At 47.5% G+C, this 286,296-nt stretch overlaps 1 protein-coding gene across 1 annotated transcript; it reads right to left on the bottom strand.

Moving 5' to 3' along the window:
• Window positions 1–151,898: 151,898 nt before the first annotated feature.
• On the bottom strand, window positions 151,899–284,061 carry LOC141109030 (uncharacterized). The gene is made up of 7 exons (XM_073600984.1): window positions 283,798–284,061; window positions 282,528–282,680; window positions 277,546–277,638; window positions 277,464–277,493; window positions 157,319–157,528; window positions 155,105–155,216; window positions 151,899–152,857 (listed from the first exon to the last, which is right to left on the bottom strand). The coding sequence occupies exons 1-7, from the start codon at window positions 284,059–284,061 to the stop codon at window positions 152,799–152,801; spliced, it is 921 nt and encodes a 306-aa protein (XP_073457085.1). The 3' UTR covers window positions 151,899–152,798.
• Window positions 284,062–286,296: the final 2,235 nt, after the last annotated feature.

Genomic DNA, 286,296 nt, shown 5'->3' with positions numbered 1-286,296 from the left:
ACCCGTTTTGGGCTAAAAGGGCTGGGGGTGCGATTTTGGTCATTTTTGAACCATTTTGGGCTAAAAGGGCCGGGGGTGCGATTTTGGTCATTTTTGACCCGTTTTGGTCTAAAAGGGCCGGGGGGGCGCGATTTTGGTCATTTTTGACCCGTTTTGGGCTAAAAGGGCCGGGGGTGCGATTTTGGTCATTTTTGACCCTTTTTCAGCTAAAAGGGCCGGGGGTGCGATTTTGGTCATTTTTGACCGTTTTCATCTAAAAGGGCCGGGGTGCGATTTTGGTCATTTTGGACCTGTTTTCGGCTAAAAGGGCCGGGGGTGCGATTTTGGCCATTTTTGACCCGTTTTGGGCTAAAAGGGCCGGGGGTGCAATTTTGGTCATTTTTGACCCGTTTTTGGCTAAAAGGGCCGGGGGTGCGATTTTGGTCATTTTTGACCCGTTTTTGGCTAAAAGGGCCGGGGGTGCGATTTTGGTCATTTTTGACCCGTTTTGGGCTAAAAGGGCCGGGGGTGCGATTTTGGTCATTTTTGACCCGTTTTTGGCTAAAAGGGCCGGGGGTGCGATTTTGGTCATTTTGGACCCGTTTTGGGCTAAAAGGGCTGGGGGTGCGATTTTGGTCATTTTTGAACCATTTTGGGCTAAAAGGGCCGGGGGTGCGATTTTGGTCATTTTTGACCCGTTTTGGTCTAAAAGGGCCGGGGGGCGCGATTTTGGTCATTTTTGACCCGTTTTGGGCTAAAAGGGCCGGGTGGGGCGATTTTGGTCATTTTTGACCCGTTTTCAGCTAAAAGGGCCGGGGGTGCAATTTTGGTCATTTTTGACCCGTTTTCGGCTAAAAGGGCCGGGGGTGCGATTTTGGTCATTTTTGACCCGTTTTGGGCTAAAAGGGCCGGGGGTGCGATTTTGGTCATTTTTGACCAATTTTTGTCTAAAAGGGCCGGGGGTGCGATTTTGGTCATTTTTGACCCGTTTTGGGCTAAAAGGGCCGGGGGGCGATTTTGGTCATTTTTGACCCGTTTTTGGCTAAAAGGGCCGGGGGTGCAATTTTGGTCATTTTTGACCCGTTTTCAGCTAAAAGGGCCGGGGGTGCGATTTTGGTCATTTTTGACCCGTTTTGGGCTAAAAGGGCCGGGGATGCGGTTTTGGTCATTTTTGACCCGTTTTGGGCTAAAAGGGCCGGGGGGGCGGTTTTGGTCATTTTGGACCCATTTTTTGTCTAAAAGGGCCGGGGGTGCGATTTTGGTCATTTTTGAACCATTTTGGGCTAAAAGGGCCGGGGGTGCGATTTTGGTCATTTTTGACCCATTTTCGTCTAAAAGGGCCGGGGGTACGATTTTGGTCATTTTTGCACGTTTTCGGCTAAAAGGGCCGGGGGGTACGATTTTGTTCATTTTTGACCCCTTTTTTGGTTAACAGGGCCGGGGGTGCGATTTTGGTCATTTTTGATCCGTTTTGGGCTAAATGTGCCGGGGGTGTGATTTTGGTAATTTTTGACCCGTTTTCGGTTAAAAGGGCCGGGGGTGCGATTTTGGTCATTTTTGACCCGTTTTCGGCGAAAAGGGCCGGGGGTGCGATTTTGGTCATTTTTGACCCGTTTCCAAGCTAAAAGGGCCGGGGGTGCGATTTTGGTCATTTTTGACCCGTTTTTGGCTAAAAGGGCCGGGGGTGCGATTTTGGTCATTTTTGACCCGTTTTGGGCTAAAAGGGCCGGGGGTGCGATTTTGGTCATTTTTGACCCGTTTTGGTCTAAAAGGGCCGGGGGGCAGTTTTGGTCATTTTGGACCCCTTTTTTGGCTAAAAGGGCCGGGGGTGCGATTTTGGTCATTTTTGACCAGTTTTGGGCTAAAAGGGCCGGGGGTGCAATTTTGGTCATTTTTGACCCGTTTTCAGCTAAAAGGGCCGGGGGTGCGATTTTGGTCATTTTTGACCCGTTTTCGGCTAAAAGGGCCGGGGGTGCGATTTTGGTCATTTTTGACCCGTTTTGGGCTAAAAGGGCCGGGGGTGCGATTTTGGTAATTTTTGACCCGTTTTGGGCTAAAAGGGCCGGGGGTGCGATTTTGGTCATTTTTGAACCATTTTGGGCTAAAAGGGCCGGGGGTGCGATTTTGGTCATTTTTGACCTGTTTTTGGCTAAAAGGGCCGGGGGTGTGATTTTGGTCATTTTGGACCCGTTTTGGGCTAAAAGGGCCAGGGGTACGATTTTGGTCATTTTTGAACCATTTTGGGCTAAAAGGGCCGGGGGTGCGATTTTGGTCATTTTTGACCCGTTTTTGACTAAAAGGGCCGGGGGGTGCGATTTTGGTCATTTTTGACCCGTTTTGGGCTAAAAGGGCCGGGTGGGGCGATTTTGGTCATTTTTGACCCGTTTTCGGCTAAAAGGGCCGGGGGTGCGATTTTGGTCATTTTTGACCCGTTTTCGGCTAAAAGGGCCGGGGGTGCGATTTTGGTCATTTTTGACCCGTTTTTGGCTAAAAGGGCCGGGGGTGCGATTTTGGTCATTTTTGAACCATTTTGGGCTAAAAGGGCCGGGGGGGCGATTTTGGTCATTTTTGACCCATTTTCGTCTAAAAGGGCCGGTTGTGCGATTTTGGTCATTTTTGACCAGTTTTTGGCTAAAAGGGCCGGGGGTGCGATTTTGGTCATTTTTGACCCGTTTTCGGCTAAAAGGGCCGGGGGTGCGATTTTGGTCATTTTTGACCCGTTTTCGGCTAAAAGGGCCGGGGGTGCGATTTTGGTCATTTTTGACCCGTTTTGGGCTAAAAGGGCCGGGGGTGCGATTTTGGTCATTTTTGAACCATTTTGGGCTAAAAGGGCCGGGGGGGCGATTTTGGTCATTTTTGACCCATTTTTGTCTAAAAGGGCCGGTTGTGCGATTTTGGTCATTTTTGACCAGTTTTTGGCTAAAAGGGCCGGGGGTGCGATTTTGGTCATTTTTGACCCGTTTTCGGCTAAAAGGGCCGGGGGTGCGATTTTGGTCATTTTTGACCCGTTTTCGGCTAAAAGGGCCGGGGGTGCGATTTTGGTCATTTTTTACCCGTTTTCGGCTAAAAGGGCCGGGGGTGCGATTTTGGACATTTTGGACCCCTTTTTTGGCTAACAGGGCCGGGGGTGCGATTTTGGTCATTTTTGATCCGTTTTGGGCTAAAAGTGCCGGGGGTGTGATTTTGGTAATTTTTGACCCGTTTTCGGCGAAAAGGGCCGGGGGTGCGATTTTGGTCATTTTTGACCCGTTTCCAAGCTAAAAGGGCCGGGGGTGCGATTTTGGTCATTTTTGACCCGTTTCCAAGCTAAAAGGGCCGGGGGTGCGATTTTGGTCATTTTTGAACCATTTTGGGCTAAAAGGGCCGGGGGGGGCGATTTTGGTCATTTTTGACCCATTTTTGTCTAAAAGGGCCGGTTGTGCGATTTTGGTCATTTTTGACCAGTTTTTGGCTAAAAGGGCCGGGGGTGCGATTTTGGTCATTTTTGACCCGTTTTCGGCTAAAAGGGCCGGGGGTGCGATTTTGGTCATTTTTTACCCGTTTTCGGCTAAAAGGGCCGGGGGTGCGATTTTGGTCATTTTTGACCCGTTTTTGGCTTAAAAGGGCCGGGGGTGCGATTTTGGTCATTTTTGACCCGTTTTCGGCTAAAAGGGCCGGGGGTGCGATTTTGGTCATTTTTGACCCGTTTTGGGCTAAAAGGGCCGGGGGTGCGATTTTGGTCATTTTTGACCCGTTTTGGGCTAAAAGGGCCGGGGGTGCGATTTTGGTCATTTTTGACCCGTTTGGGGCTAAAAGGGCCGGGGGTGCGATTTTGGACATTTTGGACCCCTTTTTTTGGCTAACAGGGCCGGGGGTGCGATTTTGGTCATTTTTGATCCGTTTTGGGCTAAATGTGCCGGGGGTGTGATTTTGGTAATTTTTGACCCGTTTTCGGTTAAAAGGGCCGGGGGTGCGATTTTGGTCATTTTTGACCCGTTTTCGGCGAAAAGGGCCGGGGGTGCGATTTTGGTCATTTTTGACCCGTTTCCAAGCTAAAAGGGCCGGGGGTGCGATTTTGGTCATTTTTGACCCGTTTTTGGCTAAAAGGGCCGGGGGTGCGATTTTGGTCATTTTTGACCCGTTTTGGGCTAAAAGGGCCGGGGGTGCGATTTTGGTCATTTTTGACCCGTTTTGGTCTAAAAGGGCCGGGGGGCAGTTTTGGTCATTTTGGACCCCTTTTTTGGCTAAAAGGGCCGGGGGTGCGATTTTGGTCATTTTTGACCAGTTTTGGGCTAAAAGGGCCGGGGGTGCAATTTTGGTCATTTTTGACCCGTTTTCAGCTAAAAGGGCCGGGGGTGCGATTTTGGTCATTTTTGACCCGTTTTCGGCTAAAAGGGCCGGGGGTGCGATTTTGGTCATTTTTGACCCGTTTTGGGCTAAAAGGGCCGGGGGTGCGATTTTGGTAATTTTTGACCCGTTTTGGGCTAAAAGGGCCGGGGGTGCGATTTTGGTCATTTTTGAACCATTTTGGGCTAAAAGGGCCGGGGGTGCGATTTTGGTCATTTTTGACCTGTTTTGGGCTAAAAGGGCCGGGGGGGCGGTTTTGGTCATTTTGGACCCATTTTTTGGCTAAAAGGGCCGGGGGTGCGATTTTGGTCATTTTTGACCCGTTTTCGGCTAAAAGGGCCGGGGGGGCGATTTTGGTCATTTTTGACCCATTTTCGGCTAAAAGGGCCGGGGGTGCGATTTTGGTCATTTTTGACCCGTTTTCGGCTAAAAGGGCCGGGGGTGCGATTTTGGTCATTTTTGAACCATTTTGGGCTAAAAGGGCCGGGGGGGGCGATTTTGGTCATTTTTGACCCGTTTTTGGCTAAAAGGGCCGGGGGTGCGATTTTGGTCATTTTTGACCCGTTTTCGGCTAAAAGGGCCGGGGGTGCGATTTTGGTCATTTTTGACCCGTTTTCGGCTAAAAGGGCCGGGGGTGCGATTTTGGTCATTTTTGACCCGTTTTTGGCTTAAAAGGGCCGGGGGTGCGATTTTGGTCATTTTTGACCCGTTTTCGGCTAAAAGGGCCGGGGGTGCGATTTTGGTCATTTTTGACCCGTTTTGGGCTAAAAGGGCCGGGGGTGCGATTTTGGTCATTTTTGACCCGTTTTGGGCTAAAAGGGCCGGGGGTGCGATTTTGGTCATTTTTGACCCGTTTTGGGCTAAAAGGGCCGGGGGTGCGATTTTGGTAATTTTTGACCCGTTTGGGGCTAAAAGGGCCGGGGGTGCGATTTTGGACATTTTGGACCCCTTTTTTGGCTAACAGGGCCGGGGGTGCGATTTTGGTCATTTTTGACCCGTTTTCGGCTAAAAGGGCCGGGGGTGCGATTTTGGTCATTTTTGACCCGTTTTCGGCTAAAAGGGCCGGGGGTGCGATTTTGGTCATTTTTGACCCGTTTTTGGCTTAAAAGGGCCGGGGGTGCGATTTTGGTCATTTTTGACCCGTTTTCGGCTAAAAGGGCCGGGGGTGCGATTTTGGTCATTTTTGACCCGTTTTTGACTAAAAGGGCCGGGGGTGCGATTTTGGTCATTTTTGACCCGTTTTTGACTAAAAGGGCCGGGGGTGCGATTTTGGTCATTTTTGACCCGTTTTGGGCTAAAAGGGCCGGGGGCGGTTTTGCTCATTTTGGACCCCTTTTTTGGCTAAAAGGGCCGGGGGTGCGATTTTGGTGATTTTTGACCCGTTTTGGGCTAAAAGGGCCGGGTGGGGCGATTTTGGTCATTTTTGACCCGTTTTCGGCTAAAAGGGCCGGGGGTGCGATTTTGGACATTTTGGACCCCTTTTTTGGCTAACAGGGCCGGGGGTGCGATTTTGGTCATTTTTGACCCGTTTTAAGCTAAAAGGGCCGGGGGTGCGATTTTGGTCATTTTTGACCCGTTTTGGGCTAAAAGGGCCGGGGGGGCGGTTTTGGTCATTTTGGACCCATTTTTTGGCTAAAAGGGCCGGGGGTGCGATTTTGGTCATTTTTGACCCGTTTTCGGCTAAAAGGGCCGGGGGGGCGATTTTGGTCATTTTTGACCCGTTTTCGGCTAAAAGGGCCGAGGGTGCGATTTTGGTCATTTTTGACCCGTTTTCGGCTAAAAGGGCCGGGGGTGCGATTTTGGTCATTTTTGAACCATTTTGGGCTAAAAGGGCCGGGGGGGGCGATTTTGGTCATTTTTGACCCATTTTCGTCTAAAAGGGCCGGTTGTGCGATTTTGGTCATTTTTGACCCGTTTTAAGCTAAAAGGGCCGGTTGTGCGATTTTGGTCATTTTTGACCCGTTTTCGGCTAAAAGGGCCGGGGGTGCGATTTTGGTCATTTTTGACCCGTTTTCGGCTAAAAGGGCCGGGGGTGCGATTTTGGTCATTTTTGACCCGTTTTTGGCTTAAAAGGGCCGGGGGTGCGATTTTGGTCATTTTTGACCCGTTTTCGGCTAAAAGGGCCGGGGGTGCGATTTTGGTAATTTTTGACCCGTTTTCGGCTAAAAGGGCCGGGGGTGCGATTTTGGTCATTTTTTAACCATTTTGGGCTAAAAGGGCCGGGGGTGCGATTTTGGTCATTTTTTAACCATTTTGGGCTAAAAGGGCCGGGGGTGCGATTTTGGTCATTTTTGACCCGTTTTTGACTAAAAGGGCCGGGGGTGCGATTTTGGTCATTTTTGACCCGTTTTTGACTAAAAGGGCCGGGGGTGCGATTTTGGTCATTTTTGACTCGTTTTGGGCTAAAAGGGCCGGGGGCGGTTTTGCTCATTTTGGACCCCTTTTTTGGCTAAAAGGGCCGGGGGTGCGATTTTGGTGATTTTTGACCCGTTTTGGGCTAAAAGGGCCGGGTGGGGCGATTTTGGTCATTTTTGACCCGTTTTCGGCTAAAAGGGCCGGGGGTGCGATTTTGGTCATTTTTGACCCGTTTTGGGCTAAAAGGGCCGGGGGTGCGATTTTGGTCATTTTTGACCCGTTTTTGGCTAAAAGGGCCGGGGGTGCGATTTTGGTAATTTTGGACCCCTTTTTTGGCTAAAAGGGCCGGGGGTGCGATTTTGGTCATTTTTAAACCATTTTGGGCTAAAAGGGCCGGGGGTGCGATTTTGGTCATTTTTGAACCATTTTGGGCTAAAAGGGCCGGGGGTGCGATTTTGGTCATTTTTGACCCATTTTTGTCTAAAAGGGCCGGGGGTGCGATTTTGGTCATTTTTGACCCGTTTTCGGCTAAAAGGGCCGAGGTTACGATTTTGGTCATTTTTGACCCGTTTTGGGGCTAAAAGGGCCGGGGGTGCGATTTTGGACATTTTGGACCCCTTTTTTGGCTAACATGGCCGGGGGTGCGATTTTGGTCATTTTTGACCCGTTTTAAGCTAAAAGGGCCGGGGGTGCGATTTTGGTCATTTTTGACCCGTTTTGGGCTAAAAGGGCCGGGGGGGCGGTTTTGGTCATTTTGGACCCATTTTTTGGCTAAAAGGGCCGGGGGTGCAATTTTGGTCATTTTTGACCCGTTTTGGGCTAAAAGGGCCGGGGATGCGGTTTTGGTCATTTTTGACCCGTTTTGGGCTAAAAGGGCCGGGGGGGCGGTTTTGGTCATTTTGGACCCATTTTTTGTCTAAAAGGGCCGGGGGTGTGATTTTGGTCATTTTTGAACCATTTTCGTCTAAAAGGGCCGGGGGTACGATTTTGGTCATTTTTGACCCGTTTTCGGCTAAAAGGGCCGGGGGTACGATTTTGGTCATTTTTGACCCCTTTTTTGGTTAACAGGGCCGGGGGTGCGATTTTGGTCATTTTTGATCCGTTTTGGGCTAAATGTGCCGGGGGTGTGATTTTGGTAATTTTTGACCCGTTTTCGGTTAAAAGGGCCGGGGGTGCGATTTTGGTCATTTTTGACCCGTTTTCGGCGAAAAGGGCCGGGGGTGCGATTTTGGTCATTTTTGACCCGTTTCCAAGCTAAAAGGGCCGGGGGTGCGATTTTGGTCATTTTTGACCCGTTTTGGGCTAAAAGGGCCGGGGGTGCGATTTTGGTCATTTTTGACCCATTTTCATCTAAAAGGGCCGGGGTGCGATTTTGGTCATTTTGGACCCGTTTTCGGCTAAAAGGGCCGGGGGTGCGATTTTGGTCATTTTTGACCCGTTTTGGGCTAAAAGGGCCGGGGGTGCGATTTTGGTCATTTTGGACCCGTTTTGGGCTAAAAGGGCCGGGGGTGCGATTTTGGTCATTTTGGACCCGTTTTGGGCTAAAAGGGCCGGGGGTGCGATTTTGGTAATTTTTGAACCATTTTGGGCTAAAAGGGCCGGGGGTGCGATTTTGGTCATTTTTGACCCGTTTTTGACCAAAAGGGCCGGGTGTGCGATTTTGGTCATTTTTGACCCGTTTTCGGCTAAAAAGGCCGGGGGTGCGATTTTGGTCATTTTTGACCCGTTTTGGTCTAAAAGGGCCGGGGGGCAGTTTTGGTCATTTTGGACCCCTTTTTTGGCTAAAAGGGCCGGGGGTGCGATTTTGGTCATTTTTGACCCGTTTTGGGCTAAAAGGGCCGGGGGGGCGATTTTGGTCATTTTTGACCCGTTTTTGGCTAAAAGGGCCGGGGGTGCAATTTTGGTCATTTTTGACCCGTTTTCAGCTAAAAGGGCCGGGGGTGCGATTTTGGTCATTTTTGACCCGTTTTGGGCTAAAAGGGCCGGGGGGGGCGATTTTGGTCATTTTTGACCCGTTTTTGGCTAAAAGGGCCGGGGGTGCAATTTTGGTCATTTTTGACCCGTTTTCAGCTAAAAGGGCCGGGGGTGCGATTTTGGTCATTTTTGACCCGTTTTGGGCTAAAAGGGCCGGGGGTGCGATTTTGGTCATTTTTGACCCGTTTTTGGCTAAAAGGGCCGGGTGTGCGATTTTGGTCATTTTTGACCCGTTTTTGGCTAAAAGGGCCGGGGGTGCGATTTTGGTCATTTTTGACCCATTTTTCTCTAAAAGGGCCTGGGGGGCAGTTTTGGTCATTTTGGACCCCTTTTGTGCTAAAAGGGCCGGGGGTACAATTTTTGTCATTTTTGACCCATTTTTGTCTAAAAGTGCCGGGGGTGCGATTTTGGTCATTTTTGACCCCTTTTCGGCTAAAAGGGCCGGGGGTACGATTTTGGTCATTTTTGACCCGTTTGGGGCTAAAAGGGCCGGGGGTGCGATTTTGGACATTTTGGACCCCTTTTTTGGCTAAAAGGGCCGGGGTTGCGGTTTTGGTCATTTTTGACCCGTTTTGGGCTAAAGGGGCCGGGGGTGCGATTTTGGTCATTTTTGACCCGTTTTCGACTAAAAGGGCCGGGGGTGCAATTTTAGTCATTTTTGATCCGTTTTGGGCTAAAAGTGCCAGGGGTGTGATTTTGGTAATTGACCCGTTTTCGGCTAAAAGGGCGGGGGGTGCAATTTTGGTCATTTTTGAACCATTTTGGGCTAAAAGGGCCGGGGGGGCGATTTTAGTCATTTTTGAACCATTTTGGGCTAAAAGGGCGGGGGGTGCGATTTTGGTCATTTTTGACCCATTTTCATCTAAAAGGGCCGGGGGTGCGATTTTGGTCATTTTTGACCCGTTTTCGGCTAAAAGGGCCGGGGGTGCGATTTTGGTCATTTTTGACCAGTTTTGGGCTAAAAGGGCCGGGGGTGCGGTTTTGGTCATTTTTGACCCGTTTTGGGCTAAAAGGGCCGGGGGTGCGATTTTGGTCATTTTGGACCCGTTTTGGGCTAAAAGGGCCGGGGGTGCGATTTTGGTCATTTTTGACCCGTTTTGGGCTAAAAGGGCCGGGGGTGCGATTTTGGTAATTTTTGACCCGTTTGGGGCTAAAAGGGCCGGGGGTGCGATTTTGGACATTTTGGACCCCTTTTTTGGCTAACAGGGCCGGGGGTGCGATTTTGGTCATTTTTGACCCGTTTTCGGCTAAAAGGGCCGGGGGTGCGATTTTGGTCATTTTTGACCCGTTTTCGGCTAAAAGGGCCGGGGGTGCGATTTTGGTCATTTTTGACCCGTTTTTGGCTTAAAAGGGCCGGGGGTGCGATTTTGGTCATTTTTGACCCGTTTTCGGCTAAAAGGGCCGGGGGTGCGATTTTGGTCATTTTTGACCCGTTTTTGACTAAAAGGGCCGGGGGTGCGATTTTGGTCATTTTTGACCCGTTTTTGACTAAAAGGGCCGGGGGTGCGATTTTGGTCATTTTTGACCCGTTTTGGGCTAAAAGGGCCGGGGGCGGTTTTGCTCATTTTGGACCCCTTTTTTGGCTAAAAGGGCCGGGGGTGCGATTTTGGTGATTTTTGACCCGTTTTGGGCTAAAAGGGCCGGGTGGGGCGATTTTGGTCATTTTTGACCCGTTTTCGGCTAAAAGGGCCGGGGGTGCGATTTTGGACATTTTGGACCCCTTTTTTGGCTAACAGGGCCGGGGGTGCGATTTTGGTCATTTTTGACCCGTTTTAAGCTAAAAGGGCCGGGGGTGCGATTTTGGTCATTTTTGACCCGTTTTGGGCTAAAAGGGCCGGGGGGGCGGTTTTGGTCATTTTGGACCCATTTTTTGGCTAAAAGGGCCGGGGGTGCGATTTTGGTCATTTTTGACCCGTTTTCGGCTAAAAGGGCCGGGGGGGCGATTTTGGTCATTTTTGACCCGTTTTCGGCTAAAAGGGCCGGGGGTGCGATTTTGGTCATTTTTGACCCGTTTTCGGCTAAAAGGGCCGGGGGTGCGATTTTGGTCATTTTTGAACCATTTTGGGCTAAAAGGGCCGGGGGGGGCGATTTTGGTCATTTTTGACCCATTTTCGTCTAAAAGGGCCGGTTGTGCGATTTTGGTCATTTTTGACCCGTTTTAAGCTAAAAGGGCCGGTTGTGCGATTTTGGTCATTTTTGACCCGTTTTCGGCTAAAAGGGCCGGGGGTGCGATTTTGGTCATTTTTGACCCGTTTTCGGCTAAAAGGGCCGGGGGTGCGATTTTGGTCATTTTTGACCCGTTTTTGGCTTAAAAGGGCCGGGGGTGCGATTTTGGTCATTTTTGACCCGTTTTCGGCTAAAAGGGCCGGGGGTGCGATTTTGGTAATTTTTGACCCGTTTTCGGCTAAAAGGGCCGGGGGTGCGATTTTGGTCATTTTTTAACCATTTTGGGCTAAAAGGGCCGGGGGTGCGATTTTGGTCATTTTTTAACCATTTTGGGCTAAAAGGGCCGGGGGTGCGATTTTGGTCATTTTTGACCCGTTTTTGACTAAAAGGGCCGGGGGTGCGATTTTGGTCATTTTTGACCCGTTTTTGACTAAAAGGGCCGGGGGTGCGATTTTGGTCATTTTTGACTCGTTTTGGGCTAAAAGGGCCGGGGGCGGTTTTGCTCATTTTGGACCCCTTTTTTGGCTAAAAGGGCCGGGGGTGCGATTTTGGTGATTTTTGACCCGTTTTGGGCTAAAAGGGCCGGGTGGGGCGATTTTGGTCATTTTTGACCCGTTTTCGGCTAAAAGGGCCGGGGGTGCGATTTTGGTCATTTTTGACCCGTTTTGGGCTAAAAGGGCCGGGGGTGCGATTTTGGTCATTTTTGACCCGTTTTTGGCTAAAAGGGCCGGGGGTGCGATTTTGGTAATTTTGGACCCCTTTTTTGGCTAAAAGGGCCGGGGGTGCGATTTTGGTCATTTTTAAACCATTTTGGGCTAAAAGGGCCGGGGGTGCGATTTTGGTCATTTTTGAACCATTTTGGGCTAAAAGGGCCGGGGGTGCGATTTTGGTCATTTTTGACCCATTTTTGTCTAAAAGGGCCGGGGGTGCGATTTTGGTCATTTTTGACCCGTTTTCGGCTAAAAGGGCCGAGGTTACGATTTTGGTCATTTTTGACCCGTTTTGGGGCTAAAAGGGCCGGGGGTGCGATTTTGGACATTTTGGACCCCTTTTTTGGCTAACATGGCCGGGGGTGCGATTTTGGTCATTTTTGACCCGTTTTAAGCTAAAAGGGCCGGGGGTGCGATTTTGGTCATTTTTGACCCGTTTTGGGCTAAAAGGGCCGGGGGGGCGGTTTTGGTCATTTTGGACCCATTTTTTGGCTAAAAGGGCCGGGGGTGCAATTTTGGTCATTTTTGACCCGTTTTGGGCTAAAAGGGCCGGGGATGCGGTTTTGGTCATTTTTGACCCGTTTTGGGCTAAAAGGGCCGGGGGGGCGGTTTTGGTCATTTTGGACCCATTTTTTGTCTAAAAGGGCCGGGGGTGTGATTTTGGTCATTTTTGAACCATTTTCGTCTAAAAGGGCCGGGGGTACGATTTTGGTCATTTTTGACCCGTTTTCGGCTAAAAGGGCCGGGGGTACGATTTTGGTCATTTTTGACCCCTTTTTTGGTTAACAGGGCCGGGGGTGCGATTTTGGTCATTTTTGATCCGTTTTGGGCTAAATGTGCCGGGGGTGTGATTTTGGTAATTTTTGACCCGTTTTCGGTTAAAAGGGCCGGGGGTGCGATTTTGGTCATTTTTGACCCGTTTTCGGCGAAAAGGGCCGGGGGTGCGATTTTGGTCATTTTTGACCCGTTTCCAAGCTAAAAGGGCCGGGGGTGCGATTTTGGTCATTTTTGACCCGTTTTGGGCTAAAAGGGCCGGGGGTGCGATTTTGGTCATTTTTGACCCATTTTCATCTAAAAGGGCCGGGGTGCGATTTTGGTCATTTTGGACCCGTTTTCGGCTAAAAGGGCCGGGGGTGCGATTTTGGTCATTTTTGACCCGTTTTGGGCTAAAAGGGCCGGGGGTGCGATTTTGGTCATTTTGGACCCGTTTTGGGCTAAAAGGGCCGGGGGTGCGATTTTGGTCATTTTGGACCCGTTTTGGGCTAAAAGGGCCGGGGGTGCGATTTTGGTAATTTTTGAACCATTTTGGGCTAAAAGGGCCGGGGGTGCGATTTTGGTCATTTTTGACCCGTTTTTGACCAAAAGGGCCGGGTGTGCGATTTTGGTCATTTTTGACCCGTTTTCGGCTAAAAAGGCCGGGGGTGCGATTTTGGTCATTTTTGACCCGTTTTGGTCTAAAAGGGCCGGGGGGCAGTTTTGGTCATTTTGGACCCCTTTTTTGGCTAAAAGGGCCGGGGGTGCGATTTTGGTCATTTTTGACCCGTTTTGGGCTAAAAGGGCCGGGGGGGCGATTTTGGTCATTTTTGACCCGTTTTTGGCTAAAAGGGCCGGGGGTGCAATTTTGGTCATTTTTGACCCGTTTTCAGCTAAAAGGGCCGGGGGTGCGATTTTGGTCATTTTTGACCCGTTTTGGGCTAAAAGGGCCGGGGGGGGCGATTTTGGTCATTTTTGACCCGTTTTTGGCTAAAAGGGCCGGGGGTGCAATTTTGGTCATTTTTGACCCGTTTTCAGCTAAAAGGGCCGGGGGTGCGATTTTGGTCATTTTTGACCCGTTTTGGGCTAAAAGGGCCGGGGGTGCGATTTTGGTCATTTTTGACCCGTTTTTGGCTAAAAGGGCCGGGTGTGCGATTTTGGTCATTTTTGACCCGTTTTTGGCTAAAAGGGCCGGGGGTGCGATTTTGGTCATTTTTGACCCATTTTTCTCTAAAAGGGCCTGGGGGGCAGTTTTGGTCATTTTGGACCCCTTTTGTGCTAAAAGGGCCGGGGGTACAATTTTTGTCATTTTTGACCCATTTTTGTCTAAAAGTGCCGGGGGTGCGATTTTGGTCATTTTTGACCCCTTTTCGGCTAAAAGGGCCGGGGGTACGATTTTGGTCATTTTTGACCCGTTTGGGGCTAAAAGGGCCGGGGGTGCGATTTTGGACATTTTGGACCCCTTTTTTGGCTAAAAGGGCCGGGGTTGCGGTTTTGGTCATTTTTGACCCGTTTTGGGCTAAAGGGGCCGGGGGTGCGATTTTGGTCATTTTTGACCCGTTTTCGACTAAAAGGGCCGGGGGTGCAATTTTAGTCATTTTTGATCCGTTTTGGGCTAAAAGTGCCAGGGGTGTGATTTTGGTAATTGACCCGTTTTCGGCTAAAAGGGCGGGGGGTGCAATTTTGGTCATTTTTGAACCATTTTGGGCTAAAAGGGCCGGGGGGGCGATTTTAGTCATTTTTGAACCATTTTGGGCTAAAAGGGCGGGGGGTGCGATTTTGGTCATTTTTGACCCATTTTCATCTAAAAGGGCCGGGGGTGCGATTTTGGTCATTTTTGACCCGTTTTGGGCTAAAAGGGCCGGGGGTGCGATTTTGGTCATTTTTGACCCGTTTTGGGCTAAAAGGGCCGGGGGTGCGATTTTGGTAATTTTTGACCCGTTTGGGGCTAAAAGGGCCGGGGGTGCGATTTTGGACATTTTGGACCCCTTTTTTGGCTAACAGGGCCGGGGGTGCGATTTTGGTCATTTTTGACCCGTTTTCGGCTAAAAGGGCCGGGGGTGCGATTTTGGTCATTTTTGACCCGTTTTCGGCTAAAAGGGCCGGGGGTGCGATTTTGGTCATTTTTGACCCGTTTTTGGCTTAAAAGGGCCGGGGGTGCGATTTTGGTCATTTTTGACCCGTTTTCGGCTAAAAGGGCCGGGGGTGCGATTTTGGTCATTTTTGACCCGTTTTTGACTAAAAGGGCCGGGGGTGCGATTTTGGTCATTTTTGACCCGTTTTTGACTAAAAGGGCCGGGGGTGCGATTTTGGTCATTTTTGACCCGTTTTGGGCTAAAAGGGCCGGGGGCGGTTTTGCTCATTTTGGACCCCTTTTTTGGCTAAAAGGGCCGGGGGTGCGATTTTGGTGATTTTTGACCCGTTTTGGGCTAAAAGGGCCGGGTGGGGCGATTTTGGTCATTTTTGACCCGTTTTCGGCTAAAAGGGCCGGGGGTGCGATTTTGGACATTTTGGACCCCTTTTTTGGCTAACAGGGCCGGGGGTGCGATTTTGGTCATTTTTGACCCGTTTTAAGCTAAAAGGGCCGGGGGTGCGATTTTGGTCATTTTTGACCCGTTTTGGGCTAAAAGGGCCGGGGGGGCGGTTTTGGTCATTTTGGACCCATTTTTTGGCTAAAAGGGCCGGGGGTGCGATTTTGGTCATTTTTGACCCGTTTTCGGCTAAAAGGGCCGGGGGGGCGATTTTGGTCATTTTTGACCCGTTTTCGGCTAAAAGGGCCGGGGGTGCGATTTTGGTCATTTTTGACCCGTTTTCGGCTAAAAGGGCCGGGGGTGCGATTTTGGTCATTTTTGAACCATTTTGGGCTAAAAGGGCCGGGGGGGGCGATTTTGGTCATTTTTGACCCATTTTCGTCTAAAAGGGCCGGTTGTGCGATTTTGGTCATTTTTGACCCGTTTTAAGCTAAAAGGGCCGGTTGTGCGATTTTGGTCATTTTTGACCCGTTTTCGGCTAAAAGGGCCGGGGGTGCGATTTTGGTCATTTTTGACCCGTTTTCGGCTAAAAGGGCCGGGGGTGCGATTTTGGTCATTTTTGACCCGTTTTTGGCTTAAAAGGGCCGGGGGTGCGATTTTGGTCATTTTTGACCCGTTTTCGGCTAAAAGGGCCGGGGGTGCGATTTTGGTAATTTTTGACCCGTTTTCGGCTAAAAGGGCCGGGGGTGCGATTTTGGTCATTTTTTAACCATTTTGGGCTAAAAGGGCCGGGGGTGCGATTTTGGTCATTTTTTAACCATTTTGGGCTAAAAGGGCCGGGGGTGCGATTTTGGTCATTTTTGACCCGTTTTTGACTAAAAGGGCCGGGGGTGCGATTTTGGTCATTTTTGACCCGTTTTTGACTAAAAGGGCCGGGGGTGCGATTTTGGTCATTTTTGACTCGTTTTGGGCTAAAAGGGCCGGGGGCGGTTTTGCTCATTTTGGACCCCTTTTTTGGCTAAAAGGGCCGGGGGTGCGATTTTGGTGATTTTTGACCCGTTTTGGGCTAAAAGGGCCGGGTGGGGCGATTTTGGTCATTTTTGACCCGTTTTCGGCTAAAAGGGCCGGGGGTGCGATTTTGGTCATTTTTGACCCGTTTTGGGCTAAAAGGGCCGGGGGTGCGATTTTGGTCATTTTTGACCCGTTTTTGGCTAAAAGGGCCGGGGGTGCGATTTTGGTCATTTTGGACCCCTTTTTTGGCTAAAAGGGCCGGGGGTGCGATTTTGGTCATTTTTAAACCATTTTGGGCTAAAAGGGCCGGGGGTGCGATTTTGGTCATTTTTGAACCATTTTGGGCTAAAAGGGCCGGGGGTGCGATTTTGGTCATTTTTGACCCATTTTTGTCTAAAAGGGCCGGGGGTGCGATTTTGGTCATTTTTGACCCGTTTTCGGCTAAAAGGGCCGAGGTTACGATTTTGGTCATTTTTGACCCGTTTTGGGGCTAAAAGGGCCGGGGGTGCGATTTTGGACATTTTGGACCCCTTTTTTGGCTAACATGGCCGGGGGTGCGATTTTGGTCATTTTTGACCCGTTTTAAGCTAAAAGGGCCGGGGGTGCGATTTTGGTCATTTTTGACCCGTTTTGGGCTAAAAGGGCCGGGGGGGCGGTTTTGGTCATTTTGGACCCATTTTTTGGCTAAAAGGGCCGGGGGTGCAATTTTGGTCATTTTTGACCCGTTTTGGGCTAAAAGGGCCGGGGATGCGGTTTTGGTCATTTTTGACCCGTTTTGGGCTAAAAGGGCCGGGGGGGCGGTTTTGGTCATTTTGGACCCATTTTTTGTCTAAAAGGGCCGGGGGTGTGATTTTGGTCATTTTTGAACCATTTTCGTCTAAAAGGGCCGGGGGTACGATTTTGGTCATTTTTGACCCGTTTTCGGCTAAAAGGGCCGGGGGTACGATTTTGGTCATTTTTGACCCCTTTTTTGGTTAACAGGGCCGGGGGTGCGATTTTGGTCATTTTTGATCCGTTTTGGGCTAAATGTGCCGGGGGTGTGATTTTGGTAATTTTTGACCCGTTTTCGGTTAAAAGGGCCGGGGGTGCGATTTTGGTCATTTTTGACCCGTTCTCGGCGAAAAGGGCCGGGGGTGCGATTTTGGTCATTTTTGACCCGTTTCCAAGCTAAAAGGGCCGGGGGTGCGATTTTGGTCATTTTTGACCCGTTTTGGGCTAAAAGGGCCGGGGGTGCGATTTTGGTCATTTTTGACCCATTTTCATCTAAAAGGGCCGGGGTGCGATTTTGGTCATTTTGGACCCGTTTTCGGCTAAAAGGGCCGGGGGTGCGATTTTGGTCATTTTTGACCCGTTTTGGGCTAAAAGGGCCGGGGGTGCGATTTTGGTCATTTTGGACCCGTTTTGGGCTAAAAGGGCCGGGGGTGCGATTTTGGTCATTTTGGACCCGTTTTGGGCTAAAAGGGCCGGGGGTGCGATTTTGGTAATTTTTGAACCATTTTGGGCTAAAAGGGCCGGGGGTGCGATTTTGGTCATTTTTGACCCGTTTTTGACCAAAAGGGCCGGGTGTGCGATTTTGGTCATTTTTGACCCGTTTTCGGCTAAAAAGGCCGGGGGTGCGATTTTGGTCATTTTTGACCCGTTTTGGTCTAAAAGGGCCGGGGGGCAGTTTTGGTCATTTTGGACCCCTTTTTTGGCTAAAAGGGCCGGGGGTGCGATTTTGGTCATTTTTGACCCGTTTTGGGCTAAAAGGGCCGGGGGGGCGATTTTGGTCATTTTTGACCCGTTTTTGGCTAAAAGGGCCGGGGGTGCAATTTTGGTCATTTTTGACCCGTTTTCAGCTAAAAGGGCCGGGGGTGCGATTTTGGTCATTTTTGACCCGTTTTGGGCTAAAAGGGCCGGGGGGGGCGATTTTGGTCATTTTTGACCCGTTTTTGGCTAAAAGGGCCGGGGGTGCAATTTTGGTCATTTTTGACCCGTTTTCAGCTAAAAGGGCCGGGGGTGCGATTTTGGTCATTTTTGACCCGTTTTGGGCTAAAAGGGCCGGGGGTGCGATTTTGGTCATTTTTGACCCGTTTTTGGCTAAAAGGGCCGGGTGTGCGATTTTGGTCATTTTTGACCCGTTTTTGGCTAAAAGGGCCGGGGGTGCGATTTTGGTCATTTTTGACCCATTTTTCTCTAAAAGGGCCTGGGGGGCAGTTTTGGTCATTTTGGACCCCTTTTGTGCTAAAAGGGCCGGGGGTACAATTTTTGTCATTTTTGACCCATTTTTGTCTAAAAGTGCCGGGGGTGCGATTTTGGTCATTTTTGACCCCTTTTCGGCTAAAAGGGCCGGGGGTACGATTTTGGTCATTTTTGACCCGTTTGGGGCTAAAAGGGCCGGGGGTGCGATTTTGGACATTTTGGACCCCTTTTTTGGCTAAAAGGGCCGGGGTTGCGGTTTTGGTCATTTTTGACCCGTTTTGGGCTAAAGGGGCCGGGGGTGCGATTTTGGTCATTTTTGACCCGTTTTCGACTAAAAGGGCCGGGGGTGCAATTTTAGTCATTTTTGATCCGTTTTGGGCTAAAAGTGCCAGGGGTGTGATTTTGGTAATTGACCCGTTTTCGGCTAAAAGGGCGGGGGGTGCAATTTTGGTCATTTTTGAACCATTTTGGGCTAAAAGGGCCGGGGGGGCGATTTTAGTCATTTTTGAACCATTTTGGGCTAAAAGGGCGGGGGGTGCGATTTTGGTCATTTTTGACCCATTTTCATCTAAAAGGGCCGGGGGTGCGATTTTGGTCATTTTTGACCCGTTTTCGGCTAAAAGGGCCGGGGGTGCGATTTTGGTCATTTTTGACCAGTTTTGGGCTAAAAGGGCCGGGGGTGCGGTTTTGGTCATTTTTGACCCGTTTTGGGCTAAAAGGGCCGGGGGTGCGATTTTGGTCATTTTGGACCCGTTTTGGGCTAAAAGGGCCGGGGGTGCGATTTTGGTCATTTTGGACCCGTTTTGGGCTAAAAGGGCCGGGGGTGCGATTTTGGTCATTTTTGACCCGTTTTTGGCTAAAAGGGCCGGGGGTGCGATTTTGGTCATTTTGGACCCCTTTTTTGGCTAAAAGGGCCGGGGGTGTGATTTTGGTAATTTTTGGACCATTTGGGGCTAAAAGGGCCGGGGGTGCGATTTTGGTCATTTTTGAACCATTTTGGGCTAAAAGGGCCGGGGGTGCGATTTTGGTCATTTTTGACCCATTTTTGTCTAAAAGGGCCGGGGGTGCGATTTTGGTCATTTTTGACCCGTTTTCATCTAAAAGGGCCGGGGTGCGATTTTGGTCATTTTGGACCTGTTTTCGGCTAAAAGGGCCGGGGGTGAGAATTTGGTCATTTTTGACCCGTTTTGGGCTAATAGTGCTGGGGGTGCGATTTTGGTCATTTTGGACCCGTTTTGGGCTAAAAGGGCCGGGGGTGCGATTTTGGTCATTTTGGACCCGTTTTGGGCTAAAAGGGCCGGGGGTGCGATTTTGGTCATTTTTGACCCGTTTTTGGCTAAAAGGGCCGGGGGTGCGATTTTGGTCATTTTGGACCCCTTTTTTGGCTAAAAGGGCCGGGGGTGTGATTTTGGTAATTTTTGGACCATTTGGGGCTAAAAGGGCCGGGGGTGCGATTTTGGTCATTTTTGAACCATTTTGGGCTAAAAGGGCCGGGGGTGCGATTTTGGTCATTTTTGACCCATTTTTGTCTAAAAGGGCCGGGGGTGCGATTTTGGTCATTTTTGAACCGTTTTCATCTAAAAGGGCCGGGGTGCGATTTTGGTCATTTTGGACCTGTTTTCGGCTAAAAGGGCCGGGGGTGAGAATTTGGTCATTTTTGACCCGTTTTGGGCTAATAGTGCTGGGGGTGCGATTTTGGCCATTTTTGACCCATTTTGTGCAAAAAGGGCCGGGGGTGCGATTTTGGTCATTTTTTACCCGTTTTGGGTTAAAAGGGCTAGGGGTGCGATTTTGGCCATTTTTCACCCATTTTGGGCTAAAAGGGCCGGGGGTGCAATTTTGGTCATTTTTAACCCGTTTTCGGCTAAAAAGGCCGGGGGTGCAATTTTGGTCATTTTTGACCCATTTTCGGATAAAAGGGCCGGGGGTGCGATTTTGGCCATTTTTGAGCCGTTTTGGGCTAAAAAGGACGGGGGTGCGATTTTGGTCATTTTTGACCTGTTTTCGGATAAAAGGGCCGGGGGTGCGATTATGGTCATTTTTGACCCGTTTTCGGATAAAAGGGCCGGGGGTGCGATTTTGGTCATTTTTGACCCGTTTTGGTCTAAAAGGGCCGGGGTGCGATTTTGGTCATTTTTGACCCGTTTTCGGCTAAAAGGGCCGGGGTGCGATTTTGGTCATTTTTGACCCGTTTAAGGCTAAAAGGGCCGGGGGTGCGATTTTGGTCATTTTTGACCCGTTTTGGGCTAAAAGGGCCGGGGGTGCGATTTTGGCCATTTTGACTCGTTTTCGGCTAAAAGGGCCGGGAGTGCGATTTTGGTCATTTTTGACCCGTTTTCGGCTAAAAGGGCCGGGGGTGCGATTTTGGCCATTTTTGACCCGTTTTGGGCTAAAAGGGCCGGGGGTGCGATTTTGGCCATTTTTGTCCCGTTTTCGGCTAAAAGGGCCGGGGGTGCGATTTTCGTGATTTTTGACCCGTTTTGGGCTAAAAGGGCCGGGGGTGCGATTTTCGTGATTTTTGACCCGTTTTGGGCTAAAAGGGCCGGGGGTGCGATTTTGGTAATTTTTGACCCGTTTTGGGCTAAAAGGGCCGGGGGTGCGATTTTCGTCATTTTTGACCCGTTTTGGGCTAAAAGGGCCGGGGTTGCGATTTTGGCCATTTTTGACCCGTTTTGGGCTAAAAGGGCCGGGGGTGCGATTTTGGCCATTTTTGACCCGTTTTGGGCTAAAAGGGCCGGGGGTGCGATTTTGGCCATTTTTGACCCGTTTTGGGCTACAAGGGCCGGGGGTGCGATTTTGGTCATTTTTGACCCGTTTTTGGCTAAAAGGGCCGGGGGTGCGATTTTGGTCATTTTTGACCCGTTTTCGGCTGAAAGGGCCGGGGGTGCGATTTTGGTCATTTTTGACCCGTTTTCGGCTGAAAGGGCCGGGGGTGCGATTTTGGCCATTTTTGACCCGTTTTGGGCTAAAAGGGCCGCGGGTGCGATTTTGGTCATTTTTGACCCGTTTTGGTCTAAAAGGGCCGGGGGTGCGATTTTGGTCATTTTTGACCCGTTTTTTAAATAAAAGGGCCGGGGGTGCGATTTTGGTCATTTTTGACCCGTTTTGGTCGAAAAGGGCCGGGGGGCAGTTTTGTTCATTTTGGACCCCTTTTTTGGCTAAAAGGGCCGGGGGTGCGATTTTGGTCATTTTTGACCCGTTTTCGGCTAAAAGGGCCGGGGGTGCGATTTTGGTCATTTTTGACCCGTTTTCGGCTAAAAGGGCCGGGGGTGCGATTTTGGTAATTTTTGATCCGTTTTGGGCTAAAAGTGCCGGGGGTGTGATTTTGGTAATTTTTGACCCGTTTTCGGCTAAAAGGGCCGGGGGTGCGATTTTGGTCATTTTTGACCCGTTTTCGGCTAAAAGGGCCGGGGGTGCGATTTTGGTCATTTTTGAACCATTTTGGGCTAAAAGGGCCGGGGGGGCGATTTTGGTCATTTTTGACCCATTTTCGTCTAAAAGGGCCGGTTGTGCGATTTTGGTCATTTTTGACCCGTTTTCGGCTAAAAGGGCCGGGGGTGCGATTTTGGTCATTTTTGACCCGTTTTCGGCTAAAAGGGCCGGGGGTGCGATTTTGGTCATTTTTGACCCGTTTTAAGCTAACAGGGCCAGGGGTGCGATTTTGGTCATTTTTGACCAGTTTTGGGCTAAAAGGGCCGGGGATGCGGTTTTGGTCATTTTTGACCCGTTTTGGGCTAAAAGGGCCGGGGGTGCGATTTTAGTCATTTTTGACCCGTTTTTGGCTAAAAGGGCCGGGGGTGCGATTTTGGTCATTTTGGACCCCTTTTTTGGCTAAAAGGGCCGGGGGTGCGATTTTGGTCATTTTTGACCCGTTTTGGGCTAAAAGGGCCGGGGGTGCGATTTTGGTCATTTTTGACCCGTTTTTGGCTAAAAGGGCCGGGGGTGCGATTTTGGTCATTTTTGACCAATTTTTGTCTAAAAGGGCCGGGGGTGCTATTTTGGTCATTTTTGATCCGTTTTGGGCTAAAAGGGGCGGGGGTGCGATTTTGGTCATTTTTGACCCGTTTTTGGCTAAAAGGGCCGGGGGTGCGATTTTGGTCATTTTGGACCCCTTTTTTGGCTAAAAGGGCCGGGGGTGCGATTTTGGTCATTTTTAAACCATTTTGGGCTAAAAGGGCCGGGGGTGCGATTTTGGTCATTTTTGAACCATTTTGGGCTAAAAGGGCCGGGGGTGCGATTTTGGTCATTTTTGACCCATTTTTGTCTAAAAGGGCCGGGGGTGCGATTTTGGTCATTTTTTACCCGTTTTCGGCTAAAAGGGCCGGGGGTACGATTTTGGTCATTTTTGACCCGTTTGGGGCTAAAAGGGCCGGGGGTGCGATTTTGGTAATTTTTGATCCGTATTGGGCTAAAAGTGCCGTGGGTGTGATTTTGGTAATTTTTGACCCGTTTTCGGCTAAAAGGGCCGTGGGTGCGATTTTGGTCATTTTTGACCCCTTTTCGGCTAAAAGGGCCGGGGGTGCGATTTTGGTCATTTTTGAACCATTTTGGGCAAAAAGGGCCGGGGGTGCGATTTTGGACATTTTGGACCCCTTTTTTGGCTAACAGGGCCGGGGGTGCGATTTTGGTCATTTTTGATCCGTTTTGGGCTAAAAGTGCCGGGGGTGTGATTTTGGTAATTTTTGACCCGTTTTCGGCTAAAAGGGCCGGGGGTGCGATTTTGGTGATTTTTGACCCGTTTTGGGCTAAAAGGGCCGGGGGTGCGATTTTCGTCATTTTTGACCCGTTTTGGGCTAAAAGGGCCGGGGGTGCGATTTTGGCCATTTTTGACCCGTTTTGGGCTAAAAGGGCCGGGGGTGCGATTTTGGTCATTTTTGACCCGTTTTGGGCTAAAAGGGCCGAGTGTGCGATTTTGCCCATTTTTGACCCGTTTTGGGCTAAAAGGGCCGGGGGTGCGATTTTGGTCATTTTTGACAAGTTTTGGGCTAAAAGGGCCGGGGGTGCGATTTTGGTGATTTTTGACCCGTTTTGGGCTAAAAGGGTCGGGGGTGCGATTTTCATCATTTTTGACCCGTTTTGGGCTAAAAGGGCCGGGGGTGCGATTTTGGCCATTTTTGACCAGTTTTGGGCTAAAAGGGCCGGGGGTGCGATTTTGCCTATTTTTGACCCTTTTTAGGGCTAAAAGGGCCGGGGGTGCGATTTTGGCCATTTTTGACCCGTTTTGGGCTAAAAGGGCTGGGGGTGCGATTTTGGTCATTTTTGACCCGTTTTGGGCTAAAAGGGCCGGGGGTGCGATTTTGGTCATTTTTGACCCGTTTTGGGCTAAAAGGGCCGGGGGTGCGATTTTGCCCATTTTTGACCCGTTTTGGGCTAAAAGGTTCGGGGGTGCGATTATGGTCATTTTTGACCTGTTTTCGGATAAAAGGGCCGGGGGTGCGATTTTGGTGATTTTTGACCCGTTTTGGTCTAAAAGGGCTGGGGTGCGATTTTGGTCATTTTTGACCCGTTTTGGGCTAAAAGGGCCGGGGATGCGGTTTTGGCCATTTTTAACCCGTTTTGGGCTAAAAGGGCCGGGGGTGCGATTTTGGCCATTTTTGACCCGTTTTGGGCTAAAAGGGGGGGGGGTGCGATTTTGGTCATTTTTGACCCATTTTCGGCTAAAAGGGCCGGGGGTGCGATTTTGGTCATTTTTGACCCGTATTAGGCTAAAAGGGCCGGGGGTGCGATTTTGGTCATTTTTGACCCGTATTAGGCTAAAAGGGCCGAGGGTGCGATTTTGGCCATTTTTGACCCGTTTTGGGCAAAAAGGGCCGGGGGTGCGATTTTGGTCATTTTTGACCCGTTTTGGGTAAAAGGGCCAGGGGTGCGATTTTGGCCATTTTTCACCCGTTTTGGGCTAAAAGGGCCGGGGGTGCAATTTTGGTCATTTTTGACCCGTTTTCGGATAAAAGGGCCGGGGGTGCGATAATGGTCATTTTTGACTCGTTTTCTGCTAAAAGGGCCGGGGGTGCGATTTTTGCCATTTTTGACCCGTTTTGGGCCAAAAGGGCCGGGGGTGCGATTTTTGCCATTTTTGACCCGTTTTGGGCCAAAAGGGCCGGGGGTGCGATTTTGGCCATTTTTGACCCGTTTTGGGCCAAAAGGGCCGGGGGTGCGATTTTGGCCATTTTTGACCCGTTTTGGGCCAAAAGGGCCGGGGGTGCGATTTTGGTCATTTTTGACCCGTTTTGGGCTAAAAGGGCCGGGGGTGCAATTTTGGTCATTTTTGACCCGTTTTGGGCTAAAAGGGCCGGGGTGCAATTTTGGGGATTTTTGACCCGTTTTGGGCTAAAAGGGCCGGGGGTGCGATTTTGGTCATTTTTGACCCGTTTTCGGCTAAAAGGGCCGGGGGTGCGATTTTGGTAATTTTTAACCCGTTTTCGGCTAAAAGGGCCGGGGGTGCGATTTTGGTAATTTTTAACCCGTTTTCGGCTAAAAGGGCCGGGGGTGCGATTTTGGTCATTTTTGACCCGTATTAGGCTAAAAGGGCCGGGGGTGCGATTTTGGTCATTTTTGACCTGTTTTCGGCTAAAAGTGCGGGGGGTGCGATTTTGGTCATTTTTGACCTGTTTTCGGCTAAAAGGGCCGGGGGTGCGATTTTGGTCATTTTTGACCCGTTTTCGGCTAAAGGGGCCGGGGGTGCGAATTTTGTCATTTTTGACCCGTTTTGGGTTAAAAGGGCCGGGGGTGCGATTTTGGTCATTTTTGACCCGTTTTGGACTAAAAGGGCCGGGGGTGCGATTTTGGTCATTTTTGACCCATTGTGGGCTAAAATGGCCGGGGGTGCGATTGTGGCCATTTTTGACCGGTTTTGAGCTAAAAGGGTCGGATGTGCGATTTTGGTCATTTTTGACCAGTTTTGGGCTAAAAGGGCCGGGGGTGCGTTTTTGGTCCTATTTGACCCGTTTTGGGCTAAAAGGGCCGGGGGTGCGATTTTGGCCATTTTTGACCCGTTTTCGGCTAAAAGGGTGCGATTTTGGTAGTTTTTGAACCATTTTCAGATAAAAGGGCCGGGGGTGCGATTTTGGTCATTTTTGACCCGTTTTCGGCTAAAAGGGCCGGCGGTGCGATTTTGGTCATTTTTGACCCGTTTTCGGCAAAAAGGGCTGGGGGTGCGATTTTGGTCATTTTTGACCCGTTTTGGGCTAAAAGGGCCGGGGGTGCAATTTTGGTCATTTTTGACCCGTTTTGGGCTAAAAGGGCCGGGGGTGCGATTTTGGTCATTTTTGACCCGTTTGCGGCTAAAAGGGCCGGGGGTGCGATTTTGGTCCTTTTTGACCCGTTTGCGGCTAAAAGGGCCGGGGGTGCGATTTTGGCCATTTTTGACCCATTTTGGGCTAAAAGGGCCGGGGGTGCGATTTTGGCCATTTTTGACCCGTATTGGGCTAAAAGGGCCGGGGGTGCGATTTTGGCCATTTTTGACCCGTTTTCGGCTAAAAGGGCCGGGGGTGCGATTTTGGCCATTTTTGACCCGTTTTGGGCTAAAAGGGGGGGGGTGCGATTTTGGTCATTTTTGACCCATTTTCGGCTAAAAGGGCCGGGGGTGCGATTTTGGTCATTTTTACCCGTTTTCGGCTAAAAGGGCCGGGGGTGCGATTTTGGTCATTTTTGACCCGTATTAGGCTAAAAGGGCCGGGGGTGCGATTTTGGCCATTTTTGACCCGTTTTGGGCTAAAAGTGCCGGGGGGTGCGATTTTGGTCATTTTTGACCAGTTTTGGGCTAAAAGGGCCGGGGGTGCGATTTTGGCCATTTTTGACCCGTTTTGGGCAAAAAGGGCCGGGGGTGCGATTTTGGTCATTTTTGACCCGTTTTGGGTAAAAGGGCCAGGGGTGCGATTTTGGCCATTTTTCACTTGTTTTGGGCTAAAAGGGCCGGGGGTGCGATTTTGGTCATTTTTGACCCGTTTTGGGCTAAAAGGGTCGGGGGTGCGATTTTGGTCATTTTTGACCCGTTTTCGGATAAAAGGGCCGGGGGTGCGATTTTGGTCATTTTTGACCCGTTTTCGGCTAAAAGGGCCGGGGGTGCAATTTTGGCCATTTTTGACCCGTTTTGGGCTAAAAGGGCCGGGGTGCGATTTTGGTCTTTTTTGACCCATTTTAGGCTAAAAGGGCCGGGGGTGCGATTTTGGTCATTTTTGACCCGTTTTGGGCTAAAAGGGCCGGGGGTGCGATTTTGGTGATTTTTGACCCGTTTAGGGCTAAAAGGGCCGGGGGTGCGATTTTGGCCATTTTTGACCAGTTTTGGGCTAAAAGGGCCGGGGTGCGATTTTGGTCATTTTTGACCCGTATTAGGCTAAAAGGGCCGGGGGTGCGATTTTGGCCATTTTTGACCCGTTTTGGGCTAAAAGTGCTGGGGGTGCGATTTTGGTCATTTTTGACCAGTTTTGGGCTAAAAGGGCCGGGGGTGCGATTTTTTCCCATTTTTGACATGTTTTGGGCATGAAAGGGCCGGGGGTGCGATTTTGCCCATTTTTGACCCGTTTAGGGCTAAAAGGGCCGGGGGTGCGATTTTGGTCATTTTTGACCCGTTTTGGGTTAAAAGGGCCGGGGGTGCGATGTTGGTCATTTTTGACCCGTTTTGGGTTAAAAGGGCCGGGGGTGCGATTTTGCTCATTTTTGACCAATTTTTGGCTAAAAGGGCCGGGGGCGCGATTTTGGCCATTTTGACCCGTTTTGGGCTAAAAGGGCCGGGGGTGCGATTTTTGTAATTTTTGACCCGTATTAGGCTAAAAGGGCCGGGGGTGCGATTTTGGTCATTTTTGACCCGTTTTGGGCTAAAGGGGCCGGGGGTGCGATTTTGGTCATTTTTGACCCGTTTTGGGCTAAAGGGGCCGGGGGTGCGAATTTGGTCATTTTTGACCCGTTTTGGGTTAAAAGGGCCGGGGGTGCGATTTTGGTCATTTTTGACCCATTTTGGACTAAAAGGGCCGGGGGTGCGATTTTGGTAATTTTTGACCCGTTGTGGCCTAAAAGGGCCGGGGGTGCGATTTTGGCCATTTTTGACCGGTTTTGGGCTAAAGGGGCCGGGGGGTGCGAATTTTGTCATTTTTGACCCATTTTGGACTAAAAGGGCCGGGGGTGCGATTTTGGTAATTTTTGACCCGTTGTGGCCTAAAAGGGCCGGGGGTGCGATTTTGGTCATTTTTGACCCGTTGTGGGCTAAAATGGCCGGGGGTGCGATTTTGGTCATTTTTGACCAGTTTTGGGCTAAAAGGGCCGGGGGTGCAATTTTGGCCATTTTTGACCCGTTTTGGGCTAAAAAGGCCGGGGGTCCGATTTTTGGTCATTTTTGACCCGTTTTGGGCTAAAAGGGCCGGGGGTGCGATTTTGGCCATTTTTGACCCGTTTTGGGTAAAAGGGCCGGGGGTGCGATTTTGGTCATTTTTGACCCATTTTCGGCTAAAAGGGCCGGGGGTGCGATTTTGGTCATTTTTACCCATTTTCGGCTAAAAGGGCCGGGGGTGCGATTTTGGTCATTTTTGACCCGTATTAGGCTAAAAGGGCCGGGGGTGCGATTTTGGCCATTTTTGACCCGTTTTGGGCTAAAAGTGCCGGGGGGTGCGATTTTGGTCATTTTTGACCAGTTTTGGGCTAAAAGGGCCGGGGGTGCGATTTTGGCCATTTTTGACCCGTTTTGGGCAAAAAGGGCCGGTGGTGCGATTTTTGTTATTTTTGACCCGTTTTGGGTAAAAGGGCCAGGGGTGCGATTTTGGCCATTTTTCACTCGTTTTGGGCTAAAAGGGCCGGGGGTGCGATTTTGGTCATTTTTGACCCGTTTTGGGCTAAAAGGGTCGGGGGTGCGATTTTGGTCATTTTTGACCCATTTTGGGCTAAAAGGGCCGGGGTGCGATTTTGGTCTTTTTTGACCCATTTTAGGCTAAAAGGGCCGGGGGTGCGATTTTGGTGATTTTTGACCCGTTTAGGGCTAAACGGGCCGGGGGTGCGATTTTGGTGATTTTTGACCCGTTTAGGGCTAAAAGGGCCGGGGGTGCGATTTTGGCCATTTTTGACCAGTTTTGGGCTAAAAGGGCCGGGGTGCGATTTTGGTCATTTTTGACCCGTATTAGGCTAAAAGGGCCGGGGGTGCGATTTTGGCCATTTTTGACCCGTTTTGGGCTAAAAGTGCTGGGGGTGCGATTTTGGTCATTTTTGACCAGTTTTGGGCTAAAAGGGCCGGGGGTGCGATTTTGGCCATTTTTGACCAGTTTTGGGCTAAAAGGGCCGGGGGTGCGATTTTGCCCATTTTTGACCCGTTTAGGGCTAAAAGGGCCGGGGGTGCGATTTTGGTCATTTTTGACCCGTTTTGGGTTAAAAGGGCCGGGGGTGCGATTTTGGTCATTTTTGACCCGTTTTGGGCTAAAAGGGCCGGGGGTGCGATTTTCCTCATTTTTGACCCGTTTTGGGCTAAAAGGGCCGGGGGTGCGATTTTGGCCATTTTTGACCAGTTTTGGGCTAAAAGGGCCGGGGGTGCGATTTTGGCAATTTTTGAGCCGTTTTGGGATAAAAAGGCCGGGGGTGCGATTTTGGCCATTTTTGAGCCGTTGTGGGCTAAAATGGCCGGGGGTGCGATTGTGGCCATTTTTGACCGGTTTTGAGCTAAAAGGGCCGGGCGTGCGATTTTGGCCATTTTTGACCCGTTTTGGGCTAAAAGGGTCGGATGTGCGATTTTGGTCATTTTTGACCAGTTTTGGGCTAAAAGGGCCGGGGGTGCGATTTTGGTCCTATTTGACCCGTTTTGGGCTAAAAGGGTCGGGGGTACGATTTTGGCCATTTTTGACCCGTTTTGGGCTGAAAGGGCCGGGGGGTGCGATTTTGCCAATTTTTGACCCGTTTAGGGCTAAAAGGGCCGGGATTGCGATTTTGGTCATTTTTGACCCGTTTTGGGTTAAAAGGGCCGGGGGTGCGATTTTGGTCATTTTTGACCCATTTTCGGCTAAAAGGGCCGGGGTTGCGATTTTGGCCATTTTTGACCCGTTTTGGGCTAAAAGAGCCTGGGGTGCGATTTTGGCCATTTTTGACCTGTTTTATGCTAAAAGGGCCAGGGGTGCGATTTTGGTTATTATTGCCCCGTTTTCGGCTAAAAGGGCCGGGGGTGCGATTTTGGTCATTTTTGACCCATTTTCAGCTAAAAGGGCCGGGGGTGCGATTTTGGTCATTTTTGACCCGTTTTCGGCTAAATGGGCCGGGGGTGCGATTTTGGTCATTTTTGAGCCGTTTTAGGCTAAAAGGGCCGGGGGTGTGATTTTGGCCATTTTTGACCCGTTTTGGGCTAAAAGGGCCGGGGGTGCGATTTTGGTCATTTTTGACCCGTTTTGGGCTAAAAGAGCCAGGGGTGCGATTTTGGCCATTTTTGACCCGTTTTGGGCTAAAGGGGCCGGGGGTGCGATTTTGGCCATTTTTGACCCGTTTTGGGCTAAAAGGGCTGGGGGTGCGATTTTGGTCATTTTTGACCCGTTTTGGGCTAAAAAGGGCCGGGGGTGCGATTTTGGTGATTTTTGACCCGTTTAGGGCTAAAAGGGCCGGGGGTGCGATTATCGTCATTTTTGACCCGTTTTGGGCTAAAAGGGCCGGGGGTGCGATTTTCGTCATTTTTGACCCGTTTTGGGCTAAAAGGGCCGGGGGTGCAATTTTGGTGATTTTTGACCCGTTTTGGGCTAAAAGGGCCGGGGGTGCGATTTTCGTCATTTTTGACCCGTTTTGGGCTAAAAGGGCCGGGGGTGCGATTTTCGTCATTTTTGACCCGTTTTGGGCTAAAAGAGCCGGGGGTGCGATTTGTCATTTTTGAACCGTTTTGGGCTAAAAGGGCCGGGGGTGCGATTTTGGTGATTTTTGACCCGTTTTGGGCTAAAAGGGCCGGGGGTGCGATTTTCGTCATTTTTGACCCGTTTTGGGCTAAAAGGGCCGGGGGTGCGATTTTGGCCATTTTTGACCCGTTTTGGGCTAAAAGGGCCGGGGGTGCAATTTTGGTTATTTTTGACCCGTTTTGGGCTAAAAGGGCCGGGGGTGCAATTTTGGTTATTTTTGACCCGTTTTGGGCTAAAAGGGCCGGGGGTGCGATTTTGGTGATTTTTGACCCGTATTAGGCTAAAAGGGCCGGGGGTGCGATTTTGGCCATTTTTGACCCGTTTTGGGCTAAAAGTGCTGGGGGTGCGATTTTGGCCATTTTTGACCCGTTTTGGGCTAAAAGGGCCGGGGGTGCGATTTTGGCCATTTTTGACCCGTTTTGGGCTAAAAGGGCCGGGGGTGCGATTTTTTCCCATTTTTGACATGTTTTGGGCATGAAAGGGCCGGGGGTGCGATTTTGCCCATTTTTGACCCGTTTAGGGCTAAAAGGGCCGGGGGTGCGATTTTGGTCATTTTTGACCCGTTTTGGGTTAAAAGGGCCGGGGGTGCGATGTTGGTCATTTTTGACCCGTTTTGGGTTAAAAGGGCCGGGGGTGCGATTTTGCTCATTTTTGACCCATTTTTGGCTAAAAGGGCCGGGGGCGCGATTTTGGCCATTTTGACCCGTTTTGGGCTAAAAGGGCCGGGGGTGCGATTTTTGTAATTTTTGACCCGTATTAGGCTAAAAGGGCCGGGGGTGCGATTTTGGTCATTTTTGACCCGTTTTGGGCTAAAGGGGCCGGGGGTGCGATTTTGGTCATTTTTGACCCGTTTTGGGCTAAAGGGGCCGGGGGTGCGAATTTGGTCATTTTTGACCCGTTTTGGGTTAAAAGGGCCGGGGGTGCGATTTTGGTCATTTTTGACCCATTTTGGACTAAAAGGGCCGGGGGTGCGATTTTGGTAATTTTTGACCCGTTGTGGCCTAAAAGGGCCGGGGGTGCGATTTTGGCCATTTTTGACCGGTTTTGGGCTAAAGGGGCCGGGGGGTGCGAATTTTGTCATTTTTGACCCGTTTTGGGTTAAAAGGGCCGGGGGTGCGATTTTGGTCATTTTTTACCCGTTGTGGGCTAAAATGGCCGGGGGTGCGATTGTGGCCATTTTTGACCGGTTTTGAGCTAAAAGGGCCGGGCGTGCGATTTTGGCCATTTTTGACCCGTTTTGGGCTAAAAGGGTCGGATGTGCGATTTTGGTCATTTTTGACCAGTTTTGGGCTAAAAGGGCCGGGGGTGCGATTTTGGTCCTATTTGACCCGTTTTGGGCTAAAAGGGTCGGGGGTACGATTTTGGCCATTTTTGACCCGTTTTGGGCTGAAAGGGCCGGGGGGTGCGATTTTGCCAATTTTTGACCCGTTTAGGGCTAAAAGGGCCGGGATTGCGATTTTGGTCATTTTTGACCCGTTTTGGGTTAAAAGGGCCGGGGGTGCGATTTTGGTCATTTTTGACCCATTTTCGGCTAAAAGGGCCGGGGTTGCGATTTTGGCCATTTTTGACCCGTTTTGGGCTAAAAGAGCCTGGGGTGCGATTTTGGCCATTTTTGACCTGTTTTATGCTAAAAGGGCCAGGGGTGCGATTTTGGTTATTATTGCCCCGTTTTCGGCTAAAAGGGCCGGGGGTGCGATTTTGGTCATTTTTGACCCATTTTCAGCTAAAAGGCCCGGGGGTGCGATTTTGGTCATTTTTGACCCGTTTTCGGCTAAATGGGCCGGGGGTGCGATTTTGGTCATTTTTGAGCCGTTTTAGGCTAAAAGGGCCGGGGGTGTGATTTTGGCCATTTTTGACCCGTTTTGGGCTAAAAGGGCCGGGGGTGCGATTTTGGTCATTTTTGACCCGTTTTGGGCTAAAAGAGCCAGGGGTGCGATTTTGGCCATTTTTGACCCGTTTTGGGCTAAAGGGGCCGGGGGTGCGATTTTGGCCATTTTTGACCCGTTTTGGGCTAAAAGGGCTGGGGGTGCGATTTTGGCCGTTTTTGACCCGTTTTGGGCTAAAAGTGCCGGGGGTGCGATTTTGGTCATTTTTGACCCGTTTTGGGTAAAAGGGCCAGGGGTGCGATTTTGGCCATTTTTGACCCGTTTTGGGCTAAAAGGGCCGGGGGTGCAATTTTGGTCATTTTTGACCCGTTTAGGGCTAAAAGGGCCGGGGGTGCGATTTTGGTCATTTTTGAACCGTTTTGGGCTAAAAGGGCCGGGGGTGCGATTTTGGTCATTTTTGACCCGTTTTCGGATAAAAGGGCCGGGGGTGCGATTTTGGTCCTTTTTGACCCGTTTGCGGCTAAAAGGGCCGGGGGTGCGATTTTGGCCATTTTTGACCCATTTTGGGCTAAAAGGGCCGGGGGTGCGATTTTGGCCATTTTTGACCCGTTTTCGGCTAAAAGGGCCGGGGGTGCGATTTTGGCCATTTTTGACCCGTTTTCGGCTAAAAGGGCCGGGGGTGCGATTTTGGTCATTTTTGACCCGTTTTGGGCTAAAAGGACCGGGGGTGCGATTTTGGCCATTTTTGACCCGTTTTGGGCTAAAATGGCCGGAGGTGTGATTTTGGTCATTTTTGACCTGTTTTGGGCTAAAAGGGCCGGGGGTGCGATTTGGGTCATTTTTGACCCGTTTTGGGCTAAAAGGGCCGGGGGTGCGATTTTGTTCATGTTTGACCCGTTTTCGGCTGAAAGGGCCGGGGGCGCGATTTTGGTCATTTTTGACCCGTTTTGGGCTGAAAGGGCCGGGGGGTGCGATTTTGCCCATTTTTGACCCGTTTAGGGCTAAAAGGGCCGGGGGTGCGATTTTGGCCATTTTTGACCCGTTTTGGGCTAAAAGGGCCGGGGGTGCGATTTTGGCCATTTTTGACCCGTATTGGGCTAAAAGGGCCGGGGGTGCGATTTTGGCCATTTTTGACCCGTTTTCGGCTAAAAGGGCCGGGGGTGCGATTTTGGCCATTTTTGACCCGTTTTGGGTAAAAGGGCCGGGGGTGCGATTTTGGTCATTTTTGACCCATTTTCGGCTAAAAGGGCCGGGGGTGCGATTTTGGTCATTTTTACCCATTTTCGGCTAAAAGGGCCGGGGGTGCGATTTTGGTCTTTTTTGACCCATTTTAGGCTAAAAGGGCCGGGGGTGCGATTTTGGTGATTTTTGACCCGTTTAGGGCTAAAAGGGCCGGGGGTGCGATTTTGGCCATTTTTGACCCGTTTTGGGCTAAAATGGCCGGAGGTGTGATTTTGGTCATTTTTGACCTGTTTTGGGCTAAAAGGGCCGGGGGTGCGATTTGGGTCATTTTTGACCCGTTTTGGGCTAAAAGGGCCGGGGGTGCGATTTTGTTCATGTTTGACCCGTTTTCGGCTGAAAGGGCCGGGGGCGCGATTTTGGTCATTTTTGACCCGTTTTGGGCTAAAAGGGCCGGGGGTGCGATTTTGGCCATTTTTGACCCGTTTTGGGCTAAAAGTGCCGGGGGGTGCGATTTTGGTCATTTTTGACCAGTTTTGGGCTAAAAGGGCCGGGGGTGCGATTTTGGCCATTTTTGACCCGTTTTGGGCAAAAAGGGCCGGTGGTGCGATTTTTGTTATTTTTGACCCGTTTTGGGTAAAAGGGCCAGGGGTGCGATTTTGGCCATTTTTCACTCGTTTTGGGCTAAAAGGGCTGGGGGTGCGATTTTGGTCATTTTTGACCCGTTTTGGGCTAAAAGGGTCGGGGGTGCGATTTTGGTCATTTTTGACCCATTTTGGGCTAAAAGGGCCGGGGTGCGATTTTGGTCTTTTTTGACCCATTTTAGGCTAAAAGGGCCGGGGGTGCGATTTTGGTGATTTTTGACCCGTTTAGGGCTAAAAGGGCCGGGGGTGCGATTTTGGCCATTTTTGACCAGTTTTGGGCTAAAAGGGCCGGGGTGCGATTTTGGTCATTTTTGACCCGTATTAGGCTAAAAGGGCCGGGGGTGCGATTTTGGCCATTTTTGACCCGTTTTGGGCTAAAAGTGCTGGGGGTGCGATTTTGGTCATTTTTGACCAGTTTTGGGCTAAAAGGGCCGGGGGTGCGATTTTGGCCATTTTTGACCCGTTTTGGGCTAAAAGGGCCGGGGGTGCGATTTTTTCCCATTTTTGACATGTTTTGGGCATGAAAGGGCCGGGGGTGCGATTTTGCCCATTTTTGACCCGTTTAGGGCTAAAAGGGCCGGGGGTGCGATTTTGGTCATTTTTGACCCGTTTTGGGTTAAAAGGGCCGGGGGTGCGATTTTGGTCATTTTTGACCCGTTTTGGGCTAAAAGGGCCGGGGGTGCGATTTTCATCATTTTTGACCCGTTTTGGGCTAAAAGGGCCGGGGGTGCGATTTTGGCCATTTTTGACCAGTTTTGGGCTAAAAGGGCCGGGGGTGCGATTTTGGCCATTTTTGAGCCGTTTTGGGCTAAAAAGGCCGGGGGTGCGATTTTGGCCATTTTTGAGCCGTTTTGGGCTAAAAAGGCCGGGGTTGCGATTTTGGTCATTTTTGACCTGTTTTCGGATAAAAGGGCCGGGGGTGCGATTATGGTCATTTTTGACCCGTTTTCGGATAAAAGGGCCGGGGGTGCGATTTTGGTAATTTTTGACCCGTTTTGGGCTAAAAGGGCCGGGGGTGCGATTTTGGCCATTTTTGACTCGTTTTGGGCTAAAAGGGCCGGGAGTGCGATTTTGGTCATTTTTGACCCGTTTTCGGCTTAAAGGGCCGGGGGTGCGATTTTGGCCATTTTTGACCCGTTTTGGGCTAAAAGGGTCGGGGGTTAGATTTTGTCCATTTTTGACCCGTTTTGGGCTAAAAGGGCCGGGGGTGCGATTTTGGCCATTTTTGGAACCGTTTTCGGCTAAAAGGGCCGGGGGTGCAATTTTGGTCATTTTTGACCCGTTTTGGGCTAAAAAGGGCCGGGGGTGCGATTTTGGTGATTTTTGACCCGTTTAGGGCTAAAAGGGCCGGGGGTGCGATTATCGTCATTTTTGACCCGTTTTGGGCTAAAAGGGCCGGGGGTGCGATTTTCGTCATTTTTGACCCGTTTTGGGCTAAAAGGGCCGGGGGTGCAATTTTGGTGATTTTTGACCCGTTTTGGGCTAAAAGGGCCGGGGGTGCGATTTTCGTCATTTTTGACCCGTTTTGGGCTAAAAGGGCCGGGGGTGCGATTTTCGTCATTTTTGACCCGTTTTGGGCTAAAAGGGCCGGGGGTGCGATTTTGTTCATGTTTGACCCGTTTTCGGCTGAAAGGGCCGGGGGCGCGATTTTGGTCATTTTTGACCCGTTTTGGGCTGAAAGGGCCGGGGGGTGCGATTTTGCCCATTTTTGACCCGTTTAGGGCTAAAAGGGCCGGGGGTGCGATTTTGGCCATTTTTGACCCGTTTTGGGCTAAAAGGGCCGGGGGTGCGATTTTGGTCATTTTTGACCCGTTTTGGGCTAAAAGGGCCGGGGGTGCGATTTTGGCCATTTTTGACCCGTTTTGGGCTAAAAAGGCCGGGGGTCCGATTTTTGGTCATTTTTGACCCGTTTTGGGCTAAAAGGGCCGGGGGTGCGATTTTGGCCATTTTTGACCCGTTTTGGGTAAAAGGGCCGGGGGTGCGATTTTGGTCATTTTTGACCCATTTTCGGCTAAAAGGGCCGGGGGTGCGATTTTGGTCATTTTTGACCCGTATTAGACTAAAACGGCCGGGGGTGCGATTTTGGCCATTTTTGACCCGTTTTGGGCTAAAAGTGCCGGGGGGTGCGATTTTGGTCATTTTTGACCAGTTTTGGGCTAAAAGGGCCGGGGGTGCGATTTTGGCCATTTTTGACCCGTTTTGGGCAAAAAGGGCCGGGGGTGCGATTTTTGTTATTTTTGACCCGTTTTGGGTAAAAGGGCCAGGGGTGCGATTTTGGCCATTTTTCACTCGTTTTGGGCTAAAAGGGCCGGGGGTGCGATTTTGGTCATTTTTGACCCGTTTTGGGCTAAAAGGGTCGGGGGTGCGATTTTGGTCATTTTTGACCCATTTTGGGCTAAAAGGGCCGGGGTGCGATTTTGGTCTTTTTTGACCCATTTTAGGCTAAAAGGGCCGGGGGTGCGATTTTGGTGATTTTTGACCCGTTTAGGGCTAAAAGGGCCGGGGGTGCGATTTTGGCCATTTTTGACCAGTTTTGGGCTAAAAGGGCCGGGGTGCGATTTTGGTCATTTTTGACCCGTATTAGGCTAAAAGGGCCGGGGGTGCGATTTTGGCCATTTTTGACCCGTTTTGGGCTAAAAGTGCTGGGGGTGCGATTTTGGTCATTTTTGACCAGTTTTGGGCTAAAAGGGCCGGGGGTGCGATTTTGGCCATTTTTGACCCGTTTTGGGCTAAAAGGGCCGGGGGTGCGATTTTTTCCCATTTTTGACATGTTTTGGGCATGAAAGGGCCAGGGGTGCGATTTTGCCCATTTTTGACCCGTTTAGGGCTAAAAGGGCCGGGGGTGCGATTTTGGTCATTTTTGACCCGTTTTGGGCTAAAAGGGCCGGGGGTGCGATTTTCATCATTTTTGACCCGTTTTGGGCTAAAAGGGCCGGGGGTGCGATTTTGGCCATTTTTGACCAGTTTTGGGCTAAAAGGGCCGGGGGTGCGATTTTGGCCATTTTTGAGCCGTTTTGGGCTAAAAAGGCCGGGGGTGCGATTTTGGCCATTTTTGAGCCGTTTTGGGCTAAAAAGGCCGGGGGTGCGATTTTGGTCATTTTTGACCTGTTTTCGGATAAAAGGGCCGGGGGTGCGATTATGGTCATTTTTGACCCGTTTTGGGCTAAAAGGGCCGGGAGTGCGATTTTGGTCATTTTTGACCCGTTTTCGGCTTAAAGGGCCGGGGGTGCGATTTTGGCCATTTTTGACCCGTTTTGGGCTAAAAGGGTCGGGGGTTAGATTTTGTCCATTTTTGACCCGTTTTGGGCTAAAAGGGCCGGGGGTGCGATTTTGGCCATTTTTGGAACCGTTTTCGGCTAAAAGGGCCGGGGGTGCAATTTTGGTCATTTTTGACCCGTTTTGGGCTAAAAAGGGCCGGGGGTGCGATTTTGGTGATTTTTGACCCGTTTAGGGCTAAAAGGGCCGGGGGTGCGATTATCGTCATTTTTGACCCGTTTTGGGCTAAAAGGGCCGGGGGTGCGATTTTCGTCATTTTTGAACCGTTTTGGGCTAAAAGGGCCGGGGGTGCGATTTTGGTGATTTTTGACCCGTTTTGGGCTAAAAGGGCCGGGGGTGCGATTTTCGTCATTTTTGACCCGTTTTGGGCTAAAAGGGCCAGGGGTGCGATTTTGGCCATTTTTGACCCGTTTTGGGCTAAAAGGGCCGGGGGTGCAATTTTGGTTATTTTTGACCCGTTTTGGGCTAAAAGGGCCGGGGGTGCAATTTTGGTTATTTTTGACCCGTTTTGGGCTAAAAGGGCCGGGGGTGCGATTTTGGTGATTTTTGACCCGTTTTGGGCTAAAAGGGCCGGGGGTGCGATTTTGGCCATTTTTGACCCGTTTTGGGCTAAAAGGGCCGGGGTGCGATTTTGGTCATTTTTGACCCGTATTAGGCTAAAAGGGCCGGGGGTGCGATTTTGGCCATTTTTGACCCGTTTTGGGCTAAAAGTGCTGGGGGTGCGATTTTGGTCATTTTTGACCAGTTTTGGGCTAAAAGGGCCGGGGGTGCGATTTTGGCCATTTTTGACCCGTTTTGGGCTAAAAGGGCCGGGGGTGCGATTTTTTCCCATTTTTGACATGTTTTGGGCATGAAAGGGCCGGGGGTGCGATTTTGCCCATTTTTGACCCGTTTAGGGCTAAAAGGGCCGGGGGTGCGATTTTGGTCATTTTTGACCCGTTTTGGGTTAAAAGGGCCGGGGGTGCGATGTTGGTCATTTTTGACCCGTTTTGGGTTAAAAGGGCCGGGGGTGCGATTTTGCTCATTTTTGACCCATTTTTGGCTAAAAGGGCCGGGGGCGCGATTTTGGCCATTTTGACCCGTTTTGGGCTAAAAGGGCCGGGGGTGCGATTTTTGTAATTTTTGACCCGTATTAGGCTAAAAGGGCCGGGGGTGCGATTTTGGTCATTTTTGACCCGTTTTGGGCTAAAGGGGCCGGGGGTGCGATTTTGGTCATTTTTGACCCTTTTTGGGCTAAAGGGGCCGGGGGTGCGAATTTGGTCATTTTTGACCCGTTTTGGGTTAAAAGGGCCGGGGGTGCGATTTTGGTCATTTTTGACCCATTTTGGACTAAAAGGGCCGGGGGTGCGATTTTGGTAATTTTTGACCCGTTGTGGCCTAAAAGGGCCGGGGGTGCGATTTTGGCCATTTTTGACCGGTTTTGGGCTAAAGGGGCCGGGGGGTGCGAATTTTGTCATTTTTGACCCGTTTTGGGTTAAAAGGGCCGGGGGTGCGATTTTGGTCATTTTTGACCCGTTGTGGGCTAAAATGGCCGGGGGTGCGATTGTGGCCATTTTTGACCGGTTTTGAGCTAAAAGGGCCGGGCGTGCGATTTTGGCCATTTTTGACCCGTTTTGGGCTAAAAGGGTCGGATGTGCGATTTTGGTCATTTTTGACCAGTTTTGGGCTAAAAGGGCCGGGGACGCGATTTTGGTCATTTTTGACCCATTTTGGACTAAAAGGGCCGGGGGTGCGATTTTGGTAATTTTTGACCCGTTGTGGCCTAAAAGGGCCGGGGGTGCGATTTTGGCCATTTTTGACCGGTTTTGGGCTAAAGGGGCCGGGGGGTGCGAATTTTGTCATTTTTGACCCGTTTTGGGTTAAAAGGGCCGGGGGTGCGATTTTGGTCATTTTTGACCCGTTGTGGGCTAAAATGGCCGGGGGTGCGATTGTGGCCATTTTTGACCGGTTTTGAGCTAAAAGGGCCGGGCGTGCGATTTTGGCCATTTTTGACCCGTTTTGGGCTAAAAGGGCCGGGGGTGCGATTTTGGTCCTATTTGACCCGTTTTGGGCTAAAAGGGTCGGGGGTACGATTTTGGCCATTTTTGACCCGTTTTGGGCTGAAAGGGCCGGGGGGTGCGATTTTGCCTATTTTTGACCCGTTTAGGGCTAAAAGGGCCGGGATTGCGATTTTGGTCATTTTTGACCCGTTTTGGGTTAAAAGGGCCGGGGGTGCGATTTTGGTCATTTTTGACCCATTTTCGGCTAAAAGGGCCGGGGTTGCGATTTTGGCCATTTTTGACCCGTTTTGGGCTAAAAGAGCCTGGGGTGCGATTTTGGCCATTTTTGACCTGTTTTATGCTAAAAGGGCCAGGGGTGCGATTTTGGTTATTATTGCCCCGTTTTCGGCTAAAAGGGCCGGGGGTGCGATTTTGGTCATTTTTGACCCATTTTCAGCTAAAAGGGCCGGGGGTGCGATTTTGGTCATTTTTGACCCGTTTTCGGCTAAATGGGCCGGGGGTGCGATTTTGGTCATTTTTGAGCCGTTTTAGGCTAAAAGGGCCGGGGGTGCGATTTTGGTGATTTTTGACCCGTTTAGGGCTAAAAGGGCCGGGGGTGCGATTTTGGTGATTTTTGACCCGTTTAGGGCTAAAAGGGCCGGGGGTGAGATTATCGTCATTTTTGACCCGTTTTGGGCTAAAAGGGCCGGGGGTGCGATTTTCGTCATTTTTGACCCGTTTTGGGCTAAAAGGGCCGGGGGTGCGATTATCGTCATTTTTGACCCGTTTTGGGCTAAAAGGGCCGGGGGTGCGATTTTCGTCATTTTTGAACCGTTTTGGGCTAAAAGGGCCGGGGGTGCAATTTTGGTTATTTTTGACCCGTTTTGGGCTAAAAGGGCCGGGGGTGCGATTTTGGTGATTTTTGACCCGTTTTGGGCTAAAAGGGCCGGGGGTGCGATTTTGGCCATTTTTGACCCGTTTTGGGCTAAAAGGGCCGGGGTGCGATTTTGGTCATTTTTGACCCGTATTAGGCTAAAAGGGCCGGGGGTGCGATTTTGGCCATTTTTGACCCGTTTTGGGCTAAAAGTGCTGGGGGTGCGATTTTGGTCATTTTTGACCAGTTTTGGGCTAAAAGGGCCGGGGGTGCGATTTTGGCCATTTTTGACCCGTTTTGGGCTAAAAGGGCCGGGGGTGCGATTTTTTCCCATTTTTGACATGTTTTGGGCATGAAAGGGCCGGGGGTGCGATTTTGCCCATTTTTGACCCGTTTAGGGCTAAAAGGGCCGGGGGTGCGATTTTGGTCATTTTTGACCCGTTTTGGGTTAAAAGGGCCGGGGGTGCGATGTTGGTCATTTTTGACCCGTTTTGGGTTAAAAGGGCCGGGGGTGCGATTTTGCTCATTTTTGACCCATTTTTGGCTAAAAGGGCCGGGGGCGCGATTTTGGCCATTTTGACCCGTTTTGGGCTAAAAGGGCCGGGGGTGCGATTTTTGTAATTTTTGACCCGTATTAGGCTAAAAGGGCCGGGGGTGCGATTTTGGTCATTTTTGACCCGTTTTGGGCTAAAGGGGCCGGGGGTGCGATTTTGGTCATTTTTGACCCGTTTTGGGCTAAAGGGGCCGGGGGTGCGAATTTGGTCATTTTTGACCCGTTTTGGGTTAAAAGGGCCGGGGGTGCGATTTTGGTCATTTTTGACCCATTTTGGACTAAAAGGGCCGGGGGTGCGATTTTGGTAATTTTTGACCCGTTGTGGCCTAAAAGGGCCGGGGGTGCGATTTTGGCCATTTTTGACCGGTTTTGGGCTAAAGGGGCCGGGGGGTGCGAATTTTGTCATTTTTGACCCGTTTTGGGTTAAAAGGGCCGGGGGTGCGATTTTGGTCATTTTTGACCCGTTGTGGGCTAAAATGGCCGGGGGTGCGATTTTGGTCATTTTTGACCCGTTGTGGGCTAAAATGGCCGGGGGTGCGATTGTGGCCATTTTTGACCGGTTTTGAGCTAAAAGGGCCGGGCGTGCGATTTTGGCCATTTTTGACCCGTTTTGGGCTAAAAGGGTCGGATGTGCGATTTTGGTCATTTTTGACCAGTTTTGGGCTAAAAGGGCCGGGGGTGCGATTTTGGTCCTATTTGACCCGTTTTGGGCTAAAAGGGTCGGGGGTACGATTTTGGCCATTTTTGACCCGTTTTGGGCTGAAAGGGCCGGGGGGTGCGATTTTGCCAATTTTTGACCCGTTTAGGGCTAAAAGGGCCGGGATTGCGATTTTGGTCATTTTTGACCCGTTTTGGGTTAAAAGGGCCGGGGGTGCGATTTTGGCCATTTTTGACCCGTATTGGGCTAAAAGGGCCGGGGGTGCGATTTTGGCCATTTTTGACCCGTTTTCGGCTAAAAGGGCCGGGGGTGCGATTTTGGCCATTTTTGACCCGTTTTCGGCTAAAAGGGCCGGGGGTGCGATTTTGGCCATTTTTGACCCGTTTTCGGCTAAAAGGGCCGGGGGTGCGATTTTGGCCATTTTTGACCCGTTTTCGGCTAAAAGGGCCGGGGGTGCGAAATTGGGAATTTTTGACCCGTTTTGGGCTAAAAGGGACAGGGGTGCGATTTGGGTCATTTTTGACCCGTTTTCGGATAAAAGGGCCGGGGGTGCAATTTTGGTCATTTTTGACCCGTTTTGGTCTAAAAGGGCCGGGGGTGCGATTTTGGTCATTTTTGACCCGTTTTGGGCTAAATGGGACGGGGGTGCGATTTTGGTCATTTTTGACCCGTTTTGGGCTAAAAGGGCCGGGGGGGTGCGATTTTAGCCATTTTTGACCCGTTTAGGGCTAAAAGGGCCGGGGGTGCGATTTTGGTCATTTTTGACCTGTTTTGGGCTAAAAGGGCCGGGGGTGCGATTTGGGTCATTTTTGACCCGTTTTGGGCTAAAAGGGCCGGGGGTGCGATTTGGGTCATTTTTGACCCGTTTGCGGCTAAAAGGGCCGGGGGTGCGATTTTGGTGATTTTTGACTCGTTTTGGGCTAAAAGGGCCGGGGGTGCGATTTTGGCCATTTTTTACCCATTTTAGGCTAAAAGGGCCGGGGGTGCGATTTTGGCCATTTTTGACCCGTTTTGGGCTAAAAGGGCCGGGGGTGCGATTTTGGTCATTTTTGACCCGTTTTGGGCTGAAAGGGCCGGGGGGTGCGATTTTGCCCATTTTTGACCTGTTTAGGGCTAAAAGGGCAGGGGGTGCGATTTTGGTCATTTTTGACCCGTTTTGCGTTAAAAGGGCCGGGGGTGCGATTTTGGTCATTTTTGACCCATTTTCGGCTAAAAGGGCCGGGGTGCGATTTTGGTCATTTTTGACCCGTTTTGGGCTAAAGGGGCCGGGGGTGTGATTTTGGTCATTTTTGACCCATTTTCGGCTAAAAGGGCCGGGGATGCGATTTTGGTAATTTTTGACCCGTTTTGGACTAAAAGGGCCGGGGGTGTGATTTTGGTCATTTTTGACCCGTTTTCGGCAAAAAGGGCTGGGGGTGCGATTTTGGTCATTTTTTACCCGTTTTCGGCTAAAAGGGCCGGGGGTGCGATTTTAGTCATTTTTGACCCGTATTAGGCTAAAAGGGCCGGGGTGCGATTTTGGTCATTTTTGACCCGTTTTGGGCTAAAGGGGCCGGGGGTGCGATTTTGGTCATTTTTGACCCATTTTCGGCTAAAAGGGCCGGGGTGCGATTTTGGTAATTTTTGACCCGTTTTAGGCTAAAAGGGCCGGGGGTGCGATTTTGGCCATTTTTGACCCGTTTTGGGCTAAAGGGGCCGGGGGTGCGATTTTGGTCATTTTTGACCCGTTTTGGGCTAAAGGGGCCGGGGGTGCGATTTTGGTCATTTTTGACCCGTTTTATGCTAAAGGGGCCGGGGGTGCGAATTTGGTCATTTTTGACCCGTTTTGGGTTAAAAGGGCCGGGGATGCGATTTTGGTCATTTTTGTCCCGTTTTGGGCTAAAAGGGCCGGGGGTGCGATTTTGGTCATTTTTGACCTGTTTTGGGCTAAAAGGGCCGGGGGTGCGATTTGGGTCATTTTTGACCCGTTTTGGGCTAAAAGGGCCGGGGGTGCGATTTTGGTCATTTTTGACCCGTTTTCGGCTGAAAGGGCCGGGGGTGCGATTTTGGTCATTTTTGACCCGTTTTGGGCTGAAAGGGCCGGGGGGAGCGATTTTGCCAATTTTTGACCCGTTTAGGCCTAAAAGGGCCGGGGGTGCGATTTTGGTCATTTTTGACCCATTTTCGGCTAAAAGGGCCGGGGTGCGATTTTGGTCATTTTTGACCAGTTTTGGGCTAAAAGGGCCGGGGGTGCGATTTTGGTCATTATTGACCCATTTTCGGCTAAAAGGGCCGGGGGTGCGATTTTGGTCATTTTTGACCCGTTTTAGGCTAAAAGGGCCGGGGGGTGCGATTTTGCCCATTTTTGACCCGTTTAGGGCTAAAAGGGCAGGGGGTGCGATTTTGGTCATTTTTGACCCGTTTTGGGTTAAAAGGGCCGGGGGTGCGATTTTGGTCATTTTTAACCCGTTTTGGGCTAAAAGGGCCGGGGGTGCGATTTTGGTGATTTTTGACTCGTTTTGGGCTAAAAGGGCCGGGGGTGCGATTTTTGTCATTTTTTGACCCGTTTTGGGCTAAAAGGGCCGGGGGTTCGATTTTGGCCATTTTTGACCCATTTTAGGCTAAAAGGGCCGGGGGTGCGATTTTGGCCATTTTTGACCCGTTTTGGGCTAAAAGGGCCGGGGGTGCAATTTTGGTCATTTTTGACCCGTTTTGGGCTAAAAGGGCCGGGGGTGCGATTTTGGTCATTTTTGACCCGTTTTGGGCTAAAAGGGCCGGGGGTGCGATTTTGCTGATTTTTGACCCGTTTTGGGCTAAAAGGGCCGGGGGTGCGATTTTGCTGATTTTTGACACGTTTTGGGCTAAAAGGGCCGGGGGTGCGATTTTGCTGATTTTTGACCCGTTTTGGGCTAAAAGGGCCAGGGGTGCGATTTTGGTGATTTTTGACCCGTTTTGGGCTAAAAGGGCCGGGGGTGCGATTTTGGCCATTTTTGACCCGTTTTGGGCTAAAAGGGCCGGGGGTGCGACTTAGGTCATTTTTGACCCGTTTTGGGCTAAAAGGGCCGGGGGTGCGATTTTGGCCATTTTTGACCCGTTTTGGGCTAAAAGGGCCGGGGGTGCGATTTTGGCCATTTTTGACCCGTTTTGGGCCAAAAGGGCCGGGGGTGCGATTTTGGCCATTTTTGACCCGTTTTGGGCTAAAAGGGCCGGGGGTGCGATTTTGGTGATTTTTGACCCGTTTTGGGCTAAAAGGGCCGGGGGTGCGATTTTGGTGATTTTTGACCCGTTTTGGGCTAAAAGGGCCGGGGGTGCGATTTTGGTGATTTTTGACCCGTTTTGGGCTAAAAGGGCTGGGGTGCGATTTTCGTCATTTTTGACCCGTTTTGGGCTAAAAGGGCTGGGGGTGCGATTTTGGCCATTTTTGACCCGTTTTGGGCTAAAAAGACCGCGGGTGCGATTTTGGCCATTTTTGAGCCGTTTTGGGATAAAAAGGCCGGGGGTGCGATTTTGGTCATTTTTGACCTGTTTTCGGATAAAAGGGCCGGGGGTGCGATTATGGTCATTTTTGACGCGTTTTCGGATAAAAGGGCCGGGGGTGCGATTTTGGTCATTTTTGACCCGTTTTGGTCTAAAAGGGCCGGGGTGCGATTTTGGTCATTTTTGACCCGTTTTGGGCTAAAAGGGCCGGGGGTGCGATTTTGGTCATTTTTGACCCGTTTTGGGCTAAAAGTGCCGGGGGTGCGATTTTCGTAATTTTTGACCCGTTTTGGGCTAAAAGGGCCGGGGGTGCGATTTTGGCCATTTTTGACCCGTTTTGGGCTAAAATGGCCGGAGGTGCGATTTTGGTCATTTTTGACCTGTTTTGGGCTAAAAGGGCCGGGGGTGCGATTTGGGTCATTTTTGACCCGTTTTGGGCTAAAAGGGCCGGGGGTGCGATTTTGTTCATGTTTGACCCGTTTTCGGCTGAAAGGGCCTGGGGCGCGATTTTGGTAATTTTTGACCCGTTTTGGGCTGAAAGGGCCGGGGGGTGCGATTTTGCCCATTTTTGACCCGTTTAGGGCTAAAAGGGCCGGGGGTGCGATTTTAGTAATTTTTGACCCGTTGTGGGCTAAAAGGGCCGGGGGTGCGATTTTGGCCATTTTTGTCCGGTTTTGGGCTAAAAGGGCCGGGGGTGCGATTTTGCCCATTTTTGACCGGTTTTGGTCTAAAAGGGCCGGGGTGCGATTTTGGTCATTTTTGACCCGTTTTGGGCTAAAAGGGCCGCGGGTGCGATTTTGGTCATTTTTGACCCATTTTGGGCTAAAAGGGCCAGGGGTGCGATTTGGGTCATTTTTGACCCGTTTTCGTCTAAAAGGACCGGGCGTGCGATTTTGGTCATTTTTGACCCGTTTTGGGCTAAAAGGGCCGGGGGTGCGATTTTGGCCATTTTTGACCCGTTTTGAGCTAAAAGGGCCGGGGGTGCGATTTTGGCCATTTTTGACCCGTTTTGGGCTAAAAGGGCCAGGGGTGCGATTTTGGTCATTTTTGACCCGTTTTGGGCTAAAAGGGCCGGATGTGCGATTTTGGTCATTTTTGACCAGTTTTGGGCTAAAAGGGCCGGGGGTGCGATTTTGGCCATTTTTGACCCGTTTTCGTCTAAAAGGGCCGGGGGTGTGATTTTTCCCATTTTTGACCCGTTTAGGGCTAAAAGGGCCGGGGGTGCGATTTTGGTCATTTTTGACCCGTTTTGGGTTAAAAGGGCCGGGGGTGCGATTATGGTCATTTTTGACCCGTTTTTGGCTAAAAGGGCCGGGGGTGCGATTTTGGTCATTTTTGACCAGTTTTGGGCTAAAAGGGCCGGGGGTGCGATTTTGGCCATTTTTGACCCGTTTTGGGCTAAAAGGGCCGGGGTGCCATTTTGGTAATTTTTGACCCATTTTGGGCTAAAAGGGCCGGGGGTGCGATTTTGGTCATTTTTGACCCGTTTTGGGCTAAAAGGGCCAGGGGTGCGATTTTGGTCATTTTTGACCCGTTTTCGGCTAAAAGGGCCGGGGGTGCGATTTTGGTCATTTTTGACCCGTATTGGGCTAAAAGGGCCGGGGGTGCGATTTTGGCTGTTTTTGACCAGTTTTGGGCTAAAAGGGCCGGGGGTGCGATTTTGGCTGTTTTTGACCCGTTTTGGGCTAAAAGGGCCGGGGGTGCAATTTTGGCCATTTTTCACCCGTTTTGGGCTAAAAGGGCCGGGGGTGCAATTTTGGTCATTTTTGACCCGTTTTGGGCTAAAAGGGCCGGGGGTGCGATTTTGCCCATTTTTGACCCGTTTTGGGCTAAAAGGGCCGGGGGTGCGATTTTGCCCATTTTGGCCGGAGGTGCAATTTTGGTCATGTTTGACCCGTTTTGGGTTAAAAGGGCCGGGGGTGCGATTTTGGTCATTTTTGACCCGTTTTGGGCTAAAATGGCTGGGGGTGCGATTTTGGCCATTTTTGACCCGCTTTGGGCTAAAAGGGCCGCGAGTGCGATTTTGGCCATTTTTGACCCGTTTTGGGCTAAAATGGCCGGGGGTGCGATTTTGGCCATTTTTGACCCATTTTGGGCTATAAGGGCCGGGGGTGCGATTTTGGTCATTTTTGACCCGTTTTGGGCTAAAAGGGCCGGGGGTGCAATTTTGGCCATTTTTGACCCGTTTTGGGCTAAAAAGGCCGGGGGTCCGATTTTTGGTCATTTTTGACCCGTTTTGGGCTAAAAGGGCCAGGGGTGCGATTTTGGCCATTTTTGACCCGTTTTGGGCTAAAAGGGCCGGGGGTGCGGTTTTGGTCATTTTTGACCCATTTTCGGCTAAAAGGGCCGGGGGTGCGATTTTGGTCATTTTTACCCGTTTTCGGCTAAAAGGGCCGGGGGTGCGATTTTGGTCATTTTTGACCCGTATTAGGCTAAAAGGGCCGGGGGTGCGATTTTGGCCATTTTTGACCCGTTTTGGGCTAAAAGTGCCGGGGGGTGCGATTTTGGTAATTTTTGACCAGTTTTGGGCTAAAAGGGCCGGGGGTGCGATTTTGGCCATTTTTGACCCGTTTTGGGCAAAAAGGGCCGGTGGTGCGATTTTTGTCATTTTTGACCCATTTTGGGTAAAAGGGCCAGGGGTGCGATTTTGGCCATTTTTCACTCGTTTTGGGCTAAAAGGGCCGGGGGTGCGATTTTGGTCATTTTTGACCCGTTTTGGGCTAAAAGGGTCGGGGGTGCGATTTTGGTCATTTTTGACCCGTTTTCGGATAAAAGGGCCGGGGGTGCGATTTTGGTCATTTTTGACCCGTTTTCGGCTAAAAGGGCCGGGGGTGCGATTTTGGCCATTTTTGACCCATTTTAGGCTAAAAGGGCCGGGGGTGCGATTTTGGTCTTTTTTGACCCATTTTAGGCTAAAAGGGCCGGGGGTGCGATTTTGGTCATTTTTGACCCGTTTTGGGCTAAAAGGGCCGGGGGTGCGATTTTGGTGATTTTTGACCCGTTTAGGGCTAAAAGGGCCGGGGGTGCGATTTTGGCCATTTTTGACCACTTTTTGGGCTAAAAGGGCCGGGGTGCGATTTTGGTCATTTTTGACCCGTATTAGGCTAAAAGGGCCAGGGGTGCGATTTTGGCCATTTTTGACCCGTTTTGGGCTAAAAGTGTTGGGGGTGCGATTTTGGTCATTTTTGACCAGTTTTGGGCTAAAAGGGCCGGGGGTGCGATTTTGGCCATTTTTTACCCGTTTTGGGCAAAAAGGGCCGGGGGTGCGATTTTGGCCATTTTTGACCCGTTTTGGGCTAAAAGGACCGCGGGTGCGATTTTGGCCATTTTTGACCCGTTTTGGGCTAAAAGGGCCGGGGGTGCGATTTTGGCCATTTTTGACCCGTTTTGGGCCAAAAGGGCCGGGGGTGCGATTTTGGCCATTTTTGACCCGTTTTGGGCTAAAAGGACCGGGGGTGCGATTTTGGCCATTTTTGACCTGTTTTGGGCTAAAAGGGCCGGGGGTGCGATTTGGGTCATTTTTGACCCGTTTTGGGCTAAAAGGGCCGGGGGGGCGATTTGGGTCATTTTTGACCCGTTTTGGGCTAAAAGGGCCGGGGGTGCGATTTTGTTCATGTTTGACCCATTTTCGGCTGAAAGGGCCGGGGGCGCGATTTTGGTCATTTTTGACCCGTTTTGGGCTGAAAGGGCCGGGGGGTGCGATTTTGCCCATTTTTGACCCGTTTAGGGCTAAAAGGGCCGGGGGTGCGATTTTAGTAATTTTTGACCCGTTGTGGGCTAAAAGGGCCGGGGGTGCGATTTTGGCCATTTTTGTCCGGTTTTGGGCTAAAAGGGCCGGGGGTGCGATTTTGCCCATTTTTGACCGGTTTTGGGCTAAAAGGGCTGGGGGTGCGATTTTGGCCATTTTTGACCAGTTTTGGGCTAAAAGGGCCGGGAGTGCGATTTTGGTAATTTTTGACCCATTTTGGGCTAAAAGGGCCAGGGGTGCGATTTTGGTCATTTTTGACCCGTTTTGGGCTAAAAGGGCCGGATGTGCGATTTTGGTCATTTTTGACCAGTTTTGGGCTAAAAGGGCCGGGGGTGCGATTTTGGCCATTTTTGACCCGTTTTCGGCTAAAAGGGCCGGGGGTGTGATTTTGCCCATTTTTGACCCGTTTAGGGCTAAAAGGGCCGGGGGTGCGATTTTGGTCATTTTTGACCCGTTTTGGGTTAAAAGGGCCGGGGGTGCGATTTTGGTCATTTTTGACCCGTTTTTGGCTAAAAGGGCCGGGGGTGCGATTTTGGTCATTTTTGACCAGTTTTGGGCTAAAAGGGCCGGGGGTGCGATTTTGGCCATTTTTGACCCGTTTTGGGCTAAAAGGGCCGGGGGTGCGATTTTGGTCATTTTTGACCCGTTTTGGGCTAAAAGGGCCGGGGGTGCGATTTTGGCCATTTTTGACCCGTTTTGGGCTAAAAAGGCCGGGGGTCCGATTTTTGGTCATTTTTGACCCGTTTTGGGCTAAAAGGGCCGGGGGCGCGATTTTGGCCATTTTTGACCCGTTTTGGGTAAAAGGGCCGGGGGTGCGATTTTGGTCATTTTTGACCCATTTTCGGCTAAAAGGGCCGGGGGTGCGATTTTGGTCATTTTTACCCATTTTCGGCTAAAAGGGCCGGGGGTGCGATTTTGGTCATTTTTGACCCGTATTAGGCTAAAAGGGCCGGGGGTGCGATTTTGGCCATTTTTGACCCGTTTTGGGCTAAAAGTGCCGGGGGGTGCGATTTTGGTCATTTTTGACCAGTTTTGGGCTAAAAGGGCCGGGGGTGCGATTTTGGCCATTTTTGACCCGTTTTGGGCAAAAAGGGCCGGTGGTGCGATTTTTGTTATTTTTGACCCGTTTTGGGTAAAAGGGCCAGGGGTGCGATTTTGGCCATTTTTCACTCGTTTTGGGCTAAAAGGGCCGGGGGTGCGATTTTGGTCATTTTTGACCCGTTTTGGGCTAAAAGGGTCGGGGGTGCGATTTTGGTCATTTTTGACCCATTTTGGGCTAAAAGGGCCGGGGTGCGATTTTGGTCTTTTTTGACCCATTTTAGGCTAAAAGGGCCGGGGGTGCGATTTTGGTGATTTTTGACCCGTTTAGGGCTAAAAGGGCCGGGGGTGCAATTTTGGCCATTTTTGACCAGTTTTGGGCTAAAAGGGCCGGGGTGCGATTTTGGTCATTTTTGACCCGTATTAGGCTAAAAGGGCCGGGGGTGCGATTTTGGCCATTTTTGACCCGTTTTGGGCTAAAAGTGCTGGGGGTGCGATTTTGGTCATTTTTGACCAGTTTTGGGCTAAAAGGGCCGGGGGTGCGATTTTGGCCATTTTTGACCCGTTTTGGGCTAAAAGGGCCGGGGGTGCGATTTTTTCCCATTTTTGACATGTTTTGGGCATGAAAGGGCCGGGGGTGCGATTTTGCCCATTTTTGACCCGTTTAGGGCTAAAAGGGCCGGGGGTGCGATTTTGGTCATTTTTGACCCGTTTTGGGTTAAAAGGGCCGGGGGTGCGATTTTGGTCATTTTTGACCCGTTTTGGGCTAAAAGGGCCGGGGGTGCGATTTTCATCATTTTTGACCCGTTTTGGGCTAAAAGGGCCGGGGGTGCGATTTTGGCCATTTTTGACCAGTTTTGGGCTAAAAGGGCCGGGGGTGCGATTTTGGCCATTTTTGAGCCGTTTTGGGCTAAAAAGGCCGGGGGTGCGATTTTGGCCATTTTTGAGCCGTTTTGGGCTAAAAAGGCCGGGGGTGCGATTTTGGTCATTTTTGACCTGTTTTCGGATAAAAGGGCCGGGGGTGCGATTATGGTCATTTTTGACCCATTTTCGGATAAAAGGGCCGGGGGTGCGATTTTGGTAATTTTTGACCCGTTTTGGGCTAAAAGGGCCGGGGGCGCGATTTTGGCCATTTTTGACTCGTTTTGGGCTAAAAGGGCCGGGAGTGCGATTTTGGTCATTTTTGACCCGTTTTCGGCTTAAAGGGCCGGGGGTGCGATTTTGGCCATTTTTGACCCGTTTTGGGCTAAAAGGGCCGGGGGTGCGATTTTGGCCATTTTTGAACCGTTTTCGGCTAAAAGGGCCGGGGGTGCAATTTTGGTCATTTTTGACCCGTTTTGGGCTAAAAAGGGCCGGGGGTGCGATTTTGGTGATTTTTGACCCGTTTAGGGCTAAAAGGGCCGGGGGTGCGATTATCGTCATTTTTGACCCGTTTTGGGCTAAAAGGGCCGGGGGTGCGATTTTCGTCATTTTTGACCCGTTTTGGGCTAAAAGGGCCGGGGGTGCAATTTTGGTGATTTTTGACCCGTTTTGGGATAAAAGGGCCGGGGGTGCAATTTTGGTCATTTTTGACCCGTTTTGGGTAAAAGGGCCAGGGGTGCGATTTTGGCCATTTTTCACCCGTTTTGGGATAAAAGGGCCGGGGGTGCAATTTTGGTCATTTTTGACCCGTTTTCGGATAAAAGGGCCGGGGGTGCGATTTTTGCCATTTTTGACCCGTTTTGGGCCAAAAGGGCCGGGGGTGCGATTTTGGCCATTTTTTGACCCGTTTTGGGCCAAAAGGGCCGGGGGTGCGATTTTGGCCATTTTTGACCCGTTTTGGGCCAAAAGGGCCGGGGGTGCGATTTTGGTCATTTTTGACCCGTTTTGGGCTAAAAGGGCCGGGGGTGCAATTTTGGTCATTTTTGACCCGTTTTGGGCTAAAAGGGCCGGGGTGCAATTTTGGGGATTTTTGACCCGTTTTGGGCTAAAAGGGCCGGGGGTGCGATTTTGGTCATTTTTTACCTGTTTTCGGCTAAAAGTGCGGGGGGTGCGATTTTGGTCATTTTTGACCTGTTTTCGGCTAAAAGGGCCGGGGGTGCGATTTTGGTCATTTTTGACCCGTTTTGGACTAAAAGGGCCGGGGGTGCGATTTTGGTCATTTTTGACCCGTTTTGAGCTAAAAGGGTCGGATGTGCGATTTTGGTCATTTTTGACCAGTTTTGGGCTAAAAGGGCCGGGGGTGCGTTTTTGGTCCTATTTGACCCGTTTTGGGCTAAAAGGGTCGGGGGTACGATTTTGGCCATTTTTGACCCGTTTTGGGCTAAAAGGGCCGGGGGTGCGATTTTGGCCATTTTTGACCCGTTTTCGGCTAAAAGGGTGCGATTTTGGTAGTTTTTGAACCATTTTCAGATAAAAGGGCCGGGGGTGCGATTTTGGTCATTTTTGACCCGTTTTCGGCTAAAAGGGCCGGCGGTGCGATTTTGGTCATTTTTGACCCGTTTTCGGCAAAAAGGGCTGGGGGTGCGATTTTGGTCATTTTTGACCCGTTTTGGGCTAAAAGGGCCGGGGGTGCAATTTTGGTCATTTTTGACCCGTTTTGGGCTAAAAGGGCCGGGGGTGCGATTTTGGTCATTTGACCCGTTTGCGGCTAAAAGGGCCGGGGGTGCGATTTTGGTCCTTTTTGACCCGTTTGCGGCTAAAAGGGCCGGGGGTGCGATTTTGGCCATTTTTGACCCATTTTGGGCTAAAAGGGCCGGGGGTGCGATTTTGGCCATTTTTGACCCGTATTGGGCTAAAAGGGCCGGGGGTGCGATTTTGGCCATTTTTGACCCGTTTTCGGCTAAAAGGGCCGGGGGTGCGATTTTGGCCATTTTTGACCCGTTTTGGGCTAAAAGGGGGGGGGGTGCGATTTTGGTCATTTTTGACCCATTTTCGGCTAAAAGGGCCGGGGGTGCGATTTTGGTCATTTTTACCCGTTTTCGGCTAAAAGGGCCGGGGGTGCGATTTTGGTCATTTTTGACCCGTATTAGGCTAAAAGGGCCGGGGGTGCGATTTTGGCCATTTTTGACCCGTTTTGGGCTAAAAGTGCCGGGGGGTGCGATTTTGGTCATTTTTGACCAGTTTTGGGCTAAAAGGGCCGGGGGTGCGATTTTGGCCATTTTTGACCCGTTTTGGGCAAAAAGGGCCGGGGGTGCGATTTTGGTCATTTTTGACCCGTTTTGGGTAAAAGGGCCAGGGGTGCGATTTTGGCCATTTTTCACTTGTTTTGGGCTAAAAGGGCCGGGGGTGCGATTTTGGTCATTTTTGACCCGTTTTGGGCTAAAAGGGTCGGGGGTGCGATTTTGGTCATTTTTGACCCGTTTTCGGATAAAAGGGCCGGGGGTGCGATTTTGGTCATTTTTGACCCGTTTTCGGCTAAAAGGGCCGGGGGTGCAATTTTGGCCATTTTTGACCCGTTTTGGGCTAAAAGGGCCGGGGTGCGATTTTGGTCTTTTTTGACCCATTTTAGGCTAAAAGGGCCGGGGGTGCGATTTTGGTCATTTTTGACCCGTTTTGGGCTAAAAGGGCCGGGGGTGCGATTTTGGTGATTTTTGACCCGTTTAGGGCTAAAAGGGCCGGGGGTGCGATTTTGGCCATTTTTGACCAGTTTTGGGCTAAAAGGGCCGGGGTGCGATTTTGGTCATTTTTGACCCGTATTAGGCTAAAAGGGCCGGGGGTGCGATTTTGGCCATTTTTGACCCGTTTTGGGCTAAAAGTGCCGGGGGTGCGATTTTGCCCATTTTTGACCCGTTTAGGGCTAAAAGGGCCGGGGGTGCGATTTTGGTCATTTTTGACCCGTTTTGGGTTAAAAGGGCCGGGGGTGCGATGTTGGTCATTTTTGACCCGTTTTGGGTTAAAAGGGCCGGGGGTGCGATTTTGCTCATTTTTGACCCATTTTTGGCTAAAAGGGCCGGGGGCGCGATTTTGGCCATTTTGACCCGTTTTGGGCTAAAAGGGCCGGGGGTGCGATTTTTGTAATTTTTGACCCGTATTAGGCTAAAAGGGCCGGGGGTGCGATTTTGGCCATTTTTGACCCGTTCTCGGCTAAAAGGGCCGGGGGTGCGATTTTGGCCATTTTTTACCCATTTTAGGCTAAAAGGGCCGGGGGTGCGATTTTGGCCATTTTTGACCCGTTTTGGGCTAAAAGGGCCGGGGGTGCGATTTTGGTCATTTTTGACCCGTTTTGGGCTGAAAGGGCCGGGGGGGTGCGATTTTGCCCATTTTTGACCTGTTTAGGGCTAAAAGGGCCGGGGGGTGCGATTTTGCCCATTTTTGACCCATTTTAGGCTAAAAGGGCCGGGGGTGCGATTTTGGTCATTTTTGACCCATTTTCGGCTAAAAGGGCCGGGGTGCGATTTTGGTCATTTTTTACCCGTTTTCGGCTAAAAGGGCCGGGGGTGCGATTTTAGTAATTTTTGACCCGTATTAGGCTAAAAGGGCCGGGGGTGCGATTTTGGTCATTTTTGACCCGTATTAGGCTAAAAGGGCCGGGGTGCGATTTTGGTCATTTTTGACCCGTTTTGGGCTAAAGGGGCCGGGGGTGCGATTTTGGTCATTTTTGACCCGTTTTGGGCTAAAGGGGCCGGGGGTGCGATTTTGGTCATTTTTGACCCATTTTCGGCTAAAAGGGCCGGGGTGCGATTTTGGTCATTTTTGACCCGTTTTAGGCTAAAAGGGCCGGGGGTGCGATTTTGGCCATTTTTGACCCGTTTTGGGCTAAAGGGGCCGGGGGTGCGATTTTGGTCATTTTTGACCCGTTTTGGGCTAAAGGGGCCGGGGGTGCGATTTTGGTCATTTTTGACCCGTTTTGGGTTAAAAGGGCCGGGGATGCGATTTTGGTCATTTTTGTCCCGTTTTGGGCTAAAAGGGCCGGGGGTGCGATTTTGGTCATTTTTGACCTGTTTTGGGCTAAAAGGGCCGGGGGTGCGATTTGGGTCATTTTTGACCCGTTTTGGGCTAAAAGGGCCGGGGGTGCGATTTTGCCAATTTTTGACCCGTTTAGGGCTAAAAGGGCCGGGGGTGCGATTTTGGTCATTTTTGACCCATTTTCGGCTAAAAGGGCCGGGGTGCGATTTTGGTCATTTTTGACCAGTTTTGGGCTAAAAGGGCCGGGGGTGCGATTTTGGTCATTATTGACCCATTTTCGACTAAAAGGGCCGGGGGTGCGATTTTGGTCATTTTTGACCCGTTTTAGGCTAAAAGGGCCGGGGGGTGCGATTTTGCCCATTTTTGACCCGTTTAGGGCTAAAAGGGCAGGGGGTGCGATTTTGGTCATTTTTGACCCGTTTTGGGTTAAAAGGGCCGGGGGTGCGATTTTGGTCATTTTTAACCCGTTTTGGGCTAAAAGGGCCGGGGGTGCGATTTTTGTCATTTTTTGACCCGTTTTGGGCTAAAAGGGCCGGGGGTGCGATTTTGGCCATTTTTGACCCGTTTTGGGCTAAAAGGGCCGGGGGTGCGATTTTGGTTATTTTTGACCCGTTTTAGGCTAAAAGGGCCGGGGGTGCGATTTTGGTCATTTTTGACCCGTTTTGGGTTAAAAGGGCCGGGGTGCGATTTTAGTCATTTTTAAACCGTTTTGGGCTAAAAGGGCCGGGGGTGCGATTTTTGTCATTTTTGACCCGTTTTGGGCTAAAAGGGCCGGGGGTGCGATTTTGGCCATTTTTGACCCATTTTAGGCTAAAAGGGCCGGGGGTGCGATTTTGGCCATTTTTGACCCGTTTTGGGCTAAAGGGGCCGGGGGTGCGATTTTGGTCATTTTTGACCCGTTTTGGGCTAAAGGGGCCAGGGGGTGCGAATTTGGTCATTTTTGACCCGTTTTGGGTTAAAAGGGCCGGGGATGCGATTTTGGTCATTTTTGACCCGTTGTGGGCTAAAAGGGCCGGGGGTGTGATTTTGGTCATTTTTGACCCGTTTTCGGCTAAAGGGGCCGGGGGTGCGATTTTGGTCATTTTTGACCCATTTTCGGCTAAAAGGGCCGGGGTGCGATTTTGGTCATTTTTGACCCGTTTTAGGCTAAAAGGGCCGGGGGTGCGATTTTGGCCATTTTTGACCCGTTTTGGGCTAAAGGGGCCGGGGGTGCGATTTTGGTCATTTTTGACCCGTTTTGGGCTAAAGGGGCCGGGGGTGCGATTTTGGTCATTTTTGACCCGTTTTATGCTAAAGGGGCCGGGGGTGCGATTTTGGTCATTTTTGTCCCGTTTTGGGCTAAAAGGGCCGGGGGTGCGATTTTGGTCATTTTTGACCTGTTTTGGGCTAAAAGGGCCGGGGGTGCGATTTGGGTCATTTTTGACCCGTTTTGGGCTAAAAGGGCCGGGGGTGCGATTTTGGTCATTTTTGACCCGTTTTGGGCTGAAAGGGCCGGGGGGAGCGATTTTGCCAATTTTTGACCCGTTTAGGGCTAAAAGGGCCGGGGGTGCGATTTTGGTCATTTTTGACCCATTTTCGGCTAAAAGGGCCGGGGTGCGATTTTGGTCATTTTTGACCAGTTTTGGGCTAAAAGGGCCGGGGGTGCGATTTTGGTCATTATTGACCCGTTTTAGGCTAAAAGGGCCGGGGGTGCGATTTTGCCCATTTTTGACCCGTTTAGGGCTAAAAGGGCAGGGGGTGCGATTTTGGTCATTTTTGACCCGTTTTGGGTTAAAAGGGCCGGGGGTGCGATTTTGGTGATTTTTGACTCGTTTTGGGCTAAAAGGGCCGGGGGTGCGATTTTGGTCATTTTTAACCCGTTTTGGGCTAAAAGGGCCGGGGGTGCGATTTTGGTGATTTTTGGCTCGTTTTGGGCTAAAAGGGCCGGGGGTGCGATTTTTGTCATTTTTTGACCCGTTTTGGGCTAAAAGGGCCGGGGGTGCGATTTTGCCCATTTTTGACCCATTTTAGGCTAAAAGGGCCGGGGGTGCGATTTTGGCCATTTTTGACCCGTTTTGGGCTAAAAGGGCCGGGGGTGCGATTTTGTTCATTTTTGACCCGTTTTCAGGTAAAAGGGCCGGGGGTGCGATTTTGGTTATTTTTGACCCGTTTTAGGCTAAAAGGGCCGGGGGTGCGATTTTGGTCATTTTTGACCCGTTTAGGGCTAAAAGGGCCGGGGGTGCGATTTTAGTCATTTTTAAACCGTTTTCGGCTAAAAGGGCCGGGGGTGCGATTTTGGTCATTTTTAACCCGTTTTGGGCTAAAAGGGCCGGGGGTGCGATTTTGCCAATTTTTGACCCGTTTAGGGCTAAAAGGGCCGGGGGTGCGATTTTGGTCATTTTTGACCCATTTTCGGCTAAAAGGGCCGGGGTGCGATTTTGGTCATTTTTGACCAGTTTTGGGCTAAAAGGGCCGGGGGTGCGATTTTGGTCATTATTGACCCATTTTCGGCTAAAAGGGCCGGGGGTGCGATTTTGGTCATTTTTGACCCGTTTTAGGCTAAAAGGGCCGGGGGGTGCGATTTTGCCCATTTTTGACCCGTTTTGGGCTAAAAGGGCCGGGGGTGCGATTTTGTTCATTTTTGACCCGTTTTCAGGTAAAAGGGCCGGGGGTGCGATTTTGGTTATTTTTGACCCGTTTTAGGCTAAAAGGGCCGGGGGTGCGATTTTGGTCATTTTTGACCCGTTTTGGGTTAAAAGGGCCGGGGTGCGATTTTAGTCATTTTTAAACCGTTTTCGGCTAAAAGGGCCGGGGGTGCGATTTTGGTCATTTTTAACCCGTTTTGGGCTAAAAGGGCCGGGGGTGCGATTTTTGTCATTTTTGACCCGTTTTGGGCTAAAAGGGCCGGGGGTGCGATTTTGGCCATTTTTGACCCATTTTAGGCTAAAAGGGCCGGGGGTGCGATTTTGGCCATTTTTGACCCGTTTTGGGCTAAAGGGGCCGGGGGTGCGATTTTGGTCATTTTTGACCCGTTTTGGGCTAAAGGGGCCGGGGGTGCGAATTTGGTCATTTTTGACCCGTTTTGGGTTAAAAGGGCCGGGGATGCGATTTTGGTCATTTTTGACCCGTTGTGGGCTAAAAGGGCCGGGGGTGCGATTTTGGTCATTTTTGACCCGTATTAGGCTAAAAGGGCCGGGGGTGCGATTTTGGTCATTTTTGACCCGTATTAGGCTAAAAGGGCCGGGGGTGCGATTTTGGCCATTTTTGACCCGTAATGGGCTAAAAGGGCCGGGGGTGCGATTTTGGCCATTTTTGACCGGTTTAGGGCTAAAAGGGCCGGGGGTGCGATTTTGGCCATTTTTGACCCGTTTTGGGCTAAAAGGGCCGGGGGTGCGATTTTGGCCATTTTTGACCCGTTTTGGGCTAAAAGGGCCGGGGGTGCGATTTTGGCCATTTTTGACCCGTTTTGGGCTAAAAGGGCCGGGGGTGCGATTTTGGCCTTTTTTGACCCGTTTTGGGCTAAAAGGGCCGGGGGTGCGATTTTGGTCATTTTTAACCCGTTTTCGGCTAAAAGGGCCGGGGGTGCGATTTTGGTCATTTTTGACCCGTATTAGGCTAAAAGGGCCGGGGGTGCGATTTTGGCTGTTTTTGACCCGTATTGGGCTAAAAGAGCCGGGGGTGCGATTTTGGTCATTTTTGACCCGTTTTAGGCTGAAAGGGCCGGGGGGTGCGATTTTGCCCATTTTTGACCCGTTTAGGGCTAAAAGGGCCGGGGGTGCGATTTTGGTCATTTTTGACCCGTTTTGGGTTAAAAGGGCCGGGGGTGCGATTTTGCCCATTTTTGACCCGTTTAGGGCTAAAAGGGCCGGGGGTGCGATTTTGCCCATTTTTGACCCGTTTAGGGCTAAAAGGGCCGGGGGTGCGATTTTGGTCATTTTTGACCCGTTTTGGGTTAAAAGGGCCGGGGTTACGATTTTGGTCATTTTTGACCCATTTTGGGCTAAAAGGGCCGGGGGTGCGATTTTGGTCATTTTTGACCCGTTTTGGGTTAAAAGGGCCGGGGTTACGATTTTGGTCATTTTTGACCCATTTTGGGCTAAAAGGGCCGGGGGTGCGATTTTGGTCATTTTTGACCCGTTTTGGGCTAAAGGGGCCGGGGGTGCGATTTTGGTCATTTTTGACCCGTTTTGGGTTAAAAGGGCCGGGGGTGCGATTTTGGTCATTTTTGACCCATTTTCGGCTAAAAGGGCCGGGGTGCGATTTTGGCCATTTTTGACCCGTTTTGGGCTAAAGGGGCCGGGGTTGCGATTTTGGTCATTTTTGACCCGTTTTGGGCTAAAGGGGCCGGGGGTGCGAATTTGGTCATTTTTGACCCGTTTTGGGTTAAAAGGGCCGGGGATGCGATTTTGGTCATTTTTGACCCGTTTTGGACTAAAAGGGCCGGGGGTGCGATTTTGGCCATTTTTGACCCGTTTTGGGCTAAAAGGGCCGGGGGTGCGATTTTGGTCATTTTTGACCCGTTTTGGGCTGAAAGGGCCGGGGGGTGCGATTTTGCCCATTTTTGACCCGTTTAGGGCTAAAAGGGCCGGGGGTGCGATTTTGGTCATTTTTGACCCGTTTTGGGTTAAAAGGGCCGGGGTGCGATTTTAGTCATTTTTAAACTGTTTTCGGCTAAAAGGGCCGGGGGTGCGATTTTGGTCATTTTTAACCCGTTTTGGGCTAAAAGGGCCGGGGGTGCGATTTTGGTGATTTTTGACTCGTTTTGGGCTAAAAGGGCCGGGGGTGCGATTTTTGTCATTTTTGACACATTTTGTGCTAAAAGGGCCGGGGGTGTGATTTTGGTCATTTTTGACCCGTTTCGGGCTAAAAGGGCCGGGGTTGCGATTTTTGTCATTTTGGACCCATTTAGGGCTAAAAGAGCCGGGAGTGCGATTTTTGTCATTTTGGACCCATTTAGGGCTAAAAGGGCCGGGAGTGCGATTTTTGTCATTTTGGACTAATTTGGGACTAAATGGGAAGGGAGTGCGATTTTTTTCATTTTGGAGTCATTTTGGGCTAAAAGGTCCGGGGGTGCGATTTTGGTCATTTTTGACCCGTTTTGCCCTGCCTTAAAGATGGCCCTGGGTGGGTAGGAAAACACAAAGAATGGGTTTGGGGAGAAGAGCAGTGTGGTGGGTGGGGGAACACTGAAATAGGGTTCAGCAAGAGTGGGGGGAGAAGAGGAGGTAGTTGGGGGAACACAGATCAGGGGTTCAGAAAGGGGGGGGTGAAGCCTGGGTGGGTACGGCAACACCAAAAAGGGGTTGGGGGGGGGAGTAGGGATGTGTCCCTTTTCATCTCATAGGACCTACTAGTCTTCTAAATTTTCCCTAGACCATCTGGCAGCACTTCTACATGCAGACTTGACCAACGAAGGGGCAGGAACTTAGACGCTGCCATACCGAGGTCTATGGGGCCAAACCTGGGATGGTGCCAATGACTGTGCAGGGGTCAAAAGAGGAGGGGTCAAAAGAGGGTTCAGGGGAGGAGGGGGCAGAAAAGGAGGTCGGTTTTGCACCACAGGAAGTGTATAGGGGAACACCAAAACAGGGTTCAGAAGAGGAGGTCGGCATTCGTTACTGGGTTCAGAAAAGGCATCTGGTGAGTAGGAGTTTAGGAGGCTTATTATTTAGTAGTACCCCTTTTCACCAAAACCCCCTTTTTATTTTTCCCCTGATAGCTTTCCCTGCGCTCATTGCCACACCCACTTCTATGGAACCAACCTTCGGCATGCACCCCTGTTCAGCAGCTCCATGCTACTATGCTTCACATGCCAAGCTCCTCCCTTTTTCTATGGGGCACCCCAACCATGTCTGCACCAATCCCTCCATGCTTGCTGAACTGTGTTTCCTAGACAACCCCCCCCTCTGCACAAGCCCTCCCCCACTGATTCTTTTTCCTCCAGCTCTACACACCTTGTGCCTCTTGGCCCCGACAACCCGCTCTACCCCTTAAGGGATACTGTGGATACTTTCCTCCCTCGAGGTCTCTTGACCGCCACACGCACTAACCAACTCCCTTGCTCATTTTTTTGAGCCTGCACTATAGGGAAACCGAATTATATTCTCCCACATCCTTAGCACACACCGGTCCAGGGATTTGAACTTGTGACTTCTCGCTTACGAGCCCAGTGCTCTACCACTTGCGCCACCGTCCGGGGGGGTTGTGATGCTTCTGAAAATGCTGGGGCCTTATCATGTGTTTGAGGCAGCCTAACCTTAACCACCTGCTGAATTTGTAAAAATTACTTAGAACCGCCAAACACCATATCTTTTTTTATCAAAGGCCCTCTTGCTGAGCCAAAGCAATTCAATAACTTTCCCCAACTTCAAATTCAGCATGTGGTTAAGGTTAGATAGGCTGCCTCATAAACTCATGATAAGGCCCCAGCATTTTCAGAAGCATCACAAGAACCTTGGACGGTGGCGCAAGTGGTTGAGCACCGGGCTCGTAAGCGAGAAGTCACTAGTTCGAATCCCTGGACCGGTGTGTGCCAAGAATGTGGGAGATTGTAATTCGGATTCCCTATAGTGCAGGCTCAAAAAATAAGCAAGGGAGCTGGCTGGTACATGTGGCGATCAAAGGAGACCCTGAGGGAGGAAAGTATCCACAGTATCCCTTAAGGGGTGGAGCCGGATGTCGGGGCCAAGAGGCACCGGGTGTGTAGAGCTGGAGGAAAAAGAATTAGTGGGGGAGGGCTTGTGTGGAGGGGAGTTGAATAGAATAGGAAACACAGTTCAGCAAGCATGGAGGGATTGGTGCAGGCAAGGTTGGGGTCCCCCATAGAAAAAGGGAGGAGGTTGGCATGTGAAGCATAGTAGCATGGAGCTGCTGAACAGAGGTGCATAGAAGTGTGGTAGGTGGCAGTGGGTGTGGCAAAGAGAGAAGGGAAAGCTATCGGGGGAAAATAAAAAGGGGGTTTTGGTGAAAAGGGGTACTACTAAATAATAAGCCTACTAAACCCTTACTCACCAGTCGCTTTTTCTGAAGCCAGTAACCAACACCGACCTCCTCTTCTGAACCCTGTTTTGGTGTTCCCCTATACACTTCTCCCCCGTACCCATGGTCCAACACCAACCTCCTCTTCTGCCCCCTCCTCTTCTGCCCCCTCCTCTCCTGAACCCTCTTTTGACCCCTGCGCGGTCATTGGCACCGTCCCAGGTTTGGCCCCAGAGACCTCGTTATGGCAGCTTCCTGCCCCTTCGTTGGTCAGGTCTGCATGTATTAGTGCTGCCAGATGGTCTAGGGAAAATTTAGAAGATTAGTAGGTCCTATGAGATGAAAAGGGACACATCCCTATTCCTCCCAACCCCTTTTTGGTGTTGCCGTACCCACCCAGGCTTCACCTCCCCCTCCCCCCTTTCTGAACCTCTTATCTGTGTCCCCAACTACCTCCTCTTCTCCCCCCACTCTTGCTGAACCCTATTTCAGTGTTCCCCCATCCACCGCACTGCTCTTCTCCCCAAACCCTTTTCTTAGTGTTTTCCTACCCACCCAGGGCCGTCTTTAAGGCAGGACAAAAGGGGCAGCTGCCCTGGGCCCTGCCCCTTTATCTCTCCAGTGGGTAGCATTCAGTATAGGTGATGGTGGATATGACCTCGGGGGGCATGATATACATATGAATACCACCTCTGTTTACATAGAATGCTGCTGGTCTGCCACTATTTACATATGAATGCCGATATTTACATGTAAACACAGGGTCTGCAGGTGAGTCATCTGTACACAACAAGACAGAGCTGGGCAGCATTAATAACAGAACTTCACACTGAGATATCAACATGAGACTAAAACCTCAAGGGATGAGGGGATTTAAACTGGGAAAGTTGACAAGTATGAGGCAGCTGCTTTGGGCCCTGTTAGAGAGAGAGAGACCCCCTCCAGGACCTATTGGAGACTACAAAGAAGTATAATGGGACCTGGAGGGGGGCCTCTTTCTAACAGAGTGTACAGTGAACACCTTCATTCACTCTGGTCCTCATAGGACCCCCCTCCTTGTGCCATGACTCTCACCCCTGCCTCAACCTCTCACAAAGTAGAAATAAAATTGGCACTGTGTAGAGCTCTTCTTACCTTAACTATGTGTACTGTAGCTGTGGCTGGTTCCCGCATCCTCTGTGGCCGGCTGGCTCCCGCATCCTCTGTGGCCGGCTGGCTCCCGCATCCTCTGTGGCCGGCTGGCTCCCGCATCCTCTGTGGCCGGCTGGCTCCCGCATCCTCTGTGGCCGGCTGGCTCCCGCATCCTCTGTGGCCGGCTGGCTGGCTCCCGCATCCTCTGTGGCCGGCTGGCTGGCTCCCGCATCCTCTGTGGCCGGCTGGCTGGCTCCCGCATCCTCTGTGGCCGGCTGGCTGGCTCCCGCATCCTCTGTGGCCGGCTGGCTGGCTCCCGCATCCTCTGTGGCCGGCTGGCTGGCTGGCTCCCGCCCGCATCCTCTGTGGCTGGCTCCTGTGGATGGCGATACGCAAGAGTAAAATCAGCACGATAATGATATATGATATTCAGCAGCTGAACACCAGGGTCAAAAATCTAATCCCTAAAGTAATAATCTAAACAGATGGTGCAGCGCTAATTAGAGACACATAAATAGAATATAGACATATAATCAGTGTAAAACGGAGCACTATATTGATCAAATATCTCAAAGTTCATAAAAGCACAGAGAAGTCCATAGATAATCCAATCCTCGTGTATGGTCAAACAGCATGGATTTTGTAATTTTGGACCGATTTCAGGCTAAAAGGGCCGGGGGTGCGATTTTGGTCGATTTGGACCAATTTCGGGCTAAAAGGGCCAGAGGTGCTATTTTGGTCTTTTTTGACTGATTTTGGGCTAAAAGGGCCAGGGAGTGCGATTTTTGTAATTTTGGACCGATTTCGGGCTAAAAGGGCCAGGGGTGAGATTTTTGTAATTTTGGACCAATTTCAGGCTAAAAGTGTCGGAGGTGCAATTTTTGTCATTTTGGACAAATTTCAGGCTAAAAGGGCCGGGGTGCGATTTTAGGCATTTTGGACCAATTTTGAGCTAAAAGGGCCGGGGTTGCGATTTTGGCCATTTTGGACTGTTTTTGGGCTAAAAGGCCGGGGGTGTGATTTTATTCATTTTGGACCATTTCCAGGCTTAATGGGCAGGGGGTATGATTTTGGTCACCAAAGACTCAATTTTTCTGCCCCTGTTTAACAAGGGCATGTAATTACAATTTTTGTATACCTTAAACTTACCGGTGATGGTATTTCAATAAGCCTTTCAGGACAGCACCTTGGAGAGAGTGAAGCTCCACCTCTTCACAGGAAACACTACATGACAACTCTCCCTTTTAAAAGTGGCTGCTTCCACCATGCCGTCAGCTGTTACCGAGAAATTCTGACATACTGGAAGATATAAGCAGACAATTACCAAACCACGATTATATTTTACATTTGATAACCTAGGGAGGGAAGTAGGCTGCTGTCCTGAAAAGGTTCGTAGAAATACCGTCACCGGTAAGTCTAACTAAGGTTTTCTCCCTTTGCCTTTCAGGACAGCACCTTGCAGAGGATAACCTTCCTTCAGGGTGGGACTACTGCCTGTAAAACCTTCCTACCAAAGGATTGGTCTGAGGCAGATAGTAGCGCCAACCGGTAGTGCCTTATGAAGGTCGAACAACTGGACCATATGGCAGCCTTGCAGATTTGCTCAGGAGATGCCCCGGCCCTTTCTGCCCATGATGCTGCCACTGCTCAGGAAGAATGAGGTAAGATTCCCTCCGGAGGTTCCAGACCTAAAGAGATGTACGCCTCTTTTATGGCTTGTTTTAGCCATATTCCAAGGGTACTTTTGGAAGCGTTACACCTTTTGTGAGTACCTTTCATTAAGACGAAGAGGGAAGACTATTTCCTAACTTCCTTTATTATCTCCAGATATTTTAGAAGGCATCTCCTGACATCCAGAGTATGGAAGGCTTCTCCTGGTCCCCCGAAGCTAAAGGTAGGGAGAATGATCTCCTGTGTACGGTGAAAGACTGAGGCTACCTTCGTCAGGAAGGCTGGATCTGTCCTTAAGACTACCATATCCGGTAGACATCTCAAAAGGTTCTTTAATTGAAAGTGCTTGTATCTCACTAATTCAGGCAGATGTTACTGCAACCAGCAGAATAGTTTTGAGCTTCTAAAATTCTAATGAAGATTCTTCTATAGGTTTCAAACGGAGACTTAGTGAGAGCCTGAAGAACTAAAGATAAATCCCATTTGGGAAAACTAACAATGGGTCTCAGCTTTCACTTATAAAGTCTGTTTATTGAACAAATAAGGGGAATTACATACAGTAGAGAATCATGACATGTATCGTATTCAATGTACAGTATTTGGTACAAAACATAACTATATCCCTCATTTTAATATATTTTCCTGTAAGACATTCACATTGGCACCATGTATAGTTTACTCCTTCTGAATAACATGTGGTTTATAGTAAATCTGGCTCCATCCTCCCCATATAAGCACATTTTGTAAGGTAAAAAAAAAAAAAAAAAAAAAGAAGGAGCCCCAAGCAGGGATAAGAAGACTACCAATACAAGATCTGTAAGTCAGGGTAAATTAGGCACTATTGATGCAGGTTTCAGAGGATTTGACCCACCTCTCCCATATTTTTTCATATTTAGTGGGGCATCCTCTATGGGAGTATATTAGCTTCTTATATGGCAGAACATTATTTACTTCTATCACCCATTGTGAGAACTCGGGTGGAGTGGGTCTCATCCATACTCTGGCTATTACTTTGCGTGCAGAGAAGAGTGATTCGTGTAAGAATATTTTCGTAAATTTATTGAGTTCTGGGTCAGGAAAAGTTCCTAATAGACACTGTTTTGGTTGTAGCATGATGGGCGAGCCCATAGTATCATGCAAGAACTTTACCACCTGAGTCCAAAACTGTTGGATTTTGGGGCATTGCCAGAGTAGATGAAAGGTGGTGCCTATTGCTTGGTTACACATTGGGCAGTTGGTAGATTGGCTGCTTTTGTATCTTGAGACCCTAAGTGGCGTGAGGTAGGCTTTGTGTGTAATGAAAATCTGGGTGAGTCGGTCTGATATTTTAGGGGATACTAACTTGCATGTATCTAGAGCATCACTCCATTCATCATCCTCAAGAGTACCTATTTCCCCCTCCCATCTGGATTTCAAAGCGTATGCTAGAACAGTTGCCCGTAGGATTGTTAACATGGCATAAAATTGGGAGATCAGTTTTTTAGGGTCTGGGAATTTTATGGCAGCCATTAAGGGGTTATCCTTTAAGGTGAGATCATCTGCGGGGTATTGTGCATGAAATGCATGCCTTAGTTGTATATACCTAAAGAACATTTGATTGGGTAGTGCAAATTCACATTTTAGGGTTTCAAATGTTTTCAATTTCCCATTGTTTGTTATGTGAAATAAGTATATTATTCCTCTAGAGCTCCATATTCCACTATCCTGTATGAGTCCAAACTCAGGGAGAGACTCATTATGCCATAGGGGAGGATAAGCATTTGGTGATTCAATGTGCAGTTTTTTTGAGGCAATATCCCAAATTTTCTTATATTGGTAAAGTAAGGACCTGCGGTATGTCTTTGGTCTCTCTCTTCCTCCCCCTCCTGTTATAGCCAGCAATGGGTCTAGGGTCTGCTGTATCCACTTTGGGCATAAAAAGAATAAAAATCTTTTCCCATCTGTTTTATTACTGTGAAAGATTTGTGAACGTTGAGATGCAAGGTAGTACATATTAAGGTCAGGGAGTGCCAATCCAGCGAGATCAGTGGGGTTTATTAACTTATGCCACAGGAGTTTGTGCCTATTGTTGCCCCAGACAAATGGTTTGAGTAAGGTTTCCATTATTTTAAAGTGTCTAAGTATCAAGTATACTGGTGAGTGCCAAATCATATATAACATTTTTGGGAGTAGGACCATTTTTATTAGGTTTATGCGGCCCACTACTCCGAGTGGAAGGCGCGCCCATATCTGGATTTTCTGTTTAATCATTTCAATTAACAGTGTTATATTAAGTGCGATCTAGTCTGTTGAGTCCCGGGTGGTTTGCACTCCTAGGTATTTTATTTTGTCAACTCTCTGCAAAGCAAGGACGGCCCTGTCCCTGTTTGGTGGGAAGCTATCTAATGGGAGTATCTGGGATTTGTCCTAATTAATCCTTAGGCCAGAGAATATACCAAATCGTTTTATCAGGGCCAGGGCTAATGGCAGAGATTCCTCTGAGTCGTCCAGATATAGGAGAGTGTCATCCGCAAATGTGCCAATTTTCTCTGTCACCTCACCTCTACGCAATCCCACTATACCCGGGTGTGCACGGATAGCGATCGCGAGTGGCTCTGCCGCCAGTGCATATAGCAGAGGCGACAGAGGGCACCCCTGTCTCTAGATAGGGGAAATGGTTCGGATGGCCATCCGTTTTGCCACCACTCTTGCCACTGGGTTTTGATAAAGGAGTTGGACCCATTTTATAAACCGGGGACCAAGTCCAAATCTATCTACGCAGGTCCAACGGTATCTCCATTCGACTGAGTCAAATGCCTTGGCTGTGTCCAAAGCCACGATAACCCTGGACCCTGGGTTGTCATGTGTTGCCTGTAAGTTGATAAACAATCTACGGAGATTAAAAGATGTGTTCCGCCCTGGCATAAATCCAGCCTGGTCTTCATGCACTAGGGACAAGATGACTGTATTTAGTCGTATGGCGAGGATTTTTGCTATTATTTTTACATCCACCTGGAGTAAAGAGATGGGGCGATAGGATTCCGGGAGGTGCGGATCTTTACCAGGTTTGGGAATTAGCACTATTGTAGCCTCTCTCATGGAAGCTGGGAGCTCAGATTCGGCAAATATGGAGTTATACAGTTTTAGCAGTCTGGGAATTAATATTTCCGAATAGGTGGAGTAAAATTCCACTGGTAGCCCGTCTGACCCAGGGGCCTTAGCTTTGGGGAATTCCGCAATGGCTTTGAGAATTTCATCTGTCGTTAATGGGGCTTCTAGGATCTCAGTCTGGGCTTCCGTTAGGCGGGGAATAGAAAAATCATTTAAAAATGCCTCCATTAAAGTGTTATCGGTCGGGGCTTTGGAGGCGTACAGTGCTGTGAAAAAGTCTCGAAATAATGTTGTGACTTGGGTAGGTTCTGTCACCAAAGTACCGTCAGGGGAGTGAAGTGAAATCACAACCGGGGGTCTATCTTCGCAATGCACAAGATAAGCCAGTAGTTTCCCAGCTCTTTCCCCTTGTTCAAATGACCTTTGTCTTTGAAAAAAAGAGTTTTCTCTTGGATTTTTCATATAGGAGTTGATCTGTAGCCCTAGAGCACAGTTTGAGGTTGTTTACCTTGTCTGGGGTGGGGTCTTCCGTAAATGCCTTTTCTGCTGAAAGCAGGCTCTCATTAGCAGCAGTGATAGCTGCTTCAGAGGTGTGTTTCAGTTTATTAATATGTGCTGTGAGTGTCATGCGGGCATGTTTCTTGAACGTTTCCAAGACTATCTGTGGAGATGCAGAGCCCTCATTAGTCTTAAAAAATTGTGTCCAGTTTGAGGAGAGGCCATCCTCTTCCGGAAAAAGGGTCAGCCAGAAAGGATTTAGTCGCCATGAGGTTGGCGGTCTGTTATGACATAGGGAGAGTTTAACCCAATATGGGCAGTGGTCAGAGAGTGATCTAGGAGAGAATCCTGCGTCAATTAGTCTGGGCAGGAGTGGTTTGGAAATTAATATAAGGTCTATGCGGGACATAGATTGATGAGACGTGGAGAAGCAAGAATATGCCCGGATTGAGGGGTTTCTGTATTTCCACGTTGAAGTCACCCCAGAGAGAGCAAACCTCTTCTCGACGGTGGCAATAACTGCAGGCTGTATATCAGCAGGTAACATAGTCCATCTTGGGTTGGGTGCTTTGTGTGGTAGGGTGAGGATGGCTGAGTTATATAAAAGAGCAAATTTTCCATCTGAACGTACTCTATGTGGGCCATAGTAATGGGTATATTTTCCTCCCAAATATGCCGCCATAAAGAGAAGACAAGTAGATAGATTTAGCTTCCTCAGACCTCACAGTCATCTATCCAAGGGCCACGCAAATGTGGGTGATATCTGCTTCATGCACTCATAGGTTGGATATGGAGAATTTTGCAGCTCGGGGGCAAGCATAACAGAGAGCAATGTCCATATGCAGTCCATTGTCCCGTCGCATTGCAAGGGGCTAGCCAAAGTCATCGGCAAAACAAGGATGAAAAAAAAGTGTAGCAGACAAAGAAAAAGGGAAAAGAGCTTGGTATTAGAAATTGGATCACTTATCTATGGGCATCTCTCCGCTCCAGCCACGCAATGGCCGCCTCTGGATCTTCAAAGAAGTGTGCTCTGTCCTCTCCTTCTACTCGAAGGCGGGCTGGGAAAAGCATTGCATATTTGATGTTTTTAATGCGTAGACGTCGCTTCGATTCCATGAAGGTTTTAAGTTTTCTTTGTACCTCTGCGGAAAAATCCGGGAAAACAGCTACCATTTTATTACCAAAGGGGATATTGCCTTTTTCTCGGCTGAGACGAAGTATGGCATCCCTATCTCTGTAATTGAGAAATTTGGCGATAAAGGTGCGGGGGATGCACCTACCGGTGGGGGTCTGCGCGACATGCGGTGTGCACGCTCCACAGTAAATGTGGGGGAGAATGCCTCTCTGCCATACGTGTCACACAGTAATGTTTCTAGGAATGTAGGGGGGTCTCTTCCTTCCACTTCCTCCGGGAGGCTTAGGAATCTGAGGTTGCACCTCCGAACTCTATTTTCCAGGTCATCCTGCTTTTGTAGGAGCTGGTTCACCTGCGTCTGTATGGCCTCAGTGGAATGTTGAAGAGGGGGGAGGGAGTCTTCCACCATGCTGATTCTAGTTTCAGTAACTCACTCCCTCAGCTTTTGAAATTCCTGCCGCACTAGTAAAATATCCACTTTAACCTCTTCTATTCTGGCTGTGAGGGTGGATTGACATGCAGCGATAGCTTCTTGACAAGAAGTAATCGCTTCTAGTACCTTAGCGGTGTCTGTAATCACGGCCGTCTCCTCTCTCCTCATGGCACCACCATCTTTGTCCGGAGAGTCCCTCTCCTGGCGGCGATACTAATCTAGCTTGGAGGACGTATTGGCCGTTTTTTTCGGTGGCGACATGGTGCCGGTGATTGCCCGATGTAGCGTGGCTCTTTTGAAGTGTCTAGCGGTGAGAACGATGGCAGGATGTGCATAAAAGGATATGTGACTGGCGGAGCTCAGCTTCTCAACGTCCTATTCCATGCCGCTCTAGGCCACGCCCAATGGGTCTCAGCTTTACTTTTGCCACAGCCCTAAAAAAACCTAAAGGTTCCCTTTTTTTCCCCAAAAAACTGATAAAGCAGCTACCTGCGTCTTCAGCATACTCGCTGCTAAACCTTTCTCCAATCCCTCTTGAAGAAATTCCAAAACTGAAATAGTGCTAAGAAAATTAAAGTTTTTGCTGGAACACCAGGTAATATAAATTTTCCAGACTTTAAAGTAGATGTCTCTGGTGAATTTTTTCCTACTTGCAAGAAGGGTAGTAATAAGCTTTTCTGATAACCCCTTCTGCCTTAAGATTTGTTCTTCAGAAACCAGGCTATTAGATTGAGATAGGCTGGATTTGGATGGAGAATTGGACCCTGACTCAACAGATCTGTCCTGATCGGCAATCTCCAGGGGGGTTTCACTGAGGTTCATCAAGGTGGAAAACCAGGGTCTTTTCAGCCAGTAGGGAGTTATTAAGATTAGTTCTGTGGACTCCACTCTGAATTTTGCCAATACCCTTGGTATCAGTTGAAACGGGAGGAATGTGTAAGACAAATGGAAGTCAAAATGCATCTACACCGAGAGCTTGATCCTGCCTCTGAAGAGAGAAGAAAGCCAGTGTTTTGGCATTGTCTTGTTTTGCAAAGAGGTCTACCTTAGGGCAACCCCAACTTTTGGGGATTGTTTCGAATAACTCCTGGTTTAGAGACCACTCGGCTTCTCTTATCTCCCTCCTGCTGAGGTCTGCCAGGGTGTTCCCCAAACCCTTTAGATGAGCTGTGGAAAGAGAGGCCAAATTGTACTCTGCCCATCTTAGGATTTGATGAGCTAGCTAGCTGCATCAAGGTTCTGCTTTTTGTACCCCCTTGCTTTTTTAAATATAATACAGCTGTCATGTTGTCCGACAGTATATGGACATGTTGTTTCACTAGAACTCCCTGGAAGGAGAGAAGGCTTAGGTGACTAGTAAGGACGAGCTCCGGTGTGTTTGCATGCTGTACGCGCCCAGCGCTAATCACAAGCAGTGAGACATTGTCCCGATGCGCAGCTGCAGAGATCGAGAAATGTCTCACTGCCTGTGGTTAGCGCTACGCAGTGCCGACTTCCTGGCGGGCTCGAAACGTGCAGCATGCAAACACGCCGGAGCTCATCCTTAGTGACTAGCCTTCAACTCTCTCCAATTCGATGATTTTCTCGCCTCTGGCTCGGACCAAACCCCCTGAATTGTTTGTTATTCTAGGTGAGCTCCCCACCCCTCAAGCGCTGGCATCTTTGGTCAACCTCCGGGTTACCAGAAAGGTCCAAAGAAGTCCTTTTGAGATATTTCTTTGGTCTCTCCACCACCAGAGCGATTTTTGCTCTTGACCCTATGCTGAACTTCTTCTCCAGAGGTTCCTGGTAAGACCAATTCATCAGAATATCGGCCTGCAGCAGACGGGCATGAAACCTGTCCCACTGTACCGAGGGAATTGCCGCCGTCAACAAGCCCAGAGCGGGCATGGCTTGTCTTACAGAAATCTCAGAGTTGGTTTGAAGTGCTCTCAGGGTCGACTGCATCTTCTCTATTTTCTCCTGGGGCAGAAACATTCTCTGTTCTAAAGAATGTATTTCGTACCCCAGAAACCTTACCCTTTGGGATGGTATTAGATTTGACTTCTGAAGGTCGAGAAGCCAACCCAACCTCTTTAGATGTGCGTGAGTTGTTTGTAGATTGACCTCTACTTGATTTTTTTGAGTTGGCAAACAGCAGCAGGTCATCCAAGTATTGGGATGACCAATACTTCAGTCTCAGGGACTCCAAGGCTTCTGCCATCACTTTCGTGAATACTCTAGGGGAGGAGGAAAAGCCGAAGGGCAGAGCCCAGAACTGCAGATGCCAAACCTCCCCCCCCAAATTGACTGCAAGACGCAGGAATCTTTGTGATGGGGGAGCTATTGGAATATGGAGATAGGCATCTCTCAAATCGATGGAAGCCATGTAGCATGGGGGGGTTAGTAAATTCCTCAAAATTGTATCCATCCTGAATTTTTAGCATTTTATGGATTGTTTTTTTGAGCAGAAAAATATGGGAGTTCCCCTCCTGATTTTTCGGGACCTGGGAAATTACCTTCTGTTGCATCAGTTCTTGTAGAAGAGACTTCATGTCCAGAGCCTTCTCCCAATCTCTTGGTAGGTTTGTGATGTAAAACCAATTTGGGGGACTTTGTGAAAATTCTAGTTGATAACCCTGTTTGATCGACCCCAGAACGAATGGACTTCTTGTTTTTTCCCAAGCTGGTAAGAAGTCCTGTAGTCTCCCGCCTACTAGGAGATGGTCATTGTTTTTTAGGGGTTTGCTCGGGGGGTCTAAAGAGCAACCCTCTGCCTCTTCCTCTGAGGATTCCAGGGTCTTTTCTGTGTCTGGTCTTTTTCCTTATTGGTTTGTGGAAAAGGATGAAAATGTTTTCTTTGCTGCACCACTTTCTTTTTCTGATGGAAAGCCTTCTTTTTATCTGCTGCCCTGTTAATGACAGTCTCCAGTTCTGGCCCTAACATCAGATCTCCTGAAAGGGGAATTCTGCACAGTTTTACTTTAGAAGCAGAATCCCCTGACCAGGTCTTTAGCCAGAGGGCTCTTCTGGCTGATTTAACCAACGGAGGACCTGGCCGACATCCTGATAGATTCTGCTGTAGCATCTGCCATATATTTGACTGCTTTCAGTAGAGTAGGGAAGGACTCCAATAGAACTTTCCTGGAGGTTCCTGCAACCACATGGTTTTTAAGTTGATCTAGCCAGCATTCCATGTTCCTAGCCACAACTGTAGCTGCCATTGCAGGTTTAAGATTGGCTAGGGATGAATCCCAGCCTTTCTTCAGTAGCCCATCTACCTTCTTGTCCATAGCGTCCTTAAGAATGCCCATATCCTCGAAAGCCAGATCTGTCTTTCTAGATACTTGTGAAAAGGCGGCATCTATTTTTATTTTTTTATTCCAAACCAATTCTTCATTTTCCTCAAAAGGAAACCTTTTGAGGGCTTTGGAAAATGAAATTGTCCTTTTTATGAATCCTTCCATTCCTTTTTAATGGCGTCTGTTAGAACTTTATGAACAGGGAAGACTATCCTGAATCTCCAAAGTGCTATAAATAGCTTTGAGTAAGTCGTCCACCTTGTCAAGCGAAAGCTTATACCTAGATGATCTAGTTTCCTCTGCCGCCCCCTCATCCTCAGAATCAATGGTTGAGGGGGGAACACTTGCCCTTTCCTCCTCAGACTCAGTTTCCACTTGCCTGGAAGGTTTTTTGCCAGCTTGCTTCCAATAGGACAGTGGTCTCCAATTGGTGGCCCAGGGGCCAGATGCAGCCCTTTGCTTGCCGTTATCTCACCCTTGGGACACTATTCCTTCCACCGACACCAACGATGGAGCATTATTCCTCCCACTTCTTAGGTCTTCTGGTTCTGTGGTGCAGTCTGTAAGCTCTTGAAGTTTGAATCAGAGGGTTGAAGGTTCAATTCCCATGGCGCCCTAGAACTGTGGGCAGGAATACAGTGAAGGACATGTTGATGTAAAATGCAAGATAGCGAAGCCGGGGAGAGATAGCGGAGCTTGAAAAAATATTCTAAAACCCGAAAATTGAAAAATCTGAATTTATAACCAACTATTACTAGGTATTAAATTAAATAGTAATTATACTATTTAATATCAGATTTTGGTAGCCCCCCCTTTAACAAAGGCACCCCCTGACCCCACCCCTATGTGAATACATTGTACCCCTACCCATTCACTAAAAAAAGGGGGTCAAAGTAAAAATCAGACAATTCCTTTATTTAAAAAAAATGTAATCTAAGTGTCCCGCGATATACATCAATCACACCAACCGCCAGACTCAGAAAATAGAATACTCCGCCTCCACGGGAGGTCTCCCAGTGAATTTTTTTGTAGTGACAGCTCTTACATAGCTGACCCCACCCTCCTCTGATGTCACATGTCAGAAGAGGCAGGGTCTCAGTTACATCACCCTGTGGCCCTCTCCCCTCCTATATAACAGCTGTCAATTGAGGAGTTTTTTCCCTATTTTTTGGGTCTGTCGGGCGGCGTGATTGAAGATGGATGGACATCACTGGACACTTTCTTTTTTTAATAAAAGGAATTGTCAAAAACTGTGTTGTGGTTTTTACTTTGAGACTTTTTTTGGTGAATGGGTAGGGGTACAATGTACCCGATACCCATTCACATTGGGGTGCTGGGATCTGGGAGTCCCCTTGTTTAAGGGGGCTTCCAGATTCTGTAAAGCCCCCACCCACAGACCTTGACAACCAATGGCCAGGGTTGTCAGGAAGAGGCTCTTGTCCCCATCAACATGGGGAAGGTGTGCTTTGGGAGGTAAGCGGCCTGGTATGGTTCAGGCACTCGCTCGTCCCCCTTTCCAGGCCTGCCAGGGTGCTTGTTCGGATAAAGGTCTGGTATGGATTTAGGGGGGACCCACACCAATTTTTAATTTTTTTTTTAGATTTTAGCATGGAGTTCCCCTTAAAAATTGATGCCAGACCTAAAGAGCCTGGTATGAATTTTAGGGGGAACCCACCCTGTTTTTTGACAGCTATCGGCTTGAGCAGAGAGCTCTGCATAGAATCCGGAAAAGCTGAGTTAGACTTACCGGTAACTCCTTTTCTGAGAGTCTTCCAGGACAGCCCATGAGACCTTGGGCTCCTCCTACCAGGACAGGAAACACGTCACCCCCACCAGATAAAAGGGCGGTCCTCCAGGCCCATGTCAGTATTCTCAAGAACCGTAGGACCCTGCAAAACATATGCATAATACACATAACTTCAGACAATACCGGGTGGGAATCCGGCTGTCCTGGAAGACTCCCAGAAAAGGAGTTACCGGTAAGTCTAACTCAGCTTTTCTCCAAGCGTCTTCCAGGACAGCCCATGAGACGATGAGCCAGAACTTACCAGTCTAGGGAGGGACAACTGCCTGAAGGACCTTACGACCAAACGCCTGCTCCTGAGCTGATAGGAGATCCAGGCGATAATGTTTAATGAAGGTCGAGTAACTGGACCAAGTGGCAGCCCTGCAAATTTGTTCCGGTGAGGCACCAGCCCTCTCAGCCCAAGACGTAGACAAGGCTCTAGTTGAGTGCGCAGTAACAAAAGGTGTAGGGACCTCCCTAATTTTGTAAGCTTCCAAGATGGCTTGCTTTATCCATCTAGCCAATGTGGCTTTAGATGCACTATTCCCCTTGTGAACTCCAGAAAAGAGGACAAACAAGGCATCAGTTTTCCTAAAGGTCTTCGTGACCTCAAGATAGACCAAGAGAATCCTTCTTACATCTAGAAAACTAAATTTTCTTTCTAAGTCGCCCTGTGGCGAACTACAAAAGCTTGGCAATACGATGTTCTGAGATCGGTGGAATGTACTTGCCACCTTGGGCAAAAAACCTGGATCGGTTCGTAACACAACTCGATCCTCAAAAATCGTGAGGAAGGGCTCCCTAACTGATAGGGCCTGCAACTCACTTACCCTACGAGCTGAGGTAACAGCTATAAGGAACACAGTTTTTAATGTAAGAAACTTAACTGACATACTTTCCAGAGGTTCAAACGGAAATTCTACCAGAGTTTGAAGTACTAGGGACAGATCCCACGTTGGACAACTTCTCACTACTACTGGTCTGGCCCTAGAGATAGATTTGAAAAATCTGGCTATAGTGGGATTTTCCAGGAGAGAAAACTGGAGGAACACACTAATAGCTGCCGCCTGTACCTTTAAGGTACTAACAGAAAGACCTTTGTGGACACCCTCTTGGAAAAATTCCAAAATAGACGGAATATCATGAGCTAATCTATCATTTTCAGATAACCATGAGTTAAACCTTTTCCAAACTTTGGAATATATGGCTCTAGTAACTGGCTTCCTGCAATTAACGAGAGTCCTGACTACTTTGTCAGAGAACCCTTGGGCGCTCAGTATCTTTTCTTCAGATACCAGGCCGTCAAGTTTAAGGAAACCACCTGAGGGTGTGATACTGGACCCTGCAATAATAGGTCTTCCCTTTTCGGAAGACTCCACGGAGGCTCTGAAACCAGAGACTGTAGCAGGGAAAACCATGGCCTCTTGGGCCAAAACGGGGCAATTAGAATCAGATCTGTCTCTTCCAGCCGAAACTTCCGGAGGACTTCTGGAATCAGTCTGATTGGCGGAAAGGCATAACATAGGCCTGGAGGCCACGGGTTTGCCAGAGCATCGATTCCCAAGGCTTGGTCTGCCGGGTTCATGGAAAAGAATATCTCCGTCTTGCGGTTGTTTCGGTTTGCGAACAAATCCGCTACCGGATAACCCCATCTCTTGGTGAGGTCTGCAAAGACTTCGGGATGAAGGGACCAGTTGTCTCGGTCTATCCTGTGACAGCTGAGATAATCTGCCAGGCAATTGTTTTTCCCCTTCAGGTGTACAGCAGAAATGGAGGCTAGATTCCCCTCTGCCCATGAAAGGATCTCCTGGGCAATGGACTGAAGCCTCCGGCTTCTCGTGCCTCCCTGCTTGTTGATATACGCAACTGTCGCTATATTGTCTGACAGGATTTGGAGGTTGTGACCCCTGATCTCCATCTGAAAAGACTGGAGGGCTCTCTGGACTGCAAGCAGCTCTCTTTGATTGGATGAGGCCCTTGCCTCCTCTGGGGACCACTCTCCTTGTGCTACTGCATTGCTGAGGTGGGCCCCCCATCCCCAGGAACTCGCATCCGTGGTAATCCTTCGGGAAATGGGAAAGGACCATGGGAGACCTCCTGCTAGGTGCTGACCTGCTCTCCACCACCACAGGCTTCTTTTTATCCTGTCGGGAAGCCAGATCCTTGACTCCAGGGACCTTACGTCCCCGTCCCAGTTTCTTAAAAGAAACCTTTGTAACGGACGCTGACGGAGTCTCGCCCATGGTACTGCGGGAAAACATGAGGTCATAAGACCCACTGCCCTCGACACCTGTCTCAGAGAGACCGACTGGTTGGTCTGCAATGTTGACATAGTCTGGAACACTTTGGTAATCTTCTCCTGAGGAAGAAAAACTCTTTGGTTCACGGAGCAAAAATCGTAACCCAGATAAGTTACTTTCTGGGCCGGAATCAAGGACGATTTTTCTTTGTTTATTAGCCAGCCTAGGGACTGTAAGAAGTCCTGTACAGCCTGGAGATCTTCCAACAGCCTTTGGTATGATTTTGCCACTATCAGGAGGTCGTCTAAGTAAGGGATAGCCGTTATTGCCTTTAATCTTAGAGGAGCCAGCACTTCCCCCAACACCTTCGTAAAGATGCGTGGGGCTGAGGAAAGACCGAAGGGGAGGGCCTGAAATTGAAAATGTCGGGTCCCCATACCTGTCTTCACTGCCAATCTCAAAAACTTTTGGAAGGCTGGATGGATAGGGATGTGAAGATAAGCATCCCTTAAGTCCAACGTGGCCATAAAGCAGTTTGGGTATAGTAGGTTTTTGATTGTAAAAACCGTCTCCATACGGAAATGCTTGTATCTGATGGATTTGTTTAAGGTCCGGAGATTCAGGATAAGTCGAAACTTTCCTGCCGGCTTTCTGACCACAAATACATGGGAATAGAATCCCTTGCCCCGCTCCGATCGAGGAACAGGAATCAGGACTTTTTGATCTAATAAGTCTCCGATCTGGAGACCCAGAGCCCTCGCTTTCTCCCGATCTTGTGGAGGAAATGTGACCAACAAACGTTCTGGTGGTTGGTGAACAAACTCCAGCCTGTACCCGTTGGTCACTAGGTCCAGGACGAAGGGGCTCCGAGTGACTGCTACCCACTGTGGGATGAAGGCCCTCAATCTCCCTCCCACCGGGGAACACAAGTCACTGCGGCTTGGCGGGCTGTTGAGGAGGGTTAAATAGCACTCCCCCTTTGCCTCTGCCTTTGTGCCCAGTCCAATGCTTTTTCGGCCTGCTGTCCTTTTCTCTAGGACTCTGTTGCCTGTTTTGGCCACGAAAAAATTTTCTGGCTGTCTGAACTCTCTTTTTCTCTGGAAACGCCTTTTTCTTATCAGCCGTGCGTTCCAGTGCCTCCTGTAGACCTGGGCCAAATAAATGATCGCCAGTTAAAGGAAGGCCACAAAGGCGCAACTTGGAGGCCGAGTCCCCTGACCAGGTCTTAAGCCAAAGGCTTCTCCTGGCCGAGTTCACTAGAGCCGAAGTCCTGGCTGACATTCTTACCGACTCAGCGGAAGAATTTGCCAAAAAACCCACTGCCTGAAATAGGAGAGGAAAAGACTTTAAAATTTGCTCTCTGGAGGTACCTGCTGACAGATGTGACTGAATCTGAGTCAACCAAACCTCCAGATTTCTGGCCACACAAGTGGAAGCCAAAGCTGGTTTCAGGTTTCCAACTGCTGAGTCCCAGGCTCTGTGGAGAAGGATATCCCCCCTCTTGTCCATCGGATCCTTAAGCGTACCCATATCATCAAACGCCAGGTCCGAGTTTTTTGAAACTTTTGAAAGAGGTGCGTCTAACTTGGGATTCTTATTCCATGGCTGCGCAGTGTCCTCATCAAAAGGAAACCTCCTTTTTAGGTTACTAGAGAAGAATGGTTTTCTCTCAGGATTATCCCATTCCAGTTTAATAGTATCAACCAAAGAACTATGAACTGGAAACACTCTTGATTTTCTCTTATGTAATCCTTTATACATAAGATCATGTTTGGATAACTGAACCTCTTCCTCTTTTAATTCAAGGGTAGTATAGATAGCCTTTAATAAGTCATCTACATCCTCAACAGATAACTTAAATCTTGAGCCTCGAGTGGATTCTCTATCTCTGGGCTCTGTATCTGACCCTGATTCTTCCAGAGAAGAACGGGTAGATCTGACCTCAGCCTCAGAGTCTTCACTCTCTGCCTGCGGAGTGCTTACTGACGCCTTCAGTGAAGACGGACTCTCTGCTCGAGTCTGGAGCTTGTCAATAAGCGTTCTAAAGGAACTGAAGGTGGACGCAAGCTCATCCCTAACAGAAGTAAGCATCTTCTGGCAAGAGGCAACCGGGTCATCCTTTACTAGGCCTTCTATACAGGTGCGACAAACTGCTTTGCTCCATGAGGAGCTCAATTTGTTTGCGCAAACCGCACATTTCCTTTTAAGTGGCTGCGCTTGGGCCTTGTCCCGAGCCTTGGTCCGCAAGACAAAATAAATGACCCACAATGTAATTAAAGCCACACAATCACTCCGTAACACCACGTGCAGGAGGGAGGAAATGTGTCCCCTTACACCCACTACTACAGAGGGGGAAGGGGGGTGGAACACTCACAGGGATAGTAAGGTGGTGACAGAACACCCCAGGCTTACCTGTGAGGTGCTGGTGTTGGGAACTGCATCCGCTGCCTGTGCAGGTACTGCAGGAGGATCCATTCTGCCCCTCTTGGTCATCCACAGCCTGGCTGCTTAACACCAAGAAACACCAGCAGCCAGCGCTCTCTGTTCGCGCCGTTTATGAAGACTGGAACCTCGTCTCCGGCGCCCGATGATGTCATATGCCCCGGAAGTAACCCTCTCCAGGCACTTCCTGTGGGCCAGCTTGGAGCGCAATAGCTCCGCCCCCTCGAACGCTGCGGCTTCCTCCATTCCTTGCTCAGATCAGCCAGGCTGTCGGCAGGGAAGGACAACCGAAGCTCAGCTGAGCTAGAGTGCAATGCACTGCGCTGGGGGCACGACCTCACACCGGTCCTGGCCCTCACCAGGCACTGAGGACAGAGAACAGCAACCCAGCCAACCTCCCCAGCGGTGTGCTGCTTCTGGCAGAGGAAGAGGTAAGTGATATGCCCCAGAAAAAAAGCCATACAAAGCCCCTGCTTATAAGGCCTATGGGGGCAGGTTCCATGAACATGTTACCCCCCGTCCGGAGGAAACACAAATAACTGACATGGGCCTGGAGGACCGCCCTTTTATCTGGTGGGGGTGACGTGTTTCCTGTCCTGGTAGGAGGAGCCCAAGGTCTCATGGGCTGTCCTGGAAGACGCTTGGAGAAAATGCGTTTAAGATAGAAAGGGGGGGAAGAATCACAATCTCGATTCTTAACAAATAACCGTGCAGCCCTTTTTCACACATATGCGATACGGGAACCAATGTGATTCCTGTGCAGGTTGCTGCATCACATATCTCTGGCAGGCAGGTCACACTGCCCTATGCGGCCCACTGTGGGCGTCAATACAAAGTTAATGACACCCCGAGATCGGTTCGCAGTGCAAACTGAAATGGTGCAGGAATTGGATCGCATTGGTGTGAACACCCATGAGATCCAATTCCAGTGGATACCAAAAGAGGGTCCCTGCTCCATTTTGGTACGAATGCGATGCAAATTCAGCCACAATCTGTATGGCTGAAAATGCATCACATAGACATTGCATGTCATTACAATGTGGTGGGAATCACATACAATGTCTGACATCACAATAGTGGGAACCTAGCTGCAAAATATACAGATCAGCAATCTACTGCCTGCAGGACTGATCGTCCTGGGATAAACTGATTTCTGTTCTATCACAGTGGTCAAACATGGATCGAAATTCAGCTGGACCCCGCTGAATCGCCCAAATTTCAATCCTTGTATGGACAGCTTAAGTAACAAGTGTCTCTGCATACTTGTCATTAGGGATGAGCCGAACACCCCCCGGTTCGGTTCGCACCAGAACCTGCGAACGGACCGAAAATTCGAACGAACGTTAGAACCCCATTGACGTCTATGGGACTCGAACGTTCGAAATCAAAAGTGCTCATTTTAAAGGCTAATTTGCATGGTATTGTCCTAAAAAGGGTTTGGGGACCCGGGTCCTGCCCCAAGGGACATGTATCAATGCAAAAAGAACTTTTAAAAAAACTGACGTTTTTTCAGGAGCAGTGATTTTAATGATGTTTAAAGTAAAAAAAACAAAAGTGAAATATTTCTTTAAATATCGTACCTGGGGGGTGTCTATAGTATGCCTGTAAAGTGGCGCGTGTTTCCCGTGTTTAGAACAGTCCCTGCACAAAATGTCATTTTTAAAGGAAAAAAAATCTCATTTAAAACTGCTTGCGGGTTTAATGTAATGTCGGGTCCTGGCAATATGGATGAAAATCAGTGAGACAAACGGCATGGGTACCCCCCAGTCCATTACCAGGCCCTTTGGGTCTTGTATGGATATTAAGGGGAACCCCGCACCCAAATTAAAATAAGGAAAGGTGTGGGGCCACCAGGCCCTATACACTCTGAACAGCAGTATACAGGCGGCGCAAACAAGACAGGGAGGTAGGTTTGTTGTTAAGTAGAATCTGTTTGTAATTTTGAACGGGTACATTTTTAACGTGTTTAGCTCCAGCCAAAAAATCTTTTTTAAGCTTTTTGGAAAACATAGGGAAGGGTTATCACCCCTGTGACATTTGTTTTGCTGTCTGTCCTCCTCTTCAGAAGATTTCACCTCACTTTGTCCCAATGACAAATGTTTTTTAAAAATTTGGGGTTTTTTGTGGAACAAGGATTGGAAAGCATCAGTGGAAAGGAGAAATGTTTTTCCCATATTAACTCTTACAGGAGAGAATTTCCCTTCCTAGGGGTAGATTTCATCTCACTTCCTGTTGTCTCCTTCCATTTGCAAGTAGGAGTCGTTTGTAATTTAGATGTTTGAAAGTAGGGCCTGCCCTATATAACTCAGCAGAAATTTGGGCCTTAGGTGTTGTTGTGGCCACAACACTGTAAGCCCTCACAGGGCCCTGCTGTGAAATATTAGATCAAGAATTGTAATTACATGCCCCTGTTGAACAGGGGCTGAAAAATTGGGCCTTAGGCACTGGTGGTGGCGCCCAGAACCAAAAATGTTCTTACAAGCTATCAGCGTGATGATTGAGGAGTAAGAGGATAATTACTCAGCGATAGTCACTCAGCATCAGCATAGGCAGTCTTTGAAGGGATCTGAGATTTCAAAAAAAATTATTCGGTTACATCAGCATCAGGTGCTTGGTAGCTGGTGGTGATCCAAGACTGATTCATTTTTATGAAGGTCAGTCGATCGACCGAGTCGGTGGACAGACGCACCCTGTGATCGGTTACAAAGCCTCCAGCAGCACTGAATGTGCGTTTCGAAAGAACGCTGCATGCAGGACAGGCTAGTAGCTCAATTGCATACTGTGCAAGCTCTGGCCAGTGATCCATCCTCAAGACCCAGTAACCCTAGGATTTTCGGTGGGAAAGGTGTCCAAGTCAGATCTTGCCCCTAGGTATTCCTGCACCATGTAAATCAGACGCTGGCGATGGTTGCTGGAACCGATCATACCTTGGGGCTGCGGACCAAAAAATTGTCTGAATGCATCGGTCAGATGGCCACCTTCTCCACTGCTGCTCCTTTGACTGACCGAAGCCTCAGCAACACGTTGTCCAGAAACAGGAGTTTGTAACCTTCCAGTCTCTGGGAACGCGTTGCACAGACCTTTCCGCAAGGCCTCCCAAAGATGTTTCATCCTCTGCTCCCTCTGCGATGGCAAGATAAGGTCCGCAACCTTACCCTTGTAACATGGATCAAGGAGGGTTGCCAGCCAGTATTGGTCCTTGTCCTTGATACCACGAATACGAGGATCCTTATGCAGGCTTTGCAGGATCAGGGAGGCCATGCAGCGTAGGTTTGCTGAGGCATTCGGTCCGGAGTCCTCTGGGTCACTAAGGACGACATGGTCCGCAGCCACCTCCTCCCAGCCACGTACAAGTCCATGTGTTTCTTGGGACTGATCCCTTAAAGACTGCTGCTGATGCTGAGTGCCAGGCTCCACCTCCATACTGACACAATCTTCCTCCTCCTCCTCTTCCTGTGTGATTGGCGGGCACGCAGAAACACTGTCTGGATAAAGGGGGCATTGAGAGCTAAGGAAGTCCTCCTCTTCCTGCCTCAAGTGCCCTGTCCATTATTCCACGCAGCGTGTGCTCCAACAGGTAGACAAGGGGGACAGTGTCACTGATGCATGCACTGTCACTGCACACCATCCTCGTGGCCTCCTCAAATGGTGACAGGACAGTGCATGCATCCCTGATCATGGCCCACTGGCGTGGGGGAAAAAAAAAAACAAGCTCCCCTGAACCTGTCCTGTTGCCATAGTCGCACAGGTACTCATTGATGGCCCTCTGCTGCGTGTGCAGCCGCTGCAGCATGGCCAACGTTGAGTTCCACCTGGTGGGCATGTCACAGATTAGGCGGTTCTTGGGCAGGTTAAACTCCTTTTGGAGGTCCGTCAGCCAAGCACTGGCATTATATGACTGGCGGAAATGCACACAGACTTTCCTGGCCTGCCTCAGGACATCCTGTAAGCCCGGGTACCCGCCCAAGAACCGCTGCACCAAGTTAAGGACGTGAGCCAAACAGGGCACATGGGTCATTTGTCCCTGTCGGAGGGCAGAGAGGAGGTTGGTGCCATTGTCGCAAACCACCATTCCTGCCTTAAGTTGGCGTGGCGTCAACCACCTCTGAACCTGCCCCTGCAGAGCTGACAGAACCTCTGCCCCAGTGTGGCTCCTGTCCCCCAAGCACACCAGCTCAAGCACCGCATGGCATCTTTTGGCCTGCGTACTTGCGTAGCCCCTTGAACGGCTACGGAGCACCGCTGGTTCCGAGGACAAAGCACAGGAAGAGGCCATGGAGGAAGAAGAAGAGGAGGGGGTGGAGGAGAGAGGTGTGTCACAATCATTAGCATTTTGGAGGCGTGGTGGCGGAACAACCTCCAACTCTACTGCACCTTGTCCTGCATCCTTCCCAGTTGCCAGCAGAGTCACCCAATGAGCCGTGAAACTTAGGTAACGTCCCTGTCCATGCCTGCTGGACCATGAGTCAGCGGTAATATGCACCTTACCGCTGACCGCCCTGTCCAGCGAGGCATGGACATTGCCTTCCACATGCCGGTAGAGAGCCGTAATCGCCTTCCGTGAGAAAAAGTGGCGTTTGGGTACCTGCCACTGAGGAACCGCACATTCCACAAACTCACGGAAGGGGGCAGAGTCTACCAACTGAAAAGGCAGCAGTTGAAGTGCTAGCAATTTTGCCAAGCTAGCATTCAACCGCTGGGCATGTGGATGGCTGGGAGCAAACTTCTTTCGGCGGTGCAGCAACTGGGGCAGGGAAATTTGCCTGGTACAATCTGACGTCGGTGTACCAAAAGCAGATTGCTCACAAGTACTTGGCTGTGACACACCTAATTCTACACCTTCATTCCTCTCAATGCAGGTCTCAGAGGACTGAAGGTATAGTGGGGTTGGAGATCTCAGCTGATGAGGAGCAAGGAGAGGTCCTCTTTGTTGTGGGTCTTTTAGATACGCTTGCCAACGAACTGCATGGCAGGTCAACATATGTCTGGTCAAGCATGTGGTACCCAAGCGGGAGATGTTTTGGCCACGCAAGATACGCTTGAGACATATGTTGCAAATAGCAGCGGTGCGATCTGATGCACTCGTCTCAAAAAAGGCCCACACCAAAGAACTTTTTGAATAACGCGCAGAGACTGCAGCGCCCTGCACATGTGCTGCCCTTAGGCTGGCCCCTGGAGGGCACCCTGCCTCATTGATGATGTGCCGCCTCCTCCTCCTCTCTCCTATCAGGCACCCACGTTGAGTCAGTAACCTCATCATCCCCTCCCTCCTCATCACTGGAGCAAACCTGGCAGTATGCTGCAGCAGGGGGAGCATGACTGCCAGATTGCTGTCCTTCTTGGGCACTCCCTCTGTCCGTGCTCATATTACTGCCTTCATCGAGCTCAGTATCATCATCAGAGCCTTCCAAACGCTGGGCATCCTCCGGGAGCATGTACCCAACACTGTGGTCAAACAGTTCGAGGGACTCCTCAGGAGGACATGGTGGGGCTAGGGAAGGAGTCACTGATGACATTGAGCCAAGGGAAGAGGCCGCTGCTTTGCCAGACAAAGTACCCTGGGCATGGGTGAGAGAGGATGAGGAGGATGAGGACGGCTTGGTCATCCACTCGACCAAGTCTTCCGCATGTTGCGACTCAACACGGCCAGCTGCCGAAAAAAGGCCAAGCGTGTCCCACGGCCACGTGCTGATGAGGATGCACCGTCTCCACAGCCAGCACTGTTGCCTCTAGACACAGAGCCTGCTTGCCCTCTTTTATTGGCTTGTGACTGCCTCTCCTTGTTGGCCTTTCAGACATACTAATGGCCTGTAGCTGCACTAAGCTGGGATATATATACTGATACTGCAGCTAGCAAAATCAACTGCCTGCCTGTTGTATGAGAACACCACCAACCTTCTACAGGTAGCTTTAGCTGAACACTGTGCAGAGCTCGCAAAAAACTAAACTTGTAGCTTATTTAGCTGCCTGCGGTAGTGATAGGATCAGGAAAACACCACCAACCTTCTACAGGTAGCTTTAGCTAAACACTATGCAGAGCTCGCAAAAAAATAACTTGTAGTTTTAGCTGAACACTGAGCAGAACGCACCGCACTAACTTGTAGTTTTAGCTGAACACTGTGAGCAGGACGCACCACACTAACTTATAGCTTTAGATGAACACTGTGCAGAGCTCGCAAAAAAATAACTTGTAGGTTTAGCTGAACACTGTGATGAGGACGCACCACACTAACTTGTAGTTTTAGCTGAACACAGTGAGCAGGATGCACCGCACTAACTTGTTGCTTTAGATGAACATTGTGCAGAGGTCTCACTACACTAACTTGTAGTTTTAGCTGAACGCTGTGAGCAGAACGCACCCCACTAACTTGTAGTTTTAGCTGAACACTGTGAGCAGGACGCACTACACTAACTGTAAATAGTCTAGCTGCCTGACTGTGGTACTAATAGGATCAAAAGAACACCAGCAATTTTCTTCAGGTAGCTGTAAATACTGTAACAAGACAAGCCTGCCTGTCAGTAAGAAGATAACAAGAACGGATCTAGCTAAACTGAATACAAAATATAGTGTGGGGCGTGTTCTAAACCCCCTGAGCCATACAGCTCGCTCTACTGACAGCGCTGTGATTGGCCAAGCATGCGGGTCATAGTGCATGCTTGGCCAATCATCAGCCAGCAATGCACTGCTTTGCCGCAGTGCATTATGGGCTGTGACGTGCCACACGAATTTGGCGCGAACGGCCCACATCGTTCGCAATTCGATGAACGATCGAACAGCCGATGTTCGAGTCGAACATGGGTTCAACTCGAACACGAAGCTCATCCCTACTTGTCATGGTTTAGTTACTCTAAGGCTAGCCATACAGTTACAGTCAAACTGAACCTATTCTTTGTCCACTTAAGCGAGGTGGATAGAGAAATCCTTCCTGCTGTGTTATTGTATTCTGACAGTGGACCCCCTCTGCTGTCAGAATACAATGATCAGCGCTCCTTTAAAGGAACATTTTCTGCAAACTACAAAACGCTCTAAAAACACATAGGTGTGAACCGAGGGTGAATGACTCCTAGGGTACATTCACACAAGTGTTACAATGGATTGAGAAATTCAACAAGCAGCATTTCCTGCAAAGCACATCTTCCATATGGGTGAACAATTGACAATAAATGAAGTCTACACTGGAGCTCAGCAGCCAAAGAGCCAGACAACTAGCATTTTCTGCAGGAGAGATCCACAGCAGCAGGCCACTGTCTCCTGGTAATGTAGGTTTTTATTTCTAAAACCAGTTTTAGTCAAGATAAAAAGTTCTAGAAAACCAAGCTAAATAATGGTTTATAGTACGGCTGACTGCTCAGTATGCATCTGGGCTTGGAAACCAACACAGGGCATATAGGAAAGTGCAATAACCATAGTAGCCAATCAGCAACTGACCCATGTGGTTTTACAGCAGTCATGTGATTGTTTGCTATAAGGGTATTACACATTGTACTGTTTATTAAACAAGCCCCAATTATCACTGAACTATTAATGTAACAACCCCCCACTAGAAAATTTAAACCAACCCAATGGCAAAGGGGGGCCCAAGCCTGCCACCCACCCCCATTGGCAAAGGGGGGCCCAAGCCTGCCACCCACCCCCATTGGCAAAGGGGGGCCCAAGCCTGCCACCCACCCCCACTGGCAAAGGGGGGCCCAAGCCTGCCACCCACCCCCATTGGCAAAGGGGGGCCCAAGCCTGCCACCCACCCCCAATGGCAAATGGGAGAGTTGTTAATTCTTCCCACTCTCCAGCAATGGCAAAGGGATTCAAGCTTCCCATTCATCTACAGTGGATTGGATTCAGCAGGGTTCCCTGGAGTTAAAAGATGTGTCTATATAGTGCAAGAGCTTGTCTGTTTGAACACAAACCATTAAATCAGGCCCGAGCATAACACAAATCTGAGATTATACATTCGCATTGTAACACGTATTTGTCACATTTAAACAAACTAACTTTTACACTAACCTTGCAAACATAATAAAGCACAACTTACCAAACCAACATGGCGGCAACAAGCCAAGTGCTCACATCTGAAGGCCAAAGGGAAGACTGCACCACAAGTGGGCGTATTTATATGTAAAGCAGCAAAAAAATTTTCACCCAACTTTATTTGTGACAGTACCAAACTGACAAAGCTAACAAACTCTCAAAAAAAGTTTAAAAAAACTCTTTTTCTTTTACAATCAGGGTTGGGATGTGTCGCTGTGCCTGGACAGCTGCACAGAAGGGGAAATAAAATAAAGTGAAAATTAAAAAACAAACAAACTGCATGGTGGATTAGAAAGTTAAAGGTCAGCTGACACATCCACACCTCTTCAATATTAACCTCTTATTGCCCAGATTCAGTGTTGCTTTTGCATTGCACAGCACAACTTGCCTAAGGTTGTTTGATGGTTTACAGAAGAAAAAAAAGGTTTGTCACTTTTTTTTGGTCAAATTCAGCAATCAAATTACACAAATAGGTTTATTGAATATTATATTAAGGGCCTGTTCACATGTGTGTGTTGTGAAATGCACGTTGCTTTTTTGTTGCTATTTTTAATGTGCATGATGCGTTTTTTCATGTGTTTTCCTCCATGGTCCCCTGGGAAAAATGGACATGTGACTCAAAAAACACACTAAAAAAAAGCGTGTTGCTTTTTCATGCGTTAACATTGACTATAATGATAGGTGTATTTTCAATGCATTTTTTCACAAAATGCACTAAAGATGCAGCACACAGGACTTTTCAAAAGGACAGCCCACAGGTTCACATCTGATACATAGTATGAAAAGGTCCGCGTCCTGCAGGGTGTTATTTTCCTCTCAACACTGATGATATGGGACTTATTTTGCTTCTGTTGACACCATCAATACAGTTTATTTTCCTCCCATTGATGCCAGCGATGGAGCTTATTCTCTCCTCACTCACACCGATGATGGGGCTTATTCTATCCTCACTCACACCAATGATGGGGCTTATTCTATCCTCACTCACACCAATGATGGGGCTTATTCTATCCTCACTCACACCAATGATGGGGCTTATTCTATCCCCACTTACACCGATGATGGGGCTTATTCTATCCCCACTTACACCGATGATGGGGCTTATTCTATCCCCACTCACACCGATGATGGGGCTTATTCTATCCCCACTCACACCAATGATGGGGCTTATTCTATCCCCACTTACACCGATGATGGGGCTTATTCTATCCCCACTCACACCGATGATGGGGCTTATTCTATCCCCACTCACACCAATGATGGGGCTTATTCTATCCCCACTCACACCAATGATGGGGCTTATTCTATCCCCACTTACACTGATGATGGGGCCTATTCTATCCCCACTCACAACAATGATGGAGCTTATTCTCTCCCCACTCACACCAATGATGGGGCTTATTCTCTCCCCACTCACACCAATGATGGGGCTTATTCTCTCCCCACTCACACCAATGATGGGGCTCATTCTCTCCCCACTCACACCAATGATGGGGCTCATTCTCTCCCCACTCACACCAATGATGGGGCTCATTCTCTCCCCACTCACACCAATGATGGGGCTCATTCTCTCCCCACTCACACCAATGATGGGGCTCATTCTCTCCCCACTCACACCAATGATGGGGCTCATTCTCTCCCCACTCACACCAATGATGGGGCTCATTCTCTCCCCACTCACACCAATGATGGGGCTCATTCTCTCCCCACTCACACCAATGATGGGGCTCATTCTCTCCCCACTCACATCAATGATGGGGCTTATTCTATCCTCACTCACACCAATGATGGGGCTTATTCTATCCTCAAACAATATATTTGGGGGCACACCCTAAAAGATGCAGTAAAGATGGTGCAGCCATAAGACCATACAACAGAACAAAATATTACAGCGCACACATGCAAAAAAGACATTTACCTCCTGCAGGGCTATTTAAAATAGCCCTATATTTTAAAAATGAATTAAGGTTGGTAAATTGGCAAAGTTACCAATACATATATACATAATCATATGAATGAAAACACAGAAATATAGGTGTGGGAGGGAGACTAATCTTACCTGGGCTGCCAAAAAGCTAAGTATAAACTTGGTTTGAAAATAGAAAAATTATACGTCCCATAGAGGTTCAGAGCACCCCACCTGCGTGTCCTATTCCAAGTGGTCGCAGGAGGAAAAGAATTTATGTGTCCCTGGAGAAGGGAAAATGAAGAGATCGTTGGAAAATAGAGTCAAATATAGGCCGCTGATGTCAAAAGAGACACCAAAAACGACTAAAAATATGACAAATCTTTTTTCATTTAAAGGGATAATACCAAAGATGGATTCAATTAGTATCCTGCTGAATCCAAAAATAAATCCAGCACAGGTTTGGACATAGGGGAGATGTCCAGCTCAGGTATGAAAAAACGCAAGGCTGGACTAACTTGGTATTTGATTATACTGGATTCAAGTTGTGCTCTGCCAAGGAAACAAAATCTAAAGCAATAAAACAAAGAAGAAAACGACCTAGATCAATGTTGAATTAGTCACTGAGGCTGCTCACTGTAAAGCATTTATTCTGAGCATGCGTGGCACTTTGTCCGTCGGATTTGTGTACACGATCGGAATTTCCGACAACGGATTTTGTTGTCGGAAAATTTTATATCCTGTTCTCAAACTTTGTGTGTTGGAAAATCCGATGGAAAATGTCCGATGGAGTCCACACACTGTCGGAATTTCCGACAACACGCTCCGATTGGACATTTTCCATCGGAAAATCCGACCGTGTGTACGGGGCATAATGCTTCGTACACACGATCAGACTTCTCGTCGGAAAAAGATATGATGGCTTTTCCGATGGGATTCCGCTCAAGCTTGCCATGCATACACACGGTCACACAAAAGTTTGCTGAACTTTCGACCGTCAAAAATGCGGTGACATACAACACTACGACAAGCCGAGAAAATGAAGTTCAATGCTTCCGAGCATGCGTATGAATCTTGCGCGGCGGAATTGCTACAGACGATCACATTTTCGGATAGGAACTTTTTCCGACAGAAAAATTGAGAACATGCTCTCAATCTTTTGCTGGCTGGAATTCGGCCAGCAAAAGTCCGATGGAGCATACACACGGTCACATTTCCTGACTAAAAGCTCTCATTAGTCTTTTGCTGGCCGAATTTCCGATTGTGTGTACGCGGCATAAGACTGCCCTGTATTTGACTCCATTATCTTCCCATCAACTCTGACCAGCTTCCCTGAAGAAAAGCATCCCCACAACATGATGCTGCCACCACCAATTTTCATGGTGGGGATGGTGTGTTCAGGGTGATGTGCAGTGTTATGCCGCGTACACACGAGCGGTTTTGTCATCGGAATAAACTCTGAAGGTTTCTCCGATGGAATTCCGCTCAAGCTGTCTTGCATACACACAGTCACACCAAATTCTGACCCTCAAGAACTCGGTGACGTACAGCACGTACGACGGGACAACACGTACGTTGTCTCGTACTTGCTTCAGCGTATGCATCATTTTTGGTACGTCGGAACAGCATATAGACAAGCTGTTTTCCTGATAGGAATTTGTTCCATCAGAAATATATAGAACTTGTTCTCTATCTATGTCCGTCTAAAATTTTGACGGAAGAAGTCCGATGGGGCATACACACAGTCGGAATATACGATGAAAAGCTCCCATCGGACATTTTCTGATGGACATTCCGCTCGTGTGTAGGTGGCATTAGTTTTTCACCAAACATAACATGTTTGCTGTGTCCCCCACATGGCTTCTCTCAAATTAGAAAGAGGACTTCTTATGGCTTTCTTTCAACAATTAGAAAAAAAATTGTAAATTCGGGAAAAAATGGAAATTCAGAAATTAGAAAGAAATTGAAAATTTGAAAAAAAAAAAAAATAATAATAATCGGAAATTCTAAAAAAATCGTAAATTCGAAAACGCGAAAATTAAAAAATCTGAAATAGTAACGAACTAATAATAACTTAACTATTACTAGGTATTCAATTTATATAATAATTATACTAATTATTACTTATCAGAATTTGAAAGCCCACTTTAACAATGAGGCCCCCAGGTCCCACCCCCCCATGTGAATGGTTATTGGGTACATTGTACCCCTACCCATGCACTAAAAAAAGGGTAAAAACCACAACAGACACTTTTTAACACTTCCTTTATTAAAAAGAAAAAAGTGTCCCGTGATGTACATCAATCACGTCGCCCAATGGACCCAAAAAATAGAAAAAAAAAACCTCAGCCTCCATGGGAGGCCTCCTGTCGACTGCTGTTTTTTTGCTTTGACAGCTCCTATATAGGCAAGGACAGGGCCACATGCTGACATAATCAGATGACCCTGCCCCCCTCTAATGTCACATGATGTCAGAAGGGGGCAGGGTCACTCAGTTACATCACCGGGTGGCCCGCCCTTGCCTATACAACAGCTGTCAAAGCAAAAAGACAGCAATTGCCATGAGGCCTCCCGTTGAGGTGGAGCTTTTAAAAAAAAAAAATTCTATTTTCCGTTGGGCAGCATGATTGAAGATGGAGGCACATCGCGGGACACTTTTTTCTTTTTTTATAAAGGAATTGTCAACAACTTTCTGTTGTGGTTTTTACATTTTAACACTTTTTTTGCTGAATGGGTAGGAGTACAATGTAGTTTGGGCAGTTTGGGCGGCACTCCAAAGCACCATCCCTATGTTGAGGGCAAGCGGCCTGGTATGGTTTAGGAGGGGGCGCTCGCTCGTCCCCCTTTCCTGGCCTGTCAGGCTGCTGGCTTGGATGAGGGTCTGGTATGGATTTTGGGGGGGACCCCACGCCATTTTTTTCCTTAATTCTTAAGCATGAAGTGTGTTATATTCTACTGTACACTGTAATCATGTTCCTGGACCCTTTTAGTCCCACGGCCGCAGTTAGGTTTTGAGCATTATTTAAACTGTTGTTGTTAGGCCAGTAGAAGAAGCTGTGTGCTCCGAGCGCGTAGCCTAGTTTCCTGTCCTTCCCTCTATGCCTGGCAGCTTGAATCCCCTGAACTTCCTGTTTGGAATTCAGCGTCCTGTTCAGCTTTCTAACACCATCTGGACGCCGGGATACACCGGACAGCAGGCACCTTGAGAAGGACGTTTTTATTACAGATATGCCTATAGTTACATTCAGTGGGGCAAACAAGTATTTAGTCATCCACCAATTGTGCAAGTTCTCCCACTTAAAAAGATGATAGAGGCCTGTAATTGTCATCATAGGTATACCTCAACTATGAGAGACAAAATGTGGAAACAAATCCAGACCATCACATTGTCTGATTTTTGAAAGAATTTATTTGCAAATTATGGTGGAAAATAAGTATTTGGTCAATATCAAAAGTTCATCTCAATACTTTGTTATATATCCTTTGTTGGCAATGAGAGAGGTCAAACATTTTCTGTAAGTCTTCACAAGGTTGTCACACACTGTTGCTGGTATGTTGGCCCATTCCTCCATGCAGATCTCCTCTTGAGCAGTGATGTTTTAGGGCTGTTGCTGGGCAACATGGACTTTCAACTCCCTCCAAAGGTTTTCTATGGAGTTGAGATCTGGAGACTGGCTAGGCCACTCCAGGAACTTGAAATGCTTCTTACGAAGCCACTCCTTCGTTGCCCGGGCGGTGTGTTTGGGATCATTGTCATGCTGAAAGACCCAGCCACGTTTCATCTTCTATGCCCTTGCTGATGGGAGGAGGTTTGCACTCAAAATCTCACGATACATGGCCTCATTCATTCTTTCATGTACACGGATCAGTCATCCTGTTCCCTTTGCAGAGAAACAGCCTCAAAGCATGATGTTGCCACCCCCATGCTTCACAGTAGGTATGGTGTTCTTTGGTTGCAACTCAGCATTCTCTCTCCTCCAAACACGACGAGTTGTGTTTCTACCAAACAGTTCTACTTTGGTTTCATCTGACCATATGACATTCTCCCAATCCTCTTCTGGATCATCCAAATGCTCTCTAGCAAACCTCAGACGGGCCCGGACATGTACTGGCTTAAGCAGGGGGACACGTCTGGCACTGCAGGATCTGAGTCCCAGGTGGCGTAGTGTGTTACTGATGGTAGCCTTTGTTACATTGGTTGCAGCTCTCTGCAGGTCTTTCACTAGGTCCCCCTGTGTGGTTCTGGGATTTTTGCTCACCGTTCTTGTGATCATTTTGACCCCACGGGGTGAGATCTTGCGTGGAGCCCCAGATTGAGGAAGATTATCAGTGGTCTTGTATGTCTTCCATTTTCTAATTATTGCTCCCACAGTTGATTTCTTCACACCAAGCTGCTTGCCTATTGCAGATTCAGTCTTCCCAGCCTGGTGCAGGTCTATAATTTTGTTTCTGGTGTCCTACGACAGCTCTTTGGTCTTCACCATAGTGGACTTTGGAGTGTGACTGTTTGAGGTTGTGGACAGGTGTCTTTTATACTGATAACAAGTTCAAACAGGTGCCATTAATACAGGTAATGAGTGGAGGACAGAAGAGCCTCCTAAAGAAGAAGATACAGGTCTGTGAGAGCCAGAAATCTTGCTTGTTTGTAGGTGACCAAACACTTATTTTCCACCATAATTTGCAAATAAATTCTTTAAAAAAATCAGACAATGTGATTGTCTGGATTTGTTTCCACATTTTGTCTCTCATAGTTGAGGTATACCTGTGATGACAATTACAGGCCTCTCTCATCTTTTTAAGTGGGAGAACTTGCACAATTTATGGCTGACTAAATACTTTTTTGCCCCACTGTAGTTACATAGTAGGTGAGGTTGAAAAAAGACATCAAGTCCAACCCATGTGTGATTATATGTCAGTATTACATTGTATATCCCTGTATGTTGCGGTCGTTCAGGTGCTTATCTAAAAGTTTCTTGAAACTATCGATGCTCCCCGCTGAGACCACTGCCTGTGTGAGGGAATTCCACATCCTTGCTGCTCTTATGCCCCGTACACACGGTCGGATTTTCCGACGGAAAATGTGTGATAGGACCTTGTTGTCAGAAATTCCGACCGTGTGTGGGCTCCATCACACATTTTCCATCGGATTTTCCGACACACAAAGTTTGAGAGCAGGCTATAAAATTTTCTGACAACAAAATCCGTTGTTGGAATTTCCAATCGTGTGTACACAAATCCGACGCACAAAGTGCCACGCATGCTCAGAATAAATAAAGAGATGAAAGCTATTGGCTACTGCCCCGTTTATAGTCACCGCGTTCAGAATGATCGGATTTTCCGACAACTTTGTGTGACCGTGTGTATGCAAGACAAGTTTGAGCCAACATCCGTCGGAAAAAATCCTAGGATTTTGTTGTCGGAATGTCCGATCAATGTCCGACCGTGTCTACAGGGGCATTACGGTAAAGAACCCTCTACGTAGTTTAAGGTTAAACCTCTTTTCTTCTAATTTTAATGAGTGGCCACGTGTCTCGTTAAACTTCCTGTGAAAACATTTTATGCCTATTGTGGGGTCACCAGTATGGTATTTATAAATTGAAATCATATCCCCTCTCAAGCATCTCTTCTCTAGAGAGAATAAGTTTAGTGCTCGCAACAATTCCTCATAATTAATATCCTCCAGACCCTTTATAAGCTTAGTTGCCCTTCTTTGTACTCGCTCCATTTCCAGTGTAATATACATATACACACACACACACACACACATAAACTACATGGACTACACGCTCTATCCACTAACCTGCCTAATCTATCTCAAGTTCACCACTACACACTACATATATGGCCGCCGTATAAGCAGCCTTATATAGTGTGGGGCGTGGACTTAGCCCCTGAGCCATGATTGGCCAAAGGCACAATGCCTTTGGCCAATCAAAGCTCTCACAGCACTTTGCGCTGTGATTGGCCAAAGCATGCAGGTCAGGTGCATGCTTTGACCAAACAGCAGCCGTCAATGCACTGCGATATCACAGTGCATTATGGGTGCACCGCGGCGGGCAAAATTGCCCCATATGTTCATTTGTTTTGCGAACAAATGAACACCCAGTGTTCTAGTCGAACTTACGTTCGACTCAAACATCGAGACCATCCTTAGTTGTAAAGGCAGAAGGTTTTTTTCATTCTATGCATTAAGATAAAAAAACCTTCTGTGTGCAGCAGCTCCCCTCATCCCTCCCAGTACTTACCTGAGCCCCCTCTAGATCCAGCAATGTTGCAGCAGTGCCTCGGCTGCCTGGGACTCCCCTCCTCATTGGCTGAGACAGCAGCATGGTGCCACTGGCTCCTGCTGCTGTCAATCAACATCAGTTAGTCAGTCAATGAGAAGAGAAAGTGGGTAGGCCAGGCTGCGGCTCAGTGTCTGACTGGGCACATGGAGCTGTGACTCAGCTCAGGTGCCCCCCATGGCAAGCTGCTTGCTGTGGGGGCACTCAGTAGGAGGGAGGGGCCAGAAGCACCAAAGAGGGACCCGAGAAGAGTGCAGCATCTGGGCTGCTCTGTGCAAAACCATTTCACAGAGCATGTACAGTGTCTCACAAAAGTGAGTACACCCCTTACATTTTTGTAAATATTTTATTATATCTTTTCATATGACAACACTGAAGAAATAACACGCTGCTACAATGTAAAGTAGTGAGTGTACAGCTTGTATAACAGTGTAAATTTGCTGCCCCCTCAAAATAACTCAATACACAGCCATTAATGTCTAAACTGCTGGCAACAAAAGTGAGTACACCCCTAAGTGAAAATGTCAAAATTGGGCCCAAAGTGTCAATATTTTGTGTGGCCACCATTATTTTCCAGCACTGCCTTAACCCTCTTGGGCATGGAGTTCACCAGAGCTTGACAGGTTGCCACTAGAGTCCTCTTCCACTCCTCCATGACGACATCAAGGAGCTGGTGGATGTTGGAGACCTTGCGCTCCTGCACCTTCCTCTTTGAGGATGCCCCACAGATGCTCAATAGGGTTTAGGTCTGGAGACATGCTTGGCCAGTCCATCACCCAGGGCCGGCCCTACCATGGGTCCCGGTGGCACTTTAAGAGGGGCGGCAACAGGGCGCACTATATAAACAGAAAAGTCAGTGCTACTACCCATACAACACATAGATAGCAGAGCTCCCGGGTGCTTGATCCACAGTCACTGGCTAAGTAAAGTAATGTAGGAAAAAATGATCCACACTCCGGTTGTTCTTTAAAAAAAATCTTTGTTTTTATTGACAAGCCACAGTGAACAAATGCCGATGAAAACAATTGATGTGTTTCAGCCTATGAGGCCTAATAGGCTGAAACGCGTCAACTGTTTTTATCTGTGTTTGTTCATTGAGGCTTATCAATAAAAATGAAGATTTTTTTAAAGAGCAACGACTGGAGTGCGGATCATTTTTTCTACAACAGGGGCGCACTGCCTGAGGACCTGAGCCTCCCTCCTGCCAGCGTGTAATGTCATCCTTGTACTGCATCGCCGCTGTCCAGTGGCATCGCTAGGGGGTGGCTTTTGGGGCTATAGCCCCGAGTCTCTGCAGGGGTCCCCAAGGGGAGGGGAGGCTCTCTGGGGACATTAATGTAAGTGGGGGGCTCGCTGGGGACCCTCATGCAAGGGAGAGGCTCTCTGGGGACCCTGATGCAAGGGAGAGGCTCTCTGGGGACCCTGATGCAAGGAGAGGCTCTCTGGGGACCCTGATGCAAGGAGAGGCTCTCTGGGGACCCTGAGGCAAGGAGAGGCTCTCTGGGGACCCTGAGGCAAGGAGAGGCTCTCTGGGGACCCTGAGGCAAGGAGAGGCTCTCTGGGGACCCTGAGGCAAGGAGGGGCTCTCTGGGGACCCTGAGGCAAGGAGGGGCTCTCTGGGGACCCTGACATAAGGGGGGGCTCTCTGGGGATATACACACACACACACGTATACTACTGTATATACATGTGTATGCCCACCCAAGCATATGACTTTCTTTACTACGCTGCTATGGGCTCTAGCCCCAGATCTTTTGTAGACCTAGCAATGCCCCTGCCGCTGTCACTCATTGTCATGGTGGACTCCTGGCTGGCCAAGACCCGCTTCAAGTAGTTCACCAGCTTCCCCTGGTTCCCTGCCCAAACTGGTTGCTAGTGCACAGAGGGAGAGAGAGCTGGAACAAAACCTTTAAAGAGTTTAGATAATAAAGCAAATCAAAGCACTTACAAACAGATGAGATATCAGGCTTAAATATTAGGATATTTAACTTACAGGCCACTCTACCCCCTGGCCTCAATGAGGCATTTAACTTTAAATCCTTTCTTCCTGGCTTTGTCTCAGGAGGTTGTGAGTTGAATTTATAATCTTTTAGCCCTCTGCCCTGTATGTTTTTTGATCTCTCCAGATCAACATTTTCATGTACCATCTCGAGCAATGTCTTCATCATTCATTACATGTCGGTCCAATCCTAGATGACGATACAATTTCTCTGATTAGATTTTGTGGGCTATATGATTAAATTCTACAAGGCATTTTTTTATCATTATCCTTGTTAATACTTTATCATTATCCTTGTAATGTTTTTTTCCCCTCTATTTGCTGATGATTCAAATTATATGCATTTGAATTGTCTGTCAATGAAAACATACATCTTTATTGATATATGAAGTTTTGATGATCAATTTCAATACAATAGGAATGATCTAGCTATTGAGTAACCATGTATATACGATTACTTGCTGCCATGTACATATCCAACTTATTATTCATTTTTTCATGTCCTTTTGTTTATGTTTGTGTTTATCTCTTTTGTAAACATGTTGGCTGCCATTGCTCAACTTGGCCATTAGGTGGTGCATGACGCGTGTCTTGGGCCGTGCCATGCTTCGCGCATGCCTAGCTGGTGTGCTCCACCTGTGCATGGCCAATGGGCTGTGGAGGTCCGCGTGACCCCCACCTATGCCTTTGTACAGGGGAGAGCCTCTGTATGTCCCAATTAGGTGCAATTCATTGCGCTGATGGAGACTTCCTCTTCCGCCAGTGACGTCATCACGCCCCTCGGGTATGGCTACGCCACACGCCCTTGCCTCAGGCAGACACCCTGAGTTCCCATCCCAGCTGTTCCTTATGCAGCTGATTAAGTGGAACAATCAGCAACACGCCACAGGCCGCCTTGATTGGCCCTGCACACAGCTCTATACTATTTAAGGTGCTTACTTACATCCCAGTGAAAGGTAAAATGTATTCTATTTTTGACCAGGCGATATATGACATGTTGTGCCTGCTCTGCTGTGTCATTATACATTTGATGTTATATATTATACTTAATTGTTTAAACTCAATCTGGGGTCCTTTTTTTATGACTTTTCAGATAGTGCTTTCTGCTGGGTATATACCAAGGAGTCTCTTGTATGTGTGAAGCATTTGGCTGCCCCCTGATTGCGCAGCCGCACACCTGCAGGTCCTTGTCTGAGCTCTTCCAGCCAACGTGGTTTATATGCTACTGTTTTTATGTTCCTTTTATGTTTCTTCTATGAAATCCATATGTAAGTACCTTTGACTTAAAACATTGTATAAATTAACTTTATGATACTAATTGTCTTCACGTGCTACTGCATGCATATTATATTTATGTTGCAGACAAAGATAAAGTCACCCCAAGTAAATGTCCCCTGATGAAGGAAAATATGTATCAATAAAATTTCCGAAACATGTTGGGATGCATGCTACAAATGTCCATGGACTGACCTCAGTTTGACTTTGGCAGTGCCTTGATTACTAGCCTTGGGTTTGATATATATGTATATTCATGCATTATGAATGCTATTGGTGTACTTTTGTATAATACTTATAAATGATTATTGTCTGTTGGCAACACCTACTGTTTTTTGTATCTGAATAAAAGTTGCCTTTTTATATACCTCCTATATTTCCACACTTTTTTTCTGCCTAAAAAGTCCAAGGGGGCGGCTCCTAATGTACTAGTTGCATGTTCTCTATGATATCAGGCTTAAGATCATCAGTCAGGTCTCCCCCAGCAGACAGCATTCTGTGCTTAACTGTGAGCACCTCACATCAGAGCTTAGGGGTGTGTGTTTCAGCCTGGAGCCACTAGCAAGCCTCTCAGTGCAGACTGCAGAGAGGGCGATCGGCAGATGAGTATGCTGGCAGAAGAAGAGGAGAGGACAGATGGGATGATGCCCTCGGAGGGATGGTAGGAGGACACATCCTTAGATATCAGGGGTTCATGCTGGAAATTGTAGTCCTTCCCTTTTGAGGGATGTGACCCCCCAAAATTGAAGGAGTACAAGTCCCAGAATGAACCCCTGATATCTAAGGATGTGACCCCCCCCCAACTAGTGAAGGGGCATTCACCCTTTCGAGGCTCCAGTATGTCGGACTGGTGGCAGGCTGCGGTTAGCAAGTGACACTGCATCTGGTGGCAGGCTATGGGTGGCAAGTGACACGGCTGCGGATAGCAAGTGACACAACTGCGGGTGATAAGTGATACAGCTGTGGGTGGCAAATAGCACCGCATCTGGTGGCAGGCTATGAGTGGCAAGTGGCACACTGCATCTGGTGGCAGGCTATGGGTGGCACTGCATCTGGTGGTAGGCTATGGGTGGCAAGTGACACAGCTGTGGGTGGCAAGTGGCACACTGAATCTGGTGGCAGCTTGTGGCAAATAGCACTGTATCTGGTGGCAGGCTATGGGTGGCACTGCATCTGGTGGTAGGCTATGGGTGGCAAGTGACACCCTGAATCTGCGGGCAGGCAATGGTGGCAAGTAACAAGCTGCATCTGGTGGCAGGCAATGGTGGCACGCTGCATCTGGTGGCAAGTGACAAGCTCAGGGTTCCCACTGATTCTGCATTATGGTGAGTTGAACTATTTCATTATATATTACGATGTAGTAATAGAAATAATGTGATTTGATCATCCTGACACCATATCAAGCATGGTGCTGGGATGATTTATGTGCTAACACCAGCCATTCGCCCCCCAAAAAAAAAAAAAAAAATCGCCAGCCATCAAATTCTAGACATGTGCAATTCGTGCAAACATTGTACAAAAACTATTACTGACTAATAAATTATAGATATTGGAATTTCCTTTCAAATTTTACTGTTAGTGAACATAATGAATACGAATTTATCCAAAGTTACAAATTATCCAAAATATTAAATGCTGTATCTAAACGAATGGAACGTAACTAATTAATAATTAACAATAATAATATTAAAAATGTTTTTATTATTATTTATTATTAATCCGTTCTGTTCCATTTGTTTAGATGTGGAATTTGTTATTTCGGATAATTCGGAACTTCGGATAAATTTGTATTTGTTACGTTCACTAACAACCAAATTTGAAAGGAAATTCCAATACCTGTAATTTAATAACTAGTTATTATTAGTTATTCTTTTGAATTTTCAAACTTACGAATTGTGATCATAACGAATGGCCTGAAAAGCGAAAAAAACAAAACAAAAACAAATGAAACAAACAAATTTTTCGGCAGTGCACGTTAACTGAATTCCCCATAAACCCCAGGACCACTTCCTCCCCCCCCCCCCATCTTTTTTTGGGAAGGGGGTGTCCCTGAATTTCAAATTGGAAATGTGGTCACCCTAGCCGCCACCGCAGTGCTGCTGTCGCCGCATGTTGTGTCACTGAGCAGGAGGGGGCATGTCTCTTTACAGGAGGGGGCATGTCTCTTTGCAGGAGGGGGCATGTCTCTTTGCAGGAGGGGGCATGTCTCTTTGCAGGAGGGGGCATGTCTCTTTGCAGGAGGGGCCCCCGGCCAATCAGGAAGCGGGTCATGCGTGTGACCCGACCAACTGGGGCGGGTGGCTGTGGGTGCACTGGATGCCCACCCCAAAAATATACCACCAGCCGCAAACTCTAGCAATACACACCACACTGTGCAGAGCGCCTCCAAGGCTCTGTACTATCAGGAAATGGTTAGGGGACAGTGGAAGAAGGGGAGGATCAGAGAAGACAGGATCAAACAGTCTTAACACAATGCGCAGGACTAACCCTCCTGCATATATAGACTGATTTTACTGTTGTGGGTTTAGTAACTGAAAGGGTTCATTCTGCCCGGTTTCTATAAACGACCAGTGGATTCCTTACAGAGCTCTGGGCGCACACAATGAAGAAGACACAAAATGGATTCAAAGTATGCTCAGGTTTAATGGTAGCTTGGTTTGAGTTTTTATAAAAACTCAGAACAAAGGCATCACGTAGCATAAGGGGGAGGAACAAAACTTCAATCATATACATATGATTGTATATAGTATGACATTTTGAGCATATAGTTTAAACTAGCAAGTATTAACATGCGTCACAGGATGTTGGTGGTCAGCCTGTCCAGGGACTAATGCCCTGTACACACAATAGGATTTTCCGATGAAAAATGTGTGATAGGACCTTGTTGTCAGAATTCCGACCGTGTGTAGGCTCCATCACACATTTTCCATTGGAATTTCCAACACACAAAGTTTGAGAGCTTGCTATAAAATTATCCAACAACAAAATCCGTTGTCTGAAATTCTGATCGTGTGTACACAAATCCGACGCACAAAGTGCCACGCATGCTCAGAATAAATTAAGAGATGAAAGCTAATGGCTACTGCCCAGTTTATAGTCCCGACGTATGTGTCTTACGTCACCACGTTCAGAACGATCGGATTTTCCGACAACTTTGTGTGACCGTATGTATGCAAAATAAGTTTGAGCCAACATCCGTCGGAAAAAATTCTAGGATTTTGTTGTTGGAATGTCCGATCAATGTCTGACCGTGTGTACGGGGCAATAGTCTCACAATCAGTTATTTATGGAGCTCGTTTGGCCTGCGGTTATGCTATGTATAAAAGTACAGCAGGACAGTTTACTATTTGGGTTCGCCTCAATTATTGTTTTTTTTTTATTAAATACTTTATTAGAAAAATTCAATAATTAAATACATTTGTTCACAAGACAATCATGTCTACGTATATTGTAACATAGCGAAATTAAAGCATGAAAACCTCCTCATTTCATTTTTCTTCCCCCCCTTCCTCATCCTCATCCCTTCCCCCCCCCCCCACACACCAGCCATCTTCCATCCTCTCCTACTCAGATTATTTCTTTTCCAGCCATAACTTCCATGTTTTTACAAATTTCTTATTATTACCTCTCTTTTTAAAAACATACTTCTCCTTCTCAATCACGTCCTTGACCTCTTTCAGCCATTCTACCATCATCGGGGGCTCTTTTGCTTGCCACTTCCGTGCAATTAGTTTTTTACCTTGAAACAAGCATCTAATTATTGCGGTCTGCATATCTCTTGATATGCCATTCACCTCCATCAGACCCATAAGGCAGGTTCTGGCCTCCATGCGCAGCAATGGCCCAAACACAGAGTTTATTTTATCAATTATACCTTCCCAATACCTGTGCAACCTGGGACATCGCCAGAGCATGTGTACCAGATCACCCTTCCTGTCCCCACACCTTTGACATTCCGCATCGAGAGAGAGATATCCTGGGACCCAATGCCAAAACATATTTCCTCTGTTATTTGCCCAACATCTCCCTCTCATTTAATCCTATTTTTATGTTCTACCTGTTCCTCCTGACCCGCCATGCTAATACATCCATACATATCAGAGATTAATCCTTTAGTTGTTCTAGCATTCCCAAGAGAAGGCATTTCACTCCACTCTGGCTCCTTCCCACTAAATTGTACCGCCAAGGCATGCCTAATTTGCAAATACTTAGAGAATTGTCGGTTAGTCAATTATTGTTAACGTAATAACAAGGGCCCTGTAGAAATGTTGTGCACTAACCGCCTCCTCCTAAATCAGATCAGATGATTGAGGTATGATTCATTTCTATAAGTCATTATCGGGCTTGTTGCGAAGGGTACTGATGAGGTGCAAAGTTCTGTAGCCTATACCAAATAATTACATGGCGCCAGTCAGAGCAATAATGATTTTTGACTGGTTGCATTTGATTGCAGCACATTAAACAAGAGAAGTGCTCAATCCCTATTTCCCAATCAAACAGACTGCACAGTTCTGAAGCCCAACTCCAGGTTTTTTGCCAGCTTGCTTTCAATAGGACAGTGGTCTCCAAATGGTGGCCCAGGGGCCAGACGTGGCCCTTTGCTTGCCTTTATCTCACCCTTGGGGCACTATTCCTCCCACTGACACCAACAGTAGGGAGCTATTCCTTCCACCAACCCCAGCAGTGGGGCACTATTCCTTCCACCGACACCGATGGAGCATTATTCCTCCCACTGATACTATTTCTCTCCCTAATACCAAAGATGGGGCATTGTTTACTGGGCACCGTCTGCCCTCCTAAAGTCTGAAGGACAGTAAACTGGTCCTTTCTTTAAAAAGTTTGGAACCCCCTTCCCTAGACTGTTCATTGAGCCAGAAGAGTGATTAGTGCAATAGCAGCCAGGGACACAGCAACAAACTCTGGGAAAGGAACCTGGGACAAATCAGCAGGACCTTTTGGGGGTGACATGCAGGCTGAGAGGGCAAGAATGACAGCTTCCACCTGTGCCTTCCCACAAAGGTATTTTTTTTAACAAAGTGTTTTTAAAAGCAAGCCTGTCACTTGGATGATTGTACTTTTAGGTCCCTTTCCCCCTTAAACATAAACAGTACTCTTAGTTCTAAAGCACTCCATGGGGTCCCTGTACTCAGTATATAGCGTCTGCGTCTGGCTCCAGAGTGAGAGCTTCACTGCACGTTCTCCAAATCGGTGCTAAAATTGATATTTCCATGTTGTGTAATCTGGGATCAGAGGCTCCCAAGTTGCTCAAGTTTTCAGCGTTTGCAAAGCACAGTCCTTCAGATTGGAAAGCCTATATGTTTATCTGGCAGGGCAGAGTGCTGTGTTAATCTGAACGCCATATGCATGTATTGGCGTGGGCTAGGCACTCGTGCCAATATTTCTGCCAGAGGAGCAATAGCAACTCAGTCTGGTTGTTGGCCAAAATAAACTCACCTTCTGGGTGTGCTTTGCATCCAATGTCAGGATCACCTGCCAGGATAAAAAAAAATGGTAGCCACCACTGGCATCTAATTTTGGAAGCTGTAACCCTTACCTTTTCCTTTACTGTTTAATGAATCTCTAACCCAGCACTGATTTGCAGCAAATAAAATGAGCAATGCATTTTTGAAGTCCCAAAAAATAGAAAGGTCTGCAAAGTTGAAGATTTTGTGCTCTTGATGTAACCCAATGTGTAGAGTGCTTGTCTTGTAGCTTGATGCTGGGTTCTCATTAGTGAGATGTGGAAAACCTGCAAATCCACTGCAGGCTCCCACATCACACCAGACTCGCAAGGCAGTTCACATTGCACTATGCAAACTGTGGAGAGTGTCAATAGAAAGTTAATGACACCCCCAAATCAGTTTGCATATCGCAGTGCGAACTGTCAGTTCAGACATGAATCAGATCGCATGGGTGTGTACACCCATGTGATCTGATTCTGATGCAGACCAAAAAAAGGGTCCTGTGCAAGTTTGGTCCTAATGCGATGCAAATTCAGCCATACTATCTGCATGGCTGAAATCGCATCCCACAAACATTGCATGTGATTTTCAGTTTTGTGATTCATGTGCCACCAAATGTTTTTCAATTGTTCTCATCATGTCCTATTGGGTATATAATTCTACAGAGATGTTTGCTTTCTAGCTAGAGCCTGTGTTGCATGATGTTGGTGTGCTGTTGTTGAATGCTGGAAGAACTTGATTTCTTAATTCAAATCTGATGTGTTACTGGTAAAGTGTTTTGTAGGCAAGTAAATGTTTTTCAATTATTCCCATCATCTCATCTTCAGTATATAGTTCTACAGAGAAGTAGTGTTGCTGACTAGTGCCTATGGTGCATGGTGTTGGTGTGCTGTTGATGAATGCTCGAAGGCCTGGGTTCGAATCTCTGATGTGGTAATAGTTTTATGTTTCAAAGGCTTAGAGAGTCTAGATCCATGATATGGGTGCACTAGCAACAACTTTTTCTGTCTTCTGGTTCTGTGGCGCAGTCTGTAAGCTCCTGAAGTGTGAATCAGAGGGTTGTAGGTTCGATTCCCATGTGAGCAGCGTTGCTTACTCAATGTAGCACCAAGACTTTGGTAAAGGGTGGCTGAAATTGTAAAGACTATGATGAAGTGGTCAAGACTTGTCTCAGTTGGTGGTGCGGACCACCTGCAGTGAGGTATGAGTAAACCTGTGACCCCAGAGATGGGGACAGGAATACAGTGACGGAGAAGGGCATGTTGATGAAAAATATGAGATTTAGTGGTAAAAATGCAAAAAAACATAACTATGTCTTCTTGCTCTTAGGGAGGCATTTATTGACTTCACTCCTTATCTTTCAGCATCCATCTTTACTGTGCTTTCTCTGTTCTTGTTCCACAGTTATCCACTGCTTGTGGCTTTCATTCACACGATGCCACTTGCTTGGTGCTCAGTTCATTCACATGGTGCCAAGGCTCCTCACTTGATGGTTACATGGCTGGATCTTGCTTCATTGAGGGTTTATTCACATGGTGCCAAGGTTATCCACTTCCTTGTCCCAAGGGTGGTGTTCTTTTCATTGAGGGTTCATTCACATAGGACCAAGGTTACTCACCTGATGGTTATATGGCTGGACCTTGCTTCATTCACACGGTGCCAAGGTTATCCACTTGCTTGTCCTAAGGTTGGTGTTCACTTTGTTGAGAGTTCATTCACATGGTGTTAGGTTACTCACCTGATGGTTACTTACCTGATGGATATATGGCTGGACCTCGCTTCATCGAAGATTTATTCACATCGTGCCAAGGTTAGCCACTTGCTTGTCGTATGGTTTGTGACCCAAACAGCTCTCAGTAGACATCTGTTCTGGTATGCTTTGGGAACTGAACTCGTAGACCATCATATTCCACATTCTTCGCTCTGCATGCTGCGCCACAGACCAGGATGCTCATGTTTGTCAGCAGTGCCTATACATACTAAATTCAACCAAGATGCAAGCTGCAAAGTGTAGTAACCCATAGCAACCAATATGAAGAGGCTTAAAAAGAGGATTGGTTGCTATTGGTTTCAGCGATTTGTACAATGTTAATAAATTAATCTGCAAAGGCAATCACCTGAGGATTCGAACTCACGACCATTAGACTGTGAGCTCATCCACCTACCCACAAGGCTATAGTCTCAGATAGGGATTTTGCCCCAAACCAGAGTTGTAATATCATGATATACCATACAGTCAGTGGATTAATGTACTAAATTGCCATCATCTAACAAAAACTAGTCTACCAGTTGATCTTCCAAAGGATAATCCTAATTGCTGCTTGCAAAGTATAATAACCCTAAGCAACCATTATGAAATAATACTTTCTGAAGGTTGATTGGTTATTATGGGCTTCTTCAGTTTATGTAACTTTAAGAAATTAATCATGAAAAGGTGATCGCTTGAGGATTTGAACTTGCAAACATGTAATTTGTGAGATCAGCGGCATACATGCAGGGCCACTGTCTTGGATGGTGGGCGGAGCTTAAAACTAGAGCTTTTATATCATGAAATAACACATTACTATGGGCTTAATATTTGAATATTAAATAAGTTGCTACCATCAGACCTTAGACTAATCCGCCTTTTGGCCTAGAGGAAATTCCCGTAAAACTGTACTTTCCATTGTCTTACATACAAGGCCACCACCTCTGATGGTGGGAGTGGTTCAAAATTAGACCTTTCATTTAATAGAATACCATATGACTAGTGTAGTAATATTTGAATATTACTAAATTTACTAAATTGCTACCATCAGACTCTAGACAAATATGTCACTCGACCTAGAGGAAATTCCCATCTGGCAGAACCGTACCTGCAACAGTCCATTGCTATGAACCACAGGGCACTATCTCAACTACTGCCTACAAAGTGTAGTAATCCAAAGAAAGGATAAGTCCTCTGAAAGTCGATTGATTTCTTTTGGTTTTTGCAATTTTAATAAACTAAACCGATCACCTGGGGATTCAAACTTGCAACCATTTTACTTACTAGCCCAGCATATTACATACAAGGTCACCACCTCGAATGGTGGATTGGCTCAAAACTAGACCTTTAATTTGATAGAATATCATATGAATAGCAAATTATGTGAATATTAATCCACTAAATTAAAGATCTAGCTTTGAGCCCCACCCACAATCTGAGTCGGTGGCTTTGTATGTAAGATACTGGGCAAGTAAAAACAGGGTCACCTGGGGATTTGAACTTGCAACAATTTTAGATTATTTTATTAAACTTGCAAAAACCTAAAGCAATCTGAAAAGGTGGTCACCTGCGGATTTGAACTTGCAACCCTTTTACTTACTAGCCCAGTTTCTTACATACAAGGCCACTGTCTCATATTGCAGATAAGAGGTCAAAACTAGACCTATAATTTTATGGAATACCATATGACTAGTAAATTATGTTAATATTAATCCACTAAACTGCTACCATCAGAGGCTAGTTTAGCCTGCCACTTGGCCTAGAGGAAATTCCTTTTTGGTAAAACTGTACTTTCAAGAGTCCATTGCCATGAACCACAGGGCACCATCTCAACTACTGCCTACAAAGTGCAGTAATCCATAGAAATTAATAAGAAAGGATAAGTCCTCTGAAAGTTGATTGAATAATTTATTAAAATTGCAAAAAGCTAAAGCAATCTAAAAAGGTGGTCACCTGGGGAATTGAAATCACAACCCTTTTGGCTAATAAGTAAGTGTCTTGCATACAAAGCCACAGCCTCAGATGGTGGGTGGGGCTCAAAACTAGACCTTTAATTTAATGGAATACCATATGAGGGGTGGATTAATATTCACATAGTTTACTAAACTGCTACCATCAGACCTGAAAAAAGCTCCCACTCAGCCTAGAGGAAATTCCCATCTGGCAAAACTGTACCTTCAAGGTGCACATTGATGTAGCTCAAGGCATAGAGTGTCTGTCTTGTGGCCCAAACGTTCAGTGTTCAAACCTGCATGCTAAAAAATCCAGATTTGTGTTTCATGAGCCACCAATTGTTTTTCAATTGTTCTCACCATGTTGTATTTGGTATATAGTTCTACAAAGAAGAGGCTAGAGCCGTTGGTGTGCTGATGTTGAATGCTGTAAAGCCTTGGATTTCTAAATCGTTTGACTCTGACATGGTAACAAAGTGTTTCGTGGGCCACTAAATGTTTTTCAATTGTTCCCATCATTTCATCTACAGTATATAATTCTACAGAAAAGTAACATGGCTGGCTAGAGCTTGCGGTGTGTTCCTGTTGAATGTAGAAAGCCCTAGATTTCTTAGCTCAAATCTCTGATGTGGTAATAGTTTTATATTTCAAAGGCTTAGAGAGTCTAGATCCATGATATAGGTGCACTAGCAACCACTTCTGATGTCTTCCTGTTCTGTAGCACAGCATGTAAGCTCCTGAAGTTAGTTCTTCACACAACCCCCAGAGGGCTGTAGATGTAATTCCTATCTTTGTTCACTCATTAAATCAAAGGGGTTGATTTACTAAACATGGAGCACTCAGAATCTGGTGCAGCCGTGCATGGTAGCCAATCAGCTTCTAACTTCAGGTTCTTCAATTAAGCTTTGACGATAAAGCCTGGAAGCTGATTGGTTTCTATACAGAGTTGCACAAGATTTTGCACTCTCCAGTTTTAGTAAATCTCCCCCAAAGTCTTACTGCTACTTTGAAGGGTAGATGAAACTGTAAAGACCGCGATTAAGTGGTCAGGGCTAAGTTGGTGGTACAGACCACCACTTGTTGGATTGAGTGGAACTGGGACAGGAATATGGTGAAGGAGAAGAGCATACTAAAGAAAAATGTGAGGTTCATTGGTAAAATAATTACAAAAAAAAAAAAAAGCAAGAATTGCTAAAGATGCTTACAACTCATTAATGACTTTTGAGGTTGTTGGTTTGTTGCTAAGCCTTCAGCACCCATTGTACCAACTCTCCTGTGCTTTCTATGTTCAAGATGCTCTTTGTTCCATTTTGGCACAGTATCCAGTGCTTGTGGCTTTCACTTACATGGTTTCAAGGACACCCCCTTGATGGTTACATGGATGGAACTCATTTCATTGAAGCTTCACTCACACGGTGCCAAGGTCACCCACATCAAGGTTCCACAGTGAGAAGGTCTGCTACTTAAACCCTCATTACACATAGTTGCTGTTCTGCCCCAAACAGCTCTAAGTAGACATTTGCTTAGGGAATCGAACACATGACTTTCTGATTCCACATTCACAGACCTACAGTATCTCACAGAAGTGAGTACACCCCTCACATTTTTGTAAATATTTTATTATATCTTTTCATGTGACAACACTGAAGAAATGAAACTTTGCTACAATGTAAAGTAGTTAGTGTACAGCTTGTATAACAGTGTAAATTAGCTGTCCCCTCAAAATAACTCAACACACAGTCATTAATGTCTAAACTGCTGGCAACAAAAGTGAGTACACCCCTAAGTGAATATGTCCAAATTGGGCCCAAAGTGTCAATATTTTGTGTGGCCACCATTATTTTCCAACACTGCTTTAACCCTCTTGGGAACAAAGTTCCCCAGAGCTTCACAGGTTGCCACTGGAGTCCTCTTCCACTCCTCCATGACGACATCATGGAGCTGGTGGATGTTAGAGACCAGCTTGGCCAGTCCATCACCTTTAACACTGCCTTGCTAAAGAAGCTGAGGATAGTCTTGGAGGTGTGTTTGGAGACTGGGCCACAGGGCACTTGATAAGGACCCCAAAGGGAGGGGATCATGCTCTGGTTCAGTATGTCACAGTACATACTGACATTCATGGTTCCCTCAATGAACTGTAGCTCCCCAGTGCCTGCAGCACTCATGCAGCCCCAGACCATGACACTCACAGCACCATGCTTGACTTTAGGCAAGACACACTTGTCTTTGTACTCACTCCTCACCTGGTTGCTGCCACACACGCTTGACACCATCTGAACCAAATAAGTTTATCTTGGTCTGAGCAGACCGCAGGACATGGTTCTAGTAATCCATTCCTTAGTCTGCTTGTTTTCAGCAAGCTGTTTGCGGGTTTTCTTGTGCATCATCTTTAGAAGAGGCTTCCTTCTGGGACGACAGCCATGCAGACCAATTTGATGTAGTGTGCGGCGTATGGTCTGAGCACTGACAGGCTGACCCCCCCACCCCTTCAACCTCTGCAGCAATGCTGGCAGCACTCATACATCTATTTCCCAAAGACAAACTCTGGATATGACACTGAGCACATGCACTCAACTTCTTTGGTGGACCATGGCGAGGCCTGTTCTGAGTGGAACCTGTCCTGTTAAACTGTTGGTATGGTTTTGGTCACCGTGCTGCAGCTCAGTTTCAGGATCTTGGTAATCTTCTTAAAGCCTAGGCCATCTTTATGTAGAGCAAAAATTCTTTTTTTCAGATCCTCAGAGAGTTCTTTGCCATGAGGTGCCATGTTGAACTTCCAGTGACCAGTATGAGAGAGTGGGAGCGATAACATCAAATTTAACACACCTGCTCCCCATTCACACCTGAGACCTTGTAACACTAACGAGTCACATGACACCGGGGAGGGAAAATGGCTAATTGGGCCCTATTTTGACTTTTTCACTTAGGGTGTACTCACTTTTGTTGCCAGCGGTTTAGACATTAATGGCTGTGTGTTGACTTATCTGGAGGGGACAGCAAATTTACACTGTTATACAAGCTGTACACTCACTACTTTACATTGTAGCAAAGTGTCATTTCTTCAGTGTTGTTACTTAAAAAGATATAATAAAATATTTACAAAAATGAGAGGGGTGTACTAGGGGCAGCAGGACCTAGGTCAGTCATAGTAGGTGGTCGGGTGTAATTGACACTTTGTTGACCCTCATGGGTAACTCTGCCCCCCTCACTCTTCTGGGACTTGTAGTTCAACCTTCTCTGGACTCCCTTCGGTATGACAGGTCCTCTGCCCCCTTCCACTGACTGGTAACTCCATCCCCATCACTGAGCCAGCCCTGTCTTCCTGTTCCTGAGCCATATACCAATCTCCAATTCCTTCTCCAATGACAGGTCCTCTTTACCACTCCCACTGGCCAGTGAAATGTTCAGGGACAGAAGGGCGGATCAGGCTCAGTGACAGCGGGTGTGGTTACCAGTCTCTAATCCCCTCCCCCATGACAGGTCCTCTTTACCCCTCTCACTGACTGGTATAAGGCTCAGGGACAGGAAAGAGAGGGGTAACCCTGCCCCTTGTTACTGAACCCAGTCTCTTAATCCTGACCCCATGACAGGTCCTCTTGGCTCAGGGACATGGCACGGGGTTACAATTAACATAGAATGGCAGGAGCACGCAAAAGCCAGACTGGTGTCACTGTCCAGTGGGGCTGCTGTCTGCTCCTCCCCCGCACTGCCACACCATCATATCTCACTCTCCACCTCCCGCCCCACCCCTTTCGATGCTCCTTTACACAGTGCTGAATACCATGGATTTCGGGACAGGGGAGCCGCATGGGGCCGGGTCACAACTGAGACCCCTATAGCTATGCCCCTACCTCTGCTGACCAGCTTTATGGATATGCTGATTTCATTTTCCAGCAGGACTTGGCACCTGCCCACACTGCCAAAACTACCAATACCTGGTTTAATGATCATGGTATCACTGTGCTTGATTGGCCAGCAAACTCGCCTGACCTAAACTCTATAAAGAATCTGGGGGGTATCGTTAAGAGGAAGATGAGAGACACCACACCCAATAATACAGATGAGATGAAGGCCGCTATCAAAGCAACCTGGGCTTCCATAACGCCTCAGCAGTGCCACAAGCTGACCACCTCCATGCCATGGTGCATTGATGCAGTAATTCATGCAAAAGGAGCTCTGACAAAGTATTGCGTGTATACTTTACTGTACATGGACATACTGTGCATCACACAGTGGATTGTAGGGCGCTGTCTGAGAGTGCTCTGTGCCCTGATTGGACAAAGCCTTGCACCTGACCAGTGAATGGAATGGCTTCACCCAATTAGGGCCCAAGAATGCACTGTGCAGTGCGCACGCAGATTCGGGTGTTCGCCGGATGGGCGATATTCGGGCCGAAGTTATGCTCGGGCCGAACTGCTCGCTCAACACTAATCGTGATTGACCAGCATACTTACTTGACGTTAAGTATTTTGTATGGGTATGTGTACACAAATCCATTCAAATGCACTGAAAATACATCACTATAGCAGTTGGGACTGACATCATCCAAAATTACAAAGCCAAGCCACAGTGATTATTTGTAAACCTTTCCTGCTGCTCCTCAGTCAGATGATGGGCTGCCTAAAATAGGGTGACCAGGTATCCCTGGTTTCTGGGGATGGTTCCTGATTTTAGGGGGTTGGCCCCAGGAAAAAAGTTGTCCCCGATTTCATCTCCGGTTAAAAGAACGGTTCACTGATTTCTGTCCAGCTACAGAACATGGAAATGCAATTATTTTAGTAAATATAAACTGCTAAATACCTTTTCTTTATCAGCAGTTAGAGTAGTCTTGTGACTTCTCCTACAAGCTTTAACCAGACACTGATAGGAGTTTTCATTCTCACATGAATGTCCAGAGAAAGAGACAGGGGTCCTGCATTCTTATAGCACAGTGCTGATGGGAGAGTGCATGTGATTAGGGATAGGCCGAACACCCCCCTGTTCGGTTCGCATCCAGAACATGCGAAAAGGCAAAACATTTTTAACACCGTTAAAGTCTATGGGACACAAACATGAAAAATCAAAAGTGCTAATTTTAAAGGTTAATATGCAAGTTATTGTCATAAAAAGTGTTTGGGGACCCGGGTCCTGCCCCAGGGGACATGTATCAATGCAAAAAAAAGTTTTAAAAACGGACGTTTTTTCGGGAGTAGTGATTTTAATAATGAATATTTCACTTTTATTGTTCCACTTTAAGCCTTTAAATTTCGTACCTGGGCCGTGTCTATAGTATGCCTGTAAAGTAGCGCATGTTTCCCGTGTTTATAACAGTCCGAGAGCAAATGACATTTCTAAAGGAAAAAAAGTCATTTAAAAGTTCTAGCGCTAGTGCCGACTATTAATGAATTGTCGGTCCCGACAATACACATAAAAGTCATTGAAAAAAAAATGCGTGGGGGTCCCCCAAAATTCCATTACCAGGCCCTTCAGGTCTGGTATGGATATTAAGGGGAACTCCGCGCCAAAATTAAAAAAAAAAAAAAAGGCGTGGAGTTCCCCCCAAAAATCCATACCAGACCTGAATTTTAAGGGGAACTCTGCGCCAAAATTTTAAAAAAATGGCGTGGGGTTCCCCCAAAAATCCACACCAGACACTTATCCGAGCACGCAACCTGGCAGGCCGCAGGAAAAGAGGGGGGGACGAGAGAGCCCCCCTCCTGAACTGTACCAGGCCACATCCCTCAACATGGGGAGGATGTCCCCATGTTGATGGGGACAAGGACCTCATCCCCACAACCCTTGCCCGGTGGTTGTGGGGGTCTGCGGGCGGGGAGCTTATCGGAATCTGGAAGCCCCCTTTCACAAAGGGGATACCCAGATCCCGACACCCCCCTTTGTTAAAGGGGGCTTCCAGAATCCAATAGACCCCCCCACCCACAGACCCCCACAACCACCGGGCAAGGGTTGTGGGGAAGAGGCCCTTGACCCCATCAACATAGGGACATCCTTCCCATGTTGAGGGATGTGGCCTGGTATGGTTCAGGAGGGGGGACGCTCTCTCGTCCCCCCCTCTTTTCCTGTGGCCTGCCAGGTTGCGTGCTCGGATAAGGGTCTGGCGCGGAGTTCCCCTTAAAATTCAGGTCTGGTATGGATTTTTGGGGGAACTCCACGCCATTTTTTTTTAATTTTGGCGTGGAGTTCCCCTTAATATCCATACCAGACCTGAAAGGCCTGGTAATGGAATTTTGGGGGACCCCCACACATTTTTATTTTTTTATTTTTCAATGACTTTCAATGACTTTTATGTGTATTGTCGGGACCAAAAACTCATTAATAGCTGGCACTAGCGCTAGTACTTTTAAATGACTTTTTTTTTTCCTTTAGAAATGGCATTTTGCTCTCGCACTGTTATAAACAAGGGAAACATGCGCTACTTTACAGGCATACTATAGACACCCCGAGGTATAAAATTTAAAGGAATATTTCACTTTAATTGTTTCACTTTAAGCATTATTAAAATCCTCCTGAAAAAATGGCCGTATGTTTAGAAGTGCGCAAGTTCAATGTAAGCACTGCGCATGCGCAAGCGGCTCTTGCACTCGTTCAAATGCGTTTGATCACTGCGCAGCCAAAATCTTAGGAAATGTCAAGCAACATAAATGCAATTGCGTGGGTTGAACAGGCGCACCTCTAAACTTTACTTTACGCTGGTTCACCTATATGTATTTTTTTAAGGAGATTTGCACACAGGTCATGTTAGCATGTTACGTTGCCAACATGTGACATGCACCTTGTTAAAATTATGTAAAAAGACTCTCACTCCTCTAGCTCCACCCAAAAGGGCATTTAACCTTCCCCCTCTAATGCACATGATTTCTTTGGGCTAGCTTTTGCATTTAACCACTTCAGCCCCAAAAGGTTTCACCCCCTTCCTGACCACTTTTTACAATTTGTCACTGCGTCGCTTTAATTTCTAATTGCGCGGTCATGCAATGCTGTACCCAAATGAAATTTGCGTCCTTTTTTCCCCACAAATAGAGCTTTCTTTTGATGGTATTTGATCATCTCTGCGGTTTTTATTTTTTGCGCTATAAAGGAAAAAGTCTAAAAATTAAAAAAAAAGATATTTTCTACTTTTTGTTATAAAAAAAATCCAATAAACTCAATTTTAGTCATACATTTAGGCCAAAATGTATTCAGCCACGTGTCTTTGGTAAAAAAAAAGTCAATAAGCATATATTTATTGGTTTGCGCAAAAGTTATAGTGTCTAAAAACTAGGGTACATTTTCTGGAATTTACACAGCTTTTAGTTTATGACTGCCTATCTAATTTCTTGAGATGCTAAAATGGCAGGGCAGTACAACCCCCCCCCCCAAATGACCCCATTTTGGAAAGTAGACAACACAAGGAAATTGCTGAGAGGCATGGTGAGTATTTTGCAGCTCTTATTTGTTTTTGAAAATGAAGAAAGAAAAGAAAAATGTATTTTTTTTTCTTTTTTCAATTTTCAAAACTTTGTGACAAAAAGCGAGGTCTGCAAAATACTCACCATACCTCTCAGCAAATAGCTTGGGGTGTCTACTTTCCAAAATGGGGTCATTTGGGGGGGGAGGGTTTGTGCCATCTGGGCATTCCATGGCCTCCGAAACTGTGATAGGCAGTGAGGAATGATATAAAAAAATTTACACCCTTAGAAACCCTGAAGGTGGTGCTTGGTTTTCGGGGTCCTGTACTCGGCTAGGCTCCCAAAATTTTTTTTTTCTTTCTTTTTGCTTTTTATCTTATTTTTAAACTGTTCCTTTCATTTTTTTTTATCATTTTTATTGTTATCTCAGGGAATGTAAATATCCCCTATGATAGCAATAGGTAGTGACAGGTACTCTTTTTTGAAAAAATTGGGGTCTATTAGACCCTGGATCTCTCCTCTGCCCTCAAAGCATCTGACCACACCAAGATCGGTGTGATAAAATGCTTTCCCAATTTCCCAATGGCGCTGTTTACATCCGGCAAAATCTAAGTCATGAAATGCTCGTAGCTTCCGGTTTCTTAGGCCATAGAGATGATTGGAGCCATTCTGGTCTCTGATCAGCTCTATGGTCAGCTGGCCGAATCACCGGCTGCATTCTCGGGTTCCCTGTTGGGACAGGAGAGCCAGAGAAAAACATGGAAGACGGTGGGTGGGGGGGGACATTCCCTCCCACTGCTTGTAAAAGCAGTCTAGAGGCCCCTAGGATTGCTTTTACATGAAAGCTGACCGCTGGCAGAAAAGAATGATACCAAGATGATACCTAAACCTGCAGGCATCATTTTGGTATAACCACTCAAATTCCAGTAACATACCAGTATGTTGCTGGTCCTTGTTGGGCATATATTGTAATCTTTTTTTTCATGCAGCCTGTGGGCTGCATGAAAAAAAAAGAGATTGATCGGTGGGTATGCCCACCATTAGAATACCTCTCTTCATCCACCCACTTCTAATGATGGGCATACATGCACTATTTATATAAGCCGAAGCATGGGGGCATCCGCCCCAAAAGTTAGGAGCAAATCGCTCCTCCACCCCTGCTGCCCCCATATATGCTCTTTTTTTAACTGTGGTGATGAAATCAACCCCCTACAGCGCTGGAGTCGCGGCTTTATGTATCGTGGGAGCAAACGCTGTTACTGTCAAGATAAATAAATGCGCGGTGCAACTGAATGGCATACCTGCTAAGCAAATGATGGTTAACAATAAAACAAAGTAACATTACAGTATAACAGAAGACATACCATACCTGCAAAGCAAATACAAAAAAATTGTAAAAAATAAGACATTTTTTAACGCAACCTGTGCCTAAAATATATATATGCCGAAGCATGGGGGCATCTACCCGCAAAAGGTAGGAGCAAATCGCTCCTCCGCTCCTGCTGCCCCCATGCTTCAGCATATATGCTCTTTTTTGCTCTCTTTTTCTGTGGTGGTAAAATCACCTCCGACAGCGCTGGAGTCATGGATTTATATATCGTGGGAGCAAACGCTGTTACCGTCAAGATAAATAAATCCGCGTTGCAGCTGAATGGCGTACCTGAAAACAAAAAAATGGTTAACAATAAAACACAGTAAACAGTAAAGTATATAAAAATTACATACCTGAAAAGCAAACATGATAAAACATAATAACAATAAAACATTGCAGAATAGAATACAGTAAAAAAGAGCAGAACAATAGAGAGAGAATAGTAAGAGAGAACAATAAAACGACAACTATTTTTGTTTTTTTATTTTATATATTTTTTTGTGTATTTTTTTTTACACTTTTCTCCTGTCGCATCATGGCAGCATACACTTTGGGTTGTGACTCCGCCCCCACAACCTGATAGGACCACATAACTATAAGTTGCAGAGAAGGCCCCCGCCCCAGTATTCTCTTATTTTTCCTCACCTGTCAGGACCGAATGGATCAGCACCCACTTACCACTTCGTCTCAGCCAGGTTCCAGCCTCTTCTGGGAGGAAGTCCTTGCCTGTACAGCCTCTAAATTAGCTAAATGGAAGGAACCCCGCTCTGGTGATCTCAGGGGTGTGTCAGCAGCTTCAGTATAAGCCTTAAACAGGCTTAGTTGTTTTGCAGCGGTCTCCGACCTTTCTTTTTCACTTACTGGGGTTCCTGAGCGTCTCAGCGCTTCCACGCATGCGCAGTGCGCGGTCTCACGTCCTCTTTATTTTGCCAGGCTCCAAAAAGGCACCGGGCATCGCGCGGCGCTACTACGCATGCACGAGCGGGACGTGATTACAGCGGCAATGGAGGCAGTTTTAAAAAGCCCATAACACTCTTTTCACTGCTCCTGCCTGCTCCTCTAAATTTTGTCTGCTCCTTTTACTCTGCCTGTGATTCTGGTGTACCCCCCTTCTGGGTAAGTGGCTGTCCTATCGCATGCCCTTTTCCTGCCTTACTTTGCATGTCCTTTACTTCTGTCTCTCCTAGGTGATCCACTAATTCCTCCCTATGGAAGCCGCTGCCCCAGCAGATCACCGTCAGCCTAATAGGTAAGGGGGGAGGAATTCTTTTGGTAAGTAGTGAAGATTGAAAAAGAGAGCAGGATTCCACTAACGCTACCTAAACTGGTCAGCCCTATCAGGTCCTCAAGATCGTCCAATTCAAGACGCAGAGACCTCGCACAGGAGAAGCCGCTCCAGCCACAGGTGAAGCTGCTCAAGTCTCGGAAAAAGTCGCTCAGGCCACAGTGGAAGTCGCATAAGGAGTCGATCTAAATCCTATTCAAGACATAGCCACTTCTATCGCAGAAGATCCCCTGCACGCAGTGCATCACTCCCGTCCCGCCGGGAACTCTTGCTGGGTATGCGGGGCCACCGCCCTCCCAGATAAGCTGGCCTGTCACAGATGCTTCGATGAAGCCACCAAAGGGAAAGAGCCGGACACCAGGGAATCCACTGGAGTCTCAACTCCGCAAGTCTCAACTCCTGATACAGAATTTACAGCCCGAAGTGCCTCACCCACTCCTCCCAGTACATCAAGAGAACAAGATTCTCCTTCTGACAACGAAGAGCTGGAAACATCAGCTAGGTTCGACTTTTCGTTGATAGAGCCTTTTGTAAAATCGGTCAAAGAAGCGATAAACTGGGAGGAACCCAAGGAGACCCAGCAGAAACAGAGAAAGTATTTTCCGAATCTCAAGAGGGACCCAGAGGCTTTCCCGTTCATCGACGAGTTGGATGAGCTAATTAAGGAGGAATGGCAGAAACCCGAAAAAAAGACCAGTCTAACTAACTGACTTGCCAAATTATACCCACTCAAGGAGCCTAAAGTGAACCCTTTGGTTTCCCCCCCAGTAGTAGACGCATCCTTGATGTGTCTAGCTAGGCATGTGACGCTTCCTATCGAAGACGCAGTAACATTCAGAGACGTGCTCGACAGAAAGGTTGACACCACAAAAGAGCCTACCTATCTGTAGGAGGCGCTTGTAGACCAGCCGTGGCGCTTGCAGCAGTAGGAAAAGCTATCTCCAGCTGGCCTTCAAGCACAGCAAACACAAAGTGCCAGAGGTTCTTGTCAAGGATTCCCTTTCCATCAGCGGAGGGAACAATCTGGGCTACATCTTTTCCCCGACTCCCCTCATAGCAAAGTTCCTTCTAAGACTCAAGAGATCAGTGGCATTGGTAGTAGCTGTGATTCCCTTTTGGCTGAGGAGGCCATGGTTCACTACCCTCCTGCAATTGAACACGGCAGACCCGCTTCCTCTCCTGTTATCAGTGGACCTGCTCTCTCAGGGTCATCTATTTCACCCGAACCCAGAGAAGCTGCATCTGACGGCTTGGAAGCTGAAAGGGCTAGGTTTCTAGACCAGGGCTGTTCCCAAAAGGTGGTAGATACCTTACTCCAGGCCAGAAGGCCTACCACCAACAGCACCTACAGGAGGGTCTGGGAAAAATGTGTTGCCTTCACACAGCAGCAAGGCTGGGACTTATCCGTTCCATCAGTATCACAGATTCTAGAGTTTCTGCAGCCAGGCCTAGAGAAATGCCTTGGGTTAAGCACCCTGAAGGTCCAAGTGTCAGCCCTATCTGCCTTGACCAGAGTCAAGTGGGCACAAAATCCCCTTGTTATCCAGTTTCAAAGGGCCTGCCTAAAACTAAGACCCCCCGCAAAGCCTTCCTTCCCGGTCTGGGATCTTTCAGTTGTCCTGGAAGCCCTATCTAAGGAACCTTTCTTCCCGCTCGAGAACATCTCCCTCTGGGACCTAACGCTAAAATTCTCATTTTTAATTGCCATAACATTGGCTAAAAGGGTCTCAAGGATGCAGGCCTTGCTGGCTAGGGAGCCGTACCTGATCGTTTACCCAGACAGAATAGTCTTGAGGCCTTCAGATCACTTCATCCCCAAGGTATCCTCGTCTTTCCACTTCAACCAGGAAATTAACCTCCCAGCGTTTGTCACGGATCAGGGCAACCCTCATCCATTAGACGTTAAGGGCAACATCTTGGAATACCTTTCGGCAACCAAACCCATCAGGAAAACGGAAAACCTTTTAATCATCCCGCACAGCTTTAAGAGAGGTCAAGTGGCATCCCCTCGCACTATCGCTTCAGGGCTAGTGAAGGCCATCAAGAAGGCTTACTCATTAAGTACTTAACAGATACCTGAGGGCTTAAAGGCGCATTCCACCAGGGCAGTGGCAACTTCCTGGGCGGCTTGCAGAGCGGCCCCCTGGTCTTCCAGAAACACCTTCATGTCTCATTATAAGGTGGATTCTGCTCGCTTATCAACAGTGGATTTCGGAAGGCCAACTCTTCTATACCTTGTTAATAAACGTATTTTGCATTCCCACCCAGTCTGCGAGTTATTCCCCAAAGTGTATGCTGCCATGATGCGACAGGAAACCGGAAAATTGTATACTCACTTTTCCGTAATTTTCCTTTCCTGTCGCATCTTCATGGTAGCATACAATCGCCCACCCTTCTGAGGTGATGTATATATACAGAGAATACTGGGGCGGGGGCCTTCTCTGTAACTTATAGTTATGTGGTCCTATAAGGTTGTGGGGGCAGAGTCAAAACCCAAAGTGTATGCTGCCATGAAGATGCGACAGGAAAGGAAAATTACGGAAAGGTGAGTATACAATTTTCCGTTTTTTGTAACTGTAACTTTTGTAACTGTAACCGGTTCCAGATTTGGGTCTCTCAAAATGCTGTACCCTACGCTAAAACTCAACTAGTGTATGGTAGCGCTCAAAACATTCACCAATGCAAAGACCAGGATTGTCAGGACAGGAGGGACAATAATAGCGGGTGTCATGCCTATATCCACGCTTTCTACAGACACAACATTTTCTTTGGGGGGCTCGTTGGGTAGGGGTACTCTGACGATCTCTTCCTGCAATTTAAGGAAGGATCCAATCCGTCCTGAAGCTCTGTATAGCACATGAGCGTTCAGCAAAGCCAATTAAAATAAGTATACAGACACTTTTTTTACCAGCGTCTGGCCTTATGGGCAACTAGGTATGGTGCCAACAACTGGTCGTTGAGGTCCACCCCTCCCATATTTTGGTTATATTCGTGGACACAGAGGGGTTTCTCCAAAACACCAGTTGCCGTAGTAATTTTGACAGTCGTGTCTGCATGAAGGGAGGTAGGAATGAAAACATTCTTATTATCCCTCCACTTCATAGTGAATAAGTTATTACACTTCAAGCAGGCTCTCTCCCCCAGCCTAAGACGGGAATCTACAAGCCACTGGGGAAAGCTCCGGCGATTAGATTGCACGGTGCCACATGCTCCAATCTGATGATCAAACAAGTGACTAAAAAGTGGCACGCTCGTGTAATAATTGTCCACGTACAAGTGGTACCCTTTCCGAATAAGGGTGACACCAAGTCCCACACAATCTTGCCAGCGCTTCCTATGTAGTCAGGGCAGTTTGTTGGTCTACGTGACTATCTCTTCCCTCGTAAACCATAAAACTACATGTAAAGCCTGTGGCCCTGAGGAGGGATAGGCCCAGAAAGATCTTAAATTCAGAAACCGTAATTGGTTTCCAATCTCTGGCAAGGGAGGACTGGGGAATAGTGGCGATGTGTTGACCAGCGTACAAATTGCTTTGGTCCACAACAGATCTTCGGTGAAAAACAGCGACTAAAAATCAAGTGGCGTAAAATCAACTGTTTCCACCTGAATGCCGGGTTGGCCAGTGAATGGAGGAAGTACGGGTGCTGCAGAAGTGGTGGGTTCCCAATTAGGATTGGCGAATGCAGCAGGAAGGGCACTATGGGCACGACGGTCCTGTGTTTGTCTTCTTGGTGGCAGCGGGACACTACTTGTGCTTGCCACCTCGCCAGCTTGAACTGCACATATGGGACTCGCCACGTCACCAAGTGTTACTGCAGTGCTGGATGTACGACCAGGGTGTACTAGGCCGCTGGTGCTTGCCAGTTCACCAGAAGGAATAGCGGCGCCAGTACTTCTCTGCTCCATACGAGAGCCCTGCGGTTCTTGGACCTCAACAGCAGAAGAAGATTGGGGTCTGGTACGCCTGACCCTGGCAGGGACCACAACTCCGTCATCAGAGCTATCTGTCATGGAGCCGCTGCTGTCTACAGGTTCGTATTCTGAGCCTGAATCTGACAGATGAGTGACTTCCTCTTCACTATCTGTCATGCTCAGAAACGTGTAGGCCTCTTCACTACTGTACCTTCGATTTGCCATTTTGGGCTCTAAATTTAGTGGTATAGTAGTGAGACTCACAGGTAAAAAAGCTCCTGACTGTTAGCGACTGTATCAAAACGCTACCAAAAAAACTGTTAGCGATCGCAGGGATCAGGCCTGACTCTGTGAACGCTGCAGTTATGTGTTTACTGTTTTGTAAGTAACAGTGATCGATCAATACTGCACTTGGGTGGGCTGGGCTGGGCGGAGGGGCAAAACACAGGTGCTAGGAGGTATCTGGGCTGATCCCGCTAACACTTCGTTTTTGGGAACTCTAAACTGCTGGGGACGCTAGTATAGATCTGATCAGATCAGATATTGATCCGTTCAGATACTATACCACTAAGGGAGGTGTATGCTGCGTGCGTGGGTGTTAGCGGTACTGGCACTAACCCGACTCTGCCTGGGGCGACGCAGACCCTATCTGACCCTAAAACCTAACTTATAACACTATAAAAAACAAACTAACTAACCAGCGTCACCCGTAACAGTTGTACGGTGATCACTGGTGAAAGGGTTAACTAGGGGGCAATCAGGGGTTAAAACTTTTACTAGGTAGTATATGGGGGTACCTGACGCTATAAAAAGCTGACAGCGAATCTAAATACTTATCTGCCTAACTAGCGTTACCTGTGACACTAATACAGCGATCAGAAAAACGATCGCTTAGTGACACTGGCGACAGGGGGTGATCAAGGGGTTAAACCTTTATTAGAGGGGTTAGGGGGTACCCTAGACCTAAAGGGGCCTACCACTAACTGCCCTACCACTTATAACAGTCACAAAATGATACCAATGCAATAATCAGTAAAAAAAAAAACTGCTATTGGTGTCACTGTGACAGGGAGTGCAGGGGGGTGATCAGGGGGTGAAAAGTGTGCCTGCGTGTTCTACTGTTAGTGTAGTGTTTGGTGCAAACTTACTTGATGTCTTCTCTCCTCAGAAGCCGGAACGAAAAGGCTTCACGAGGAGCAATGACATCACTTCCTCCGCTTGTTTACAGTTCAGATGCCGAGGAAGCTTGTCATTTGCCAGGAGCGATCGTGAGGGGGGCCATGAATCAGTGGCCTCCCCCTCAGCACAAATCGCTCCTGGAGCTAATCTGACCGCCGCAGGCACCGGGGGGAACCCCCGCCCGCGGGCAGGCAGGGACGTACAGGTAAGCCCTTATGCCTGCCCGTGCTATTGTGCCAGTGTGCAGCGGTCGGCGGGTAACTTTTGCTTTTAAAGGGGAACTCCACTCCATTCTCAAAAAGCTGTGAGCTGCCTTCACCAATCCAAACCACATCCTTTTAAAGAGCATACAACAGGGCCAGCTAGGAAAGGTGTGATAAAAACAATCGCCCAACTCCCTACTGAACCATACAAGGCCACATGTACTCAACATAGCTGGCTGCCTTTGGGGCATGTTGGGCTCAGCCCAATACCAACCACCGTGTACCCACTACTTTAAAGGGGCTTTCCACATTCCGTAAAGCCCCCTGTCTGCAGCCCCCCACAACCCCAGCCTAGGGTTGTGTGGAAAAGGCCCTTAACCACCTTGTTCCTATATTCAGGGGGATGACTTTTGGGGTGCCCGAGCCCCTCCTGCCCCCAAGCATCCACCCCCCTGGCTTGCTGTGTGTTTGGTTAGGGGTTTGTTAGGTGTTTGGTAGGGGCACAATATTTTTTTCGTTTGGAGTGGGATTTTATACGTGGGGGTTCTCATTTTAAGCCTTAACAGACCCAAACGGCCTTATATGTATGGGGGGTAGGCTATTTTTTGTTTTGTGTTAAAATCTTGCAGCTGCAATGTAAATTTGTAACTTTTATCTAAAGCCGTACATCTTTAAAGCAGCATTTTGGATACACGCTACAGATGCACCACTTTACAGGCAGAGTAAGGCCCCCCCAAGTTACTAGCTGTTAAGCAATTTTGCATTCTTAAAGGCATTTCTCCCTGTTTCGTTTTTGGGGTTGTCCAAATTGGTGACATTGATATATGTCCCTCAGGATGGGACCTGGGCCCCTATACCCATTTTAAGACCAATATCTAGAAGATAAGCCAGCCAAGTGGGGACTGGCAAAATTCACAAGTCAGTTCCCACAAACTGCAATGGTATTTGTTGTATAACTTTTGCCCATGTTAGGCTCTTTGTTTGCCCCATCTGTAATTTTGTAGCATGCTGATGTGCTTAATTTTGGACATGGGGGGTGGCTTATTTTGTGCTAGCTGCATTTGGAATGGTCTGGGCATGCTCAGAGACTTTTTTTTTTCTTTTTGTGTGTGAACAGCACTTGGATGTTTTTGGGCATGCTCAGAGAGTGTGTTTTTTGGGTTAGTAATTTAAGGACATCCTTAACAGAACTTTAAAGTGGGTACACCTGTCTCTACACTGGGTGAACTTGCATTTTGAGTGTTTCATGGACTGTGCATGTGTTTTCAATTGCCTCATTACCACGCAAACCTATGTTATATAAAGCTTGCAGAAAGCATTTTTTACCCTGCCCAGCAAAGAGGCAAGATTGTGTGTGTGTGGGGCCGGAAGGAAGTAAATTTGGATGTCCTTGTAGAGTTTGGAACACATGTATTTTCTCTTTGTATTTTGTTTCTTATGTCTTTGCAAAACATTTTTTTTTTTTTACTTTGGTTTATTGTATTTTTTTTGGGGGGGGGGGATATTGTCCCCTGAAATATTTTTGATGTGTCAGTGTGTGTCGTTTGTAGGTTGTTTCACTTTGTCAATTGTTTGTGCTGCATTATTTTGCAAAATCTTCCTCTACCTCCTATCAACCATCTGCATGTTTAGGGGCCCCTCCTTTTTCGTCCATCCAGGTTGGGGAGGAGTATTCCCACGGGGCGCCCAGGCCTTCTCTGTCCCAATGAGCTGGTGTTTTCCATGTGCGGTCCTTTTCGGTGAGTTGAGGGGCATATCATTAAAACTTCGCATTTTGCATTTTATTAGACTGCCACATATATATGTAATTCTATCTACTTGATTTTTCCATACTAAGTTCACAATAGGCAAAACATGACTGTACACCCATGGGTATATATAGAAATTATCCTTGTGTGTATATATGTGCAATATTTTTTATAATAAAACATTTTTTTTAATAATATTCGTTGCAATGTATATATTTCTAGATATGAATCCATGTAAAGTCAAACAGATCAACACATGTATGTTTTTTGCATCATTATGTATTCATACTAATCATATGATGTATGGTACTAATTAAGACTCTATTTGTAGAATTCATATGACGCTTTTATCTGTGCTATCCGCTAGGCACTGACGAAGTGGAATATCTGAGAAACGCGTAGGCCATTTCTTGTATAATTTGTTGGGAACCAGCACATCCCTGAACTCAAATTGAATTACCAAGATTGTAATGTATTTTAAACTTTGTTCTTTAAATAATAAAATTTGATTACTCTTGTATAAATATATTGTATCTCATTTTGTTTATACTCCGAGGCACAATTAGAGTCCCATTTTTCTCTACACATTTTTGGACACATATTTACATGTCCCGCTCACTGTTCTCCGGGAAAAGATGATCCTTAATTTTCTTAATTTGCAAATATTTATGTTTTTTGACATGGGGTGGTGTTTGTGTGGGTCCCTAACACACATTCATACCGTACATATTAGGGCCAGTTTAGACAGGATCCTATCTAACTACCAGCATGTTTTTAAAGTGTGGGAGGAAACCCACGCAGGCACAGGGAGAACATGCAAACTCCAGGCAGATGGTGTCGCGGGCGGGATTCAAACCAGCAACCCATTTTGCTGCTAGGTGAAAGTGCTAACCACTACACCACTGTGCTGCCCAAATATATATCTCTAGATGTAGGTTCTTGTGTCCACCAGCAGAGAGAAGTTGCCACACTCCCGATTCTGGAGGCATAATAATAGTCGAGCACAAAGTCTTCAAACTACGGTTCTCCAGTTGTTCAGGAACTACAATTCCCATCATGTCTAGTCATGTCTGTGAATGTCAGAGTTTTACAGTGCCTCATAGGATGTGTAGTTCTGAAACAGCTGGAGGGCCATAGTTTGAATGTTCCTGATCACTCTAGCATGTTTTGAAAAAATGTGGTTTCTCATGTGCCTTGTATAATGCCCAAGAAATATCGTTAGGAAAATACAAGTGGGTCATGGCACATCTACATTCCAAATTTGGCACTTAGATTGACTAATCAGGATGGTCATGCATCATGCAATCTCTGTACAACTACCTATTTAGGCAAAATAGGTAATGGGAAGACGCACTTGAACAATTAATTCAAATTATAGGAAATAAAACATCTTAAAAAAAATTGATTTAGTGCAAGTGCCTAACTGATTGCAGTGTACGTTCACCTTTAAAGATCAAGATCTGAAAATATTAATTTATATTAATATATTTAATTTATTGGGTTCAGAAACACTTCTTTGTTCTTTAACCACTTGAGCCCCGGACCATTATGCTGCCTTAAGGACCAGAGGTCTTTTTCCAATTTGGCACTGCGTCGCTTTAACTGCTAATTGCGCAGTCATGCAATGCTGTACCCAAACGAAATTTGCGTCCTTTTCTTCCCACAAATTGAGCTTTCTTTTGATGGTATTTGATCACCTCTGCGGTTTTTATTTTTTGCGCTATAAACGGAAAAAGACCGAAAATTTTGAAAAAAAATGATATTTTCTACTTTTTGTTATAAAAAAAATCCAATAAACTCATATTTAGTCATACATTTAGGCCAAAATGTATTCGGCCACATGTCTTTGGTAAAAAAAATGTCAATAAGCGTATATTTTTTAATTTGCGCAAAAGTTATAACGTCTACAAACTAGGGTACTTTTTCTGGAATTTACACAGCTTTTAGTTTATGACTGCCTATGTCATTTCTTGAGGTGCTAAAATGGCAGGGCAGTAAACCCCCCCCCCAAATGACCCCATTTTGGAAAGTAGACACCCCAAGGATATTGCTGAGAGGCATGTTGAACCCATTGAATATTTATTTTTTTGTCCCAAGTGATTGAATAATGACAAAAAAAATATATATATATTTACAAAAAGTTGTCACTAAATGATATATTGCTCACACAGGCCATGGGCCTATGTGGAATTGCACCCCAAAATACATTCAGCTGCTTCTCCTGAGTATGGGGATACCACATGTGTGGGACTTTTTGGGAGCCTAGCCGCGTACGGGGCCCCGAAAACCAATCACCGCCTTCAGGATTTCTAAGGGTGTAAATTTTTGATTTCACTCTTCACTGCCTATCACAGTTACGGAGGCCATGGAATGCCCAGGTGGCACAAAACCCCCCCCAAATGACCCCATTTTGGAAAGTAGATACCCCAAGCTATTTGCTGAGAGGCATATTGAGTCCATGGAATATTTTATATTTTGACACAAGTTGCGGGAATGTGACACATTTTTTTTTTTTTTTTTGCACAAAGTTGTCACTAAATGATATATTGCTCACACAGGCCATGGGCATATGTGGAATTGCACCCCAAAATACATTTAGCTGCTTCTCCTGAGTATGGGGATACCACATGTGTTGGACTTTTTGGGAGCCTAGCCGCGTACGGGGCCCCGAAACCAATCACCGCCTTCAGGATTTCTAAGGGTGTAAATTTTTTATTTCACTCTTCACTGCCTATCACAGTTTCGGAGGCCATGGAATGCCCAGGTGGCACAAAACCCCCCCAAATGACCCCATTTTGGAAAGTAGACACCCCAAGCTATTTGCTGAGAGGCATAGTGAGTATTTTGCAGCTCTCATTTGTTTTTGAAAATGAAGAAAGACAAGAAAAAACTTTTTTTTTTTCTTTTTTCAATTTTCAAAACTTTGTGACAAAAAGTGAGGTCTACAAAATACTCACTATACCTCTCAGCAAATAGCTTTGGGTGTCTACTTTCCAAAATGGGGTAATTTGGGGGGGTTTTGTGCCACCTGGGCATTCCATGGCCTCCAAAACTGTGATAGGCAGTGAAGAGTGAAATCAAAAATTCACGCCCTTAGAAAGCCTGAAGGCGGTGCTTGGTTTTTGGGGTCCCGTACACGGCTAGGCTCCCAAAAAGTCTCACACATGTGGTATCCCCGTACTCAGGAGAAGCAGCAGAATGTATTTTGGGGTGTAATTTCACATATTCCCATGGCATGTTTGAGCAATATATCATTTAGTGACAACTTTGTGCAAAAAAAAAAAAAATTTGTCTCTTTCCCGCAACTTGTGTTGCAATATAAAATATTCCATGGACTCGACATGCCTGTCAGCAAATAGCTTGGGGTGTCTACTTTCCAAAATGGGGTCATTTGGGGGGGTTTTGAACTGTCCTGGCATTTTATGCACAACATTTAGAAGCTTATGTCACACATCACCCACTCTTCTAACCACTTGAAGACAAAGCCCTTTCTGACACTTTTTATTTACATGAAAAAGTTATTTTTTTTTGCAAAAAAATTACTTTGAACCCCCAAACATTATATATTTTTTTTAAAGCAAATGCCCTACAGATTAAAATGGTGGGTGTTTCATTTTTTTTTTTTCACACAGTATTTGCGCAGCGATTTTTCAAACGCATTTTTTGGGGAAAAAACACACTTTTTTAAATTTTAATGCACTAAAACACACTATATTGCACAAATTTTTGATGGAATAAAAAAGATGATCTTAGGCCGAGTACATGGATACCAAACATGACATGCTTTACAATTGCGCACAAACGTGCAGTGGCAACAAAATAAATACATTTTTAAAAGCTTTTAAAAGCCTTTACAGGTTACCACTTTAGATTTACAGAGGAGGTCTACTGCAAAAATTACTGCCCTCGATCTGACCTTCACGGTGATACCTCACATGCATGGTGCAATTGACGACAGACCGCCATTTGCGTTCGCCTTAGCGCAAGAGCAGGGGGCGACAGGGGTGCTTTTTTTTTTTTTTCTTTATTATTTTTTTGCTTTTTTATCTTATTTTTAAACTGTTCCTTTCATTTTTTTTTTTTAAATCATTTTTATTGTTATCTCGGGGAATGTAAATATCCCCTATGACAGCAATAGGTAGTGACAGGTACTCTTTTTTGAAAAAATTGGGGTCTATTAGACCCTAGATCTCTCCTCTGCCCTCAAAGCATCTGACCACACCAAGATCGGTGTGATAAAATGCTTCCCCAATTTCCCAATGGCGCTATTTACATCCGGCGAAATCTAAGTCATAAAATGCTTGTAGCTTCCGGTTTCTTAGGCCATAGAGATGTTTGGAGCCACTCTGGTCTCTGATCAGCTCTATGGTCAGCTGGCTGAATCACCGGCTGCATTCTCAGGTTCCCTGTTGAGACAGGAGAGCCAGAGAAAAACACGGAAGATGGGGGGGCATTCCCTCCCACGGCTTGTAAAAGCAGTCTAGAGGCTAATTAGCCGCTAAGATTGCTTTTACATGAAAGCCGACCGCTGGCTGAAAAGAATGATACCAAGATGATACCTAAACCTGCAGGCATCATTCTGGTATAACCACTCAAAGTCGTGAATGGCGTACCTGAAGAAAAAAAATTGGTTAACAATAAAGAACAGTAAACGGTAAAGTATAAAAAATTGCATACCTGAAAAACAAACATGATAAAACATAATAACAATAAAACATTGCAGAATAGAATACAGTAAAAAAGAGCAGAACAATAAATACAGCAAAAAAGAGCAGAACAATAGAGAGAGAATAGAGAGAGAGAGAACAATAAAACGACAACTATTTTTTTTTATTTTATATATTTTTATTTTTTTTTTACACTTTTTTTGTAACTAACTTTTATAACTGTAACCGGTTCCAGGTTCAGGTCTCTCAAAATGCGATGGCATCTTGGGAGACCCTGTGAAAGTGTGCCTAGTCTGTGCAATGCTGTACCCTACGCTAATACTCAATTAGTGAATGGTAGCGTTTAAAACATTCACCAATGCAAAGACCAGGATTGTCAGGACAGGAGGGACAATAATAGCGGGTGTCACGCCTATATCCGCGCTTGCTGCAGACACGACATCTTTTTTGGGGGGGTTCGTTGGGTAGGGGTACTCGGGAGGACATAAAGAAAATGCCTCTCATGCAGCCGACTGCATTTGGTTGGGGATGTGAATGGGGGAAGTACGGGCGCTGCAGAAGCGGTGAGTTCCCAATTAGGATTGGCAAATGCAGCAGGAAGGGCATTATGGGCACGACGGGCCTGTGTTTGTCTTTTTGGTGGCAGCGGGACACTACTTGTGCTTGCCACCTCACCAGCTTGAACTGCACTTATGGGACTCGCCACGTCACCAAGTGTTACTGCAGTGCTGGTTTGACTACGACCGGGGTGTACTAGGCCGCTGGTGCTTGCCAGTTCAATAAAAAGCTACCAAAAAAACTGTTAGCGATCGCAGGGATCAGGCCTGACTCTGTGAACGCTGCAGTTATGCGTTTAGTGTTTTGTAAGTGACAGTGATCGATCGATACTGCACTTGGGTGGGCTGGGCCGGACGGAGGGGCAAAACGCAGGTGCTAGCAGGTATCTGGGGTGATCCCGCTAACACTGCGTTTTTGGGAACCCTAAACTGCTGGGGACGCTAGTATAGATCTGATCGGATCAGATATTGATCCGTTCAGATACTATACCACTAAGGAAGGCGTATGCTGCGTGTGTGGGTGTTAGCGGTACTGGCGCTAATCTGACGCTGCCTGGGGCGACGCATATCACCGCCGGGCGATCAGGGGGCTAAACCTTTATTCGGTAATAAACGGTGGGTGCCCTGACACTATAAAAAATAAACGAACTAACCAGCGTCACCCGTAACACTTATACGGTGATCAGTGGTGAAAGGGTTAACTAGGGGGCAATCAAGGGGTTAAAACATTTATTAGGTAGTATATGGGGGTCCCTGACGCTAAAAAACGTTGACGGCGAACCTAAATATTTACCTCCCTAACTAGCGTCACCAGCGACACTAATACAGCGATCAGAAAAATGATCGCTTAGTGATATTGGCGACAGGGGGTGATCAAGGGGTTAAAACTTTATTGGGGGGGTTAGGGGGGTATCCTAGACCTAAAGGGGGCTAACCCTAACTGTCCTAACACTGTAACTGTCACAAACTGACACCATGCAGTAATCAGAAAAAAAAAACAAAAAAACTGCTTGGTGTCAGTTTGTGACAGGGGGGGTGAATTGGGGGTGATCGGGGGGCGATCGGGGGGGGGTCGGGGTGTTTTGTGTGCCTGGCATGTTCTACTGTGTGTGTTTGTGTTTTACACTCACATTTCAGTCTTCTCTCCTCGGCGCCGGAACGGAAAATACCGAGCCGAGGAGAGATGACATCATTTCCTTTGCTGCTGTTTAGCATACAGCAGCAAAGGAATGATTCGATTGGCCGGCGGCGATCGCGAGGGGGGGGCCACGAACAGATGGCCTCCTCCTCATCTCCAATCACCGCTGGACAAAACAGGACCGCCTCGGGCACCGGGGGGGTCCGATCGGACCCCCCCACCCGCGGGAAGCAAATCACGTATATGTACGTGATTTTGCCTGCCCGTGCCGCCTTGCCGACGTACATCGGCGTGAGGCGGTCCTTAAGTGGTTAACGTATTGAAAGATTTGGGTAAAAATAGAAAAAGAAACACATTTCAAAGATATATTAGAAGTAATAGGAATGAGATTAGCATCAAAAGGGTTAATTAACTGAGAACACCTACTAATTGCCTAACAAGACACATCCAATGAGATGAAATTAAGCAAATGTATTGGGCGTGCGCCATTATCAATGAGAAACCCGCAGTTACCCTAGCACCAGTTGCAGTTTACATATTTATCGTTTTGCGTTTCAGAGTGTGCCGGTTCGGTTAATGACTTTTCCAGCGCACCAATTAAGGTATGAACTGGCGCAGCACATTCGTCTTAGTAAATTACCCCCCGTGTGTGATAAAGTCTTGGAACTCTAAATTGGGTTCACATACTCTTCCAGATCGAGTAATGACTTGTGGGGCTTGAGAGTCTGAAACCTCTTGCCTGTCACCATCATAAATTTGTTGCGGTTGTGTGTTACATCCGTTGTTGGGTGTCAATTGGCACAGCAGCAGATGGCTGTGCTTGGGGTCCTGAAGTGATCATGGGCACATGGGCGGCAGCAGTACAGTATAATTCAATTATCTGTAGGCGGTGACGGCGGTTCCTTACGTAGGTCTTACCATCAGAATGGACAACATAGCTGTTTGGTTGGCAGGCCTTTCCATGAACCGTGGCCAGTTTGTCAAACCCACGGGTTGTCTCCTTCATTACCACCTGCTCAGGCTCCAGAGGAGAAAGGCGTCTGGCCAATTTGTCATGGCTTATCTTTCCTTTTTATAAATTCAAAAAGTGCAGCGCTAGAAATGTGCAAATATGAACATATGCACATATAAGCTTGGCTTGCACATTTAAATGTTGTATTTATGAAACCGTGTGAACTTTATTAATATTGGCATATGGTAAAATTACCTCATATAAGCTTGGCTTGCACATTTCTTTATTGTAAGGGGTTCATTCCAAGTTTAGAGCTTTAAGGACATCACCACTCGCTTTTACTTCATTTAAGGGTTGGTTTTGCCCATTTTTATTCAAAAGAGTGTTCAAAAAATACAGGAGATTCCCTCACAGGGGTATTTAGCATTTCAGTTCTGCTACAGAAATAAACATTCACCCGCTTGGCTAATAACCGCAGCTCTCCTGCTCAGGCCTTGCGCTTTAAGCCTTGGTCTGTCTCCCACAGACCGGACACTCAGCAACTCTGTGCTTATCGCTAGCAGCCTCGTGCTGCACTGGCTCCCACCTCTGGCTCAGGAGTCAGGAGGGCTCCACCTAGACGAGACTTCCTATTTGCCGGGGTGGAGCACAGAACCTTGGTCTGGTCATTACTTAAAGCCCCGAACACAGCTGACCAGTTAGTGTACTGGATTTTCACTAGACCTGGACCCTGGCAGGGTACCGCCCTGCTACAATGTTCATAATTGCACATTTCTACTGTTACTGCATGTAAGAAACAAGCAAAATGATTTATACCCAGCGCTGAACTTTTTGAATTGATCATTTACACAATTTGTCTGATTGTAGTGGCAGCAGCTATTATATGGTTAGATAGTAGCGCAGTAATTCCTTAACCTCCGTGGCGGTATGAAGAAAAAGAATTGTTGCTCTACATAAAGATGGCCTAGGCTATAAGAAGATGGCCACCATGCTGCAGCTCAGTTTCAGGGTCTTGACAAAGACCATACAGCGGTTTAACAGGACAGGTTCCACTCAGAACAGGCCTCGCCATGGTCGACCAAAGAAGTTGAGTGCGCGTGCTCCACGTCATATCCAGAGGTTGAAGGGGAGGGGGGACAGCCTGTCAGCGCTCAGACCATATGCTGCACACGGCCTCAAATTGGTCTGCATAGCTGTCGTCCCAGAAGGAAGCCTCTTCTAAAGATGATGCACAAGAAAGTTTGCAAACAGTTTGCTGAAGACAAGCAGACTAAGGACATGGATTACTGAAACGTCCTGTGGTCTGATGAGACCAAGATAAACTTATTTGGGTCAGATAGCGTCTAGCGTGTGTGGTGGCAACCAAGTGAGGAGTAAAAAGACAAGTGTGTCTTGCCTACAGTCAAGCATGGTGGTGGGAGTGTCATGGTCTGGGGTTACATGAGTGCTGCTGGCACTGGCATAGTATGTCACAGTATGTTGGCATTCATGGTTCGCTCAATGAACTGCAGCTTCCCAATGTACTGTGACATACTGAAGCAGAGCATTAACTCCTCCCTTCAGAGACTGGGCCACAGGGCAGTTTTCCAATATGAGCCCAAATACACCTCCAAGACAACCACTGCCTTGCTAAAGCTGAGGGTAAAGGTGATGGACTGGCCAAGTATGTCGCCAGACCTAAACCCCGTTGAGCATCTGTGAGGCATCTTCAAACGGAAGGTGAAGGTGCGCAAGGTCTCTAACATCCACCAGCTTGGTGATGTCGTCATGGAGGAGTGGAAGAGAACTCCAGTGGCAACCTGTGAAGCTCTGGTGAACTCCATGCCCAAGAGGGTTAAGGCAGTGCTGGAAAATAATGATGGCTACACAAAATATTGACACTTTGGGCTGAATTTATACATTTTCACTTAGGGGTGTACTCACTTTTGTTGCCATTGGTTTAGACATTAAAGGGATTGCAAAACCCTCTTGTTTTTTTTTTCATAACAAACATATCATACTTACCTCCCACTGTGCATTTCGTTTTGCACAGAGTGGCCCTGATCCTCCTCTTCTGGGGTCCCCCAACGGTGCTCGCCGCTACTCCCGCATCGGTAAACCTCCTAAGAGAAGTGCTCTCCCTGGGGGTTACTGTGCGGGCGCGCTCCCGAGTCCAGCATTTACATCCATAGACACAGAATGCCAGACTCGGCCCCACCCCTGTGTCATTGGATTTGATTAACAGCAGCGGGAGCCAATGGCTGCTATCAATTTATCCAATCAAGAGGCGAAAACCCCGGCCAGAGAAGTAGAGCGCATCTCCGGCGGGGGAACTCACTACTTTACATTGTAGCAACGTGTTATTTCTTCAGTGTTGTCACATAAAAAGATATAAGAAAATATTTACAAAAATGTGAGGGGTGTACTCACCTTTTGCGAGATAATGTATCTCTGACCATGCAGGATTAATCCATCATCCAATGTCAATTCATAGAGTAGAATGGTCAGAAATCATGCGGGATTTCCCTAAAGGAGCCAGGCCACCCATTGAGAATGATGTCCATGAGGCGCTGACAGGTGGCATCTGCTTGGGTTTCTTGCTTTGGTTCCCAAATCCTTCTGGATGACAACACCCCATCCAGAGCCAACACATCAAAATCCTCAATAGCTCCAGAGTTATCAGAAGTGGGGAGGTGTGCATGTGAAAGAGCATCCGCAATAAACAGCTCACTGCCTCATTTATAGATTACTGTATATACTCGAGTATAGGCCGACCCGAATATAAGCCGAGGCTCCTAACTTTACCACAAAAAAATGGAAAAACGTATTGACTCGAGTATAAGCCTAGGGTGGGAAATGCAGCAGCCTGTATACAAATGCAGCTTGGTCCAAAGTAAGGAAGTCCCAGATACCTGTAATGAATTACCCAGAGAGTTAGTATAAAACTAAGATATTTTTTACATGACTTGCATGGACAAACCTCATATTTTTGCCACTGGGTCATCTAGAGATACCTTGTAAATATGGTCCCTTGTCATCTAGAGATACCTGGTTCCTTTTCATCTAGAGATACCTTGTAAAGATTTATTCTTTTTTCTTACCAGGAAATGGAACTGTGTACCGATCGATGTCCCGCTGTGTCAGATCCCCGTGCAGACGCGGTAGTAATGTCCGTCCTCCTACGACACACGGCACAGTGATTCCTAGCATTGGATCACTGTGCCGTCTGTCACAAGAGGAGGCTGGCTGCGCAGCAATCTGACTCCGCATAGGAGGGAGGGGAAACTCACAGGGGCACTGGGCCGATCCACGAGCGTCACCCAGCGGCACGGCCCCGCCCCTTTTTCTCCTGCATTTCAGACTTTTTTTCACTCGAGTATAAGCCGAGGCAGTTTTTTTCAGCCAAAAAAATGGCCTGAAATACTTGGCTTATACTCGAGTATATACGGTACATTCAGGTGGTAGCGTTGAAGCTTTAGCATCATTCGCTAGATGCGCACAGATGCTGTGTGCAGGGGTTTTCTCAGTATGGTTATGAGTGGCTGATGATCAGTCTCCACAGTCACAGGGCGGCCATAGATATAATCATGGATTTTTACACAGGCAAATACTAGTCCCAATAATTCCTTCTGAAATTGAGCATAGCATGCTTCAGTCTCAGTGAGGGCTCTTGAAGACAGACTGCGCCAAGACCATGCGGGGAAGCATCAGCAGACAATTCCAAAGGACAAACATGGATTGCATTGTTTTTTTCTGTGTCAGGCTTGACACCTTTATCAGTGAGAAGGTGTCCAACATATGACAACTCAGACTCTGAAGCGACATTTGGTAGGGTTGAGCAGCATATTGATGGCTTTGACACAGTCTAGTACGCATTTAAGTCGTTGGTCATGCTCCTCAACGGAGGAACCTCAAATCAAGATATCATCCATGACTATTTCACATGGCTGTCCAGCAAAGAGCTGTTCCATACATCTCTGAAAGACTTTACTGCCAGTTGAAATTCCATATGGCATCCATAAGCATTTGTATCTCCCATATGGGGTCATAAATGTTGTGAGTAATGATGATTTCTCATCTAGAGGGATTTGCCAGAATCCACATTTTGCATCTACCATGCTGAAGACCTTTGCCTATGGCATATCAGCGTTCACTTGCTCTACAGTTTTTAATGGGTGATTAGGCCTTAGGAGAGCCTTATTGAGGTGCACTGGATCAATGCATATGCGGACAGTGCCATCTTTCTTGATTACTGCTGCCATGGCAGACACCCAGGGGGTAGTCTCCTGCACTGGTACAATGATGCCCAGTCTAGTCATCCTTTCCAACTCTTGCAAGACTTTGTACCCCTCAAAGGAAGGATCCCACTGGCTATAAAAGACAAACACCGTAGACTGAACTGTTTCATCTAAGAGCATGTGATACATGACTGGAAGCTTACCAACAGTGTCAGTTTGAAATAAGTCTTCATAAGTTATAAGTTATCTCAGGAGCCTATTATACTGCATGTACTTCTGGACTGAGTTGGATTTGATTTAAGCGCATGCTTAACGCGCATGCGTAAGCCTAGCAGGCTCTTAACATTTCTATCCACAATGTGGAATAGCAGCTTGTCCTCTGATAGATCCAAGGTAGAAGTGCCCAGTGCTGAATTGTTTGACTGCCATAAGCTATCAGGTTTACTTTATTTGACTGATCAATTTCAGCATTGGGGTCATTGCTGTGCAATGTGGATAAGGATATGACATTGCATTTGGCACCAGTGTCAATTTTCAACTTGACATGTTATTTACCACCCTCTCAACAGCATGTAACAATTTCTCCTGGAATTGACTGCTTCTTGAGCCAAGATTGATGTAAAGAGTATTGAGGTGTCTTGAGCAAGCCCAGCATTGGGGCTAGATGCTTTGAGAATCCTCCGGAGCTGTGGCAAACCCAAAGGGAAGATTCACAACAAAACCGGCTTTCTACTGCAATTACAGAAATCTTTGATGAACCTGGAGACAAACCTTTATAGATGGTTATGGACCTCAAAAGCTACCTATTGCAGAGAGGTCATCACTGAACCGTCTAACCTATCTGAAAACAGAAAGATGTTCAGTGGGTTGAGACCTTAAGATAGACGTCATGTTCCTATTTGGCTTTGGAACTGCCACAATTTAATTGTCTCTTAATAATGATCCCATAACTTCTGCTCCAAGAGCAAATGTAAGGCAAAGACTGATACCTCTGTGCCAGACCCAGTCAGTCCCAAGAGGTGCACTTAACCTACCAGGTCTTTTGCCAGCAAAAAAGATGGAACAAACCAACTCAGAGACTACCCTAAAGCTGGCCATACACCTATAGATTATCTGCAGATTTTCTATGGTTAGATGGAAAAAGTGGAAGATTCCTCCATCCACACAGTTTAGCGAACATGGAGAAATCTGTTGCACTTTTTCCATCTAACCATAGAAAATCTGCAGATAATCTATAGGTGTATGGCCAGCTTTAGTCTTACTGGTCTGAGATACTCTCAAAAACCAGCAGCCTCAGATGCTTCCCTCACCCCAGTGGGGAAAACTTACAGCATTTGGTATTCCCGGGCAATCTTCCATCTGTATACTAACCAGGCTTGATCCTGCTTAGGCTTCAACCAACTGAGATCAGGCATGAACAAGGTGATATGGCCACAGTCCGACAAAAAAAAATGAATGCGCCAGGACACACTGCAATGCCAAACACCACAGTGGCTCAAATGCACCTGAAACCACTGTCCATCGGGGAATGTGGATACCGCCAGATCCCTGAACCTCAAAGTGGTGCTCCTGCTTCCTCGGGCTGCCTCTTTTTTCTGGAACCGTTTAACTGGTATAACAGGTAACCTAATAAACAGTCCTCCAAGGATGCAGGCCTAAAACAATGTTGGTTTACCTCTATGCAACCCCTTAGGTATGCAAGTACCTAGGGATGCAAACATGTAGGTATACAAGGGTTCTTGCCATTCATGCATTTATGTATGCAGTACAGGGTCAATACGCTCATATGGATGTATCCTCAGGCAAAGAAGCACCCAGGCAAAAAAGCCCATATACATGTAGTCCTATGTAAAATAAGTACATAGGTAAATAGTCGCAGAAAAACAAGTACATATGTTTACAGCTTAATGTAATAAACATAAGTATGCAGTACAAATGAAAACATGCTAGCGTGTATTTAAGCAATATGCCTCTATGGAAGCATGTGTCATGCAAATTATACATTTGGGCAAAATATGAAGTGTGCGATTCAGCATCTTTATGCGAACAAGCATTTTTATGCGATAAAGCATCCTTATTTGATCAATCGGCTTTATGCGATCAAGTATTGTTATGCAACCATGTATCCTCATGTGAACATGTATAACCATGTATATTTAAGCAAACATGTATAATCACATATCTTTGTGAAATGAAGCTGTGACAGACCTAGCCGGGACAGAGGCTTTTGGAGGGGACTGAATGCTAGCCTCTTGCCGACTGATTATGGGCCCCGGCATTTGGTGCTCTTTGTGGGCTGTATGCCTGGGACCCTTGAGGTGGTGTTACTTTAGATTCAGGTCCATGTCTCCCAAGACACACAGACTCTGGGGACCCGGGATATGCCATTGTGACGGGAGTCACTAATAGGGGCACAGGGTGAATTGTGTTGTGTACTATTTGCTGTGCTAGTGTGGGGTGGGGATGTATTCCAATGTTCTATTGTGTCTGTCTGCCTTGGATTATGGGATGTTTATCTCTATGGAGGGAGGGGGGATTCCTCCAACAGCCCCCCTGCTAAGACTGTTTACTGATGAGAAGTTAAACACATCTGACCTGTGTGTCCATTGTCATTGGACAGTTTAACCCGCCCTGTTTTCCAAGGGTGGGGGGGAAGTGTTTTGAAGTGGGATCTGTATAATATGTGTTTGAATAAAGATTCATTCCTGCTTGAACCTCAAGACAGAGCATCTTGTCTCGGACTTGGGGGGAGAATTATTTGTATGGGTTCCTGGTTCAGCTGATGGAAGTTTTCAGTTGCTGCCTTTGTGTTTGGGTATGGAATGTCCTAAACAACTTTAACCCCTTTCATACTCGGGGTGTCCTTACAGAAGCATCTTTATGTGATCAAGCATTTCTATGCGACCATGAATCTTTATGTGACCATGAAAAATCATGTATATCTATACAAACATGCCTAAAAACGCATCTTTATGCAACCATGCATCTTTATGTGACCATGTATCTTCAATGTATCATGAATAATCAATGTCCAAACATGCATCTTTATGTAAGCATTAAAAACCACGCATCTCTGTGCGAGGCATTTTGTGCAATCATGTATCTTTATGCAAACATGTAAATTCTTATACATTTACGCAAACATGACTAAACATGCATCTTTGTGCATCCATGCATGCTTAAGCAACCATGCATTCTGTGCAACCATTATCATGTATCTCTATGCAAACATATTTATGCAAAACCTAACAAAAAACATGCATCTTTGTGCAACCATGTGCAACCGTGCATTTTTAGCAACTGTGCGTTTTAGCAACCATGCATTCCAGCAACAGTGCCATTTTAGCAGGTTTCCAAGCAAGCAACTGCATAACTGCAGCTGGGCCCATAGTAGACCTGTAGGTTTTTAGTCAAGCACATATGCACTATACTGGAGATACAAACTCCTTAACAAAATGCATCCACGCTCACGTTTTCCCAAATGTGTATATTTAAACATGCATTTAAGCAACAAGATTGCAGGCATGTATATTACACGCTGCACCTGCTTATAGAACAGTCAACACTTTAAAGTGAACTGCTAACCATCCAGGGGTGTTTTAACTTACAGCTGTACAGTCTCACTGGATAAGCAGTAAATATGCAGCATATAATCATGACTTGTCTTCACATAGTCCTTCCATAGTAAGTATTCAGACTTTGTTAGTATCTTTAGGCTGCTGCTATGTCTCCAGAGGCCTACTGAACCTGTTGCCACATGGCATGGCCGCCCCTTCCACTTCCTGCCTACATAAAAATAGGCCATACTGAGCGAGCCTGCTCCCTCTAGTGGCTGAAGGAGAAACCTCATCCACATGAGTAAGCATACATAGCATGATTAAATGGCACACTGCTCCCAGTGGCCACCGGGTGAACATTTCTCTCTCTGTTTTTTTTAAAAGAGAGACTGCAAAAAAATGCAGACTTACCATCCTGCTGCAGGACTCTGAACAAAACAGGAGTTCAATCTTCACCCATCACGGCAAGCTTTGTCATAAAAGACCTTCAGAGACTAGGTCCCCCTTAATGTGGGGTCCACTCCCCTGGACCTGTATAGCACCCTGCAGGAAAGCACCTTGGTTAGAACAAACACTGCACAGGTTTCCATTACACAGGGTCCAGCGCTGTAAGGTTGCATTACAGGCGAAACCTTGAGGAATCTTCTCTGCTTCCCATGAGGCTCGGGTACCATCCATTTTTGGCTGACAGCTTTTTCGAATGGATCTGATTGAAGTCCATGATTCCTAATAGAACCATCCAGGTCTCCAAGTATGCTCCAAGAGCACATGTAATCCGTGACCATCACCTTGAAGACAATGGCGAAAAACTGATTTGCTTTCTGTAAAGGAGGGTTATATAGAGGGGAAATTTCCTGTCTATTGGTTGCCAGTGTTCATTCACCTATAGGTGGTGTATAACCCACATTATTATGGTTGCTATGGATGCCTCCGGTTCAAAGGCGTTGTATTATGTGACCTACAAATCTAATGCACCATAAAGATGTCTTGTATTTGCTTGCCTTATATTTGTTAAAGCCCAATAAAAAATGATTGATATTAAAAACAATGTGATCACAAGGGATGTTCAAATGGGCGCAATGTGCAGAGCTGGCTGGCATGGGTCTGATGCTGCATCTTTCCCCCCGGCGCCTCTACACTGGGAACCGAGCGATCGAACATTGCCAGTCAGCAGCTCTCCACTCTGCTGCTGAGTTGTGGAGGGGTGGGGAGTGGCCGTCTTAGGCTCTCAGCAGCTCGCTGTGAGGCTGAGACAGGTATCAGTCCAGGAACCTGGCAGATCCAGACTTTGTCACGATGCCTGGACTGATTCTTGTGATGTCAGCAGAGAGCAGAATTCAGCCCGCTCTCTGCTGAAAACGGGTCACAGGAGTGCAAAATGAATTGCACTCCTGTGACCCATAGGAGAAGCCCAACCAAACAAGCTTAGGCTGGACTTCTCCTTTAAAGTATGTTGTCCAATACACAAGACCCATATTAAGGCGTATTCATACCACAACAAATCTTGCAGAACCTTCTGCAACAAGTACCATCTCTCAAAGAAGACTAGTGGAATAAAAAAATATCACATCAATTCCACAACCTATTATATATGTCTGTATGGCCTGAGAGATTGCATAAAGATACCCTGGTAAGGTTTCAGCGAACAGAAATGTCCTCTCTAACCTATTTACACCCCTGTTGTCTGTGTACATTAATGCAGCAAGAGAACATATTGCACATGACAAGTTAAAGATCGGGTAAACGCCTCCCAATACATACAGCCACATATAGAAATGGGGGCTACACTTCATGCAGACCATTTGTACCATTACATATGCAGTGTCAAGATACTAAATCACATATGGAGGTATGATCCACAAAGGTACCAAAAGAATATAAACTATAAGCATAAGCCTTGATGTTGAGTATTTAAATACATAGAGACATAACATACTGCTGAAGCATGAGGTTGGAGTCATAGTGTATTCATCCAATACCCAACAAACAGCCTACCTATGCAATTGATGCCCATACCACAATGCCAACAATTTGCATAATCACGTCATAGATATATAATGAATTGGTAGCCAGAAACTAGGCTACATCTATCCAGTGGTGGAACCCAGGGAGCTCCAAGTGATAGAAGTCTAAGCACACAAACTGGAGAGCATAGCAGCTACTGTTGACTCACAATAGTCCTAGACCTAACCCAATATTTTAGTTGGAACAGAAGCAAATATGAGTCTCCTAAAAATTACATATTTAACCACTTCAGTCCCGGAAGATTTGGCTACTCAATGACCAGGACATTTTTTTGCGATACGGCACTGCGTCACTTTAACTGACAATTGTGGGCCCCTCCTCATACCATCGCGGCTACTTACACACCTCAGGGGTATCGGGACACTCATGGCTACGACCCCTGGGGTATATTCAACCCTTTTGGCCCTTTTTGACCCCTAGAAGCAGTTCGGGGCCTACAACTCAGTCCGAGCCTCGGACTCTCGCCGCCATCTTGGGCCTTACCTGGCACCCGGAGCCTCCCGTTCTCCGTAGCTCCGGACCGGAGACCTCCGAGAAGCTCCCGCACTGCATCCAGCCCGCACTCGGGATTCTTCCGCCCAGGTATCCTCCATCCGGAGATCCCTCCTCCGCCATACCGACCCCCGGAGGTCCGACGCCACCCCGCGGCCCACCGCTCCGTCATAGCTTGCCTTCTATACAGCGGTGAGTACCTGATACTCCTCCATTTGACATCCACCTCTCAGTCGGCCCCCCATTAGTGGGAAATCTTGTTTCTGGGCCCATAAGAAGCCACCCGGGACCTCCGCGCTATCGGTGCTCACCCGGCCGGATTAGCCTGTCAGGAAAGTCCGAGGCTCCGGCCTACCCACGGTGGTCGGCGGCCATCTTTGCACTCCAAATACTCCCTAATTACATTTGTGACTTTACCTGCTCAATGCAAACAATGCACCTATTTATCTAGAGTCTACTTCAATCAGTTCTCCCCTTGATCTACAGCTGAGGGGGGTCTTTCAATATCCGCAAAGTTTTTGGCTTTTTTTTTTTTTTTTTCTTTTCTTTTACAACCTTTACAAGCAACCACAGTATATGGAAATATGACTGACACTGAGCAGATGTAGATGAGAGGAGCCCCACACGACTACCGGCCTAACAGTTCCAGCTATGCCTTCCAAATCAGCTAAATCTCGCTCTGCAGCAGGTAAAAGATCTGGCAAAAGGTCACTGTCTAATTCAATATCTGCAGGCTCTATTCAACAATATTTGTCTAACGCACGCGGCACTCAGGCCCGAACCTCGAGACTAAGCGCCTCTCCCTCATCCCACGTTGCCTCTGTGAGGGGAAGCTCTCCAGCCTCTTCATACTGCTCCGATCTCATGGAGGACCCAGGGTCCCCTGCTGGCTCCGAAATGTCTACGCTGATGAGCGGTCTTAAAAAAGAACTTGCAGGCATGTTTCATAACCTGGAAAAATCTATTAAAAAGAGATAACTGCAGTTAGGACTGACATGTCCCACATCCTAGTCAGAGTGGAGGAGACAGAGCAACGGCAGGATACCCAAGCTCTAGCTATTAAAGAACTGCAAGACACTGTTACCCAGCTAGCGTTTGCTCAACGGGCCTCCCTATATAAGCTCGAAGACCTCGAGAACCGCAATCGAAGAAACAACATACAGGTCAGAGGCCTACCCGAGGCTACTGGAGACAGTGACCTAGAACCATCAATACGAGGAATTTTCAACACCATTATGGGTAATCCTGTCACCGCACCACTCCGCTTTGACCGGGTACACCGGGCTCTGAGACCCCGCAATACTAACTCTGACCAACCCAGAGACGTTATTTGTCGCCTGCATTACTTCGAAGATAAAAATGCAATTATGATGAAGATGCGGGGCCTGCCTAACATAGATTTTGATGGGGCGACCATCACCATATTTCCAGACATCTCTAAAGACACCTTAGACCGTCGTAGAGCTCTAAAACCGCTTCTTGACCTCTTGCGCACAGAAGGGATCACATATAGATGGGGCTTCCCAGCCTGCCTGATTGCCACAAAAAATGGCCGATCCCACACACTAAGGTTCCCGGAGGAACTTACAACCTTTTTGCAAGCTCTTAATCTTCCACCCTTGGAACTCTCAGGCTGGCAAAACTCCATTCCTAAATTTTCGAATCTTACAGATTCAGTCTGGAGAAAAACCCCTTCAAAGGCAAGTCGCTCCTCTCTACCGGGCTCTGCACAAAAGAATGGATGAACCGCGCAACTTTGTCCTTTGCCCTTTTTTCATTCAACCACGATTCACCAGTACAGAGGCTTACTCTCCTACAGCAAATTGATGCCAAGCCAGAATTCAAATGTTAATTTTCTTTTTTTTCTTTTTTTGTACACTTACCTGACTATTTTTGATAAACTCTGACCTATGTTTAGTTTGACCACTGATCTCCTTTCATGTTCTTTTGTTAGTCTATCGTTGTATCAGTATTGGTCTACAACTTATGCTGCTCAGTAGGTTCCTCAAGGTTTAAGTTGATTTTTGCTCCTACCTACATGACCCCTTATTTTTACTTAGCTGGAACTAATTTTGTCTATTTTTAATTACAAGTTGATTATATGATAAAGGCCGAACGTTGTTGGGGCGCGTCTCTTATATTGCTCCTCCCCGACAACACAACCCAGTCCCCCCCTCATTCTGGGGTTGACGAGGACGTGCGGCCTTAGAAGTTATTTTACCCAATCCCTTTTTAAGGTTTTGGATGGCCGCTCGATCTCTCTTTCCCCAATGGGACCACTGCAGATTTCTGCGTGTTATTCATACGTTTCCCAAAAGTTCTTTAATTCATGTATATGATTTTTCTATAAGCTCACTCTTCCTTTCTCCCTTTTTTTTTCTTTATCTCTTACCTTACTCTCTCTTCTTCCTCCTTTCCCCCCCCCCTCCCTCTCCCCTGTTGGCATGCATGGAAGCATAGACTGAAATGTTCTACCTAGATGTAACAATGACTACATTGAAACTTCTATCGTATAATGTTAGAGGTCTTAATGTCGCAGCTAAACGGCACCAAACATTCCGTGAACTAAAACAAGCCGCTTGTTCTATTGTTTTTCTTCAGGAAACACATCTAACTCATACAACACCGGTTAAACTGACCTCACCTCTTTTTCCGCAATGGTACTATAGTTTATCTGACACTAATAAAGCTAAGGGAGTGGCTATTGGACTTAGCGGAAGTATATCCTTTCGTTTATCTGACATGCTAGCAGATGATTTGGGCCGCTTTCTTTTCCTCCAGGGTTTCATCGGTAATACCCAATGTACTCTAGCAAACGTTTATTGCCCAAACCAAAATCAACATACCTTTTTATCAAAAATCCTAACCAAATTATCACAATTTGCCAAAGGTCTTATTATATTAGCAGGTGATATCAACATGTCCCTAGATCCTACACTAGATACGTCCCAAGGAAGATCTAATATCTCCTTTAAACGCCTGAAATTTATTAAAAGAAGACTCTTGGACCTCCAACTTATGGATGTCTGGCGCCTCCTTCATCCCAAAGAAAGAGACTTCTCACACTTCTCCACAACACATCATTCATACTCCAGAATTGACAATATATTTCTAGATCACTTTCACCTCCCCCTCTTACAGTCTGCCCACATAGGCACCGCAACTATCTCGGATCATGCACCTGTTTCGATGACGCTGTCTATGCCTTCTCTAACACGCCGCACTAATAACTGGAAACTCAATGATTCCCTTCTAACTAATGAAACCGAGGTTTCCATAATGTCCTCTCATCTTTCACAATATTTCAAGGAAAACAAACCCTCTGATACTTCCCCCTCCATTGTTTGGGAAGCCCTGGTGTATGGGTGTGAGTTGGGGACCTTAGATTGCAGACCCCTTGGGGACATGTGTGGAGCACTGCATAGATTGATGGTGCTACATGGGTACCCTAAATATATAAAAAAATATAGTGGATGGGCATCTGGATGGGATGCAATGTGCAGGGATGGGGACAATTGTGGGTGCTCACTCAGGTTGAACTGGATGGACTGGTGTCTTTATTCAATCTTACTAACTATGACTATGACTATGACTATAAGGTCACTATTAGAGGTCGGTTCATTGAACTTGGTGCTAGATTGAAAAGAGAACATGGCCAGCGACTCTAACAGGTCCTACAACAAATAGCTACTCTTGATAAGCAACATAAACTGTCTCTCCATAATGAACATCTCCAATCACTCACACTTAAACGAGAGGAATTAAAATCTCTTCTTAACTTAGACACTAAAAGAAAATTCCAACGCTTATCACAAAAATACTATGAATGGGGAAACAAACCAAGTAGGTTATTGGCTAGGTCATTAAAAGCTAAACAAACGCAGTCCTTTATTCCCAAAATTAAACTACAATCAGGAGAGCTCGCACATGCAACCCCAGACATAGCAAAGGCCTTCAAGGAGTTTTATGCAGATCTCTATAATGTCAAAAATGACTTATCCTCTTTACCTCAGGAAGAGAGACGTAGACGCATGCTCTCCTACTTAAAAGAAGCTAAACTACCTAAATTACCTGCATCTATCTTTAAAGAACTAGAGGCAGACTTTTCGGTAGAGGAATTTCAGGCTGCTTTGAAGTCCACTCCCTCTGGAAAAGCACCCGGCCCGGACGGGTTCACTATTCTATACTACAAGACATTCAGTGACATCTTACTTCCCCGTCTTACAGCTTATGCAAACTCAGTTTCCCAATCCTCAGGCTTACGCCCAGAATCCCTCTCCACTCACATTACTGTCATTCCTAAACCTGATAAAGACCCTACCCTCTGTAATAGTTATAGGCCAATTTCATTAATAAATACAGATATCAAATTATTTGCCAAGGTAATGGCGAATCGCCTACTCCCCCTACTGCCCAACTGGATCTCCAAAGACCAATCAGGTTTCATTCCCAATAGAGAAGCAAAAGACAATTCCCTCAGAGCGATTTCCCTAATTCAGTATGTTCGGAGAAGCGCCCAGCCCACCCTACTCCTTTCCACTGATGCTGAAAAAGCGTTTGATAGGGTGGACTGGGATTATCTTAGAATGACATTGAGACATTTTGGACTGGGTCCTAAGATGTTCTACCATATCTTATCCCTCTATTCTAACCCCACAGCACAAATCAGAATCAACGGGACGCTGAGTGATTCTTTTGCCCTACATAATGGTACAAGGCAGGGATGCCCCCTGTCCCCCCTCCTTTTTGCTATTACCTTGGAACCTTTTCTAGCGACAATTAGGAACAATGATGATATTCAGGGTATTCGAGTAGGTAAAAGTTCCCATAAATACGCAGCATATGCTGACGACATATTATTTTTTATTCAACCCCGCATCTCCATACCTAACCTAATGTCAGCATTTTCCGTTTTTCAGTCAATCTCTAATTTCAAAATAAACCTATCAAAATCAGAAATTTTAAACATTAACCTCTCCCAATCCGAGGTATCTTCCCTGAAACCCCTCTTCCCCTTTAGATGGGAACCAAAACATATGAAATATCTAGGTATTTACCTCACTCCCAACCTTCACTCCCTTTTCCGACACAACTACATTCCATTGCTTAACAGGATTAGGGAAGATCTACGAAAATGGTCCAATCTGTCTCATACCTGGCTAGGAAAAGTAAATATTATTAAAATGAATATATTGCCCCGTATACTCTTTCTTTTCCAAATGCTCCCACTAGGGGTTCCAGTGGGGTTCTTCACCATTTTGCAAACCATGATCTCCCGTTTTATTTGGAGGAACGGTCACCCCAGGATATCTAGAGAGATACTATTTCGCTCCAAGATGTCTGGGGGACTGGCACTACCTAATTTTAAGGCGTATTATCAGGCGGCTGTCCTTTCTAGGATAGCCGACTGGAAGTATGCTCTCGATTCAAAATTATGGGTTCAACTTGAATGTCTTTTGAGCAGCGCTGACCTCTCGGTAGTTCCTTGGATACCCCGCTCCTACAGGAATCTTGACCGTACCACCTCAACACTCACTACATCCTCATTGGCTATATGGGACGCCCTACATAAAAAACTCTCATGGGGTTATAACTCTCCTTTAACACCTCTTCTAAATCACAAATATTTTCTACCAGGCTTACTAGACCCCGGTTTCCAAACGTGGAGACCCGGAGAACCCCTCTTATTACATCACGTCCTCCGTGGCAATACACTTAAACCACTACATTTGATTATTGACCCCAAACCTGCCTCATTTCTAGACAAATGGAGATACTATCAACTACAATGTTTCTTAAGCTCTCTCCCTCACCCGCTTAGAGGTTTGCAAGATCTAAATCGAATAGAAGATATATTCTACCCAAAAGACCCTCCCTTACATAGTATCTCTCTATTTTATAGAGCTATTATTGCCCTTCAAAATCCTGAGTTTCCACCCTTTTTAGCAAAATGGGAAGCTGATCTGGGTTCTCCCATCTCGGACAATCTAAGGGATAGGATCTTACAATTGGCCCACACTTCCTCCCTAGCTTCTAAGATGGCAGAGGTCAATTATAAACTACTCACTAGGTGGCATTATACCCCCGTCAGACTTCACCAAATGTTCCCCGCCAGTTCCCCATTGTGCTGGAGGAACTGTGGGAACGAAGCCACTCATGCACATATCTGGTGGTTTTGCCCACTCATTCGCCCCTATTGGACGGCCATCTGCAACTTGATTTCACAGATTTCGGAGGTCAATTTGCCCATGGACCCGTGGACTGTCCTTTTTCATGCCTCTGCAACCTCCATAGGCCCATATAAGCGTTCACTTATTCCTCATCTTTTGAACACAGCCAAAGCTTTAATACCCGCCTTCTGGGGCCAAGTGGCAATTCCGCCTGTTAGGACCTGGTTGCAGAGGGTTGATGAAGTTCAACTCATGGAGAGTATTACCCATAACAGTAAAGGAACTTCAGAAAAACACTCAGCCACTTGGGCTCCTTGGGTAAATTTTCAGTCCACCTCTACATACAAGGATATTATTGTACAGATCTCATAAATTCACCACTTATATATCGTCATTAAAAAAAAAAAAAAAAAAAAAAAAAAATTTTTTGATCACTCAACATTTCGCACAAGCATGCCAGCACTCCCCCCCACCCTCTCCCCTCCACCCTCTCCCCTCCCTTTTACCCCCTATCCTATTTATTATCCCCCCTTTTCCTCTTTTCATTTTCTCTCCTATAATCAAGTTCTCTGCATCTTATGCTTCTTGTTCGTTACATTACATCTCTCTTACCTAACTGAAGCAAGGTTTTTCATCTTGTTTTTACATTTTGATCTCTATGTTTATAATGACAGAAGTCTTCTTTTCTACCCAATTGATACATTGACTCTCATCCTCCTTTCTGAATATACAGAATTGTTTAATGTATCTCAGGCTTCTTGATATTTATTGCATATATCCGTACATTGAAACTGACTTTGCCTTTCTTAATGTTTGTACCCAGTTTGTGACATAAATGTTTCTTTTTGTAATTATTTTCTTTCATAAAAACTCAATAAAAATTTATTAAACAAAAAAAACTGACAATTGTGTGGTCGTGCAATGCTGTACCCAAACACATTTTTTTCCCCACAATTCAAGCTTTCTTTTGGTGGTATTTGATCACTTCTGCGGTTTTTATTTTTTGCGCTATAAACAAAAGAGTGACAATTTTGAAAAAAACACAATAACTTACTTTTTGCTATAATAAATATCCCAATTAAAAAAAAAATGTTTTTCCTTAGTTTAGGCCGATATGTATTCTACATATTTTTGGTTTTAAAAAAAAAAAAAAAAAAAAACAAACAAAAAAAAAAAAAATCGCAATAAGCGTATATTGATTGGTTTGCACAAAAGTGTCTACAAAATAGGGGATAATTTATGGCATTTTTACTAGTAATGGCAGTGATCTGTGATTTTTAATTGGGACTGCGATATTGCTGCAGACAAATTGGACACTTGATACATTTTTGGGACCATTGACAATTATACAGCGATCATTGCTATAAAAATGCACCGATTACTGTATAAATGTCACTGGCAGGGAGGGGGTTAATCCTAGGGGGCGATCAAGGGGTTAACTGTGTTCCCTAGGTGTGTTCTAACTGTGGGGGGGATGGGACTGACTAAGGGAGGAGAGAGATCGGTGTTCATACTTAGTATGAACACACGATCTCTCTTCTCTCTCCCGAGAGAACCGGGATCACAAATACAGATCCCGGTTCTCGCTCTGTCACGAGCAATCGCGGGTGCCTGTTGGACACTCGCATTGGCTCCACCCCCTAGTGGTCAAAAGGCGAACCGACGTACAGTTACGTCGGTTCGCCCAGGGGAGCCAACCTGCTGCAGTACAACCCAATTGATTTATATAGCCCACATTCAGGTGGGAGACAGACAAAGCCTCCCAGCTCATAACAAGGCCAAATCTAGCGATAAATGAAAGCTGCTGACACCTTTGGAAGAGGTGGTAACCATATAAGCCTTGAGGTGTGCAATCAGAAGGCCAACACCTGCAGGGATTAACAAGCATGGCCTGCTGCAGCCACGCAGTTTTGGGGAAGCCAGCAGCCATGATCCATCCATATCAATCAGCAGCAAACATCAGGAGCTGAACCAGCAACCGAGGATATGGAGCTTGTCCAAATGTAGGGAGGGCTCCGCTAGAGCCTCGGTGTCCACAAAGATAGCTGCTTCTTCTCCAGCAGTGTAGGAACCTTCGTAAAAACCAAGAAAAAGATTGTCATTTTTTTCATACTCTCTAGGAATCGTTTATAGAGCGTTGCAGTACTGGAGTTGGTGTCCAGGTAGTAGATAACCTGTACTTGCAGGCATCTCTCCCATAGGCGGTTCTCCTTTTGTTCCCATCCTTTGTCCTACAGGGTGAGGATACAAGGATGTAAGCGCCTTTTACAAGGAGAGACAGGATGCAATCACCCTGTGACCGGCACCCCAGCCACCTAGGAAGACCCAATTAATCCCCATTACCAGTAGGGAAAAATGTATACACACACAGTGTCAGATTCCCCAGACCAGACCTGCATGTCCTGTGGATAGTACAGAGGATCAAACCAAAACCCCCGGTGCCCCCTCTACCAGGGAGTAAGAAAAGAGGAACCCCCATTAGCTGCTTTCTTACCTTAGGGCCAGAGTCCGCAGGTGTCCCAACCCTGCTTCCCGCTTACAGTCTCCTCCCTGGTGACCTACCAGCACAGGCCAAACCAAAGACCACCACAGACCAGACCGGATCAAACACATCTTGTTTGTAATACACATATTTTTTACACACATAGAGATCACAATTTTCCTGAGTATACATCAATGTTTGAGGTACACAATATCCACCGCTGATTACTCAATCAGTTGTGAGCGTCTTCAGCCAGCAGATGGCTCCTATAAATAGCGTCTTATCCTTCCCCTATCTTTACACTTGAAAAAGGAGCACGCATGCGCCTCATGGACCTTGCGCACGCTCAGAAACGCGTTGTGTTGTTCCCAGTCATTGACATTACAGGCTGCTTCCTCAGGTTAGCCGCTCCGCTCCTCTGCAAGACTGGCTGTGTTCCGTCCCGGCTCCCCGCTGAATTGCAGCATGGATTTGGGGCATTCCTTGGAACCGGCTCTCTTCATATCGCTCTCTCCCGATATACATCATTTCACCTAGAACACCGTTGTGTTTTTATATGCAAGTGGATACTTTTTATCTTGTTAATTGTAATAAACCTTTTACTTAGAGGCGCTCCTCTCCTTTTGTTTTTACCTACCAGCACAGAGAATGGACAAAATGGCTTCCACCATCTTCTCTGTAGCTCCGAAAAGTCAAGCAGTGAGGATCTCAGCCTGGCACTGTGGATTGGGCGGCTCCCATGGAACAGCTGCCTAAGACACCAAAACACCTGGAAATGGCCATTTTGCAAGCATCAGGACACTACAAGTCTGCACTGCCCCCTGGAAGACTCACGCAAGTAAAAATCTCACACTGCCTGTGCACCTACCCTAAACAGGCATGCTGTTGACCAGACTCCTATGGAGAGATGGGGTCCCCTGGTGTAAAAGAATTCCAGACTCCCTTCTAAGGCAGCCTGAGAGAGCCTGAGCTACATGCCTTCCCAGGTTCACGGCCTGTTCTGGGATGCTGTAGCCGGGAGGCATATAATAGAGAAATAAACCCCAGTAATTCTACTGGGATCAAACAAGTGGCTACTTCAGCAACAAAATAGTTGGCTCACAGTTATTGTGCATTTGGAGGGTTCACTATCTGCAAAGTTGCATAGCTTTGATGGCTAGAAAATTGTCACCTTCTCTGGCTAACCTCACTATAAAGGGGTAGGAGGAGCATCTCTGGATATTTGAACCCCTATTGTGACCAGGTTGTGTGGTATTATTGAACAACCTCCTGTTTGGAGGAGCATTGAGCTGTTATTGTCTGATTTTTATCAATACAATAAAAATTAGTCAAATCTCTCACCATGTCCAAAAAATTGTATAAAGTTTTATTATATTGACATTGCTATTTTTTTTTAAATGTACAGAATGACAGGCTCAAGACAGAGACATTTAGAAGCCTACTGTGGGCAATACTTTAAGTACACTACGAACCATTCCAGTGGGTAAATTTTACATGTCTATGAAAAAAACCGAGTCCAACATAAATTGCACTAGTTAGAACAAATTAAATCTGATACAGAAGTTGAACATATACAAATATCTAAAAGCTGAATATGTAGGAATAAGGAAAAATACACAGGAAGGAACAAACAAGGATAAAAGCTTTAGAAGTCTGATAGCGTTAAGTACATTTCCATACTTTCAATGAATTTCAGCCTAGACTATTTTGATATAATTAATACTGTAAAGTACAATCTAGACATTCCTAATATGTTTGTAGGTTACATGAGGGTCCTCGCTAAGGAAGATATGCAAGTAGAAGACGATCTACTGCACTGGGATCTTTGTCACCTAGTCATATTTTGAGGTGAGGGGGCCTCTGATAGTAGAGGGCTATGTAGATTTTTTTTTTTTCAGATAGTACAAATTTGGCCACAAATGTAGGAGTTACTATTGAGTTAAACACCAGCTGACCTATACAAATTTCTTGTCATCTACAAGCATAGGAGTCATTTGTTGTGCACTGCAAAATTCCATACAACCAACAAAATCCATGGTGATGGTGGACAGTTTGTCAACTCCCAGCAAGCCCTTTAAGCGGTTGTGGTTGTACGTAGTAAACAATTAATTCAGGTCTGTGCCATTTTTTTTCTCTCTCATTTTAGTGAATGGTCGTCAAACACGAAACGAAAATCTAACCCAAGTGTTGTTTGGAGAAAACTTCCAAAATGTAGTCATAAGTTGGCAGACATTTTAAATTCAAATTCTCCCTCACTATTGCAGGGCACTCAGGAACAGCTCGTAGTTGTGTTTTAGCTCCTTGATCTTCTCATCTAAAAAAAAAAAAAAAAAATTTAAAAGGAGAGATTATATTCTGCTTGTGGTGAAACCAGTTATTTTTTCATGCTCATCCCCACCCCTAAATCTTTCACACTGTCTTAAAAAAATTATGGCCAAAGCTCTTTGGGCCCTACTTCTCCTGTGGGTCAGTGCACTTCATTCTGCACTCCTGTGATGTGTATTTAGCCAACAGTGGGCTAAAGTCGACATTACCGAGCCAGTCCAGGGTGTGAGGAGATCCAGACTTTAATGTTGGGATTCACCCAGATGCCTGGACCAGAAGTTGGCTTAGCCCCCTCCACAGGCTGGTGCTCCAATGAGCACTGGAGGGGCAGAGCTGGGAGCCACCACTCTTTGCTTACTGGAGACCGAGAAATGGGCAATCAGTGATCTTTAATCGCTCAGTTCTCGGTCTTAGAGCCAGCAGGGGACAGATGCTATATCTACCAAGGTAAGCATGTATTGTTTCTTTTTGTTTTTTAATTACCGAACTTCTCTTTTAAAATTAACCTGACCTGGCCCAAACATTCTTAACTAACCACAATGCTGAAATGGAATTTGCCATGACAAAAAATGAAGGCTGCTAACGCTGAACTCTCCTTTTGAGAGAACTAGTTCCCTGGCTTAAATGCTGTTGCTTTGGCTTCCATGCTTGGTAAGTATAGCAATAAGGAATTCCAACACTCCTTTTTACAGCATGTGTGTTCCAGGTCTGTGGCTCCGACAAAGCTAAGCATAGTATTTCCAGGGTAATAGCCACTCCCATACTTTCCTAATTACAGAGTCACTTGAGGAACAGACTATTCAGTGCTTGCAGGTACCAGTGCTCCTGATCCCTGTGGAACTTCTTGGATCCTAGTCTGTGAAGGTACGTGAGCCCTTGATTTCTACCCAACTGAGATTATGCCCTTACTCGCACTATGCCCTGCCATCTGTCATGCAACTGTTTAATTGGCGAGCCTATGCTGCCGACTAAAGTTCTGGCATAGTTCAGTGCTGGGATAGGCAGCGCCAATTCCCAATATGGGCAAAAGCCACAGGACTAGGCCTAGAATCTAAGGGGTTCTACATCAAGTGAAATGTTTTAGAGCAGATCAAGTTCACTTTAACTGAAATCGTGGTTTTGGGTTGGGTACAGTTTAAAGGTATACAGTACAGTAGCAAGTTCAGGCATCTGGCTTCTCATTAAATGTATAGGCCAGCGGTCTCCAAACTGCAGCCTGGGGGCCAAATGTGGCCCTTTACTTGCCTTTAACCCTTGGGACACTATTCATCCTACTGATACAAGACACTATTCCTTCTATAACAATGGGGTGTCATTCCTGTCACTGATACCAACAATAGGGCACTATTCCTCCCACTCACACCAATGACGGGGCACTCTACCTGCCACTGACACCAATGATAGGGCACTATTCTTCCCACTTTCACCAATGATGGGACACGATTTCTTCCCCTAATACCAACAATGGGGCACTATTCCTCCCAATAGTGCCAATAATACCAATTGGGTATTCTTCACTCCCATTGATGCCAGGGGATTTTCTACTCCCCCTCAAAGTCTGAGGGACAGTAAACTGGCCCTTTGTTCAGAAAGGTTGGAGACCCCTGATCCAGGTGATTTCAGAAGGTAAATCTCAGCATTGTTTCACAAACAACTTGTTGCTCAGATTTATTCCAAACAAAAAGGGCCATGCTCTCTGCCTATTGGTGACTCCATAGCAATAAACAGAGAAGGGCCTGATCACACTCCTAAGTCAAAGCAGCAAAATTGCAGCTGTGTTGGGACCTGGGTCTTGGGGTGAGAACTCCTTCCCATCAAGGCTTACCAAAATCCGATAGATAGGTGAAACATGTTACAGCTGTAAAAGGGGTCAGTATCTCTGCAGATATCCAGTTATCCTGGTAAGTGTATAGTGAATCCACCAACAACCATCCATAGATTTTTTTTTTTAATGGACTAACCCCTTAAAGGCCCAAGTCACTTTTAAAGCGGTAGTAAATTCTGCCTTTGGATTTATACCTACAGGTAGGCCTTTAATAAGGCTTACCTGTACGTACAGTAAATGTCTCCAAAACGTGTTTAGGAGATAAGTACTTAGTAGCAGCCAGTGACTTTTTTTTTATGTTTCACTATCACTTTAAACAGAACTATGTCTGATAAAGTCAACCAATACTATTCCCCAATTACAAGGAGCCAAGGCTTAACAGAAGGCGGGACTTCAATTGGTTTTACTTACGCAGAGTTGCAATGCTGCCTCCTCCCCAGGACTCTTTAGTCTGCTGCCTCTTTCTCACCACCTCAGTTATAGTGTTTGAGGTTGCTGTAAACTGGGCAACAGCCTCCAGCTCCTAACAAGCAAAAAAGGGAAATATAAATATAAATGAGATATATATATATATATATATATAGTAAATGAGATGCAATAATCAATACAATATAGCCTCTAACAAAGTGCCTATGTCACTTCTGTAAATTAAAGTGCATCTAAACCCCCCCAAAAAATGGTCAGATATTGCAGGTTACATGTCCTTAGATGTGATGACTGCAGCATTTTTCCCTTTATTTTCACCTGGAGGAATAACACTTCTTGAGTGACCACACTTAATGTTGCCACCCTAGGACAGGAAGTGTGTAGGATCAAATAAATCCTCCCTGTAAAATGGGAGGGGGGGAGTGTTTAGTAGTCCAGCATGGATGAACTGGCCAGATCTGATCTGATCATGCCATCGCTCAATTCCCGGTCTTAAGAGCTAGCTAGGGGGACAGCTGCCTCATTGGATCGATGCTACAGCCACACTGGTACAGTGGATATAAAAGGTCTACACACCCCTGTTAAAATGTCAGGTTTCTGTGATGTAAAAAAAGAGACCAAGATAAATAATTTAACGTGACCTATAAACTGTACAACTCCATTGAAAAACAAACAGGGGGGGAAGTAAAAATAAAAAAATAAAATAATGTGGTTGCATAAGTGTGTACACCTTCTTATAGCTGGGGATGTAGCTGTGTTCAGAAATAAGCAATCACATTCAACCTTATGTTAAATAGGAGACAGTACATACCTGCCATCATTTAAAGTGCCTCTGATTAACCCCAAATAAAGTTTAGCTGTTCTAGTAGGTCTTTCCTGACAATTTCTTAGCCGCATCCTACAGCAAATGCCATGGTCTGCAGAGAGCTTCCAAAGCATCAGAGGGATCCCATTGTTAAAAGGTATCAGTCAGGAGAAGGGTGCAACCATATTATTTTATTTTTTTATTTTTGCTTCCCTCCACCTAAGAGATTTCAGTTTGTTGTTAAACGGAGTTGTACAGTTTATAGGTCACATTAAAAAGGTAGAAAGTTCTGAAATTATTTATCTTTGTCTCATTTTTTTACATCACAAAACCTGACATTTTAACAGGGGTGTGTAGACTTTTTATATCCACTGTATGCATGTTTTGTTTTGTTTTTTTATATCCCGCACTACGCCATTAACAGCTCAAAAGGAGGCAAATAATAAGTTACCTGTTGGGGTTTACACACACCAAGTATTTGTAGAAGTCTGACATCAATTTGCTGTTTTGAAGCCAGTAGACCTTAAGCTGAGTTTCCTCAGAAAATGCAGCCAAGCTACTCTTGTGCTGAGCGCCACTATTGCCAGCGGAAACCAAGCTTCTTTTGGGACAGCCATTTCTATGGAGGCAGATTGGGGTGGGCACGGCTTGTTACCTACAGAGTGTAATTGATGCTGTGAATTGATATAGGGACCCCTAAACGGGGAGTGATTAACCCAGTCCTTCCATTGAAAAGCAGCTAAACTCAAAAACAAACATGTAATATACAAATCGTATTTTACCAGTCCCTAGATGTGATGGATACATTTTTTTTCAGGATTTTTCACCTGCCACCAGATAATCCTTCAAATAACACACTTCTTGTCCCTGGCTGGCTATGCTGACCCCACCATTGTATCTATGGTGGGATCCATGGTTGTTACCCAAGCTTGACTACAATAAAACTTCCTCTCTTCATCTCCATTACATAGGGGGTCAAATGGATTTGTAGTTTACAGAATGAAGTTAGAATTGTTTTTGCGGTGTTGGGCTCAGAGAAAGGTGACAAGGACATTGCATTTCTGGCAAGATGAACAGGTTTTTTTTTGTACCTGCTGAAAATGTTCAATAGCCTGAACAAAGAAAAGCAATGAAGCCACTACATCTAAGGACTGGTACAGAAGGAGACTGGAGACAGCCTTCAGAAAATAACAGAAGCTGGACTCTTGGTGTTCCTAAATTGGCCACAGAACTGCTCAGTGTCTCCTAGAACATCGTTATTGAGTACAGGAAAATATATACTTTCTACTAAGTCTTTTCTTTCATTAGTTTTTAGCATTTTTTGCATGACTGGTCTGTTGCCACTGCCATTCAGAAGATGAAAAAAAGCGAGTTAAATATAGAAATACTATTACCTTGCTACAGCTTTCTAGCAGGCAGTGGACAGACTGGAAGAGAGGCCCGCATGGACTAAGGCGAGGTGCTGGGTGGTTGCAGTGCTCCTGAAATTCATTCTCATACACCTGAGTGAAAGCTGCAATCAGCTGATGGAAGTCAGTCAACGCCAACTTCAAAGTCTGTATGATGGTTTCACTTCCAGGCACAGGGCTGCAGAGGAAGGTGCACTGCCATAGAAAGAGACAGAATCAAAATAATAAAACATGAAAAATAAAGGGCTAGATCCACAAATGCTATTCAGAAGGAAGAAACAATCATTGCTGTACAGTATATGGTCACCAATTTCTATGGGCATCTGCTATTCAGCACACACACTGTATACTAAAGTCAATAGTGATCTGTGCAAGGAGGAGTCATTACACACATTGGGGGGGGTTACTAAAACTGGAAGGTGCAAAAAGTGGTGCAACTGTGCATAGGAACCAATCAGCTTCCAGGCTTTATTGTTAGATTGAGCAAGCTGATTGGCTCTACCAGAAAAGTATTACTACTAAAGGTCAGCAAAGTCAACGGCAAACAATTTCAGGAGGATGCACAACCAGTGCTGGGACCATCAAAGTACATGCAGTAACACAGAGGTGGTTCTAGGAGCAGTGACAAGTGCCCTGCTGTATAAATGGGCTCAAGGGAGTACTGATACATAGAAAACACTGACAAGTACAATGCTGCAGAGAATGGTGCAGAGTTTATTACTACACAGGAGGAAGGAGAGGATCCTGATCATTACATGAGAAAACGAAAAGATGCCTGACAGCAGAAGAAGCCAACCTATGGGTAATGCATCCACCATGATCTGCAAACTATCTTGCACATTAGAGTGATGTCCGGGTAGTTTATTGTTCAAGGCATGGTGTCTCAGGCCTTGCTGCCCTCCAAGGGAGAAGATGCCCCAATAGTAAAAAAAAAAAAAAAAAAAAAAAAGAAGAGGGCGCACTGGCCTAGTGCATTATCCCAAGTATACTTGGCAAGCAGTCCTGGAACCAACAGTCTCCAGATCAGTGTTTCTCAACTCCAGTCCTCAAGGCGCCCCAACGGGTCATGTTTTCAGGCTTTCCATTATTTTGCACAGGTGATTAGATCAGTTTGACTGCCTTAGTAATTATCACAGCTGTTTTAGATGAGGGAAATCCTGAAAACATGACCTGTTGGGGCGCCTTGAGGACTGGAGTTGAGAAACACTGCTCCAGATAACAGAGGACCTGGCCTCAAGGTCTCTGCTGGTTGACACACTTCGAAGGAATACCTTCTTCCTCAGAGCCTAGCAGTAATGGCTACTCCATCTCTATACACACATCATCACATGTAGTAATTAGGTACATTACATGAGAGCCTGGGGCCACCCACCCACTGCATGCGAAAGCAGCCACCATCCTAGATGGATACAAAATGTCTTATATGGACAATTTTGCCATCTTAGACGTGCATGCACCAGAAAAGAAAATTACAAAGAACAAAGTGAGCTGCTAAAAAATAAGTTCAAAGAGAAAGGCTATGATAAAACTCATACAGAAGCAGCCTATAATAATTATCTTGCCTTCTATGATAATTCACCAGATCATCACCAGACACCATTCCCTACAAGTAATCCAGATATCCAGCAGTTTAGGTTTTCCACCCAATACATGAGTAAAGCATTTGAAATACAACACATCTTTATGAAAAACTCGGGGACTCTTAAAGAAGATCCTATTCTAGAAGAAATGCTCCCGGAAAGACCAAAACATTGTTTTGAGGAAACCTTGGGATCTGAGGAGCCTGGGGGATCTGAGGAGCCTGGGGGATCTGAGCAGAGTGAGAAAATGTACCAATAAGGCACTCAGCATATGGACATCTATATTTGACCAAAAAGGAAGCTGAAGGTGTAGTGTCAAAAACTGTGGTACGTGCACATATATGTGGCATAGGAAAAAAATCTATCATTGGAAAAGATGTCAGATTTCACCTCACCAGACAGTTTATTAACTGCATAACAGCTTACGTTGTATATGGCATTATCTGCCCGTGTGGTCGTCTATATGTGGGTTGTACATCCCGCCCATTGAGAGTTCGGATAGGTGAGCACAAATGTGAGATCATTAACCAAAGAGACAAGTACTCTATCCCTCGACATTTCCAAGAAGTCCATCAAGGGGCCCCCTCTGTTTTGAGGGTGTTTGGAATAGAGGCTATCGGAGGAGATCTAGGCACGGGAAGGAGATACCAGACATTTTTTTTTTTTTAAAGCCTGTGGTGTGTGAACACACTCAGACTCCACCCAATGCAAAATAAAAGAGTGTACACAAAAGAGTGAAAACACAAAAAGTGCACAGGGTGTACACATGGTCCTCCTCCGAAGAGAAAGGACCCTAGCCCTGATCCCCTGGGTCACAAGGCTCCTGACAGGGACTGGGGTACTTCACTCGTCCACCTGGCCGAAACCAGGCGGACCCCGTTTTCCGGGAGGTCTGCTGAAACAGAGAGGGAGACCCCATGAGAGAGGGCAAAGTAAACCAGAAGGCCATATCCAACCCCTCCCAAGACTTTCAGGGCAGGCCTGAGGACCTACACCCTAATAATAAAATGTAAAAAAGATGTGTACAGTGCAACCAAACATAAAGACAAACACACATTTAAAAGTGGGGGGAAGGATAGTGGAGAAATTCTAAAGGTGCCATTGTGCAATACAATGACCTGCCTTCCAGCCAGGAATAAAGAATTCCTCTGGTCCTAGACAAAAGGCTTGGCCTTAGAGGCAGGTGCAAAAAAAGTGTGTGTACTGCGGTGACCTTGGTGCTGAAACTCAAACCGCCCGGTCCGACAGTGAGAATTGAGGCACCCCTGGACTGCCACCCTGGGTCACATAAACCACTGGCTGCTTTCGGAGCCGCAGCCCAATCCAAACCAGGAGAACTTAGCTTAGGGGGAGCCTCGCCTACAACCGGGGACAAGCCTTTTGCAAGGCCAGATTCAACCCAGGAGGAAAAAGGCCCTCCCCGCCACCATTACCCTTCCTTACCTATTACTTCAGAAGGGATACTCGCCAGTGCCCCACCCTACAAGAGGCACCAGCATTCTCCCCTGAACTATACCAAAGCGGACTTCTGAATATTTCCTATTGCACTAACAGCATACGTAGACAAAGGTCAGTATATGAACGTTCCCAATTATAGATCACCATGTCTTGTATAGGCATTTTATTCATATGTACAAGCCCCAAGCTGTTTCATACTATCAATCATTCTCCATATACAGTGGGGACGGAAAGTATTCAGACCCCCTTAAATTTTTCACTCTGTTATATTGCAGCCATTTGCTAAAATCATTTAAGTTAATTTTTTCCTCATGAATGTACACACAGCACCCCATATTGACAGAAAAACACAGAATTGTTGACATTTTTGCAGATTTATTAAAAAAGTAAAACTGAAATATCACATGGTCCTAAGTATTTAGACCCTTTGCTCAGTATTTAGTAGAAGCCCCCTTTTGATCTAATACAGCCATGAGTCTTTTTGGGAAAGATGCAACAAGTTTTTCACACCTGGATTTGGGGATCCTCTGCCATTCCTCCTTGCAGATCCTCTCCAGTTCTGTCAGGTTGGATGGTAAACGTTGGTAGACAGCCATTTTTAGGTCTCTCCAGAGATGCTCAATTGGGTTTAAGTCAGGGCCCTGGCTGGGCCATTCAAGAACAGTCATGGAGTTGTTGTAAAGCCGCTCCTTCATTATTTTAGCTTTGTGTTTAGGGTCATTGTCTTGTTGGAAGGTAAACCTTCGGCCCAGTCTGAGGTCCTGAGCACTCTGGAGAAGGTTTTCCTCCAGGATATCCCTGTACTTGGCCGCATTCATCTTTCCCTCGATTGCAACCAGTCGTCCTGTCCCTGTAGCTGAAAAACACCCACACAGCATGATGCTGCCACCACCATGCTTCACTGTTGGGACTGTATTAGACAGGTGATGAGCAGTGCCTGGTTTTCTCCACACATACCGCTTAGAATTAAGGCCAAAAAGTTCTATCTTGGTCTCATCAGACCAGAGAATCTTATTTCTCACCATCTTGGAGTCCTTCAGGTGTTTTTTTAGTAAACTCCATGCGGGCTTTCATGTGTCTTGCACTGAGGAGAGGCTTCGGTCGGGCTACTCTGCCATAAAGCCCCGACTGGTGGAGGGCTGCAGTGATGGTTGACTTTCTACAACTTTCTCCCATCTCCCGACTGGATCTCTGGAGCTCAGCCACAGTGATCTTTGGGTTCTTCTTTACCTCTCTCACCAAGGCTCTTCTCCCTGATAGCTCAGTTTGGCCAGCTCTAGGAAGGGTTCTGGTCGTCCCAAACATCTTCCATTTAAGGATTATGGAGGCCACTGTGCTCTTAGGAACCTTAAGTGCAGCAGAAATTTTTTTGTAACCTTGGTCAGATCTCTGCCTTGCCACAATTCTGTTTCTGAGCTCTTCAGGCAGTTCCTTTGACCTCATGATTCTCATTTGCTCTGACATGCACTTTGAGCTGTAAGGTCTTATATAGACAGGTGTTTGGCTTTCCTAAACAAGTCCAATCAGTGTAATCAAACACAGCTGGACTCAAATGAAGGTGTAGAACCATCTCAAGGATGATCAGAAGAAATGGACAGCATCTGAGTTAAATATATGAGTGTCACAGCAAAGGGTCTGAATACTTAGAACCATGTGATATTTCAGTTTCTTTTTTAATAAATCTGCAAAAATGTCAACAATTCTGTGTTTTTCTGTCAATATGGGGTGCTTTGTGTACATTAATGAGGAAAAAAAATGAACTTATATTGCAGCCATTTACTAAAATCACTTAACAAAGAGTGAACAATTTAAGGGGGTCTGAATACTTTACGTCCCCACTGTATATCTTTAGGCAATGCCTCAACCAGTACAATGTAGTGCAGGCAATATTGCTATTTTCCACCTGTCACCTTGGGCCACTCACTCCACCCCCAAGTTGTACCACTGCCACAGTGGGTGGGTGGCCCCAGGCTCTCGTGTCATGTGCCCAATTACTACATGTGTGTAAATATTGAGATGGAGGAGCCATTACTGCTAGGCTCTGAGGAAGAAGGTATTCCTTTGAAGCACATCAGCCAGCAGAGACCTTGAGGCCAGGTCCTCTGTTATCTGGAGACTGTCGGTTCCAGGACTGATTGCCACGACAAGGTGGCTTTTACAAGCTTCATTTTTCCATCCGTTTGTGAGTAGTTTCTACTTTGTTTTTATTATTATTATTAAATATACTTGGGATAATGCACTAGGCCAGTGCGCCCTCTTATCTATTTTTTTATCCACACTGATTTATCTGTATTAATAACTGATAAATTGGTGGTTGGCTCACACATCTTTTTGCCAATCACTGAGACCTGCCATTCCCATCCCCCAACACCTGCTATTCCCACCCCATCCCCCAACACCTGCTATTCCCACCCCATCCCCCAACACCTGCTACTCCCACCCCATCCCCCCCAACACCTGCTATTCCCACACCATCCCCCCAACACCTGTCACTCCCCATCCCATCCCCCCAACACCTGTCACTCCCCATCCCATCCCCCCAACACCTGTCACTCTCCATCCCAACCCCCCAACACCTGTCACTCTCCATCCCATCCCCCCAACACCTGTCACTCCCCATCCCATCCCCCAACACCTGTCACTCCCCATCCCATCCCCCCAACACCTGTCACTCCCCATCCCCCCAACACCTGTCACTCCCCATCCCATCCCCCCAACACCTGTCACTCTCCATCCCATCCCCCCAACACCTGTCACTCCCCATCCCATAACACCTGTCACTCCCCATCCCATCCCCCAACACCTGTCACTCCCCATCCCCCCAACACCTGTCACTCCCCATCCCATCCCCCCAACACCTGTCACTCCCCATCCCATCCCCCCAACACCTGTCACTCCCCATCCCATCCCCCAACACCTGTCACTCCCCATCCCATCCCCCAACACCTGTCACTCCCCATCCCCCCAACACCTGTCACTCCCCATCCCATCCCCCCAACACCTGTCACTCCCCATCCCATCCCCCAACACCTGCCATTCCCATCCTATCCCCCCAAAACTGTCACTCCCATCCCCCAAAGTCACCTGCCATTCCCTAACACTTTTCACAGTAATGTAACTTCATGCACCATTCAATGCGTTGTACTTTTTAATGTTCTATTATGCAAATTTTTTATCCTTATTCAACATGTCATGTAACATGTCATGGGGTGAGAAAGCCAAATTTTCAAGATGCACACAAATTGGGAGTCAAAATGGGGATTTCCCCCCTGATCCCATGCCTAATGTCAACATGTGTTATCTCCGATCATGGGGGATCAATGGACGCGTTTCAGGGGTGCAACCCCTTCCTCTCATCTGCTTTAGTCGCAAGGAAGGGGGTGCGATTTTGGTAATTTTGGACCATTTTAAAAATAAAAGGACCGGTGGTGCGATTTTGGTCATTTTGAAGCGATTTAAGACTAAAAGGGCCGGGGGTGCGATTTTTGCAATTTTAGACCGATTTTGGGATAAAAGGGCCGGGGGTGCGATTTTTGCCATTTTAGACCGATTTTGGGATAAAAGGGCCGGGGGTGCGATTTTTGACCGATTTCAGACTAAATGGGTCGGGAGTGTGATTTTTGTCATTTTGGACCGATTTCAGGCTAAAAGGGCTGGCGGGTGCGATTTTGGCCATTTTGGACCGATTTTGGTCTAAAAGCCTCGGGGGTGCGATTTTTGCCATTTTGGACGGATTTTGGACTAAAAGGGCCGGGAGTGCGATTTTTGTAACTTTTGACCCATTTCGGACTAAAAGGGCCGGGAGTGCGATTTTTGTCATTTTGGAGCCATTTTGGTCTAAAATTGCCAGGAGTGCGATTTTTGTCATTTTGGAGCATTTTTGTGCTAAAAGGGCTGGGAGTGCGATTTTTGACATTTTTGACCCATTTTGGGCTAAAAGGGCCGGGAGTGCGATTTTTCTCATTTTTTACCCATTACGGGCTAAAAGGGCCGGGAGTGCGATTTTTCTCATTTTGCAGCCATTTTGGGCTAAAAGGGCCAGGAGTGCGATTTTTCTCATTTTGCAGCCATTTTGGGCTAAAAGGGCCGGGAGTGCGATTTTTATCATTTTGGACGGATTTTGGGCTAAAAGGGCCGGGAGTGCGATTTTGGTCATTTTTGACCCATTTTGGGCTAAAAGGGCCGGGGGTGCGATTTTGGTCTTTTTTGACCCATTTTGGGCTAAAAGGGCCGGGGGTGCGATTTTGGTCTTTTTTGACCCATTTTGGGCTAAAAGGGCCGGGGGTGCGATTTTGGTCTTTTTTGACCCATTTTCGGCTAAAAGGTCTGGGGGTGCGATTTTGGTCATTTTTGACCCATTTTTGGCTAAAAGGGCCGGCGGTGCGACTTTGGTCATTTTTGACCCATTTTTGGCTTAATCGCCGGGGGTGCGATTTTGGTCATTTTTGACCCATTTTGGGCTAAACGGGCCGGGGGTGCGATTTTGGTCATTTTTTACCCATTTTGGGCTAAAAGGTCCGGGGGTGCGATTTTGGTCATTTTTCACCCATTTTGGGCTAAAAGGGCCGGGGGGTGCGATTTTGGACATTTTTGACCCATTTTGGGCTAAAAGGTCCAGGGGTGCGATTTTGGTCTTTTTTGACTCATTTTTGGCTAAAAGGTCCGGGGTTGCGATTTTGGTCATTTTTACCTATTTTCGGCTAAAAGGTCCGGGGGTGCGATTTTGGTCATTTTTACCTATTTTCGGCTAAAAGGGCCGGGGGTGCGATTTTGGTCATTGTTTGACCCATTTTGGGCTAAAAGGGCCGGGGGTGCGATTTTGGTCTTTTTTGACCCATTTTCGGCTAAAAGGTCCGGGGGTGCGATTTTGGTCATTTTTGACCCATTTTTGGCTAAAAGGGCCGGCGGTGCGACTTTGGTCATTTTTGACCCATTTTTGGCTTAATCGCCGGGGGTGCGATTTTGGTCATTTTTGACCCATTTTGGGCTAAACGGGCCGGGGGTGCGATTTTGGTCATTTTTTACCCATTTTGGGCTAAAAGGTCCGGGGGTGCGATTTTGGACATTTTTCACCCATTTTGGGCTAAAAGGTCCAGGGGTGCGATTTTGGTCTTTTTTGACTCATTTTTGGCTAAAAGGTCCGGGGTTGCGATTTTGGTCATTTTTACCTATTTTCGGCTAAAAGGTCCGGGGGTGCGATTTTGGTCATTTTTACCTATTTTCGGCTAAAAGGGCCGGGGGTGCGATTTTGGTCATTTTTTACCCATTTTCGGCTTAATAGCCGGGGGTGCGATTTTGGTCATTTTTGACCCATTTTTGGCAAAAAGGTCCGGGGGTGCGATTTTGGTCTTTTTTGACCCATTTTCGGCTAAAAGGTCCGGGGGTGCGATTTTGCTCATTTTTGACCCGTTTTGGGCTAAAAGGGCCGGGGGTGCGATTTTGCTAATTTTTGACCCGTTTTGGGCTAAAAGGTCCGGGGGTGCGATTTTGGTCATTTTTACCCATTTTGGGCTAAAAGGGCCGGGGGTGCGATTTTGGTCTTTTTTGACCCATTTTGGGCTAAAAGGGCCGGGGGTGCGATTTTGGTCTTTTTTGACCCATTTTCGGCTAAAAGGTCCGGGGGTGCGATTTTGGTCATTTTTGACCCATTTTTGGCTAAAAGGGCCGGCGGTGCGACTTTGGTCATTTTTGACCCATTTTTGGCTTAATCGCCGGGGGTGCGATTTTGGTCATTTTTGACCCATTTTGGGCTAAACGGGCCGGGGGTGCGATTTTGGTCATTTTTTACCCATTTTGGGCTAAAAGGTCCGGGGGTGCGATTTTGGTCATTTTTCACCCATTTTGGGCTAAAAGGGCCGGGGGTGCGATTTTGGACATTTTTGACCCATTTTGGGCTAAAAGGTCCAGGGGTGCGATTTTGGTCTTTTTTGACTCATTTTTGGCTAAAAGGTCCGGGGTTGCGATTTTGGTCATTTTTACCTATTTTCGGCTAAAAGGTCCGGGGGTGCGATTTTGGTCATTTTTACCTATTTTCGGCTAAAAGGGCCGGGGGTGCGATTTTGGTCATTTTTTACCCATTTTCGGCTTAATAGCCGGGGGTGCGATTTTGGTCATTTTTGACCCATTTTTGGCAAAAAGGTCCGGGGGTGCGATTTTGGTCTTTTTTGACCCATTTTCGGCTAAAAGGTCCGGGGGTGCGATTTTGCTCATTTTTGACCCGTTTTGGGCTAAAAGGGCCGGGGGTGCGATTTTGCTAATTTTTGACCCGTTTTGGGCTAAAAGGGCCGGGGGTGCGATTTTGGTAATTTTTGACCCATTTTGGGCTAAAAGGGCCGGGGGTGCGATTTTTGGTCATTTTTGACCCGTTTTGGGCTAAAAGGGCCGGGGGTGCGATTTTGGTCATTTTTACCTATTTTCGGCTAAAAGGTCCGGGGGTGCGATTTTGGTCATTTTTACCTATTTTCGGCTAAAAGGTCCGGGGGTGCGATTTTGGTCATTTTTACCTATTTTCGGCTAAAAGGTCCGGGGGTGCGATTTTGGTCATTTTTACCTATTTTCGGCTAAAAGGGCCGGGGGTGCGATTTTGGTCATTTTTTACCCATTTTCGGCTTAATAGCCGGGGGTGCGATTTTGGTCATTTTTGACCCATTTTTGGCAAAAAGGTCCGGGGGTGCGATTTTGGTCTTTTTTGACCCATTTTCGGCTAAAAGGGCCGGGGGTGCGATTTTGCTCATTTTTGACCCGTTTTGGGCTAAAAGGGCCGGGGGTGCGATTTTGCTCATTTTTGACCCGTTTTGGGCTAAAAGGGCCGGGGGTGCGATTTTGGTAATTTTTGACCCATTTTGGGCTAAAAGGGCCGGGGGTGCGATTTTTGGTCATTTTTGACCCGTTTTGGGCTAAAAGGGCCGGGGGTGCGATTTTTGGTCATTTTTGACCCGTTTTGGGCTAAAAGGGCCGGGGGTGCAATTTTGGTCATTTTTGACCCGTTTTGGGTAAAAGGGCCGGGGGTGCGATTTTGGTCATTTTTGACCCGTTTTGGGCTAAAAGGGCCGGGGGTGCGATTTTGGTCATTTTAGACCGGTTTTGGGCTAAAAGGGCCGGGGGGTGCGATTTTGGTCATTTTTGACCCGTTTTGGGCTAAAAGGGCCGGGGGTGCACTTTTGGTCATTTTCGACCCGTTTTGTGCTAAATGGGCCGGGGGTGCAATTTTGCTCATTTTTGACCTGTTTTGGGCCAAAAGGGCCGGGGATACGATTTTGGTCATTTTTGACCCGTTTTGGGTTTAAAGGGCCAGGGGTGCAATTTTGGTCATTTTTGATCCGTTTTGGGCAAAAAGGGCCGAGGGTGCGATTTGTCATTTTTGACCCGTTTTCAGCTAAAAGGGCCGGGGGTGCGATTTTGATCATTTTTGACTCGTTTTGGGCTAAAAGGGCCGGGGGTGCGATTTTGGTCATTTTTTACCTGTTTTGGGCTAAAAGGGCCGGGGGTGCAATTTTGGTCATTTTTGACCCCTTTTGGGCTAAAAGGGCCGGGGGTGCAAATTTTGGTCATTTTTGACCCATTTTGGGCTAAAAGGGCCGGGGGTGCAAATTTTGGTCATTTTTGACCCATTTTGGGCTAAAAGGGCCGGGGGTGCAATTTTGGTCATTTTCGACCCGTTTTGTGCTAAAAGGGCCGTGGGTGCGATTTTGGTCATTTTTGACCCGTTTTGGGCTAAAAGGGCCGGGGGTGCGATTTTGGTCATTTTTGACCAGTTTTCGGCTAAAAGGGCCGGGGGTGCGATTTGGGTCATTTTTGACCCGTTTTGGGCTAAAAGGGCCGGAGGTGCGATTTTGGCCTTTTTTGACCCGTTTTCGGCTAAAAGGGCCAGGGGTGTGATTTTGGTCATTTTTGACCCGTTTTCGGCAAAAAGGGCCGGGGGTGCGATTTTGGTCATTTTTGACCCGTTTTGGGCTAAAAGGGCCGGGGGTGCTATTTTGGTTATTTTTGACCCGTTTTGGGCTAAAAGGGCCGGGGGTGCAATTTTGCCCATTTTTGACCCGTTTAGGGCTAAAAGGGCCGGGGGTGCGATTTTGGTCATTTTTGACCCGTTTAGGGCTAAAAGGGCCGGGGGTGCGATTTTGGCCATTTTTGACCAGTTTTGGGCTAAAAGGGCCGGGGTGCGATTTTGGTCATTTTTGACCCGTTTTGGGCTAAAAGGGTCGGGGGTGCGATTTTGGTCATTTTTGACCCGTTTTGGGCTAAATGGGCCGGGGGTGCGATTTTGGTCATTTTTGACCCGTTTTCGGCTAAAAGGGCCGGGGGTGCGATTTTGGACATTTTTGACCCATTTTGGGCTAAAAGGTCCAGGGGTGCGATTTTGGTCTTTTATGACTCATTTTTGGCTAAAAGGTCCGGGGTTGCGATTTTGGTCATTTTTACCTATTTTCGGCTAAAAGGTCCGGGGGTGCGATTTTGGTCATTTTTACCTATTTTCGGCTAAAAGGGCCGGGGGGTGCGATTTTGGTCATTTTTTACCCATTTTCTGCTTAATAGCCGGGGGTGCGATTTTGGTCATTTTTGACCCATTTTTGGCAAAAAGGTCCGGGGGTGCGATTTTGGTCTTTTTTGACCCATTTTCGGCTAAAAGGTCCGGGGGTGCGATTTTGCTCATTTTTGACCCGTTTTGGGCTAAAAGGGCCGGGGGTGCGATTTTGGTAATTTTTGACCCATTTTGGGCTAAAAGGGCCGGGGGTGCGATTTTTGGTCATTTTTGACCCGTTTTGGGCTAAAAGGGCCGGGGGTGCGATTTTTGGTCATTTTTGACCCGTTTTGGGCTAAAAGGGCCGGGGGTGCGATTTTTGGTCATTTTTGACCCGTTTTGGGCTAAAAGGGCCGGGGGTGCAATTTTGGTCATTTTTGTCCCGTTTTGGGCTAAAAGGGCCGGGGGTGCGATTTTGGTCATTTTTGACCCGTTTTGGGCTAAAAGGGCCGGGGGTGCGATTTTGGTCAATTTAGACCGGTTTTGGGCTAAAAGGGCCGGGGGGTGCGATTTTGGTCATTTTTGACCCGTTTTGGGCTAAAAGGGCCGGGGTGCACTTTTGGTCATTTTCGACCCGTTTTGTGCTAAAAGGGCCGGGGGTGCAATTTTGCTCATTTTTGATCCGTTTTGGGCTAATAGGGCCGAGGGTGCGATTTGTCATTTTTGACCCGTTTTCAGCTAAAAGGGCCGGGGGTGCGATTTTGATCATTTTTGACTCGTTTTGGGCTAAAAGGGCCGGGGGTGCGATTTTGGTCATTTTTTACCTGTTTTGGGCTAAAAGGGCCGGGGGTGCAATTTTGGTCATTTTTGACCCCTTTTGGGCTAAAAGGGCCGGGGGTGCAAATTTTGGTCATTTTTGACCCATTTTGGGCTAAAAGGGCCGGGGGTGCAAATTTTGGTCATTTTTGACCCATTTTGGGCTAAAAGGGCCGGGGGTGCAAATTTTGGTCATTTTTGACCCATTTTGGGCTAAAAGGGCCGGGGGTGCAATTTTGGTCATTTTTGAACGGTTTTGGGCTAAAAGGGCCGGGGGTGCGATTTTGGTCATTTTCGACCCGTTTTGTGCTAAAAGGGCCGTGGGTGCGATTTTGGTCATTTTTGACCCGTTTTGGGCTAAAAGGGCCGGGGGTGCGATTTTGGTCATTTTTGACCCGTTTTCGGATAAAAGGGCCGGGGGTGCGATTTTGGTCATTTTTGACCCGTTTTCGGCAAAAAGGGCCGGGGGTGCGATTTTGGTCATTTTTGACCCGTTTTGGGCTAAAAGGGCCGGGGGTGCTATTTTGGTTATTTTTGACCCGTTTTGGGCTAAAAGGGCCGGGGGTGCAATTTTGCCCATTTTTGACCCGTTTAGGGCTAAAAGGGCCGGGGGTGCGATTTTGGTCATTTTTGACCCGTTTAGGGCTAAAAGGGCCGGGGGTGCGATTTTGGTCATTTTTGACCCGTTTTGGGCTAAAAGGGCCGGGGGTGCGATTTTGGCCATTTTTGACCAGTTTTGGGCTAAAAGGGCCGGGGTGCGATTTTGGTCATTTTTGACCCGTTTTGGGCTAAAAGGGTCGGGGGTGCGATTTTGGTCATTTTTGACCCGTTTTGGGCTAAATGGGCCGGGGGTGCGATTTTGGTCATTTTTGACCCGTTTTCGGCTAAAAGGGCCGGGGGTGCGATTTTGGACATTTTTGACCCATTTTGGGCTAAAAGGTCCAGGGGTGCGATTTTGGTCTTTTTTGACTCATTTTTGGCTAAAAGGTCCGGGGTTGCGATTTTGGTCATTTTTACCTATTTTCGGCTAAAAGGTCCGGGGGTGCGATTTTGGTCATTTTTACCTATTTTCGGCTAAAAGGGCCGGGGGTGCGATTTTGGTCATTTTTTACCCATTTTCGGCTTAATAGCCGGGGGTGCGATTTTGGTCATTTTTGACCCGTTTTGGGCTGAAAGGGCCGGGGGGGTGCGATTTTGCCCATTTTTGACCCGTTTAGGGCTAAAAGGGCCGGGGGTGCGATTTTGGTCATTTTTGACCCGTTTTGGGTTAAAAGGGCCGGGGGTGCGATTTTTGTCATTTTTGACCCGTTTTGGGCTAAAAGGGCCGGGGGTGCGATTTTGGCCATTTTTGACCCGTTTTTGGCTAAAATGGCCGGGGGTCCGATTTTTGGTCATTTTTGACCCGTTTTGGGTAAAAGGACCGGGGGTGTGATTTTGGTCATTTTTGACCCGTTTTGGGCTAAAAGGGCCGGGGGTGCGATTTTGGTGATTTTTGACCCGTTATGGGCTAAAAGGGCCGGGGGGCGATTTTCGTCATTTTTGACCCGTTTTGGGCTAAAAGGGCCGGGGGTGCGATTTTGGCCATTTTTGACCCGTTTTGGGTTAAAAGGGCCGGGGGTGCGATTTTGGCCATTTTTGACCCGTTTTGGGCTAAAAGGGCCGGGGGTGCGATTTTGGTCATTTTTGACCCGTTTTGGGCTAAAAGGGCCGGGGGTGCGATTTGTCATTTTTGACCCGTTTTGGGCTAAAAGGGCCGGGGGTGCGATTTTGGTCATTTTTGACCCGTTTTGGGCTAAAAGGGCCGGGGGTGCGATTTTGGTCATTTTTGACCCGTTTTCGGCTAAAAGGGCCGGGGGTGCGATTTTGGTCATTTTTGACCCCTATTAGGCTAAAAGGGCAGGAGGTGCGATTTTGGTCATTTTTGACCCGTATTAGGCTAAAAGGGCCGGGGGTGCGATTTTGGCCATTTTTGACCCGTTTTGGGCTAAAAGTGCCGGGGGTGCGATTTTGGTCATTTTTGACCAGTTTTGGGCTAAAAGGGCCGGGGGTGCGATTTTGGTCATTTTTGACCCGTTTTGGGGTAAAAGGGCCGTGGGTGCGATTTTGGTCATTTTTGACCCGTTTTGGGCTAAAAGGGCCGGGGGTGCGATTTTGGTCATTTTTGACCCGTTTTCGGATAAAAGGGCCGGGGGTGCGATTTTGGTCATTTTTGACCCGTTTTCGGCTAAAAGGGCTGGGGGTGCGATTTTGGCTATTTTTGACCCGTTTTAGGCTAAAAGGGCCGGGGGTGCGATTTTGGCCATTTTTGAAGAGTTTTGGGCTAAAAGGGCCGGGGGTGCGATTTTGGCCATTTTTGACCCGTTTTGGGCTTAAAGTGCGGGGGGTGCAATTTTGGTCATTTTTGACCAGTTTTGGGCTAAAAGGGCCGGGGGTGCGATTTTGGCCATTTTTGACCCGTTTTGGGCTAAAAGGGCCGGGGGTGCGATTTTGGTCATTTTTGACCAGTTTTGGGCTAAAAGGGCCAGGGGTGCAATTTTGGTCATTTTTGACCCGTTTTGGGCTAAAAGGGCCGGGGGTGCGATTTTTGCCATTTTTCACCCGTTTTGGGCTAAAAGGGCCGGGGGTGCGATTTTGGTCATTTTTGACCCGTTTTGGGCTAAAAGGGCCGGGGGTGCGATTTTGGTCATTTTTGACCCGTTTTGGGTTTAAAGGGCCAGGGGTGCAATTTTGGTCATTTTTGATCCGTTTTGGGCAAAAAGGGCCGAGGGTGCGATTTGTCATTTTTGACCCGTTTTCAGCTAAAAGGGCCGGGGGTGCGATTTTGATCATTTTTGACTCGTTTTGGGCTAAAAGGGCCGGGGGTGCGATTTTGGTCATTTTTTACCTGTTTTGGGCTAAAAGGGCCGGGGGTGCAATTTTGGTCATTTTTGACCCCTTTTGGGCTAAAAGGGCCGGGGGTGCAAATTTTGGTCATTTTTGACCCATTTTGGGCTAAAAGGGCCGGGGGTGCAAATTTTGGTCATTTTTGACCCATTTTGGGCTAAAAGGGCCGGGGGTGCAAATTTTGGTCATTTTTGACCCATTTTGGGCTAAAAGGGCTGGGGGTGCAATTTTGGTCATTTTTGAACGGTTTTGGGCTAAAAGGGCCGGGGGTGCGATTTTGGTCATTTTCGACCTGTTTTGGGCTAAAAGGGCCGGGGGTGCGATTTTGGTCATTTTTGACCCGTTTTCGGATAAAAGGGCCGGGGGTGCGATTTTGGCCATTTTTGACCCGTTTTGGGCTAAAAGGTCCAGGGGTGCGATTTTGGTCTTTTTTGACCCATTTTTGGCAAAAAGGTCCGGGGGTGCGATTTTGGTCTTTTTTGACCCATTTTCGGCTAAAAGGTCCGGGGGTGCGATTTTGCTCATTTTTGACCCGTTTTGGGCTAAAAGGGCCGGGGGTGCGATTTTGGTAATTTTTGACCCGTTTTGGGCTAAAAGGGCCGGGGGTGCGATTTTGGTCATTTTAGACCGGTTTTGGGCTAAAAGGGCCGGGGGGTGCGATTTTGGTCATTTTTGACCCGTTTTGGTCTAAAAGGGCCGGGGTGCACTTTTGGTCATTTTCGACCCGTTTTGTGCTAAAAGGGCCGGGGGTGCGATTTTGGTCATTTTTGACCCGTTTTCGGCTAAAAGGGCCGGGGGTGCGATTTTGGTCATTTTTGACCCGTTTTCGGCAAAAAGGGCCGGGGGTGCTATTTTGGTCATTTTTGACCCGTTTTTGGCTAAAAGGGCCGGGGGTGCAATTTTGCCCATTTTTGACCCGTTTTGGGCTAAAAGGGCCGGGGGTGCGATTTTGGTCATTTTTGACCCGTTTTCGGCTAAAAGGGCCGGGGGTGCGATTTTGGTCACTTTTGACCCGTTTTGGGCTAAAAGGGCCAGGGGTGCGATTTTGGTCATTTTTGACCCGTTTTGGGCTAAAAGGGCCGGGGGGGGTGCGATTTTAGCCATTTTTGACCCGTTTAGGGCTAAAAGGGCCGGGGGTGCGATTTTGGTAATTTTTTACCTGTTTTGAGCTAAAAGGGCCGGGGGTGCGATTTGGGTCATTTTTGACCCGTTTTGGGCTAAAAGGGCCGGGGATGCGATTTTGGTCATTTTTGACCCGTTTTGGGCTAAAAGGGCCGGGGGTGCGATTTGGGTCATTTTTGACCCGTTTTGGGCTAAAAGGGCCGGGGGTGCGATTTTGGTCATTTTTGACCCGTTTTCGGCTAAAAGGGCCGGGGGTGCGATTTTGGTCATTTTTGACCCGTTTTCGGCAAAAAGGGCCGGGGTTGCGATTTTGGTCATTTTTGACCCGTTTTGGGCTAAAAGGGCCGGGGGTGCGATTTTGGTCATTTTTGACCCGTTTTGGGCTAAAAGGGCCGGGGGTGCGAATTTAGTCGTTTTTAAACCGTTTTCGGCTAAAAGGGCCGGGGGTGCGATTTTTGTCATTTTTGACCCGTTTTGGGCTAAAAGTGCCGGGGGTGCGATTTTGGTCATTTTTGACCAGTTTTGGGCTAAAATGGCCGGGGGTGTGATTTTGGCCATTTTTGACCCGTTTTCGGCTAAAAGGGACGGGGGTGCGAATTTGGCCATTTTTGACCCGTTTTGGGCTAAAAGGGACGGGGGTGCGATTTGGGTCATTTTTGACCCATTTTCGGATAAAAGGTCCGGGGGTGCGATTTTGGCCATTTTTGACCCCTTTTTTGGCTAAATGGGCCGGGTGTGCGATTTTGGTCATTTTTGACCCGTTTTGGGCTAAAAGGGCCGGGGGTGCGATTTTGGCCATTTTTGACCCGTTTTGGGCTAAAATGGCCGGGGGTGCGATTTTGGCCATTTTTGACCCGTTTTGGGCTATAAGGGCCGGGGGTGCGATTTTGGTCATTTTTGACCCGTTTTCGTCTAAAAGGGCCGGGGGTGCGATTTTGGTCATTTTTGGGCTGAAAGGGCCGGGGGTGCGATTTTGGTCATTTTTGACCCGTTTTGGGCTGAAAGGGCCGGGGGGGTGCGATTTTGCCCATTTTTGACCCGTTTTGGGCTAAAAGGGCTGGGGGTGTGATTTTAGTCATTTTTGACCCGTTTTGGGCTAAAATGGCCGGGGGTGTGATTTTGGTCATTTTTGACCCGTTTTCGTCTAAAAGGGCCGGGGGTGCGATTTTGGTCATTTTTGACCCGTTTTGGGCTGAAAGGGCCGGGGGGTGCGATTTTGCCCATTTTTGACCCGTTTAGGGCTAAAAGGGCCGGGGGTGAGATTTTGGTCATTTTTGACCCGTTTTGGGTTAAAAGGGCCGGGGGTGCGATTTTTGTCATTTTTGACCCGTTTTGGGCTAAAAGGGCCGGGGGTGCGATTTTGGCCATTTTTGACCCGTTTTGGGCTAAAAGGGCCGGGGGTGCGATTTTGGCCATTTTTGACCCGTTTTGGGCTAAAAGGGCCGGGGGTGCGATTTTGGCCATTTTTGACCCGTTTTGGGCTATAAGGGCCGGGGTGCGATTTTGGTCATTTTTGACCCGTTTTCGTCTAAAAGGGCCGGGGGTGCGATTTTGGTCATTTTTGACCCGTTTTGGGCTGAAAGGGCCGGGGGTGCGATTTTGGTCATTTTTGACCCGTTTTGGGCTGAAAGGGCCGGGGGGGTGCGATTTTGCCCATTTTTGACCCGTTTAGGGCTAAAAGGGCCGGGGGTGCGATTTTGGCCATTTTTGACCCGTTTTGGGCTAAAAGGGCTGGGGGTGCGATTTTAGTCATTTTTGACCCGTTTTGGGCTAAAAGGGCCGGGGGTGTGATTTTAGTCATTTTTAACCCGTTTTGGGCTAAAAGGGCCAGGGGTGCGATTTTGGCCATTTTTGACCCGTTTTGGGCTAAAAAGGCCGGGGGTCCAATTTTTGGTCATTTTTGACCCGTTTTGGGCTAAAAGGGCCGGGGGTGCGATTTTTGTCATTTTTGACCCGTTTTGGGCTAAAAGGGCCGGGGGTGCGATTTTGGTGATTTTTGACCCGTTTTGGGCTAAAAGGGCCGGGGGTGCGATTTTGGCCATTTTTGACCCGTTTTGGGTTAAAAGGGCCGGGGGTGCGATTTTGGCCATTTTTGACCCGTTTTGGGTTAAAAGGGCCGGGGGTGCGATTTTGGCCATTTTTGACCCGTTTTGGGCTAAAAGGGCCGGGGGTGCGATTTTGGTCATTTTTGACCCCTATTAGGCTAAAAGGGCCGGAGGTGCGATTTTGGCCATTTTTGACCCGTTTTGGGCTAAAAGTGCCGGGGGTGCGATTTTGGTCATTTTTGTGCAGTTTTGGGCTAAAAGGGCCGGGGGTGCGATTTTGGCCATTTTTGACACGTTTTGGGCAAAAAGGGCCGGTGGTGCGATTTTTGTCATTTTTGACCCGTTTTGGGTAAAAGGGCCAGGGGTGCGATTTTTGTCATTTTTGACCCGTTTTGGGTAAAAGGGCCAGGGGTGCGATTTTGGCCATTTTTCACCCGTTTTGGGCTAAAAGGGCCGGGGGTGCAATCTTGGTAATTTTTGACCCGTTTAGGGCTAAAAGGGCCGGGGGTGCGATTTTGGCCATTTTTGACCCGTTTTGGGCTAAAAGGGCCGGGGGTGCGATTTTGCTAATTTTTGACCCGTTTTGGGCTAAAAGGGTCGGGGGTGCGATTTTGGTCATTTTTGACCCGTTTTGGGCTAAAAGGGCCGGGGGTGCGATTTTAGCCATTTTTGACCCGTTTTCGGATAAAAGGGCCGGGGGTGCGATTTTGGCCATTTTTGACCCGTTTTGGGCTAAAAGGGACGGGGGTGCGATTTTGGTTATTTTTGACCCGTTTTGGGCTAAAAGGGCCGGGGGTGCGATTTTGGTGATTTTTGACCTGTTTTGGGCTAAAAAGGCCGGGGGTCCAATTTTGGTCATTTTTGACCCGTTTTCGGCTAAAAGGACCGTGGGTGCGATTTTAGTCATTTTTGAGCTGTTTTGGGCTAAAAGGGCCGGGGGTGCGATTTTGGTCATTTTTGACCCGTTTTCGGATAAAAGGGTCGGGGGTGCGATTTTGGTCATTTTTGACCCGTTTTCGGCTAAAAGGGCCGGGGGTGCGATTTTGGTCATTTTTAACCCGTTTTCGGCTAAAAGGGCCGGGGGTGCGATTTTGGTCATTTTTGACCCGTATTAGGCTAAAAGGGCCGGGGGTGCGATTTTGGTCATTTTTGACCCGTATTAGGCTAAAAGGGCCGGGGGTGCGATTTTGGTCATTTTTGACCCGTTTTGGGCTGAAAGGGCCGGGGGGTGCGATTTTGCCCATTTTTGACCCGTTTAGGGCTAAAAGGGCCGGGGGTGCGATTTTGGTCATTTTTGACCCGTATTAGGCTAAAACGGCCGGGGGTGCGATTTTGGCCATTTTTGACCCGTTTTGGGCTAAAAGTGCCGGGGGTGCGATTTTGGTCATTTTTGACCAGTTTTGGGCTAAAAGGGCCGGGGGTGCGATTTTGGCCATTTTTGACCCGTTTTGGGCTAAAAGGGCCGGGGGTGCGATTTTCGTCATTTTTGACCCGTTTTGGGCTGAAAGGGCCGGGGGTGCGATTTTGGTCATTTTTGACCCGTTTTGGGCTGAAAGGGCCGGGGGGTGCGATTTTGCCCATTTTTGACCCGTTTAGGGCTAAAAGGGCCGGGGGTGCGATTTTGGTCATTTTTGACCCGTTTTGGGTTAAAAGGGCCGGGGGTGCGATGTTTGTCATTTTTGACCCGTTTTGGGTTAAAAGGACCGGGGGTGCGATTTTGGCCATTTTTGACCCGTTTTGGGCTAAAATGGCCGGGGGTGCGATTTTGGCCATTTTTGACCCGTTTTGGGCTATAAGGGCCGGGTGTGCGATTTTGGTCATTTTTGACCCGTTTTGGGCTAAAAGGGCCGGGGGGGGGGCGATTTTGGTCATTTTTGACCCGTTTTGGGCTAAAAGGGCCGGGGGTGCGATTTTGGCCATTTTTGACCCGTTTTGGGCTAAAAGGGCCGGGGGGGTACGATTTTAGCCATTTTTGACCCGTTTAGGGCTAAAAGGGCCGGGGGGGTACGATTTTAGCCATTTTTGACCCGTTTAGGGCTAAAAGGGCCGGGGGTGCGATTTTGGTCATTTTTAAACCGTTTTCGGCTAAAAGGGCCAGGGGTGCGATTTTGGCCATTTTTGACCCGTTTTGGGCTAAAAGGGCCGGGGGTGCGATTTTGGTCATTTTTGACCCGTATTAGGCTAAAAGGGCCGGGGGGTGCGATTTTGGTCATTTTTGACCCGTATTAGGCTAAAAGGGCCGGGAGTGCGATTTTGGCCATTTTTGAATCGTTTTGGGCTAAAAGTGCCGGGGGTGCGATTTTGGTCATTTTTGACCAGTTTTGGGCTAAAAGGGCCGGGGGTGCGATTTTGGCCATTTTTGACCCGTTTTGGGCAAAAGGGGCCGGGGGTGCGATTTTGGTCATTTTTGACCCGTTTTCGGATAAAAGGGCCGGGTGTGCGATTTTGGTCCTTTTTGACCCGCTTTGGGCTAAAAGGGCCGGGGCTGCGATTTTGGTCATTTTTGACCCGTTTTGGGCTAAAAGGGCCGGGGGTGCGATTTTGGTCATTTTTGACCGGTTTTAGGCTAAAAGGGCCAGGGGTGCGATTTTGGCCATTTTTGACCCGTTTTGGGCTAAAAGGGACGGGGGGGTGCGATTTTGGTGATTTTTGACCCGTTTTGGGCTAAAAGGGCCGGGGGTGCGATTTTGGTGATTTTTGACCCGTTTTGGGCTAAAAAGGCCGGGGGTCCAATTTTGGTCATTTTTGACCCGTTTTGGGCTTAAAGGGCCAGGGGTGCAATTTTGGTGATTTTTGACCCGTTTTGGGCTAAAAGGGCCGGGGGTGCGATTTTGGTCTTTTTTGACTCATTTTTGGCTAAAAGGTCCGGGGTTGCGATTTTGGTCATTTTTACCTATTTTCGGCTAAAAGGTCCGGGGGTGCGATTTTGGTCATTTTTACCTATTTTCGGCTAAAAGGGCCGGGGGTGCGATTTTGGTCATTTTTTACCCATTTTCGGCTTAATAGCCGGGGGTGCGATTTTGGTCATTTTTGACCCATTTTTGGCAAAAAGGTCCGGGGGTGCGATTTTGGTCTTTTTTGACCCATTTTCGGCTAAAAGGTCCGGGGGTGCGATTTTGCTCATTTTTGACCCGTTTTGGGCTAAAAGGGCCGGGGGTGCGATTTTGGTAATTTTTGACCCATTTTGGGCTAAAAGGGCCGGGGGTGCGATTTTTGGTCATTTTTGACCCGTTTTGGGCTAAAAGGGCCGGGGGTGCAATTTTGGTCATTTTTGTCCCGTTTTGGGCTAAAAGGGCCGGGGGTGCGATTTTGGTCATTTTTGACCCGTTTTGGGCTAAAAGGGCCGGGGGTGCGATTTTGGTCATTTTAGACCGGTTTTGGGCTAAAAGGGCCGGGGGGTGCGATTTTGGTCATTTTTGACCCGTTTTGGTCTAAAAGGGCCGGGGTGCACTTTTGGTCATTTTCGACCCGTTTTGTGCTAAAAGGGCCGGGGGTGCGATTTTGGTCATTTTTGACCCGTTTTCGGCTAAAAGGGCCGGGGGTGCGATTTTGGTCATTTTTGACCCGTTTTTGGCTAAAAGGGCCGGGGGTGCAATTTTGCCCATTTTTGACCCGTTTAGGGCTAAAAGGGCCGGGGGTGCGATTTTGGTCATTTTTGACCCGTTTAGGGCTAAAAGGGCCGGGGGTGCGATTTTGGTCATTTTTGACCCGTTTAGGGCTAAAAGGGCCGGGGGTGCGATTTTGGTCATTTTTGACCCGTTTAGGGCTAAAAGGGCCGGGGGTGCGATTTTGGTCATTTTTGACCCGTTTTGGGCTAAAAGGGCCGGGGGTGCGATTTTGGTCATTTTTGACCCGTTTTCGGCTAAAAGGGCCGGGGGTGCGATTTTGGTCACTTTTGACCCGTTTTGGGCTAAAAGGGCCAGGGGTGCGATTTTGGTCATTTTTGACCCGTTTTGGGCTAAAAGGGCCGGGGGGGTGCGATTTTAGCCATTTTTGACCCGTTTAGGGCTAAAAGGGCCGGGGGTGCGATTTTGGTAATTTTTTACCTGTTTTGAGCTAAAAGGGCCGGGGGTGCGATTTGGGTCATTTTTGACCCGTTTTGGGCTAAAAGGGCCGGGGATGCGATTTTGGTCATTTTTGACCCGTTTTGGGCTAAAAGGGCCGGGGGTGCGATTTGGGTCATTTTTGACCCGTTTTGGGCTAAAAGGGCAGGGGGTGAGATTTTGGTCATTTTTGACCCGTTTTCGGCTAAAAGGGCCGGGGGTGCGATTTTGGTCATTTTTGACCCGTTTTCGGCAAAAAGGGCCGGGGTTGCGATTTTGGTCATTTTTGACCCGTTTTGGGCTAAAAGGGCCGGGGGTGCGATTTTGGTCATTTTTGACCCGTTTTGGGCTAAAAGGGCCGGGGGTGCGAATTTAGTCGTTTTTAAACCGTTTTCGGCTAAAAGGGCCGGGGGTGCGATTTTGGTCATTTTTGACCCGTTTTGGGCTAAAAGTGCCGGGGGTGCGATTTTGGTCATTTTTGACCAGTTTTGGGTAAAAGGGCCGGGGGTGCGATTTTGGCCATTTTTGACCCGTTTTGGGCTAAAAGGGCCGGGGGTGCGATTTTGGCCATTTTTGACCCGTTTTGGGCTAAAAGGGCCGGGGGTGCGATTTTGGCCATTTTTGACCCGTTTTGGGCTATAAGGGCCGGGGTGCGATTTTGGTCATTTTTGACCCGTTTTCGTCTAAAAGGGCCGGGGGTGCGATTTTGGTCATTTTTGACCCGTTTTGGGCTGAAAGGGCCGGGGGTGCGATTTTGGTCATTTTTGACCCGTTTTGGGCTGAAAGGGCCGGGGGGGTGCGATTTTGCCCATTTTTGACCCGTTTAGGGCTAAAAGGGCCGGGGGTGCGATTTTGGCCATTTTTGACCCGTTTTGGGCTAAAAAGGCCGGGGGTCCGATTTTTGGTCATTTTTGACCCGTTTTGGGCTAAAAGGGCCGGGGGTGCGATTTTTGTCATTTTTGACCCGTTTTGGGCTAAAAGGGCCGGGGGTGCGATTTTGGTGATTTTTGACCCGTTTTGGGCTAAAAGGGCCGGGGGTGCGATTTTGGCCATTTTTGACCCGTTTTGGGTTAAAAGGGCCGGGGGTGCGATTTTGGCCATTTTTGACCCGTTTTGGGTTAAAAGGGCCGGGGGTGCGATTTTGGCCATTTTTGACCCGTTTTGGGCTAAAAGGGCCGGGGGTGCGATTTTGGTCATTTTTGACCCCTATTAGGCTAAAAGGGCCGGAGGTGCGATTTTGGCCATTTTTGACCCGTTTTGGGCTAAAAGTGCCGGGGGTGCGATTTTGGTCATTTTTGTCCAGTTTTGGGCTAAAAGGGCCGGGGGTGCGATTTTGGCCATTTTTGACACGTTTTGGGCAAAAAGGGCCGGTGGTGCGATTTTTGTCATTTTTGACCCGTTTTGGGTAAAAGGGCCAGGGGTGCGATTTTTGTCATTTTTGACCCGTTTTGGGTAAAAGGGCCAGGGGTGCGATTTTGGCCATTTTTCACCCGTTTTGGGCTAAAAGGGCCGGGGGTGCAATCTTGGTAATTTTTGACCCGTTTAGGGCTAAAAGGGCCGGGGGTGCGATTTTGGCCATTTTTGACCCGTTTTGGGCTAAAAGGGCCGGGGGTGCGATTTTGCTAATTTTTGACCCGTTTTGGGCTAAAAGGGTCGGGGGTGCGATTTTGGTCATTTTTGACCCGTTTTGGGCTAAAAGGGCCGGGGGTGCGATTTTAGCCATTTTTGACCCGTTTTCGGATAAAAGGGCCGGGGGTGCGATTTTGGCCATTTTTGACCCGTTTTGGGCTAAAAGGGACGGGGGTGCGATTTTGGTTATTTTTGACCCGTTTTGGGCTAAAAGGGCCGGGGGTGCGATTTTGGTGATTTTTGACCTGTTTTGGGCTAAAAAGGCCGGGGGTCCAATTTTGGTCATTTTTGACCCGTTTTCGGCTAAAAGGACCGTGGGTGCGATTTTAGTCATTTTTGAGCTGTTTTGGGCTAAAAGGGCCGGGGGTGCGATTTTGGTCATTTTTGACCCGTTTTGGGCTAAAAGGGCCGGGGGTGCGATTTTGGTCATTTTTGACCCGTTTTGGGCTAAAAGGGCCGGGGGTGCGATTTTGGTCATTTTTGACCCGTTTTGGGCTAAAAGGGCCGGGGGTGCGATTTTGGTCATTTTAGACCGGTTTTGGGCTAAAAGGGCCGGGGGGTGCGATTTTGGTCATTTTTGACCCGTTTTGGTCTAAAAGGGCCGGGGTGCACTTTTGGTCATTTTCGACCCGTTTTGTGCTAAAAGGGCCGGGGGTGCGATTTTGGTCATTTTTGACCCGTTTTCAGCTAAAAGGGCCGGGGGTGCGATTTTGGTCATTTTTGACCCGTTTTCGGCAAAAAGGGCCGGGGGTGCTATTTTGGTCATTTTTGACCCGTTTTTGGCTAAAAGGGCCGGGGGTGCAATTTTGCCCATTTTTGACCCGTTTAGGGCTAAAAGGGCCGGGGGTGCGATTTTGGTCATTTTTGACCCGTTTAGGGCTAAAAGGGCCGGGGGTGCGATTTTGGTCATTTTTGACCCGTTTTGGGCTAAAAGGGCCGGGGGTGCGATTTTGGTCATTTTTGACCCGTTTTCGGCTAAAAGGGCCGGGGGTGCGATTTTGGTCACTTTTGACCCGTTTTGGGCTAAAAGGGCCAGGGGTGCGATTTTGGTCATTTTTGACCCGTTTTGGGCTAAAAGGGCCGGGGGGGTGCGATTTTAGCCATTTTTGACCCGTTTAGGGCTAAAAGGGCCGGGGGTGCGATTTTGGTAATTTTTTACCTGTTTTGAGCTAAAAGGGCCGGGGGTGCGATTTGGGTCATTTTTGACCCGTTTTGGGCTAAAAGGGCCGGGGATGCGATTTTGGTCATTTTTGACCCGTTTTGGGCTAAAAGGGCCGGGGGTGCGATTTGGGTCATTTTTGACCCGTTTTGGGCTAAAAGGGCCGGGGGTGCGATTTTGGTAATTTTTGACCCGTTTTCGGCTAAAAGGGCCGGGGGTGCGATTTTGGTCATTTTTGACCCGTTTTGGGCTAAAAGGGCCGGGGGTGCGATTTTGGTCATTTTTGACCCGTTTTGGGCTAAAAGGGCCGGGGGGTGCGAATTTAGTCGTTTTTAAACCGTTTTCGGCTAAAAGGGCCGGGGGTGCGATTTTGGTCATTTTTGACCCGTTTTGGGCTAAAAGTGCCGGGGGTGCGATTTTGGTCATTTTTGACCAGTTTTGGGCTAAAAGGGCCGGGGGTGCGATTTTGGCCATTTTTGACCCGTTTTGGGTAAAAGGGCCAGGGGTGCGATTTTGGCCATTTTTGACCCGTTTTCGGATAAAAGGGCCGGGGGTGCGATTTTGGTCCTTTTTGACCCGTTTGCGGCTAAAAGGGCCGGGGATGCGATTTTGGCCATTTTTGACCCATTTTGGGCTAAAAGGGCCGGGGGTGCGATTTTGGCCATTTTTGACCCGTATTGGGCTAAAATGGCCGGGGGTGTGATTTTGGCCATTTTTGACCCGTTTTCGGCTAAAAGGGACGGGGGTGCGAATTTGGCCATTTTTGACCCGTTTTGGGCTAAAAGGGACGGGGGTGCGATTTGGGTCATTTTTGACCCATTTTCGGATAAAAGGTCCGGGGGTGCGATTTTGGCCATTTTTGACCCCTTTTTTGGCTAAAAGGGCCGGGTGTGCGATTTTGGTCATTTTTGACCCGTTTTGGGCTAAAAGGGCCGGGGGTGCGATTTTGGCCATTTTTGACCCGTTTTGGGCTAAAATGGCCGGGGGTGCGATTTTGGCCATTTTTGACCCGTTTTGGGCTATAAGGGCCGGGGGTGCGATTTTGGTCATTTTTGACCCGTTTTCGTCTAAAAGGGCCGGGGGTGCGATTTTGGTCATTTTTGGGCTGAAAGGGCCGGGGGTGCGATTTTGGTCATTTTTGACCCGTTTTGGGCTGAAAGGGCCGGGGGGGTGCGATTTTGCCCATTTTTGACCCGTTTTGGGCTATAAGGGCCGGGGGTGCGATTTTGGCCATTTTTGACCCGTTTTGGGCTAAAAGGGCCGGGGGGGCGATTTTGGTCATTTTTGACCCGTATTAGGCTAAAAGGGCCGGGGGTGCGATTTTGGTCATTTTTGACCCGTATTAGGCTAAAAGGGCCGGGGGTGCGATTTTGGCCATTTTTGACCCGTTTTGGGCTAAAAGTGCCGGGGGTGCGATTTTGGTCATTTTTGACCAGTTTTGGACTAAAAGGGCCGGGGGTGCGATTTTGGCAATTTTTGACCCGTTTTGGGCAAAAGGGGCCGGGGGTGCGATTTTGGTCATTTTTGACCCGTTTTGGGTAAAAGGGCCAGGGGTGCGATTTTGGCCATTTTTGACCCGTTTTCGGATAAAAGGGCCGGGGGTGCGATTTTGGTCCTTTTTGACCCGTTTGCGGCTAAAAGGGCCGGGGGTGCGATTTTGGCCATTTTTGACCCGTTTGCGGCTAAAATGGCCGGGTGTGCGATTTTGGTAATTTTCGACCCGTTTTGGGCTAAAAGGGCCGGGGGTCGGTTTTGGTCATTTTGGACCCCTTTTTTGGCCAAAAGGGCCGGGGGTGCGATTTTGGTCATTTTTGAACCATTTTGGGCTAAAAGGGCCGGGGGTGCGATTTTGGTCATTTTTTAACCATTTTGGGCTAAAAGGGCCAGGGGTGCGATTTTGGTCATTTTTGACCCATTTTGGGCTAAAAGGGCCGGGGGTGCGATTTTGGTCATTTTTGACCCGTTTTGGGCTAAAAGGGCCGGGGGTGCGACTTTGGTCATTTTTGACCAGTTTTCGGCTAAAAGGGCCGGGGGTGCGATTTGGGTCATTTTTGACCCGTTTTGGGCTAAAAGGGCCGGGGGTGCGATTTTGGCCTTTTTTGACCCGTTTTCGGGTAAAGGGCCGGGGGTGCGATTTTGGTCATTTTTGACCGGTTTTCGGCTAAAAGGGGCGGGGGTGCGATTTTGGTCATTTTTGACCCGTTTTCGGCAAAAAGGGCCGGGGGTGCGATTTTGGTCATTTTTGACCCGTTTTCGGCAAAAAGGGCCGGGGGGTGCGATTTTGGTCATTTTTGACCCGTTTTGGGCTAAAAGGGCCGGGGGTGCGATTTTGGTCATTTTTCACCCGTTTTGGGCTAAAAGGGCCGGGGGTGCGATTTTGGTCATTTTGGACCCCTTTTTTGGCTAAAAGGGCCGGGGGTGCGATTTTGGTCATTTTTGACCCGTTTAGGGCTAAAAGGGCCGGGGGTGCGATTTTGGTCATTTTTGACGCGTTTTGGGCTAAAAGGGTCGGGGTGCGATTTTGGTCATTTTTGACCCGTTTTGGGGTAAAAGGGCCGTGGGTGCGATTTTGGTCATTTTTGACCCGTTTTGGGGTAAAAGGGCCGTGGGTGCGATTTTGGTCATTTTTGACCCGTATTAGGCTAAAAGGGCCGGGGGTGCGATTTTGGTCATTTTTGACCCGTATTAGGCTAAAAGGGCCGGGGGTGCGATTTTGGCCATTTTTGACCCGTTTTGGGCTAAAAGTGCCGGGGGTGCGATTTTGGTCATTTTTGACCAGTTTTGGACTAAAAGGGCCGGGGGTGCGATTTTGGCAATTTTTGACCCGTTTTGGGCAAAAGGGGCCGGGGGTGCGATTTTGGTCATTTTTGACCCGTTTTGGGTAAAAGGGCCAGGGGTGCGATTTTGGCCATTTTTGACCCGTTTTCGGATAAAAGGGCCGGGGTTGCGATTTTGGTCCTTTTTGACCCGTTTGCGGCTAAAAGGGCCGGGGGTGCGATTTTGGTCCTTTTTGACCCGTTTGCGGCTAAAAGGGCCGGGGGTGCGATTTTGGCCATTTTTGACCCGTTTGCGGCTAAAATGGCCGGGTGTGCGATTTTGGTAATTTTCGACCCGTTTTGGGCTAAAAGGGCCGGGGGGGCGGTTTTGGTCATTTTGGACCCCTTTTTTGGCCAAAAGGGCCGGGGGTGCGATTTTGGTCATTTTTGAACCATTTTGGGCTAAAAGGGCCGGGGGTGCGATTTTGGTCATTTTTTAACCATTTTGGGCTAAAAGGGCCAGGGGTGCGATTTTGGTCATTTTTGACCCATTTTGGGCTAAAAGGGCCGGGGGTGCGATTTTGGTCATTTTTGACCCGTTTTGGGCTAAAAGGGCCGGGGGTGCGACTTTGGTCATTTTTGACCAGTTTTCGGCTAAAAGGGCCGGGGGTGCGATTTGGGTCATTTTTGACCCGTTTTGGGCTAAAAGGGCCGGGGGTGCGATTTTGGCCTTTTTTGACCCGTTTTCGGGTAAAGGGCCGGGGGTGCGATTTTGGTCATTTTTGACCGGTTTTCGGCTAAAAGGGGCGGGGGTGCGATTTTGGTCATTTTTGACCCGTTTTCGGCAAAAAGGGCCGGGGGTGCGATTTTGGTCATTTTTCACCCGTTTTGGGCTAAAAGGGCCGGGGGTGCGATTTTGGTCATTTTGGACCCCTTTTTTGGCTAAAAGGGCCGGGGGTGCGATTTTGGTCATTTTTGACCCGTTTAGGGCTAAAAGGGCCGGGGGTGCGATTTTGGTCATTTTTGACGCGTTTTGGGCTAAAAGGGTCGGGGTGCGATTTTGGTCATTTTTGACCCGTTTTGGGGTAAAAGGGCCGTGGGTGCGATTTTGGTCATTTTTGACCCGTTTTGGGGTAAAAGGGCCGTGGGTGCGATTTTGGTCATTTTTGACCGGTTTTCGGCTAAAAGGGGCGGGGGTGCGATTTTGGTCATTTTTGACCCGTTTTCGGCAAAAAGGGCCGGGGGTGCGATTTTGGTCATTTTTGACCCGTTTTCGGCAAAAAGGGCCGGGGGGTGCGATTTTGGTCATTTTTGACCCGTTTTGGGCTAAAAGGGCCGGGGGTGCGATTTTGGTCATTTTTCACCCGTTTTGGGCTAAAAGGGCCGGGGGTGCGATTTTGGTCATTTTGGACCCCTTTTTTGGCTAAAAGGGCCGGGGGTGCGATTTTGGTCATTTTTGACCCGTTTAGGGCTAAAAGGGCCGGGGGTGCGATTTTGGTCATTTTTGACGCGTTTTGGGCTAAAAGGGTCGGGGTGCGATTTTGGTCATTTTTGACCCGTTTTGGGGTAAAAGGGCCGTGGGTGCGATTTTGGTCATTTTTGACCCGTTTTGGGGTAAAAGGGCCGTGGGTGCGATTTTGGTCATTTTTGACCCGTATTAGGCTAAAAGGGCCGGGGGTGCGATTTTGGTCATTTTTGACCCGTATTAGGCTAAAAGGGCCGGGGGTGCGATTTTGGCCATTTTTGACCCGTTTTGGGCTAAAAGTGCCGGGGGTGCGATTTTGGTCATTTTTGACCAGTTTTGGACTAAAAGGGCCGGGGGTGCGATTTTGGCAATTTTTGACCCGTTTTGGGCAAAAGGGGCCGGGGGTGCGATTTTGGTCATTTTTGACCCTTTTTGGGTAAAAGGGCCAGGGGTGCGATTTTGGCCATTTTTGACCCGTTTTCGGATAAAAGGGCCGGGGTTGCGATTTTGGTCCTTTTTGACCCGTTTGCGGCTAAAAGGGCCGGGGGTGCGATTTTGGTCCTTTTTGACCCGTTTGCGGCTAAAAGGGCCGGGGGTGCGATTTTGGCCATTTTTGACCCGTTTGCGGCTAAAATGGCCGGGTGTGCGATTTTGGTAATTTTCGACCCGTTTTGGGCTAAAAGGGCCGGGGGGGCGGTTTTGGTCATTTTGGACCCCTTTTTTGGCCAAAAGGGCCGGGGGTGCGATTTTGGTCATTTTTGAACCATTTTGGGCTAAAAGGGCCGGGGGTGCGATTTTGGTCATTTTTTAACCATTTTGGGCTAAAAGGGCCAGGGGTGCGATTTTGGTCATTTTTGACCCATTTTGGGCTAAAAGGGCCGGGGGTGCGATTTTGGTCATTTTTGACCCGTTTTGGGCTAAAAGGGCCGGGGGTGCGACTTTGGTCATTTTTGACCAGTTTTCGGCTAAAAGGGCCGGGGGTGCGATTTGGGTCATTTTTGACCCGTTTTGGGCTAAAAGGGCCGGGGGTGCGATTTTGGCCTTTTTTGACCCGTTTTCGGGTAAAGGGCCGGGGGTGCGATTTTGGTCATTTTTGACCGGTTTTCGGCTAAAAGGGGCGGGGGTGCGATTTTGGTCATTTTTGACCCGTTTTCGGCAAAAAGGGCCGGGGGTGCGATTTTGGTCATTTTTCACCCGTTTTGGGCTAAAAGGGCCGGGGGTGCGATTTTGGTCATTTTGGACCCCTTTTTTGGCTAAAAGGGCCGGGGGTGCGATTTTGGTCATTTTTGACCCGTTTAGGGCTAAAAGGGCCGGGGGTGCGATTTTGGTCATTTTTGACGCGTTTTGGGCTAAAAGGGTCGGGGTGCGATTTTGGTCATTTTTGACCCGTTTTGGGGTAAAAGGGCCGTGGGTGCGATTTTGGTCATTTTTGACCCGTTTTGGGGTAAAAGGGCCGTGGGTGCGATTTTGGTCATTTTTGACCCGTTTTCGGCAAAAAGGGCCGGGGGTGCGATTTTGGTAATTTTTGACCCGTTTTGGGCTAAAAGGGCCGGGGGTGCGATTTTGGTCATTTTTGAAGAGTTTTGGGCTAAAAGGGCCGGGGGTGCGATTTTGGTCATTTTTGACCCGTATTAGGCTAAAAGGGCCGGGGGTGCGATTTTGGCCATTTTTGACCCGTTTTGGGCTAAAAGGGCCGGAGGTGCGATTTTGGTAATTTTTAACCCGTTTTGGGCTAAAAGGGCCTGGGGGTGCGATTTTGGTCATTTTTGACCCGTATTAGGCTAAAAGGGCCGGGGGTGCGATTTTGATCATTTTTGACCCGTATTAGGCTAAAAGGTCCAGGGGTGCGATTTTGGCCATTTTTCACCCGTTTTGGGCTAAAAGGGCCGGGGGTGCGATTTTGGTCATTTTGGACCCCTTTTTTGGCTAAAAGGGCCGGGGGTGCGATTTTGGTCATTTTTGACCCGTTTAGGGCTAAAAGGGCCCGGGGTGCGATTTTGGTCATTTTTGACGCGTTTTGGGCTAAAAGGGTCGGGGGTGCGATTTTGGTCATTTTTGACCCGTTTTGGGGTAAAAGGGCCGTGGGTGCGATTTTGGTCATTTTTGACCCGTTTTGGGCTAAAAGGGCCGGGGGTGCGATTTTGGTCATTTTTGACCCGTTTTGGGCTAAAAGGGCCGGGGGTGCGATTTTGGTCATTTTTGACCCGTTTTGGGCTAAAAGGGCCGGGGGTGCGATTTTGGCCATTTTTGACCCGTTTAGGGCTAAAAGGGCCGGGGGTGCGATTTTGGCCATTTTTGACCCGTTTTGGGCTAAAAGGGCAAGGGGTGCGATTTTGGTCATTTTTGATGCGTTTTGGGCTAAAAGGGCCGGGGGTGCGATTTTGGTCATTTTTGACCCGTTTTCGGATAAAAGGGCCGGGGGTGCGATTTTGGTCATTTTTGACCCGTTTTGGGCTAAAAGGGCCGGGGGTGCGATTTTGGCCATTTTTGACCCGTTTTGGGCTAAAAGGGCCGGGGGTGCGACTTTGGTCATTTTTGACCAGTTTTCGGCTAAAAGGGCCGGGGGTGTGATTTGGGTCATTTTTGACCAGTTTTCGGCTAAAAGGGCCGGGGGTGTGATTTGGGTCATTTTTGACCCGTTTTGGGCTAAAAGGGCCGGGGGTGCGATTTTGGTAATTTTTGACCCGTTTTCGGCAAAAAGGGCCGGGGGTGCGATTTTGGTCATTTTTGACCCGTTTTGGGCTAAAAGGGCCGGGGGTGCGATTTTGCCCATTTTTGACCCGTTTTGGGCTAAAAGGGCCGGGGGTGCAATTTTGCCCATTTTTGACCCGTTTAGGGCTAAAAGGGCCGGGGGTGCAATTTTGGTCATTTTTGACCCGTTTAGGGCTAAAAGGGCCGGGGGTGCGATTTTGGTAATTTTTGACCCGTTTTGGGCTAAAAGGGCCGGGGGTGCGATTTTGGCCATTTTTGACCCATTTTCGGATAAAAGGGCCGGGGGTGCGATTTTGGTCCTTTTTGACCCGTTTGCGGCTAAAAGGGCCGGGGGTGCGATTTTGGCCATTTTTGACCCGTTTGCGGCTAAAATGGCCGGGTGTGCGATTTTGGTAATTTTCGACCCGTTTTGGGCTAAAAGGGCCGGGGGGGCCGTTTTGGTCATTTTGGACCCCTTTTTTGGCTAAAAGGGCCGGGGGGGCCGTTTTGGTCATTTTGGACCCCTTTTTTGGCCAAAAGGGCCGGGGGTGCGATTTTGGTCATTTTTGAACCATTTTGGGCTAAAAGGGCCGGGGGTGCGATTTTGGTCATTTTTTAACCATTTTGGGCTAAAAGGGCCAGGGGTGCGATTTTGGTCATTTTTGACCCATTTTGGGCTAAAAGGGCCGGGGGTGCGATTTTGGTCATTTTTGACCCGTTTTGGGCTAAAAGGGCCGGGGGTGCGACTTTGGTCATTTTTGACCAGTTTTCGGCTAAAAGGGCCGGGGGTGCGATTTGGGTCATTTTTGACCCGTTTTGGGCTAAAAGGGCCGGGGGTGCGATTTTGGCCTTTTTTGACCCGTTTTCGGGTAAAGGGCCGGGGGTGCGATTTTGGTCATTTTTGACCCGTTTTCGGCAAAAAGGGCCGGGGGTGCGATTTTGGTAATTTTTGACCCGTTTTGGGCTAAAAGGGCCGGGGGTGCGATTTTGGTCATTTTTCACCCGTTTTTGGGCTAAAAGGGCCGGGGGTGCGATTTTGGTCATTTTGGACCCCTTTTTTGGCTAAAAGGGCCGGGGGTGCGATTTTGGTCATTTTTGACCCGTTTAGGGCTAAAAGGGCCGGGGGTGCGATTTTGGTCATTTTTGACGCGTTTTGGGCTAAAAGGGTCGGGGGTGCGATTTTGGTCATTTTTGACCCGTTTTGGGCTAAAAGGGCCGTGGGTGCGATTTTGGTCATTTTTGACCCGTTTTGGGCTAAAAGGGCCGGGGGTGCGATTTTGGTCCTTTTTGACCCGTTTTCGGCTAAAAGGGCCGGGGGTGCGATTTTGGTCCTTTTTGACCCGTTTTCGGCTAAAAGGGCCGGGGGTGCGATTTTGGTCATTTTTGACCCGTTTTCGGCTAAAAGGGCCGGGGGTGCGATTTTGGTCATTTTTGACCCATTTTCGGCAAAAAGGGCCGGGGGTGCGATGTTGGTAATTTTTGACCCGTTTTGGGCTAAAAGGGCCGGGGGTGCGATTTTGGTCATTTTTGACGCGTTTTGGGCTAAAAGGGTCGGGGGTGCGATTTTGGTCATTTTTGACCCGTTTTGGGGTAAAAGGGCCGTGGGTGCGATTTTGGTCATTTTTGACCCGTTTTGGGCTAAAAGGGCCGGGGGTGCGATTTTGGTCCTTTTTGACCCGTTTTCGGCTAAAAGGGCCGGGGGTGCGATTTTGGTCCTTTTTGACCCGTTTTCGGCTAAAAGGGCCGGGGGTGCGATTTTGGTCATTTTTGACCCGTTTTCGGCTAAAAGGGCCGGGGGTGCGATTTTGGTCATTTTTGACCCGTTTTCGGCAAAAAGGGCCGGGGGTGCGATGTTGGTAATTTTTGACCCGTTTTGGGCTAAAAGGGGCCGGGGGTGCGATTTTGGTCATTTTTGACGCGTTTTGGGCTAAAAGGGTCGGGGGTGCGATTTTGGTCATTTTTGACCCGTTTTCGGCTAAAAGGGCCGGGGGTGCGATTTTGGTCATTTTTGACCCGTTTTCGGCTAAAAGGGCCGGGGGTGCGATTTTGGTCATTTTTGACCCGTTTTGGGCTAAAAGGGCCGGGGGTGCGATTTTGCCCATTTTTGACCCGTTTTGGGCTAAAAGGGCCGGGGGTGCAATTTTGCCCATTTTTGACCCGTTTAGGGCTAAAAGGGCCGGGGGTGCGATTTTGGTCATTTTTGACCCGTTTAGGGCTAAAAGGGCCGGGGGTGCGATTTTGGTCATTTTTGACCCGTTTTGGGCTAAAAGGGCCGGGGGTGCGATTTTGGCCATTTTTGACCCGTTTTGGGCTAAAAGGGCCGGGGGTGCGATTTTGGCCATTTTTGACCCGTTTAGGGCTAAAAGGGCCGGGGGTGCGATTTTGGCCATTTTTGACCCGTTTTGGGCTAAAAGGGCCAGGGGTGCGATTTTGGTCATTTTTGATGCGTTTTGGGCTAAAAGGGCCGGGGGTGCGATTTGGGTCATTTTTGACCCGTTTTCGGCTAAAAGGGCCGGGGGTGCGATTTTGGTCATTTTTGACCCGTTTTGGGCTAAAAGGGCCGGGGGTGCGATTTTGGTCATTTTTGACCCGTTTTGGGCTAAAAGGGCCGGGGGTGCGATTTTGGCCATTTTTGACCCGTTTTGGGCTATAAGGGCCGGGGGTGCGATTTTGGCCATTTTTGACCCGTTTTGGGCTAAAAGGGCCGGGGGGGCGATTTTGGTCATTTTTGACCCGTTTTGGGCTAAAAGGGCCAGGGGGGCGATTTTGGTCATTTTTGACCCGTTTTGGGCTAAAAGGGCCGGGGGGGGCGATTTTGGTCATTTTTGACCCGTTTTGGGCTAAAAGGGCCGGGGGGGCGATTTTGGTCATTTTTGACCCGTTTTGGGCTAAAAGGGCCGGGGGTGCGATTTTGGCCATTTTTGACCCATTTTGGGCTAAAAGGGCCGGGGGGGTACGATTTTAGCCATTTTTGACCCGTTTAGGGCTAAAAGGGCCAGGGGTGCGATTTTGGCCATTTTTGACCCGTTTTGGGGTAAAAGGGCCGTGGGTGCGATTTTGGTCATTTTTGACCCGTTTTGGGCTAAAAGGGCCGGGGGTGCGATTTTGGTCATTTTTGACCCGTTTTGGGCTAAAAGGGCCGGGGGTGCGATTTTGGTCATTTTTGACCCGTTTTGGGCTAAAAGGGCCGGGGGTGCGATTTTGGTCCTTTTTGACCCGTTTTCGGCTAAAAGGGCCGGGGGTGCGATTTTGGTCATTTTTGACCTGTTTTCGGCAAAAGGGGCCGGGGGTGCGATTTTGGTCATTTTTGACCCGTTTTGGGCTAAAAGGGCCGGGGGTGCGATTTTGGCCATTTTTGACCCGTTTTGGGCTAAAAGGGCCGGGGGTGCGATTTTGGCCATTTTTGACCCGTTTAGGGCTAAAAGGGCCGGGGGTGCGATTTTGGCCATTTTTGACCCGTTTTGGGCTAAAAGGGCCAGGGGTGCGATTTAGGTCATTTTTGATGCGTTTTGGGCTAAAAGGGCCGGGGGTGCGATTTGGGTCATTTTTGACCCGTTTTCGGCTAAAAGGGCCGGGGGTGCGATTTTGGTCATTTTTGACCCGTTTTGGGCTAAAAGGGCCGGGGGTGCGATTTTGGTCATTTTTGACCCGTTTTGGGCTAAAAGGGCCGGGGGTGCGATTTTGGCCATTTTTGACCCGTTTTGGGCTAAAAGGGCCGGGGGTGCAATTTTGCCCATTTTTGACCCGTTTAGGGCTAAAAGGGCCGGGGGTGCAATTTTGGTCATTTTTGACCCGTTTAGGGCTAAAAGGGCCGGGGGTGCAATTTTGGTCATTTTTGACCCGTTTAGGGCTAAAAGGGCCGGGGGTGCGATTTTGGTCATTTTTGACCCGTTTTGGGCTAAAAGGGCCGGGGGTGCGATTTTGGCCATTTTTGACCCGTTTAGGGCTAAAAGGGCCGGGGGTGCGATTTTGGCCATTTTTTGACCCGTTTTGGGCTAAAAGGGCCAGGGGTGCGATTTTGGTCATTTTTGATGCGTTTTGGGCTAAAAGGGCCGGGGGTGTGATTTGGGTCATTTTTGACCCGTTTTGGGTTAAAAGGGCCGGGGGTGCGATTTTGGCCATTTTTGACCCGTTTTGGGCTAAAAGGGCCGGGGGTGCGATTTTGCCCATTTTTGACCCGTTTTGGGTTAAAAGGGCCGGGGGTGCGATTTTTGTCATTTTTGACCCGTTTTGGGTTAAAAGGGCCGGGGGTGCGATTTTGGCCATTTTTGACCCGTTTTGGGCTAAAAGGGCCGGGGGTGCGATTTTGGCCATTTTTGACCCGTTTTGGGCTATAAGGGCCGGGGGTGCGATTTTGGCCATTTTTGACCCGTTTTGGGCTAAAAGGGCCGGGGGGGGCGATTTTGGTCATTTTTGACCCGTTTTGGGCTAAAAGGGCCAGGGGGGCGATTTTGGTCATTTTTGACCCGTTTTGGGCTAAAAGGGCCGGGGGGGGGCGATTTTGGTCATTTTTGACCCGTTTTGGGCTAAAAGGGCCGGGGGGGCGATTTTGGTCATTTTTGACCCGTTTTGGGCTAAAAGGGCCGGGGGTGCGATTTTGGCCATTTTTGACCCATTTTGGGCTAAAAGGGCCGGGGGGGTACGATTTTAGCCATTTTTGACCCGTTTAGGGCTAAAAGGGCCAGGGGTGCGATTTTGGCCATTTTTGACCCGTTTTGGGGTAAAAGGGCCGTGGGTGCGATTTTGGTCATTTTTGACCCGTTTTGGGCTAAAAGGGCCGGGGGTGCGATTTTGGTCATTTTTGACCCGTTTTTGGGCTAAAAGGGCCGGGGGTGCGATTTTGGTAATTTTTGAAGAGTTTTGGGCTAAAAGGGCCGGGGTGCGATTTTGGTCATTTTTGACCCGTATTAGGCTAAAAGGGCCAGGGGTGCGATTTTGGCCATTTTTGACCCGTTTTGGGCTAAAAGGGCCGGAGGTGCGATTTTGGTCATTTTTAACCCGTTTTGGGCTAAAAGGGCCTGGGGGTGCGATTTTGGTCATTTTTGACCCGTATTAGGCTAAAAGGGCCGGGGGTGCGATTTTGATCATTTTTGACCCGTATTAGGCTAAAAGGGCCAGGGGTGCGATTTTGGCCATTTTTCACCCGTTTTGGGCTAAAAGGGCCGGGGGTGCGATTTTGGTCATTTTGGACCCGTTTTCGGCAAAAGGGCCGGGGGTGCGATTTTGGTAATTTTTGACCCGTTTTGGGCTAAAAGGGCCGGGGGTGCGATTTTGGTCATTTTTGACCCGTTTAGGGCTAAAAGGGCCGGGGGTGCGATTTTGGTCATTTTTGACGCGTTTTGGGCTAAAAGGGTCGGGGGTGCGATTTTGGTCATTTTTGACCCGTTTTGGGGTAAAAGGGCCGTGGGTGTGATTTTGGTCATTTTTGACCCGTTTTGGGCTAAAAGGGCCGGGGGTGCGATTTTGGTCATTTTTGACCCCGTTTTGGGCTAAAAGGGCCGGGGGTGCGATTTTGGTCCTTTTTGACCCGTTTTCGGCTAAAAGGGCCGGGGGTGCGATTTTGGTCATTTTTGACCCGTTTTGGGCAAAAGGGGCCGGGGGTGCGATTTTGGTCATTTTTGACCCGTTTTCGGCAAAAAGGGCCGGGGGTGCGATTTTGGTAATTTTTGACCCGTTTTGGGCTAAAAGGGCCGGGGGTGCGATTTTGGTAATTTTTGAAGAGTTTTGGGCTAAAAGGGCCGGGGTGCGATTTTGGTCATTTTTGACCCGTATTAGGCTAAAAGGGCCGGGGGTGCGATTTTGGCCATTTTTGACCCGTTTTGGGCTAAAAGGGCCGGAGGTGCGATTTTGGTCATTTTTAACCCGTTTTGGGCTAAAAGGGCCGGGGGTGCGATTTTGGTCATTTTTCACCCGTTTTGGGCTAAAAGGGCGGGGGTGCGATTTTGGTCATTTTGGACCCCTTTTTTGGCTAAAAGGGCCGGGGGTGCGATTTTGGTCATTTTTGACCCGTTTAGGGCTAAAAGGGCCGGGGGTGCGATTTTGGTCATTTTTGACGCGTTTTGGGCTAAAAGGGTCGGGGGTGCGATTTTGGTCATTTTTGACCCGTTTTGGGGTAAAAGGGCCGTGGGTGCGATTTTGGACATTTTTGACCCGTTTTGGGCTAAAAGGGCCGGGGGTGCGATTTTGGTCATTTGTGACCCGTTTTGGGCTAAAAGGGCCGGGGGTGCGATTTTGGTCCTTTTTGACCCGTTTTCGGCTAAAAGGGCCGGGGGTGCGATTTTGGTCATTTTTGAGCCGTTTTCGGCTAAAAGGGCCGGGGGTGCGATTTTGGTAATTTTTGACCCGTTTTAGGCTAAAAGGGCCGGGGGTGCGATTTGGCCATTTTTGACCCGTTTTAGGGCTAAAAGGGCCGGGGGTGCGATTTTGGTCATTTTTGAACCCGTTTTGGGCTAAAAAGGGCCGGGGAGTTGCGATTTTGGTCATTTTTGACCCGTATTAGGCTAAAAGGGCCGGGGGGTGCGATTTTGGTCATTTTGGACCCCTTTTTTGGCTAAAAGGGCCGGGGGTGCGATTTTGGTCATTTTTGACCCGTTTAGGGCTAAAAGGGCCGGGGGTGCGATTTTGGTCATTTTTGACCCGTTTTGGGCTAAAAGGGCCGGGGGTGCGATTTTGGTCATTTTGGACCCCTTTTTTGGCTAAAAGGGCCGGGGTGCGATTTTGGTCATTTTTGACCCGTTTAGGGCTAAAAGGGCCGGGGGTGCGATTTTGGTCATTTTTGACGCCGTTTTGGGCTAAAAGGGTCGGGGGTGCGATTTTGGTCATTTTTGACCCGTTTTGGGGCTAAAAGGGCCGTGGGTGCGATTTTGGTCATTTTTGACCCGTTTTGGGCTAAAAGGGCCGGGGGTGCGATTTTAGCCATTTTTGACCCGTTTTAGGGGCTAAAAGGGCCGGGGGTGCGATTTTGGCCATTTTTGACCCGTTGTGGGCTAAAAGGGCCAGGGGTGCGATTTTGGTCATTTTGATGCGTTTGTTGGGCTAAAAGGGCCGGGGGGTGCGATTTTGGTCATTTTTGACCCGTTTTCGGACTAAAAGGGCCGGGGGTGTGATTTGGGTCATTTTTGACCCGTTTTCGGCTAAAAGGGCCGGGGGTGTGATTTGGGTCATTTTTGACCCAGTTTTAGGCTAAAAGGGCCGGGGGGTTTGGATTTTGGTCATTTTGGCTAAAAGGGCCGGGGGTGCATTTTGGCATTTTGACCCGTTTGGCTAGGGCCGGGGTGCATTTTTGACCAGTTTTGGACCCTTGCTAAAAGTGCCGGGGGTGCGATTTTGGTCATTTTTGACCAGTTTTCGGCTAAAAGGGACCGTGGGGTGCGATTTTGGTCATTTTTAACCCGTTTTCGGCTAAAAGGGCCGGGGGTGCGATTTTGGTCATTTTTGACCCGTATTAGGCTAAAAGGCCGGGGGTGCGATTTTGGTCATTTTTGACCCGTATTAGGCTAAAAGGGCCGGGGGTGCGATTTTGGCCATTTTTGACCCGTTTTGGGCAAAAGGGGCCAGGGGTGCGATTTTGGCCATTTTTGACCCGTTTTCGGATAAAAGGGCCGGGGGTGCGATTTTGGTCCTTTTTGACCCGTTTGCGGCTAAAAGGGCCGGGGGTGCGATTTTGGCCATTTTTGACCCGTTTGCGGCTAAAATGGCCGGGTGTGCGATTTTGGTAATTTTCGACCCGTTTTGGGCTAAAAGGGCCGGGGGGGCGGTTTTGGTCATTTTGGACCCCTTTTTTGGCCAAAAGGGCCGGGGGTGCGATTTTGGTCATTTTTGAACCATTTTGGGCTAAAAGGGCCGGGGGTGCGATTTTGGTCATTTTTTAACCATTTTGGGCTAAAAGGGCCAGGGGTGCGATTTTGGTCATTTTTGACCCATTTTGGGCTAAAAGGGCCGGGGGTGCGATTTTGGTCATTTTTGACCCGTTTTGGGCTTAAAGGGCCGGGGGTGCGATTTTGGCCTTTTTCGACCCGTTTTCGGGTAAAGGGCCGGGGGTGCGATTTTGGTCATTTTTGACCCGTTTTGGGCTAAAAGGGCCGGGGGTGCGATTTTGGTCATTTTTGACCCGTTTTCGGCAAAAAGGGCCGGGGGTGCGATTTTGGTAATTTTTGACCCGTTTTGGGCTAAAAGGGCCGGGGGTGCGATTTTGGTCATTTTTGACGCGTTTTGGGCTAAAAGGGTCGGGGGTGCGATTTTGGTCATTTTTGACCCGTTTTGGGCAAAAAGGGCCGGGGGTGCGATTTTGGTCCTTTTTGACCCGTTTTCGGCTAAAAGGGCCGGGGGTGCGATTTTGGTCATTTTTGACCCGTATTAGGCTAAAAGGGCCGGGGGTGCGATTTTGGTCATTTTTGACCCGTATTAGGCTAAAAGGGCCAGGGGTGCGATTTTGGCCATTTTGGACCCCTTTTTTGGCTAAAAGGGCCGGGGGTGCGATTTTGGTCATTTTGGACCCCTTTTTTGGCTAAAAGGGCCGGGGGTGCGATTTTGGTAATTTTTGACCCGTTTAGGGCTAAAAGGGCCGGGGGTGCGATTTTGGTCATTTTTGACGCGTTTTGGGCTAAAAGGGTCGGGGGTGCGATTTTGGTCATTTTTGACCCGTTTTGGGCTAAAAGGGCCGGGGGTGCGATTTTGGTCATTTTTGACCCGTTTTGGGCTAAAAGGGCCGGGGGTGCGATTTTGGTCCTTTTTGACCCGTTTTCGGCTAAAAGGGCCGGGGGTGCGATTTTGGTCATTTTTGACCCGTTTTCGGCTAAAAGGGCCGGGGGTGCGATTTTGGTCATTTTTGACCCGTTTTCGGCAAAAAGGGCCGGGGGTGCGATTTTGGTAATTTTTGACCCGTTTTGGGCTAAAAGGGCCGGGGGGTGCGATTTTGGTCATTTTTGACCCGTTTTGGTCTAAAAGGGCCGGGGTGCACTTTTGGTCATTTTCGACCCGTTTTGTGCTAAAAGGGCCGGGGGTGCGATTTTGGTCATTTTTGACCCGTTTTCAGCTAAAAGGGCCGGGGGTGCGATTTTGGTCATTTTTGACCCGTTTTCGGCAAAAAGGGCCGGGGGTGCTATTTTGGTCATTTTTGACCCGTTTTTGGCTAAAAGGGCCGGGGGTGCAATTTTGCCCATTTTTGACCCGTTTAGGGCTAAAAGGGCCGGGGGTGCGATTTTGGTCATTTTTGACCCGTTTAGGGCTAAAAGGGCCGGGGGTGCGATTTTGGTCATTTTTGACCCGTTTTGGGCTAAAAGGGCCGGGGGTGCGATTTTGGTCATTTTTGACCCGTTTTCGGCTAAAAGGGCCGGGGGTGCGATTTTGGTCACTTTTGACCCGTTTTGGGCTAAAAGGGCCAGGGGTGCGATTTTGGTCATTTTTGACCCGTTTTGGGCTAAAAGGGCCGGGGGGGGTGCGATTTTAGCCATTTTTGACCCGTTTAGGGCTAAAAGGGCCGGGGGTGCGATTTTGGTAATTTTTTACCTGTTTTGAGCTAAAAGGGCCGGGGGTGCGATTTGGGTCATTTTTGACCCGTTTTGGGCTAAAAGGGCCGGGGATGCGATTTTGGTCATTTTTGACCCGTTTTGGGCTAAAAGGGCCGGGGGTGCGATTTGGGTCATTTTTGACCCGTTTTGGGCTAAAAGGGCCGGGGGTGCGATTTTGGTCATTTTTGACCCGTTTTCGGCTAAAAGGGCCGGGGGTGCGATTTTGGTCATTTTTGACCCGTTTTGGGCTAAAAGGGCCGGGGGTGCGATTTTGGTCATTTTTGACCCGTTTTGGGCTAAAAGGGCCGGGGGTGCGAATTTAGTCGTTTTTAAACCGTTTTCGGCTAAAAGGGCCGGGGGTGCGATTTTGGTCATTTTTGACCCGTTTTGGGCTAAAAGTGCCGGGGGTGCGATTTTGGTCATTTTTGACCAGTTTTGGGCTAAAAGGGCCGGGGGTGCGATTTTGGCCATTTTTGACCCGTTTTGGGTAAAAGGGCCAGGGGTGCGATTTTGGCCATTTTTGACCCGTTTTCGGATAAAAGGGCCGGGGGTGCGATTTTGGTCCTTTTTGACCCGTTTGCGGCTAAAAGGGCCGGGGATGCGATTTTGGCCATTTTTGACCCATTTTGGGCTAAAAGGGCCGGGGGTGCGATTTTGGCCATTTTTGACCCGTATTGGGCTAAAATGGCCGGGGGTGTGATTTTGGCCATTTTTGACCCGTTTTCGGCTAAAAGGGACGGGGGTGCGAATTTGGCCATTTTTGACCCGTTTTGGGCTAAAAGGGACGGGGGTGCGATTTGGGTCATTTTTGACCCATTTTCGGATAAAAGGTCCGGGGGTGCGATTTTGGCCATTTTTGACCCCTTTTTTGGCTAAAAGGGCCGGGTGTGCGATTTTGGTCATTTTTGACCCGTTTTGGGCTAAAAGGGCCGGGGGTGCGATTTTGGCCATTTTTGACCCGTTTTGGGCTAAAATGGCCGGGGGTGCGATTTTGGCCATTTTTGACCCGTTTTGGGCTATAAGGGCCGGGGGTGCGATTTTGGTCATTTTTGACCCGTTTTCGTCTAAAAGGGCCGGGGGTGCGATTTTGGTCATTTTTGGGCTGAAAGGGCCGGGGGTGCGATTTTGGTCATTTTTGACCCGTTTTGGGCTGAAAGGGCCGGGGGGGTACGATTTTGCCCATTTTTGACCCGTTTTGGGCTAAAAGGGCTGGGGGTGCGATTTTAGTCATTTTTGACCCGTTTTGGGCTAAAATGGCCGGGGGTGTGATTTTGGCCATTTTTGACCCGTTTTCGGCTAAAAGGGCCGGGGGTGTGATTTTGGCCATTTTTGACCCGTTTTCGGCTAAAAGGGACGGGGGTGCGAATTTGGCCATTTTTGACCCGTTTTGGGCTAAAAGGGACGGGGGTGCGATTTGGGTCATTTTTGACCCGTTTTCGGATAAAAGGGCCGGGTGTGCGATTTTGGTCATTTTTGACCCGTTTTCGTCTAAAAGGGCCGGGGGTGCGATTTTGGTCATTTTTGACCCGTTTTGGGCTGAAAGGGCCGGGGGGTGCGATTTTGCCCATTTTTGACCCGTTTAGGGCTAAAAGGGCCGGGGGTGCGATTTTGGTCATTTTTGACCCGTTTTGGGTTAAAAGGGCCGGGGGTGCGATTTTTGTCATTTTTGACCCGTTTTGGGCTAAAAGGGCCGGGGGTGCGATTTTGGCCATTTTTGACCCGTTTTGGGCTAAAAGGGCCGGGGGTGCGATTTTGGCCATTTTTGACCCGTTTTGGGCTAAAAGGGCCGGGGGTGCGATTTTGGCCATTTTTGACCCGTTTTGGGCTATAGGGGCCGGGGTGCGATTTTGGTCATTTTTGACCCGTTTTCGTCTAAAAGGGCCGGGGGTGCGATTTTGGTCATTTTTGACCCGTTTTGGGCTGAAAGGGCCGGGGGTGCGATTTTGGTCATTTTTGACCCGTTTTGGGCTGAAAGGGCCGGGGGGGTGCGATTTTGCCCATTTTTGACCCGTTTAGGGCTAAAAGGGCCGGGGGTGCGATTTTGGCCATTTTTGACCCGTTTTGGGCTAAAAGGGCTGGGGGTGCGATTTTAGTCATTTTTGACCCGTTTTGGGCTAAAAGGGCCGGGGGTGTGATTTTAGTCATTTTTAACCCGTTTTGGGCTAAAAGGGCCAGGGGTGCGATTTTGGCCATTTTTGACCCGTTTTGGGCTAAAAAGGCCGGGGGTCCGATTTTTGGTCATTTTTGACCCGTTTTGGGCTAAAAGGGCCGGGGGTGCGATTTTGGTGATTTTTGACCCGTTTTGGGCTAAAAGGGCCGGGGGTGCGATTTTGGTGATTTTTGACCCGTTTGACCCGTTTTGGGCTAAAAGGGCCGGGGGTGCGATTTTGGTGATTTTTGACCCGTTTTGGGCTAAAAGGGCCGGGGGTGCGATTTTGGCCATTTTTGACCCGTTTTGGGTTAAAAGGGCCGGGGGTGCGATTTTGGCCATTTTTGACCCGTTTTGGGTTAAAAGGGCCGGGGGTGCGATTTTGGCCATTTTTGACCCGTTTTGGGCTAAAAGGGCCGGGGGTGCGATTTTGGTCATTTTTGACCCCTATTAGGCTAAAAGGGCCGGAGGTGCGATTTTGGCCATTTTTGACCCGTTTTGGGCTAAAAGTGCCGGGGGTGCGATTTTGGTCATTTTTGTCCAGTTTTGGGCTAAAAGGGCCGGGGGTGCGATTTTGGCCATTTTTGACACGTTTTGGGCAAAAAGGGCCGGTGGTGCGATTTTTGTCATTTTTGACCCGTTTTGGGTAAAAGGGCCAGGGGTGCGATTTTTGTCATTTTTGACCCGTTTTGGGTAAAAGGGCCAGGGGTGCGATTTTGGCCATTTTTCACCCGTTTTGGGCTAAAAGGGCCGGGGGTGCAATCTTGGTAATTTTTGACCCGTTTAGGGCTAAAAGGGCCGGGGGTGCGATTTTGGTCATTTTTGACCGGTTTTAGGCTAAAAGGGCCAGGGGTGCGATTTTGGCCATTTTTGACCCGTTTTGGGCTAAAAGGGACGGGGGGTGCGATTTTGGTGATTTTTGACCCGTTTTGGGCTAAAAGGGCCGGGGGTGCGATTTTGGTGATTTTTGACCCGTTTTGGGCTAAAAAGGCCGGGGGTCCAATTTTGGTCATTTTTGACCCGTTTTGGGCTTAAAGGGCCAGGGGTGCAATTTTGGTGATTTTTGACCCGTTTTGGGCTAAAAGGGCCGGGGGTGCGATTTTGGTCTTTTTTGACTCATTTTTGGCTAAAAGGTCCGGGGTTGCGATTTTGGTCATTTTTACCTATTTTCGGCTAAAAGGTCCGGGGGTGCGATTTTGGTCATTTTTACCTATTTTCGGCTAAAAGGGCCGGGGGTGCGATTTTGGTCATTTTTGACTCATTTTTGGCTAAAAGGTCCGGGGTTGCGATTTTGGTCATTTTTACCTATTTTCGGCTAAAAGGTCCGGGGGTGCGATTTTGGTCATTTTTACCTATTTTCGGCTAAAAGGGCCGGGGGTGCGATTTTGGTCATTTTTTACCCATTTTCGGCTTAATAGCCCGGGGGTGCGATTTTGGTCATTTTTGACCCATTTTTGGCAAAAAGGTCCGGGGGTGCGATTTTGGTCTTTTTTGACCCATTTTCGGCTAAAAGGTCCGGGGGTGCGATTTTGCTCATTTTTGACCCGTTTTGGGCTAAAAGGGCCGGGGGTGCGATTTTGGTAATTTTTGACCCATTTTGGGCTAAAAGGGCCGGGGGTGCGATTTTTGGTCATTTTTGACCCGTTTTGGGCTAAAAGGGCCGGGGGTGCAATTTTGGTCATTTTTGTCCCGTTTTGGGCTAAAAGGGCCGGGGGTGCGATTTTGGTCATTTTTGACCCGTTTTGGGCTAAAAGGGCCGGGGGTGCGATTTTGGTCATTTTAGACCGGTTTTGGGCTAAAAGGGCCGGGGGGTGCGATTTTGGTCATTTTTGACCCGTTTTGGTCTAAAAGGGCCGGGGTGCACTTTTGGTCATTTTCGACCCGTTTTGTGCTAAAAGGGCCGGGGGTGCGATTTTGGTCATTTTTGACCCGTTTTCGGCTAAAAGGGCCGGGGGTGCGATTTTGGTCATTTTTGACCCGTTTTCGGCAAAAAGGGCCGGGGGTGCTATTTTGGTCATTTTTGACCCGTTTTTGGCTAAAAGGGCCGGGGGTGCAATTTTGCCCATTTTTGACCCGTTTAGGGCTAAAAGGGCCAGGGGTGCGATTTTGGTCATTTTTGACCCGTTTTGGGCTAAAGGGCCGGGGGGGTGCGATTTTAGCCATTTTTGACCCGTTTAGGGCTAAAAGGGCCGGGGGTGCGATTTTGGTAATTTTTTACCTGTTTTGAGCTAAAAGGGCCGGGGGTGCGATTTGGGTCATTTTTGACCCGTTTTGGGCTAAAAGGGCCGGGGATGCGATTTTGGTCATTTTTGACCCGTTTTGGGCTAAAAGGGCCGGGGGTGCGATTTGGGTCATTTTTGACCCGTTTTGGGCTAAAAGGGCCGGGGGTGCGATTTTGGTCATTTTTGACCCGTTTTCGGCTAAAAGGGCCGGGGGTGCGATTTTGGTCATTTTTGACCCGTTTTCGGCAAAAAGGGCCGGGGTTGCGATTTTGGTCATTTTTGACCCGTTTTGGGCTAAAAGGGCCGGGGGTGCGATTTTGGTCATTTTTGACCCGTTTTGGGCTAAAAGGGCCGGGGGTGCGAATTTAGTCGTTTTTAAACCGTTTTCGGCTAAAAGGGCCGGGGGTGCGATTTTGGTCATTTTGACCCGTTTTGGGCTAAAAGTGCCGGGGGTGCGATTTTGGTCATTTTTGACCAGTTTTGGGCTAAAAGGGCCGGGGGTGCGATTTTGGCCATTTTTGACCCGTTTTGGGTAAAAGGGCCAGGGGTGCGATTTTGGCCATTTTTGACCCGTTTTCGGATAAAAGGGCCGGGGGTGCGATTTTGGTCCTTTTTGACCCGTTTGCGGCTAAAAGGGCCGGGGATGCGATTTTGGCCATTTTTGACCCATTTTGGGCTAAAAGGGCCGGGGGGTGCGATTTTGGCCATTTTTGACCCGTATTGGGCTAAAATGGCCGGGGGTGTGATTTTGGCCATTTTTGACCCGTTTTCGGCTAAAAGGGACGGGGGTGCGAATTTGGCCATTTTTGACCCGTTTTGGGCTAAAAGGGACGGGGGTGCGATTTTGGCCATTTTTGACCCCTTTTTTGGCTAAAAGGGCCGGGTGTGCGATTTTGGTCATTTTTGACCCGTTTTGGGCTAAAAGGGCCGGGGTGCGATTTTGGCCATTTTTGACCCGTTTTGGGCTAAAATGGCCGGGGGTGCGATTTTGGCCATTTTTGACCCGTTTTGGGCTATAAGGGCCGGGGGTGCGATTTTGGTCATTTTTGACCCGTTTTCGTCTAAAAGGGCCGGGGGTGCGATTTTGGTCATTTTTGGGCTGAAAGGGCCGGGGGTGCGATTTTGGTCATTTTTGACCCGTTTTGGCTGAAAGGGCCGGGGGGGTGCGATTTTGCCCATTTTTGACCCGTTTTGGGCTAAAAGGGCTGGGGTGTGATTTTAGTCATTTTTGACCCGTTTTGGGCTAAAATGGCCGGGGGTGTGATTTTGGCCATTTTTGACCCGTTTTCGGCTAAAAGGGCCGGGGGTGTGATTTTGGCCATTTTTGACCCGTTTTCGGCTAAAAGGGACGGGGGTGCGAATTTGGCCATTTTTGACCCGTTTTGGGCTAAAAGGGACGGGGGTGCGATTTGGGTCATTTTTGACCCGTTTTCGGATAAAAGGGCCGGGTGTGCGATTTTGGTCATTTTTGACCCGTTTTCGTCTAAAAGGGCCGGGGGTGCGATTTTGGTCATTTTTGACCCGTTTTGGGCTGAAAGGGCCGGGGGGTGCGATTTTGCCAATTGTTGACCCGTTTAGGGCTAAAAGGGCCGGGGGTGCGATTTTGGTCATTTTTGACCCGTTTTGGGTTAAAAGGGCCGGGGGTGCGATTTTTGTCATTTTTGACCCGTTTTGGGCTAAAAGGGCCGGGGGTGCGATTTTGGCCATTTTTGACCCGTTTTGGGCTAAAAGGGCCGGGGGTGCGATTTTGGCCATTTTTGACCCGTTTTGGGCTAAAAGGGCCGGGGGTGCGATTTTGGCCATTTTTGACCCGTTTTGGGCTATAAGGGCCGGGGTGCGATTTGGTCATTTTTGACCCGTTTTCGTCTAAAAGGGCCGGGGGTGCGATTTTGGTCATTTTTGACCCGTTTTGGGCTGAAAGGGCGGGGGTGCGATTTTGGTCATTTTTGACCCGTTTTGGGCTGAAAGGGCCGGGGGGGTGCGATTTTGCCCATTTTTGACCCGTTTAGGGCTAAAAGGGCCGGGGGTGCGATTTTGGCCATTTTTGACCCGTTTTGGGCTAAAAGGGCTGGGGGTGCGATTTTAGTCATTTTTGACCCGTTTTGGGCTAAAAGGGCCGGGGGTGTGATTTTAGTCATTTTTAACCCGTTTTGGGCTAAAAGGGCCAGGGGTGCGATTTTGGCCATTTTTGACCCGTTTTGGGCTAAAAAGGCCGGGGGTCCGATTTTTGGTCATTTTTGACCCGTTTTGGGCTAAAAGGGCCGGGGGGTGCGATTTTGGTGATTTTTGACCCGTTTTGGGCTAAAAGGGCCGGGGGTGCGATTTTGGTGATTTTTGACCCGTTTTGGGCTAAAAGGGCCGGGGGTGCGATTTTGGCCATTTTTGACCCGTTTTGGGTTAAAAGGGCCGGGGGTGCGATTTTGGCCATTTTTGACCCGTTTTGGGTTAAAAGGGCCGGGGGTGCGATTTTGGCCATTTTTGACCCGTTTTGGGCTAAAAGGGCCGGGGGTGCGATTTTGGTCATTTTTGACCCCTATTAGGCTAAAAGGGCCGGAGGTGCGATTTTGGCCATTTTTGACCCGTTTTGGGCTAAAAGTGCCGGGGGTGCGATTTTGGTCATTTTTGTCCAGTTTTGGGCTAAAAGGGCCGGGGGTGCGATTTTGGCCATTTTTGACACGTTTTGGGCAAAAAGGGCCGGTGGTGCGATTTTTGTCATTTTTGACCCGTTTTGGGTAAAAGGGCCAGGGGTGCGATTTTTGTCATTTTTGACCCGTTTTGGGTAAAAGGGCCAGGGGTGCGATTTTGGCCATTTTTCACCCGTTTTGGGCTAAAAGGGCCGGGGGTGCAATCTTGGTAATTTTTGACCCGTTTAGGGCTAAAAGGGCCGGGGGTGCGATTTTGGCCATTTTTGACCCGTTTTGGGCTAAAAGGGCCGGGGGTGCGATTTTGCTAATTTTTGACCCGTTTTGGGCTAAAAGGGTCGGGGGGTGCGATTTTGGTCATTTTTGACCCGTTTTGGGCTAAAAGGGCCGGGGGTGCGATTTTAGCCATTTTTGACCTGTTTTCGGATAAAAGGGCCGGGGGTGTGATTTTGGCCATTTTTGACCCGTTTTGGGCTAAAAGGGACGGGGGTGCGATTTTGGTTATTTTTGACCCGTTTTGGGCTAAAAGGGCCGGGGGTGCGATTTTGGTGATTTTTGACCTGTTTTGGGCTAAAAAGGCCGGGGGTCCAATTTTGGTCATTTTTGACCCGTTTTCGGCTAAAAGGACCGTGGGTGCGATTTTAGTCATTTTTGAGCTGTTTTGGGCTAAAAGGGCCGGGGGGTGCGATTTTGGTCATTTTTGACCCGTTTTCGGATAAAAGGGTCGGGGGTGCGATTTTGGTCATTTTTGACCCGTTTTCGGCTAAAAGGGCCGGGGGTGCGATTTTGGTCATTTTTAACCCGTTTTCGGCTAAAAGGGCCGGGGGTACGATTTTGGTCATTTTTGACCCGTATTAAGCTAAAAGGGCCGGGGGTGCGATTTTGGTCATTTTTGACCCGTATTAGGCTAAAAGGGCCGGGGGTGCGATTTTGGTCATTTTTGACCCGTATTAGGCTAAAACGGCCGGGGGTGCGATTTTGGCCATTTTTGACCCGTTTTGGGCTAAAAGTGCCGGGGGTGCGATTTTGGTCATTTTTGACCAGTTTTGGGCTAAAAGGGCCGGGGGTGCGATTTTGGCCATTTTTGACCCGTTTTGGGCTAAAAGGGCCGGGGGTGCTATTTTCGTCATTTTTGACCCGTTTTGGGCTGAAAGGGCCGGGGGTGCGATTTTGGTCATTTTTGACCCGTTTTGGGCTGAAAGGGCCGGGGGGTGCGATTTTGCCCATTTTTGACCCGTTTAGGGCTAAAAGGGCCGGGGGTGCGATTTTGGTCATTTTTGACCCGTATTAGGCTAAAACGGCCGGGGGTGCGATTTTGGCCATTTTTGACCCGTTTTGGGCTAAAATGGCCGGGGGTGCGATTTTGGCCATTTTTGACCCGTTTTGGGCTATAAGGGCCGGGTGTGCGATTTTGGTCATTTTTGACCCGTTTTGGGCTAAAAGGGCCGGGGGTGCGATTTTGGTCATTTTTTAACCATTTTGGGCTAAAAGGGCCAGGGGTGCGATTTTGGTCATTTTTGACCCATTTTGGGCTAAAAGGGCCGGGGGTGCGATTTTGGTCATTTTTGACCCGTTTTGGGCTAAAAGGGCCGGGGGTGCGATTTTGGTCATTTTTGACCCGTTTTCGGCAAAAAGGGCCGGGGGTGCGATTTTGGTAATTTTTGACCCGTTTTGGGCTAAAAGGGCCGGGGGTGCGATTTTGGTCATTTTTGACGCGTTTTGGGCTAAAAGGGTCGGGGGTGCGATTTTGGTCATTTTTGACCCGTTTTGGGCAAAAAGGGCCGGGGGTGCGATTTTGGTCCTTTTTGACCCGTTTTCGGCTAAAAGGGCCGGGGGTGCGATTTTGGTCATTTTTGACCCGTATTAGGCTAAAAGGGCCGGGGGTGCGATTTTGGTCATTTTTGACCGTATTAGGCTAAAAGGGCCAGGGGTGCGATTTTGGCCATTTTGGACCCCTTTTTTGGCTAAAAGGGCCGGGGGTGCGATTTTGGTCATTTTGGACCCCTTTTTTGGCTAAAAGGGCCGGGGGTGCGATTTTGGTAATTTTTGACCCGTTTAGGGCTAAAAGGGCCGGGGGTGCGATTTTGGTCATTTTTGACGCGTTTTGGGCTAAAAGGGTCGGGGGTGCGATTTTGGTCATTTTTGACCCGTTTTGGGCTAAAAGGGCCGGGGGTGCGATTTTGGTCATTTTTGACCCGTTTTGGGCTAAAAGGGCCGGGGGTGCGATTTTGGTCCTTTTTGACCCGTTTTCGGCTAAAAGGGCCGGGGGTGCGATTTTGGTCATTTTTGACCCGTTTTCGGCTAAAAGGGCCGGGGGTGCGATTTTGGTCATTTTTGACCCGTTTTCGGCAAAAAGGGCCGGGGGTGCGATTTTGGTAATTTTTGACCCGTTTTGGGCTAAAAGAGCCGGGGGGTGCGATTTTGGTCATTTTTGACCCGTTTTGGTCTAAAAGGGCCGGGGTGCACTTTTGGTCATTTTCGACCCGTTTTGTGCTAAAAGGGCCGGGGGTGCGATTTTGGTCATTTTTGACCCGTTTTCAGCTAAAAGGGCCGGGGGTGCGATTTTGGTCATTTTTGACCCGTTTTCGGCAAAAAGGGCCGGGGGTGCTATTTTGGTCATTTTTGACCCGTTTTTGGCTAAAAGGGCCGGGGGTGCAATTTTGCCCATTTTTGACCCGTTTAGGGCTAAAAGGGCCGGGGGTGCGATTTTGGTCATTTTTGACCCGTTTAGGGCTAAAAGGGCCGGGGGTGCGATTTTGGTCATTTTTGACCCGTTTTGGGCTAAAAGGGCCGGGGGTGCTATTTTGGTCATTTTTGACCCGTTTTCGGCTAAAAGGGCCGGGGGTGCGATTTTGGTCACTTTTGACCCGTTTTGGGCTAAAAGGGCCAGGGGTGCGATTTTGGTCATTTTTGACCCGTTTTGGGCTAAAAGGGCCGGGGGGGGGTGCGATTTTAGCCATTTTTGACCCGTTTAGGGCTAAAAGGGCCGAGGGTGCGATTTTGGTAATTTTTTACCTGTTTTGAGCTAAAAGGGCCGGGGGTGCGATTTGGGTCATTTTTGACCCGTTTTGGGCTAAAAGGGCCGGGGATGCGATTTTGGTCATTTTTGACCCGTTTTGGGCTAAAAGGGCCGGGGGTGCGATTTGGGTCATTTTTGACCCGTTTTGGGCTAAAAGGGCCGGGGGTGCGATTTTGGTCATTTTTGACCCGTTTTCGGCTAAAAGGGCCGGGGGTGCGATTTTGGTCATTTTTGACCCGTTTTGGGCTAAAAGGGCCGGGGGTGCGATTTTGGTCATTTTTGACCCGTTTTGGGCTAAAAGGGCCGGGGGTGCGAATTTAGTCGTTTTTAAACCGTTTTCGGCTAAAAGGGCCGGGGGTGCGATTTTGGTCATTTTTGACCCGTTTTGGGCTAAAAGTGCCGGGGGTGCGATTTTGGTCATTTTTGACCAGTTTTGGGCTAAAAGGGCCGGGGGTGCGATTTTGGCCATTTTTGACCCGTTTTGGGTAAAAGGGCCAGGGGTGCGATTTTGGCCATTTTTGACCCGTTTTCGGATAAAAGGGCCGGGGGTGCGATTTTGGTCCTTTTTGACCCGTTTGCGGCTAAAAGGGCCGGGGATGCGATTTTGGCCATTTTTGACCCATTTTGGGCTAAAAGGGCCGGGGGTGCGATTTTGGCCATTTTTGACCCGTATTGGGCTAAAATGGCCGGGGGTGTGATTTTGGCCATTTTTGACCCGTTTTCGGCTAAAAGGGACGGGGGTGCGAATTTGGCCATTTTTGACCCGTTTTGGGCTAAAAGGGACGGGGGTGCGATTTGGGTCATTTTTGACCCATTTTCGGATAAAAGGTCCGGGGGTGCGATTTTGGCCATTTTTGACCCCTTTTTTGGCTAAAAGGGCCGGGTGTGCGATTTTGGTCATTTTTGACCCGTTTTGGGCTAAAAGGGCCGGGGGTGCGATTTTGGCCATTTTTGACCCGTTTTGGGCTAAAATGGCCGGGGGGTGCGATTTTGGCCATTTTTGACCCGTTTTGGGCTATAAGGGCCGGGGGTGCGATTTTGGTCATTTTTGACCCGTTTTCGTCTAAAAGGGCCGGGGGTGCGATTTTGGTCATTTTTGGGCTGAAAGGGCCGGGGGTGCGATTTTGGTCATTTTTGACCCGTTTTGGGCTGAAAGGGCCGGGGGGGTGCGATTTTGCCCATTTTTGACCCGTTTTGGGCTAAAAGGGCTGGGGGTGCGATTTTAGTCATTTTTGACCCGTTTTGGGCTAAAATGGCCGGGGGTGTGATTTTGGCCATTTTTGACCCGTTTTCGGCTAAAAGGGCCGGGGGTGTGATTTTGGCCATTTTTGACCCGTTTTCGGCTAAAAGGGACGGGGGTGCGAATTTGGCCATTTTTGACCCGTTTTGGGCTAAAAGGGACGGGGGTGCGATTTGGGTCATTTTTGACCCGTTTTCGGATAAAAGGGCCGGGTGTGCGATTTTGGTCATTTTTGACCCGTTTTCGTCTAAAAGGGCCGGGGGTGCGATTTTGGTCATTTTTGACCCGTTTTGGGCTGAAAGGGCCGGGGGGTGCGATTTTGCCCATTTTTGACCCGTTTAGGGCTAAAAGGGCCGGGGGTGCGATTTTGGTCATTTTTGACCCGTTTTGGGTTAAAAGGGCCGGGGGTGCGATTTTTGTCATTTTTGACCCGTTTTGGGGCTAAAAGGGCCGGGGGTGCGATTTTGGCCATTTTTGACCCGTTTTGGGCTAAAAGGGCCGGGGGTGCGATTTTGGTCATTTTTGACCCGTTTTCGTCTAAAAGGGCCGGGGGTGCGATTTTGGTCATTTTTGACCCGTTTTGGGCTGAAAGGGCCGGGGGTGCGATTTTGGTCATTTTTGACCCGTTTTGGGCTGAAAGGGCCGGGGGGGGTGCGATTTTGCCCATTTTTGACCCGTTTAGGGCTAAAAGGGCCGGGGGTGCGATTTTGGCCATTTTTGACCCGTTTTGGGCTAAAAGGGCTGGGGGTGCGATTTTAGTCATTTTTGACCCGTTTTGGGCTAAAAGGGCCGGGGTGTGATTTTAGTCATTTTTAACCCGTTTTGGCTAAAAGGGCCAGGGGTGCGATTTTGGCCATTTTTGACCCGTTTTGGGCTAAAAAGGCCGGGGGTCCGATTTTTGGTCATTTTTGACCCGTTTTGGGCTAAAAGGGCCGGGGGTGCGATTTTGGTGATTTTTGACCCGTTTTGGGCTAAAAGGGCCGGGGGTGCGATTTTGGTGATTTTTGACCCGTTTTGGGCTAAAAGGGCCGGGGGTGCGATTTTGGCCATTTTTGACCCGTTTTGGGTTAAAAGGGCCGGGGGTGCGATTTTGGCCATTTTTGACCCGTTTTGGGTTAAAAGGGCCGGGGGTGCGATTTTGGCCATTTTTGACCCGTTTTGGGCTAAAAGGGCCGGGGTGCGATTTTGGTCATTTTTGACCCCTATTAGGCTAAAAGGGCCGGAGGTGCGATTTTGGCCATTTTTGACCCGTTTTGGGCTAAAAGTGCCGGGGGTGCGATTTTGGTCATTTTTGTCCAGTTTTGGGCTAAAAGGGCCGGGGGTGCGATTTTGGCCATTTTTGACACGTTTTGGGCAAAAAGGGCCGGTGGTGCGATTTTTGTCATTTTTGACCCGTTTTGGGTAAAAGGGCCAGGGGTGCGATTTTTGTCATTTTTGACCCGTTTTGGGTAAAAGGGCCAGGGGTGCGATTTTGGCCATTTTTCACCCGTTTTGGGCTAAAAGGGCCGGGGGTGCAATCTTGGTAATTTTTGACCCGTTTAGGGCTAAAAGGGCCGGGGGTGCGATTTTGGTCATTTTTGACCGGTTTTAGGCTAAAAGGGCCAGGGGTGCGATTTTGGCCATTTTTGACCCGTTTTGGGCTAAAAGGGACGGGGGGGTGCGATTTTGGTGATTTTTGACCCGTTTTGGGCTAAAAGGGCCGGGGGTGCGATTTTGGTGATTTTTGACCCGTTTTGGGCTAAAAAGGCCGGGGGTCCAATTTTGGTCATTTTTGACCCGTTTTGGGCTTAAAGGGCCAGGGGTGCAATTTTGGTGATTTTTGACCCGTTTTGGGCTAAAAGGGCCGGGGGTGCGATTTTGGTCTTTTTTGACTCATTTTTGGCTAAAAGGTCCGGGGTTGCGATTTTGGTCATTTTTACCTATTTTCGGCTAAAAGGTCCGGGGGTGCGATTTTGGTCATTTTTACCTATTTTCGGCTAAAAGGGCCGGGGGTGCGATTTTGGTCATTTTTTACCCATTTTCGGCTTAATAGCCGGGGGTGCGATTTTGGTCATTTTTGACCCATTTTTGGCAAAAAGGTCCGGGGGTGCGATTTGGTCTTTTTTGACCCATTTTCGGCTAAAAGGTCCGGGGGTGCGATTTTGCTCATTTTTGACCCGTTTTGGGCTAAAAGGGCCGGGGGTGCGATTTTGGTAATTTTTGACCCATTTTGGGCTAAAAGGGCCGGGGGTGCGATTTTTGGTCATTTTTGACCCGTTTTGGGCTAAAAGGGCCGGGGGTGCAATTTTGGTCATTTTTGTCCCGTTTTGGGCTAAAAGGGCCGGGGGTGCGATTTTGGTCATTTTTGACCCGTTTTGGGCTAAAAGGGCCGGGGGTGCGATTTTGGTCATTTTAGACCGGTTTTGGGCTTAAAAGGGCCGGGGGGTGCGATTTTGGTCATTTTTGACCCGTTTTGGTCTAAAAGGGCCGGGGTGCACTTTTGGTCATTTTCGACCCGTTTTGTGCTAAAAGGGCCGGGGGTGCGATTTTGGTCATTTTTGACCCGTTTTCGGCTAAAAGGGCCGGGGGTGCGATTTTGGTCATTTTTGACCCGTTTTCGGCAAAAAGGGCCGGGGGTGCAATCTTGGTAATTTTTGACCCGTTTAGGGCTAAAAGGGCCGGGGGTGCGATTTTGGTCATTTTTGACCGGTTTTAGGCTAAAAGGGCCAGGGGTGCGATTTTGGCCATTTTTGACCCGTTTTGGGCTAAAAGGGACGGGGGGGTGCGATTTTGGTGATTTTTGACCCGTTTTGGGCTAAAAGGGCCGGGGGTGCGATTTTGGTGATTTTTGACCCGTTTTGGGCTAAAAAGGCCGGGGGTCCAATTTTGGTCATTTTTGACCCGTTTTGGGCTTAAAGGGCCAGGGGTGCAATTTTGGTGATTTTTGACCCGTTTTGGGCTAAAAGGGCCGGGGGTGCGATTTTGGTCTTTTTTGACTCATTTTTGGCTAAAAGGTCCGGGGTTGCGATTTTGGTCATTTTTACCTATTTTCGGCTAAAAGGTCCGGGGGTGCGATTTTGGTCATTTTTACCTATTTTCGGCTAAAAGGGCCGGGGGTGCGATTTTGGTCATTTTTTACCCATTTTCGGCTTAATAGCCGGGGGTGCGATTTTGGTCATTTTTGACCCATTTTTGGCAAAAAGGTCCGGGGGTGCGATTTTGGTCTTTTTTGACCCATTTTCGGCTAAAAGGTCCGGGGGTGCGATTTTGCTCATTTTTGACCCGTTTTGGGCTAAAAGGGCCGGGGGTGCGATTTTGGTAATTTTTGACCCATTTTGGGCTAAAAGGGCCGGGGGTGCGATTTTTGGTCATTTTTGACCCGTTTTGGGCTAAAAGGGCCGGGGGTGCAATTTTGGTCATTTTTGTCCCGTTTTGGGCTAAAAGGGCCGGGGGTGCGATTTTGGTCATTTTTGACCCGTTTTGGGCTAAAAGGGCCGGGGGTGCGATTTTGGTCATTTTAGACCGGTTTTGGGCTAAAAGGGCCGGGGGGTGCGATTTTGGTCATTTTTGACCCGTTTTGGTCTCAAAAGGGCCGGGGTGCACTTTTGGTCATTTTCGACCCGTTTTGTGCTAAAAGGGCCGGGGGTGCGATTTTGGTCATTTTTGACCCGTTTTCGGCTAAAAGGGCCGGGGGGTGCGATTTTGGTCATTTTTGACCCGTTTTCGGCAAAAAGGGCCGGGGGTGCTATTTTGGTCATTTTTGACCCGTTTTTGGCTAAAAGGGCCGGGGGTGCAATTTTGCCCATTTTTGACCCGTTTAGGGCTAAAAGGGCCAGGGGTGCGATTTTGGTCATTTTTGACCCGTTTTGGGCTAAAAGGGCCGGGGGGGTGCGATTTTAGCCATTTTTGACCCGTTTAGGGCTAAAAGGGCCGGGGGTGCGATTTTGGTAATTTTTTACCTGTTTTGAGCTAAAAGGGCCGGGGGTGCGATTTGGGTCATTTTTGACCCGTTTTGGGCTAAAAGGGCCGGGGGTGCGATTTTGGTCATTTTTGACCCGTTTTCGGCTAAAAGGGCCGGGGGTGCGATTTTGGTCATTTTTGACCCGTTTTCGGCAAAAAGGGCCGGGGTTGCGATTTTGGTCATTTTTGACCCGTTTTGGGCTAAAAGGGCCGGGGGTGCAATTTTGGTCATTTTTGACCCGTTTTGGGCTAAAAGGGCCGGGGGTGCGAATTTAGTCGTTTTTAAACCGTTTTCGGCTAAAAGGGCCGGGGGTGCGATTTTGGTCATTTTTGACCCGTTTTGGGCTAAAAGTGCCGGGGGTGCGATTTTGGTCATTTTTGACCCGTATTAGGCTAAAAGGGCCAGGGGTGTGATTTTGGCCATTTTTGACCCGTATTGGGCTAAAATGGCCGGGGGTGTGATTTTGGCCATTTTTGACCCGTTTTTGGCTAAAAAGGGACGGGGGTGCGAATTTGGCCATTTTTGACCCGTTTTGGGCTAAAAGGGACGGGGGTGCGATTTGGGTCATTTTTGACCCGTTTTCGGATAAAAGGGCCGGGGGTGCGATTTTGGCCATTTTTGACCCCTTTTTTGGCTAAAAGGGCCGGGTGTGCGATTTTGGTAATTTTCGACCCGTTTTGGGCTAAAAGGGCCGGGGGGGCGGTTTTGGTCATTTTGGACCCCCTTTTTTGGGCTAAAAGGGCAGGGGGTGCGATTTTGGTCATTTTTTAACCATTTTGGGCTAAAAGGGCCGGGGGTGCGATTTTGGTCATTTTAGACCCATTTTGGGCTAAAAGGGCCGGGGGTGCGATTTTGGTCATTTTTGACACGTTTTGGGCTAAAAGGTCAGGGGGTGCGATTTTGGTCATTTTTGACCCGTTTTGTGCTAAAAGGGCCGGGGGTGCAATTTTGCTCATTTTTGACCCGTTTTGGGCTAAAAGGTCAGGGGGTGCGATTTTGGTCATTTTTGACCCGTTTTGTGTTAAAAGGGCCGGGGGTGCAATTTTGCTCATTTTTGAACCGTTTTGGGATAAAAGGTCAGGGGGTGCAATTTTGGTCATTTTTGACCCGTTTTGGGCTAAAAGGGCCGGGGGTGCAATTTTGGTCATTTTTGACCCGTTTTGGGCTAAAAGGGCCGGGGGTGCGATTTGGGTCATTTTTGACCTGTTTTGGGCTAAAAGGGCCGGGGGGTGCGATTTTGCCCATTTTTGACCCGTTTAGGGCTAAAAGGGCCGGGGGTGCGATTTTGGTCATTTTTGACCCGTTTTGGGTTAAAAGGGCCGGGGGTGCGATTTTGGCCATTTTTGACCCGTTTTGGGCTATAAGGGCCGGGGGTGCGATTTTGGTCATTTTTGACCTGTTTTCGTCTACAAGGGCCGGGGGTGCGATTTTGGTCATTTTTGACGCGTTTTGGGCTAAAAGGGCCGGGGGTGCGATTTTGGTCATTTTTGACCCGTTTTGGGTTAAAAGGGCCGGGGGTGCGATTTTTGTCATTTTTGACCCGTTTTGGGCTAAAAGGGCCGGGGGTGCGATTTTGGCCATTTTTGACCCGTTTTTGGCTAAAATGGCCGGGGGTGCGATTTTGGTCATTTTTGACCCGTTTTGGGCTAAAAAGGCCGGGGGTCCGATTTTTGGTCATTTTTGACCCGTTTTGGGTAAAAGGACCGGGGGTGTGATTTTGGCCATTTTTGACCCGTTTTGGGCTAAAAGGGCCGGGGGTGCAATTTTGGTCATTTTTGACCCGTTTTGGGCTAAAAGGGCCGGGGGTGCAATTTTGGTCATTTTTGACCCGTTATGGGCTAAAAGGGCCAGGGGGCGATTTTCGTAATTTTTGACCCGTTTTGGGCTAAAAGGGCCGGGGGTGCGATTTTGGCCATTTTTGACCCGTTTTGGGTTAAAAGGGCCGGGGGTGCGATTTTGGCCATTTTTGACCCGTTTTGGGCTAAAAAGGGCCGGGGGTGCGATTTTGGTCATTTTTGACCCGTTTTGGGCTAAAAGGGCCGGGGGTGCGATTTTCGTCATTTTTGACCCGTTTTGGGCTAAAAGGGCCGGGGGTGCGATTTTGGCCATTTTTGACCCGTTTTGGGCTAAAAGGGCCGGGGGTGCGATTTTGGTCATTTTTGACTTGTTTTCGGCTAAAAGGGCCGGGGGTGCGATTTTGGTCATTTTTGACCCCTATTAGGCTAAAAGGGCAGGAGGTGCGATTTTGGTCATTTTTGACCCGTATTAGCCTAAAAGGGCCGGGGGTGCGATTTTGGCCATTTTTGACCCGTTTTGGGCTAAAAGTGCCGGGGGTGCGATTTTGGTCATTTTTGACCAGTTTTGGGCTAAAAGGGCCGGGGGTGCGATTTTGGTCATTTTTGACCCGTTTTGGGTAAAAGGGCCAGGGGTGCGATTTTGGCCATTTTTCACCCGTTTTGGGCTAAAAGGGTCGGGGGTGCGATTTTGGTCATTTTTGACCCCTTTTGGGGTAAAAGGGCCGTGGGTGCGATTTTGGTCATTTTTGACCCGTTTTGGGCTAAAAGGTCAGGGGGTGCGATTTTGGTCATTTTTGACCCGTTTTGTGCTAAAAGGGCCGGGGGTGCAATTTTGCTCATTTTTGACCCGTTTTGGGCTAAAAGGTCAGGGGGTGCGATTTTGGTCATTTTTGACCCGTTTTGTGTTAAAAGGGCCGGGGGTGCAATTTTGCTCATTTTTGAACCGTTTTGGGATAAAAGGTCAGGGGGTGCAATTTTGGTCATTTTTGACCCGTTTTGGGCTAAAAGGGCCGGGGGTGCAATTTTGGTCATTTTTGACCCGTTTTGGGCTAAAAGGGCCGGGGGTGCGATTTGGGTCATTTTTGACCTGTTTTGGGCTAAAAGGGCCGGGGGGTGCGATTTTGCCCATTTTTGACCCGTTTAGGGCTAAAAGGGCCGGGGGTGCGATTTTGGTCATTTTTGACCCGTTTTGGGTTAAAAGGGCCGGGGGTGCGATTTTGGCCATTTTTGACCCGTTTTGGGCTATAAGGGCCGGGGGTGCGATTTTGGTCATTTTTGACCTGTTTTCGTCTACAAGGGCCGGGGGTGCGATTTTGGTCATTTTTGACGCGTTTTGGGCTAAAAGGGCCGGGGGTGCGATTTTGGTCATTTTGACCCGTTTGGGTTAAAAGGGCCGGGGGTGCGATTTTTGTCATTTTTGACCCGTTTTGGGCTAAAAGGGCCGGGGGTGCGATTTTGGCCATTTTTGACCCGTTTTTTGGCTAAAATGGCCGGGGGTGCGATTTTGGTCATTTTTGACCCGTTTTGGGCTAAAAAGGCCGGGGGTCCGATTTTTGGTCATTTTTGACCCGTTTTGGGTAAAAGGACCGGGGGTGTGATTTTGGCCATTTTTGACCCGTTTTGGGCTAAAAGGGCCGGGGGTGCAATTTTGGTCATTTTTGACCCGTTTTGGGCTAAAAGGGCCGGGGGTGCAATTTTGGTCATTTTTGACCCGTTATGGGCTAAAAGGGCCAGGGGGCGATTTTCGTAATTTTTGACCCGTTTTGGGCTAAAAGGGCCGGGGGTGCGATTTTGGCCATTTTTGACCCGTTTTGGGTTAAAAGGGCCGGGGGTGCGATTTTGGCCATTTTTGACCCGTTTTGGGCTAAAAAGGGCCGGGGGTGCGATTTTGGTCATTTTTGACCCGTTTTGGGCTAAAAGGGCCGGGGGTGCGATTTTCGTCATTTTTGACCCGTTTTGGGCTAAAAGGGCCGGGGGTGCGATTTTGGCCATTTTTGACCCGTTTTGGGCTAAAAGGGCCGGGGGTGCGATTTTGGTCATTTTTGACTTGTTTTCGGCTAAAAGGGCCGGGGGTGCGATTTTGGTCATTTTTGACCCCTATTAGGCTAAAAGGGCAGGAGGTGCGATTTTGGTCATTTTTGACCCGTATTAGCCTAAAAGGGCCGGGGTGCGATTTTGGCCATTTTTGACCCGTTTTGGGCTAAAAGTGCCGGGGGTGCGATTTTGGTCATTTTTGACCAGTTTTGGGCTAAAAGGGCCGGGGGTGCGATTTTGGTCATTTTTGACCCGTTTTGGGTAAAAGGGCCAGGGGTGCGATTTTGGCCATTTTTCACCCGTTTTGGGCTAAAAGGGTCGGGGGTGCGATTTTGGTCATTTTTGACCCCTTTTGGGGTAAAAGGGCCGTGGGTGCGATTTTGGTCATTTTTGACCCGTTTTGGGCTAAAAGGGCCGGGGGTGCGATTTTGGTCATTTTTGACCCGTTTTCGGATAAAAGGGCCGGGGGTGCGATTTGGTCATTTTTGACCCGTTTTCGGCTAAAAGGGCGGGGGTGCGATTTTGGCTATTTTTGACCCGTTTTAGGCTAAAAGGGCCGGGGGTGCGATTTTGGCCATTTTTGAAGAGTTTTGGGCTAAAAGGGCCGGGGGTGCGATTTTGGCCATTTTTGACCCGTTTTGGGCTAAAAGTGCGGGGGGTGCGATTTTGGCCATTTTTGACCCGTTTTGGGCTAAAAGGGCCGGGGGTGCGATTTTGGTCATTTTTGACCAGTTTTGGGCTAAAAGGGCCAGGGGTGCAATTTTGGTCATTTTTGACCCGTTTTGGGCTAAAAGGGCCGGGGGTGCGATTTTTGCCATTTTTCACCCGTTTTGGGCTAAAAGGGCCGGGGTGCGATTTTGGTCATTTTTGACCCGTTTTGGGCTAAAAGGGCGGGGTGCGATTTTGGTCATTTTTGACCCGTTTTGGGTTTAAAAGGGCCGGGGTGCGATTTTGGTCATTTTTGACCCGTTTTGGGCTAAAAGGGCCGGGGGTGCGATTTTGGCCATTTTTGACCCGTTTCTGGCTAAAATGGCCGGGGTGCGATTTTGGTCATTTTTGACCCGTTTTCGGCTGAAAGGGCCCGGGGTGCGATTTTGGTCATTTTTGACGCGTTTTGGGCTAAAAGGGTCGGGGGTGCGATTTTGGTCATTTTTGACCCGTTTTGGGGTAAAAGGGCCGTGGGTGCGATTTTGGTCATTTTTGACCCGTTTTGGGCTAAAAGGGCCGGGGGTGCGATTTTGGTCATTTTTGACCCGTTTTGGGCTAAAAGGGCCGGGGGTGCGATTTTGGCCATTTTTGACCCGTTTAGGGCTAAAAGGGCCGGGGGTGCGATTTTGGCCATTTTTGACCCGTTTTGGGCTAAAAGGGCAAGGGGTGCGATTTTGGTCATTTTTGATGCGTTTTGGGCTAAAAGGGCCGGGGGTGCGATTTTGGTCATTTTTGACCCGTTTTCGGATAAAAGGGCCGGGGTGCGATTTTGGTCATTTTTGACCCGTTTTGGGCTAAAAGGGCCGGGGGTGCGATTTTGGCCATTTTTGACCCGTTTTGGGCTAAAAGGGCCGGGGGTGCGATTTTGGCCATTTTTGACCCGTTTTGGGCTAAAAGGGCCGGGGGTGCGATTTTGGCCATTTTTGACCCGTTTTGGGCTAAAAGGGCCGGGGGTGCGACTTTGGTCATTTTGACCAGTTTTCGGCTAAAAGGGCCGGGGGTGTGATTTGGGTCATTTTTGACCAGTTTTCAGCTAAAAGGGCCGGGGGTGTGATTTGGGTCATTTTTGACCGTTTTGGGCTAAAAGGGCCGGGGGTGCGATTTTGGTCATTTTGACCCGTTTTGGGCTAAAAGGGCCGGGGGTGCGATTTTGCCCATTTTTGACCCGTTTTGGGCTATGCAATTTTGGTCATTTTTGACCCGTTTAGGGCTAAAAGGGCCGGGGGTGCGATTTGTCATTTTTCACCAGTTTTGGGCTAAAAGGGCCGGGGGTGCGATTTTGGTAATTTTTGACCCGTTTTGGGCTAAAAGGGCCGGGGGTGCGATTTTGGCCATTTTTGACCCGTTTTCGGATAAAAGGGCCGGGGTGCGATTTTGGTCCTTTTTGACCCGTTTGCGGCTAAAAGGGCCGGGGGTGCGATTTTGGCCATTTTTGACCCGTTTGCGGCTAAAATGGCCGGGTGTGCGATTTTGGTAATTTTCGACCCGTTTTGGGCTAAAAGGGCCGGGGGGGCGGTTTTGGTCATTTTGGACCCCTTTTTGGCCAAAAGGGCCAGGGGTGCGATTTTGGTCATTTTTGAACCATTTTGGGCTAAAAGGGCCGGGGGTGCGATTTTGGTCATTTTTTAACCATTTTGGGCTAAAAGGGCCAGGGGTGCGATTTTGGTCATTTTTGACCCATTTTGGGCTAAAAGGGCCGGGGGTGCGATTTTGGTCATTTTTGACCCATTTTGGGCTAAAAGGGCCGGGGTGCGACTTTGGTCATTTTTGACCAGTTTTCGGCTAAAAGGGCCGGGGGTGCGACTTTGGTCATTTTTGACCAGTTTTCGGCTAAAAGGGCCGGGGGTGCGATTTGGGTCATTTTTGACCCGTTTTGGGCTAAAAGGGCCGGGGGTGCGATTTTGGCCTTTTTTGACCCGTTTTCGGGTAAAGGGCCGGGGGTGCGATTTTGGTCATTTTTGACCCGTTTTCGGCTAAAAGGGGCGGGGGTGCGATTTTGGTCATTTTTGACCCGTTTTCGGCAAAAAGGGCCGGGGGTGCGATTTTGGTCATTTTTGACCCGTTTTCGGCAAAAAGGGCCGGGGGTGCGATTTTGGTAATTTTTGACCAGTTTTGGGCTAAAAGGGCCGGGGGTGCGATTTTGGTCATTTTTCACCCGTTTTGGGCTAAAAGGGCCGGGGGTGCGATTTTGGTCATTTTTGACCCGTTTAGGGCTAAAAGGGCCGGGGGTGCGATTTTGGTCATTTTTGACGCGTTTTGGGCTAAAAGGGTCGGGGGTGCGATTTTGGTCATTTTTGACCCGTTTTGGGGTAAAAGGGCCGTGGGTGCGATTTTGGTCATTTTTGACCCGTTTTGGGCTAAAAGGGCCGGGGGTGCGATTTTGGTCCTTTTTGACCCGTTTTCGGCTAAAAGGGCCGGGGGTGCGATTTTGGTCATTTTTGACCCGTTTTCGGCTAAAAGGGCCGGGGGTGCGATTTTGGTCATTTTTGACCCGTTTTCGGCAAGAAGGGCCGGGGGTGCGATTTTGGTAATTTTTGACCCGTTTTGGGCTAAAAGGGCCGGGGGTGTGATTTTGGTCATTTTTGAAGAGTTTTGGGCTAAAAGGGCCGGGGGTGCGATTTTGGTCATTTTTGACCCGTATTAGGCTAAAAGGGCTGGGGGTGCGATTTTGGCCATTTTTCACCCGTTTTGGGCTAAAAGGGCCGGGGGTGCGATTTTGGTCATTTTGGACCCCTTTTTTGGCTAAAAGGGCCGGGGGTGCGATTTTGGTCATTTTTGACCCGTTTAGGGCTAAAAGGGTCGGGGGTGCGATTTTGGTCATTTTTGACCCGTATTAGGCTAAAAGGGCCAGGGGTGCGATTTTGGTCATTTTTGACCCGTTTTCGGCTAAAAGGGCCGGGGGTGCGATTTTGGTCATTTTTGACCCGTTTTGGGCTAAAAGGGCCGGGGGTGCGATTTTGCCCATTTTTGACCCGTTTTGGGCCAAAAAGGCCGGGGGTGCAATTTTGCCCATTTTTGACCCGTTTAGGGCTAAAAGGGCCGGGGGTGCGATTTTGGTCATTTTTGACCCGTTTAGGGCTAAAAGGGCCGGGGGTGCGATTTTGGTCATTTTTGACCCGTTTTGGGCTAAAAGGGCCGGGGGTGCGATTTTGGCCATTTTTGACCCGTTTAGGGCTAAAAGGGCCGGGGGTGCGATTTTGGCCATTTTTGACCCGTTTTGGGCTAAAAGGGCCAGGGGTGCGATTTTGGTCATTTTTGATGCGTTTTGGGCTAAAAGGGCCGGGGGTGCGATTTTGGTCATTTTTGACCCGTTTTCGGCTAAAAGGGCCGGGGGTGCGATTTTGGTCATTTTTGACCCCTATTAGGCTAAAAGGGCAGGAGGTGCGATTTTGGTCATTTTTGACCCGTATTAGCCTAAAAGGGCCGGGGGTGCGATTTTGGTCATTTTTGACCCGTTTTGGGCTAAAAAGGCCGGGGGTCCGATTTTTGGTCATTTTTGACCCGTTTTGGGTAAAAGGACCGGGGGTGTGATTTTGGCCATTTTTGACCCGTTTTGGGCTAAAAGGGCCGGGGGTGCAATTTTGGTCATTTTTGACCCGTTTTGGGCTAAAAGGGCCGGGGGTGCAATTTTGGTCATTTTTGACCCGTTATGGGCTAAAAGGGCCAGGGGGCGATTTTCGTCATTTTTGACCCGTTTTGGGCTAAAAGGGCCGGGGGTGCGATTTTGGCCATTTTTGACCCGTTTTGGGTTAAAAGGGCCGGGGGTGCGATTTTGGCCATTTTTGACCCGTTTTGGGCTAAAAAGGGCCGGGGGTGCGATTTTGGTCATTTTTGACCCGTTTTGGGCTAAAAGGGCCGGGGGTGCGATTTTCGTCATTTTTGACCCGTTTTGGGCTAAAAGGGCCGGGGGTGCGATTTTGGCCATTTTTGACCCGTTTTGGGCTAAAAGGGCCGGGGGTGCGATTTTGGTCATTTTTGACCCGTTTTCGGCTAAAAGGGCCGGGGGTGCGATTTTGGTCATTTTTGACCCCTATTAGGCTAAAAGGGCAGGAGGTGCGATTTTGGTCATTTTTGACCCGTATTAGCCTAAAAGGGCCGGGGGTGCGATTTTGGCCATTTTTGACCCGTTTTGGGCTAAAAGTGCCGGGGGTGCGATTTTGGTCATTTTTGACCAGTTTTGGGCTAAAAGGGCCGGGGGTGCGATTTTGGTCATTTTTGACACGTTTTGGGCAAAAAGGGCCGGTGGTGCGATTTTTGTCATTTTTGACCCGTTTTGGGTAAAAGGGCCAGGGGTGCGATTTTGGCCATTTTTCACCCGTTTTGGGCTAAAAGGGTCGGGGGTGCGATTTTGGTCATTTTTGACCCCTTTTGGGGTAAAAGGGCCGTGGGTGCGATTTTGGTCATTTTTGACCCGTTTTGGGCTAAAAGGGCCGGGGGTGCGATTTTGGTCATTTTTGACCCGTTTTTGGATAAAAGGGCCGGGGGTGCGATTTTGGTCATTTTTGACCCGTTTTCGGCTAAAAGGGCCGGGGGTGCGATTTTGGCTATTTTTGACCCGTTTTAGGCTAAAAGGGCCGGGGGTGCGATTTTGGCCATTTTTGAAGAGTTTTGGGCTAAAAGGGCCGGGGGTGCGATTTTGGCCATTTTTGACCCGTTTTGGGCTAAAAGTGCGGGGGGTGCGATTTTGGTCATTTTTGACCAGTTTTGGGCTAAAAGGGCCGGGGGTGCGATTTTGGCCATTTTTGACCCGTTTTGGGCTAAAAGGGCCGGGGGTGCGATTTTGGTCATTTTTGACCAGTTTTGGGCTAAAAGGGCCAGGGGTGCAATTTTGGTCATTTTTGACCCGTTTTGGGCTAAAAGGGCCGGGGGTGCGATTTTGGTCATTTTTGACCCGTTTTGGGTTAAAAGGGCCGGGGGTGCGATTTTGGTCATTTTTGACCCGTTTTGGGCTAAAAGGGCCGGGGGTGCGATTTTGGCCATTTTTGACCCGTTTTGGGCTAAAAGGGCCGGGGGTGCGACTTTGGTCATTTTTGACCAGTTTTCGGCTAAAAGGGCCGGGGGTGTGATTTGGGTCATTTTTGACCAGTTTTCAGCTAAAAGGGCCGGGGGTGTGATTTGGGTCATTTTTGACCCGTTTTGGGCTAAAAGGGCCGGGGGTGCGATTTTGGTCATTTTTGACCCGTTTTGGGCTAAAAGGGCCGGGGGTGCGATTTTGCCCATTTTTGACCCGTTTTGGGCTATGCAATTTTGGTCATTTTTGACCCGTTTAGGGCTAAAAGGGCCGGGGGTGCGATTTTGGTCATTTTTCACCAGTTTTGGGCTAAAAGGGCCGGGGGTGCGATTTTGGTAATTTTTGACCCGTTTTGGGCTAAAAGGGCCGGGGGTGCGATTTTGGCCATTTTTGACCCGTTTTCGGATAAAAGGGCCGGGGGTGCGATTTTGGTCCTTTTTGACCCGTTTGCGGCTAAAAGGGCCGGGGGTGCGATTTTGGCCATTTTTGACCCGTTTGCGGCTAAAATGGCCGGGTGTGCGATTTTGGTAATTTTCGACCCGTTTTGGGCTAAAAGGGCCGGGGGGGCGGTTTTGGTCATTTTGGACCCCTTTTTTGGCCAAAAGGGCCAGGGGTGCGATTTTGGTCATTTTTGAACCATTTTGGGCTAAAAGGGCCGGGGGTGCGATTTTGGTCATTTTTTAACCATTTTGGGCTAAAAGGGCCAGGGGTGCGATTTTGGTCATTTTTGACCCATTTTGGGCTAAAAGGGCCGGGGGTGCGATTTTGGTCATTTTTGACCCGTTTTGGGCTAAAAGGGCCGGGGGTGCGACTTTGGTCATTTTTGACCAGTTTTCGGCTAAAAGGGCCGGGGGTGCGATTTGGGTCATTTTTGACCCGTTTTGGGCTAAAAGGGCCGGGGGTGCGATTTTGGCCTTTTTTGACCCGTTTTCGGGTAAAGGGCCGGGGGTGCGATTTTGGTCATTTTTGACCCGTTTTCGGCTAAAAGGGGCGGGGGTGCGATTTTGGTCATTTTTGACCCGTTTTCGGCAAAAAGGGCCGGGGGTGCGATTTTGGTCATTTTTGACCCGTTTTCGGCAAAAAGGGCCGGGGGTGCGATTTTGGTAATTTTTGACCAGTTTTGGGCTAAAAGGGCCGGGGGTGCGATTTTGGTCATTTTTCACCCGTTTTGGGCTAAAAGGGCCGGGGGTGCGATTTTGGTCATTTTTGACCCGTTTAGGGCTAAAAGGGCCGGGGGTGCGATTTTGGTCATTTTTGACGCGTTTTGGGCTAAAAGGGTCGGGGGTGCGATTTTGGTCATTTTTGACCCGTTTTGGGGTAAAAGGGCCGTGGGTGCGATTTTGGTCATTTTTGACCCGTTTTGGGCTAAAAGGGCCGGGGGTGCGATTTTGGTCCTTTTTGACCCGTTTTCGGCTAAAAGGGCCGGGGGTGCGATTTTGGTCATTTTTGACCCGTTTTCGGCTAAAAGGGCTGGGGGTGCGATTTTGGTCATTTTTGACCCGTTTTCGGCAAAAAGGGCCGGGGGTGCGATTTTGGTAATTTTTGACCCGTTTTGGGCTAAAAGGGCCGGGGGTGTGATTTTGGTCATTTTTGAAGAGTTTTGGGCTAAAAGGGCCGGGGGTGCGATTTTGGTCATTTTTGACCCGTATTAGGCTAAAAGGGCTGGGGGTGCGATTTTGGCCATTTTTCACCCGTTTTGGGCTAAAAGGGCCGGGGGTGCGATTTTGGTCATTTTGGACCCCTTTTTTGGCTAAAAGGGCCGGGGGTGCGATTTTGGTCATTTTTGACCCGTTTAGGGCTAAAAGGGTCGGGGGTGCGATTTTGGTCATTTTTGACCCGTATTAGGCTAAAAGGGCCAGGGGTGCGATTTTGGTCATTTTTGACCCGTTTTCGGCTAAAAGGGCCGGGGGTGCGATTTTGGTCATTTTTGACCCGTTTTGGGCTGAAAGGGCCGGGGGTGCGATTTTGCCCATTTTTGACCCGTTTTGGGCCAAAAAGGCCGGGGGTGCAATTTTGCCCATTTTTGACCCGTTTAGGGCTAAAAGGGCCGGGGGTGCGATTTTGGTCATTTTTGACCCGTTTAGGGCTAAAAGGGCCAGGGGTGCGATTTTGGTCATTTTTGACCCGTTTTGGGCTAAAAGGGCCGGGGGTGCGATTTTGGCCATTTTTGACCCGTTTAGGGCTAAAAGGGCCGGGGGTGCGATTTTGGCCATTTTTGACCCGTTTTGGGCTAAAAGGGCCAGGGGTGCGATTTTGGTCATTTTTGATGCGTTTTGGGCTAAAAGGGCCGGGGGTGCGATTTTGGTCATTTTTGACCCGTTTTCGGATAAAAGGGCCGGGGGTGCGATTTTGGTCATTTTTGACCCGTTTTGGGCTAAAAGGGCCGGGGGTGCGATTTTGGCCATTTTTGACCCGTTTTGGGCTAAAAGGGCCGGGGGTGCGATTTTGGCCATTTTTGACCCGTTTTGGGCTAAAAGGGCCGGGGGTGCGATTTTGGCCATTTTTGACCCGTTTTGGGCTAAAAGGGCCGGGGGTGCGACTTTGGTCATTTTTGACCAGTTTTCGGCTAAAAGGGCCGGGGGTGTGATTTGGGTCATTTTTGACCAGTTTTCGGCTAAAAGGGCCGGGGGTGTGATTTGGGTCATTTTTGACCCGTTTTGGGCTAAAAGGGCCGGGGGTGCGATTTTGGTCATTTTTGACCCGTTTTGGGCTAAAAGGGCCGGGGGTGCGATTTTGCCCATTTTTGACCCGTTTTGGGCTATGCAATTTTGGTCATTTTTGACCCGTTTAGGGCTAAAAGGGCCGGGGGTGCGATTTTGGTCATTTTTGACCCGTTTAGGGCTAAAAGGGCCGGGGGTGCGATTTTGGTCATTTTTGACCCGTTTTGGGCTAAAAGGGCCGGGGGTGCGATTTTGGCCATTTTTGACCCGTTTAGGGCTAAAAGGGCCGGGGGTGCGATTTTGGCCATTTTTGACCCGTTTTGGGCTAAAAGGGCCGGGGGTGCGATTTTGGTCATTTTTGACCCGTTTTGGGCTAAAAGGGCCGGGGGTGCGATTTTTGTCATTTTTGACCCGTTTTGGGTTAAAAGGGCCGGGGGTGCGATTTTGCCCATTTTTGACCCGTTTTGGGTTAAAAGGGCCGGGGGTGCGATTTTTGTCATTTTTGACCCGTTTTGGGCTAAAAGGGCCGGGGGTGCGACTTTGGTCATTTTTGACCAGTTTTCGGCTAAAAGGGCCGGGGGTGCGATTTGGGTCATTTTTGACCCGTTTTGGGCTAAAAGGGCCGGGGGTGCGATTTTGGCCTTTTTTGACCCGTTTTCGGGTAAAGGGCCGGGGGTGCGATTTTGGTCATTTTTGACCCGTTTTCGGCTAAAAGGGGCGGGGGTGCGATTTTGGTCATTTTTGACCCGTTTTCGGCAAAAAGGGCCGGGGGTGCGATTTTGGTCATTTTTGACCCGTTTTGGGCTAAAAGGGTCGGGGGTGCGATTTTGGTCATTTTTGACCCGTTTTGGGGTAAAAGGGCCGTGGGTGCGATTTTGGTCATTTTTGACCCGTTTTGGGCTAAAAGGGCCGGGGGTGCGATTTTGGTCCTTTTTGACCCGTTTTCGGCTAAAAGGGCCGGGGGTGCGATTTTGGTCCTTTTTGACCCGTTTTCGGCTAAAAGGGCCGGGGGTGCGATTTTGGTCATTTTTGACCCGTTTTCGGCTAAAAGGGCCGGGGGTGCGATTTTGGTCATTTTTGACCCGTTTTCGGCAAAAAGGGCCGGGGGTGCGATTTTGGTAATTTTTGACCCGTTTTGGGCTAAAAGGGCCGGGGGTGCGATTTTGGTCATTTTTGAAGAGTTTTGGGCTAAAAGGGCCGGGGGTGCGATTTTGGTCATTTTTGACCCGTATTAGGCTAAAAGGGCTGGGGGTGCGATTTTGGCCATTTTTCACCCGTTTTGGGCTAAAAGGGCCGGGGGTGCGATTTTGGTCATTTTGGACCCCTTTTTTGGCTAAAAGGGCCGGGGGTGCGATTTTGGTCATTTTTGACCCGTTTAGGGCTAAAAGGGTCGGGGGTGCGATTTTGGTCATTTTTGACCCGTATTAGGCTAAAAGGGCCAGGGGTGCGATTTTGGTCATTTTTGACCCGTTTTCGGCTAAAAGGGCCGGGGGTGCGATTTTGGTCATTTTTGACCCGTTTTGGGCTAAAAGGGCCGGGGGTGCGATTTTGCCCATTTTTGACCCGTTTTGGGCCAAAAAGGCCGGGGGTGCAATTTTGCCCATTTTTGACCCGTTTAGGGCTAAAAGGGCCGGGGGTGCGATTTTGGTCATTTTTGACCCGTTTAGGGCTAAAAGGGCCGGGGGTGCGATTTTGGTCATTTTTGACCCGTTTTGGGCTAAAAGGGCCGGGGGTGCGATTTTGGCCATTTTTGACCCGTTTAGGGCTAAAAGGGCCGGGGGTGCGATTTTGGCCATTTTTGACCCGTTTTGGGCTAAAAGGGCCAGGGGTGCGATTTTGGTCATTTTTGATGCGTTTTGGGCTAAAAGGGCCGGGGGTGCGATTTTGGTCATTTTTGACCCGTTTTCGGATAAAAGGGCCGGGGGTGCGATTTTGGCCATTTTTGACCCGTTTTGGGCTAAAAGGGCCGGGGGTGCGATTTTGGCCATTTTTGACCCGTTTTGGGCTAAAAGGGCCGGGGGTGCGATTTTGGCCATTTTTGACCCGTTTTGGGCTAAAAGGGCCGGGGGTGCGACTTTGGTCATTTTTGACCAGTTTTCGGCTAAAAGGGCCGGGGGTGTGATTTGGGTCATTTTTGACCAGTTTTCGGCTAAAAGGGCCGGGGGTGTGATTTGGGTCATTTTTGACCCGTTTTGGGCTAAAAGGGCCGGGGGTGCGATTTTGGTCATTTTTGACCCGTTTTGGGCTAAAAGGGCCGGGGGTGCGATTTTGCCCATTTTTGACCCGTTTTGGGCTATGCAATTTTGGTCATTTTTGACCCGTTTAGGGCTAAAAGGGCCGGGGGTGCGATTTTGGTCATTTTTGACCCGTTTAGGGCTAAAAGGGCCGGGGGTGCGATTTTGGTCATTTTTGACCCGTTTTGGGCTAAAAGGGCCGGGGGTGCGATTTTGGCCATTTTTGACCCGTTTTGGGCTAAAAGGGCCGGGGGTGCGATTTTGGCCATTTTTGACCCGTTTTGGGCTAAAAGGGCCAGGGGTGCGATTTTGGTCATTTTTGATGCGTTTTGGGCTAAAAGGGCCGGGGGTGTGATTTGGGTCATTTTTGACCAGTTTTCGGCTAAAAGGGGCCGTGGGTGCGATTTGGGTCATTTTGACCCGTTTTGGGCTAAAAGGGCCGGGGGTGCGATTTTGGCCATTTTTGACCCGTTTTGGGCTAAAAGGGCCGGGGGGTGCGATTTTGCCCATTTTTGACCCGTTTAGGGCTAAAAGGGCCGGGGGTGCGATTTTGCCCATTTTTGACCCGTTTTGGGTTAAAAGGGCCGGGGGTGCGATTTTTGTCATTTTTGACCCGTTTTGGGTTAAAAGGGCCGGGGGTGCGATTTTGGCCATTTTTGACCCGTTTTGGGCTAAAAGGGCCGGGGGTGCGATTTTGGCCATTTTTGACCCGTTTTGGGCTATAAGGGCCGGGGGTGCGATTTTGGCCATTTTTGACCCGTTTTGGGCTAAAAGGGCCGGGGGGGCGATTTTGGTCATTTTTGACCCGTATTAGGCTAAAAGGGCCGGGGGTGCGATTTTGGTCATTTTTGACCCGTATTAGGCTAAAAGGGCCGGGGGTGCGATTTTGGCCATTTTTGACCCGTTTTGGGCTAAAAGTGCCGGGGGTGCGATTTTGGTCATTTTTGACCAGTTTTGGACTAAAAGGGCCGGGGGTGCGATTTTGGCAATTTTTGACCCGTTTTGGCAAAAGGGGCCGGGGGTGCGATTTTGGTCATTTTTGACCCGTTTTGGGTAAAAGGGCCAGGGGTGCGATTTTGGCCATTTTTGACCCGTTTTCGGATAAAAGGGCCGGGGGTGCGATTTTGGTCCTTTTTGACCCGTTTGCGGCTAAAAGGGCCGGGGGGTGCGATTTTGGCCATTTTTGACCCGTTTGCGGCTAAAATGGCCGGGTGTGCGATTTTGGTAATTTTCGACCCGTTTTGGGCTAAAAGGGCCGGGGGTCGGTTTTGGTCATTTTGGACCCCTTTTTTGGCCAAAAGGGCCGGGGGTGCGATTTTGGTCATTTTTGAACCATTTTGGGCTAAAAGGGCCGGGGGTGCGATTTTGGTCATTTTTTAACCATTTTGGGCTAAAAGGGCCAGGGGTGCGATTTTGGTCATTTTTGACCCATTTTGGGCTAAAAGGGCCGGGGGTGCGATTTTGGTCATTTTTGACCCGTTTTTGGGCTAAAAGGGCCGGGGGTGCGACTTTGGTCATTTTTGACCAGTTTTCGGCTAAAAGGGCCGGGGGTGCGATTTGGGTCATTTTTGACCCGTTTTGGGCTAAAAGGGCCGGGGGTGCGATTTTGGCCTTTTTTGACCCGTTTTCGGGTAAAGGGCCGGGGGTGCGATTTTGGTCATTTTTGACCGGTTTTCGGCTAAAAGGGGCGGGGGTGCGATTTTGGTCATTTTTGACCCGTTTTCGGCAAAAAGGGCCGGGGGTGCGATTTTGGTCATTTTTGACCCGTTTTCGCAAAAAGGGCCGGGGGTGCGATTTTGGTCATTTTTCACCCGTTTTGGGCTAAAAGGGCCGGGGGTGCGATTTTGGTCATTTTGGACCCCTTTTTTGGCTAAAAGGGCCGGGGGTGCGATTTTGGTCATTTTTGACCCGTTTAGGGCTAAAAGGGCCGGGGGTGCGATTTTCGTCATTTTTGACGCGTTTTGGGCTAAAAGGGTCGGGGTGCGATTTTGGTCATTTTTGACCCGTTTTGGGGTAAAAGGGCCGTGGGTGCGATTTTGGTCATTTTTGACCCGTTTTGGGGTAAAAGGGCCGTGGGTGCGATTTTGGTCATTTTTGACCCGTATTAGGCTAAAAGGGCCGGGGGTGCGATTTTGGTCATTTTTGACCCGTATTAGGCTAAAAGGGCCGGGGGTGCGATTTTGGCCATTTTTGACCCGTTTTGGGCTAAAAGTGCCGGGGGTGCGATTTTGGTCATTTTTGACCAGTTTTGGACTAAAAGGGCCGGGGGTGCGATTTTGGCAATTTTTGACCCGTTTTGGGCAAAAGGGGCCGGGGGTGAGATTTTGGTCATTTTGACCCGTTTTGGGTAAAAGGGCCAGGGGTGCGATTTTGGCCATTTTTGACCCGTTTTCGGATAAAAGGGCCGGGGTTGCGATTTTGGTCCTTTTTGACCCGTTTGCGGCTAAAAGGGCCGGGGGTGCGATTTTGGTCCTTTTTGACCCGTTTGCGGCTAAAAGGGCCGGGGGTGCGATTTTGGCCATTTTTGACCCGTTTGCGGCTAAAATGGCCGGGTGTGCGATTTTGGTAATTTTCGACCCGTTTTGGGCTAAAAGGGCCGGGGGGGCGGTTTTGGTCATTTTGGACCCCTTTTTTGGCCAAAAGGGCCGGGGGTGCGATTTTGGTCATTTTTGAACCATTTTGGGCTAAAGGGCCGGGGGTGCGATTTTGGTCATTTTTTAACCATTTTGGGCTAAAAGGGCCAGGGGTGCGATTTGGTCATTTTTGACCCATTTTGGGCTAAAAGGGCCGGGGGTGCGATTTTGGTCATTTTTGACCCGTTTTGGGCTAAAAGGGCCGGGGGTGCGACTTTGGTCATTTTTGACCAGTTTTCGGCTAAAAGGGCCGGGGGTGCGATTTGGGTCATTTTTGACCCGTTTTGGGCTAAAAGGGCCGGGGGTGCGATTTTGGCCTTTTTTGACCCGTTTTCGGGTAAAGGGCCGGGGGTGCGATTTTGGTCATTTTTGACCGGTTTTCGGCTAAAAGGGGCGGGGGTGCGATTTTGGTCATTTTTGACCCGTTTTCGGCAAAAAGGGCCGGGGGTGCGATTTTGGTCATTTTTCACCCGTTTTGGGCTAAAAGGGCCGGGGGTGCGATTTTGGTCATTTTGGACCCCTTTTTTGGCTAAAAGGGCCGGGGGTGCGATTTTGGTCATTTTTGACCCGTTTAGGGCTAAAAGGGCCGGGGGTGCGATTTTGGTCATTTTGACGCGTTTTGGGCTAAAAGGGTCGGGGTGCGATTTTGGTCATTTTTGACCCGTTTTGGGGTAAAAGGGCCGTGGGTGCGATTTTGGTCATTTTTGACCCGTTTTGGGGTAAAAGGGCCGTGGGTGCGATTTTGGTCATTTTTGACCCGTTTTCGGCAAAAAGGGCCGGGGGTGCGATTTGGTAATTTTTGACCCGTTTTGGGCTAAAAGGGCCGGGGGTGCGATTTTGGTCATTTTTGAAGAGTTTTGGGCTAAAAGGGCCGGGGGTGCGATTTTGGTCATTTTTGACCTGTATTAGGCTAAAAGGGCCGGGGGTGCGATTTTGGCCATTTTTGACCCGTTTTGGGCTAAAAGGGCCGGAGGTGCGATTTTGGTAATTTTAAACCCGTTTTGGGCTAAAAGGGCCTGGGGGTGCGATTTTGGTCATTTTTGACCCGTATTAGGCTAAAAGGGCCGGGGGTGCGATTTTGATCATTTTTGACCCGTATTAGGCTAAAAGGTCCAGGGGTGCGATTTTGGCCATTTTTCACCCGTTTTGGGCTAAAAGGGCCGGGGGTGGCGATTTTGGTCATTTTGGACCCCTTTTTTTGGCTAAAAGGGCCGGGGGTGCGATTTTGGTCATTTTTGACCCGTTTAGGGCTAAAAGGGCCCGGGGTGCGATTTTGGTCATTTTTGACGCGTTTTGGGCTAAAAGGGTCGGGGGTGCGATTTTGGTCATTTTTGACCCGTTTTGGGGTAAAAGGGCCGTGGGTGCGATTTTGGTCATTTTTGACCCGTTTTGGGCTAAAAGGGCCGGGGGTGCGATTTTGGTCATTTTTGACCCGTTTTGGGGTAAAAGGGCCGTGGGTGCGATTTTGGACATTTTTGACCCGTTTTGGGCTAAAAGGGCCGGGGGTGCGATTTTGGTCATTTGTGACCCGTTTTGGGCTAAAAGGGCCGGGGGTGCGATTTTGGTCCTTTTTGACCCGTTTTCGGCTAAAAGGGCCGGGGGTGCGATTTTGGTCATTTTTGACCCGTTTTCGGCTAAAAGGGCCGGGGGTGCGATTTTGGTAATTTTTGACCCGTTTTGGGCTAAAAGGGCCGGGGGTGCGATTTTGGTCATTTTTGAAGAGTTTTGAGCTAAAAGGGCCGGGGTGCGATTTTGGTCATTTTTGACCCGTATTAGGCTAAAAGGGCCGGGGGTGCGATTTTGGCCATTTTTGACCCGTTTTGGGCTAAAAAGGCCGGAGGTGCGATTTTGGTCATTTTTAACCCGTTTTGGGCTAAAAGGGCCTGGGGGTGCGATTTTGGTCATTTTTGACCCGTATTAGGCTAAAAGGGCCGGGGGTGCGATTTTGGTCATTTTGGACCCCTTTTTTGGCTAAAAGGGCCGGGGGTGCGATTTTGGTCATTTTTGACCCGTTTAGGGCTAAAAGGGCCGGGGGTGCGATTTTGGTCATTTTTGACCCGTTTTGGGCTAAAAGGGCCGGGGGTGCGATTTTGGTCATTTTGGACCCCTTTTTTGGCTAAAAGGGCCGGGGGTGCGATTTTGGTCATTTTTGACCCGTTTAGGGCTAAAAGGGCCGGGGGTGCGATTTTGGTCATTTTTGACGCGTTTTGGGCTAAAAGGGTCGGGGGTGCGATTTTGGTCATTTTTGACCCGTTTTGGGGTAAAAGGGCCGTGGGTGCGATTTTGGTCATTTTTGACCCGTTTTGGACTAAAAGGGCCGGGGGTGCGATTTTAGCCATTTTTGACCCGTTTAGGGCTAAAAGGGCCGGGGGTGCGATTTTGGCCATTTTTGACCCGTTTTGGGCTAAAAGGGCCAGGGGTGCGATTTTGGTCATTTTTGATGCGTTTTGGGCTAAAAGGGCCGGGGGTGCGATTTTGGTCATTTTTGACCCGTTTTCGGATAAAAGGGCCGGGGGTGTGATTTGGGTCATTTTTGACCAGTTTTCGGCTAAAAGGGCCGGGGGTGTGATTTGGGTCATTTTTGACCCGTATTAGGCTAAAAGGGCCGGGGGTGCGATTTTGGTCATTTTTGACCAGTTTTCGGCTAAAAGGACCGTGGGTGCGATTTTGGTCATTTTTAACCCGTTTTCGGCTAAAAGGGCCGGGGGTGCGATTTTGGTCATTTTTGACCCGTATTAGGCTAAAAGGGCCGGGGGTGCGATTTTGGCCATTTTTGACCCGTTTTGGGCAAAAGGGGCCAGGGGTGCGATTTTGGCCATTTTTGACCCGTTTTCGGATAAAAGGGCCGGGGGTGCGATTTTGGTCCTTTTTGACCCGTTTGCGGCTAAAAGGGCCGGGGGTGCGATTTTGGCCATTTTTGACCCGTTTGCGGCTAAAATGGCCGGGTGTGCGATTTTGGTAATTTTCGACCCGTTTTGGGCTAAAAGGGCCGGGGGGGCGGTTTTGGTCATTTTGGACCCCTTTTTTGGCCAAAAGGGCCGGGGGTGCGATTTTGGTCATTTTTGAACCATTTTGGGCTAAAAGGGCCGGGGGTGCGATTTTGGTCATTTTTTAACCATTTTGGGCTAAAAGGGCCAGGGGTGCGATTTTGGTCATTTTTGACCCATTTTGGGCTAAAAGGGCCGGGGGTGCGATTTTGGTCATTTTTGACCCGTTTTGGGCTAAAAGGGCCGGGGGTGCGATTTTGGCCTTTTTCGACCCGTTTTCGGGTAAAGGGCCGGGGGTGCGATTTTGGTCATTTTTGACCCGTTTTGGGCTAAAAGGGCCGGGGGTGCGATTTTGGTCATTTTTGACCCGTTTTCGGCAAAAAGGGCCGGGGGTGCGATTTTGGTAATTTTTGACCCGTTTTGGGCTAAAAGGGCCGGGGGTGCGATTTGTTCATTTTTGACTCGTTTTGGGCTAAAAGGGTCGGGGGTGCGATTTTGGTCATTTTTGACCCGTTTTGGGCAAAAAGGGCCGGGGGTGCGATTTTGGTCCTTTTTGACCCGTTTTCGGCTAAAAGGGCCGGGGGTGCGATTTTGGTCATTTTTGACCCGTATTAGGCTAAAAGGGCCAGGGGGGCGATTTTGGTCATTTTTGACCCGTATTAGGCTAAAAGGGCCAGGGGTGCGATTTTGGCCATTTTGGACCCCTTTTTTGGCTAAAAGGGCCGGGGGTGCGATTTTGGTCATTTTGGACCCCTTTTTTGGCTAAAAGGGCCGGGGGTGCGATTTTGGTAATTTTTGACCCGTTTAGGGCTAAAAGGGCCGGGGGTGCGATTTTGGTCATTTTTGACGCGTTTTGGGCTAAAAGGGTCGGGGGTGCGATTTTGGTCATTTTTGACCCGTTTTGGGCTAAAAGGGCCGGGGGTGCGATTTTGGTCATTTTTGACCCGTTTTGGGCTAAAAGGGCCGGGGGTGCGATTTTGGTCCTTTTTGACCCGTTTTCGGCTAAAAGGGCCGGGGGTGCGATTTTGGTCATTTTTGACCCGTTTTCGGCTAAAAGGGCCGGGGGTGCGATTTTGGTCATTTTTGACCCGTTTTCGGCAAAAAGGGCCGGGGGTGCGATTTTGGTAATTTTTGACCCGTTTTGGGCTAAAAGGGCCGGGGGTGCGATTTTGGTCATTTTTGAAGAGTTTTGGGCTAAAAGGGCCGGGGTGCGATTTTGGTCATTTTTGACCCGTTTTCGGCAAAAAGGGCCGGGGGTGCGATTTTGGTAATTTTTGACCCGTTTTGGGCTAAAAGGGCCGGGGGTGCGATTTTGGTCATTTTTGAAGAGTTTTGGGCTAAAAGGGCCGGGGGTGCGATTTTGGTCATTTTTGAAGAGTTTTGGGCTAAAAGGGCCGGGGTGCGATTTTGGTCATTTTTGACCCGTATTAGGCTAAAAGGGCCGGGGGTGCGATTTTGGCCATTTTTGACCCGTTTTGGGCTAAAAGGGCCGGAGGTGCGATTTTGGTCATTTTTAACCCGTTTTGGGCTAAAAGGGCCTGGGGGTGCGATTTTGGTCATTTTTGACCCGTATTAGGCTAAAAGGGCCGGGGGTGTGATTTTGATCATTTTTGACCCGTATTAGGCTAAAAGGGCCAGGGGTGCAATTTTGGCCATTTTTCACCCGTTTTGGGCTAAAAGGGCCGGGGGTGCGATTTTGGTCATTTTGGACCCTTTTTTGGCTAAAAGGGCCGGGGGGTGCGATTTTGGTCATTTTTGACCCGTTTAGGGCTAAAAGGGCCGGGGGTGCGATTTGGTCATTTTTGACCCGTTTTGGGCTAAAAGGGCCGGGGGTGCGATTTTGGTCATTTTGGACCCCTTTTTTGGCTAAAAGGGCCGGGGGTGCGATTTTGGTCATTTTTGACCCGTTTAGGGCTAAAAGGGCCGGGGGTGCGATTTTGGTCATTTTTGACGCGTTTTGGGCTAAAAGGGTCGGGGGTGCGATTTTGGTCATTTTTGACCCGTTTTGGGGTAAAAGGGCCGTGGGTGCGATTTTGGTCATTTTTGACCCGTTTTGGACTAAAAGGGCCGGGGGTGCGATTTTAGCCATTTTTGACCCGTTTAGGGCTAAAAGGGCCGGGGGTGCGATTTTGGCCATTTTTGACCCGTTTTGGGCTAAAAGGGCCAGGGGTGCGATTTTGGTCATTTTTGATGCGTTTTGGGCTAAAAGGGCCGGGGGTGCGATTTTGGTCATTTTTGACCCGTTTTCGGATAAAAGGGCCGGGGGTGTGATTTGGGTCATTTTTGACCAGTTTTCGGCTAAAAGGGCGGGGGTGTGATTTGGGTCATTTTGACCCGTATTAGGCTAAAAGGGCCGGGGGTGCGATTTTGGTCATTTTTGACCCGTATTAGGCTAAAAGGGCCGGGGGTGCAATTTTGGCCATTTTTGACCCGTTTTGGGCTAAAAGTGCCGGGGGTGCGATTTTGGTCATTTTTGACCAGTTTTCGGCTAAAAGGACCGTGGGTGCGATTTTGGTCATTTTTAACCCGTTTTCGGCTAAAAGGGCCGGGGGTGCGATTTTGGTCATTTTTGACCCGTATTAGGCTAAAAGGGCCGGGGGTGCGATTTTGGTCATTTTTGACCCGTATTAGGCTAAAAGGGCCGGGGGTGCGATTTTGGCCATTTTTGACCCGTTTTGGGCAAAAGGGGCCAGGGGTGCGATTTTGGCCATTTTTGACCCGTTTTCGGATAAAAGGGCCGGGGGTGCGATTTTGGTCCTTTTTGACCCGTTTGCGGCTAAAAGGGCCGGGGGTGCGATTTTGGCCATTTTTGACCCGTTTGCGGCTAAAATGGCCGGGTGTGCGATTTTGGTAATTTTCGACCCGTTTTGGGCTAAAAGGGCCGGGGGGGCGGTTTTGGTCATTTTGGACCCCTTTTTTGGCCAAAAGGGCCGGGGGTGCGATTTTGGTCATTTTTGAACCATTTTGGGCTAAAAGGGGCCGGGGGTGCGATTTTGGTCATTTTTTAACCATTTTGGGCTAAAAGGGCCAGGGGTGCGATTTTGGTCATTTTTGACCCATTTTGGGCTAAAAGGGCCGGGGGTGCGATTTTGGTCATTTTTGACCCGTTTTGGGCTAAAAGGGCCGGGGGTGCGATTTTGGCCTTTTTCGACCCGTTTTCGGGTAAAGGGCCGGGGGTGCGATTTTGGTCATTTTTGACCCCTATTAGGCTAAAAGGGCAGGAGGTGCGATTTTGGTCATTTTTGACCCGTATTAGGCTAAAAGGGCCGGGGGTGCGATTTTGGCCATTTTTCACCCGTTTTGGGCTAAAAGGGCCGGGGGTGCAATCTTGGTCATTTTTGACCCGTTTAGGGCTAAAAGGGCCGGGGGTGCGATTTTGGCCATTTTTGACCCGTTTTGGGCTAAAAGGGCCGGGGGTGCGATTTTGCTCATTTTTGACCCGTTTTGGGCTAAAAGGGTCGGGGGTGCGATTTTGGTCATTTTTGACCCCTTTTGCGGTAAAAGGGCCGTGGGTGCGATTTTGGTCATTTTTGACCCGTTTTGGGCTAAAAGGGCCGGGGGGTGCGATTTTGGTCATTTTTGACCCGTTTTCGGATAAAAGGGCCGGGGGTGCGATTTTGGTCATTTTTGACCCGTTTTCGGCTAAAAGGGCCGGGGGTGCGATTTTGGCCATTTTTGACCCGTTTTAGGCTAAAAGGGCCGGGGGTGCGATTTTGGCCATTTTTGAAGAGTTTTGGGCTAAAAGGGCTGGGGTGCGATTTTGGTCATTTTTGACCCGTATTAGGCTAAAAGGGCCGGGGGTGCGATTTTGGCCATTTTTGACCCGTTTTGGGCAAAAAGTGCGGGGGGTGCGATTTTGGTCATTTTTGACCAGTTTTGGGCTAAAAGGGCCGGGGGTGCGATTTGGGTCATTTTTGACCCGTTTTGGGCTAAAAGGGCCGGGGGTGCGATTTTGGCCTTTTTTGACCCGTTTTCGGCTAAAAGGGCCGGGGGTGTGATTTTGGTCATTTTTGACCCGTTTTCGGCTAAAAGGGCCGGGGGGTGCGATTTTGGCCATTTTCACCCGTTTTGGGCTAAAAGGGCCGGGGGTGCAATCTTGGTCATTTTTGACCCGTTTAGGGCTAAAAGGGCCGGGGGTGCGATTTTGGCCATTTTTGACCCGTTTTGGGCTAAAAGGGCCGGGGGTGCGATTTTGGCCATTTTTGACCCGTTTTGGGCAAAAAGGGCCAGGGGTGCAATTTTGGTCATTTTTGACCCGTTTTGGGCTAAAAGGGCCGGGGGTGCGATTTTTGCCATTTTTCACCCGTTTTGGGCTAAAAGGGCCGGGGGTGCGATTTTGGTCATTTTTGACCCGTGTTAGGCTAAAAGGGCCGGGGGTGCGATTTTGGTCATTTTTGACCCGTATTAGGCTAAAAGGGCCGGGGGTGCGATTTTGGTCATTTTTAACCCGTTTTAGGCTAAAAGGCCAAGGGTGCGATTTTGGTCATTTTTGACCCGTATTAGGCTAAAAGGGCCGGGGGTGCGATTTTGGTCATTTTTGACCCGTATTAGGCTAAAAGGGCCGGGGGTGCGATTTTGGCCATTTTTGACCCGTTTTGGGCTAAAAGGGCCGGGGGTGCGACTTTGGTCATTTTTGACCAGTTTTCGGCTAAAAGGGCCGGGGGTGCGATTTGGGTCATTTTTGACCCGTTTTGGGCTAAAAGGGCCGGGGGTGCGATTTTGGCCTTTTTTGACCCGTTTTCGGCTAAAAGGGCCGGGGGTGTGATTTTGGTCATTTTTGACCCGTTTTCGGCTAAAAGGGCCGGGGGGTGCGATTTTGGTCATTTTTGACCCGTTTTGGGCTAAAAGGGCCGGGGGTGCGATTTTGGTCATTTTTGACCCGTTTTGGTCTAAAAGGGCCGGGGGTGCAATTTTGCCCATTTTTGACCCGTTTTGGGCTAAAAGGGCCGGGGGGGGCGATTTTGGTCATTTTTGACCCGTTTTGGGCTAAAAGGGCCGGGGGGGCGATTTTGGTCATTTTTGACCCGTTTTGGGCTAAAAGGGCCGGGGGGATACGATTTTAGCCATTTTTGACCCGTTTAGGGCTAAAAGGGCCGGGGGTGCGATTTTGGTCATTTTTAAACCGTTTTCGGCTAAAAGGGCCAGGGGTGCGATTTTGGCCATTTTTGACCCGTTTTGGGCTAAAAGGGCCGGGGGTGCGATTTTGGTCATTTTTGACCAGTTTTGGGCTAAAAGGGCCGGGGGTGCGATTTTGGCCATTTTTGACCCCTTTTTTGGCTAAAAGGGCCGGGTGTGCGATTTTGGTAATTTTCGACCCGTTTTGGGCTAAAAGGGTCGGGGGTTCGATTTTGGTCATTTTGGACCCCTTTTTTGGCTAAAAGGGCCGGGGGTGCGATTTTGGTCATTTTTGAACCATTTTGGGCTAAAAGGGCCGGGGGTGCGATTTTGGTCATTTTTGACCCATTTTGGGCTAAAAGGGCCGGGGGTGCAATTTTGGTCATTTTTGACCCGTTTTGGGCTAAAAGGGCCGGGGGTGCGATTTTGGTCATTTTTGACCCGTTTTGGGCTAAAAGGGCCGGGGGTGCGATTTGGGTCATTTTTGACCCGTTTTGGGCTAAAAGGGCCGGGGGTGCGATTTTGGCCATTTTTGACCCATTTTAGGCTAAAAGGGCCGGGGGTGCGATTTTGGTCATTTTTGACCCGTTTTCGGATAAAAGGGCCGAGGGTGCGATTTTGGTAATTTTTGACCCGTTTTTGGCTAAAAGGGCCGGGGGTGCAATTTTGGTCATTTTTTACCCGTTTTGGGCTAAAAGGGCCGGGGGGCGGTTTTGGTCATTTTGGACCCCTTTTTGGCTAAAAGGGCCGGGGGTGCGATTTTGGTCATTTTTGAACCATTTTGGGCTAAAAGGGCCGGGGGGGCGATTTTGGTCATTTTTGAACCATTTTGGGCTAAAAGGGTCGAGGGTGCGATTTTGGTCATTTTTGACCCGTTTTTGACTAAAAGGGCCGGGGGTGCAATTTTGGTCGTTTTTGACCCGTTTTCGGCTAAAAGGGCCGGGGGTGCGATTTTGGAAATTTTTTACCCGTTTTGGGCTAAAAGTGCCGGGGGGGCGGTTTTGGTCACGTTGGACCCATTTTTTGGCTAAAAGGGCCGGGGGTGCGATTTTGGTCATTTTTGACCCGTTTTCGGCTAAAAGGGCCGGGGGTGCGATTTTGGTCATTTTTGACCTGTTTTCAGCTAAAAGGGCCGGGGGTGCAATTTTGGTCATTTTTGACCCGTTTTGGGCTAAAAGGGCCTTGGGTGCGATTTTGGTCATTTTTGACCCGTTTTGGGCTAAAAGGGCCGGGGGTGCGGTTTTGGTCATTTTTGACCCGTTTTGGGCTAAAAGGGCCGGGGGGTGCGATTTTGGTCATTTTTGACCCGTTTTCATCTAAAAGGGCCGGGGTGCGATTTGGGTCATTTTGGACCCGTTTTGGGCTAAAAGGGCCGGGGGTGCGATTTTGGTCATTTTTGACCCGTTTTGGGCTAAAAGGGCCGGGGGTGCGATTTTGGTCATTTTTTACCCGTTTTGGGCTAAAAGGGCCGGGGGGGCGGTTTTGGTCACGTTGGACCCATTTTTTGGCTAAAAGGGCCGGGGGTGCGATTTTGGTCATTTTTGACCCGTTTGGGGCTAAAAGGGCCGGGGGTGCGATTTTGGACATTTTGGACCCCTTTTTTGGCTAACAGGGCCGTGGGTGCGATTTTGGTCATTTTTGATCCGTTTTGGGCTAAAAGGGCCGGGGGTGCGATTTTGGTCATTTTTGACCCGTTTTCAGCTAAAAGGGCCGGGGGTGCGATTTTGGTCATTTTTGACCCGTTTTGGGCTAAAAGGGCCGGGGGTGCGATTTTGGTCATTTTTGAACCATTTTGGGCTAAATGGGCCGGGGGTGCGATTTTGGTCATTTTTGACTAAAAGGGCCGGGGGTGCGATTTTGGTCGTTTTTGACCCGTTTTCGGCTAAAAGGGCCGGGGGTGCGATTTTGGTAATTTTTGACCCGTTTTGGGCTAAAAGTGCCGGGGGGGCGGTTTTGGTCACGTTGGACCCATTTTTTGGCTAAAAGGGCCGGGGGTGCGATTTTGGTCATTTTTGAACCGTTTTGGGCTAAAAGGTCCGGGGGTGCGATTTTGGTCATTTTTGACCCGTTTGGGCTAAAAGGGCCGGGGGTGCGATTTTGGTCATTTTTGACCCATTTTCGGCTAAAAGGACCAGGGGGGGCGATTTTGGTCATTTTTGACCCATTTTGCCCTGCCTTAAAGATGGCCCTGGGTGGGTAGGAAAACACAAAGAATGGGTTTGGGGAGAAGAGCAGTGTGGTGGGTGGGGGAACACTGAAATAGGTTTCAGCAAGAGTGGGGGGAGAAGAGGAGGTAGTTGGGGGATCACAGATAAGGGGTTAAGAAAAGGGGGGGTTAGGAAAAGGGGGGGGTGAAGCCTGGGTGGGTACGGCAACACCAAAAAGGGGTTGGGGGAGTAGGGATGTGTCCCTTTTCATCTCATAGGACCTACTAGTCTTCTAAATTTTCCCTAGACCATCTGGCAGCACTTCTACATGCAGACTTGACCAACGAAGGGGCAGGAACTTAGACGCTGCCATACCGAGGTCTATGGGGCCAAACCTGGGACGGTGCCAATGACTGTATGTCACGGAACGCCCCACACTCCGCTTGAGTGCTTCCGTCATATACCGCTTCCTAAGTTCTGGAACACGAGTCCAATGGATCTGGCTATAGGAACCCCAAGAACTAGACAACACCAGTCTTGGAGTACATCAGAACTACCCTTTATTTGAGATCTCACAGACCTTTATACAGCAGGGATGACTCAAAGCTAACCTAATTAACATGACCTAATTTACTACAAAATGTACCCAGACCAGATGACAGTCTTGTGGGCACCGAGCTTCACACATTAATACAATTAACAATACAAACAACAATCTCCCCCCTCCTCAGCCTAGACCATTCGTCTATTAGCCAGGGCTGGTGGCTAATGTGATCAGCTCTCTCAATTAACATAAACACATGTTGATAACACCAGCATCTCCTCACAGGATGTGTCCCAGCAGAATGAATCAGTCTTATCAGCAGGGGGCTGCTGGAGGAATCCCCCCTCCCTCTTCAGGGACACAAATATACAGTAAGGAGTCCCCATACAATATATACATGACTGAGTCCGATTAATACAGTTCAGACTGGATTTCTCATTCACCTCAAATGCTAGGGCCCATAATCGGTGGGCAACAGGCTTGCACACAGTCCTCTCCAACAGCCTCCGCTCTGGCCATGTCCGTGACAGGTGCCAATGACTGTGCAGGGGTCAAAAGAGGAGGGGTCAAAAGAGGGTTCAGGGGAGGAGGGGGCAGAAGAGGAGGTCGGTTTTGCACCACAGGAAGGGTAGGGGGAAGAAGTGTATAGGGGAACACCAAAACAGGGTTCAGAAGAGGAGGTCGGCATTCGTTACTGGGTTCAGAAAAGGCATCTGGTGAGTAGGAGTTTAGGAGGCTTATTATTTAGTAGTACCCCTTTTCACCAAAACCCCCTTTTTATTTTTCCCCTGATAGCTTTCCCTGCGCTCATTGCCACACCCACTTCTATGGAACCAACCTTAGGCATGCACCCCTGTTCAGCATCTCCATGCTACTATGCTTCACATGCCAAGTTCCTCCTTTTTTCTATGGGGCACCCCAACCATGTCTGCACCAATCCCTCCATGCTTGCTGAACTGTGTTTCCTAGACAACCCCCTCCGCACAAGCCCTCCCCCACTAATTCTTTTTCCTCCAGCTCTACACACCCGGTGCCTCTTGGCCCGGACAACCCGCTCCACCCCTTAAAGGATACTGTGGATACTTTCCTCCCTCGAGGTCTCTTTTGACCGCCACATGTACAACCCAACTCCCTTGCTCATTTTTTTGAGCCTGCACTATAGGGAAACCGAATTATATTCTCCCGCATTCTTAGCACACACCGGTCCAGGGATTTGAACTAGTGACTTCTCGCTTACGAGCCCAGTGCTCTACCACTTGCGCCACCGTCCGGGGTGCTTGTGATGCTTCTGAAAATGCTGGGGCCTTATGTGTTTTTGAGGCAGCCTATCTAACCTTAACCACCTGCTGAATTTGTAAAAATTACTTAGAACCACCAAACACCATATCTTTTTTTTATCAAAGGCCCTCTTGCTGAGCCAAAGCAATTCAATACCTTTCCCCAACTTCAAATTCAGCATGTGGTTAAGGTTAGATAGGCTGCCTCAAAAACACATAAGGCCCCAGAAGCATCGCAAGAACCTCGGACGGTGGCGCAAGTGGTAGAGCACTGGGCTCGCAAGCGAGAAGTCACTAGTTCAAATCCCTGGACCGGTGTGCGCTAAGAATGCGGGAGAATGTAATTCAGATTCTCTATAGTGCAGGCTCAAAAAATGAGCAAGGGAGCTGGCTGGTACATGTGGCGATCAAAGGAGACCCTGAGGGAGGAAAGTATCCACAGTATCCCTTAAGGTGTGGAGCAGGATGTCGGGGCCAAGAGGCACCGGGTGTGTAGAGCTGGAGGTTGGCATGTGAAGCATAGTAGCATGGGGCTGCTGAACAGAGGTGCATAGAAGTGTGGTAGGTGGCAGCGGGTGTAGCAAAGAGAGAAGGGAAAGCTATTGGAGGGAAAATAAAAAGGGGGTTTTGGTGAAAAGGGGTACTACTAAATAATATGCCTACTAAACCCTTACTCACCAGTTGCTTTTTCTGAACCCTGTTTATGTGTTCCCCTATATACTTCTTCCCCCAACCCTTCCTGTGGTGCAACACCGACCCTCTCTTCTGACCCCCCATCTAGTGAGCCCTCTGTTTTGGTGTTCCCCCATACACTTCTCCCCCATACCCATGGTCCAACACCAACCTCCTCTTCTGCCCCCTCCTCTGCCGAACCCTCTTTTGACCCCTGCGCGGTCATTGGCTCCGTCCCAGGTTTGGCCCCAGAGACCTCGTTATGGCAGCTTCTAAGTTCCTGCCCCTTCGTTGGTCAAGTCTGCATGTAGAAGTGCTGCCAGATGGTCTAGGGAAAATTTAGAATTCTAGTAGGTCCTATGAGATAAAAGGGGACACATCCCTATTCCCCCAACCCCTATTTGGTGTTGCTGTACCCACCCAGGCTTCACCTCCCCCTCCCCCCCTTTCTGAACCTCTTATCTGTGTCCCCAACTACCTCCTCTTCTCCCCCTACTCTTGCTGAACCCTATTTCAGTGTTCCCCATCCACCGCACTGCTCTTCTCCCCAAACCCTTTCTTGGTGTTTTCCTACCCACCCAGGGCCGTCTTTAAGGCAGGGCAAAAGGGGCAGCTGCCCTGGGCCCTGATCCTTTATCTCTCCAGTGGGTAGCATTCAGTATAGGTGATGGTGGATATGACCTCGGGGGGGGCATGATATACATATGAATACCACCTCTGTTTACATAGAATGCTGCTGGTCTGCCACTATTTACATATGAATGCCGATATTTACATGTAAACACAGGGTCTGCAGGTGAGTCATCTGTACACAACAAGACAGAGCTGGGCAGCATTAATAACAGAACTTCACACTGAGATACACTCAGGGCCCCCGGACCAAATAAAGCAAGGGCCCCCTTTCAGGCCCCACCCATGACTCACCCTAACCTCGCCCATGGCCTGACCCTGACCTCGCCCCTACATTTTGCACAAAGTACAACTTCTGCCTTTTTTTTTATGGGACCTGGAGGGGGGTCTCTCTCTAACAGTGTCCATTAGAGAGTCTCTGTTAGAGAGAGAGACCCCCCTCCATGACCTATTAGAGACTACAAAGAAGTATAATGGGACCTGGAGGGGGGCCTCTTTCTAACAGAGTGTACAGTGAACACCTACATTCACTCTGGTCCTCATAGGACCCCCCTCCTTGTGCCATGACTCTCACCCCTGCCCCAACCTCTCACAAAGTAGAAATAAAATTGGCACTGTGTAGAGCTCTTCTTACCTTAACTATGTGTACTGTAGCTGTGGCTGGTTCCCGCATCCTCTGTGGCTGGCTGGCTCCCACATCCTCTGTGGCTGGCTCATGTGGGTGGCTATATGTAAGAGTAAAATCAGCGCAATAATGATATATGATATTCAGCAGCTGAACACTAGGGTCAAAAATCAAATCCCTAAAATAATAATCTAAACAGATGGTGCAGCGCTAATTAGAGACACAAATAGAATATAGACATGTAATCAGTGTAAAACGGAGCACTATATTGATCAAATATCTCAAAGTTCATAAAAGCACAGAGAAGTCCATAGATAATCCAATCCTCGTGTATGGTCAAACAGCATGCTGTAAAGGGTGACAAATCGATGAGCCCACCACCAATATTCAGAATGGCCTCTCACCTGATGAAATGGGCCCTTTAATTACAGAGGGTCCAAATAAGCATTCCCTTAAGGTCATATGGATATTGATAGGGTTGAAATAATGACTTAGAGTTCCACTTTAATTGTTTCTGTTTTTTCTTACCTGTGTACGTATCAATTGTTCTATCAATCTGTATCTAGATGGAATTTGGAACTGCTGAATAATCATTACATGTTCGCTGATGAGAAACTCTTTGTACCTTAACCTCATTTGGTAATGCCGATAAGATTACTGCTTTTGGAACTGCCTATAAAAGAAGTAAAGGGAGCAGTCCTTTTGTGGGGATGCTCAGAACTGTGATACAGACATACCTGACTCCGTGTCATCTTTCTTATAGAAGCAATAATTTGGCAAAGCAATATAAACTATAAGCAACTTATTTAAAAGTTGAACCTAACATTGTGGCGCCCGGACGAGGGACTCACCGATGATACTACAAGAGGTGGTTGAGCTACGCTGACGGAACAAAAAGACAGGCATTCCGGGAACCACAGATAAAAAAAAAACCTGCGCAGGTAAGAAAAAGCTTTATTTTTCTTATATTCTGTGCTCCCCTGATTTGTGCCTATCCGTTCTGTCAGTTACGGTTCTCCTGGTTTTAAAACACCAGCCTCTGTAGTGGTGAGTCTAGAATTACTGGATATTTTAGTTTATATTGCTGGAATTATTTGTTTGTTTTGTCTGTCTTGTCTGTCTTGTTGAGAAAGTGAATGAGCCTTGTCAAGGATGGTATGAGTTAGAAGGGGATTGCCGAACTAAGCAACGGAATGCGCCTTACCTCACACGATTGGGAACCTGAGGGCTTGTGAGCTTGGGGGTCTGACGCTTATGCTTAACCTCACATCTAACTCATAAACCATAGACGGGTTGAGAGTATAAGCCCTGTCTGCTCCATAAAGCAGGGATAAGAGTGTATGAGAGGGATTCCCAGATACGGGGAGGGAATAAGGTCTCAACAAAGTCCCGAGATCTAGTCGGATACCTGGCCACTTAAAGGAATGCTTGTATATGTTGTAGCCGCATTTTTGTATATGTTGTAGCCGCATTCTGGTTTGTTATTGGGCTAGCATATAAAGTAATTATTTATTATTGGGCTAGCATATAAAGTAATTCGGTTTCAGAAATCTCATTCCGGAGAGGTTTCTAGAATTCTAGCACCCTAGGAGGAAGGCAACGAGGAACTAGTGTAACTTAGCTGGTTTGCTATTGGGCTAGCATATAAAGTAATTATTCATTCTTGTATATGTTGTAGCCGCATTATATTGTACACTAAGTGTCCCACACGCTACCTAGGCAGGACTGTTAGAATGGGCCAGAGGAACACAAAACCCCGTCAGGGAATTGTGGCGCACTATACGGTGCCACAGATAATTAAGAACATTTATGGGAAAACCGAAGCACAGGACTTAAAGGATGTCCTTCGTAAATTTAAGGTGAAAGGAGCAGCGGGCTTAGACCCGGATGTATGAAGTGAAATAAAAAGGGACAGACAAGGAGAGGTGTTAGAGAAGCAATGGATGCGTCAGGTTCAATGCTTAATTAAGGTCTCAAATAGAGCGAAAGAAGAGGGGTGGAAGTATAATCCAGATTGTGATGGTTGGGATATGAAAGATAGAAGAACAAAAAATGTCGAGGCTCCCAGCTCAGCCATCCCACCCCCATACACTGACGTAGAACGCAAACCACACAAGATATATCCGGTACTTGAGGGGAGAGGATGGGTTTGTCAGGATTGTGGAGCACAAAACCCAGAATGGGCAGTAGAATGTGTGCATTGTGGGGCACAAAAACCTCATCCAGAAACTGTAGCTCCCGTACGCACTGATACACGCATTGTTCAGGTAAACAATCCAGAATTTGGACAAGCAGCCCATCCAAATGCCCCGCCTACTGTCACTCGTAGAATGCAAATAAGGACTTGGGCACCATGGTCGGCAGACACCCTTATGGCATTAATACAGAGCGCCCCAGACCCGGTAGCAAAGCCAGCTGCTTTTTGTAGATTTGTGACACAGTTAATGAATACACATGAAGCGACCTGGCAGGATGGGGAGGATCTATGCAGACACAAAATGACTCTGACCCTGTTTAACCAGTTTATGACAGAAATAGGTCCACACAGACCTGCAGGACAAGTTGATGGGGATGGCAATTTAGAGACAGGACATGTCAGACATATAGACTCAAGGGCCCCTTTTATTGCTAGATTAGAAGCTTTTTGTCAGGCAAAACAACAGGAGAAGGGGGTACATATCACCCATGAAGCAAATGCCGGGACAGACTGTATCGGAATTTTACTTATCTATGGAAAGTATGATGGCAGATGAGGGATTGGACTTGGCCCTGCCAGTCACAATCCGAGCCTTCAATAGACAATTTATGGAGGGATTAATTCCACAGATAAGTGAGAGACTGAAAGCCTGCACACCAGAGTGGAGGGCAACTAGAGATAGAGGGACGTTGTTACAAAAAGCGCAAGGCATAGAGGCGGACTTAGCAGAAACCAAAGGGAGGAAATCTCATGCTATCAACGCACTCGGGGGTCCCCAAGAGCAAGGTAGAGGTTCCTTTCGCAAACCCCTTACCTGTCACTACTGTAACAAGATTGGTCACATCAGACGCAACTGTAAAAAAAGAATAAGGGATGAAGGAGAGGAAGGTGTTGATTCTCCAGTTAATCAGAGAAGGAACCAGCCCAGGGACAACAAAAATAGTCATATCAGGCAGCAGGGAGATGGTCCACGAGCATGACTCACCCCGGTTTTAGAAAAATCCAAAACAACAATGCTTAAGACAAATATAACGGTTGGTAATAAGAAAATCTCTTGTTTAGTCGATACAGGAGCTTCACGCTCGTTACTTTCTGACTCTGAACTACTCCCTGGCCAAAAATCACCTGACACTTTACTAATAACTGGATATGATGGCATTTTAGCCGACGCCCCGCTTACAAAACCTCTGAAAGTTAAAGTAGGAAACCACATGTTCCTTTCACGCTTTCTGGTATCCAGAGGAGCCCCCACTAATTTGTTAGGAGCTGACATTTTGCAGAAAATAGGAGCTAACATTACCTATCACCCAGATGGCACTGTCACCTTAGCTATAGGGGATAATCAAGAACACATGGAGATGTGTAACCTGATACAATACCTAGAGGAGGAATCGGAATTGTCCGGCACACCTCCTTCAGACTTAGATCAGATTTTGTCGTCCCTTCCAGGAGAACTATGGGAAAAACATCCAGCTGATGTTGGACTTTTGCCCATACCTCCGGTTACCCTACAGCTGATTCCAGGAGCAGTGCTTCCCCAACAAAAGCAGTATCCACTTAGTGCACCCCAAGAGACGGCCATAGAAATGCAGGTCCAATCCTTCTTAAAAAGTGGAGTTCTAAAAGAGGTAAAATCACCGGCAAACACTCCCTTGTACCCGGTTAAAAAGAAATCAGTAGCCGGTAGTCCGGTTAAGTATAGAATGGTCCAAGACCTTAGAGCGGTCAACAAAATACTAGCCCCGATGACACCTTTAGTACCCAATCCACATACATTACTGTCACAAATACCATCAACCAGTATGTACTTTACGGTTATAGATTTAGCGAATGCTTTCTTTTCCGTCCCGCTTGCTGAAGAATGCCAACTTTGGTTCGCATTTTCAATAAAAAATCTGCAACTAACCTGGACACGCCTACCTCAGGGTATGGCGCATTCACCTACCTTGTATTCGCAAGCATTGCAAACGGTGTTGGGAGAATGGGTACCACCAGATTCCTGTGTATTGTTACAATATGTGGATGATTTATTGTTATGCTGCCCTGACAAAGAAACTTGTTTGGCCACCACCCTTAATTTGTTGCGATTTTTGGCAGAAAAAGGTTGCAAGGTTAATAAGAAAAAGTTACAAATGTGTCAGGAAAAAGTTATCTTTTTGGGACATTGTATATCACAGGGTACGAGACATCTCACTGAGGAGAGGGTTCAAGTGATAAAGGGAATGTTACCCCCACGGAATTTCAAACAATTGCGTATGTTTTTAGGTATCGTGTCATATTGTAGACAGTGGATACCACATGCTAGCGCTTTGATGCAGCCATTATACGATTGTTTGAAAATTGTACCGTATGTGCTTACAGAAGTAGCTTATGAGTCGTTTATCACTTTGAAAAAGTTGTTGATTCTGCCCCGGCTATTGGTATACCAGATTACACCAAGATATTTAATCTGTACATTGCTGAGATCACTGGACACGCCACAGGTGTTCTGACACAGGCACATGTAAAACAAAGACCAGTCGCTTACTTTTCAGCAGCATTAGATCCAGTATCTAGAGGTTCACCGTCTTGTGTACGGGCGGTAGCTGCAGTGTCAATTATCATAGATAAGTCATCAGAGATTGTTCTAGACAATCCAGTCGTAGTGCATACCACACATGACATACATGCAATCTTGTCTCAGGTACAGCCCAAACACATTTCAATGGCTAGGCAATTAAGGTTACAGTGTACTTTACTCTTACCTCCAAATGTCACTTTTCAGCGCTGTACAACCTTAAATTTGGCCACCTTTTTGCCTCTTCAGTCACCAGATTTGGCAAGGGGGAATGATAGTGCTAATAGTACAAGTGAGAAAGGAAATGAGGAAACTGACACTCTTTTGTTTAAGGAAGTAATTGAAGCACAGGCCTTACCAGCCCACATGTCAGCACAGGAAGCAGAATTAAAAGCTTTAGAACAAGCCCTAGAATACTTAAAAGAACGAGAAGGGAATATTTACACTGACTCTGCCTACGCTTATGGTGTAGCGCACGATTATGGCCACATATGGAGGGCTAGAGGTTATCTGACAGCAGCAGGTACACCTGTAAAACATGGAGAAGGGATTAAGAGAGTCCTGAACAATCTTCAAAAGGTTAAACGAGTAGCCATTATGAAGATAGCGGCACACACAAGCGCAAAAACAATTGAGGCAAAAGGAAATGCATTTGCAGATTTGACTGCAAAACAGGCAGCTCTAGGGGAAGGAAGCCCTGAGACCTTAGCAGCGGTAGAGGTGAGTATCCCAGAACCAACATGGCAGCAGCTGAGTAAATTACAGGAGCAAGCAGGGGAGAGCGAGAAAGATAAGTGGGTCAGGATGGGAGCAGCACCAGACCTTGACAATGTATGGAGGGAAGGAGGCAAAATATGCCTGCCTGCCTCTCTGTACCCAGAAATGGCAGCGGCAGTTCACCTACCCACACACGTCAGTTCCAATTCCATGTATAGGATTGTGAACCAAGGATGGCTCGCCCCTGGATTCAGTAGCACTGCAAGAAACTACTGTGCAGCCTGCCAAATCTGTCTCCTGAATAACCCAGGACAGAGAGTAAAAACCCCACGTAAACACCAGGTCCGGGCCCAATACCCCTTCCAGAGACTGCAGATTGATTACATACAAATGCCTAAGAGCGGCCCTTTTGAATTTGTCCTCGTGTGTATCGATTTATTCTCAGGTTGGCCCGAAAGTTATCCAGTAAAATCGGCTACAGCTAAAGCCACAGCTAAGAAACTGATCACTGAGTTAATACCTAGGTTTGGTCTTCCTGAAACCATAGAATCAGATAGGGGGACACACTTTACAGGAGAAATCATGCAGAATGTGATGACCATGTTAGGGGTTCAACAAAGTTTTCACACCCCTTACCACCCACAGAGTTCAGGATCAGTGGAGAGAGTAAATGGGACAATAAAGTTAAAAATACAAAAAGCCATGCAAGAGTTAAACAAGCCTTGGCCAGAATGCCTGCCTTTGGCTTTGTTCTCTATAAGGTACACTCCAACAGGAAAGACGGGATTATCCCCATATGAGATACTTTTTGGGAATGCACCTAGATTGGGTTTATACTTTCCACAGAGTATGCAATTGTAATGTGATAGTTTGACTGCATATGTGATACAATTACAACAATGTCTAACTAAGATCCACAAAAGTGTGTATTCTTCTCTTCCAGACCCTAATTCAATAACAGGTACACATACTCTGCTACCAGGGGATTATGTATATGTGAAGAAACACACCAGAAAGACATTGGAACCCAGGTTTGAAGGTCCTTACCAAGTACTCTTGACCACAGCCACCTCAGTAAAGCTGGAAGGAAAACCTACCTGGATACACGCATCACATTGCAAGAAACAACCCGAGAAAACAACATGATGAAATATCTACTTACATATTTTTTGTTGAAGATTGTTGTTTTACAAATATATGCATGGACTCCTGCTATTAATGTACTTGAAGTAGAGGAAACAACAACTTTCGAATGGGCTATAGATGATCCTAAAGTAGCAAATTATTATTGACAAAGGTAGACTAGTACATCTTTCCTCACAGATACAACAGGATACTGCACCACATTGGTGGGATATATTTAGTGGAATGTCTTCTACAGCAACCAATACCTTTCACTGGTTATTAAGTCCAATGGTAATTATTATTCTAATATTAATATCACTTACAATCACGAATATATGTGTATACAGGAAAATAAATAGGAAAATTAGGAGAATAGACAGGGTATACTGATAAATGTGTATTGACATCACCCTACTCCTATAAAACTCCTCTTCTTGAATTTTAATATGTTGGTAATACCTAGGGGGATGGGTTCTACCCCTCTGACAACTCGCGGTCAGGGAAAGGACTCTGGGGAAAAACTGACTAGAACTTATTCATGAGGACCCAGGGGGAAGGAGAGGATGATGTCAAAGGGGGAAATTGATAGGGTTGAAATAATGACTTAGAGTTCCACTTTAATTGTTTCTGTTTTTTCTTACCTGTGTACGTATCAATTGTTCTATTTAAATTGTTTGTGCTCCTTTCTTACCTGTGTACGTATCAATTGTTCTATCAATCTGTATCTAGATGGAATTTGGAACTGCTGAATAATCATTACATGTTCGCTGATGAGAAACTCTTTGTACCTTAACCTCATTTGGTAATGCCGATAAGATTACTGCTTTTGGAACTGCCTATAAAAGAAGTAAAGGGAGCAGTCCTTTTGTGGGGATGCTCAGAACTGTGATACAGACATACCTGACTCCGTGTCATCTTTCTTATAGAAGCAATAATTTGGCAAAGCAATATAAACTATAAGCAACTTATTTAAAAGTTGAACCTAACAATATGAAGCGGTTCAGCATACAAAGACTTCCGACAGAACACTGGGTCGGGATACTCGGACAGTGCAGTGCATATGGAATAAAAAATGGCAAAAAACAGTATAGATCTCTGTATAGATAACCATTTATTGTAAAAAAGTATAAAAATTCAACACTCACAGATAGAGCACTCAACCAGTGCAAGTGAACAAGCTCGAGCGGTAATTACGATGCAATGAGGATGCGTGATGGCCGCGGGTGACGTCACGACGTATCCTCGTTCTGGACGCGCTTCGTCCCAGTGGGCGAGGACTTCTTCAGCAGATGAGGATACGACGTGGGCACCCGCGCTTTATCCTAGGTAAGTAACCATGGCAATGTTAAACAAACCATGGCCGGCGTCACTGAAACCAGGAAATCAATTCCGGAAGTGTCCCCTTGCCAAACAAAGTGAACAGAACGGAAACTGGTCAATGTGCACCATTGAAAAAAATAATAAACAAAGAAATGATAAAATTGAATATATCATTAGTGAATATATTAAGTGCATCATTCCGCATAGGATATGTGCAATAAGAGGCTTTACTCAAAAGAAGAATTCTAAAATAATTCTAAAATCAATTATAGTAAATTAATAAAAATATTAGTAAAAAATGTGAGTCATCCGCGGCCATCGCTTACTCCTGAGTATACATACATCAACGATCAGAAATAAAACAATTGGTGTCGAAGTCTACGTTTAACCCTTCAGGGCAAAGAACTCTGGTTTCAAAAATCCAGTATGATTCCCTTTTACTTAGTTGTCTTATAAAATTTCCACCCCTCCAGTGCTTAGTAACCCTTTCTATGCCCCAGAATCTCAAACTTTTCGGATTCTGTTGATGGAATAGTTTGAAGTGTCTGGATACATTGTGAGATTTGAGGCCTTTTTTGATATTATTTACATGCTCAGCAAGCCTAACATGTAGGGGTCTAGACGTTCTACCGATATACTGGAGCCCACAGCTGCACTCCAGCATATAGACAACCCCTACAGTGTCACAAGTGATTAGTTGCTTAATATCGTATTCCTTATTGGTGGCTGATGCCAGAAATGTTTTCCTTTTCTTAATATTCCCCTTGGCATGCTTACAAGGAACACATTTTCCACATGCATAAAAACCTCCCAAAAAGGAAAACAACCTATCAGAAGTAGGAACTGGGGGATTTAAAATGCCAGGGGCCAGACGATCCCTTAATGAGGGGGCTTTTTTGTAAATAAATTGAGGTCGATCTGGTAATACAGAGCCTAGGACTTTGTCTTGCTTCAGGATAGACCAATTCTTTTGTATGATCTTCTCAAACTTACGGTATTGTACATTATAGTCCAACACCATTTTGAAATTATGACTATCTACATCAAAATCCCTGTTAGCATTGGAAATCAATGTGCTTCTATCCAAAGATCTGACTCTAGTCATTTCCTCCTCCAACATAGGTCGATCATAACCTTTTTGTTCAAACCTAGATGTGAGAACTTGGGACTGCATAACAAAATCGTCCTCTGAGGTGCAGTTACGTCGCAACCTAATATACTGACCCCTGGGAATGTTGCACAACCACGAACGGTGATGACAACTTCCCAGGGGAATGTATGAGTTGCGATCAGTGGGTTTGAAGTAATTGGTCAGTAAAAAATGATCATGTTTAATACTGATGGTTAAATCCAAGAAGACAACCTTTTCAGGATCTATCGTCCAAGTTAAAGATATATTCTTTCGATTGTTGTTAAGAGATTCGATGAAAGCATCAAGTTTAATTCGATCACCTCTCCAAATAAGGATGAGATCATCTATAAATCTCCGGTAGCAAATAAGTTCTGGGGGTCGATTAAGAAATACAGCTTCTTCCTCCCAGTGGGCCATAAAAATATTAGCCACACTGGGAGCGAAGCGGGGCCCCCATGGCAACTCCCCTTGTTTGCAAGTAAAATTCCCTATTGTACCAAAAATAATTCCTAGTTAAACAAAAATTAAGACAACTTAAAAGAAATTCTTGATGTTTACCCGACAATGAAGATGAAGAAAGGGCCCATTCAACAGAGGACATGGCATCCTTATGACCAATAATGGTATACAGTGAACTTACGTCCGCTATCACCAAAAAAGTGGGGGAAGAGCATTCAAGGGTTTCCAAAATCTGAATTATATGCTTGGTATCCTTTAAAAATGCAGGAGTTTTTATCACAAGCGGCTGTAAAAAGAAATCAATATATTTTCCAAGCCTCGCAGACACTGAGTAGATCCCATCAACAATGGGTCGCCCGGGGGGGATTGGTGGTGTCTTTATGGATCTTGGGTAAGAAGTAAATAATAGGTGTACTACAAAACAAAGGATCAAGATACATGGCTTCTTTCTTATTGAGGATCCTTTGATCCTTACCATCCTCTATAATGGAATGTAGTTCGTCTTTAAATGCCAGCATGGGATCTTTACTGAGAACGCAATACGTCTCCTGATCTGAAAGTAAAAAACGTATTTCTGTTTGATAATATTCCTTACTCAAAATAACTAAACCACCCCCCTTGTCAGCGGGGCGAATCACAATGTCTTTTCGTTCCGCTAAAGATTGGATACCATGCTTAATACATAGTGGGTCAGAAAATTTCTTGACCTGAAGTATATCCAAATCATGGGATACCATGTTCTTAAACACTTCTAAAAACCTATTATCTGTATTGTAAGGGTTAAACGTAGATCTATTCTGTAAAGTGGAGTGATTGGATACAGAAGGTCTCATTCCCTGATGTGGCCGAGCAAGAAAGGATTTTTTCATGTTGAGAGTTCTGACATATTTCTGAATGTTGACATAAGTATCAAATTTATTGAGGTTTTTTATAGGCGCAAATTTCAAACCTCGATCTAAAACTTTAATTTCATCTTCATTGAGTGTGACTTGACTAAGGTTATAAATACCAACACCTAACGAGGTTTGGGCCTTTTGTGTTCTCCTACCCCCTCTCCTTCCTCGCTTTCTTTTCGCTTTCGAGGACCAACGTTTGGCGGAGTATATGGTGCAGGCTGTCTCCATGGTCCTCCTCGGTAAGGCTGGTGGGGCGGAGGGGGGTATCTCTGTTCCCCCCGCTGGTCTAAAAAATCCCTGTCACTGTAGGGAGTATGGTCGGTAAGTGGGGCAAACCGATTAAATGTGGAAATGGGTTTGCTTTGGGAGGGGTAAGAACCCCCTCTTTCAAAGTTATCCCTACTGTCCTCATATAATGGGTAACCATTCTGGCGATAAGGTGTCTCATGATGATTGTGAGGCCTAGTGTTGCCACCTCTGCCCTTCCCTCTGAAGTTATTTCCTCTCTTGTTATTATTTTTCTTATGGGTATAGGAGTTTTGATAAGGTGCAGGCACTGCAGAATGAGGATAATCATATTCATGAATGGGTTGGTTTCTGGGGGTATCAGTTCTAATTGTACCTGTATTGGCATGAGTAGACACAGTAGCTGGAACAGGGTCCTCCAACATTGGGGTGTTTTGCCATTTAAAAATAATCCCCCCATTGAAATCCTCAAAATCCCTGATGAATTTTTTCCTCTTTTTATTTTGTGTTTCCAAATCCCATTTGATGAGCTTATTTTTAAGTTCACCTGACAATCTGTTAAACTCTTCACTATCTTTAAGAGATTCAACATTCTTGGTCATCTCTCCAATCTGAGAGTCAAGAGTAGCCATTCTCATCCTCTTACGAATCAGGAGAAACTCCAACAATTCAAAACCTCTTTTGATGAAAAAAATCACTCCACTCTGACATGGACTGAACATCAGTCAGACCATCATTGGGGGGTAAATCCCACCTTAAACGCCTAGGTATGAGTCTGGCAGCGAGATACTGCTCAAAAATGTGATATCCCACCATGTTTTAATCTTTTTTTCATATATATAACCTAGTTTTCTAAAAGATTGTGGGAAATCATTGGTAGGTTCTAGGGTGGGGTTCCTAGAGAATACTTCATTTATCTTAATGTCCCGTTTTTCAAAATAATTGAAGACTTCCATAACGCAGCTAGATTAATAATTGCTCAGAAAACTATATGTAAGAGTAAAATCAGCGCGATAATGATATATGATATTCAGCAGCTGAACACCAGGGTCAAAAATCAAATCCCTAAAGTAATAATCTAAACAGATGGTGCAGCACTAATTAGAGACACATAAATAGAATAAAGACATATAATCAGTGTAAAACGGAGCACTATATTGATCAAATATCTCAAAGTTCATAAAAGCACAGAGAAGTCCATAGATAATCCAATCCTCGTGTATGGTCAAACAGCATGCTGTAAAGGGTGACAAATCGATGAGCCCACCACCAATATTCAGAATGGCCTCTCACCTGATGAAATGGACCCTTTAATTACAGAGGGTCCAAATAAGCATTCCCTTAAGGTCATATGGATATGAAGCGGTTCAGCATACAAAGACTTCCGTCAGAACACTGGGTCAGGATACTCGGACAGTGCAGTGCATATGGAATAAAAAAAATGGCAAAAAATAGTGCTCTCTGTATAGATAACCATTTATTGTAAAAAAGTATAAAAATTCAACACTCACAGATAGAGCACTCAACCAGTGCAAGTGAACAAGCTCGAGCGGTAATTACGATGCAATGAGGATGCGCGATGGCCACGGGTGACGTCATGACGTATCCTCGTTCTGGACGCGTTGCATCCCTGTGGGTGGGGACTTCTTCAGCAGATGAGGATACGACGTGGGCACCCGCGCTTTACCCTAGGTAAGTAACCATGGCAATGTTAAACAAACCATGGCCGGCGTCACAGAAACCAGGAAATCAATTCCGGAAGTGTCCCCTTGCCAAACAAAGTGAACAGAACGGAAACTGGTCAATGTGCACCATTGAAAAAAATAATAAATGGGGCGCATGCGCGGAGTCTAGCGAAGCGGACATGCATTGCTAGAGCTCCGCACCGCTGAGGAGAGGAGAAAAGGATAAAGCGGAGACGGCAGGCTCAAAAGGTGCCCAATTAAACCTCTTTGCCCCTGGGAACAAACTGTGAAAGTTTGGGCAGGAAAGATGGTACTGGGAGGAAGCCGTGGCAAAAATAAAAATCACCTCACAAAGAGCTCACAGGCGCACACCGCAACTAAAGCGGCGCCAGTCACCTCACCATATACAGCATCAGTGTGCTCTCACAGACAGAAAATGTCACAGCAAGACTCTCCATTTGAGTCAGATACAGAGCAAATCCTCTCACAAAATTCTCCACAAGCCTCTTCAGCATCCCCAGTAATACTATTACAATTTGAAAAAATGCTCCAGAAGGCTTTAAAACAAACTTCAGAACAAATAACAAACAGCCTAACTAAAGAAATAAGAGAGCTGGGAAACCGCACCGCAGCCTTAGAAATGAAAATGGATGAAATTGAAATTACAACTCAAGAAAATATAACAGAATTGGAAAACCTAAAAGAAGAGAATTTAATACTTCAAACTAAGCTCAAAGATTACGAAAATAGAGCCAGACGTTCCAACTTGCGCATAAGGGGAATTCCTGAAACAGTGACAGACTTGCAATCTACTATTACTGCTCTATTACAAGAACTAAAGCCAGATATCCCTATTAAATGTTTAGAACTGGACAGAGTGCATAGAGCCCTCACAGCCAAAAAAAAAGATGGACCCCCACGTGATATAATCACAAAATTCCATTATTACAGGACAAAAGAACAAATATTAACTGCTGCAAGAGAAAAAAAAAGGAACTTCATTTTCAAGGTCACAATTATCAAATTTTTGCTGATCTATCCCAACTCACTATTACTAAAAGACGCTCCATGAAACCCCAACTGATGGAACTGCAACGCCACAACATTATGTATCAATGGGGTTTCCCCTTTTCTGTCAGATTTACTTACCAAGGTACAATTTACAGAAGCAGATCTGCAGATGAACTACAACAGACCCTTTTAAAATTGAATCTGACAGAACCCACAAGCAGCAATTCCCCTTCATGCAGAAGAATGGCGTCATCTTCACCTTCAAGCAGTACTCAGAAAATTTCAGAACAAAATGGGAATTATCATTCTCACAAAAGAGGCCGTTATGCCACAACATCCATGGACCAAGAAGATTCAATGGACTGACAACATCAATCCTAGTTTCTCTTCATTATACTCAATTGAGAGATGGTTCTCAATAAAAAACCTGTAATTGTAACTGAATGTAACTTCATTCTGATAGTCACACACTATGTGGAGTCATGTTACATTCAAGTTATATTTCATACTACTGCTGATTCCTCTAGCTTTAAATATATAAATGTAATAAGGAAATCCTTATACAGTTATATAATTTCTGGTAAAATAATAGATAAATTACTTTATAGGACAAATGTGAAACAACTAATCCAGAAGTAATGGAAGCTTTTTCTTTTTTCCTCAAAACAAATATATTATTACCTAACTAGTTCCTAGAATTTTGTTTTTGTTCAATCTAATCTGTCTCAATACAACCTCAAATCTATGAGTTAACGTATTTAAACAATGGCATATGATTAAAATATGTAATTGTTTACTCTAATAGGGTTAAAATCCCCAAATAATACAAATTATCTTCATCCTTACCAAAGTTACAAACAGTACCTTTTTTAACAGAATTATTTAACCTAGAGTTATATTAATCATATACAATCACCCTGGGATAACTAATTCTAACAATATATTATATCCTGCACTCCAATTATTGAGTCATCATTTTGATGTTTTTTTTATAGCACTTCTCTCCTGTAAGCGGAAGATCCATGTACCCCCATTAGCCTTCCTCATTCTCCCAAATATACTATGTGGGAGTGTGACGAAGGTATTTACTCCCCTGAGAGATATTTACTCTCTTTCACGGGTAACTTGTGATTACTTGCAATATATAATTTATACAATGTATCACTTAATCTCATATGTTTTTTCTTTACTCTTTACTCCAGAATTCACTGGATTCTTTCCTATCTTTTCATCTCTTCAGTCCACACAGGTTGATCTGCGCAGCCAACATTGCATAATGAAAAGTAAGTCAAAACTATTTCATCTGATACCATGGCACCATTGAATATACTATCCCTGAATGTTCAGGGAATAAATGTTTCTCAAAAAAGGACCAAAGCTTTCCGTACTTTCCATAACAATAAGGCTCAGATAGTGTGCCTCCAAGAAACACACTTCACCAAAGATTCTACACCAAAATATATATCTCCTTTTTATCCACAAATTTTCACGGCTTCAGCCTGTACCAAACAAAGGGGAATTCTGATTGCATTTCACCGATCCACACCATTCACCTTATCATCAGAAATTAAAGACCCAGAAGGTAGATACCTGATACTCATGGGCTATATAATGGATACAGCAGTCATGGTGATTTCCTACTACGCTCCTAATAAACAACCTACACCATTTCTCTCACATATATTACAAGTGATTAATACGCACAAAATGGGAACTGTGATAATGTGTGGGGATTCGAACCAGGTCCTCCTCCCATTTCTAGATAAATCACCTTTTACACCATCCAAAATAACCTCTAAATTACCTTTTTCCCAACTTCTTTCCAAATACAATCTGGTAGATTCGTGGAGAGAAAGTAACCCGATAAAAAAAAATTCACTTATTTCTCACATCCTCATCAAACCTTTACCAGAATAGATCATATTTTTCTAATAGGAATGATACCAGAAATTATTGCATTAGATATAATTCCGATTCCTTGGTCTGATCATAATGCGGTATACACTACTATAGCCTCAGCCATACCAAAAGCGCATGACCCAACTTTATACCTACCGGACATAATGCTCAAAAACCCAATACATCAGAAGGCCGTTGAACAAGCTTTAAAGGAATATATATCAATCAATAATACACCAGACATACCCCCGATAACACTGTGGGAAATACAAAAACAAATGGCACTATTTAAATGGGAACACAAAATTCTAGCAAAAAAGCTAGAACTAAATTAGAATGCAGCCTACATATCATTCCAAGATAATCCATCTCAGAGTACAAAATCTCACCTGGAAAAAACTAGATTGGAATACGATCTATTTCTCACAGAATCAGTAGATAAATCCCTCAAAAGCTCTAAACACAATTTCTACAAGAATACAAATAAACCAGGCACATATTTGGCTCGGAATCAATGGGGAATAAGTACAGCGCTGCTCCAATGGTGTTATAAAGTTGGTTACACAATAAGCAGCTAACACGCCTCTAAGACACAGGTAGAAGTAAATTAACAGAAAATATGTAGTGTAGCGCTATGTGTATAAATAATAAAGGGTATGAAAACAGTGAGCTAGGCTTGAGCCATCTCACAATGGCCAGCAAATAAACAAAGAATACTTCAAAATTCAATAAAAGTGACTTAATACGGTCAAAAGTGCACTATATGTTACAAAATGACATGTAAAATATAATGATTACAATAAAACAGTGAAAAATGGTGAACAAACCAAATTATAAAAAGATAAAAAAAATCAACCAAAAGAGTCCATAAATGTTAGAAAAAATGTGCCTAATAAAAATCAAAACCACCATTAAAAGTCTCTGAGGGTTAACTGATGAAAACAGCAATGGAAAGCTTCTGGTAGATGAAAAAGTAGAGCACCAAATGAAATGGGACGTCTAGATATACGACAGGACCGTCACCAGAGCATCTGAGGAGGCTTACCGGAAACAGGGGACTTGAAAAGACATACGTCTTACAAGTCTCAGAAAACTTATTTAGCCGCCAGGGCTGGCAAGATGGCTCATCGGGTATCCGCAACTTCAAAATGGGGGGGAAGGAGGATCTTGTCACAGCTTCAACCGTCCAGACGTTTCAACAGGCCAATCGGATGTTTTTTTGTTAAAAACCTTGGGAGAAATAAAGCTCACATGGCATGATATCGTTTTAAAAAACATGCATTTATTAAAATAGTAAAAAAGGAACACTCACATGATATAAGATCGTAAACAGCTCAAATTGTATCAAACGCGGTGATCATAGGGGGTCCACCCAACATGTTTCGGCTAACGAGCCTTCATCTGGGGTGTGGAGCCCCCCTACCCCACCGCTATTTAAACTAGAAATGACCCCCACTGGGAGTGTCACGACCCAGGAAGTCATCCCTTAGGGGGGTCTCCCGCTTGGAGACCTACTGGATTTATGAGTTGGGCTCCCACTTTCCGCAAGGTATCAATGTAGAGTGGGACATCAATTCATTTATCAATCAGGCATAGTTATTATATTTATGACCCTCCTCATTTTATTTCTATTTTTATTTTATTTTTAAATTTTTTTCCATGCATTTCCTGTATAATTTTTTCTGCATACGTCTATATGGGTGCATCATTGCCAGATAAAGGTTCTTGGTTATTAACACCTTATATATTGTGTCATTCTCCAATAGTTTTTATATCTTTAAATTTGGTAGATGTTCCCCTTTTTTTTTTTAAAAACAAACATCCGGTTGGCCTGTTGAAACGTCTGGACGGGTGAAGCTGTGACAAGATCCTCCTTCCCCCCATTTTGAAGTTGTGGATACCCGATGATCCATCTTGCCAGCCCTGGCGGCTAAATAAGTTTTCTGAGACTTGTAAGACGTATGTCTTTTCAAGTCCCCTGTTTCCGGTAAGCCTCCTCAGATGCTCTGGTGACGGTCCTGTCCTATATCTAGACGTCCCATTTCATTTGGTGCTCTACTTTTTCATCTACCAGAAGCTTTCCATTGCTGTTTTCACCAATTAACCCTCAGAGACTTTTGGTGGTGGTTTTTGATTTTTATTAGGCACATTATTTCTAACATTTATGGTCTCTTTTGGTTGATTTTTTATCTTTTTATAATTTGGTTTTGTTCACCATTTTTCACTGATTTATTGTAATCATTATATTTTACATGTCATTTTGTAACATATAGTGCACTTTTGACCGTATTAAGTCACTTTTATTGAATTTTGAAGTATTCTTTGTTTATTTGCTGGCCATTGTGAGATGGCTCAAGCCTAGCTCACTGTTTTCATACCCTTTATTATTTATACACATAGCGCTACACTACATATTTTCTACATATTTGGCTCGGGCATTAAATTCAACAAACAAATCTTTTAAACCTATACGTTTGAAATGATCAAAAGATGTTTATACTTGTAATCCAGTTAAAATAGTCCATAAATTTCACTCACATCTTGCAACCTTATACAAGTCAAATAATGAATTTAATCCTACAGATGCTGAATCTTTTTTCTCAAAAATTACCTTACCTGAGTTGTCTCAGAATCAAAAAAACAGTTTGGAAGAGCCTATAACTATAGATGAAGTTGCTAACGCCATTAAAGATCTAAAACTTAGCAAAAGACCAGGCCCAGACGGATACTCGGCTTTATACTATAAAACATTTTCAGAAATACTCTCTCCTATTCTCACTGAAACATTCAACAAACTTTTAGGAGGACATTCTTTTCGGCAAGAAACACTAATGGCAATTGTATGTATGATTCCAAAACCTCTTTCTGATGATACTTCCTGCGTAAATTATCGGCCCATTTCCCTATTAAATCTTAATATCAAATTATTAGCAAAAGTAATAGCAAAACGCCTCAACAGTGTTATAGGAAAATTAATACATAGAGATCAAGTAGGCTTCATGCCAAATAGACAGGCAGGCGATAATGTACGCAGGGCAGTGTTATTGGCACAAATTGCTAAAAAACGGAAAATCCCTTTATGTTTTTTATCTCTCGATATTAAGAGGGCATTTGATACAGTATCCTGGCAATATATGCAATATTCGTTACAAAAATGGGGTTTTGGACCCCACTTCTTAGCATGGATTACAGCATTATATAATAAACCCAAAGCCTATATAAAAAATGCTGGATACAAATCTGATGCTTTTAATATCAAAAGAGGCACCCGACAAGGTTGCCCATTATCTCCCTTATTATTTGCCCTTATACTCGAACCCATTGCCCAATACATTAGAACAAACCAAACTATAAACTGGCATTGAAGTAGGAGGTATTATCCATAAAATATGTATATTTGCAGATGATATTTTACTTTTTCTATCATCACCACTGGTTTCTGGTTCTAATCTAATGCCAGTTCTTGATGGATTTGCAGCCCTCTCCGGCCTTATGATAAACCCTAAGAAATGCCTAGTGCTCAATATTTCGCTCACAAACATGGAACTGATTCCAGCTAGGGCTGCACTCCCATTCACATGGGCAGAAAAATCAATCCCATATCTTGGAATTCAATTAACAGCATCTCATTCTGACTTATTCTCAACCAATTATCCTCCTATATTAAGACAGATCACAAATCTATTAAAACAATGGTCGCAACTTCCTTTATCCTGGATAGGAAAGATTAATGCAATCCAAATGACTATTCTACCCAAATTACTTTACCTATTTAGAGTCCTCTCTATTCCAATTCCTTCCTATTTTTTGAGATTAGTGCAAAAAAAAGAGCATCATTTATTTGGGGCTCTTCTAAACCACGTATACCTATACACACACTACATCTTCCCAAAAATAAAGGAGGCCTGGGATATCCTAATTTTACTAACTATTACAGAGCAGCTCATTTGGCCAGTCTCTCTAAATACCACGCAAAACAGGAAATCCCACTATGGGTATTTATAGAGGCTTCAGAAAGTGACCCTCTATTAATATCAAACTTGTTATGGCTTGAACCTAAAGATCGCTCCAAAATTCATAATCCCATAACTAAACACTTTTTATCTCTCTGGGATAAACTAAAATCCAAATATCAATTACAATCTCCACACAACCCTCTTTTCTTTTATCAGAAATCCGGCCTTTCATCCGGCATGGATCTACCCGAATTCATTTAAAGCTTGGACAACATCATGGAGAGAGATCAGGCAAACTTCTTGCATACCTTGCTCACTTGGATTCACGTCCCCCTGTGGTGTTGTCGTTGACCGATCATCAGGGGAATGACATCACCGATCCGCAACAAGTAGCAGAGGAATTTGCGAGATTCTATCGCACACTCTACACCTCTCGGGTCACTCACACTCCCCAAGATACTAAAGATTACTTAGCGAAAATAGAGTTCCCTAGATTGACTGACGCCCAACGTGAACTCTTAGAAGCTCCCATTACTAAAGAAGATATTTCTGAGGCTATTTCCTGTCTGGCTGCATCTAAGGCCCCAGGATCGGATGGCTTGCCACTTGAATTCTATGCCACCTACTCTGAAATTTTAACCCCTAAACTCCATGAACTATACAAATCCATATTTGATACCGGAATCCTACCTCCCTCTATGAGAGAAGCCCAAATTGTGGTAATCCCCAAGCAAGTTACTAGATCGCTTACAGACTACATACTTCTGAACATTGAACCCCTGTACACCCTGATTAAGACTAAGACACAAAATTGGGCTCGACTACCCCTGGGTGTCATGGGACGCATCAGTCTAGTCAAAATGATACTTCTCCCAAAGATACTTTATTTGGTGTGGCATGCTCCCCTGTATATACCACAAAAATTTTTCAAAACAATTGAATCTATTCCCAATTCGTTCGTATGGGGATCCAGCAGACACAAATTATCTTGGAAAATACTTAAAAACCCAGTAACATTGGGAGGAGTTGCTCTTCCAGACTTTCAGGACTATTATCTTGCCTCCCAACTGTCCCACTTCTATCATTTTGACAAGAAAGAGCTACCAAGATACCAGCTGCTACTCTGTGAACACCCTGATAACCCAGCTCATACCCCACTTCAATCAGTCCTAAGGGTCCCATTGACAGGACATACCCCCCAACATAAAGCAGGCATGTTGACACATCACCGGAGGGTGTGGCGGTTGGCACTACAAAAACTCGGGATTCCACAGATTCATTCCCACACCCCCCTTTGGTTCAACACACGCCTACCAGAGCTGTTGTCTATCCCGGACCCCGCGGTTTGGATACATTGCGGGGTCTTGTATATACACCAGATCATGACGACTACGGGACTTAAAACATTTCAAACATTAAAAGACGAATTCTCACTTCCCAATCACCTCCTTTTTAGGTACTTACAACTTCGCCATGCTATACAAACTCAGTTTGCTGGCTCCAACCCATCCCTGACAGTCCCCTCCGTAGTAGACACGATCACAGGTGCTTAGCCAGCCAAACTAATCTCCACTCTTTATTCCGCCATCCGTCTTCCCAACTCCGTAGCCCTGGCCTATAGTGCTAGGACTAGATGGGAGGTAGAGGTTGGAATGATTGAGGATGAGGATTGGGATGAGATCTTGGAAGGCGTGAAAAAAGTTTCCCCTAAACTGTCGGACCGCCTAACACAGTTGTATATCATACATAGAACATATCTGACTCCCCAGAGGATAGCGCGTTTTAAACCCATGCATGATCCTGGATGCCGCCTATGCGACCACACCCCAGGCTCTTTCTATCACCTTATATGGTCCTGTCCAATTATCCAAACATACTGGATACAAGTGATACGCTTCCTCCACGATCAGATGGGCTCTCCTGCTACTCTAGACCCAAAGATGTGTCTGCTCGGTCTCCTACCTGACTTAGACGCTGACAAACCCCTCCGCACCTTTCTACATGAAACGCTATTCTTAGCGAGAAAAGCGATAGCCCGTAATTGGATGCAGGCCCTACCCCCTACAATCCAGTGTTGGAAAAAAGAAATTAATGACACTCTCCCATATAAGAAGCTGATTTATGTACATAGGGGATGCCCGCTTAAATATGAGCAGGTCTGGAACAGATGGCTGGAGGATGGTGAAACATGTACTTGAAATGTTGATATCTTCCTCTCTTTTTCTCTTCCCCGCCTTTCCTACTGTGTACTGGCTTCAAGTCCGGTGGATATTTCACCCGATATCATGTAGATAACGTAATGTGCTCATGTATGTATTGCTGCTCTGGCCATGTTGGCTTATATTATTTTTTATGTACCAAGCATATATTTTCTTAATAAAGTTGGTTTTCCAATTAAAAATAAAAAAAAGCTTGGACAACATCAGGTATTCAGACACTAAATGATTTCGTGACATCTAAATCATTCCTTTCATTTCCAACGCTTAGAGAAAAATATGATCTGCCAAACTCTGAGATATTTAGATATCTCCAAATCAAAAATTTCTTTACACCATTCCTAAATGAGGATATACCACATCGTCCCAATTATCCATTTTTGAATCAATCTGTGCAAAAGATCCATTCGCTAAAGGAATAATTTCATCACTCTATAATCAACTATATGGAGTCATAAATTTCAATAAACCTACTTATGTACAGAAATGGGAGGAGGACCTGGGGCGTACTTTAGAAGACACGGATTGATCTAGTATATGGCTCACATCTAAGTCATCTTCACCCAATATTTTAGCACTGGAGGCAAATTATAAAGTCCTAACTCGTTGGTACCTTGTACCCGCCAGAGTGGCTAAATATTCACCTAATACCTCAGCTCTTTGTTTGAGGGTGTCCAGACATAGGCATACATTTACACATATGGTGGTCGTGCCCAGTAATTAAAATCTTCTGGAAGGAAGTCTTCGTGATTGCATCTAAAATATTTAAAAGAATAATACAACCAGATCCATATATAACTTTACTTAACCTAAAATCGGAATGGTTAACATTTTCTCAATTCAAACTTATGATCCAACTAATAACGGCTGCAAAACAAACAGTGGCCAAGGCATGGAAATCCCCTACATTGGTACTAGCAGAAACAATTCAAAGAATGAATAACACAATGTCTCATGCCAAGATGGTAGCTATTGATCAAAACCAAATTCCAAAATTTGAAAAACTTTGGCATCCTTGGATAAAACAGTTTCTGTCAAATTTTAATGACTCAGTCCTTTTGCCATGGTAGCAGATTAAATGACTTATAGAGACATCCATTTTAAGGCTTCAGGGAGAAGCTAATGGATAATAAGCAGACGAGCGGAACAAGCTTGTGGACCATACCTCTGTCTTTCTATCCTTTTTCTTCTTTTTCTTTCCTTTCCTCCAACTCACATTTAAAGCTCATTATCAGACTTTATTTGACCTATACACATATTACCTGTAAATAATATGTATAGAAGGTATAAATCATTTAAATACCTACAAAGGAAACTAATGTAATAATTTACACCTTTATTTTAGGTTTATGTGAACCCAATATTTAATATTTGAAATTTCATGATACATACTTATACAAACTTTACTGTAAAACAATGAGCTTGCTTTATAGATCCTTGTAAACTTACTTCATGTATCTTTATATTATTGTATACTCAATAAACTTCTTTTGACAAGGAAAAAAATAATAAACAAAGAAATGATAACATTGAATATATCATTAATAAATATATTAAGTGCATCATTCCGCATAGGATATGTGCAATAAGAGGCTTTACTCAATAAAAGAATTCCAATAATTCTAACATCAATTATAGTAAATTAATTAAAAAATAGTAAAAATGTGAGTCATCCGCGGCCATCGCTTACTCCTGAGTATACATACATCAACGATGTATACACTTCTCCCCCCTACCCATGGTCCAACATCGACCTCCTCGTCTGACACCCCTACCCATGGTCCAACACTTCTCAAGGTCTGAGAAGAGATACCAGATGGGTAATTAAACATCCTTCTTAAAAAGGATGAGAGCAAAAATCACTCTTTATATTTTCAAAAGCTATACATTAGCAACTTTAAAATAACTCCTTCTGCCCTTTGATCAGCTTCAAACTCTTTTTTTCCTGCTGCCCAATTTTCATGTAAAATGTTTAATCACAATGTAATACAAGTGTTCATATTTCTTCCAGCTAATGAGACTATCGAAGCTCTAAAAGATTACTTGGGTTACTGATTGGGCTCTTTTCCTCTTCAACCTTGTCTATGAAGTGTTTTGGAGGTTACATCAAGAGGACACCTCTAAGGCCTAACTACATCCGTGTGAACGAGGCCCAAGGCTTTGTTTACACTTGTGGTTGGGGGTGGTAAAAATAGCTAGTCGAGCCATGTTTTTACTGCCCCCCTTAAGCTGCAAAGATACTTTGCGGTCTAGCAAAAATGGCCCATCATGATCGGTGGGCAGTACCACTTTGGCCTTTTTAAAGGGTAACTGCACTTTTGTAGGAAAACATAATAATATAGTATATACAATTGCGTCAAATTCTAATTTAATGTTATTAAAAAATTACCTTTCATTTTTCAATCTGCGGCTCTGTAATTTTCTGAAAATGCAATATGGCTACCTGGAGGGGGTTCTGTACACAGAATGTGTACAGAACCCCCCCAGAACCTTCATTTCCTGCTTGTGGGATTGGCTCACTGATTGTCCCTGAAGTCTGCACTAAGAGACAAGTCAGATATCAGATATCCCCTGCAACAAAAATGTCATTTTTGGAGAGATACTCCCAATAGGAAATCACTTCTAAAAGGGATGGAGACCCTGCAGTTTACTTCATTGGGGCCCTGCAACTGCAGCAGCTGATTGATAGTTATGAAACCACTCCCATACAGATTCACATGGACACAGACAAACACACAGTTATTCCTTCAGAATAACAAAAGGTAGGAATCTATCAACAACTACATTCCACTGGTTCACCAATAGTAAAAACTCATTTACATGCTTGCTGACAGCACTTTTCCCAAAGGAGTACTACAAAAGCACTGCAAATAGCAGCTTGGCCAGTAAAAGGTGCCATGTATAACTAAGATACTGGGGTAATATACCACTGCTGTCATTGACCTTTAGAGAGGTTGTCCCGCAGAGAGACAGTGTGTGGTGGCGTGGGTAGGAAAACCCCAAGAATGGGTTTAGGGAGAAGAGCAGTGTGGTGGGTGGGGGAACACTGAAATAGGGTTCAGCAAGAGTGGGGGGAGAAGAGGAGGTAGTTGGGGGAACACAGATAAGGGGTTCAGAAAGGGGGGGAGGTGAAGCCTGGGTGGGTACAGCAACACCAAAAAGGGGTTGGGGGGGAGTAGGGATGTGTCCCTTTTCATCTCATAGGACCTACTAGTCTTCTAAATTTTCCCTAGACCATCTGGCAGCACTTTTACATCCAGACTTGACCAAGGAAGGGGCAGGAACTGAGACGCTGCTATAACGAGGTCTATTGGGCCAAATCTGGGATGGTGCCAATGACTGTGCAGGGGTCAAAAGAGGGTTCAGGCGAGGAGGGGCAGAAGAGGTCGGTGTTGCACCACAGCAAGGGTAGGGGGAAGAAGTGTATAGGGGAACACCAAAACAGGGTTCAGAAGAGGAGGTCGGTGTTGGTTACTGGGTTCAGAAAAGGCATCTGATGAGTAGGCTTATTATTTAGTAGTACCCCTTTTCACCAAAACCCCCTATTTATTTTTCCCCTGATAGCTTCCCCTTCGCTCATTGCCACACCCACTTTATGGAACCAACCTTAGGTATGCACCCCTGTTCAGCAGCTCCATGCTACTATGCTTCACATGCCAAGTTCCTCTTTTTTTCTATGGGGCACCCCAACCATGTCTGCACCAATCCCTCCATGCTTGCTGAACTGTGTTTCCTAGACAACCCCCCTCCACACAAGCCCTCCCCCACTAATTCTTTTTCCTTGGCCCCGACAACCCGCTCCACCCTTTAAGGGATACTTTCCTCCCTCAAGGTCTCCTTTGATCGCCACACGTACTTGCTCATTTTTTTTAGCCTGCACTATAGGGAATCTGAATTACATTATCCCACATTCTTAGCACACACCGGGCCAGGGATTCGAACTTGTGACTTCTCGCTTACGAGCCCGGTGTTCTACCACTTGCGCCACCGTCCGGGGTGCTTGTGATGCTTTTGAAAATGCTGGGGCCTGATCATGTGTTTTTGAGGCAGCCTATGTAACCTTAACCACCTGCTGAATTTGCAAAAATTACTTAGAACCGCCAAACACCATATCTTTTTTTATCAAAGGCCCTCTTGCTGAGCCAAAGCAATTCAATAACTTTCCCCAACTTCAAATTCAGCAGGTGGTTAAGGTTAGATAGGCTGCCTCAAAAACACATAAGGCCCCAGCATTTTCAGAAGCATCACAAGAACCTTGGACGGTGGCGCAAGTGGTTGAGCACCGGCCTCGTAAGCGAGAAGTCACTAGTTCGAATCCCTGGACCGGTGTGTGCTAAGAATGTGGGAGAATGTAATTCGGATTCCCAATAGTGCAGGCTCAAAAAATGAGCAAGGGAGCTGGCTGGTACATGTGGCGATCAAAGGAGACCCTAAGGGAGGAAAGTATCCACAGTATCCCTTAAGGGGTGGAGACGGATGTCGGGGCCAAGAGGCACCGGGTGTGTAGAGCTGGAGGAAAAAGAATTAGTGGGGGAGGGCTTGTGTGGAGGGGAGTTGAATAGGAAACACAGTTCAGCAAGCATGGAGGGATTGGTGCAGGCAAGGTTGGGGTCCCCCATAGAAAAAGGGAGGAGGTTGGCAGGTAGCATGGAGCTGATGAACAGAGGTGCATAGAAGTGTGGTAGGTGGCAGTGGGTGTGGCAAAGAGAGAAGGGATAGCTATCGGGGGAAAATAAAAAGGGGGTTTTGGTGAAAAGGGGTACTACTAAATAATAAGCCTACTAAACCCTTACTCACCAGTCGCTTTTTCTGAACCCAGTAACCAACACCGACCTCTTCTTCTGAACCCTGTTTTGGTGTTCCCATATACACTTCTTCCCCCTACCCTTCCTGTGGTGCAACACCGACCCTCTCTTCTGACCCCCCCATCTAGTGAGCCCTGTTTTGGTGTTCCCCTATACACTTCTCCCCCGTACCCATGGTCCAACACCGACCTCCTCTTCTGCCCCCTCCTCCCCTGAACCCTCTTTTGACCCCTGCACAGTCATTGGCACCGTCCCAGGTTTGGCCCCAGAGACCTCGTTATGGCAGCTTCCAAGTTCCTGCCCCTTCGTTGATCAAGTCTGCATGTAGAAGTGCTGCCAGATGGTCTAGGGAAAATTTAGAAGACTAGTAGGTCCTATGAGATAAAAGGGGACACATCCCTATTCCCCCCAACCCCTTTTTGGTGTTGCCGTACCCACCCAGACTTCACCTCCCCCTCCCCCCCTTTCTGAACCTCTTATCTGTGTCCCCAACTACCTCCTCTTCTCCCCCCACTCTTGCTGAACCCTATTTCAGTGTTCCCCCATCCACCGCACTGCTCTTCTCCCCAAACCCTTTTCTTGGTGTTTTCCTACCCACCCAGGGCCGTCTTTAAGGCAGGACAAAAGGGGCAGCAGCCCTGGGCCCTGCCCCTTTATCTCTCCAGTGGGTAGCATTCAGTATAGGTGATGGTGGATATGACCTCGGGGGGCATGATATACATATGAATACCACCTCTGTTTACATAGAATGCTGCTGGTCTGCCACTATTTACATGTAAACACAGGGTCTGCAGGTGAGTCATCTGTACACAAGACAGAGCTGGGCAGCATTAATAACAGAACTTCACACTGAGATATCAGCATGAGACTAAAACCTCAAGGGATGAGGGAATTTAAACTGGGAAAGTTGACAAGTATGAGGCAGCTGCTTTGGGCCCCACCAGGGGCGGACTGACAACACTCAGGGCCCCCAGACCAAATAAAGCAAGGGCCCCCTGTCAGGCCCTACCCATGACTCACCCTAACCCCACCCATGGCCTGACCCTGACCTCGCCCCTACATTTTGCACAAAGTACAACTTCTGCCTTTTTTTTATGGGACCTGGAGGGGGTCTCTCTCTAACAGTGTCCATTAGAGAGTCTCTGTTAGAGAGAGAGACCCCCCTCCAGGACCTATTGGAGACTACAAAGAAGTATAATGGGACCTGGAGGGGGGTCTCTTTCTAACAGAGTGTACAGTGAACACCTTCATTCACTCTGGTCCTCATAGGACCCCCTCCTTGTGCCATGACTCTCACCCCTGCCCCAACCTCTCACAAAGTAGAAATAAAATTGGCACTGTGTAGAGCTCTTCTTACCTTAACTATGTGTACTGTAGCTGTGGCTGGTTCCCGCATCCTCTGTGGCTGGCTGGCTCCCGCATCCTCTGTGGCTGGCTCCTGTGGGTGGCTATACGTAAGAGTAAAATCAGCGCAATAATGATATATGATATTCAGCAGCTGAACACTAGGGTCAAAAATCAAATCCCTAAAATAATAATCTAAACAGATGGTGCAGCGCTAATTAGAGACACAAATAGAATATAGACATATAATCAGTGTAAAATGGAGCACTATATTGATCAAATATCTCAAAGTTCATAAAAGCACAGAGAAGTCCATAGAAAATCCAATCCTCGTGTATGGTCAAACAGCATGGATTTTGTAATTTTGGACCGATTTCAGGCTAAACGGCCTGGGGATGCGATTTTGGTCATTTCGGACCGATTTCGGGCTAAAAGGGCCGGGGGTGTGATTTTGGTCATTTTTTACCCGTTTTGGGCTAAAAGGGCCGGGGGTGCGATTTTGGTCATTTTTGACCCGTTTTGAGCTAAAAGGGCCGAGGGTGCGATTTTGGTCATTTTTGACCCGTCTTTGGCTAAAAGGGCCGGGGTGCGATTTTGGTCATTTTTTACCCGTTTTGGGCTAAAAGGTCCGGGGTTGCGATTTTGGTCATTTTTGACCCGTTTTGAGCTAAAAGGGCCGGAGGTGCGATTTTGGTCATTTTTGACCCGTTTTGGGCTAAAAGGGCCGGGGGTGCGATTTTGGTTATTTTTTACCGGTTTTCGGCTAAAAGGGCTGCGGGCGCGATTTTGGTCATTTTTGACACATTTTGGGCTAAAAGGGCCGGGGGTGCGATTTTGGTTATTTTTTACCGGTTTTCGGCTAAAAGGGCTGCGGGCGCGATTTTGGTCATTTTTGACCAGTTTTGGGCTAAAAGGGCCGGGGGTGCGATTTTGCTAATTTTTGACCCGTTTTGGGCTAAAAGGGCCGGGGGTGCGATTTTGGTCATTTTTAACACATTTTCGACTAAAAGGGCCGGGGGTGCGATTTTGGTCATTTCTGACCGATTTTCAGCTAAAAGGGCCGGGGGTTCGATTTTGGTCATTTTTGACCGGTTTTGGGCTAAAAGGGCCGGGGGTGCGATTTTGGTCATTTCTGACCGATTTTCAGCTAAAAGGGCCGGGGGTGCGATTTTGGTCATTTTTGACCGGTTTTGAGCTAAAAGGGCCGGGGGTGCTATTTTGGTCATTTTTGACCCGTTTTGGGCTAAAAGGGCCGAGGGTGCGATTTTGGTCATTTTTGACCCGTCTTTGGCTAAAAGGGCCGGGGTGCGATTTTGGTCATTTTTGACCCGTTTTGGGCTAAAAGGGCAGGGGGTGCGATTTTGATCATTTTTGACCCGTTTTGGGCTAAAAGGGCCGGGATTGCGATTTTTGTCATTTTGGACCCATTTTGGGCTAGAAGGGCCGGGAGTGCTATATTTGTCATTTTGTAGCCATTTTGGGTTAAAAGGGCCGGGAGTGTGATTTTGGCCATTTTTGACCCATTTTCGGCTAAAAGGTCCGGGGGTGCGATTTTGGTAATTTTTTACCCATTTTGTCCTGCCTTAAAGATGGCCCTGGGTGGGTAGGAAAACACAAAGAATGGGTTTGGGGAGAAGAGCAGTGTGGTGGGTGGGGGAACACTGAAATAGGGTTCAGCAAGAGTGGGGGGAGAAGAGGAGGTAGTTGGGGGAACACAGATAAGAGGTTCAGAAAGGGGGGGGGTGAAGCCTGGGTGGGTACGGCAACACCAAAAAGGGGTTGGGGGAGTAGGGATGTGTCCCTTTTCATCTCATAGGACCTACTAGTCTTCTAAATTTTCCCTAGACCATCTGGCAGCACTTCTACATGCAGACTTGACCAACGAAGGGGCAGGAACTTAGACGCTGCCATACCGAGGTCTATGGGGCCAAACCTGGGACGGTGCCAATGACTGTGCAGGGGTCAAAAGAGGAGGGGTCAAAAGAGGGTTCAGGGGAAGAGGGGGCAGAAGAGGAGGTCGGTTTTGCACCACAGGAAGGGTAGGGGGAAGAAGTGTATAGGGGAACACCAAAACAGGGTTCAGAAGAGGAGATCGGCATTCGTTACTGGGTTCAGAAAAGGCATCTGGTGGGTAGGGGTTTAGTAGGCTTATTATTTAGTAGTACCCCTTTTTCAAAGCCCCCTTTTTATTTTCCCCCTGATAGCTTTCCCTGCGCTCATTGCCACACCCACTTCTATAGAACCAACCTTAGGCATGCACCCCTGTTCAGCAGCTCCATGCTACTATGCTTCACATGCCAAGCTCCTCCCTTTTTCTATGGGGCACCCCAACCATGTCTGCACCAATCCCTCCATGCTTACTGAACTGTGTTTCCTAGACAACCCCCTCCACACAAGCCCTCCCCCACTGATTTTTCAGTGATTCTTTCGGTGCCTCTTGGCCCCGACAACCCGCTCCACCCCTTAAAGGATACTGTGGATACTTTCCTCCCTCGAGGTCTGTTTTGACCGCCACACGTACAACCCAACTCCCTTGCTCATTTTTTTGAGCCTTCACTGTAGGGAAACCGAATTATATTCTCCCAAATTCTTAGCACACACCGGTCCAGGGATTTGAACTTGTGACTTCTCGCTTACGAGCCCAGTGCTCTACCACTTGCGCCACCGTCCGAGGTGCTTGTGAAGCTTCTGAAAATGCTAGGGCCTTATCATGTGTTTTTGAGGCAGCCTATCTAACCTTAACCACCTGCTGAATTTGTAAAAATTACTTATAACCACCAAACACCATATCTTTTTTTATCAAAGGCCCTCTTGCCGAGCCAAAGCAATTCAATAACTTTCCCCAACTTCAAATTCAGCATGTGATTAAGGTTAGATAGGCTGCCTCAAAAACACATGATAAGGCCCCAGCATTTTCAGAAGCATCACAAGAACCTTGGACGGTGGCACAAGTGGTTGAGCACCGGGCTCGTAAGCGAGAAGTCGCTAGTTCAAATCCCTGGACCGGTGTGTGCTAAGAATTTGGGAGAATATAATTCGGTTTCCCTACAGTGAAGGCTCAAAAAAATGAGCAAGGGAGTTGGGTTGTACGTGTGGCGGTCAAAACAGACCTCGAGGGAGGAAAGTATCCACAGTATCCTTTAAGGGGTGGAGCGGGTTGTCGGGGCCAAGAGGCACCGAAAGAATCACTGAAAAATCAGTGGGGGAGGGCTTGTGCGGAGGGGGTTGTCTAGGAAACACAGTTCAGTAAGCATGGAGGGATTGGTGCAGACATGGTTGGGGTGCCCCATAGAAAAAGGGAGGAGCTTGGCATGTGAAGCATAGTAGCATGGAGCTGCTGAACAGAGGTGCATAGAAGTGTGGTAGGTGGCAGTGGGTGTGGCAAAGAGAGAAGGGATAGCTATCGGGGGAAAATAAAAAGGGGGTTTTGGTGAAAAGGGGTACTACTAAATAATAAGCCTACTAAACCCTTACTCACCAGTCGCTTTTTCTGAAGCCATTAACCAACACCGACCTCCTCTTCTGAACCCTGTTTTGGTGTTCCCCTATACACTTCTTCCCCCTACCCTTCCTGTGGTGCAACACCGACCCTCTCTTCTGACCCCCCCATCTAGTGAGCCCTGTTTTGGTGTTCCCCTATACACTTCTCCCCCGTACCCATGGTCCAACACCAACCTCCTCTTCTGCCCCCTCCTCTCCTGAACCCTCTTTTGACCCCTGCGCGGTCATTGGCACCGTCCCAGGTTTGGCCCCAGAGACCTCGTTATGGCAGCTTCCAAGTTCCTGCCCCTTCGTTGGTCAGGTCTGCATGTATTAGTGCTGCCAGATGGTCTAGGGAAAATTTAGAAGATTAGTAGGTCCTATGAGATGAAAAGGGACACATCCCTATTCCTCCCAACCCCTTTTTGGTGTTGCCGTACCCACCCAGGCTTCACCTCCCCCTCCCCCCTTTCTGAACCTCTTATCTGTGTCCCCAACTACCTCCTCTTCTCCCCCCACTCTTGCTGAACCCTATTTCAGTGTTCCCCCACCCACCGCACTGCTCTTCTCCCCAAACCCTTTTCTTAGTGTTTTCCTACCCACCCAGGGCCGTCTTTAAGGCAGGACAAAAGGGGCAGCTGCCCTGGGCCCTGCCCCTTTATCTCTCCAGTGGGTAGCATTCAGTATAGGTGATGGTGGATATGACCTCGGGGGGCATGATATACATATGAATACCACCTCTGTTTACATAGAATGCTGCTGGTCTGCCACTATTTACATATGAATGCCGATATTTACATGTAAACACAGGGTCTGCAGGTGAGTCATCTGTACACAACAAGACAGAGCTGGGCAGCATTAATAACAGAACTTCACACTGAGATATCAACATGAGACTAAAACCTCAAGGGATGAGGGAATTTAAACTGGGAAAGTTGACAAGTATGAGGCAGCTGCTTTGGGCCCTGTTAGAGAGAGAGAGACCCCCCTCCAGGACCTATTGGAGACTACAAAGAAGTATAATGGGACCTGGAGGGGGGCCTCTTTCTAACAGAGTGTACAGTGAACACCTTCATTCACTCTGGTCCTCATAGGACCCCCCTCCTTGTGCCATGACTCTCACCCCTGCCTCAACCTCTCACAAAGTAGAAATAAAATTGGCACTGTGTAGAGCTCTTCTTACCTTAACTATGTGTACTGTAGCTGTGGCTGGTTCCCGCATCCTCTGTGGCCGGCTGGCTCCCGCATCCTCTGTGGCCGGCTGGCTCCCGCATCCTCTGTGGCCGGCTGGCTGGCTCCCGCATCCTCTGTGGCCGGCTGGCTGGCTGGCTCCCGCCCGCATCCTCTGTGGCTGGCTCCTGTGGATGGCGATACGCAAGAGTAAAATCAGCACGATAATGATATATGATATTCAGCAGCTGAACACCAGGGTCAAAAATCTAATCCCTAAAGTAATAATCTAAACAGATGGTGCAGCGCTAATTAGAGACACATAAATAGAATATAGACATATAATCAGTGTAAAACGGAGCACTATATTGATCAAATATCTCAAAGTTCATAAAAGCACAGAGAAGTCCATAGATAATCCAATCCTCGTGTATGGTCAAACAGCATGGATTTTGTAATTTTGGACCGATTTCAGGCTAAAAGGGCCGGGGGTGCGATTTTGGTCGATTTGGACCAATTTCGGGCTAAAAGGGCCAGAGGTGCTATTTTGGTCTTTTTTGACTGATTTTGGGCTAAAAGGGCCAGGGAGTGCGATTTTTGTCATTTTGGACCGATTTCGGGCTAAAAGGGCCAGGGGTGAGATTTTTGTAATTTTGGACCAATTTCAGGCTAAAAGTGTCGGAGGTGCAATTTTTGTCATTTTGGACAAATTTCAGGCTAAAAGGGCCGGGGTGCGATTTTAGGCATTTTGGACCAATTTTGAGCTAAAAGGGCCGGGGTTGCGATTTTGGCCATTTTGGACTGTTTTTGGGCTAAAAGGCCGGGGGTGTGATTTTATTCATTTTGGACCATTTCCAGGCTTAATGGGCAGGGGGTATGATTTTGGTCACCAAAGACTCAATTTTTCTGCCCCTGTTTAACAAGGGCATGTAATTACAATTTTTGTATACCTTAAACTTACCGGTGATGGTATTTCAATAAGCCTTTCAGGACAGCACCTTGGAGAGAGTGAAGCTCCACCTCTTCACAGGAAACACTACATGACAACTCTCCCTTTTAAAAGTGGCTGCTTCCACCATGCCGTCAGCTGTTACCGAGAAATTCTGACATACTGGAAGATATAAGCAGACAATTACCAAACCACGATTATATTTTACATTTGATAACCTAGGGAGGGAAGTAGGCTGCTGTCCTGAAAAGGTTCGTAGAAATACCGTCACCGGTAAGTCTAACTAAGGTTTTCTCCCTTTGCCTTTCAGGACAGCACCTTGCAGAGGATAACCTTCCTTCAGGGTGGGACTACTGCCTGTAAAACCTTCCTACCAAAGGATTGGTCTGAGGCAGATAGTAGCGCCAACCGGTAGTGCCTTATGAAGGTCGAACAACTGGACCATATGGCAGCCTTGCAGATTTGCTCAGGAGATGCCCCGGCCCTTTCTGCCCATGATGCTGCCACTGCTCAGGAAGAATGAGGTAAGATTCCCTCCGGAGGTTCCAGACCTAAAGAGATGTACGCCTCTTTTATGGCTTGTTTTAGCCATATTCCAAGGGTACTTTTGGAAGCGTTACACCTTTTGTGAGTACCTTTCATTAAGACGAAGAGGGAAGACTATTTCCTAACTTCCTTTATTATCTCCAGATATTTTAGAAGGCATCTCCTGACATCCAGAGTATGGAAGGCTTCTCCTGGTCCCCCGAAGCTAAAGGTAGGGAGAATGATCTCCTGTGTACGGTGAAAGACTGAGGCTACCTTCGTCAGGAAGGCTGGATCTGTCCTTAAGACTACCATATCCGGTAGACATCTCAAAAGGTTCTTTAATTGAAAGTGCTTGTATCTCACTAATTCAGGCAGATGTTACTGCAACCAGCAGAATAGTTTTGAGCTTCTAAAATTCTAATGAAGATTCTTCTATAGGTTTCAAACGGAGACTTAGTGAGAGCCTGAAGAACTAAAGATAAATCCCATTTGGGAAAACTAACAATGGGTCTCAGCTTTCACTTATAAAGTCTGTTTATTGAACAAATAAGGGGAATTACATACAGTAGAGAATCATGACATGTATCGTATTCAATGTACAGTATTTGGTACAAAACATAACTATATCCCTCATTTTAATATATTTTCCTGTAAGACATTCACATTGGCACCATGTATAGTTTACTCCTTCTGAATAACATGTGGTTTATAGTAAATCTGGCTCCATCCTCCCCATATAAGCACATTTTGTAAGGTAAAAAAAAAAAAAAAAAAAGAAGGAGCCCCAAGCAGGGATAAGAAGACTACCAATACAAGATCTGTAAGTCAGGGTAAATTAGGCACTTTTGATGCAGGTTTCAGAGGATTTGACCCACCTCTCCCATATTTTTTCATATTTAGTGGGGCATCCTCTATGGGAGTATATTAGCTTCTTATATGGCAGAACATTATTTACTTCTATCACCCATTGTGAGAACTCGGGTGGAGTGGGTCTCATCCATACTCTGGCTATTACTTTGCGTGCAGAGAAGAGTGATTCGTGTAAGAATATTTTCGTAAATTTATTGAGTTCTGGGTCAGGAAAAGTTCCTAATAGACACTGTTTTGGTTGTAGCATGATGGGCGAGCCCATAGTATCATGCAAGAACTTTACCACCTGAGTCCAAAACTGTTGGATTTTGGGGCATTGCCAGAGTAGATGAAAGGTGGTGCCTATTGCTTGGTTACACATTGGGCAATTGGTAGATTGGCTGCTTTTGTATCTTGAGACCCTAAGTGGCGTGAGGTAGGCTTTGTGTGTAATGAAAATCTGGGTGAGTCGGTCTGATATTTTAGGGGATACTAACTTGCATGTATCTAGAGCATCACTCCATTCATCATCCTCAAGAGTACCTATTTCCCCCTCCCATCTGGATTTCAAAGCGTATGCTAGAACAGTTGCCCGTAGGATTGTTAACATGGCATAAAATTGGGAGATCAGTTTTTTAGGGTCTGGGAATTTTATGGCAGCCATTAAGGGGTTATCCTTTAAGGTGAGATCATCTGCGGGGTATTGTGCATGAAATGCATGCCTTAGTTGTATATACCTAAAGAACATTTGATTGGGTAGTGCAAATTCACATTTTAGGGTTTCAAATGTTTTCAATTTCCCATTGTTTGTTATGTGAAATAAGTATATTATTCCTCTAGAGCTCCATATTCCACTATCCTGTATGAGTCCAAACTCAGGGAGAGACTCATTATGCCATAGGGGAGGATAAGCATTTGGTGATTCAATGTGCAGTTTTTTTGAGGCAATATCCCAAATTTTCTTATATTGGTAAAGTAAGGACCTGCGGTATGTCTTTGGTCTCTCTCTTCCTCCCCCTCCTGTTATAGCCAGCAATGGGTCTAGGGTCTGCTGTATCCACTTTGGGCATAAAAAGAATAAAAATCTTTTCCCATCTGTTTTATTACTGTGAAAGATTTGTGAACGTTGAGATGCAAGGTAGTACATATTAAGGTCAGGGAGTGCCAATCCAGCGAGATCAGTGGGGTTTATTAACTTATGCCACAGGAGTTTGTGCCTATTGTTGCCCCAGACAAATGGTTTGAGTAAGGTTTCCATTATTTTAAAGTGTCTAAGTATCAAGTATACTGGTGAGTGCCAAATCATATATAACATTTTTGGGAGTAGGACCATTTTTATTAGGTTTATGCGGCCCACTACTCCGAGTGGAAGGCGCGCCCATATCTGGATTTTCTGTTTAATCATTTCAATTAACAGTGTTATATTAAGTGCGATCTAGTCTGTTGAGTCCCGGGTGGTTTGCACTCCTAGGTATTTTATTTTGTCAACTCTCTGCAAAGCAAGGACGGCCCTGTCCCTGTTTGGTGGGAAGCTATCTAATGGGAGTATCTGAGATTTGTCCTAATTAATCCTTAGGCCAGAGAATATACCAAATCGTTTTATCAGGGCCAGGGCTAATGGCAGAGATTCCTCTGAGTCGTCCAGATATAGGAGAGTGTCATCCGCAAATGTGCCAATTTTCTCTGTCACCTCACCTCTACGCAATCCCACTATACCCGGGTGTGCACGGATAGCGATCGCGAGTGGCTCTGCCGCCAGTGCATATAGCAGAGGCGACAGAGGGCACCCCTGTCTCTAGATAGGGGAAATGGTTCGGATGGCCATCCGTTTTGCCACCACTCTTGCCACTGGGTTTTGATAAAGGAGTTGGACCCATTTTATAAACCGGGGACCAAGTCCAAATCTATCTACGCAGGTCCAACGGTATCTCCATTCGACTGAGTCAAATGCCTTGGCTGTGTCCAAAGCCACGATAACCCTGGACCCTGGGTTGTCATGTGTTGCCTGTAAGTTGATAAACAATCTACGGAGATTAAAAGATGTGTTCCGCCCTGGCATAAATCCAGCCTGGTCTTCATGCACTAGGGACAAGATGACTGTATTTAGTCGTATGGCGAGGATTTTTGCTATTATTTTTACATCCACCTGGAGTAAAGAGATGGGGCGATAGGATTCCGGGAGGTGCGGATCTTTTAGGTTTGGGAATTAGCACTATTGTAGCCTCTCTCATGGAAGCTGGGAGCTCAGATTCGGCAAATATGGAGTTATACAGTTTTAGCAGTCTGGGAATTAATATTTCCGAATAGGTGGAGTAAAATTCCACTGGTAGCCCGTCTGACCCAGGGGCCTTAGCTTTGGGGAATTCCGCAATGGCTTTGAGAATTTCATCTGTCGTTAATGGGGCTTCTAGGATCTCAGTCTGGGCTTCCGTTAGGCGGGGAATAGAAAAATCATTTAAAAATGCCTCCATTAAAGTGTTATCGGTCGGGGCTTTGGAGGCGTACAGTGCTGTGAAAAAGTCTCGAAATAATGTTGTGACTTGGGTAGGTTCTGTCACCAAAGTACCGTCAGGGGAGTGAAGTGAAATCACAACCGGGGGTCTATCTTCGCAATGCACAAGATAAGCCAGTAGTTTCCCAGCTCTTTCCCCTTGTTCAAATGACCTTTGTCTTTGAAAAAAAGAGTTTTCTCTTGGATTTTTCATATAGGAGTTGATCTGTAGCCCTAGAGCACAGTTTGAGGTTGTTTACCTTGTCTGGGGTGGGGTCTTCCATAAATGCCTTTTCTGCTGAAAGCAGGCTCTCATTAGCAGCAGTGATAGCTGCTTCAGAGGTGTGTTTCAGTTTATTAATATGTGCTGTGAGTGTCATGCGGGCATGTTTCTTGAACGTTTCCAAGACTATCTGTGGAGATGCAGAGCCCTCATTAGTCTTAAAAAATTGTGTCCAGTTTGAGGAGAGGCCATCCTCTTCCGGAAAAAGGGTCAGCCAGAAAGGATTTAGTCGCCATGAGGTTGGCGGTCTGTTATGACATAGGGAGAGTTTAACCCAATATGGGCAGTGGTCAGAGAGTGATCTAGGAGAGAATCCTGCGTCAATTAGTCTGGGCAGGAGTGGTTTGGAAATTAATATAAGGTCTATGCGGGACATAGATTGATGAGACGTGGAGAAGCAAGAATATGCCCGGATTGAGGGGTTTCTGTATTTCCACGTTGAAGTCACCCCAGAGAGAGCAAACCTCTTCTCGACGGTGGCAATAACTGCAGGCTGTATATCAGCAGGTAACATAGTCCATCTTGGGTTGGGTGCTTTGTGTGGTAGGGTGAGGATGGCTGAGTTATATAAAAGAGCAAATTTTCCATCTGAACGTACTCTATGTGGGCCATAGTAATGGGTATATTTTCCTCCCAAATATGCCGCCATAAAGAGAAGACAAGTAGATAGATTTAGCTTCCTCAGACCTCACAGTCATCTATCCAAGGGCCACGCAAATGTGGGTGATATCTGCTTCATGCACTCATAGGTTGGATATGGAGAATTTTGCAGCTCGGGGGCAAGCATAACAGAGAGCAATGTCCATATGCAGTCCATTGTCCCGTCGCATTGCAAGGGGCTAGCCAAAGTCATCGGCAAAACAAGGATGAAAAAAAAGTGTAGCAGACAAAGAAAAAGGGAAAAGAGCTTGGTATTAGAAATTGGATCACTTATCTATGGGCATCTCTCCGCTCCAGCCACGCAATGGCCGCCTCTGGATCTTCAAAGAAGTGTGCTCTGTCCTCTCCTTCTACTCGAAGGCGGGCTGGGAAAAGCATTGCATATTTGATGTTTTTAATGCGTAGACGTCGCTTCGATTCCATGAAGGTTTTAAGTTTTCTTTGTACCTCTGCGGAAAAATCCGGGAAAACAGCTACCATTTTATTACCAAAGGGGATATTGCCTTTTTCTCGGCTGAGACGAAGTATGGCATCCCTATCTCTGTAATTGAGAAATTTGGCGATAAAGGTGCGGGGGATGCACCTACCGGTGGGGGTCTGCGCGACATGCGGTGTGCACGCTCCACAGTAAATGTGGGGGAGAATGCCTCTCTGCCATACGTGTCACACAGTAATGTTTCTAGGAATGTAGGGGGGTCTCTTCCTTCCACTTCCTCCGGGAGGCTTAGGAATCTGAGGTTGCACCTCCGAACTCTATTTTCCAGGTCATCCTGCTTTTGTAGGAGTTGGTTCACCTGCGTCTGTATGGCCTCAGTGGAATGTTGAAGAGGGGGGAGGGAGTCTTCCACCATGCTGATTCTAGTTTCAGTAACTCACTCCCTCAGCTTTTGAAATTCCTGCCGCACTAGTAAAATATCCACTTTAACCTCTTCTATTCTGGCTGTGAGGGTGGATTGACATGCAGCGATAGCTTCTTGACAAGAAGTAATCGCTTCTAGTACCTTAGCGGTGTCTGTAGTCACGGCCGTCTCCTCTCTCCTCATGGCACCACCATCTTTGTCCGGAGAGTCCCTCTCCTGGCGGCGATACTAATCTAGCTTGGAGGACGTATTGGCCATTTTTTTCGGTGGCGACATGGTGCCGGTGATTGCCCGATGTAGCGTGGCTCTTTTGAAGTGTCTAGCGGTGAGAACGATGGCAGGATGTGCATAAAAGGATATGTGACTGGCGGAGCTCAGCTTCTCAACGTCCTATTCCATGCCGCTCTAGGCCACGCCCAATGGGTCTCAGCTTTACTTTTGCCACAGCCCTAAAAAAAACCTAAAGGTTCCCTTTTTTTCCCCAAAAAACTGATAAAGCAGCTACCTGCGTCTTCAGCATACTCGCTGCTAAACCTTTCTCCAATCCCTCTTGAAGAAATTCCAAAACTGAAATAGTGCTAAGAAAATTAAAGTTTTTGCTGGAACACCAGGTAATATAAATTTTCCAGACTTTAAAGTAGATGTCTCTGGTGAATTTTTTCCTACTTGCAAGAAGGGTAGTAATAAGCTTTTCTGATAACCCCTTCTGCCTTAAGATTTGTTCTTCAGAAACCAGGCTATTAGATTGAGATAGGCTGGATTTGGATGGATTGGATGGACCCTGACTCAACAGATCTGTCCTGATCGGCAATCTCCAGGGGGGTTTCACTGAGGTTCATCAAGGTGGAAAACCAGGGTCTTTTCAGCCAGTAGGGAGTTATTAAGATTAGTTCTGTGGACTCCACTCTGAATTTTGCCAATACCCTTGGTATCAGTTGAAACGGGAGGAATGTGTAAGACAAATGGAAGTCAAAATGCATCTACACCGAGAGCTTGATCCTGCCTCTGAAGAGAGAAGAAAGCCAGTGTTTTGGCATTGTCTTGTTTTGCAAAGAGGTCTACCTTAGGGCAACCCCAACTTTTGGGGATTGTTTCGAATAACTCCTGGTTTAGAGACCACTCGGCTTCTCTTATCTCCCTCCTGCTGAGGTCTGCCAGGGTGTTCCCCAAACCCTTTAGATGAGCTGTGGAAAGAGAGGCCAAATTGTACTCTGCCCATCTTAGGATTTGATGAGCTAGCTAGCTGCATCAAGGTTCTGCTTTTTGTACCCCCTTGCTTTTTTAAATATAATACAGCTGTCATGTTGTCCGACAGTATATGGACATGTTGTTTCACTAGAACTCCCTGGAAGGAGAGAAGGCTTAGGTGACTAGTAAGGACGAGCTCCGGTGTGTTTGCATGCTGTACGCGCCCAGCGCTAATCACAAGCAGTGAGACATTGTCCCGATGCGCAGCTGCAGAGATCGAGAAATGTCTCACTGCCTGTGGTTAGCGCTACGCAGTGCCGACTTCCTGGCGGGCTCGAAACGTGCAGCATGCAAACACGCCGGAGCTCATCCTTAGTGACTAGCCTTCAACTCTCTCCAATTCGATGATTTTCTCGCCTCTGGCTCGGACCAAACCCCCTGAATTGTTTGTTATTCTAGGTGAGCTCCCCACCCCTCAAGCGCTGGCATCTTTGGTCAACCTCCGGGTTACCAGAAAGGTCCAAAGAAGTCCTTTTGAGATATTTCTTTGGTCTCTCCACCACCAGAGCGATTTTTGCTCTTGACCCTATGCTGAACTTCTTCTCCAGAGGTTCCTGGTAAGACCAATTCATCAGAATATCGGCCTGCAGCAGACGGGCATGAAACCTGTCCCACTGTACCGAGGGAATTGCCGCCGTCAACAAGCCCAGAGCGGGCATGGCTTGTCTTACAGAAATCTCAGAGTTGGTTTGAAGTGCTCTCAGGGTCGACTGCATCTTCTCTATTTTCTCCTGGGGCAGAAACATTCTCTGTTCTAAAGAATGTATTTCGTACCCCAGAAACCTTACCCTTTGGGATGGTATTAGATTTGACTTCTGAAGGTCGAGAAGCCAACCCAACCTCTTTAGATGTGCGTGAGTTGTTTGTAGATTGACCTCTACTTGATTTTTTTGAGTTGGCAAACAGCAGCAGGTCATCCAAGTATTGGGATGACCAATACTTCAGTCTCAGGGACTCCAAGGCTTCTGCCATCACTTT

This window comes from Aquarana catesbeiana, linkage group LG09 (genome assembly GCF_042186555.1).
Source record: "Aquarana catesbeiana isolate 2022-GZ linkage group LG09, ASM4218655v1, whole genome shotgun sequence".
Taxonomy (NCBI): domain Eukaryota; kingdom Metazoa; phylum Chordata; class Amphibia; order Anura; family Ranidae; genus Aquarana; species Aquarana catesbeiana.
This window is presented reverse-complemented; position numbering and strand designations above follow the sequence as displayed.

Excerpts from the sequence above, each read along its gene's own strand:
- LOC141109030 (XM_073600984.1), bottom strand. The coding sequence starts at position 284,061 with ATGGTGGAAGACTCCCTCCCCCCTCTTCAACATTCCACTGAGGCCATA. Across the intron at positions 277,494-277,545 it reads GGCCACAGAGGATGCGGGAG|CCAGCCACAGCTACAGTACA; the intron begins CCAGCCGGCCAC and ends AGGATGCGGGAA. Across the intron at positions 155,217-157,318 it reads TGCTAGAAAGCTGTAGCAAG|GAGCTGGAGGCTGTTGCCCA; the intron begins GTAATAGTATTT and ends TTTGCTTGTTAG.